This window comes from Aplidium turbinatum, chromosome 15, assembly GCF_918807975.1.
Source record: "Aplidium turbinatum chromosome 15, kaAplTurb1.1, whole genome shotgun sequence".
In the NCBI taxonomy this organism is placed as follows: Eukaryota; Metazoa; Chordata; class Ascidiacea; order Aplousobranchia; family Polyclinidae; genus Aplidium; species Aplidium turbinatum.
This window is the reverse complement of record NC_137486.1, coordinates 21,839,153-22,118,611: the sequence shown is the minus strand read 5'-3', so window position 1 is coordinate 22,118,611 and position 279,459 is coordinate 21,839,153. Positions and strand designations below refer to the sequence as shown.

Genomic DNA, 279,459 nt, shown 5'->3' with positions numbered 1-279,459 from the left:
AAAGAAAAGTAATGCTTCCGATCATATGGCATCGCGCGTTCATGAACGGGCAGTTTTGCGTCTTCAAGTATTCCAGTGACGACGCGTCAACCTCATCCTCCGATACAGCCTCTGATGATTCCGATTCTGACTAGTTCTTTACCCAACAGACTTTGTGTTGCTCGCAGTATCCCAATTGTGCCGAAATTATTTTAGCTCATACGTAAATCGAGGCAATCTTCTCGCAGGGAGCTATTAATTTGTTACCGGTACCTGGTTGAGCAATTAACGTTATTTCATGATATTTCAAAGTCGCTAGATGTCAAATTAATGTAAAACAAACGCAAATTTTCTATTGGGCATTGTTGTAATGCAATATTACCCGCCGGGAAAATTAAATCGATTTGTGCTGACTCGAACGTTGAATCAACCCAAAATTAACTTAGCCTACTTTCCCCCGGTAAGTTATTTAATGTGAATTACCGCAACAGCGTTGCTCGCTTTATCGCTACTTTTGGTATTATCACATCATAACAAATCAACCAGTGCAGTCGTGATAGACTACTCTAGTATATTTTTTGCTTCTCGTTTTACATGTTTTGGTTCAATTTTTCATAATAAACGTTCACAGCAATTGCTAAGGCAATTTCAACCTTTGCCGTTTGGCCTCAGCAACGTTTTTGCCAAGTAAAAATATGGTAATTTCAAACACTGCGCAAGTGTTCACAGCAAGTAAAATAGCCCGAGGTGAGGTCTTGGTGCGATGTTTCTTTTGATTAAACTCCCGCTGCGAGTAAAATAACACAGGAAGAAATTTTGAACAATTTATGTCCTAATTAAGTGTCCATTTTGTGACGGCATTTTTATTGCCGTAGCAGAATGGCCATTATGACGTTTGCGGCAGCATTTACCACGGCAATTGCCGCGTGCCGCCGATAATTTCGAGGACTGAAGTGAATATTTATCGCGAAGCTGTTGCGGTTTGCATTCAAAAAATGTTGTCCTGCTGCCGATCGCTAGTTCATCTATTGTTTTATGGATCAATACAGCATAAAAAGTTGCCCCCACACAGAAATATGCGTGGGGGCCTGGCCCCCACGCCCCCACGGCTTAGGCGCCTATGGTAGCCATTAAAGGTAACCTAACTGTAAAGCTAGTTTGGTGTGAAACCTGTAACAGATCACTAAGATGCACTGGACTAACTGTCATTACTTTTAGCTTAACCCTCGTAGGCTTAATCGTTTGCACTCTGTAGCGCCCGAAAGCTTTCTTTGTCTATATGCACACTCATGGCCACCTTGAGATGCGGCATGATTTCTCACATTTTGCAGATTTTGATTACAGCTACTGCTAGTGCTTAACTGACATTTTTTGAGATGTCTTTACTTTTTGCGATTTCCTAATGACAAAAAACTTTTTTGTTGCCTTGTGGAAGCAGAAGCAAATGAGAAAAAGTAAGTTGAAAAACGCAAAATCAGACTGTTATTGAAAATTAACAGTCTGACTAAAATCTACAAAATCAAATTTTCTTTGTTTTTCAACATGTGAGGATGTTAAACCTTTTGTGTCATCTGGGGAAAAGAATAAAGAAAGCGTAAAAATCTAATTTTTAGAAAAATTTATTTAAATGTTTGCCCAAAGTTAGAAAAACCTGAAAATTTCTGCAAAATGTGACAAATCAGGCCGTATCTTTAGGTGGCCATGGCACACTCCATTCCACGAAATGGTAGTCTCTTGTGTGCAAGTTTCAGCGACTTCTGCCATTGGCTTTCTTTTCTTCACAGTTACAGACAAAGACAAAAGACCAGTCAGATTCAGGAGCCGCTAATCGGAACTTTCTCAGCAAATCAGCTGAGAGATAAGAATTCAAGTTGCCAAGTTAAAAATCTAAAAAATATAACACTGATGTCTGCTCACAAATTGACTGGTTAGCTTCAAAAAAAGTTATACAGTAATCACATGAAAAGAAAAATGAAAAGTTATTACAAATGAAAGTTGTTACACACGAAAGAGAGAGTTAGAGAAATAGAGAGAAAACTTTTATTTTGTCTCCTTCGTCTTTTATTTCGTCTAAATAGCGCGTACAATTACGCTACCAATACCACCACAACAGACAGGAAGCTGTTATGTTTGGGATATTGTTTTTCATAGTGATGGAGAGAGAGAAATCTTTTATTCGTCTTTTGCGAGAATAGTAAACGGTATAATTATAAAAAATGCAAATAAAATAGCACCATAACAATCCAGATTCCACAACAGACAGGAAGCAGCGAAAGACTATATTAGACATCGAGTCAGCTGTTTCCCGATGGTCAGAAATAAAAACTGAACTGAATTAAACCAGATGCGATGTTAAACGCATAACAACTTTGAAATATTTAATAAATGAAAATTAGCAGCAATAACAGATGCAAAAATTTAAACAACACACCGCAATGAAGTTTGGCAATTTTATTTTTCATGGCAGTGCACTTTTATTTTTCGACCATCAAAAAACATGCTGCATGGGCTACCGGTAAGCTACTATAAAATAGCAGTTTTCCAAACTCCAAAACAAGGTGGAAGCCACAAAATGAGATCAAAAGTGTGCGCCAGACAAAAATGACACACCGTTGTTTTCCTTAAAGCCGAAGTTAAACTTCAGGCTTCCCTACTTCAGGCTGTGTGATTTTGCCTAAAAGTAGGCTAGTTTAAATTCACATTAAAAAGATTTAGCTCTGTTTGATTACCGTATTATAAGCGGCCAACTGTATGAACGATGTAAGATTTAGCCTACTGCGTTTAAATTGCGTTGTTTTTCCTGTGTTAGGCGTAGGCTACGTATAAATCATTCGGTTTCTTTAATTGACCCGTGCGCTTTTTTGATTCAAACTGGAGGTTTTAATGTCCTGGCGCGCTGCCTCTACTACCCGATAATTTCATTAAATTTTTTCACTGTCTTATTCTTGTTTGGCTTAGTTTTAGAGGTGGGAAATCAAAATATCAAATACGAAAACTTTTGTAAAAGCAGTTCGGTTGTTTTTATTTCTGGCCATCACACCAAAAACAGAAAAAGGTAGAAGCGACAAAACGCAAACGTTAAAACTGAAACGTTGAACCAATCAGAAATTACCTGAAAATGTTTCACCTGTTGCATGGAAGCCAGCAATTCAGTAGATTGCCGTGGCAAATTTAAATCTAATTAAGAGATATCAATTGACAATTTTAATCAGTAAAAAATAAAAATCTCGGATGAGATCGTTTAGTTTAATTCTAGCTGGCCAAAGAGAAAAACTCGATCAGCATTCCATGCCTCATGTGCCTTATCCTCTTCTTCTCCATCAGAAGTGGGTGAAGGCGTGGAATCATCAGAGTCTGGGAGATCGGTGTAAATAGGTAGGTCTACATCTACCTACAGGTAGGCTACCGTATTTTATCACTGCGGAGAACCTGTCATAGGCTATTGCAGATGGTATGAAGGGGTAGCCTACTATTGCAAGTGATGTTTGTTTTTCTTATGAAAACCCTTGAGTTTGCAGTTTTCTCCAAACCATTGGCTCACTAAAGTTAGACTAGGATCACAGTGTGTCTTCAGTTCAGTTTATTGTTTTGCTGGCGATAAACAAACAAAAAGTACATACAAATTGAGTGTCTATCAGCACAACAGGATGGCAACAAAAGACCTGTAAGGTCTTCTATGTCAGCTGCCATCCTAGCCTATTGCAGGTAACACAGTAATAAAAAAACAAACAAACAACAAATAATCACACTAAAAACAACAAAAAATAGATATAATTATGAACACTAATACAGAAAAAAAAAATATATCATCATTAAAGCAAATATGAATTAATTACTATATTGACCAAGAAGGAAACACTTGTACTTAGCTATAAAGACATTATATGTATTTTCTTTCAGCTCATTAGAAATGTCACTCCATAACTTCACACCAGTAAAACATAACATATACGGTATCGTAACACAGTCAGTAAAACGGCACTAGTTGTACAAACTTGATGAGACGCCAATTTTGGTATAAGCCCTGTAACCGTACTCAAAGCAACAAACAGTTTACCAGCCTCATTTTTTATTCATAAAGTCGATTTCGCTATCACAGCATGCTCACTCATATGACAACATGCTCACTATCATGACATGAGCCAAAAATAAAGATTTAAAAACCAACCGCATTACAAATTAGTTTATGCCTTACTGCTTACGTTTTTTCTTTATCAAGTCTATGACTGTAATAGTGTTTACCTTGTTCAGAGGCTAGGGGGACTGTATAATAATAATGGTATTGTCGCTCTACAGAACAACAGCTAAGGTATTTTAGCGACAGGGTTCAATCTTAATTTTACATCAAATTTACATACGGTGTTATCACATTATTACCCGACTTATTCTCATTGCGTTACACAAAAAAGAACTAAATCGGTACCGTTACCGCTTTTAAAGTCTTCGGTTTGCCCTAACTTGGAATCGATTTCAGATCTACCAGCATCAGAGCTGAAGGCGATACCTCTCAGCCACTGAGCTGGTAGATTACTGTAAATTACAGTAACTATATAGGGCATAACGGGGTAATTCCGGACAGAATTTCCGTTTTCGGATTACCATTGCTCACATGTTGCTTTTAAATCGACCCCAATGCAAATTTAAGACATTCACGCATATGTTAATAGTATGATACAGCAATTTTCTAAAATTATTTTAAGATGGCCACAAGATGAGGCCTACATTTCCAGTGCCTAACTGTCCGGAATTACCCCGTCTGTGGGGTAATTCCGGACATGCACACCTTTTATGCAAAAAACGGAATTTCCCGTAGCCTTACCGTTACAGGTAATTCCGGACAGCACAGAAACTTTATTTTTTCAGTATTTTACCACATTTGGCGCTCGAAAGCTAAATTATATGTATATAAAAAAGGAACATTTTGCTCACTCTGAAAAAGATTGTGTTTGAATGTTTTTTTATTCTCGGACTGTGGAAGTCACTTTATGAACGCATTAATGTATTTTGTTTGCGTTGTGTTGTTTACTTACTTTGTTATTTTGTATTTACGTGTGCATTTATTCTTTATACTTCTGTTTTGAAATAAAATAAACTGATAATACGATTAGAACAGGAATTACCCCAGGCTGTCCGGAATTACCCCATGTCCGGAATTACCCCATTATACCCTATATATACCCTTAAAACAAAAAAGATTCTGACTCCAAAGGTGACCTAAAGCTGTTAATAGATGTTAAAAATTCAGTCATTCCTCATGCATCCTGTGCCTTTCCAGTTTTTCCACTATGAAGTTTTAATAATAGCCTAATTATGAGTTTGTGTTGAAAGTTACTGATAAACTTTTCAGCTGATTGTTGGGATAAGTTTGTGCGTAACTTATGAGATTCTCATATCAAATATTATTATTTGTTATTATGAAAGTGTAGCTGTTAACCTAATTCGACAGCAACTGCATTATGTATATCCGAAAGATGAAAAGCACCTCGGTGCTTACAACATACATATAAGAAAAATACTATATATATTATTATTATTCTAACAATTTTTTTTATTTTTTGCGGCAATGTTAACTTAATATAAAGTTGTTTATCAATCATGCGTCATTACAAAAGAAAGAGTGATCGTGGGACAACACCACCAGATGTTTTGAAACAAGCAGCTGAAGATGTCATCCTCCAAAATGTCTCTCTTCGAAGAGCTGCCAAGAATTATAAATTGTCTCATGTCACACTCGGGAGACTGGTTAAGAAAGTGAAAGGTAAGATCTGTTGAAAAGTACTACCTACACTACATTACGGATGTTACATGGACTTTATGCCGCAGTCTGAATAACGCAAACACGAATGATGTCATTGCTAGGCCACAAGGCACGAATGATACAAAGCTCAAATGCCGCAATGCATGAATGACACGAGATTTGACTATTTTGTACTAAAATTAAGTGTTTGTACTAAAATTAAGTACTAATAGTTTCATTTATGACGGGTCTGCTACTATTCGGTGAGTCCGATTCGGTGAGTCCGATTCGGTGAGTCTGATTCGGTGAGTTCCTAACTTCTAACCCCTAACCTTAACTCCTAACCCCTAACCCTAAAACGGCAATGATAATTAGGCTACGGTACCCAATAATTTAAAAAAAAAATTGAAAAAATCCCCCGTTAAGGGATCGGACTCACCGAATCGGACTAACCGAATCGGACTCACCGAATCGGACTCACCGAAACGGGCCATTCCGTTTATGACAGTAGCAATTTTCATTTTTTATCTGTACAAACAAATAGTTTATATACACATATATATATGAAAATTGTTTTTTGCACTCAACAAATAGACCGAGAGCCTACGACAGAAGATTTCACCCCATAAGGTACAAAAGGTTTGAGCCCTTGAAGTTACTGGGGTCAACCATGTCACTCACAAAAAGTATGGAAGATTGACCGCACCGGGTGGATCTGGACCCTAGAGCCCCCTAAAAAGCCCAAAAAGGGGGTTAATTTCACCCCATAAGGTACATGGACCAAACTTGGTGAAAACGAAGTTCTATGTCAGGACATCACAAAAATATCAAATCTAACAATATTTTCGAGTGGAAAGGTGATGTAAGACTCCCCCCAAAGTGACCCCCCAGGGGGTTAATTTCACCCCATAAGGTACATGGACCAAAGTTGGTCAAAACGAAGTCTTATGTCAGGACATCACAAAAATATCAAATCTAACAATATTTTCGGGTGGAAAGGTGATGTAAGATGCCTTCAAAGTGACTTCCCTTAATGTGACCCCCTCGGAAGGTTTATTCCACCCCATAAGGTACATGGACCAAACTTGGTCAAAATGAAGTCTTATGTCAGGACATCACAAAAATATTAAATCTAACAATATTTTCGAGTGGAAAGGTGATGTAAGATGCCTTCAAAGTGACTTCCCTTAATGTGACCCCCTCGGAAGGTTTATTCCACCCCATAAGGTACATGGACCAAACTTGGTCAAAATGAAGTCTTATGTCAGGACATCACAAAAATATCAAATCTAACAATATTTTCGGGTGGAAAGGTGGTGTAAGATGACTTCAAAGTGACTTTCCTTAATGTGACCCCCTCGGAAGGTGTATTTCACCCCGTAAAGTACATGGACCAAACTTGGTCAAAACGAAGTCTTATGTCAGGACATCACAAAAATATCAAATCTAACAATATTTTCGGGTGGAAAGGTGATGTAAGATGTCATCAAAGTGACCCCCAGAGGGTTTATTTCACCATAGAGTACATGGACCAAACGTGGTCAAAACGAAGTCTTCTAGGAATCTAGGGCACCACAAAATATCAAATCTAACAATACTCTCAGTTGGAAAGGTGATAAAAGACCTACCCAAAAGTGAATCTCCTCCTATAGTTTAATTTACTTCATCCCTTTCTCGAACCAACCTTGGTGTAACGAAAGTGCTATGCCAGGACAGTACGAATGGATTAAATTTAAAAATATTTTTATATAGGTTTTGATGAAATACATTCACAAGCTGTCCCATGATGCATGAAATGGAACTATAGCCTACTTTACAAAAAGTTTTTGTATAAATCATATTAAGTCAATCGAAAAAAGGCAACAGGACATGACAATACATGGCTTTGTAACACCAAAAACAGAAAGTACGTAAGAAGCATATAGGCTACAGTAGCCAGAAAATTGATCCAAGATCTTGATACCACCACTAAATGTGGACTTAATCGAACAACTGACTATCCAAATCAAAACGTTTCGAAATGAATCATTTGGAACGTTAATTTAGGCAGTAATGAACATTTTCCAGCTGCTACTATTTTGCCAATAAACCCAATGTAGTAAATTTTTGTTTAATGCCATTTGCTTCATGTCTCCAATCAGTTATTGTAACTGTTCATTCATAAACAGAGATTGTTTGTGTAAATGTAAACGGTAACTCAATTGGTTAGCGCGTCACTTCTGGAACGAAGAAGCTTCAAGATCAATAGCGGCGCTGGTTCGACTCTCGGGGTGTGCGCTTGAGCAACGCACGTTAAGGGCTGCTCTCCATTCAGCGGCATCTAATGGATGGAATAATTCCCCGACAACAAGCCTTCAACAATCGGAAACTTCACTCTGTCAATCTCGGTGACCGGGCCTGCGCCAGTGATTCAAAGCCTCTACAAGTATGCGAAACTGCCAGGATTAAGCTCTGCAAGAAGCTTTCCCAGTCCGAGGATAAAGATTCAATCAATCAATCAATCACTGGTGTCGCTTTTACTTTCTTCGTCTTATTCTTCAGATTCATACAATTCTCCTGTTATATACAGAGAAATAAAGACTGTACGAAACAATTGCTATTATGCACTACAGATATGCGTAACATACAATAGTAATTTTATTATCTTTTACAGACGTCTATTTTTCTTCGAATAATGCAACATTGCAACTTACTATTAACTGGAAAAAGTTCAACATTTATTTGTTATTTAGTGCACCCAGGCATTTTTCTCAAGATTGCAGAAACTATTGGTTATAGGTTCCTAAAACGAAACTTTACAGCCAGTTATTGGCTAATGTTTACAGTAAGAAAGTAAACGACTGATAGACCAGGAGAAAGTTTTATATTTATAAAGGGTAACCCAAGCGACATCCAATGCTGTTTACCTTCTTCTTGACTTTCCTGGATGAGATCAGATTCCACGCAGAGACATCTAAAGATGCTTTATACCTTTACCTTCAAACCACACCACTTTATAAGAACCTCCTTCTTCTTTCCAGCCATACTCTAGCAGCAACGTTGCTGCTTGTTCACTTCTAGTTGAAGATAACCACCATCTTGTGATGAGATGTGTGCGCCTTGTCTTCTGGAGAAGTACTCGTAAACAAAGTGGTAGAGTACTACTATCTACAGTAGCTTCTGGTATGCATGATATCCTTTCATTTTCTTTTTTGGGTTTGTAGCCGTCTAAAAACATTTGTAAACGGACTTCGTTGACATAATTAATTTTCTTGTTTTTGTACATGTTACACACAAAGTTCTCTATGGCGATGATAGTGTCTTCACTAATTTCTTTGTCGTGTCCGAGTTGGCTAAAAGCTGCCTGCGCTTCGTGGTTTCCTTGGAGTAATTTCAGCGGCCGCACTTTCCCTTTCCTGCTAAATGACGAGGTGTAATCAGAATCTGTAAAGGCATGATATGCAGGTAAACACTTGCAAATCGTCACTCCAAGTGCGGTAGGCCTATGCAGCTGGTTGATGTTGATGTACCGCTGCGTGTTATTGCTTTGCAAGCCAGCTTCTATCCATATCTTTAATGAAGGATCAAAAGTTCCATAGCAACCTAGGCCAATTACAAGACAGTCAGTGTCAGACGTGCGGATAACCACATTGCTTGGGGCTGGTACATCGCAGACAGCTTGCTTTATCTCTGTATATAACAGGAGAATTGTATGAATCTGAAGAATAAGATGAAGAAAGTGAAAGCGACAGCAGTGACAATGAAGAATAAAGAAACGACCGTTTACATTTACACAAACAATCTCTGTTTATGAATGAACAGTTACGATAACTGATTGGAGACATGAAGCAAATGGCATTAAATAAAAACTTACTGCATTGGGTTTATTAGGTTATTTATTGTAGCAGCTGGAAAATGTTCATTACTGCCTAAATTAACGTTCCAAATGATTCATTTCGAAACGTTTTGATTTGGATAGTCAGTTGTTCGATTAAGTCCACATTTAGTGGTGGTATCAAGATCTTGGATCAATTTTCTGGCTACTGTAGCCTATATGCTTCTTGTGTACTTTCTGTTTTTGGTGTTACAAAGCCATGTATTGTCATGTCCTGTTGCCTTTTTTCGATTGACTTAATATGATTTATACAAAAACTTTTTGTAAAGTAGGCTATAGTTCCATTTCATGCATCATGGGACAGCTTGTGAATGTATTTCATCAAAACCTATATAAAAATATTTTTAAATTTAATCCATTCGTACTGTCCTGGCATAGCACTTTCGTTACACCAAGGTTGGTTCGAGAAAGGGATGAAGTAAATTAAACTATAGGAGGAGATTCACTTTTGGGTAGGTCTTTTATCACCTTTCCAACTGAGAGTATTGTTAGATTTGATATTTTGTGGTGCTCTAGAAGACTTCGTTTTGACCACGTTTGGTCCATGTACTCTATGGTGAAATAAACCCTCTGGGGGTCACTTTGATGACATCTTACACCACCTTTCCACCCGAAAATATTGTTAGATTTGATATTTTTGTGATGTCCTGACATAAGACTTCGTTTTGACCAAGTTTGGTCCATGTACTTTATGGGGTGAAATACACCTTCCGAGGGGGTCACATTAAGGAAAGTCACTTTGAAGTCATCTTACACCACCTTTTTACCCGAAAATATTGTTAGATTTGATATTTTTGTGATGTCCTGACATAAGACTTCATTTTGACCAAGTTTGGTCCATGTACCTTATGGGGTGGAATAAACCTTCCGAGGGGGTCACATTAAGGGAAGTCACTTTGAAGGCATCTTACATCACCTTTCCACCCGAAAATATTGTTAGATTTGATATTTTTGTGATGTCCTGACATAAGACTTCGTTTTGACCAACTTTGGTCCATGTACCTTATGGGGTGAAATTAACCCTCTGGGGGGTCACTTTGGGGGGAGTCTTACATCACCTTTCCACTCGAAAATATTGTTAGATTTGATATTTTTGTGATGTCCTGACATAGAACTTCGTTTTCACCAAGTTTGGTCCATGTACCTTATGGGGTGAAATTAACCCCCTTTTTGGGCTTTTTAGGGGGCTCTAGGGTCCAGATCCACCCGGTGCGGTCAATCTTCCATACTTTTTGTGAGTGACATGGTTGACCCCAGTAACTTCAAGGGGTCAAACCTTTTGTACCTTATGGGGTGAAATCTTCTGTCGTAGGCTCCCAGACTAAAAATGAGACTTGACTAATGACTATGCTATTTCTAACGTCAGACATAGACTATCTCATTGTCATCATTTTCAGCCTGTGGTAGCCCATTGCTGAGCGAATACCTTCCCCTTTTCTTGCCAATCCAGTCGTTTGTTTCATTTCCTTTGTAGATGTTGACGATGTAGCTTCTCAATCTTGTGGTATGCGCCCCTCGCTGACAATAGCTTCCATAAGATCTCGTATCAGAGCTACTCCAACTTGGCTTCAGCATTCCTGAGGACCATGAGCTTCGCACATCTTACTGACTGCTCTTTTGATCATCTCAGTGGCGATTGGTACATTGGGGCCTTCAACGGGTGGTTCATGCGAAAGGTCATTAGGGTTCCAGGAGAACTTTACATTGAAAAGTCGCTCACAACGTTGTTTCCATGTGACTTTCTTTCCTTCTTCATCGAGGGAAAGTTCACCTGCATCATTTTTGCTGGGTTTTCATGATTATCAACAACAAAAGCTAGAAGTCAAGTGCAGGGCTGCGATTTTTTCTTTCTTGTCGAACGACCAAAAATTCTGCGTTTGTTTGTCGAATAGTAATATGACGTCATAAGAGTCAGATTATACGCGTATTACCACACAAGTTGTGTGGTATCAGAGTCACTTACTTAAGTTTTTAATCGCACGCTGGTTGAGTGATTGCAAAGGAGTATCAAGCGCTAAGTTATGTACCTACCGGACATGTATATTATTTGTTTTGCTCCATGGAGAACTGTTGTAAACGCGAAACTGAGGATCGCAAAAGAAAAAATCCCTTAGGCTATACACCTAGCGTAGCCTACTGTGAGAATTTTTCCTTTGGCATCTCTTTAGTCTCGCTTGGTACGTAAATGGTTAGGCACGTACCCGCACGCAAACACAGTTAGGAGCGAAATATGCAAGTTACCAAGAAACACAGCAAAGATATAGCGAAAAATGAACTGCAGATAAAAGAAAACGCAACAATACTACGATAATACAAAACAATGGCGTAATGTTACAGCGTTTAAGGTGTGCCGAGATGGCAAACAAGCCCAGGGTTGTTGGTATTTTACCCGACCCAAAAAAACCCGGGTGGGTTTTTTAATAAAACCCACTTTAAAAAAAACCAAAAAAAACATAAAAAAACCCAGAGCATCATATTTGTTCAGTTTTTATTGGAAAATTAAAAAATTTACAAAAACACTACAAGGCACTTACAACAAACTTTAAATTAGGACTTAAGGATGTGATTGTGAAGTAATTTCCAAGAATAAACTGAAAACGCAGTGGATATTGCACAGTACACAAAAATCAAGTAATGTCACTTTGTGTATACTACACTAAAACTCATTTATGCAAGAAGGCCTTATAGTTAAATTGGTGAAAGTACTACTCTACTGTAGTCTGTATATATGATGTGAAATGCAATTTAGGAGGCTATTTACCAATTACAGATTTTGGATTCTAACGCATGGCTGTTTCAGAGCATTTGCCTAATTGGCCACGCAATCGCTCAATTGCTCATCCATTACTATATATAATATATATATAAATGATAAAAAATATTTAAACATGATGGCATAAATGCTCCTTGCCTTCAAATCTAAACAAATGATGCAATAATGTGATTTCTACCACAGTAGCATCAACTTGGTATAGAAATCAGTGGATGATGCAAGATCCAACTTGATCTTGAAACTAATGGATGATGCAACATTCAAGCAACAACAGCCCTAGTGCATTATTTTATTGAGTTATGCAAGCATGTACTGTGAGTGAAAGGCAATTCACTCGTAAAAAATAGTTTTGAGGTGAAATAAGCATGAATCTACCTTTTTTTGCATCTTTTTTAAAAAAACCCAATAAAACCCAAAAAAACTCGGGTTTTTTTAAAAACCTTTTTAAAAAAAATTTTTAAATTTAAATTTTTTAAAAAAACCCGGGTTTTTCTCAACCCTAAACAAGCCCCTTCGTACAACATTGCAACTTTAGACCGAAACCCAGATCTTTCGATTGTTGGTGATACTTCAACATGAGAGGTTGTTTCAACTTCCTGATGAGCTTGAACATCTAGTGAAGCCGTGCTATCGCCAGGGCCTGACCTTGTATTTGCATATGGTAGCTCACCGACCGAACTGCTTGTGCAAACTCAGAAACGTCATCACTGTCTCGTCGAGAATGTAGGCTATCGATGCGTTGTTTCTTGTGCACTTGAACAGGTTTATCTATAAAATTTTATTGTTGAAAAGTGAAAACGTAATAGGCGCATTTTCTAAGCATGCTTTTGCTTACCACTATTAAATTAAACATGTTCAAAATTGAGAATGCTTTGCTTTGAGTTTGGTAGCTGGGTTGTGTGCTTTTGTGAATGTGCAAAATAGTCTATTACGTAATCATAGATAGAAACTCTTTTAGTGGAAGGAAGTCGAGTTTCAACCATGTTTATCTGTCTACTATTCTTTATTCACATTGCAAAACATTTCTGCAATCTTGGAACAACAAGTGCATGAGTCAGACATAAATACAAACACGTTGACAACTAAAAGTAGCCTACTTCGGTTATTTTATCTATAAAAGAAACCCGTTGTGTCGAATAGCACGAAAAGTGTGTTGCGAAATGTTTGATGCCAGGCGTTGAAACTTCGATCAAAGCATTCTCCTGCAGTGTTCAAAATGGCGGCGCTGACGCCTTGGGAGTTTCTCGTGTGAAGCGTCGCTTTTAGACCTTGCTTTGAAGTACCTGGCGCAAGAAAGTTTACGCAAGTCAGCACTTTTATGATTGCATCACGTGATGCCCCCCCCCCCCCCCCCCCCCCCCCCCGATTGTTCCTCGACCTGACGACGTTTAGTCTTCTCTCAGTTTTTTTTTCCTTTTTGTTTTCCATTTTTTTCGTTTTTTTTTTTCCGTAAGGCACGGCGTTTGTCGAATAGTGATGGCGCGTGTCGAGTGACCTCGTCACCGAAAAAGGCAAAAATCGCAGCCCTGGTCAAGTGTTTCTTCAAATTACATTAATTGCAATATAGACCCACATCTATTAACCTACTTTAACCAACACCAACATACACCTAATACACACAGCAAATAACAGAAAATCTTGGAAAGTTTTCATGCAAGAGGCAATCAATCTTGGAATCCAGTGCGGCAATATGAGAAGAAGACCTCAGTTGACAGAGAGAGAAATAACTTTTTTTCCTATCAGATTCTATAATAGTACCGTACACAATAAGTTTACAGTGCAATAACATACAATTCAAAAACATGGAGGAACGAATAAGTATGCTTAGTGCTTCGTTTTGAATAATTTAATCTGATTATCCAGGAATGGCGAAGCTAATCAGCTGCTCCCATTGATGACAATTTGACATAAACCAAAATTTTATTCAGCAGCACAAGTCAAAAAATAACTTCTACAAATTACAGTAATTCTTTTCCATCTCACCGCAGTTCTTTTATTTTACAGCAACTTCGCCCTGTACTGAGGATGAAGTTAAGCTTCGTTTGAAGAATGAAAGTGTTGGATATTCAAAACATGCGCAAGTGTTTACCAATGAACAAGAGGAAGTTCTCTGTGGACATATTAAAGTTTTATGTGACATATATTTTGCTCAAACACCCATGGACATCAGACAGTTGGCTTTCAAGTGTGCCATCACAAACGGCCTGACTGTACCATTGTCTTGGAGAAGAGATGAAAAGGCGGGAAAAGATTGGCTTTCAGGGTTCATGAAGAGACACCAGGACCTGTCAATCCAATGTGCAGAAGCAACAAATTTTGCTAAATCTGTGAAATCAAAACCTTGTTGAGCTCAAGTTGACTTCATCAGATTAGATGTTGCTTCGTTTCAGGTTGTGTAATGCCACGTTTTGCTTTTTCTAACTACTCCTCTTTGAATATATTTAAGTAAATCCACACAACTACAATGGCACTGATGACAAGCTACCAAGGGCAACATTTAAACAAATGTTTTAATGGTATCTCAGCAAGTTTCGTTTGCCTTTGCCAAACTCTTGCTGTTGAGAAGATATTTTAATTTGTAAGTATTGCAGTAACTTCTCCGTTTATGTTTGTATTCTGTAGAGCAGCAAGACCCAGCCAATCACGCAGCGCTCCATGGGCGATTTTTAGCAAGCTGCTTCATAGAATTGGTATATTCTGCTATGCTGCTCCTTTGGTGGTGGCACTATAACTCATTCAATTGTCACTTTCAACATCAAACGTTGAAACGACCACCCCCCCTCGAAGTGCAGCCTATTCGTTAGCACCCATTGTAGTCGTCGTAGTGTGAGCCTCTGAGGCCGAGGGTCTATACTTTTACCACCCCAGATTTACGATGTTCCTGGACTATACTGAAAGGCTACGAGAGAGCAGCCTGTTTACGGTTCCATCATCCGAGATACGCAGACCTTCCACTCCATTAGGTGGCTTGAAGATATGATGTGGTCTGCTGTCTGTTCTTCGGCACCACATTCACAGGAGGAGGAAGCCATTGTGGTGAACCCGGCACTCAACAACTGCCGACAAACGCTTGAGAACTAATAGTTTATCTGAAATCATGGTGTTCATTGGTTCGACTCCTGCTCTGAGCACGTGTTTGTGTTTTCAATTTTATTTGTCATTGCTGGTGCGAACATGTGGAGATCGGCAAAGCAAACACACGGCACTGAACGGTGTGCCAACTTGGCTCATTACATTTGACGGATTAATGTTATCATGTCATCCCTTCTGCGCTAAATCATTGCACTGTATGTTGTTACAAAACAAACCCCAAATAAAGTTTTAAATTTTAAGGAAATGATGCCAAGTCCACATTAAAGCTTGATAAAAAAGCCCTCAACCACATGTCTTGCAATACAAACTAGTTTTTTAATCATACATCGCTAGCAATCGACTTGGACCTGTGAAACTTAAAAGTGGAGCTATTCAAGTTTAATAGGCTAAGATTCCTTTGATTGAAGTCGATTTCCAAGTCAGTATGTTAAACTTGTACAAGATTTAGTTGCAGTAATAAAACGAGAAAATGGATTGATAGTAAGTTAAGAATCTTTTCTTCGGGCTGAATTTTTTTTTAAAGTTAATTCCTGGCAGTTTCGCATGCTTGGGTTACCGAGATCAACAGTGGGGTTTTCGCTTGTTGAAGTGTTGTTGTCTGTAGGTTATTCCGTCCACTCGTTGCCGCTGCGTGGAAAGCTGTCGTTTGGTTTTAAGGACGGTTAAGATATAGATGGCTTCGCCGGCAAACAATTGCCTATTGAGCTCTGGGTAGTAAATCTTTGTGTCAAACACTAAGTAACGAACAATCTGGAAAGACTCCGATGAGGGATTGTTGTTTGAGCACGAGTGATAGTTTCGAATATGATATAATATACCGCTATGTTTGCTATAAAGTTAGCCGACATTCAGGTGCTTCTCCTACTGTTATAATCAGTGGCGCCGGCAAGGGGGGCAGCTGCCCCTCCAATGTTTTGGGCATCATCTTTTTAATTTTTTTTTATCTTATTACATATTATTATTTTTTTTGGGATCCCAACCTGAAGTCTACTCAAGTTGCAAAGGGAGGGGGGTAAAATCTTTTTCTTTTATTTGTTCTTCTTACTGCTGTTATTATTATGATTTTGTGATTCTAGTCATGCACTTTGCCTGCTGCCTGTTAGGCTACGCAACAATTGTTACCGACAGTCCAGCAGATTGGTTCTTACTTAGTTATTTTTAGTAGGCTAGTTGTGTAATATTTCATCATTTTTTTACCTCGTGGTGGAAAAACCCGAGACAATGCTAACATTTTGTCGTAACAATAGCGATTACAACAAGGCCACAAGGGCATGATTTTTCACGTCTTATTTAAGGATTTGTTTCGTAACCAGCAAGGTCGTTGAATCGTGTGGAAATGTATAGCTCCCGGTAGACTTTCCATAATTTCTTGGGCATAATCCGGGACAAACTCAAAACTACAAATGAAATAACTGGACGAAAGGCCGAAGGCCTGAGCTTGGCAAATTTTTATTCCATATTTATAAGCTTTAATATTGCATAATAAAGAATTCTACTTAGATTGAATAAAAAAATTTATTACTTTATTTAAAGGAAAATACATGTTAATTTAAGCAGCACTAAGTCACAAATCAAACATTTATAGGGGGATGCATTCAGAAACCATTGGCTTCATCGTTTCATTGAAGTCAATAGAATAATGACGCAATAAACGTCACTCATTATTCCCTAACTAAAGGATTTCTCAAGCTATGCGCGATATTTTACTCAACCTAATAAGCTAAAAAAATTAAGATATTAAAATAAGCCTCGGGTTAAAGCAAAGTTATGCCTTTTGGGACGGAATTATTTCATAATTTTGCATCAGGTTGGAGTTAATTTTGAAAATTTCACTAAAGTAAAATTCCGGGACAGACGTTTAAACCGGGACGTATGGTAGGTCTAGCTTCCGGTATGTGAGAGACTGCTTTTCTAAGTTAGTAGAGTAGTGGCAGTGCATAGGCCTACAGGGTCATTCAATGTTTTCATAATAAGGATATAATCAGTGGCGTAGCCAAGGGGGGTTTCAACCCCCCTTTGGCATGCGTGTGACGTCACGATATTGAAAATGATGCTTTATGTCTCTAAAACAAAGTTTGACTAATTTTAAACGAAACTGCATTAAAAGATCGAGTTTTGCCCATACCAAACATTCAATCTTATCTTAGCCAGGAATTAGCAACAAGAAAACATAGAGACTTAGCTTTATTTCCGAAAAATGCCGAAGAAAGCATAATCTTATCCTTTTGCTATGCCACCGGACAGCACCATTTTACAGGAATACTCACACCCACATTTTTGTTGAAAATGCTCTTAGAATGCACCAAATTCAAAGTATTTTTTTCTGGGGGAGGCCCCCCGCCGCTGGGTGTTGTCTTAGGCGAACATGCTGTTGGGCTTCGCCCGTCAAACCCCCCGCCCTTTCCAAATTCCTGGATACGTCACTGCAAAGCAGACAATAGCACTACAAACAAGACAAATTAAACAATATTACTGTCGTGCAGTAATATTTTGCCTCCTCAATGTTGAAGGTCTGGTGGCGCCACTGCTTATGATCAAATGTCGAGTGGATAACTGGATATGCCAATGTAGAGGTACAACTCGCATCATGCGAGCAAGTAAACCTATAGCCTACACGACGTGTGAAGTGTGAACATAGACGGAAAGGAGTTTTAGACTTTAATTGTTTTTTTTTACAAGAAATAGAAACTATTTTCCGGTGTTGGGTTTAACATTGGCGCTACAGAGAGAGGAAAGTAAAAGCTCGAACAGTTTCTTCAATAGGAGTGGAAGGATCAGAGCGATTTGCAAATAGGCTACAAATGCCAACATGGGAGAGTTGGAGCCGCTTCAAAGCGCCAATAATTTAACCCTTCAAGGATGTGTTTCTGACATAAGCCTTTTTCATATTGGATTTAACATTGGCGCTACACAAGACTGAATTACAGTAGAACTCGGTTAATCCGGATTCGGTTAATCCGGATCTTTGCCTAATCCGGATAAAACTGGAAGTACAAATGATTTGTAATCTTTTTCTTCAGAAACAGCTTTGGATTAAGTAATCCGGATCTTCGCCTATTCCGGACAAAAGTTGCGCTTTCTCTATCGCTTTATACGGATTCGCCCAACAGTTTTGCCATTTTATGCTAAAACTAAAACTTTGACCGTGATTTTTTGTACGTTTTCCATAGAAACTCGTCTTCGGTAACTGTTTTCAAAAGTTTTGAGTGACTACAGATTATTCCGACACGCATGTCTGAAGATGTAACTTTTGCCAGTGTGTTCTTGCGTTAGACGCAGAGTCTACAAATACATTCATTTTACATGCATACTGCATTTCAAAAGAACTCTATCACTGGGTCGCTAATGTGGTGATCGCGCGTCTCGGAATTGGCAGATGACGACACTAATGCGTTCAATTTCGGTGATTTTTGCCGATACCCTGCTATATTGGTAACGTCAGGCTTGATAGAACCGTCATCAGTTAATCCGGACCTTCGCTTAATCCGGATGGAATCGCCGGTCAAATCGAATCCGGATTAACCGAGTTTTACTGTAGATCACTTTTCTTGATCATTTCTGTGATGGGGTGGAAATGGAATTGCAAGTTAAAGGAAACTAGCCTACCCACTGTCTTTAAAGGTGTCGTCATAGATACTTCTACATTCATCGAATTTCGTTTGATGTGATAAAAAGTTACTTAATTTGTGGTTAACAATTTTGAAAAGTTGTTTTTATACCACGAGAATGATTAGATCGTCTACGTAGAACGTTTCATTGTTTCCGAGATTTGTTGACATTTATGTTCGCATGTTGGGCTGACCTGTCACTAATGCTCCAAACCTTTTGCTGACAACACAACTGGATTATCGGCAACATTCAACTTTACGTTGATACAACGTCATCTATCATCGTAAATACTTTGTCGTCGCCACATAAGCAATCCATGTCATCAACAACAGAAAATTAATTTTTCCAGCTTTTTACTTTGATTCCAGATTTGAATTCTTTATTTAAATTAAAATAATAATCAGTGAATCTGGCAACACCTTGACAATTGTTTAAAATGGCAGTACTGCAAATAAATAAACTATTTTTCAGTTTTTATCGAAACTATTGCATGAAAAATAACAAATTTCAGAAACAAACTTTATTGTTAATAATGTCTCTAGAGACATCAAGCTGAAGAAGATACATCAATTTGCAACACTAGATGTCGTTAAAGAAACCTTTGACATCTGTAACTTACAATGCATTGTTTTTATTTCTCATTTACTCTGCTTGTTTGTTTATATGTGGCGCTATTGAAATAAATAAATTGATTTGATTTGACGTTATCGAGATCTGAAGTTTCCCATTCAGAAGTCTGCAAAGAAAACCTACTTTGCATTATTCTTAATGTTCATGCTGCATGTCTTTTCCATAGCCTACTGCAAAAAAAACAAGAATTTTGTTGCTAAATTTTATTTTTGCGATCAAATTACTTGAACCGATTGTTGGAGTTACTTGATCGAACAACCCAAATTTCATTTTTATTATTCCTGAACTGCGCTCTTCGAGTAAATGAATATCAACAACCAGATGGCGATATTTATCAAGTAATTATTTTTGTTTCATGTGTTTATTGAATAATACTGTGTGTAAATTGAGTGTTTCTTGTAGATAACCTTTCGTGCGGTTCACTTTCGTTTCAGCCTTGTCCACAGTAGCTAATGTTAAAGACTTTGAGCTACTTGTTATTGTGAGGTCAATACGCGATTACTAAATTTCAAGACATGTCTGTGCTGCATCATAATTTCATTATGCGACCATTATTATCCGACTCATCCTCGTGACGCGGCGTCACGTCAACAATCAGCATTCTTTCCAAAGTATTTTGCATCAATTGGAGAATCAAAATCACATCTATTGCAAATACAGCAATGTCATTAGCCCAGGTAAAAACTGAAAAAATAGCAACACTGAACAAGTTGCAAAACTAAAGAAATGGCAACATTAAACAAATAGCAAAACTAAACAAATGGCAACACTGAACAAATCGCGTTTCCTCTCAGCAGAATACCATGATATTACGTAGAGAAAGATCATGGCAAGCCACAAATCAACGCAGCAATCAACGATTTACAAGTTTGCAGGCTGCTGACAAGTTGCAGTGTGTCTGCAACAATGGCTGCACAATGGACGTTTATTATGAGCGGACAAGAGAGGAAAAGATCACGGTTTTGAGACTTTTATCATGTTTTGAAAGCTCTTGAAGTTGGATATATTTCTCTTTATCTCCTTAGATGAGATCTGTGAGTCAAATCGTGAAGAGATATAGAAATGATGCGTAAATTAAAGGACTTGTTTTCTATAACTTATAAATATTTCATACTTTAATGTATCGATAAATGATTGTTGGTGTTGGGGAAAGGTTTTAAATGACAAAAAGAGAAGTAAATGGGGCTGAAACAAGTTGTAGATATAAGCACTAGCTCGATATTAATCTGACGCGCGAAAGTTGTTGGCAACGCGAAGGTGGAAGGCAAGAAGTTGACTGGTGGGAGGCGGTCATTGTGATATGACAGATGGCGTGAGGCGATGCAAGTATCACGACGCACCAAACAAAGCATTTAGTTCCTGGCTCACAACATTGACTCTTTTTACGTTGATTCTACATCTGCAACCATTCAACGTAACAAAAGGTGAGTTAAAATTTTCAAAAAAGCTCTTTCCAATTCGTTTCAATTAAAATTACGTTATCCAAGTGCAATGAAAATCAACTCTTAGACTTGTATGGTCACTTCCAGCTTGTTTTCAAGAAATCAAATTCTGCATCCATCGAACTTTCAGTCATGCTTTTGAAGCATGCAAGCATTGTGACGAAATATTGGTCAGAGTTTTATAGATTGATGACGCTTCATGAAGTTTAAGTCTGGTTGAAGAAAAACGTTTCTGTTTTGTCTGGACTATCGGACTCCTTTGTTTATTTTCGCTCTTTTGGCAAACCGTCGGGCGCACATTCTCTTTCTATTATCTCCTTGTAATTGACTCCTTGTAATTGAATCTGGATTCACAACTGTCGTCCGTCTGTTTAGTTGAATGGCGACCAGACACGCGCGATTCACTCTCGAGCGTGGGCAAAGATACAGGAACAGGTAGCGAGTGTTTTCTTTGGTCGGTTACTCGAATCAATCAATTTCTCTTTTCCAGCAGGAGCGGAGGAGTCTCATTCATTCTTCCTGTATCGACCAGGGCAAAAGCTACAACATCCTGTAAAAGTTGTTCCGCATTCAAGCCTCTGTTAGAGTTTAACCAAATCTTTGATAAAATCTAAAACAAAAAGTTTATTTGTAAACAAGGGAAAGTAGTTGGCAGGATAGGCCTACAGTGGATTAGCCAAGAAAAATGTGGTAGAAAATGTTTGAATTCTAATCTTTCCTTCTTGAGAAGTGTTGGGACTTGTGTGACATCACTATATGGTTGAATAAATAATTATGATTATATTTATTATTATAAATTAACCTATCGTGATGTCACACTAAGATTGGCATCACCTGGATGAGAACAGCAAAAGACAGAATGGCGTGGAAACATATGTGGAGGCCATCTGCCAGCAGTGGCATGACCGGCTGATGATGACGATGATGTCACACACGTTTCAGAGTAAAGGATTCAGATTTCACAATTCTCTCTAAATAACAAGCAGAACATAACAATGTGGATTAGGTTCCGCAGGTCTAGACTTATTGGCCACTGAAAATTATCCAAAGTTTATTCAATTAAAGAATGATGGTCAAAAAGCAAACGTTTTCGTGTGAGGTAACTCAGAAGATTAGCTGCATCAACTTGAGTTTTGTTGAAAACAAATCAATTTTAAACAATGATTTTTTTAGCATTAAGTTTACTACAGAAGTATTTGCAAACCCGAAAGACGTTAATGTTTCAAGTTTGACATTTTGTGTTGCAGAGTATTTCTTTAATTGAGTTTGAAAAGTTTTTTGAAAGTTTTTGTTATTAAAGTCTATTTCAAAGGTCACGTGATTATATTAGCACTTGACCCGAGGATATCTCTGCTCCAAGAACCTCAATTTGGAAGCGAAACGATTCGAATTAGTGAAGATTCTCACTCACTTCAAGAATTGTACGGGAGACTTGGGTGAAGTTTTCTGACGTAGGAAATGCATCGCGGTCAAGTCGCGATTCTTCCCATTGTCACGATTGTGTTTATTGTGCTGGGGAAAAGAGTTCTGGGAAAAGCAACCGGTGAGTATAATCGCTTTGAGCTACGGAAACAATGAACCACCGATGTCTACACTCGCGGCTTCATTGTGTTTTGCGCTCTTCTCCGATCTCATTCATTCGACAGAAGCTTTTGGCTTAAGTGATACCTGATAGTCTGTAATCCACCCTAAGTTATTTTGAATCAACTTATAAATAAACCTTCAATTTGTCGATCGATGATTCAGAAACAATTGAAAGGTGGTTTCCAACACGCCATTAATGGAAATAAATGTTTTATTTATTTATAAAGCAAACAAAATTTGGTGTATATTTTATTGATAGAACTTTCGCCCACAGAAACAGCTTGGTCAGTATCTCAAAAAACAAAAGTAGGCTAAAAAGACGAGCATAAAAGTGAAAAAAAAATCAGGTGATTTTAATTTTCAACTGTTATGTGGCACCACTTGGCACCAATAAAGGTAGGGTGACCAGTTCCTTTCTCTCGGCCGCCTTTCCTTTAGCAACTAGGGGAGACCGGGGATAGGTCGGACGATTTTTTGAAAACAGCCCACATTTGTTTTAAATTACACAGCAAGTTTGTAAATGTTATTTTGTTGTAAACCTTAAAGCTTTGCCAAAAAAGGGTAGGAGTATCGTTTGTTTCAGAAAACCGGAAATGCTTATAAAAAGCATAATTTCTACGGTCTTCAAATGTCCGAAGTCACCCCGGTACCGGGGTAATTTCGGACATGCCTGGGGTCATCTCGGACAGCAATTTTATGCAGACGTTTTGAGTTCATTTGACAATTAATACAGAATATTTGTTTTTCTTTTATATATTCGAACCATTATGTCTTTAAAATCTAATAAATTATTCAAAAGATCTGAAAATAAGATTTTGTTTAAGTTTGATTTTTTCCACGGGGATGCTTCGGCCATTGTGTCCGAAGTAACCTCGACCACGTGACTACATGTAAATAAAGAAAATATGGCTACCGAATTAACTGCTGGTCAAAATCATCACTTATCTGAGTATTGCTTTCTAACTACAACCTCAATCAATAAAAAGTTTGTTTTGGTTAACTGCAACGGAATTATGACCTTACACGTACAATTTTAAAATCTTGATATCACTGATAAAATTACTTTTTCTGCCTCAACTTTCTAAGAAAACCAGACATACTTGCAAACTTTATCCTGATTTGTAATGGAGCCACAAAGCTTTGGTAAACGTGATTTAACAATACTCTACTGTGACGTCAAATGCCTTATCCGAGGTATCCCCGCGTCCGAACTATCCCCGGTCTCCCCTACACCCATCCAATTTATTACACCCTGGGTAGAGGTGAGCGGTGTTTTCCAACAACCAGCTTGAGCCGGGAGTCGAACCCAGTTTGCAAAATTGGAAAACCAATTGCAGCAAAACTACAGTAACATGAAAATATGTTTTGACTCGAGACAGTGAGATGGCGTGCTTATTGCTTAACTGTCATGGCGTTCAATTAGGGAACATGTTTCATCATTGGATTGAATAATAACATGATGCGTTCTACTGGTGCAAATTAAGCTAAACTATCACAAGTTGTATAAAGTGACAATATGCTTTCATTCCGACGTTTCGCTAATCATTCGTCATTTCGTCAATCATTCGTCCTTTTGTCAATACGTCGGAATAAAAGCAGATTGTCACCCCAGACATCGTGTGATAGTTTAATTAGCTTAATTCGCACCAGTAGAACGCATCATGTTATTTAACTAAATGCCTGGTAAACAGCCTCATTTAATTTTCGGATTGAACTTGCTTTGATATATTTGTTGCCACTTTCATATCAACTCAAATGAATATTGATAGAAATGACAAATCACAACAGAAACTCGTCAAAACAGCAAGATACTGGTTTGATGTTTTGTTCTTTTGTTGGGATGGCTCACACGATTTCACTATTATGTCACAGATGGCTGATGGGTCATCAGTTTTAGACACTTCACCCGACATACATAGGCCTACGCTTTTCTTTCATTGTTTTGTGTGCATGTCAGTAGCGTCGAATGATCATTTTAAGTATTTGCTGACCGATTTTACGATAAATCGCAGTCTCCACATTGCCTTGTATGACAAAACATCTGAAAGGCGACCCAAGTTCCTGAAACTTGGTCTCAGTTTTAAATCATCGATTTCGAAGTCTTTAATTTGCAATCCCCCAGCTCCTCGTAGCAACACTTACACTGAATTCTGCTGTGAGCTGTTTGTAATGTTTTGTTGGTGAATCTAGCGCGTTTGACACATGATGTTCTCTTTCTTGCGTTTGAGGCCGCCGCAGATTACATTGTTATACCCAGGTACAGCAGCCAATGGATTGTGTGTTCATCTAGCGTTGTGAAGTCCACATATCTATCCTGAGGTCGATATACAAGACAATTGTAGATAATTTGGTGTGCAGTCTGAAAATCTGAGCCGCATGCACAAGATGGTGAGTCGGCGAGGCTGCATTAACACATACTGCTATAAAAAGGCACACCCCACTTCGCAAGCGATTGAGCTTCACCCGTTCCTTCCGAAGTAGTTCTGCTCTATGTGGTGTATTAGTATTGGAAAGGATTGTGAGTTGAATTGGTCTCGGAACTTCTTTCCATTCACTGTGCCAAACGTCGGAAATGTGGCCGTTGGAGTAGCAGATAGCTGCAGCATGGGGGGAAAGGGCATCAAGATTTTAAGCGTTGAGGTCTTTGAAAGTGCGTTGAGCGAAGTGCTTCCATAATCTTCCTGCAGACATGTCAACAAAAGTGACGCTTCCCAAACAGAAAGTATTATTTTACATTTATTTCTTATTCTTTCAATCAGCAGGCTTACAAACACTTCGTTTTAATGAATAGGCTACATTTCCAAGTTTTTACATTTTTTGTTCATATTCCAGAAGATTCCAACAGTTCGTTCTTCATCTGCAAATCCAAGTGCAACCTTCAGCAAGGAACTTGTCAGGAGAATGGGGAGTGCGTTTGTTTCCAGGGGTGGGAGGGAGAGACCTGTGATCGATGCTCACTACCGGTCGGGTGCGTTCATGGGGCGTGCGGGTGGTCAGGGGAGTGTCGTTGTGAAGATGGTTATGGGGGGAGGCATTGTCAGTTAGGTATGTACAGTAAAGCGACACCTAGCGACGTCATCTAAAACATAAATATCCCCGCTAAAAATAAGAGGCGTGTTGCAAATAACATTTTTCTGAAAGTTTTTTTTCTTTCAGTCCACGCAGTTGCAAGTTATCGGGCTAATATACTTTAAAGTAATTTTGTAACTAATTTAATCAAGGCAACCTAAACTAAAGATAATGTTAGAAAGCTAAAAAAAATGTTCTTATAAACGTAATTGCGGTGATTTTTCTCAAATAAAAAACACGTTCGCATCTGCCAGTTGTTATCAATGTCATTGATTTCATAGTTTTCATCTTTTGCAGACCTTCAGTACTGCCAGAGACACAAACCTTGCCTAAACGGCGCCACATGTACGAACGATGGCACCGGAAGTTACGTATGTGTCTGCGCCTCTGGGTACACTGGGGTAAATTGCGATGTTACCCTTCGCCCCTTAAGGAAACTCCCGACGCCTCTTTGCCTCAACGGTGGAACTTGTCAAATTACCAACGACGCAGGAGACTGTGAAAGGTAATTCATTGATTTTTTAAAGCTAGAAACTCACAAATCTATAACAAAATGTCACGGCTTGAAATATTCTTAAATGATGAGAACAAAGGGGACTCTGCAGTAACTTGGTGCTGAATGAAATGGTTAGCTTTATAGCATGACCATAGAATAGACAAGGAAGAAAGAAAAGAGCTGTAACAAAAAAATCTGAGTTTCAAAAGCGAGAAATTAAAGTTTCCTTTTTAATTTTACATGGATGAACCCTCAGTCCCGGAGGCTCATACGCAAAAGAAATAATTTTTCGTTGATGAAAAATAATTTAATCATTCAAATAAAACACATAAAATGTTTAGAATTTCTTTGAAAAAAAAACAGGTTTGCTACTGCGATTTCATCGTGACAATTAGGACAAGCAGCAACAAACGCGAATAATATTTCCGTGCGCCTTGCTGTTGGGGAGTGCAACTGGAGCTTTGAAGTCCGTTTGATGTAAAATATAAGCAACAATTTTTTTATTCATATTTAGCCTTTCTGGAGTAGGCTACTCTTTGTTGCCGCTGCAAAGAGTAACCTACCCCCTGAGAGATTGCTACCACTGATAATTTCTTCGTTTTAGTTTAGTTACTTCTTGACCAGGCGTTTCAACCATTTTCTTGTGATGTTGATACTTGGTACTTTATTTAAAACAAATTTCATATTTTAGCTTTTTCTTTTTTTCAGTTGCCTTTGTCCTGAAGACTTCGCCGGATATAGATGTAAGCGCCCCGTTCATTTATGTGCCTTCCGCCCCTGTGCTAATGGGGGATCCTGTATAAATTTACCAGGAGGATTTAGATGCATGTGCGTGGGAGGGTACAGGGGACCACATTGTGACGAAGACGTCGATGAGTGTGAAACGCTAGGAGACAATGCATGCCTGAATGGGGGAGTGTGCGTCAATCGTCGGGGCTCATACAGATGCACCTGCCCCGAAGGATTCCAGGGGTCGCGGTGTGGAAAGCGAGTAGTGAGGTTCACAACGACGACAAGACAAGGACTTTCTGTGACTTTGAAGTTGCTCTCCACGAAACAAAATTCAAAACCTAAAACAAACTCAATTTTTAATCTTGAGAATTCTTTAAGTTCGAAAGTCAGTGATGAAGAAGAGAAATCACCGAAGTCCTCTACGATTAGCACACCAGGTAGTGTCGCCAGCCAAACTGAAAGAGAAGCAAAAGTAATTGTCAAGCAGGTAATTCACAACAATGTTCTCGTGCCAGTTCCCGAAAATGATAATTCGTCAATTGTTCAAGGAGTAACGTTCGCGCTTTTGGGGGCAGCGTTCGTCCTGTTTGTGGGAATCGGAGCGTTTGTCTGGTTTTATTGTCGCTCGAAATCATTACGCAACAATTGCTGCGTGAAGGTGAATGAAACAACGAATCGCATCACTGAAGAGCAAGACAGGCGCACAAGTTATTTGCTTGAACATGAAATGAATGAAAAGACTTTGATTGATGTCGAGCTCTTTGCTACCAACAGACGCGCGCCCCATCGTGCCAGCTCTATTACGTCACATAGTGGTTTAGTAAGCACAAATTCTAGGCCATCTAGTGGTGAATTTGTGCAAGTTGCTTTGCCGCATGTAGCGCCCTTGCCGACTGTGAGAAGTTTAGTGACTGACATGCCAGCGCATCTTTCAATGCTTCAAAACTAGAAAAACCTAAATCCCAATTATTGCCGTTAATCGTTAAAGGTGTAATTCTCAGACAGCAAAATCGGCCATTTTTACAAGACGCAGACGTCTGCAGATGTTGAATCAATGCAAAAACAACAAATTTTGCTGTCTGGGTTATAATAGTTTTGTTTATTTCGTTTACTTTACGACAAATTGAACCGTTTCAATGCAATGAATGCATCTGTTGTACGTTTAAGTTTTGCCGTTACAACTCCACTTTCTGCAAAGAGTGTCACTGATGTCTTGAACCCACGAATCGAAACGAAGAAAGCTACTGGACAAACCATTTGTTTACATAGTTGTTCATTATCTTATAATTATTACCGTGTTTGGATACACTTGGAATCTTGGGTTCCATTGCTCATACCGCTGATAATTTGGCCGTATACCAAATTGTCACCACTTCCAAGTCAGATATCTTGCATGTTTTGTAAAGCACTGCCACCAACTTAGAACTGGTAAACGTTTTGTGATGTGACATCACAATTGAGAGACCCCCTGTTCTAGAGATATAAAAGTTGTTTGTTCAATATTGCTGCGTATATTTTCATGTTCTTTTTGTTTTCAAATGTTCTCAAAATGTTACGAATAATAAATTTTGCTTTTTCAATTTGTCATCATGGGTCGTCTCCGATTCAAGAATTAGTTTTCTCCATAAATCTCGACCTTCGGATTGACATCTCGGACAAGACGAGCCATTGATTGGTTCGTTGTATCATTATCTTCGGACTGGGGAAAGCTTCTTTGAGCTTAATCCTGACTGTTTTACATACTTGTGGAGGCTTTGAACCACTGACGCATTTCCGGTCACCTGAAGTTGACAGAGTGAAGTTTCCGATTGTTGAAGTGTTGTTGCCGGAGATTTATTTAAACCATTAGGTGCCGTTGAATGGAGAGCAGTCCTTAGAATGCGTTGCTCAAGCGCACACCCCGAGAGTCGAACCCAGCGTCGCTTAATCTTGAAATTTATTTGTATATGAAGTCAGGCCCTCAACCAAATGAACTCACAGGAAGGATCGTTCCAGAATTTGCCAAATAACAAACACTGAAAATAAACAAGCAGCGAAAAGAGGAAACAAAACTTTTGTCTGGTGCTAGTTTGGGTTATTTAGCACAGAAAGGAAACTTCAATCAAAAGCCTGCACTGAATTTTCCAAGTTCTTGTGCTTCAACTCCACCTGACGCTGGCTGAGGTGCCAAGCAGGTTGTTGAAACAAACAAATTTATTGGAATGGGAAACTTTATTACTCAAACAACATCACCATTGTATGAAAGATTTTTGAATCTTCTTTTGACCAACTAACTTCATAGCATTAAAAACTATTTTGCTCGAGAAAGCCTTGGTTGGCGAATTGGGTGAGTTTTTGGTTAAATTGGACTCGTTGGTGGCTAGTTCGAGACCACACCATGCAAGCTGGTAAGCCATCAGGCGCCGTTGGTGCATCATCACATGTAAACATACATAGGCCTACAGCGTCACAAAACTTTTGCTGACGCAACCCAACTAAGATAACACTTAGGCAAAAACACTTTTTATCTTTGGGAGACAATTTCAATCTAATTCATATGAGGTCTGCCAGGAGCGGGACCAACAAGTGATCGCAGGGGTGGTGAATTCAACAATACACAGTGACGTCCAGGCCTACATTATTTTGACCTTGCTAATGCACAGTGAATAAAGTTGATTTTCTGTGTTTTAAAGGAGATCGCCCCAAATTTATCTCTTTAAATATTTTGAAAAAAATGTCTGCAAACGTTGAATCAATGTAAAAACGGCAGATTTGGCTAGCTGGGAGTGTGATGTATGTTTTGCAATGAAGAAAAAAATCCTACAGGATTATAATAAGATGTCAACATCAGCATCAATTAGTCTCTATTTGAATAAGATACTGAAGAAGACACGTTTACGATGCGAAAGCTTTTCAATAAATTATACAAGTTCCCAAACCTGGCCAAATCTTATTTACTTGTTATGTTTAATTGTTCGGTTGCATTCTAGGATCCTTGTATAACTTTTCATCCTCAATGATATCGAGAAACCAGAACAGAGATTGAGAAACATCAGCGTTTATTCCATTAGATGATTACTATTCGTTGCTCAGAAGACAAACATGTTTGTTTCGTCATACTGATATAATCATTGTAGGGATCAGCAAACACAGAACGTTGCTTCATCACGTGATCGCTGGCTTCTGCTGTTGCCAGACGACACTTTGAAAAACAACACAAAAAATTTTGGAGTTGGGCGGTCATTTTATTAAAAAGGGAAATCCCTCTATTGTCACACCACAACATTTTTTTGCACTTTTTGTGATGTCAAATACAATGTGTCTTGCCAACTTATATTGTTGGTTCTAACAAGCTTCTTCAATGACGTCACACAATGGTTTACAAGCAAACAAACGAGAAAATCAAAAAATGATGGTTTAGCCCAGTGGTTCTTAACCTGGGCGCTACCGCCCCCTAGTGGGCGCTGTTAACTTTTAGAGGGGCGGAAATATTCAGGGGGCGTTATAGGGGGCGCTACATTCAGAAGGTGTAACGATATTTTCCTCACTGCAAATTTGCTTTAGTAGTTCTGCTGGGGGTACGAGAATCCACCGAGGATGAGGAGCTATATACAGTATAGAGATTGTGTTTAACAAGGGAAGTAGTGATTCTCTCTCAGAGCATTCTATGTTGGCCTATACAGCACAATGCACAACACCATCCGACAAGCGTGGACGTCGGATGGTGTTGTGCATGGCCTTTGTTGTTGATAATGGGCATTGTTTCCCTTTCCTTGTAGTAAGTAAATGGCATTTTGTGGTCAGCTTTTGGCAGGGACAGCGGGCAGGCAGTGCAAGCAAACCATAAGGACTGGTCATAATAATAGTCAGTCAATAATGGTTATTAGTGTAACTCTTACTAACTACTAAAAAATCAGCAGAGATGTGCCTTAAGACTTTTAAGTGAAGAGCCTTACGGCACATCTGTGCTGATTTTTTAGTATTAAAACTAACATCGGCTTAAACTAGTTTTTTCTTACTAACTAATAACTAATTACTACTGGCTGTAGGCTAGCCTTATAGTCTTGGAAGAAAATGTCATTAGTAGGCTACAGCCCTTATATTATGGTGGGCGCCAGACTATGGAAATCTCTGAAAAGGGGCGCTGGGGAAAAAAAGGTTAAGAACCACTGGACTTTAGCCCAACAAATGAGCAAAAAAATGTGTGAAGAATATTTGGCTCTTGTCCATCGGCAATCAGAGAGTACAAGAGTTTACCAGCTTCGGGACCAAGGTTTATTGATACTTTAGCTTCAATTTTAACTAGGATTAAAAATCTCAAACCTGGACGGCAATGCCAGGATTAAGTTACCCTTTCATCATGGTAGCCTACTGGAACCCCTAGAAAAGGTCAGAATAAGTGAGGGTCACGATCCCCTGCCATAAAAAGTGGGGAGATAGCGACCCCTCCAATACACCACTGATATGTGGAAATCGTTTTATTGTGCGTTGTGATATTTTGTCGGTAAACGCCTGTTTTTTTAGCGGAAGTTTGTGCTGTGTGTTTTTATAATTTGAAATTATTAGGATATCAAAGGTTTTATTTCTTATAACTTTTTTTGCTTGTTTTTTTGCAGTTTATCATTGTTTCTCTTTCCGGTTGGATTTGTTAATAAAAATAAAAATTTTGTGAAGAAAATCAATACATGATGATTTGTACAGTTTGTTCAGCGGCTTTGCACAGCTCCTTCTCTACCAGGTCTTGCACTTCTGAAGTTACTTTTCTTTATCCGATGCTGCAAAGAAACGTCGAATTACTTTTAAGGAAAATTCAAACCGATTTCTTGGACAGCCAAAAGACTTTCTCGACAGGGTTTATAAACAACAATTGTTTATAAACGAAATTTTGTTTCCATGTTTTTGGCTTTGAACACCAATAATCTCCAATAAACTTGGCAAATATTTGATGAACACGGTCCAAGGCGAAGCACTTAAAGTACTTTCTGCACTCAAAGAGTCTTGTGCATGTTGTTTATTGCGTCAAGCGCGCAACAACACCAAGATTAAGCTTGAAACGTGATAAAGCGGAATGATACACAAAACTTTAATCAAGAATAAAATTAAGTCCACAATCATTGCTAGCAACGATTTGCCGATCATTCAGGTTTGTGGAACCATTTCGAACTATTTTGTTTTGATCTAAAAATTAGTTGTTTCGTTGTTGTTTAAAATTCGTAGTTTTGAATTTGTTTCAAATTAAATTTCTTTATAAAGAAATTCGTTTCGATAAAAATAACTTGTTTCGATTAGAAGTCCAACTAATCCAGTCTTACCTTGGATTACCGGGTGAAGGGGCGGCAGGAGCGATAGAAGTTTCACTTTGATATGGAGGGCATGTTTGCCCCACGACTTGATATTGAACCGGGGCTTGAGGGTTCATTGGCATCATAACCATGGGTTGCATTGTAGCTTGGGGATTACCCCCGTATCCCTGGGGTACGTAGTACATCTGCCCGCCTGAATATGTATGCGATTAAGAAACCTTATCTTTCCATTCAGCAAAACTAACAAACCTAATGGCTGTAGAAGTGAACGAATCTTTTTTACAACCGACGAAATAAAAGTTGATTTTTTTTCTTTTCTAGGTTTGGTGGCTTTGCACTTTTAAACTTTAAGGCTTTGTCTTCATTTTGTTGGTGCCAAATTCGTGTGTTTACTTCATCGTTCTCTACATGTTCGCGTCAGCAATGAAAAATAAATTCAATTGAAATTGACTTCCGGTGATTGAAAGAGACAAGAAAAAAAACAGGTTAGGTTAAATCTTCACTTTTAGCAAATACAAACATATACATTATAAAACGCAGAAACAAATAAAAAAGTAGTTTTATAAATAGGCATAATTTTATATATAAATTTACAAACAAGTCTAATGCATAGTGTTTGGTTGTTGTAGCAAAAGAGAAGTAACAACAATTCACACTATTAGACAAATAAAATAATTAAATCGTGTCCCAGATAAACCTTGAGTTATTGTGTTCAATTAAAATGACCAGTTGTTGCGAAAAGAAATCTAACTTCTTGGCTAATTCGTGTGAATTCATGCACAAAAAGTTATCCATGCGGAAACCTTCAGGTAACATAACAAAGTGATTTCCTAACTTTTATGACGCCACACTACCGAACACGTGACGTCACCTGAAGTCATGTAAGCTTGCGGCGCAACTTGCATTCCACCAGCTGTGGGAACACATACCGCCATGTTGGAGTTAAGATACTGAAATAAAAAGTGACGTTACAACAAACAAACATCTCAAAGCCTGCCAGCTTAGTTTAGCTCAGGGATCACCAAACTACGGCCCGCGGGCCAGGACCGGCCCGCCAACTGATTTCATCCGGCCCGCCACGTGCTGCAGAAATAACAGCTGCACTACAACTGTTAAGGAAAAAAGGTGGCTTTGCCTTTAGTGTAATAGAGACTTCTTTGTTAAAAATGTTGTTCTTTACCACAAATGTGGACAGCCTAGGCCAAATTTGAAAAGATGTAATGTTTTTTCAAGAGCACGATGCCCTGTAGTGTATCACAGCAGGGGATAACTTTTCCAGCAACCTTTCCATTTTCATCACAACTTTGCTATTCCACAGCTGACTTTGTCATTTATTGTGCTCAATTCGAGTCAATGGAGATTCTAAATAGTTGTATATCTTTTCGCAATTTGCATCCGGCCCGCAGCTGTTAATCTCGCAGCAATCCGGCCCTCAGAGAAAAAAGTTTGGTGACCCCTGGATAGCAAAGAAGAGCAAGACATTTATTGCAAAAGTCGAATGCCTTGACTTTTAGAACCATAAGATTGCAGAAATGAAACATATTTGTTTTTCAAAAGCGGGTGGTTGCATCTTTCGCAAGGCACTTAAATGCATGGCCTAAAGTAGACACAAACACTGGGCTCCTTACAATCACGTAACTTAATTTAAACAGTCAACTACCCGACGAAAGCCTGGACAAGACAAAATAAATCAACCCCTTCTTGCAAATACTCACGTTTGCTCTGGGGCGACAGCAGGTGGCAGAACAGGTGACGATAGAGGAAGCGATGAGGAGTCCAATCATTACTAATCCAAGAAGAGCTAAGATTATATTGAGGGTGAAGAGGGCCACTGGAATTTCCCGACGCTGGAATACAATTTAAGGTTCAGATACAAATTGCTTTGGCTAAACACAAACCAATGCTTACAACATACTATTATATTTACCACCACATAGGCTACCTCGCCAACGCGTGGTAGGGGCCATTTTTTCAAAGGAAGGGGCGTGGCCCATTCTTAACCTGATAAATAAAAACCTAGAAGTGATTTTTAAATCACTAATACACATCATCATTATCATCATCATCATCATCATCATCGTCGTCATCGAGTTTTGTTTTCAACGTACAGGTTTTGCGGGCAATTCTGCAGTCGTGTGCTCGACTCCAGATAACTTGCTAACTGCACGCATGGCGGATTGCACAATGGAACTATCGATAAACAATATTATGCACATTACACGCAAACCAATCAGAACATGGTGACAGGCAAACTTTTCTGATTTGGTTGGTTGGTTTTTAATCATTATCCAGTCCTTATGAGTTGCTCAAGTACCTACACCGAGAGCCGAACCAGCGTCGCTTGTTCTTGAGTTGGGCACTTAACCACTAAGCTAAAGTGGCTTAACTTCTGAATGCATTTACCGAAAACTACTTAGCAATGCACTATGCTGAAATATTTTTAAAAATTGGATTGAAGACCACGAGCTCAATGTATGAAAGCATCAGAATGCAACAGCTCTCCCGCGCAGCAACAGCAAGTAAAAATACTTCCGCAAGGTGGCGTTTAATTTAATGTGCATCACGCACAATAATACGTCACAGCCATGAGTCTTGTGACAGAAGTCTCGTGATAAATTACGCTAAGAGGTTAGATTGTTGTGCAAATGCCAGTATTTGATGAATGCAAAATAGCAGAAGCCTCGTGAGATCGAATAAAAATAAAACGGTCGAAGACTCGGTGGCTCGGGTCGCATCGATAAGCGCAAGAAGGAGATGACTACGTCATCAATACAAATCGTGTTGCAGAAAGATATTTATTCTGCTATCCCAGGAGAATTGACATTTGCTGTTGCGACGCTTATGAAACGAGCCAATGATCACACTTCCTCAGACTGCAAATCAACCGCTTTTTTACATTGGTTTAACATTTGCAGAAGTTAAATCAATGAAAAAAAAAACGGTTGATTTACCGTCTGGCCCAAACAGCAAAATCCGTCATTTTTACATTGATTGAACGTCTGCAGGCGTTGAATCAATGTAAAAATGATTGATTTGCTGCCTGGGGAGTCATACGTCATTTTCGGTTCCGCAAGCCCAATCTCATGCTTTTTGTAAAAAGCGTGTTCTTCGTTCAGGGTTGAGTAAAACAAAAGAACAAGCAAGTGAAGTCACTCACTAACTTCAACATCATTCGTCATAGCCTCACATGACTAGGGAACTGTGTTCCGAGAACTAGTGCAATTCGCTACTACCACAGCGAACTCCCAGCATCGGGCTAAAACAGGTCGTTAAAATCTACACTGTGAAGTAAGCAACGATCGTGCTGCTAAAAGCGAAACTCAATCCATTAATTATTCAACAATCTATGTCTGCACTCTTCATTGGATACCAGGCTGCAATGGAAGTCGTATTATTATCATCACCATTCTTATCTCAATACGTAACAAATCATCCATTCTGACCTCACGATTGTAAACGCGATATCCTCCATTGTAATTGGTTTCGTTAACAATAATTTTGATCTTGTTCCTGTCGGTAGAAGCGGAAATGACGCTCAGGGTGATCTGGGCTCCCGCGAAGACGATTGTGAACAAGCCAACAACTAACAATGCAACCATCTAAGAAGAAGCATTGAAAACCATGTCAAAAAACGATTGACTTGTACGGGAAAAACATTCGTTCAGTCGATGCTACGGAGTAAATATACGGTGCAACAAAACTTCACTAATTAAAATTTAAGAAGATTTCTTTCAAACGTCAAATGAACTCTGTAACGTACCATACATAATAATTTGACATCAAACCCGTAATCACCAACAGTCCAACACCCATCAACAAGCAGTCGCACTCATTGCCACTTAAGTTAGTAGCTTGGCTGACTTTCTTACCACGCAAGTTGTCCTTTTCCTTGAAGCAAAGTTAGCGAGGATTCCAACACCAATAAACTGGAACAAAACTAACAATTAAAATATGAACCATTTAAAGAAGGTTTAAAGCGTTACGAAGATGTCGGCATCTTCTAATTTTGGATCACACGCGTAAGATCTCAATTTGTCCCACGATCTAAGTGATGATGCTGCTCCTGTTTCCAGGCGGAATGTTAAGAAATATGTTGCAATCCGTTACTGCCAGCACCAAATTCCAGAACTCACTCAAATGCTCGAATAATAGAGATTCGAGTACGATGCCAATCAAATTAATCCCTTAGACTTGGTTAGATTTATACTTTTAGACATATATAGGATTTCCACGTTAATAACAACTTAGATTGTACAATGTGCGAAAGTAGAGAATTTTGGCTTTGACTTAGACTGCGTACAGTAGTCTATATAGTGTATATACCTAATAGACTTTTCGAGTTAGTTCTTGAAGAAACTTATCCAACACAGCAGTATACAGTACATTACAAGAAAAGTTGCTCTTTTGTTGAAAAAAGCACTATTGAAGAAAAAGTCACCCCTACCATAAGCCCGCACCACATGCCAGCTCCCACAAGGGACTCATTGAACTCGTAGCAGTAGATCTCGCAGATGAGGTTGGCTCCCAAAATCACGATCACCAGACCTAGAACAATGGATACGCCTCCCACAATCATCTGCGCGAGCTGGAAACGATAAAAAGTTGATCATTTGCAATAGGGCAGTCGCCCGTAAGGGTAACGACACATTCCAGCCTCAAAAAACAAAACACATCTAAAACACACGAGACACTTCTTACGAAAACAAAAAACAAACTCAAAAGGAAAAGCATGAAAATAAAGGTAAAATCAACAACAAAAGAAATAATTTTGTTTTTAAATTAAAGCTTTCTCCATTATAGCTTTCTACAAGGTTATAGAACCAAGGCTCCTTTTGGCATTCTCCAGAATTAGATGAACTTAAAGTGTCGATGATGATAATGCGCATAATGTCACGACCAAGTATGATGTCTGCACCTCACAAGTTATAAGTTACAAAACATACGGAAATTCTTTTGAGCAATTTGTCCGGAAATCGATCTCTTTCGTTTTGATTTGTTTGAGGAGCTTCTGTGTTCTCCACTCGGCTGCTCCCCGTTTCACCCATGATAGGTTTGCCATCAGACTCCATTTTATATTGTTCTAGTCGTTAATTTGTAAAGCAATCAAAAATAGACTCCTATAATAGTCTGAGTAATGTTCAACAACATAGTAAGTTTGTATCCATTGTATTGTTATGGGCAAATTTAGGAGTCAATAAAGGAAAAGCACATGACATCGTTTCTTCTATAGCAGAGGTTCTTAACTTGGGGTTGGCGAACCTCCAGGGGTTTACAAGGAAGTTTCTAGAGTTAGGCCTACTTGGATGGCAGTTAAGTTTTCATGTGTTGCTATTGTTCAACGTCCTAGAGAAAAATGTGGGTTGAATAAAAATAGTGGGTACATTTTGTCTGACTTTGCGTTGAACACTGAAAGTTTGGGTGTTCATCAGCATAATTATCGTTTCTAGCACTAGTTGCAACGTTCATCTGATTAAAGTAAAAGTAACAATAAACAGAATGGTTTATTGCTTAACTGACGTTTTGCGCACCATGACAATGCGCATTCTCAGAGCGAATAACATACCAAATAAAATTTTACAAAATTATATACTGCAGTATATAGGCTAATGCAGTATATAACTTTGTAAAATTTTATTAGCTAGCGAAAGGTGTGCTCTTTTTAGGCGATGAAAATATGGTAGGCCTATTGTATCAGAAATCAAACCTTATGAGGAAGCCCGAGAGATTTGCCTCTAGATGTTCTAATCAAAGTGCAGAAAAACGCAAAGCTCGAAAGAGTAACATTAAATTTATATCGGCTACCCTACAGCACTTATAAATTACTTTCCTAAAATTTAGTTATTTTTTGACCTAACGTTAAAAGTTTGCCTCATCATTCTGTATACAATTGAAAACAAATTTGAATGATTACAAATAGCCATAGGACGAAAACGGAGAAATCATTGTAAAAGGTAAATACAGGTTTAATGTTTTAAAAACTAGCTCTCTAAACATATTATCTAAAGAGCTGTAGCCGCCCAGTGAGATTTGCAAAAAGCAATGCTAAACTTACCATTGTAACTCTCTAGCGAAAATAAAAATATGATAAGTAGTTTGTAGTCCCGTGGTTTAAGTAGCAGGAGATAAGCAGTTTAAGTGGTTCGCATTCATAAGTCTAATATTTCAACAATACTGTATAACAACCCATCGATACCTCTATTTATTTAAAGTAGATACACATAGCCACAACAGCAAATTGCATCGATGCTATTTTGGCGCTGATACTTTACACTTGCAATTTAAATACCAAAAACTGCCTCTGGTTACCGACCCAGACAACAAATAAACCGTGTTTTACGTTGATTCAACGTTTGCAGACGTTGAATAGGCTACGATCCTGCAGTAAATTCAAATTTTTTCTAAAAGCAGATAACTCAATTGTAATACTCAGTAAAAAAAGTACTTACAGTAGCCTACATAATATACGATTAAAATGAGCGATTTTTCAATCAAAACAACTAAAACGTTCAAAAACTGTTCTTCACTACCACGATTTCAGTTCGTAAAGTGGTTTGTTTTCCAAGTCACGCTTCCCCAGTTGACTGCGGGAAAGGTCTATTGACTGATTGCTACAGGATTATCAGTCGAACTGCAGCCTGATCACAAGATGACGTCATACTGGCTTGCAGTTGCAGGTAAGCGATTTCCGCGTGAAATGCCTCTGGCAAACCACAACCACCAGTAACGCGCGACGCTTTATTGCATACTGCGGCGTTCGCTGTGAGAAATCTCTACACAAGGATTTACATAGAAAGTTCTCTGGACCACAAACTCTGAAACTTTAATTGAAAGTTTAATTGTTTAATTAAAGTAGGCCCCATGCAAAGTTTATTGCCGTCTGGGTTATGTCGCTTCTACCTTTTTCTAGACCTCTGCTATGTTTGGCATATATTGATTTTTGTTGTGATGGTCAGAGGCTATCTGAAGTAACACGATTGTAGGCCTGTCTGAAAGAATTATCTTCATGTCATTCCTTTTAACTTCCCTCATGACTAACGTTTTTAGTTCTGCTTTTTTATGCAGGCTCATATTAAAGTGCATTTGAAGTAAAAGATCTTTCTTGTCTCACAAGACCTTTGCAGTTGCATAACGTCCATAATTGAACGATCCCACTACTATCTTACGTTTGCTGTGTAGGCCAGTTAGCTCAGTGGTTACGCGCCCGACTCAAGATCAAGAGGTATTGGCAGCCTACGGCTCTCGGGGTGTGCGCTTGAGCAACACATTTTCAAGAACTGCTCTCCATTCAGCAGCACTTAATGGAATGGAATAATTTCCTAGCAACAATACTTCAACAATCGGAGACTTCACTCTGTCAATCTTGGTAACCGGCCCTGCGTAAAAAGCCTCTACAAGTATGCGAAACTACCAGGAATAACCTATCAAGGCTTTGTCAGTCCGAGAATAAAGATTCAAAAATCAAAACCAACTATCCGTTACACATTTTAGTACTTTCTGAAAACAAAAGGCCAGTTACCTTTAAATGTGAAAGTGTTCAACTTTTCCCAGGTTAAACATACTAAAACTCAAGCTAACGCAGGTTTCCTTTAACGATAATAGCGACACCTGGAGTTGTCCATGATAATTAATCAAATGTGCAATTAGAGGTTTGGCCATGGGTGGCAATTTACATGAAGAGAAAATTGTCGGCTTCCTCGCATGTTCCACTTTCTCGTAGTTCCACAAGAGCCGTTCCGAGACAACAAAATTCGTCATTTCTGCATCGATTCAACGTCTGCAGACGTTAATTCAATGCAAAATTGGCGGATTTGCTGTCTGGGTTGTAATGTGTTATGACGTCATTCTCTTGCTAATTTTTATCTCGCTTTTTGCACCAATCTGTCTGGCGCTTTATGTTTTATTTCCCATCATAAGCATAAGAAGCTGAGTAACGCAATTAAATTTAACCTATTTACATTTATTTATAACATTTACAGAAAATGAAATCTATGGGACATTAAAACAAGTTTTACACCTGTTTAGGACCTACTGCTTACAGGGGCAGTTGGGGGAAATAAAATATCTTGCCCTACTTTTGTGAAACAAGATTTTTTGAGAACATTACGATCTCTACGTCTTTGTGTTGTTCAAGTGATAATATTTTAGTTGGAAGTGCTCTTGGTTCTAAAAAAACATAATGTGTTTTCACAAGGTAAGATTCACAACGGATATACAAAATTGTCTTCAGCATACAAAAACGTTGCACGAAAAATGGCGCTTGTTATGGATATAATTTCTGGTGTGAATAGTAAAAGGAAACAAGCATGCGCCATTTTTGGTGTGAAGTTTTTATATGCTGAAAACAGTTTTATTTGTGAAATCCCGTGAAGTTAATCCGCCCCTGGTCGACTGTCCATATCAAAGTAATGAACCCTCACAATGGGCTTGTCCGCCAACTGGAGCATTATCTGTCCAGAAACCAACCTAGACTGCTACCTCGTCACACATAGCCTACTATAGCCTGCAGTATGTACTATACAATATGTACTGTATAATACAATGCCTTCTCTTTGTAGTTGATAGCTAACGTTACCAAATGGCATTTACCACCATCCACTGACAAGGAAGTCGTTTGGTACAATCACTTCGCGGTTACGTAATCAGCTTTCCGGCAATTTTGGTTGCCCAGTTGAAGCACCTCATTTCACCTATCACTGATTCTGTTCAGCTACAGCGTGAGACTACCACTGCATTACGTTGTTTTGTTTTCCTGAATATCAAAACCACATTAATGACATAGACTTGCTTCGTAAACTGCGGCTCTATAAACTGGAGCAGATGCTATGGCAGCACTGCTGATTCAACACTTCAACCATCCTAGGCTGCTGCTTTGTCACGTGCGTTCAATGACGTCATTCTGTGGTGATGACTATAAGACTACCACACAGTTGCGTAAGTAATGGGGGGATGGATTGAGGTTAACCCTATCCCATTCAGCTGTATAGCCTACATGACTTTTTTAAAGTTTTATTGCTTATTATGGTTTGATTTGAAGCGTTATCTTCTTTTTTCTTCACTAACAACTACTCAATGGTTTTGTATAAATCGATTTTAATGAACACGTAAGTTATTTTTGTTGTGATATACAGTACCAATAACTATTTATAGACATGAAATTGTCTGTGAAGGAAGTAAACAAATTGAGTAGCTAGTATCGACATTCGTAAATTCTTCGCTTGCTTTAAGCCAAGGTATACTTTCGTTGTTTATAGCTCTACTTGACTTGGAGGCTATTGTGCACCAGTGACGAATCCAAGGGCAAGGGGGATAAAACACAGAAAAGTAACTGTATTTTCGATTTTTTTGTTTTGAAAAATTGGATGAATGCAGACTTATACTGTAGGCTATATCATTGTCCTCATAAAACCAACGCATTTTCTAGATCCTCCCCTGTTGTGGGCCCAGGCTGATCACATGTTTGGATAATTCGGCGTAAGCTCTACCACAGCGTAAGCTCTAGGCTACTGCTGTCTTGCATAGTTCCGCATAGCAAAGCGACATCTATGGTAATGTTGTGCGTGAACTGTGGTTCGGTAGGTGGCACTATCTACAGCAGCACCGTTGACCCTGCACCTCAACAGCAAAAGTTGGTATCTGTATTGCTTCTTGCAATTCTAGGTCGTCAAACCATATCGAGTCCGCTTAATACTGGCCTGTCCTTCACAAAGTCATGAAAACCACAAAGGTAACTTCATATTCACACTGCAAACGTGTCAACAAAAAAGTACAGACGCAAAAATAAACACTAAAAATTGCACATCGATAAAAATAAATCAAAGAATTATTATTTTACATTGCTAACAAAAATATGGCCGTGTCCTGGGAGAAAGCCACACCCCCTTGCATGGCAAAATGTTGAAGGCAATGATCAACTCACGCTCTCCCGAGCCCTTTGGAAAGGTAGCGATCTCCCAAAATCATCTCGGGCCCGGGTCTAAAACTACCCGCTGGACTCCCCCTGTCAACACTACATGCAAGTTGACGGCAATGATCACTTAAGCTTGTGCAGTAACGAGCAGAAATGCAAGAAAGTGAAAGTTCTATGTGGATCAATGTTGCATTCTTTTGAAATCGACAAACAAAAAATTTCCGTCGTAACAATAATAAAAAAAACTTCCCAGTTAGAAAAATTGTTTATGATTGGACCAGTAAACTTTTGTTGACAAAATCAGTTTAATTTTCGTAAGGTGCGCTAGATATTGAGTTTAGTTTACCCTTTTGCGTTTTACCCGATATAAAAAGAAAATCAAACTGGAAAATACCTAAGCTTATTTTCTTTAACTTTTCGAGATGCTTCTTTTCGCTATAAAAAAATAAACACGTTTAGTTTACAAAGCAATAAACAACGATGGCTGTATCATGCACATGTCCTCTCAGGTATTTCCTGTCTTCTACATGTTACTCTTTTTGAACTGCAAAGAAAAGTATGGTAAATCCGTTGATTCGACAAAATCTAACGTTTTCATTGCCAAGGTTGTAGAACTTTGCCCGAAAGCTCCCTTGGTTAAGGGCTTGACTTTGCAACAAAAAAACGAAAGATGAAGTGGCACTGATTCGATTCTCGGGGTGTGCGCTTGAGCAACGCAGCTCCAGACCAGCACTTCATTCAGCGGCACCTAGTGGATGAAATAATTCACTAACAACAACACTTTAACAATTGGAAACTTCACTCTGCCAATCTCGGTGACCGCGTCTGCGTCAATGGTTCAAAGCCTCTACACTACAGTCTACAAGTATGCGAAACTACCAGGATTAAGCTCCCAAAGAAGTTTTCCCAATCCGAGGTAAAGATTCCCATAAGTTTCACAGTTTTTCCTATTGTATGTCAAGTGTTGTTGACGTTGTCGCATTATTGCGGCACAATGTCGCATTATTTGTATTATGTCGCATTATTGCGACACGTTATTGCAACAGTATAACCACACAGATCTTGTAGTGATGCAGGACCATAAAAAATCTTCAGATAGAAAAAAAAAAATCATATCAGTAATCTCACCCTGCTCAAGAGTGGGGTAGGCTGTGGGTGCAGTAGCTTCACTTTGGTATGGGGGACACTGTTGCTCCATTTGATACTGCATAGCGGCTTGAGAGTTCGCGGGTACCAGAACCATAGGTTGCATCGCAGCTTGGGGGTTATTTCCGTATCCTTGGGGTACGTAGTACACCTGCCCGCCTGAACACGTGGTATAAGTTGAGACAGACGATGCTCAAATGCGAATAAGAAAACAAGCAGCAGCGTAAGGTGACCATTTTTTTGGATGTTCACTTTTTTCTCAGCAGGCTTTAAATACTCAATAGGTTTGTAGCTTGCTCAATAGCAAATCAAAATAAAAAATAAAATAAACTGATGTAATGTGATGGAAAGAGTCACTGTGCGAATGCATTTGTTTGAAACTTTCTAACAAAACGAGAACATAAAAACAAATGGTCACCTCATGCCACTGAAAACAAACTGAGCTTGAAACAACAATAGAGATGACAATTGTGGCAGGAGATGTTAATTTAAAAAGCACCGGACTCCAAGAAATCAACTTTTGAGGCCACGTCATAGCGGTCTACAGTCTATCATAGCGGTCTACAGCTATATAAATAAGCCTTACGGCGTGTGAGCCTATAACAATGATGGGAAGCTGAAGTGATTGTAGTTTCAAACTCTTGGCTTAAACTACTTGACGTTTCTTTGAAATTATAGTTTTAAGAAATAAAATTGCCACAGTGTGATCACTGAATCTCAAATCACTACAAACTCGTAGTTTCACATCTACTTAATGACAAATCTTTCCATGTTGTTAGTCTTGTGGGATGATCTTCGGATTTCCAGCACAGGCACCAAAATGTAGTTCAATATTTGCATGGTAGCAGTAGAACAAACATGGCATAAAATTACGCGAAATACGCACAAGGCTATATTTATCGACAACTCCTCAGACTAAGCACTCAAACTAGCGATTCAGATAGTTATCAAGTGTAACAGATCGGATTATAGCCAAATTAGACACTTGTACGTTGGCATGGCATTTTTATGTATCGTTCCATAATATGTGCAGTTGTGCACTGCACATTGGTCACACCTGATTGGTGCTCGGTACGTCACGCTCTCAAACAATACTACTGATTGTCATCACATATTGGGGATTATTGCACTAACTCGTAGGAAGACAATCCATCTCAACCTTACCTTGGCCTGGGTAGGCTGGGGACACAACTTGCTGCAACCCTCCAGGTGCGGGCATAGCAACCGTTGTTCCTCCAGGGGCGGGCACAGCTTTCTGCATTTCTCCAGGTGCAGGCATAGCAACCGTTGTGTTGGTGTGAACTTGCTGCATTCCTCCAGGTGCGGGCGTAACAATCGTTGTGTTAGTGTCATGCTGAAACAAAAATGTTTTGAACTTAGTTTACTTTGGAATATTGAAATAAGAACAGCTTAACTATGATTGGATTTCATTTGAAATTGTTACCAGACCAGTAATCCGTATAAGAAATCCAGTATGCTGTATTTCCGTATTAATATAAATCTTCAACCACCTGCAAAAACCTGGATAAGACAAAGCAGATCAATCTTTACAACTTGCAATTACTCACGTTTGCTTTCGAGCAACAACAATTAGTGACAGCACAGGATGTAACAAGTGTAGCAATGAGGAGTCCTATCATCACCGATCCAAGGGCGACCAAGGTTAAATCGAGGGCGAAAAGACCAGCTGGAATTACTCGGAGCTAGAAGAAAAAAAAATTTAATACAAAATTTTAGAATGAATATAAAAGATTATCATCCAATATTGACTGATTATGGAAATCATTATTCCCGAACAGAGAAAGCCTCATCTCATGTATATATATGAATATATCTCATGTATGTTTCAATGTTTCATTAAGTTTGGCAAACAACAAGTCACCAGGTGGCAGTAGCTACATATTTCACAAGTTTCTTTATAACACAAATGTTTATTGTTAACAGTGTTGGGCGCGATAACTCATTTTTCAGTTAAGCGATAACGATAATCGATTATCGGACATTATCGATAATCGATTATTATCGGACAAAAAAAAATTATCGTTATCGGACATTCATCATCAGTCGTTATCTTCGCCTGCGGCAGATTGCGCATCAACATGGCTTATTTGCTTCCAAGAGTGGCGATTTTGAGCCAACTCGCCCTGTGTCGTCAAGTGGAGTCCGGTCCATGATTGAATGGTGATAAGGAGGGAGGAAGGAAGTTTTCTTAGAAAGGCACTAGATCTAAAGGTGGATGGGAAGAGGAAACGCGGTCGTCCAAGAAGAACGTGGAAACAACAAGTGAAGGATGAATTAAAAAAAATCGGACTGAAGAAGGAAGATGCAAGGGACAGAGTGAAATGGAGAAAAGGGATAAAAACAATTGCTGCGCAGAAACAATCGGCCACCCTCACTAGTGGGGAACAAACCGACGATGGATTATGATGATGATGATGACTTTCGGCACAAATGGGTTAACTTTTTAAGTTAAATGGCACTTATGCATTCGGTTATTATTTTTGGATTAAAGTTATATCGCCAAGCTAGAAAAAAAATCGATTTTACAGTCTATAACCGAACTTGTGTTGTTATTGTGTGTGAATTTTGTCTTTTAATCTGAGTTTGTGACGTAACCGCACGTCTCACGGCAAGTTCTTGCAATTTTAGTTAATCTACTCATCTAAAGATTTAATGCGCTTAAAACAGTAAGTTTCATGTTTTGACGAGAGAGATTTTATTTTTTTACGACAATTACTAAAAACTAACACTTTCCAACGAAAAAAAAACACAAGAATAAAATAGTTGATCGTGAGGGGGCGCGTAAGACCATGTTTCCGATGTAAAAGCGGCCTCGTATTGCGACACTTTCACAAATCACTTGCCAATTTCTTTCGCTTTGCTTCAAAGGAAGTTGTGCCGCCTGTGCGCTTACATTTTAATTGTAAAATTCACTCGCGATTGCTCATTGCAGCAAAACAACAAGAGACTTGTTGCATGCATTTCATTGCATTGCAATTTGCAACTCTAAAATTTATTGTGTTGTCAGGGCCGACGCTGCAGGGGGGCGTGCCCCCTCCCCTTATAACGACCTGTGCACACACACTTCAGGCACTGAAGAAGAACTGGTTTTAATTTTAGTTTCATTAACTAGGTGGCTAGTAAAAATATTACTTTTCATGATCTTTCCACTTGTGTGTTGATCCAAATAAAATTTATCGGCGATAATCAAATATTGCCTTTGGCGATAACGATAAACGATAACTGAAAAAATAATTGAGCGATAACGATAAGCGATAAAAATTTATCGCCGATAATTATCGCCGATAATGCCCATCACTGATTGTTAACCACTAGATCAGTGGTTCTTAACTTTTTTCCTGGTTGGCACCACTTTGAAATCACTGACAAGTCCTCGCATCCCCTTCTAGAATTACTCGAAGTAATGTTGAACTCTCATAAGTAAATAACAAAACCATTGTGTTTCTTTAATCTTTTTTCATATAACTGACAATAAAATATCACAATATGTGGCTTTCCTTATAGACTACGGGGAATCTGAAAATTGCGTTTTTTATGTTTTGTGTCTCTATCCATGTCTACGATTTGCGGGATTATCCTAAGTGTGCGCGATCTGACTACCAGAAGGGCTCCTGACTTAAATTTTTCTTCAACCTATTCTATGGATCAAAAAGGAAGATAATATTGCATCAGCGGTCAAATACTTATTATTAAGATAACGACAAATGACAGAATATGCTTACCAAAAGCATAGTTTACTGAATTAATTACAGGTACAATTCAACTAGAGTTTAACTCTGCCCAATAATAAACCAAAACTCAAACTTGTCTTTTCTTCTGCTTCACTTCAAATTCAAGGATGGTTCGGCTTCCATTTCTTTTGTTTTACATCCGCAAGAAACCCAGACAAAACAGATACACTCTACACGAGAACCGGTACTCGGTAGAACAAACAAGAACGAGGCAGGAAAAACGGTAGCAACTTTAACAAGGAAAAATTCTGCCACTGCAATTGACTAGAATGCATCGCCAACCAATCATAAGCTGCGTTTTCTATGACGCGAAAAAGAGCGAAAAGATGATGATACAAAGCAAATCAAGTGATGGATTTTCTGTCAGCTGGTTGGCTTAGGGGTTAAGGTTAGGGCTAGAAAGTAGTTATTTCGTTGACTCGGGTTCGATTCCCACCACTGCTATTGCCCTTTTTTCTTCTGTAATTACCAAATAGAGTTCAAAACAAGCATTAACTCTATGGCTGAGTGCTAGAAAGGTCACAATTGGATGGTAGCCTCTTATAACGTCTTCTAATTGGTTGGCGGTTGCATTCTAGTCAATTGCAGTGGCAGAATTTTTACTTGTTAAAGTGGCTACCGGAAAAAAACTAGTCATCTCGTTTTAAGCAGTGTTGCCAGAAATAAATAGTATCTTTTTTATTGTGCAGCGGGGATCGCCACAGATTTAATGCCTCCTGGTCCCGTATTACGAGGGTTGGTGGCCAACAATCTTCTATTCTGTGATAGCATTCTCCATTCCACCGGCCCCGAGGGTCGACCTAGACCGAGACAATTATTGCAACATGGCCGATTTCGCTTTTCAAGAGTGGTGGATCATGTCTCACGTGCATGCAGTAGAAAATTCCTTACATACATATTATGCATGTGACTTGGACCACCGAAGGAAATATAATATCCTTGTCCATAAAAATAGGGATGAGCTCACGGAAACTCTTCTAACCCAATTGCACCCTCACTGCCATGGTATAGGCCTACTTACAGCCTGCTGACTGCCCAATCAATCATGTCACTGAGATAGCAAAAGACAGAAACGACGTCGAATTCTGCCTTATAAATTGTCAGCAGTTGGCTCCGAAACTACCGTTATTTTGTTAGTTAGTTATGTGAAAAATACAAAAGTTTCTCCATAGTGGTGTTAAGCAACAAGCTGAAGCTCCGCTACTTAATTTAGCTACAACAACTTAATTTAGCTCAGCTACAACAAGCTCAGCTACTTAACTGGGGGTGCTCGCATTGGGTGCGATAATATAGTGTGTTAAAAAGTTCTGAGAACTCTGTTAAAAAGTATGAAAACCAGACAATATAAATTTCTCGGCCATGTAATAAGACAGCAAAAACTGGAGCATCTCTCTTTAACTGGTAAAATTTTTGGAAAGCGGGCACCTGGCAGACAAAGACAAACACATCTGGAACAATTTAACGACAAAACAGAAACAATTATCCATGCAACATATAATAGGAACATTTGGTCTAATTATTCATCTGAGGCCGTCGATGCCTGGTTCAGGCAAGGCAATTGAAGAAGAAGAATATAGTGTAGAATACTATATTATTAATAATAAATTAATATAATATAGTGCACCATGAAAGATGGGATTTTATAAGTTTGTTTTTAACCAAAACTTGCTGTTTTTAATTTGGCGCAAAGAAATTGCTTAAAATGCCTAAAAAAGCAACCGTGCCAGTAAATCATATTAATTTTAGAAAGCACGTTCTCTCACCACTCGATCATTGCCCTCGTCATCTGTGTATTTAATTTTTTTCCTGTCCTTGGCGGCAGATAGAGCTGAAAGAGAAATCTGAGATGCAGCGAACAGCAACGCGCAGGAGGTAACAGTCAACGATGTCACGATCTGAAAATAGCAGGAAGTACGTGTCAGAAACATTTAATTTAAGATTGTGTCGCAATAATGCTAATTCATGTTATTTCGTCGAATCTGTGGCAGTTATTTCCATTGAAAGTCACCAATTCGCCAAACATAGCTGGGAGGGTTTCCAATCTTTTTTAGTGTTAACAACCAAATTCAAAACTTCAAAACAAAGGAAAAGTATCAAAGCACTGGAAATATTAAAAAAAAAATACCCATAAAATATTAAAAGTAGGTTGTAGACGTAGGCTAGATGATAGGCTCATTTCCATACAAACTGATAATAATTGTGTTTTAATTTCCATCAATTGCAACAACATGCAGTACACTGCGATCAACACAGCAGACAACAGAAAGTAGTGGAGAGACATCATCGAGATACAGCGGCGTGCTCCAGTAACTGGTCGTTACTTTTGCCAAGTTTATAAAAATTGAGCTCGATTTAGTGAAATTGACAATGCAGTCTCATTTTTTAAACCTAAGGTTACCTAACACATCATCCCTTCATCTTACCCAGCAATTAGTCTTCTTCTTTGCAGCAAAAATCCCTACGATTCCAACGCAAATGAACTGGAACAAAATATCAACAATGAAATATCAAAAATTTAATGTCATAAATAATTTGGCCGAGAACTTGCTAGAAGCGTTATCTCTCCTTACATCACAATAGCAGCTCGCGGAAAGCGAACTTCACCTCTCATCCTAAGCAAGATGCTAAATTGCAACAAAGATAAAATGTTTTTTCTGTTTATTGCAATTTTTTCCACAACTACTAGAAAAGTTTTGTTATCAAATTAACCACACACAGCCTTCCGTACAACTCACACACCACAGAACAAAACAAATCAGTTGACCTTACCACAAACCCTTGCCATATGCCAGCTCCAAGCGAAGCTATATAAAAATCCCAACAATAAATTTGACAAGTAATCTTGGTGCTCAGAATTATAGCTCCAATACCGACGCCGACAGACAGAACTCCAACGATGATTTGCGCGATCTGCAGGACAGCAATGTTATCAATGTAAAACAATACTAAGCACTCATTATATAAAGTAAAGCGGAGAATATCCGATACACAGCACATCAGTTAAGCAGTTAGTACAGTTTGTACATATCAGATAACCGGTCAGTACTCAGCACACCAGTCTACCGCACAATTTGCGAGGGCAATTCCTGGGTCTCAGTGAAACCTCAATTGAAATAATAATTCTTTATTTACTGCATAGCGCTGTATCTAGCGCAGATGTGCGTTTTTCCTTAGCGCTTTACAAAGCCGACAGTGCCAGTGCAGGCACATAGGGGGCAACTTGGTACATTATTACCCGAACCAGAATCCATTGCATTGCTGAGTAACAAACAGGAATAAAATTTAGTAGCCTGCACCTTTTAGAAAATCTTTGGTATGACCCGACGACGACAGGGTATTGAACCTACATTTATTGATTCGAAGGTAGGCACTCCAATCACTAAGCTACAAGTTATTCACGTCATAAAAAGTAAACAAAAGTCATGTGCAACACACAGGCGCGGATCTAGGAGTTTTTTTTGGGGGGGGCCAGAAAATTTGAAAATGAATTAAAAAGTAATGAAGATAAAACAGATATGAACAATCAGTGGCGTAGCCAGGAATTTGGGGGGTTTTGACGGCCGGCGGGCGAAGCCCGACGGCGTGTTCGCCAAAGGCGACACCCAGCGGCGGGGGGTCTGGGGGGCAGCCCCCAGAAAATTTTGAAAATTACTTTGAATTTGGTGCATTCTGAGAGCATTTTCAACAAAAATATTCCTGTAAAATGGTGCTGTCCGGTGGCATAGCAAAAGGATAAGATCATGTTTTCTTCGGCATTTTTTCGGTAATAAAGCTAAGTCTCTATGTTTTCTTGTTGCTAATTCCTGGCTGAGATGTTTGGTATTGGCAAAACTTGCTCTTTCAATGCAGTTTCGCTTAAAATTAGGCAAACTTTGTTTTAGAGACATAAAGACTGAAAGCATCATTTTCAATATCGTGACTTCACACGCGTGCCAAAGGGGGGGTTGTAAGTCCGCTGTGGGACTAATATCAGCTGTTTAGAAGCATATCAAACCATTCAACAATTTCTCACAAAATTTGGGGGGGGGCCCGGGCCCCTTGGGCCCCCCCATAAATCCGCGCCTGGCAACACACGACGACGACGATGTACAACATGTTTTGGTCTAATTGGGCCACGTTAGCGCAGTGAAGTTGGTTAGATAATTGCAAAAGCAAGACGACACTTACACTGAATAATATTAAACAATATCAGTGATTGTAAGAAATTTTATCCTTGGACGGAAAAGGTTCGTCGTCGTGTGAGCTTCTGGGGCCGAGGTACTATCTTTTTACTGCCCTAGATCCACGATGTTTCCAGACTAAGCTGGAAGGCTGCTAGATAGCACTAGCAGCCAGTCTTTTGTTTCATCACCAAGACACGCAGACCTTCCACTCCATTAAGCGGCTTGAAGATGGTGCAATCGTTAATGATGTAGTCTGCGGTCTGTTCCTCAGCACCACATTCACAAGTAAAGAAGTCTTTCCATATTGGTGCATGGTTGAGCGGAAAAGCCCGACGCCGTACGGAGACGGTTGAGGCGCACCCATGCCTGTCTTTGTAGTGTCAGGTTGATGGGACGGGTGTCGGCATCGGGGATGAACAAATGGAGTCTGGTGGTGTTAGACTTCCATTGAGAGGAAAAAGGTTTTTTAAACGTTAAGAACACTGTTTTAAATTGAATGGATAAAGATTCTTTTCTGTTCCCCTAAAAAAATAAAGAAAATTGAATGAAAAAAGATTCTTTTCTGTTACACTAAAAAATAAAGCTTTTGAGAAAAATGTTTCCTTGTTACATTGATTTAACGCCTGCAGACATTAAATTAATGTCGAGAAGGATCAATTAGCTTGAAAATCAGTCATGGCAATACTTACCGCAAGTCCTTTGACACGTTTGTGGTGAAATACTCTACTTTCATCTTCAGTCCCTTGAGTAGCTTCTTTGACATTAACCGAAGCACCCTCTTCACCCATTAACTTTCCTTCTGTAGCCATTCTCTCAATGCTTGTGCGACGTTGAATACAAAGCTCACAAGTTTTAAAATTTTTAACGCTGTAAAAAATGTACAACAGTAAATAAAAACTGGTGTGTATATCTGAACGGCTGTAAGTGAATTTGCAAACGCTTCATAAATCAGCTTTCATGACACTGAGGCTAAAATCTGCATACGAAATTTAATTACTTTTAGTTCTTACTAATATCCCAGCTTCTACCACGCTGGTCTGACGTCATTGCTTCCGTCACGGGAAAATATTGCCTTGAAATTGCGGGAAATCTTAAGTCGCTGAGCGCAAAACCAGCAGCTGTGTTGTTGACAACTAAATTCGATCATGTGCCTTCTGTCGTCACTTTGAAACATCCACTGCGCCAGTTCCACAACCACAAGTTTGTTTCATTCACTGACTTGGTAATTGTGACTTCAAAACCCTTCCAGTCGGTGAGCTTGACATGTCTACATTGCAGATTATAATGTCATAGTGATAGTTTATTTCTTGCCGCTTTACCGCTGGTAAGGTCTTCAGTGACTGCACTTTCCTCAATTTCTGGTATCATTTTTGCAATGTGATTGTATGATTACCTTCATGATCACCTTGCTGATTTGTAAAAGAACAAGACAATCAGTCCAATTTTAAAAGCTTTTGCTCTGACCCGACTTGGAATCGAACCGAGTCCTATCCGTAGCAGAAACAAAAACCAGTGCGGTTTTAAACCAACCCTTCTTAGGAAATAAGGCAAAGCAAATGGCGGATTGTTGCACACGGCGTTCAAAGTCATGTGCTTCACGGTTAGGAAATTCCACATTTGTATGTTAATGTTTTGTGCGTCTTGTTTCCTATTCTGAATTCCACTGATCTTTCTGGCTAGCAAACAAAAGTCTGCACTTATTTACATCACTTTGCTTTACCACGGGCAAACTTTGTTGGCTGGCTTGTTCTATTACAGGGATAGTTCTACTAGAGCAAATGATGAACTGTTTGAAAACATTCAAGTCGTGCTTTTTCGGATTTCTCAACATTGTCTGTGACGCTCCACTATTGACAATACTGCGGGCTACGTGACAAAACGTGAGTTTCAAAAGTTGGAACCATAGACATACGAAGCCGAGCAACGTAATCAAGTTTAACATATTTAAAGATCATTATATTTACAAAAAAACACAAAACTACGCAACAATTAAATATCGAACGTTTTCGACATCACGAGATGTCCTCTTATGTTTCGTATGCCTATGGTTCAACAAGACAAACTTTCTACCGAAGCTGTAACAAAAGTTCATAAGACAACAACGTCCACTGCCAATTTTTTAACAAAACCTTTCGAAACAAGGGTATTCCCCGCATTTCACCCGCTGTGGATCCGGGTCACTCCTTTGACAGTTACTTTCCCAACGCGTAGTTCATACCTCCTGAAACGTCGGCTGCTACAAGCTACATGTGAGCTGCAGATGTAAAGATACGGATTGGCTGCACCTGATTTACTTCGCAAGCAAATATAAAAGATATGAAATTTCACAAGTTGTTATCAGCCGCTTTGTTTTTCAAAACATTAATAACTCGGTGCAAAGTACACTTTGTACACGTCAGAGCTTTCCTTTGCCAGCAGCATCAACATGTTCTCAGCAATCGCTATTCGTTGAAAGTTGAAACAACTCGCTTGTTTTCCAGTAATCAGCACGCTCGATATGACGTCATGCATACTTCATTTCGTCCAGATACCAAGTCACGTTGCTGCGATCACGTGGCAAATGCACAGCGAGACATCTAGCGGTAGGAATACATCAAAAGCAACAACAACAACTAAACTCAATAAACGCTAAAGTTGCGTCGTTTTGCTTCGTCAATGGTTTAAAAATGCAAACTCTCTACCAAAGATTTATCATTAAACGTAATAAGCAACCAACAAATCACTTGAAAGCCAAAATTCATCCATTGCTTTTGCTCAAAATGTGTGAATATTTAAATTTATAACTCAAACATTCTGCAAGGATCCGTGGTCATTGTGACGAACTCTAGTTCCGTCTGTTGCAGTTTGTTTTTCATTTATGATCATCAAAACGAACAATATATTACTTGTCATCACGTAACAGGGGTCTGTGAAAAGGGAGAGTCGAGATTTCAACGAAGGAAGAAAAACAATAAAAATTCTTATACATCGTGAAGTGCAGCACGCTTGGTTGAAGTTTCCCCAAACAAGCATTTGTTAAAAATTCGGCCGCTCGATGCAGAAACACTTCAAAATTTATTTGAACTTTTTCGTTTTGTTGGGAACTATGTCCCTGATTTCCAACTAGCCTAAGTTGTCAATAAGAAATTTCATTATGTCACTACCGTAACTCAAAATGTAAACATTAGATATTAGCCTGCATTACAATTCATAATTACCGTAATGTCTTTTTAAACATTTTGTTTCACATTAAAATCTTTAATTTTGTTTCAAATTATTTTTCTTTTCAAGAATTTTGTTTCGAATAGACCAAGTTTGTAATCTCCAATCTACAGAGTAACCACCATATTACACTTCAAATGAAAGAGCAGATCAAACCAATAAACTTTTACCTTAGGCGTTTGCGTTCTTCATGCTGCTCTGTTTGTCAGCGCTAAATTGCATGAACAACATAGCATCACACTAAACTTGTTAGGCTACAACGTCTGATAACATTAAAATGACGCAGGTGAAAGCTTTTGTTTACCAGCCTGAGTAATTTACTGAAGAGCCTACAAAACACTGGTGTCTCATTGAAACATAACTTATTTTCGTCCAACGACGCGTGGTGTTAACGCGCTGGCTTGCCAAGTTGACTGTGTGTTTGTTGAAGGCTTTTCTCACAACCAGACATAGCCGTAGGAGAGTAAAACATTTTGGGGGGGCGAACAAAATTTGCCCAAATTTTCCAAATTTTGCCCAAATTGTGTCTTTGCATATGTATTTTCAAAAACACAAAATTACTCATAACCTCTGTGATTGTGCAGTTTAAAAACTCCACAGACATCAACTTGGCGGTGTACAAAAACACAGGCAGCAAAACGTTCAACTTAGCAAAACAAGGCTGAATTAACTTTAAACTAAATATACCATCAAATTGAAATAATTTTCTTGTGGCACACAAATATGTATATATATTAGGCCTACCTGGACTCAACAACAATTTAAACTGAGAATTCAACAATAACTGGACAGCAGTGGATAAATATCCATGTCGTCAGACCATTTTAAAATCTCTAGCTCAATTGCAATAAAAAGCCAGACCAAAAGTAGCTGAATCTTTTCATTATAAAGATAGTTAAAAAAATCAAGAGTCAAGATTCGTAAATTTGCATTGAAAAAATCTAAAATGACAACCTATATTTACTTATCAAACTAGTAACATTACTTAATCCATGCTACTTAAAACCTTACAACCTGAAAATAATTCGACAGTTTATCATACTATGCACATCAAATTTGCACCTTTGAACAAAACTAAGTTGCTATTAGTATGATTATTGATTTCATATTACAGTGAAGTTATAGCCAATGTTTTTTCATTAACATCATTACCAAGATATTCTAAGTTCATGATGAAGCAACTAGTGAAATCGCAGGCACTGAACTAAAATAACTCATATACCGTAGGCCAAGGGTCACCAACCTTTTTTGCATGCGGGCCACTTTGGCACTAAGGAGAGCTGTGGCGGGCCGCACTAATAAAATTTTAGGTAGGTTGACTTTTATGCTAGAAATGAACGCATTTCGTACCCAGTATCCAGCGTTATATGTTGTTACTATTTATCTTAGAATACCGCAGCAACAAAATTAGTCGAACAACGCTACTGCCAGGCCAAGCTCCTTTAACAACACTTTTGACTTCTTTAACAATGTCTAATAAACGAGGTCACTTGTTTTGCGCACTTGTAGCGAGGCGAACGGTTTCATTAGAATATTCATCGCCAAGCAAGAGTGATGTTAAGCAAAAGTGATGTTGTCACTTCGCTTCGCAAAAGATATTTTGCAATTAACAGTTTAAGTAACCAAAGAAATGTTTGACACATCGCAATACAGGCAACAACAGTGACCTGCTATGCTGCTAACATATCAGCGAAAAATAGGCTCCAATAACAGGGAGAAAGAAACTAGGCACCATGAAACAAACGCTTGTAGAAACCACCGAAAAAAACGTTTCTATCGTAACTCATGAACGGTGTTCCCTCCAAAAAAGCAATGAGTTGGTTTTTCATCTTTTTGTGAGAGTCTATAAAACCGTATTTTTTGATTATTAGACAACTGTCACTTGCGGTGCTTATCAGCATGGCAAGAATTGTTGATTAACAACATTGATTAACAACAAATGTCTTTAAATTTATATTTTGCCAATTTATTATAAATTGAGTTGGCACACCGGCCTATTTTGCTAACAAAAACTTGCTTAAAGGGAACACTGCTCGTGAAACACAATAACAGTGGAACGCACACTAGTGTTTACATGACATGTACAAACTTAAAATAAGCAACCCTATGCTCACAGACAATTTCGAAATTCGAAAAAAGACGTTTTAATCAACCACTGGGACAGTGTGGTTGGACATCGCATTGGAATAACGTTAAGCGACCCCCACCTAGAACTATAATCTGAATGGTCGGTCGGTGGAATCGTATGCAAAGCAAAAATATGCTTCCCGGAAAGTATTTTTTACCTTCATGCTCATTGACTCCTCAAGAAAAGTATTTTTGGTTATACTTGTACGCTGATACCTTCCGCGGGCCGCAGCGATACAGCGTGGCGGGCCGCCATTTGGTGACCCCTGCCGTAGGCAATAACTTCAAATTCAATTCTTGCCAGAAAATACAGACAACATCATCAATACTGTCTACATTGCATGATATATTAACTGCATGAATCGGATGCAAAAGCAACATAACACTTGCCTATATATTTGATCATTGATTGCTATAATACAGTGTCATATATGGTAAATAGCTGAGCATATCAACCCTAGGACCGGCAAAGACAAACAGTTGTTAAGACAAAAATTTATTTTTATAGAAAACAGCTCAACTGTAGCCCACAAAAACATGAAATCAAACACTGGAAAATTTACAGATACTAAAACGAAGCTTACCATTCTCCACAAATTGCAACATATTAAATACAATACTTTCCAAGATTGAAGATGGCACAGTTTACATTTATGGGAAAATTTTAATGTATATTTCATGTAAAATATTACACTATAACAAATATACAAAGTTTTTAAACTGGTAAGATGTTGAAAACTCATAGTAGCCTAATATTGATTTGCCAAATAACTGGATATTTTTGCCCAAATATTTTTACAAATAAATACATCCGTAGAATATAAATCAAATATAGTTATTACTATCTGAGTCCGTAACAGCCAGTTTCACCTAAACGGATCATCCGAAGGTTCTTATTTAAAGAAGCAAAAAGCCTCATAAGATTACCAGTACCCAGCAGTGTTTCAAAATTCCACCAATGAGGAAATGTAGTGTATACTGTATATCCTAATGAAATATTAGTAATAGCTTACCTTTGCTTGCTTATTGCATTATTTTACATTTACATTCTGCAGATATATACTGAATCGAAGCTTAACATTCTGCCCATTGATTTTCCCAATAACTGGACATTTTTGCCCAAATACACTTTAAATGTTTTATACACAGGATGAATGTCACATGAAAATTTCTTTTTTATAAGTTTAGCTAGGTTTTTCGCAAAAATTGTTGAATCTTTTCCTTAATTTAAAGTGCAACAATATTTTCAATTGAAGTCGCCTACCCCCTTTGCTCTTTCTTCAAATGTTGTGTATAAATTTAGTTGTTTGCGTGACGCAAACCAGACATACATTGGTATGTCAACCAGACATTTGTTGACAAGGGCCGGGGAGCACTTAAACCCAAACCTAACAACTAAAAGTGCAATTAAAGAGCACATCGCCTCTTGTGAAACGTGCACTGACAATGTCTCGATCGACCAATTTAAAATCATCTCTCGAGGCAGATCTGATTTTCAGACTAAGATCATGGAAGCCTTAAGAATCAAACGTAACAATCCATCTCTCAACCGGCAGTTATTCGCCTGTGGCTCATCGTTCCTTTTGTGTGTGTTCTAATTGTTTTGTCCAATGCCTGTAGTCTACACCTCACGTGATCTGTTTCCCACCGCATAATTTACTCGCAATCATTCTCGTATCATTTGTTCAGTTTGTGCTTTCAGTCCAGAGTGTCGTTACAGTTACAGTGCATAGTCAAATTTATCTTACGATTTTTCATTTTATGTATTGCAGATTTAATTCCTGATGAGGACACACGTACGTGTCGAAAACGTTTGAGTTTATTTTATTTAATTATGTTATATTTTGTGTGAAATAAAGTATGCTAAACCCGCTAAAGTTACTATGTTTTATTTCTCTATGGTTCAACAAAGCAAACTCTCTACCAAAGCTTTAGTGATATTTGTTGTCCACATCATTCTTGGTCTACTTTTGTTTCTTTTACCGTTTATCTTCCCTTCTATTAATGATCTTTGTTACGGTATGAGGTTCGCCTTATTGTGTGTCCGAAATACTTCAATTTGTGTGATAAGCCGAACTGTAAACAGTTTCAAAATATTTTGTCACTTTACATCTTTAACCCCGTAGCGTCCTGTGATGAATATATAGAATTTGCAGCAAAGATTTTTGTGAACTACATGACTTCCTGGAAGTAAAATTAACATTTGTGAAAACAAAACTTTTTGCTGACCTTTTACAACCCAATGTTTCAAATTTGCAACAAGTTCTAGGCCTACTGCTAAATATTCTAAGTTCAAAGTTGGTCTACTATCCAACGACAATAAGCATTATTTTTAATGAATAACCGCTTTTAAATTCAACTCTGTTTATTATTAAATCAATTCTTCATATAAGCAGCTAAGCTATTCACAGTGTTCAACATCTCGATATTTGGATAAAAGCATAACAATAAACACGATTTACAGAGTTTTTCAAACAGTCAAACACGCATGAAAAACTCCGTAAATTGAAGACCCATGAAAAGTGATGCACAGCGAAGATAGTGCATCAGCATCCATTGCACATCATTCGTACGCGGGCAGTTCAATTTTTGCTGTGCAGCTTTGGACATTTTGACTGAAACTGCAAAAAAGGAAAACTTTTAACTTTTTTAGGGTAGTTATAACATGTCTGCCTATTTGAATAAGCTGAAGATGCTATTACTACAGCGAAATCGATTCTAAACTTAATAAATTACACTAAGAGGTTAGATTGTTGTGCAAATGCTAGCAGCGGAAAAATAGTAACTTAGCTGACAGCTCTATTTGGATTGGCACCTGCTGAAGTTGATGAATGAATGGTCGCTCCCAGTCAACTTGTTAAAATTCTATCAACGCAGCAATGAAGTTCCTATATTGTGCGTACTCGTATCACAGGCATACGAAAATAACACCACAATAAGATACAAAATTTCTGCATCACTCAAACTCATATTTCATCTTACGATTCTTCCAACGTGCCTCCACAGTAAAAATGATTAATTTATCAACTCAAAAGTTTAGCAATAAAACTACAAAACACATTCTCCAAGATCAAACCAATCCGGGTGATATGAAGGTGGTATACCTCAAGAAGGGTCTTTGGTCATGGGATTGGGCTGGTAAGCAGGAGGGGTGTCTTGGGGCGGGAGGAAAGGTTGCCCTATAACTTGATACTGAATAGGGGTTTGAGAGTTCGCCGGCATCAGAACCATGGGTTGCATTGTAGCTTGGGGGTTACCCCCGTACCCCTGGGGTACGTAGTACATCTGCCCGCCTGAATAAGAACAAGCTGTTCAAATGCGAACAACAATTTAATCTACAAAACATATCACAAACTCAAAGAATCTTGAATGTTATGGACTTGGGGTGCTTATTTTTGTCAGTGCATGCGGCCCCTTTCCTGTATTTCTTAGGTAAAGTTACGAACTAAAGCGCATTTGTTTCTGTTTTGGTGCAGATCCAAATCATTTCGGAGACGGATCAAATTTTAATTCACCCCGTAGCAAACCTATAACAATTAAAGCAAACCACAATCGAGTAAAGTGAAAGGTATCTAATTATTTTGAAACAATGAACAGTTCAGTGATTGTTACGCAATAATGCCCAACACATGACGTCACCTGAGGTTATGAAAGCTTGCGGCACAACCTGCATTCCTCCCGATGTGGACACAACTCCCATCGCGTTCGTGTGGAGATACTGGAATAGAAAAGCTTGTGTGGACTGCAGTGGCAGATCACATCAAACAAATGTTCATTGTTATTTTAAACTTCACATAATTTCGCCACCTTTCCTGTTTACTAGATGATTGGAACTTGGAATATCAATTATCATGGTCGGTACTTCTTTTTGTTCATGGAACAATAATGATAATAATGCGCCCACCAGGTTTGAAATCCTCGCTGGAAGGAAACAATACGTTCTTTCCACAAATGTGTTTGAAGGTAAAATATTGTGGAATTAGTTGACAACCGCCGTTAGAGGGAAGCATCCCAGACGGCAAATCACTCGTTTTTTATATTGATTCAACGTCTGCAAACGTGAAATCAATGTAAAAAACGACCCTATTAGTTGTCTAGGAATCTGTAACTTACATCTGGACGTGGAAGGCAGCACAGAGCAAGGCAGGACAGAACAGAAGTTGTGATAACAAGACCCGCCATTACGGCACCAAGAAAAGCCAAGATTATGTTGAGAGTCACAAGAGGAACTGGAACAGTTCTGATCTGAAAGCAACAAATTGAAGCTAAAGGTTAAACACAAGACCAAAGACAATTCCCATTTTTGGGTCTCAAACAATCAATCAATCATTTTATTTTTCGTCATTAACGCGTCCGGAACGAAAAAGATACTAACTACAAAAATCGATATAGACCTACCAGCACGGTAATAAACGGGAAAAGGTGGCAAAACCTTGAAAGGTTTAAAACGTGCCTGAATGAAAAATCATGTAGTAGGCTATATATCAGTAGCACGGCCACAAAACCCAAAAAACAAATAGCAAAAACTAAAACAAAAACAGAAACATCAACGGTCGTCCATCGTTTCCAATAAAAAATCTCTTGGTGAAGATTTTGATCAAGTAGAAAAGGCCGAGAAAGTTTCCGCCAAAATATTCCTCCAAGCCAAGACACAGATGCGCGTTCTTATCGAGATTCGAACCAGTGAGCCTTCGAACGTAGGTTAGCTGCTGCCAGCATTCGTTAAGGCAGTTGGCCTAATTGGCTGTGACATCATCCCTAACGCGATTAATCAGACTATTAAGCAACTGTTTGAAGCCAGGACACATTCGCAGTCACGATATCAAGCGTCATCGACAAAACCAGCCGCGTGCAACATGGAACCATTGACTTGTTCGGTCAGAAACGTCACAACCGACACACGTCACAAACAAGTCGCGGTACAGATTCATCATTAGTTTGCTGATGAGTTCTACCAGTCAGCCTTCTTCACATTGGTTGGCAAACATTGAATCAATGTAAAAACACCGATCGCTTGCAGGGGATGAGTTGAAGACAAACGTTTGCGTCTTATCGCACACGTCTATTCTAAGTGATGCAAACTGCGCAAAAAATTGCATTACGTTAGGTATGTCGTTTCTTACTATTCGTTGAACAAGGCGCCCCTTGTTATCGGTTTCGTTGAGCGTTATGATGAACTTGTTTCTGTCTGTTATAGCTGAGATGGTGCCAAAGCTGATCTGCACTGCAGCAAAGACGATGGCAAACATCCCCAATGTCAGCATCGCGATGACCTGAAAGGGTGTTACGTCATAGAAGAAGTTAGTTTCCCAATGAAGACGAAATTACTTTGTAAAGTGATGAACAGTTTCTTTCATCGTTGAAATAACCACATTGTCAGACAGCAAAATCTGTCATTTTTACATTGATTCAACGTCTGCAAATTTTGCTGTCTGAGTTGCTATCACACCCAATGATGGGAAAAGAATGGATCAGGAAAGGATAATGGATAAGCGGATAATAATGTACCCGCGATCTATAAGTCTGGATTGACACTGCTTGATTGACACATGTTTATGCGCAATATGCTACAAGCGGAGATGGCGATTGAATATATTACGTCATTAGTTACACAAATTATGAGAAAATAGACAAAACACTTTGGAGTTCTTCAATAAAACTTCCGCCATTCAACTCACCCAACATCTCGATTGTTTCCTCGCAGCACAATTTCCAACCACGCCAATCGCGATAAACTGAAAAGAATTGAATGATGTAATAATCGTCGACTATTCAATAAAAAAGGTTAGCGTAGTAGGCTTAGAGCGCCCCCAACAATTATGAATCTTTGCTCCAATAAGATGTAGGTCGATGACAAAGGGAGTCAAGCAAATACCCCGGTTCAACTTTCGCCATGCCGCACGAAAGCGCTTTGTGATGCAGTAGCCAGATTTCTAGTTCTTCATAGTGGGGTGCGCAAGGAGCAGTCGGATGCAGAATGTTACTTTCAATATTTCTTGTATCAACTGATTATAAATCGATTGTCCATCTCACCATTAGTCCACACCAGGTCCCAACACCGGCCACAGAGCTGGGAGGGTCAAAACAATCGGTCGGACAATCGACTCTTGTTGCTAGGAACACGACCACAGCGCCAAGAATAGCGGAAATAACGCCCACAGTGATTTGGGCAATCTGAATAAAGTGTTATACAGTATGTTGAAGCTTGAATTACCAGTTTCAAATTGTCAAAAAGCATGATTAAAATATTTGTTTTTGGCTAAACAAAATCAACACATTAAAGTGCTGAGTTGTGGTTGGTTGGTTTTGAATCTTTACCCTCGGACTGACAAACGTTATTTTTGGTAGTTTCGCATACTTGTAGAGGCTCTTGACACAGGGCCGGTTACCGAGATTGGCAGAGTGAAGTTTCCAATTGTTGAAGTCTTGTTGCCGTGGAATTATTCCATATACAGTAGGTGCCGCTGAATGGAGAGCAGTCCTTAGAATGCGTTGCTCAAGCGCACACCCCGAGAGTCGAACAAGCGCCGCGTGTTCTTGAAGCTTGTTTGTTCACGAAGTCACGCGCTAACCAACTGAGCTATCGAGGCGGACTTTTCACCTTTTACAGCACAGCCTGAGCTTTGCTTTCAATAGCCTAAAAGTTTTAAGTATCCGTTCTTTGGAATTCTGTTCAAACTTCAGATAGGCTGCTTTCGGTTCGGATCTGGAAACATGACTGCAAACTAAAGATTAAGTACTCTTGAACGCAAACCAAAAAATCGAAAATTTTGAACAAAATATGCTTCAATTTTGCTATCTGCAACTGCCGTAAAAGTTTTGCTCAACACAAAGTGACTGAGCCATCGAGCTAAACAATCAAAGCAGTTATTTGGTAAACACTGGGTCGAACATTTGTGACAAGTTTCTGGAAGTGGATTCCTGTGCAGTGGACAAAGTTGACAAAACCATCCCACAAAAATGATGTTTTAACCAACAATCAACAAATTGCCAGAAATAAAGCTTTGGTTCCACCTGAACTAAAGTATCGAACAAAAGGACTTACCGAAATTTTGTGGACGAGTTTGTGTTTAAATCTATTCCCTTGACTTCCAGTTGGTCGAGAGGTTTCCATAACCACCTGACTACTATTTTGGGCATCTTTTAAGGCAGATTTTGCTTCAGTTTCCATAGTTTTTATTATCTGACTGAACTTATTTAAGATTCGGCAGCAACATACAAGCCTAAACAAGGGAAAAAATAATGAAGTTAGTTTGTAGAAAGACAAACATAATGTTTGAAGAGGATCAGATCACCTCTTCACCTAAAGTAAAATGCAGTGGCGTAGCTAGGGAATGTGCCGCCCGGGGCGGATTCAGATTTTGCCGCCCCTTCAAGAAAAAGCATGTGAAAATGAAATGCGTTTTTTATCAGATTATAATCAAAATCAAATTCTGAAAGTGCCGCCCCAAGACGTGCCGCTCGGGGCGGTCCCCCCCCCCCCCCCCGCTAGCTACGTCACTGGTAAAATGATCTGCGTTCTTCTGGTGACGAAACTCGAAACTAGGTTACCACCTGTTCGCAATGATAGGCTACCCAGTTTTTATTTCCGACGTTTCATCAGTCAGTATGACTGACTTTATCAAGAGAGCTGAAATAGGTAAACACTGGGCTACCTGTTCAGCAGCAAATGGCACAACACAAAAACATACTGACGAAGTGAATAAAGTAGTAAAAACCAGAAAATACGTTTGTAACTGAAAAAAAAACACCAAAACAAACCAAATCAAGCTTTGATAAGCGTGTTCGTACGGCAGCCTCTTCTCAGTTTCAAGTTTCCAGCTGAATTTCTATGACGTCACCGAATAGGGAGAGAAACATTGAAGCAGCACGAAACAGCGTTTCTCAAACGCAACAATCAGAAGGCAAAAGCAACTAAAAAGTGTCCGCAAGCGATCGCTCGTGTCGTCACAACAAAACAAAGAAACCTTGCACTTGAGCTCTCAGACTGTTCTCCATTGAAACTTGAGCACCTAGCCTAACTAACCGAAAAGCAAACCTTTCTCTATTTTTTTGCCAAAAACATCACATGAATTGTTTGGCAAGTCTGGTAACTTCAGGAGCAGTAGCCTACCACTACAGCTGTAAACAACGTGACAGAGTTTAGAATTGCATATGTTGTGGACAGAACAAATTAATGATGCATCGTTGTTTTAGATAGATTGATTACCGTACTTAATTTCGAAGACAAATCATTAATACATCTGCTTCGCGCTGCTTATCTTAGCTCAGTGGTTACGCGCCCGATTCAAGATCAAGCGGCGCAAGTTCGGCTCTCGGGGTGTGCACTTGAACAACGTATTTTCAGGGCTGCTTTTCATTCAGCGACACCTAGTGGATGGAATAGCTCACAGAGAGCAACACTTCAAACAATTATGGAAATTTCACTCTGTTAATCTCGGTGACCGATCCTGCGTCAAGAGCCTCTTCTACAAGTATGCGAAACTACCAGGAATAACCTATCAAGGCTTTGTCGGTTCAAGGATAAAGATTCAAAACCAACCAACTGCAAATGAACCGCTTCCACTCAGCAATTTTATCAGTGGTTTCCTACACTCCACTGGCGGCCACCGCATGGCCTTAAAAAGAAACCTGATTCAGCACCAACTATTTCTCGAACTTCTAATCAGGTGGTTTGAAACACTTCTTTTTATCAAAACTGAGTTTTCCACAAGAAATTCATTTTAAAGAAAAATCAAGACAAGGAATGAAATGTTGGAGTAGCTTAACTGTTGGAGTAGCTATGGGGCGAGGGACATCCCCACAAACATGGTTCCCAAAATTGATTGTTCTACAAATTTAGTAAAAAATAACCGACAGGGTTAGATCTTATGCCTCGTGAGATGAACCCCAATCGAGTCCGCTTGGTAAAAAACAACCAGCTTTACAAGCAACGACTATACTATCTATTGATAGCTACTAACAATTGCCTTTACGCTTTATTGTTTCCGCGCTAGCTAATCGGTAGGCTACATGTAGTAGCCTGGCCTGAAGCTCAAAACTTAACTGCAATCATATTTTCTGTGATGTCTGAACTAACTTATTGTTTTGCAGGTCGAAACTGCAGTGTTGTCATGTACGCTTGCAAATTTCTCATGGAGCCCGTGTAAGTGATTAATCAATCTGAGTAGACCCATTGTTGGACTGTTGGTGTAGGAATTAGATGCCACCTGTTGAGACTGAAAGCTTGCATGATCTCATCATCATCATCGGCCATGACTGAATAAGGCGTCGGCAATACACCTTCAATTAGCCGAACTACGTAGCCTATATTGTAGCCTACTTGTTCAAAGAACCTTATAACTCTCTGAATGTTACTTTGTTATGTAAATTTGTTTGACAAGAGTAGCCTACTACAACAATGAAGCTGTTTGGTTGGAAATTCATTTGAAAAAACTCCAAAAAGTTGTCAATTCAATTTTAAACTGTTAGGTTTGGTGGCCATGCTTAATTTACTTTCATCTACGCAGGGTCGGATCTACCTGGTGGGCCTGGTTGGTACAGGCCCACCCAAATTGACAGTGGGCCCATCCAAAGTCAGATTCATGAAAAAAACAACATATTAATGTTTAACACTAGAACAACCAAGTGGCACTGAATTGTCTGTGGCATCACTATTTCACAGCATTTGTAAGAGATATTCGGTAACACTAAGTTTTGTATGCTGGCCCGCCGTGGCATGATTAGCGAAGGCCCACCAAGATATTTACTAGGTCTAGGCCCACCCATAAATTACGTTTTGAATCCGCCACTGCATCTATGTAACTTTTAAATCTGCACCGCATGCACGTTTTAAATTCTGTGGCTTTGCCTACTTTTCCATTTGTGCCAGTGAGTTCAGTATTTGTATCCTATCATTGCTGTTATTGTTTTCCGACAAAAAGTAAACAAATTGAATTTTGAATACTATATTCCAGACTAGTGCTGGTGGGTGTGCAACTGTGCATATGCTTTACCGCAATTCATATTTTCCTGCAAGGAACCTATCCTACAGTAGGCCTACGGTAATCGATATAGGCCTATATTAGCCTAACTTGCCTGTTTAAAGTGTTTAACCTATGTACGCTGTGCAGTGTGCAATGTGCATGTGTAGGAGTGTAGCCTATGTAATCTGCTTCAGAAAATGTATTCTTGGTGATTTGTGTAGTGTAGCTAATAGCAACTGCACTTCCGGGTTACATTGTTGCTTCGTCATAATGTGACTGATACTCGGTTCACAGCAGGTCTCTCTCATCTTTTTGGAAGAGTTGCCAGACTCAGATTTAAAAAAACAAAACAAAAAACAAGCCTACTGTAGGCTACTTTAAAAAACTGACAAATCAGGAAAAAAATGCCAAATGTTATTTTGAAATATAGTCGATCAAAGAAAAGTGTCTTTGTTAAAAGATAATGTCCTTGGATTTTTGATGCAAAAATAACATAGAGCCTGTGTAGAAGAAACAATCTACCTGATATTGTTGCACAAACAGCTCATTCCGCTTTCGGGATTTTGCTCTTTTTTGATATCATAAATCTAATTTGTTTCTGACAGAACACAACGGTCGACTTGCCTTCGCAGAGCAACCCAACATCGGGAGCTCCCACAGTCCCACTCTTGCATGAGGCAACGTCGACCAACGGGTGTGAGGACTAGTCACCCTCCCCCGCAATACAATAACTTATAAAAAGGTAAGTATGAGTAGGCTATTATAGGCTACATTCATACTCACTACAAAACAGCAAGCATTGTGCTTTGCTAAATCAAGTATACCAAAAATTCAGAGCGAAGAACACGAGTTTTGCTTATGACGGTAAGCATGTTAATAGGCTATCGGCCTATCGCACCACTCTACGTTTGGTGGCTCTGCAATTTTAGCCTAGTGTTTATAACACTGTTTTATTGATGTATATTTTAAACTTTTGGGTTTTTCCATCTTTCTCTTTTGTTGGTTTCAATTCAATTTTGTCTTTCATTTCTGGTGCGAAAATGAAAGGAACAACAAAATAAACACACGAATTTGGCACCAAGAAAAGGAAAAGATGGCAAAACCAAAAGGTTTAAAGGATATGCATCGCTAAAGCAGTGTTTGGAATTAATATTTTTTATTAGCACAGCACCAAACCTATTTGTTAAGAGTTAAATGCAGTGGACAAAAACAGTCACTCCCATAAAAAATACAATAAAAGACAACTTATTATGATGCTAAATTTAGAGTGAGCGGTCGTTATAAGTGGAGAGAAAAAAACAGAACAAGTAATAACAACAACAAAAAACATGCTGAAAAAAAAGGAAACAAACTTAGAGGCAGACTTACATCAGTAGGCTAATCACTTTAAGCAAGCTGACTAAAATAAAAATAAATTCAAGAAAAATTTGACTGAGTGAAGCTTGTACGATAGCCTACTTTAAGATCACTGGCATAGTTAACAATACTAATCCGAATTAAGTTCGTTGAAAACGGCCTCTCCATGAAAAGAAACCTATAATAACTTAGATGTTATATTGTAAGAATACATGCTAAATACTGTAATAATAAATAAACGTTACATTTGTGCGTTTATTTTGCCGTTCTCTAGCGTCTAGCCTACTAGTTTGGGCCAGCAGCAAAAAATTAAATTGAATGAGTTCATGTCACAGAGCTCTCAGATCAACTTTCAGAAAAATACCAAACCAAAAATAGCTGCCAAACGTCTAAAAAAACGCCAAATGTCTCGAATTTGGTACCGTAAAAACGCCAACATGGTAACCCTGCTTGCCAGACTAATAGGTTACTAGAGTTGCCAATATCAGCAGTTGACAGGTTGTTCCAGTGTTGCCAAACTAGGTCAAACAAATTTGCCCACAGATCGATTGCGGAAACCTTTATTCTTGGACTGAGAAATCTTCTTTTGAGAGCTAAATGTTGGCAGTTTCGCACATTTGTGGACGCTTTTGTAAATTCATCAATCACAATTTTGTTTTACCAGCGCTTCAAGATTTTCAGTCCATGTCTTTTTCTCAGATCTTTCTTTTCGAGACCTCAAATTTGCCAAATTACATTTTCCCCCGACAAAGACCCTTTTTCAAAATCTCGTTGCAAATGAAAAACGAGAAGACGATTGCAGAGTTTTTAAAACGGCAGTAGGAAAAATACTTTGTTGATGTTGTGACAACATTTTTCAGTAAAGACGTGGGCTGGAGTGACATTTAGATAGTTTGTAGTCAAACGATTCTTTTGCAAATGATTTAACCTATTTTACCTTGTGCCTACGCTGATACTCACTGATATGGCTCGATCTTAATTTTAAGAAGCTACTTCGGATGTGATTTAATCTTTTCATCGATGAACCTATTATGTTCATTTGCGCTAGTTTTTCTGACACCAATTAAAAACTCTCACTTCATCCAGTCCACTGTTCTCGTTTTCAAATGAACTGAACAGCCGTTAGTTTGTGGGCTACTGGCTACAACTTGAAATCTGATATCATGCTGATAGTTTTCATCACGTTTTTTACTCTGTTTTATGCATAAACCACGAGCGACCACTAACGGAAATAGCCTCACTATATCTTCTCATTCATAAGACTCAACCCAACGATATAAACAAACACAAGATGATGTACGGTAGCTAATTATAATGTACAGTATTACAAAACTAAGAAATACAGCAACAGAAAAATATGAAAGAAAAGAATTAGAAAGCAGCACCAGTCATGCAAACTGCTTCGGTAACAAGTTCACGATTGAATTACAGATCTTCCTGTTGTAGACACATTTAACTGTTGGAGTAGCTATGGGGCGAGGGACATCCCCACAAACATGGTTCCCAAAATTGATTGTTCTACAAATTTAGTAAAAAATAACCGACAGGGTTAGATCTTATGCCTCGTGAGATGAACCCCAATCGAGTCCGCTTGGTAAAAAACAACCAGCTTCGTGAAAGCTGAACAACAAAAGATACGAACTTTAAGTCATTCATTGGTGAGTGACAAATCTATCTCTAATCCAACGAGGCATTTCGTATTACCGACATTCAAAATGAGCCTGTTCTAGGTTAGTCATCACTGATGAAACAGCCAAAGTGCAGATAAAGGTCTAAGTGGCTTGGACAATGAAACCAAAGTCCGACTGCTCCAGCATCCTCCCAGAGTAGTCCGGGAACATTGGTAAACTGAGTTAGTTAAAGGATGTCACCAGTGGATGCAAAACAGTGCAGTGAGGCAGGATAGAAGAACCAGAGAAACAAGCGAGCAGAGGATGGGCGACGCATGTATTGGCATTATGATGTGACAAGGATGGTGTCAATCCACAAGCAACGTACAACAATGATGTCATTCTTACGCAATAAACAGCGGGTTGTAGTCATGGAAACTATAATCTTCTACAGGGCATCAAAAACGCACCAAATTTTCATTTTAACGAGTGATTTGATCTTGGAAAGACTGTTGCTATGGCTTGATTCCTACTAATACAGTTGCTATGGCCACATCATGACAACTTCCACTTGGCAACCGAAACTCGTTGCTATAAATTCATCAACAGTTTCATAAACTCAAAGTGCGAAGAACATGGGTCTGCAACACGGGAGCTACAACCAGTACGAGATTCTTACAAAGGTAAGCAACAAGCAATATGATGATGATTGTGTAACTTTTTACATCTCCACTCGGCTCTTCTCCATTGCGCTCCCAAGTTTAAACTTGATGGACTGGAGCTGCAAAACAAGGTAGATTAAATGTGTATTTTAGAATCATGGAATCCACATATTCCACATTATAATGAAGTACGAGCACTTCTCGTCCGCACAAATCGCGGCCAATCTACGCGCTCGCGTAACATCAAAGTGTGGCGAGTTCACAAAAATAGCGCACAGGCCACAGCCATTCCACACTTTAGCGAAGGATCCAGCAAGTAGCTTTGAGGGGGAGGGGGCCATTTCAACAAAACACAATCATGTATACGTCAACACTAATCTAACCTTGCAAATACATCGTGAATAAAGTTACTTTTGTGTTTTTATTTGGGGGGGGGGGGGGGGGACACAACTTGCTTCCTGGAGCCAATCTGGATAACTCCTGGCGAGACTCACTCCACTATTCCCTGGATCCACCACTGCATCGAAATGCGGCAACTATTGCAGTCATTCAACATGAGGACTGAAACAAGTGCTGCCAAACACAATCTCACCAATCATTGCCTCTTGGTTGACCGGGTTGGTTTGGGGAGGGGAGGCAACTTGGTAAGGGGGACAAGGTTGCCCAACGACTTGATATTGAACGGGGGCTTGAGGGTTCATGGGCATTAAAACCATGGGTTGCATTGTAGCTTGGGGGTTACCCCCGTATCCCTGGGGTACGTAGTACATCTGCCCGCCTAAATAAGAACAAGCTGTTTAAATGCGAACAACAATTTCATCTACAAAACATATCACAAACTCATAGAACCTTGAATGTTATGGACTTGGGGCTTATTTTTGTCAATGTATGCGGCCCCTTTCTGGTATTTCTTGGTAAAGTTACGAACTAAAGCGTCTTTTTTTCTGCTTCACCGCTATCATAACCATGGGTTACATTGTAGCTTAGGGGGTTACCCCCCATGTTCCTGTGGGACGTACTACACCTGTCCGCCTATGAATGCTCAACCATTTACAATAGACAGTTAAGTTTGGAAAATGTAGCTAGATGAAAAGGAAACACACAGACAACCCATGACGAACGAGGTAAAAGTGAGACCTGGTTTGCTGGTGGTGCTTCAAACCGCAGCTTTACAAACAGGAAAGAAGGACCCAGCGTGCCACCATCACTGTAACTGCTATTATAGCTACAGTACAGTACGGAGCAGCCGTTCAATTTGTTGAATTGTCAAATGACCGGTTTGTCGGTGCTCAATTGATGACCTCACCTGGCATCGCGTAAGGTTGAGGAGCCACCTGCATTGGCTGAGAGTACACGCCACCAGATGATGACACAGCCTCAAAGATGTTTGCTTGAGTATACTGAAACTGATGTTAAATGAAAGTTCAGTTCAGTTTATTTTTTGTTTTGTTGGCCAAAAAGAAAGACACAAAAAGCAAAAACACAATAAACACAAATAATTCGCACAACAAGGATGGCAGCGAAAGACCAAAAGGTCACCAAAGTCAGAAACGTTTCTAATAAAGAGAGCAGCATGGTCCGGATCGATTACTAAGTACTTCAACATAAGGAATGGCGTTGGATGCCGTCAGCTATGATTGACCATCCATGACGGCCACTTCCGGCATGCCCGCAACGAAGCGTGACAATTTACAAAATAAACCTGTTCTTGACACAAAACGTTTAAAATTATATCCAAGCAATATTTCGTATAATACAATAATTGCACAATTTGCCTCTCACGTTGGGTTTGAAGAGGCAGCAGGTAGCCGCGCAGGACGCTACGGATGAAGTGATGAGGAGTCCCACCATCACCAGTCCGAGAAGAGCAAGGATGACATTGAAGGTAAAGAGAGGAACAGGGATGACCCTATCCTGTCAATGGCACGGAAACGTTTGTCAAGAAATGAAACCAATTTATAACAAACGTGGATACCACGACTGAGGCAGCAAATCAATCCTTTTCACATCGATTCCACGTATTCTGGCAACTGGGGATTGACATTGAGCGGAAATGATCTCATACCATGGAGATTCGGTCATCAACGTGACGATTATTGCGTCATTGACGCAACGCTCAGTTCCGCTCTATGGTTTCAACGAAAAGAAGCCGCCCCCTTTTTAAGGTCGCCATCAACCGCGGCAATTGTCAATAAGGGAAGGTAAATCTAGCTCGAAACATTTCGTTACCAGCCGAGTTTTTTCACGAAAGCTAAGTACTTCGTTATTCGTATCCATTGTCCTTTATACAGTTTATCGTCGTGGGCTTGCACAGTTTGTCATCAAGTAATTAATTGAAATCCTAGACATATCCAGTTCTAACCAGTTAAAACCAGCAAACAGTATTTCCTCACCGCATCCTGGTAGACGTGGTACCCTCCGTAATAATTGGATTCGTTCCGTTGGACCTTGAACGAGTTCCTGTCTCTAGCCGCGGCGATGATGCTGATCACAATCTGAGCCCCAGAGAAGAGAATGCACATCACTCCCGTGGCAAGCATGGTGACGATCTGAGATGGAAGTGTGAACAATGTTAAAGATACAACATACGATGATCAACGTCCCGGGGGATCATGCACGCGCCCAATCCTCAGTGTTTTGCTTAAGGCGAACACAACAGGTGTCGCTGTAGAGTCCTTGAACAGGAGAAGAATGAAGCAGACAAAGTCCGACTGAAAAAGATGCGATGGACACAATAAGATGGAGAATAAGAGTGAAGGCAATCGCTGCAAGGAAAGAATCGGCTACCCCCAGGAATGGGGACAAAACCGAATGATTGATGATGATAATTCCCGTCTAATCCCATTGAATAGGTTGCTCGTGCCTATCTTCATCTAAGCAAGTCCTAATCACATGAGGTGTAAACTACAGGCATTTGACAAATATGATAATTAGTTTACACCTCATGTGATCTGTTTCCACCGTATAATTTACTTGTAATCATTCCTGTGTCACTCGTTCAGTTTGTGCTTTTCAGTCTGGAGTGTCGTTAGTATACAGTTACAGTTATAGTGCAAAGTCAAATTTACCTTACAATTTTCATTTTATTTATATTGCAGATATGTAATTCCTGATGAGGACACACGTACGTGTCGAAAACGTTTGAGTTTATTTTATTTATGTTATATTTGTGTATGTAATACATCATGTTAAACCCGCTGAAGTTACTTTGTTTTATTTCTCTATGGTTCAACCATGGCCACCTAAAGATACGCCTGATTTGTCACATTTTGCAGAAATTTCCCGGTTTTTCTAACTTTGGGCGAACCTTTTACGCTTTCTTTTCTCTTTTCCCCAGATGACACAATAGGTTTTAACATCCTCACATGTTGAAAAACAAAGAAAATGTGATTTCGAAGATTTTAGTCAGACTGTTAATTTTTCAATAACAGTCTGATTTAGCGTTTTTCAACTTACTTTTTTTCATTTGCTTCTGCTTCCCCCCCAAGGCAATAAAAAGTTTTATGTCATTAGGAAACCGCAAAAAGTAAAAACATCTCAAAAAATATCAGTGAAGCACTAGCAGTAGCCGTAATCAAAGTCTGCAAAATGTGACAAATCAGGCCGGATCTCCAGGTGGCCATGGTTCAACAAAGCAAACTCTCTACCAAAGCTTTATCGATTTTACAAACTAACACTAACATTGAGGTGCTGTCGCTGTTCAACTCACCGAGCATGTTGACTTCTTCTTCGCTGCGAAACCGCCAAGAATTCCAACACCAATAAACTGGAACAAATCAATAAATTAGACCTACGGTATTTGAAACTTAGCCATTACTTGGAGCACCAGAGCTCAGGTTGCTGATTTCTTGTGGACACAGTCCGGGCCGCGAAAAAATTTTTCCCACGAGATTTCTGTCTCATTTACATATGTTGGTAAAAGTTTGGATTAAAACCGTGTGAATGCAACAGTTTCTCGTTGGCACGGTTGGTTCAGTGGTTTCATCCTCTGCCTACTGATCGAGAGAACGGCGGTTCGACTCCCGACGTAGTCAAACTTTTTTTTTCTTTAAATTAATTTTTGCGGTGCACAAGAGCTTTTCAAAAAAGTAGGGTTAGGGAAAGCTTATATTTTATTATCATTGCACAATTTCATTGGCAAATAGTTATTTCGCAATCTGAATCAACCAATCTCTCAAAACACTTTCGGAAAATCTTACTTTTAGAGTGACTAGAATCAATGAGACAAAAATCTCGTGGGAAAAAAAATTTCGCGTCCGGGCCACCTCAAACAAGTACCAAGCTTTTGGGCCATCAAATGAAGTCTAGTGCTCAAATTTTGCAATGTCTTCCTACAATAAATAACTTGCATCCAAAGAATCTATCAAGCTTTCCATCTACTACTTGTGGGTCTGTGTATCCCAGGCCGGGAGCCACGATATGAAAGTGTATTTGCAGTTTGGGAGCAAGAAGCTTAGCTAAGTTTGTTCATTTGCTTGGTGGATATAATAGACTTTGCTATTGGACTACACAGTGCTCTGCTTCGGTCGCAAGAAAAATAATAAAACCAATAAGAAAGTGATTTAGTCAATAGCCAGTGACAAAAATAATGATTTTACAAATAACACAAAGTTATATCACAGTTGGTGGAGTGGATAATAATAAAACACTTACATTGCAACTTTGAACAAGAGAAGATACAGTCAACAATCATGCAATATCATTAAGAAATTGCTATGTTCCTTTAAATAAGTAGACAATATCACACTAAATCGGCAAACTGAGGCATATTAAAAAGTAGAGCTTTCGCCACACATTTATAACTTCGTCAGAATAGTCTCCAACAAAAAAATCAAATAATAACACAGGTCAACAATTTGAAACCGACTTTCTGGTGCATGAATAAAAAAAAATTGTTTTAGTTAGGGTAAATTTAGGTCGGCGAGTTTGAAAATGAGGTCCATTTTCGGATTCCCCTCCCTCGAAAACTCCCAAAACCCCTCTTATTTTTGTTGCACCAAACATTGTGTTGACCAGTGTGATAGAATATCACGATATTGAGATTATTATAAAATTGCCATTTCAATTTGCCGATTTAGTGTGACATCGTCTACCTTTTAAGATATTTCATCATACTCCGCATCCGTTTGGATCACCAGGAAAGTCATAGGAAGATTTCATGAAAGTTCAACAACAAACTTTTGTTTTGGAATTCCTTTAAATAGCCTGCAATCTTAAGCTAAAGCCGACAGCGGACGTTGGAAAGAAAGTGAACATCAATAAACAAAATGAAGTGCACCAACCATGAGTCCGCACCACATTCCGGCCCCAATAAAGGAGACAGTGAACCTGTAGCAATACACCTCACAAACGAGCTGAGTGGCCAGAATCTCGACCACGATTCCAAGGATGACGGAAACAATCCCAACGGCAATCTGAGCTCGCTGAAAGAAACATAAAACATTATTAGGACGAGATTAGTCATAAACAAACAATACAGAGCCATGGCAACCTACACACGGAGGCCGCGCCAACGTGAGAGCTTTAATTTGATTAGAGGCCTATGATGCAAAAACTAAAACAAAGTCTTTTCAGAGTGCACACGATTTGATCTAAATATCGGAATAAGTGATGAGAACAATAAACTAAAAAACAACACACACACAGAGCGTTACAATTGTGCTAAACTTTCACAATGTCAAACAGTCCCGCCCGTGACATTGCAGTGAGTGTTGCTACCCTTGATCATGACACTCCATGGTGCTACATGATCATTGGTGATTGTCTTGCCTGGCAATCTGCTTGAAGGCACACTTGTAAACCAGCAGGCTGTGAATTGACTAACAAACGCAGAATTTGTGCCTTTGTAGGTGTGTGAAAAGGATGACATCACAGTACAAGACGCAACATACTCTGCACAGTGATAGAACAACGCAACCATTGTTGTCTAACAATGTCAAATTTTGTGGAAATATTACCAGCCACGCAACTGAGTGGAATCAGATTTGTATAATCTAAACCAGCGCAGAGTTTTCTTCACTTGATTTATTCGAGTTTTAACGAAATACAAGCCTTAAAGCAGCCGGCGGCCATGGCCTCTAACTAGTACTTGAATGACCGCCTGTGCTACCTCCTCCGTCGGCCAAGTTTGGCCGCCGGTTTCTTCTAGCCAATTATTTCATTTCGCAATAGAATGATCGTGGATTAAATGTCGAAAATATGTAGTATCAAAGAGTGACGCAGAATTAGGTCAGCGCATCATAGTCACTACTATTGAATATATCCAGCTGCGATCACTAGCGCTGTAAGTCTTGTTTGCAATTCCCGATGTTTATTTTAACGAAGTGTTAATCCGAAGTGCTAATTTACATCGGCTAGCAATATTGTCGTTTTTATATCGATTCAATGTTGTCGGATATTGAATCGTTGTTAAAAAGAAGAACTAGGTTAGTTGACATCCGTGGGTAAAACACGTGTCTTCATAGTTGAGAACGCTGTGGGTTAGTGACTTCACACCCTCAATGGTGACATCATAACGGAATAAATGGTCAGGTTTTATGAAAGGCGGTATGCAGTTGAAACAATTTACTGAGCTGCGAGCAGTTAAAACAATTTAGGGTCGTTAGATGGTCCGGCAATACCGGATTACAATCCCGATAAAGCATTTAATGCGTGGTACAACGATTCTATTGCAGGACGTCGCCCAAACTTCAACAACGCTAAGTGATCATTTTAACATTGTTGCAAGTTTAATGCTATTTACTTGTGCTATCGTTATTGTGTTTTGGCCTCCAAGCGCGCAAATTTGGCCGCCGAGAAGGAGCTCTCGGTAGGCCACGATGGCTGCCGGAAAAAAACACGAGTTTTAAGGCCTGGAAATACCAACGAAAGCATAGCCGGCTACCAACGGAATGGCCCGTTTCGGTGAGTTCCCTATTCGTTGAGAGCCTTTTTCGGTGAGAGCCCTATTCGGTGATTTAATTTTTTTAAATTATTGGGTACCGTAGCCTAATTATCATTGCCGTTATAGGGTAAGGGGTTAAGGTTAAGGGTTACGAATTAGGGTCTTATTTCAACGTTTAGCGACGTTAAAACGATGTAAAAGCGGCAATGATACTTAGGCTACGGTACCCAATAATTTACAAAAAAAATTCAAAAAAATCACCGAATAGGGCTCTCACCGAAAAGGCTCTCACCGTATAGTAGCAGACCCAGCTACCAAACATGCTTAGGCGTAAATTACAACTGATCTCAACCGCAACTCACGGAAACTCTTTTGACAAGCTTGTGATGGAATCCATCTCTTTTCTTTTCAGACATTGGAGTTGTTCTACTAGCATCAGCCGCATTCCCATCGACTTCGTTGAGTATTGGCTTTCCATCCATGTTCAAGTCACTCGTATTAAGTGCAACAATTAATCTAACTTATCACTGGTCAACAACAAACAGCAAGTTATACATCTTCGAACATGATGACATGCAAACAGATATGAAATATTTAACAACCGATAGCCTTAGATGACGGCTAACAAGGAATTGCACAACAGGCCTATTAACCGGTGTTACGGTGTATATATTCCTCCGTACTAATTTGGTTTTCCATCCAATTATGAATCTAGACTCACATAATGGCGCTAATCTGACTTTTCAAAGCACATTCTCTATGAGTCTATCCACAATGTACGTTGCTACAATACCGCAGATTTAACAACAAGTATTGCGCATTAATGTAAATATTACAGGATGCTGTATAGGTTAACCCGATGCGTTCAATTTACTGGCAGTAAAACAGAAAATCACATAAGAAAACATTCCGTAATATAAAAGTTGCTTTCACCATGATCCTTCCCAGCAACTAGTTACAGCCACAACATTATTGTGTAATTCAGAGGTTTTGAAACAAAACTTAGTTAATAACGTTTGAAAGTGAAGATGTGTGGCATTTGGTCACCACTTATCCCATATTTACAATAATACACTAGAAAATCTTTACAATAGTAGACTAAAGTTTTAAACCACAATCCATAAATTAGAGATAACACCCTTTTATCATATTCTTCATTCTGCGCAGGCTAATTGCAAGAAACACAAACACTTGGGTGCTTTAAGTTAACACGTAGACTAGTAGACTAAAGTTTTAAACCACAATCCATAAATTAGAGATAACACCCTTTTATCATATTCTTCATTCTGCGCAGGCTAATTGCAAGAAACACAAACACTTGGGTGCTTTAAGTTAACACGTAGACTACTAGCAGGCAATACAATAGTGCGCAATGAACTATGAGTCGCAACACAACGTAAGTAATATTATTGAACAAGCAATCAATCGAATTCTTATTCACAACAGTCATTGCTGCAAGACAGCACAGGTAATGAAAGGTTAACTGCACAATGGTGATTGTATGATTGCTTGTGTACAATGTGTAGTTCCCGACCATTCTTGATAAACTTCATGTCAGACTTGTTGAACCACGTCTACAAAGAGCATGGAAGAATTTTTTAACAACTTCTTTTTTCCGACTGACAGCTATGGAAGCTATAAAACCCGTTATAAAAATGCCACAGTCTTTGCATTTATAACTTACATACACACTGCTTAATGGCAATGGTCAGAAATATAGACCTATAAAACTTGATAACTTTTAAATCATTTATTACTGGTCGGCCATGGATATTCAATATCTTTTCACGCAGCCGTGCATGTTACGGAAGCGCGGCTTATGCTAACGTTGCTCCAAGCAACGTGACAATATTAACAGGTTAAAACTGGATTCTATCAAGAGCATAGCAGCTTACGTAGTCACCTAACTACGTTGTTATTCCTTCAGGAAAAATTATTCTTAAAAGGCAAACAAGAACAATCCTACCTTGACCTGGTCCTTGGTCGGCAGGGGTGGGTTGTGTATTCGTAAGCGAGGGGGTAGGAACGTCCTGGTATCGTTGCCCCATCATTTGATATTGATGGGGGGGTTGGGAGTTTGCGGGTATCATAATCATGGGTTGCATTGCACCCTGGGCACCACTCCCATATCCTTGGGGTACGTAGTACATCTGCCCACCTGAACAATGCAATTGTTTTAAATGTAAAGAGCAACCTGAAAACTTAAGATACATCTGCAAACGTTAAATCAACGTAAAAAGAACTGGTCTACAGGCTGAGATGATTCATCCTCATATTTTAACGATTTTGCATCTCAAAGTGTTCAACTTGTCCAATGACGACCTCACCTGGCATCGCATAAGGTTGGGGAGCAACTTGCAGCGGTTGAGAGTACATGCGATCAGATGATGACACAGCCTCGAAAAGGTTGATGCGAAGATACTGAGAGGAAACGCCTGTTAAGTTACGCGATCACTGCCTGTTACAAGTGATACAAGAATGATTAGGAGTAAATAACACGAGTAAATAACGCATAAAATTCTTGCATCACTTGTTTGAGTTTGTGCTTATCAGTTAGGAGTGTCGGTACAGTTATAGTGCATAGTCAAATTTATCTTATAATATTCTCATTTTATGTACATTGCAGAATGCAGATTTAAAGTAATTCTTGATGAGGACATAAGTACGTGTCGAAAAAATTTGAGTCTCTTTGTGTAATTAAATATGTTAAACCCGTTGAAGTTGCTTTGTTTTGTCTGTCTATGCCTCTAAAGCAGTGGTTCCCAACCTGGGGTTCGCGGACCCCTTGGGGGTCCGTGAGAAAGCATGTGGGGGTCCGTGATTACTTTAATGAATTTTGAAAAAAAAAACTTTGTTCTATATGCACTGATGGAGCACCAGCTATGCTCGGGAACAAATCCGGATTTGCTGCTTTAGTAAAAAACGAAGCTCCTCGTGTGGTTGTTACCCATTGCTTCTTGCACAGGTATGCCTTAGCAGCAAAACTTTACTAGCAAGTCTCAAAGAAATTCTGACGAATTGCGTGAAAGTGGTTAATTTCATCAAAAGCAGAGCTGTAAATCACCGTACTTTTAAAGCGCTCAGTCAAGAAGTAGGGTCAGATTACGGAGTACTTTGTATCATTCTGAGATACGTTGGTTATCTAGAGAAGGTTTAAAACGACTGCAGCAGCTGAAAAATGAGGTGTCAACTCTTTTGAAAGCAAAAGGAAGTCCCCTCTCAAAATTGTTTGAGAGTAAAAGTTTTCTATACGGCATGGCCTACTTAGCCGATATTTTCGGTCATATTAACAATGTTAATCGTGGTATTCAAGGACCAGGTGTGACAATAATTGATGCAGCTGAAAAACTGAAAGCGTTTTTAGCCAAGTTGCCGGTTTGGAAACGCAGATTGGAAGCAGGTAATTACGCTAACTTTCCAATGTTAGAAGATCTTATCTTGATGGATGAAACTCAAAGAGAATGTACTCTTTTGATCTCTATGAGAGAAAAATTTTGCGCACACTTGAAACCCTGCAAATCTCATTTCAACGTTATTTTAATTTAGAACACCTGCCGAACGAAGTTGAAACATGGATTCGAAATCCTTTTCTTTTTGACTTGAACAACATTATAGCGATGACGATCTCAGTGAAGATGACCTAATTGATTTGAGATCAAAAGAGTTATCACGCATTGAGTTTCATTCAAGAACTGTGGAAGAATTTTGGTGCTCACAATTGCAAACCTACTTATTCTTGGCAAAGCAAGCGATTATTGTTTTGTTACTATTCATAACCACTTAACCTTTGCGAGGCACGATTCTCAGCTCTTTTTACAATAAAAACAACATCGAAATCGCCTGGACAGTGGACGTTGAAGATGACATGCGTGTTGCATTGTCAAAAACTCAACCGCAGTTCAGTCGTTTATTTCAGGAAAGGCAACAACAACCATCTCATTAAATTTGCTTAGGCCTACGTTGAAAAAGTTTCGGCATGGCACTTTGGGTCACCTTAATATTCAAATACTGCTGACCGCAAGAGTCACAGCGGCAATCTGCAATAAGACACCGTACAGTAGTTGAGTAGCATAATTATTACAATAGTCAATAGTACTGTGATTGAACTGACTGGTGTGAAAATAAATTTCTTTGCAATAGTCAATAGTATGTTAATTGAGTTTCAGGCAAAATTTAAGTAGGGGTCCGCAGAATTAATGATTTTTCTAAAGGGGTCCGTGACAACAAAAAGGTTGGGAACCACTGCTCTAAAGCATTTATCAAATTTGCAACGGCTTTAAAATTTCAATCTCAAAAGGCAACAAGACGTTATTGCACTCATCATTATCGAGTTTTGTTTTTTAACGTGCAGGTTTTGCGAGGCATTCCTATACTCGTAGGCCCCACTCCAGACGACTGGCTAGCTGCACGCATGGCAGATTGCACAGCAAGGACATATCGATGTACTAAAAGTTGAACGTTGCTGTGTTCAAGAAAACACGCTCATTGGCAGACAACATTTCTGCTTGTGTTTTGAAAGTCCTATTCATTCCTAAATTAGTCCATAAGTTGCAACAAGGAACGTACGTTTGGCTTGGAAAGACAGCAGGTGGCAACACTGCAGACCACGGAGGAAGTGATGTGAAGGACAAATGCGACCAATCCCAAAACGGCTTGAATGAGATTAAGACCAAAGACAGTAACTGGAATTGTTTTAACCTGAAGAAACATTTAAATTAGTTTAAAAAAAAACTTTTTATTGAATGAGACAAGTACAACTTTGTCAGAAAATAGAAGTGTTTGATCTTGTCAGGTTTTGTGAAAGTCGCCACCTCACATTCGATCATAAATTAAGTGAAATTAAATTTTAAAGGATAAAAGTTTAAAAAATCTGGCAACACTAAAGCCGGAGCCGTACATTTTTCGCCCGACATCTCAGCCCTGGTGAGAGCACATACAAAAATGATGTCGTATATATATATCATATATATACAAGAAGGACAAAGTGTTTGGGGCACAACTACACTTGTGCCCTTCAATTAAAGAGTTATAAAAACAATAATAATTTAAGATACTGCTTACTGGGTACTCCCTGCGATGAACTTCACCCCTCTCCGTTACATTATAGTAGGCTTTGAATTTATTCCTATCCGCTGCCAAAGCCGCCACACTAAGTCCGATCTGGGCCGCTGCAAAGACAGAGGCGGATACCCCAATGGCCATGATGGCGACTATCTACATAAGTTTATAAACGTCATAATGGTCATAGGAATTAAAATAATTGGGGAACTGAATTAAGTGGGGAACAAACCGACGATGGATTATGATGATGATGATGATTGAATTAAATCGTTGTTGACGTCACAACTGCGTTCTTTTGCAAATATCATTTTAAGAGCTGTTTCATGCCAGCATCTTTCCAACACCTTTGAGCTTCATGGAGCCAAGACAGGCGGCAAAATCTCTGATTGTTTTGAACTTTTAAACTGATGAAAAAATCATTTCAATCTGACTTTCCGGATGGGGATACTTGCTTTGAAACAAACGTTATAGTACCACGGTCAAACAGCACAATACTTTGAATACAAGGTTTTATTTACACTCAATGCAAAATAGGCACCAAAGACAAGATTTACTGAGGAAATCTTAATTTGTTGATTCTTGACGTTAACAACAATGTCACTTTTTTGTCAGTAATCAAATACATTAGTGGCTGAGCTCATACCACATGTTGCAGAAACATCAGACATTCAAACTTTAAAACTATTTTCTCTCAACCATAAAGACAAACATCATCTTACCCAGCAAGTTGACTTTTTCTTTGCAGCATAACAACCAAAGGTACCAACACCGATGAACTGAAATGTAAAATCTCAAAAAATAATATGAAACTTCAAACTACTCTGCTGCAGATAGTTCAAAGAAGCTACAGGTACAAACACAATATTTAGATTCAAAATATCATAGCTGGAATATTACACAGCTGTGGGGAAATGAGTGTCTTCGTGTAAAGTAAAAAAAATAAATTTGCCTACAGTTGTTCTTATTAAACCAGGCCTCGAAATTCACGGTGGACACCGAGGACATGTCTGCCGTCACAGCAAGTGATGTCCGCGCGAAGTACCATCTAGATCGGTCATATTTGTCCGCCGAAAAATAATACAGGAGCGATACAAATCGTCATTGCATAGCACGAACGCTAAAACTAGTGTGTCCGCTGTGAGAGTTAATTTGTCCGCCGAGATAACTGCTCAGACCGGACACGTTTGTCCGCCGTCAGCAAAAACGAATTTCGAGGCTGTTAAACCCTTGTTGATGCTTGTGAAGATAAATGGATACATGCCAAAATAAATATCCAAAAATTAATTCTGCCACAAGTTTAATTTTTTGACGCTCCACTACATTTTTGGTATTTTTTCAATATTTTACTGCCTTATTATTCACTGCCGTCTTTGCCTACTCTTTTTTCCACAACGCTACATTTTGTGTTTTCCAAGACGCTCCATTTAATTATGTATCGCTGTACTTAGTTTGTTTATCACTGCCTTTGACTGCCGTGTTCCGCATATACTTTATTTTCTTTGCCGTAATTTGTCACAACGCTACATTTGCAGGCTTTGCTCATCGCTCTTTCATCAATTCTAGTTTATATTTTATATTTGATACGTAATTTACTTTACTGCCGGCTTGGTTTAGTTTTCATTCAGCATTTTTTCAATATTTACGCTTATGCTTTTTCAATTTTTTACGCTCATGTTTTGACATTATTGCGTCACTGTAATGTTGTTTAAAACATTACTTGTAGGTTTTAACTGCCCTTTATCAGAACTGACGATGCACTGAATAAGTGCGAAATATATTTTCTGTAACATCTACTGACAACTGATCCCTGTTACCTTAGCAATTGAGGTTTTAGCTTTCTAGATATGGAACAGGGATCGTTTCAGAATAAGACTAGGTCAGAAAGCGAGGCAGACTCCGACGCAGCTCAGCATCAGCCAAGAGCAGTTAGCTACAGCTGTTAAACCCTTTCTATTATTGTCTGAAAATCACACTCTTTCCACAAAATGAAGTCAAAAACATGAACAAACATGAAAAGAATTTGTTTTGTGTCACAATCTTTGATCATATAAAATTTCGCCTTAAAGTTATGTATTTGTTTAAAACATTCATGGCAGCTTTCAAAGAATGCAGTTACATTGAACTGATTAACAGTGGTGAGTTATAGTGCTTAATAAAAGGTTATTTATACCAACCATTGTACCACACCAAATACCAGCTCCAATCGAAGAGAAGTGAACTCCATAACAATAAATCTCGCAAGTTATTAATGCTGCAAAAATCTCAATGAAAATGCCAAGAACAATAGATAGGATGCCTACAACAGTCAGTGCTCGCTGAAAAACAAAAAAACACCGGTTGTTGAAGACAAGGTTTAAACAAGTGATTCGTCAAACGCAGATAACTTATATAACTTACATATGAAATCATAAAAAATAAAAAACTATTTCTGCTACTTTCCAAAACTTAGAAATATTTCCAGAGCTCTGTATTTTTGTACAAACTATAAGACAAGTCGAAAGTTGATTTTCTACAACTGTTTTACATACAAAAGAAATGATGAAATGTTTCTTACTCTGACCAATAAAAAAACAATAATCTGGCCATAAAGGTAAAAATTAGGGATGTGTCAATTACAAAATTTTTGCCGATGCCGATTCCGATTCTTTGGTTAAATGATTAAAGCTGCTTTTAGTTGGCGCTCTACAAGTGGTTGCGATTTTGTTACAAGTTGCTGCCTTTGAAATGTCTAAAAGCGTTCACTTCGTCGCCTGCTCTAGACAGCGTGTTCTGCGGTTACCCCGAGTAATGAAAAGAACACTAATTCAAAAGCGTTTTGAATCTTTCAGATAGTTGCTCACATTTTCTTTGCAGTTTTTCCTCGCTTTTCTCTTCTTGCTTTTAGAGCCTCGCATACTGCAAGCGGCACTAAAATAATAACTATTACGTAATAATCCATTTCTCCTTTAACTTCTAACCGTTGTGTAATCATTCAACTTTTATATTTTATCTGGTCTGATTTTCTCCACGTTTTTTGTCATTTCAAAGAAAGAAAGTATTTTGATGTGGTGCCTACTAAACAAGAGTTCACAAAATGGCGAACAATCGTCATAATTTAGACTACCGCTCTCCGAATGCTCGTTGACGCTGATGCGGTTGTTCAAAGAAGCCGTTCTTTAATCGATATTTCCACGCGCTTGTGCTACTTTTAATTAGGAAACTTGGATAAAGAATCAGAAATTTTTTCAATGCCAACTCTCCAATAATTGCCGATTCCGATTAATCGGCACATCCTTAGTACAAATACTTTATAATAGGACATGGCCATATCTACGGCGCTGTACATATAGCCATTTCATGCGTTTCTTTTTTATATTTACAGCACTTTTGTTGTGCATGGTCACAATGTCAATCATGACTTACTTAGAAGTTTAGACGAAAAAAAATGTTTGTTTTTTAGAACGTTTGTGTGGATGTCATGCAACATCTTTGCTTGTTTTAGTATAACTAGAACAGTGCAGTACATGTTTTGGTGAAGTTTAAAATTGAGTAGTTGCTGCAAAATAATCTTTCAGCATTTTAACATCAGGAGTTGAAGTCCGTGCTAAAACTGTGTAAACCCAGTGTACTGCATTCATGTTTTGGATAATCAGTAAAAATTTCCTTCCTGGAAAATATGAATACATAACTTAATGCTGCAGTCTGAACAATGCGGGGAGACCTGAAGGCTACAAGACTTAAAAAATTGAGATATTTTGACAGACAACGTGATAAGAGAATGTGATATAACAAGTGAAGTTGTTTTTAAAATGAAAAAATATCTCTCCAAAATTATCCTTTGAAAAGTATCCACCCAAAAAATAGCTTTCCGGATGATGATAGTCTAAAACTTCGAATGAAAATCAAATGTTCAAATCAAAATATAGGCCAACTACCAGGATGTGAATTTCCGAATGGATTTGTGTGTCTTTTATTTAGGTCATTATATGATGCGTCTTTTGCCTCGCGGAATTAACGTTCGTAGTTTATGTTCTGTTTAATGCATGATGTTAAATGCCGTGTGGTTGCTTGGTTTTATCTGTCTATGGTTGAAGAAAGTCACCTCTTTACTAAAATTGTTTTATTTATGTGTCAGAATAATTGGACAAACTAGGGTTGCAAAATTTCTGGGAATTTTCATAGCCGAAACTTTCCATGGAAATTTTGGAAATTAACGGGAATTTTGGGAAATTTTCAGGAATTTTCAGAAACTTTCAAAACTATCTTAATTTGATGTTGAAACAGGAAAATGACCTTATACTGTTTAGAATAAAAGTACTATGTATAACTAAAATACTTAAGAACATACCGGTACATACACATGGTTTAGTTCAGTGCTTCCCAACCGGTGGGTCGCGACCCATTGTTGGGTCGCGAAGCTATTTCAGGTGGGTCACGAAGCATTTCTAAATGTTACTGAATGTTAAATTTTTCTAAAAAATATCGACATTACTATGGATCTCACAAGTCGCAGTTTGGTCGAACAGTACTGCACCTTCGCCATCGCTACTCTTATCTTCACTTCATTTGTTAACTTTCCATTTTCATGAATTGCGCACCCTGTTTTCTATTAGATCGGAAAATTATTGCATCATCATCACCATTAAGCCAGTAGTAAAGATGCCATAATGTCATATCTCATTGTGGGTCGCACAATAAAACTTGCATTAAAAGTGGATCGCGAACTGAAAAAGGTTGGGAAGCACGGGTTTAGTTTACTAACTCCCAGGGCTGCGATTTTTGCCTTTTTCGGTGACGAGGTCACTCGACACGCGCCATCACTATTCGACAAACGCCGTGCCTTACGGAAAAAAAAAAAAAAAAACGAAAAAAAAAAAAAAGGGAAATAAAAAGGAAAAAAAAACTGAGAGAGGACTAAACGTCGTCAGGTCGAGGAACAATCGGGGGGGGGGGGGGCATCACGTGATGCAATCATAAAAGTGCTGTCTTACGTAAACTTTCTTGCGCCAGGTAGCCTACTTCAAAGCAAGGTCTAAAAAGCGACGCTTCACACGAGAAACTCCCAAGGCTTCAGCGTCGCCATTTTGAACACTGCGGGAGAATGCTTTGATCGGAGTTCTAACGCCTGGCATCAAACATTTCGCCACACACGTTTCGTGCTATTCGACACAACGGGTTTCTTTTATAGATGAAATAACCTAGGCTACGTTGAGTTGTCAACGTCTATGCCAGTTTGTATTTCGCCGTTTGAGCCAAATAACAATATTGCTCTGGTAAAATGACTGTTGGATACTTGCTATGAAAGTTTTTCACATTGTAGAAAACAGCCTAGTTTCCGACCAGATGTTCAGAAATACAGATGAAAAAAGCCGCTATTTTTATGGAAAGGAGTTCGCTTCCAGAACATTTTGAACACAGCGGAAAAATGCTTTGATCGAAGTTCTAACGCCTGCCATCAAACATTTCGCCACACACGTTTCGTGCTATTCGACACAACGGGTTTCTTTTATAGATAAAATAACCGAAGTAGGCTACTTTTAGTTGTCAACGTGTTTGCAAGTTTGTATTTATGTCTGACTTATGCACTTGTTGTTCCAAGATTGCAGAAATGTTTTGCAATATGAATAAAGAATAGTAGACAGATAAACACGGTTGCAACTCGACTTCCTTCCACTAAAAGAGTTTCTGTGATTACGTAATGGGCGATTTTGCACATTCACAAAAGCAAACAACCCAGCTAGCAAAACCGTCGTTATTACATTGACGTTGAATCACAATGCATGACATGTATAAACAAGTTTGCTGGCTGGAAAGTCTGGACATCTGCAGGAAATTTGTCTCGCACCAGGCGAGATGCCATCCTTTGAAAGATTTAACAATGATGGATTTATGTAGCCAGTGCATGATGACGAAAACAAATGTAAGATTTCCTTTCCGTTACATAACTTAAAGCAGGTGATTGATACAGGAGAAAATAATCGCAGAAGCACACAATAAAAGAACACAATAAAGCCTACTTATTACGCAAGTTTTTTACATCAAGAAAATAGCCTAGTTTCCGACCAGATGTTCAGAATCAGAAACACAGATCGGCTGCATAGCCGAGTGGTGAGAACACTGGAACGGCAATCGAAAGGGCGCCGGTTCGACACCACTCAAGAGCATGCGGCTGTGTCTGTGGCAGGACACTTGAAGGCATGCCTGAAGGTGGACACGAAGATTGGCTTCCTTGCCTTCCCGTCCACTTAATCTAAATCTTCAACCACCGGGTGTAAGCCTGGATACGACAAACAAAAACAAAAGAAACACAGATAAGAAAGGTCGCTATATATAAGAGTTCGCTTCTAGAAGAATAGTAAGTAGTCACTGGGAGTGGACAAGGCAAGGTAATAGGCAAGTCGTAAGAACAGCATAGCTTTGCCCAACTACAGATAGGATGGTCTTCAGTTAGTCAGTATCCTATAATGACTAAAAAACGAAAGAATCCTCCGACAACACGGATGGCAAAAGCTTCGGTCGGTCTTACCGAGAAGCGGTTAAGGTTCAACAAACAGCGAGTGAAGTGCGGGATCTGTTCGAAGGAGCTATCGAGAGAAGCATTGCCACGTTACTTTGGAACTTATCATTCAGGTAAACTTCCAGCTAATAGCGTTTAGTAGCCTAACGTCGCAAAGCATTTGAAATCTCCTGTCTAAAGTCATACAGAGGCAGCAAAATCAAGATCTAGCAGCAAGCATGCCCTGGCATTAATGTTTGTGTTGTTACTAATATTCTTTCCTTTTCACTGTTATTAATTAATTCGTTCTTGTGTTACTTTACGTGATTGTATGTAGTTTGTTGCAATGTTGTGCGAAGAGGCTTGTTTGCCATCTCGGCACACCTTAAACGCTGTAGGCCTGTAGCATTACGCCGTTGTTGTATTATCGTGGTATTGTTCCGTTTTCTTTTATCTGCAGTTCATTTTTTGCTTCTTCGCTGTGTTTCTTGGTAACTTGCATGTTTCGCTCCTAACTGTGTTTGCATGCGGGTACGTGCATAACCATTAACGTACTAAGCGAGACTAAAGAGATGCCAAAGGAAAAATTCTCTATCACGCAGTAATTCGCGGCCAAACGCTTATAATCCGACTCTTGTGACGTCATACCACTATTCGACAAACAAACGCAGAATTTTTGGTCGTTCGACAAGAAAGAAAAAATCGCAGCCCTGCTAACTCCAAAAATGAATCATTACCAATCTGTTTTTTTTACAAAGAAAAACAATACTGAGTTAGTTACAAAGTCATTGTTCTAGTTGCTGCCAGTTAGCATCTCCTCCTGCTCTGCTTCTTCAGATGATGTACTAATGAGTGACTGTGCTGGCAGCGTCATCGACTTCAGAGTCAACTTCAATTTGAGTTGGCTTGTCTTCACAGGGCTCAAACAATGCCAAGTTTGACCTGACTGATACCAGTTTTTCACCCTTTTACTTGCGAACCTACTGTGGACCTTGGTGTGAGTGTTCCCAAATATGATCAATATTTTTTAAATATTGAAAAAGTATGCATAATTAATGATTATTATTAATAATTATGCATAAGCCTCATTCTTAATCAACACCAAATTAGTGTTTATAACAATTAAAGAAAACAAGAAATGCTTAAGATAGATTTTTGATATTTTTTTCTAATTGATGAAATTTTTAACAAATGTTTTAAACATAATAAACGCCAAATGAAAATTCCCAATATTCCGGGGTCCTTCAAAATTCTCGGAAAGTTTCCAAAATTCCCGGAAACTTTCCACCCCTTTACAACCCTAGGACGAACAATGACTTTGTTAATTAAATTACCTTTTACTTACACAATCTATTGCAATGTACCGTAACTTATATCAAACTACTTACTGACAGCTTTCTGACAAGATCATCATGAAATCCATTTCTTTTTTTCTCAATGATTTTAGAACTTTTATCAATATTCATTCGATAGCCATCCATGTCGTCTACAATCGGTTCCTTATCCAAAGCCATAATTGTTTGTTGCTGTGCTGAAGACTGAAGCCCAACGCAGTATTCTTAGGAACTAGTTTTGACTCAAATATTTTGACTCAAAGCCTTTGAGTTTGAGCTTGCCAAATGCCATTATCAGTGTTGTCAGGTTATGCTACAAAAACAAGCAAAAAAATTTGAAAAACAAGCCCAAAACAAGCAAATTAACACAAAAACAAGCCCAAAAACAAGCAACAAAAAACAGTCAAAATAGCAGTTAAAAAGTTGCAATATGGCAAATTTTTATAATACAAAACATTCTATAGAGAAATAAAACATACCTAGTAACTTTAGCGGGTATAGCATACTTTATTTCAGGCAAAATATAACATACGGTAATTAAAATGAAATAAACTCAAACGTTTTTGACACGTACGTGTGTCCTCATCAGGAATTAAATCTGAAATACGGTACATAAAATGAAAAATCGTAAGATAAATTTCACTTTGCACTGTAACTAAAATGTGATAAGGAGTAAATAAGAATTTACTAGGCTATAGTGACACTACCAGGCAGAAGCACACACTAGTTACCCCTGTTGACTACCTGGCTATGGCTACTGACTTGTGACATTGTGAACTTGAACTACTGACTTATGACTAAACTTGTGACGTGAGTTGTTGACTGGTCACTGTTGTGTGTGGTGTGTGCTGGAGCCTGGCTGGAATTCTTGGAAAGTGTCTGGTGGAAAAAGAAACCGCTGCCCAGTGTTGCCAGATACAAAATCCGTTTAAACAGAAAATTAAAACAGCAAAAGTTCCGTAATATTTAAAAATGTTATAATAATTTAAAATATGTCATAATAATTTGTCATAATAAATGTCATAATAATTTCTAACAATTATACCAATAAAATGAAATATTTCAATAACAATAAAACAACAAGCACAAAAAAAGCAACCCACAAGTCTTAAAAAAAAACCGCAAACCCAGAAAAAAACAAACCCAAAAACAAGCAACCCGCAAGTCTTAAAAAAAAGCCGCAAACCCAGAAAAAAACAAGCCCAAATTTGCGGGAAAACCGCAAGGTTGGCAACACTGGCCATTATGCCAACAACAACAAAATGTACTGTAGCCCAGTGTTGCCAGCCTGCCATGCAAAAAAATAATTGCTAAATCCTTACATGTGTCATTCAAAAATCCCTACATGTTCCAACGTAAACTTTGGCTCTGATTAGTCAATGTCAACATGGCAGAACGCCCTCTTTAATCGGTCACGTTAAATTGGACCACCAACTTAAATTACAGAAAAAAACAATATTTACGACATAATTAATAGGCTACAACAGAGTTCAGTAGATTACAATTAACTGAGTGCAAATCAGTGTAGGCCTATTGGTCATGCCCATTCAAGGACGTATTGATTGATTGATTGAATCGAAAAATAAAATGATTGATTGATTGATTATCCTCGGACTGGGAAAGCTTCTTGTAGAGCTTAATCCTGGCAGTTTCGCATACTTGTAGAGGCTTCGAATCACTGACGCAGGCCCGGTCGCAAAATTTTTTTCCCACGAGATTTCTGTCTCATTTACATTTGGTAAAAGTTTGTATTAACCCTTTGAGGACCGCTGGGACATATGTGTCCCATAAAATTAGGCCGATTACCCCCCAGTTAACTATAAAAATTTGCCATTGCTGCTACCCTAACGTAGCATTGGATATATATGCTTAATTTTAGGATAGGTATCCTTTTTTAATTTTTTTTTGCGTAGGTGTTGTTTATATGACATTTGAAGAGTAAACAAGCAAATTCTACATAAATATTTTTTTGGGGAAAATTAATGGTCCTCAAAGGGTTAAAACCGTGTGAATGCAACATTTTCTCGTTGGCACGGTTGGTTCAGTGGTTTCACCCTCTGCCTAGTGATCGTGAGAACAAAGATTCGACGCCCGTCGAAGTGAAAAATTTTCTTTTCTTTAAATTAATTTTTGCGGTGCACAAGAGCTTTTCAAAAAAAGTAGGGTTAGGGAAAGCTTATATTTTATTATCATTGCAGAATTTCATTGGCAAATAGTTATTTCGCAATCTGAATCAACCAATCTCTCAAAACACTTTCGGAAAATCTTACTTTTAGAGTGACTAGAATCAATGAGACAGAAATCTCGTGGGAAAAAAATTTTTGCGGCCCCAGTCACCGAGATTGACAGAGTGAAGTTTCCGATTGTTGAAGTTTTGTTGCCGGGATACTATTCCATCCATTAGATGCCGCTGAATGGAGAGCAGTCCTTAACGTGCGTTGCTCAAGCGCACACCCCGAGAGGCCAACCAGCGCCGCTTGATCTTGAAGCTTCTTCGTTCCAGAAGTGACGCGCTAACCAATTGAGCTATCGGGGCAGACAAGCCAGCAAAAAAATTTGAGGGGAGTGATATGATTATTTTTGCACATGTCAGGTCCTCCACCAGAATTTAAAAAAAAATACCCTAAAGTTCCGCCTTCTAATAAGAGTATTTTCCGCCTAAATCAATAATATAGCTTTGTTAAATGATGCTGTAACAGAGTGTGAAATTCTGAACCAAAACATTTTAGGTGGAAGGGGGCAATTCAGGGAGGAGTTTTACTGATGGGGGGCCCAGGGAACTTTTAGATCGGGGCGCTCCGTGAAAAAAATTTTCGCGCCCAGTGCGCAAAAAAACTTTGCAAGGTAACTTGAAAGTCACCCACACCCCCAAGTAGCAAAGATTGGCGTCTAGCCAGCTCCACGCTCGCGAAGTTATTGGCGACGCGCTAGCGATAATCGCCAGCCAGCCGCCACCGATCTGCTCATCGCATAACCGGCGTAACGCTGGCGAAAGTCGCTCAAGTTAGATAACGGCGCGCTGTCTGTACGCCTACGAATTTCGCTAAACTTACTGGCACGTTTTTCCGGCTGCGCGCACTGTCGCTGGACTGACGAATGTCGCCCTGCTGAAGCCCCTTTTTTTCGGCCACCAGCAGCAGCTGTTGTTTTGTGAAATTATCAAAACAAAACACTAAAACTTTTTGAAGCATTTTGTGTATTAATTGTCTTTTTGTGGTTAAAGCGAGACGCAATTCAAAAATGTAAAACAACGAAAGCAATGAAGATTTTTAATACACTGACTTACCACAGCTCCATTTTCGTAACACAATGCTAAAAAATGTTTCAGTAATTAATGAATGGCGGTTTTTCTGGTCATTTGTAATACAAATAACAAAACAATTTACAAGTCCAAGCCATGGGAGAGCAAAGCTAAAGACTATAAACATGAGATTATTTGTAAAAGCCCAGCAGCTGTTAAGTGAATTTTGACAGTTTTCGCGAAACAATAATTTTTAAGCAGAAAATTCTATTAAAAAAAACTTTCTTGGTTTTCGAAACTATAATGAGTTTGATTAAAATGTTTGCTTGCAAGATTTACCCTAGGCCTAGGGTAGGGGTAAGTAAAATTTACTCCCGGTTAGAAACCAATTGTGTACTACGTACTACAGTATCATAACTATAAGCATATATTGTAGGTATTGCAATACGTCAAAATCACAGCCTTGGAAGAAAATACACAGCAACATCAAGAACACTACCATTGTTTCCACTGTACTCTCTGATGTAATAAAGATTAATACGAAGCTAGCAGAGAAATTCAGATTAATGAGTTTTTTGTGCTATCTGCCACCAGCCGCCTTCAAATACCGCTTCACTGCAGATTCGATATCTTTGTCTGTCGCCTTGGCTTGCCTTCGAATCACATCTGTAATAATACAAAATGAGCTCTATTGTGAAAACAATTTCGCTCACAACAACAACTTAATTACACTACTAACTCATTATTAGATAGCACGTCTTATGATCGTGGATTAAATGTCGAAAATATGTAGTAAGAGTGACGCAACATTAGGTCAGCGCGTCATAATCACCACTGTTGTATTGAGCGGGAACATTTGCTGTTGTATGGAATATATCCAGCTGCGATTACCAGCGCTGTAGATCTTGTTTGCAAAGTGTTAATCCGAAGTGCTAATTTACATTGGCTGGCAATATTGTCGTTTTTATATCGATTCAATGTTGTCGGACATTGAATCGTTGTTAAAAAGGAAAACTAGGTTAGTTGACATCCGAGGGGAAAACACGTGTCTTCATAGTTCAGAAATGTTCCCGCTGTGGGTTAGTGACTTCAAACCCTCAATGGTGACATCATAACGGAATAAATGGTCAGATTTTATGAAAGGCGGTATGCAGTTGAAACAATTTACTGAGCTGCGAGCAGTTGAAACAATTTAGTGTCGTTAGATGGTCCCGCAATGACGGAATACAATCCCGATAAAGCAGTTATTGCGTGGTACAACGATTCTATTGCAGGACGTCGCCCAGACTTCAACAACGCTAAGTTATCATTTTAACATTGTTGCAAGTTTAATTTTATTTGCTTGTGCTATCGTTAGTTTGGCCTCCAAGCACGCAGATTTGGCCGCCGAGAAGGAGCTTTCGGTAGGCCACGATGGCTGCCGGAAAAAAAACACGAGTTTTAAGGCCTGCCCTAGTCAACAATTTGGGTCGATCCTTTCCTGAAAAGCATAGGCTAACAATATATACTGCATCATGTTAGCATCAAAAAAGGTTTTGCCATTTTTTGCATCATAATAATAAACCAGTAGAGTAGTAGACTACTAGGGGAGAACCTCCATCAATGGGACAAATTTTGCGTTTTGCTAATTTTTTTTAATTTTGTAACGAAATGCAGTGCTTTTTTTTACAGCACTAATGCCAATGCATTTTTTTTTTCAAATAACACTTGGTTTGATTTCATTATCTCCAGTGGTTTAGAAATAACGCGCAGTTTTTTAAGGTTACTCAAAACGTCCCATTGTTGAATCTGGCTCCACCATTGGGACAGGCAATTTCTAACAATGGGACACAATTTATTATCTGTGTAAATGCATATTATAAACTTGATATTCACTTTGTTATAGATTATATTTACTGTAGTGCATTATTAAAGTTTTCTAAATTTTTCTCAACTTCATCATTAAAAATCTTTTTGACACCATGATGAGGTTGAAAACTTAGATTGTCTTTAAGATCATTATTTGCTTGGGCTCTTTTGTATGTGTCAACCCAGTTTTTCAATGTTTGGCTTGGTATGTCAAATTCTCTTGCTACAGGTCTATTTTTTCCGGTTTGTATTGCTTTTTCAACAGCAGTTTTCATAGTTAAAGGATCTGTGTTTCCCTTTTTACGAATAAGTCGAATTGATTTACAGTGTCCCATTGATGGGCAAGACCTGCTGTCCCATTGTAAGATGCCATCCGCAAATGCAAAAAAAATTAGCTAATTTCTTAAAGACTACTTCACCGACAACAACGTTTTGTCCTAAGAACTGCCAGACATATAGACTATGCTACCATGCTTTTTCAACCTGCTTCGCCAAGTATGTACAAAAATATCTTCAAGACAAGTGACCTATTTTTTTTTACTTTGGGTATCAAAAAACACACTTTCTTTAACAAACCAGCCATGCATGCAAATTGAAGGATCCCATTGTTGGTACAAGCGAAAGACTACATGGCGAATTGAAATTCGTCATATACGTTGTGCTCGCTTGATCAACCAAGCGTGGGAGACCAAGTGTCCCATTGTAGAATCGTCCCAATGATGGACGTTCTCCCCTATTTCTGGTGCTTTCGTGTGTATCTCTAGTTTTAGAAGCACTGTGAACACAAATCAACACAACACTTCAAAACTAACCGCAGTCCGCAGCTATATCTTCTTAGAAACATCGTCCATTTTCCAGGAATAGGTTGAATGCCATTCTTTGCTGCGTTTGTCTGGTTGAATAGCGGTCACCAGGTTTCAGATCCAACTATTATGGATAATTGCTATAGCGCCATTCTCTCCATCAAACTCTATTTTAGGCTATGATATTGTTCCATTTCTGTATCTCTCGTCCAAGAAAACCTTGTATCAATAATAGGCTATGAACAAAACTACAGTTAGTTAAGAATAAACCTGTGAACAAAACACATGTAAAACAAATAATTCGTCATATGGTTTGTTCCGATCTTAATTTTGTAATATAATATATACAAAAATTAAATTAATAATACACAATCTATACAGCAACCAGTATATACCTGTACCACAGACTAACTTCAGACTTAGGTTTTTATTGCATTGTAGCACTAAAGTAATTGAGTTACCGAAATCTCTATCAATAATGTGCCTAAAAACCTGCTGAAAAAACACGATAGCCTAATTTGTTTTGTAGCTATTTCCTTATCTACTTTTGCCTTAAGTTCATTGGTAGTTCCATCTTAAATGCAATAAAACATGTTCACATAAATTACGTGTAACATTATTTAGTGGTTTACCGCAAGTGACTAGAATACTGAATACCAGACACCATCAAATCAACCACTTAGTGAATTTGTTAGCAACACAATTGCATATCGCAGTAACCTAACGACTAACGAGGTCCCTAACCCTAAGCTTTATTACACAGTAGTCTACCCAATAACTGAGCAAACAGGCTTCAACTCAATCAAATCAATCGCGTGTTTGAAATGGCACGTGACTTCAATCAAGCGCAACTAAAACGGAATGAAGCGCGGCCTTTCGTAAGAAACTCGACAGCGCGTTGTCAGCGGAAAACGAGCAAAAATCGAAAGCGCGTCTCTCGCGCGAAAGTCGACCGCGCGAAGCCAGCAGAAAACGATGAACTTTGAAGAAAAAAAGTCATGGCGATATTCGCCATCCAGGCGCTGGCCTACTGCTAACGATTTTCGATGTCGCCAATGTGAGCGCTCGCCGCCCTGATGACGCCAGCTGCACGCCTACCGAAAGCTCCTTCTCGGCGGCCAAATCTGCGTGCTTGGAGGCCAAACTAACGATAGCACAAGCAAATAAAATTAAACTTGCAACAATGTTAAAATGATAACTTAGCGTTGTTGAAGTCTGGGCGACGTCCTGCAATAGAATCGTTGTACCACGCAATAACTGCTTTATCGGGATTGTAATCCGTCATTGCGGGACCATCTAACGACACTAAATTGTTTCAACTGCTCGCAGCTCAGTAAATTGTTTCAACTGCATACCGCCTTTCATAAAATCTGACCATTTATTCCGTTATGATGTCACCATTGAGGGTTTGAAGTCACTAACCCACAGCGGGAACATTTCTGAACTATGAAGACACGTGTTTTCCCCTCGGATGTCAACTAACCTAGTTTTCCTTTTTAACAACGATTCAATGTCCGACAACATTGAATCGATATAAAAACGACAATATTGCCAGCCAATGTAAATTAGCACTTCGGATTAACACTTTGCAAACAAGATCTACAGCGCTGGTAATCGCAGCTGGATATATTCCATACAACAGCAAATGTTCCCGCTCAATACAACAGTGGTGATTATGACGCGCTGACCTAATGTTGCGTCACTCTTACTACATATTTTCGACATTTAATCCACGATCATAAGACGTGCTATCTAATAATGAGTTAGTAGTGTAATTAAGTTGTTGTTGTGAGCGAAATTGTTTTCACAATAGAGCTCATTTTGTATTATTACAGATGTGATTCGAAGGCAAGCCAAGGCGACGGACAAAGATATCGAATCTGCAGTGAAGCGGTATTTGAAGGCGGCTGGTGGCAGATAGCACAAAAAACTCATTAATCTGAATTTCTCTGCTAGCTTCGTATTAATCTTTATTACATCAGAGAGTACAGTGGAAACAATGGTAGTGTTCTTGATGTTGCTGTGTATTTTCTTCCAAGGCTGTGATTTTGACGTATTGCAATACCTACAATATATGCTTATAGTTATGATACTGTAGTACGTAGTACACAATTGGTTTCTAACCGGGAGTAAATTTTACTTACCCCTACCCTAGGCCTAGGGTAAATCTTGCAAGCAAACATTTTAATCAAACTCATTATAGTTTCGAAAACCAAGAAAGTTTTTTTTAATAGAATTTTCTGCTTAAAAATTATTGTTTCGCGAAAACTGTCAAAATTCACTTAACAGCTGCTGGGCTTTTACAAATAATCTCATGTTTATAGTCTTTAGCTTTGCTCTCCCATGGCTTGGACTTGTAAATTGTTTTGTTATTTGTATTACAAATGATCAGAAAAACCGCCATTCATTAATTACTGAAACATTTTTTAGCATTGTGTTACGAAAATGGAGCTGTGGTAAGTCAGTGTATTAAAAATCTTCATTGCTTTCGTTGTTTTACATTTTTGAATTGCGTCTCGCTTTAACCACAAAAAGACAATTAATACACAAAATGCTTCAAAAAGTTTTAGTGTTTTGTTTTGATAATTTCACAAAACAACAGCTGCTGCTGGTGGCCGAAAAAAAGGGGCTTCAGCAGGGCGACATTCGTCAGTCCAGCGACAGTGCGCGCAGCCGGAAAAACGTGCCAGTAAGTTTAGCGAAATTCGTAGGCGTACAGACAGCGCGCCGTTATCTAACTTGAGCGACTTTCGCCAGCGTTACGCCGGTTATGCGATGAGCAGATCGGTGGCGGCTGGCTGGCGATTATCGCTAGCGCGTCGCCAATAACTTCGCGAGCGTGGAGCTGGCTAGACGCCAATCTTTGCTACTTGGGAAAGTCCAATGTTTCATTTATTTTCATTTTTTTCAAAATAACCAAAAAGTGCAAACACAGCTCGAGAATACGTCATAAAAGACAGCAATAACAAAAGCCACGTTGCAACATGTGATGTTTTAACATCAGATCTGAGGTTTTGAGCAAACTGTCTGATGTTTTGACGTTGAAATCTGATGTTTTGATGTACATACATACATAGCCTACAGTTAAATCGCCGGCAGTAACAACTGTTACGTGATCAGCTGCTTGCTCGTCTTTTGTTGCGTAGACTGTACAGTCGCACGCTTCGCTGCTCAGGCCCATTCTGGTTTTGAAAGCTCTGACAAAAGTACGCGCGGAATGCTGATCAGACCGCAATGGGGCAAAATTTTATTGAAAATCGTTTTATGGCACAAAGAACGTGGAAAATCGCCAAGTCAGGTTGTTCCTTTAGTATCCCTTTAATAACTTATTTCGGACACAAGCATATATTGTAGTAATCCAATATCATGCCAAACACATTTTCCTTCCTAATTAACAAATGAACCATCTTAACCAATGCGTAATTTCCTAAAGATTTTGTATTTTTCCATCTTATCTGTGTCTGTTCCAACTAGAAAAAGGTACCAGAAAATAAAACTGTCCACACTCGCCTTTGAAGAGAGAGACGTGGAGAAACGAACAGTGATACGAGAGAAATTAGATATGGAGTGATATGCAATTTGGATGATTGCTAAAATGTGATAATTCGTAATAACCTCTTATTATTGCTTCGTTATTCTGTAATGTTTAAATTCATTTTTGTTATAAACCTACAATATTATACGAACACCTTCTGATAACTAAAAATTATAATTCGAATAACAATTGTGTGGAAATAGTTTAGCCTAATGGAGTCAGATAAATTAGATAGATAGAATTTTTATCAGGTAGTCAGAGAGTCTTAATATTAGTAATTAGTATAAACATATAGTAATCTTTAATATGTTAAACTTGATAACGTTGCTCGGCTTAGTATGCCTATGGTTCAACAGGACAAACTCTCTACCAAAGCTGTATAATTAAAATAAGCTTACAAACAATCCATGATTACATTCAGGGGCGCCGGGACGATTTTTGACTGGGGGGGCAAGATTACGAAAAAAGGGCACTTTTGTTTACTAAAAGGCCAATTTTTTTTCAAGTTTTAAGATAAGACATAGCAATAATGCTAATCTATCAGCTCACTATGTATCGAGTAATGATAGCCTACAAGTGTCCGGTATACAAAGAAGGGCATCATGCTATTTTATAATGATGTAACCTACTGTCAAGCCTTAAAGCAGCCTGCGGCCATGGCCGCTAAGTAGTGCTTGAATGAACCGCCGGTGCTACCTCCTCAATCGGCCAAGTTTGGCCGCCGGTCTCTCCTAGCCAATTATTTAATTTCGCAATACAATGATCGTGGATTAACTGTCGAAAACATGCAGTATCAAAGAGTGACGCAAAGTTAGATCAGCGCGTCATAATCGCCACTGTTGCATTGTGTGGGGAATATTTGTTATTGATGGAATATCCATTTGCGATCGCCAGCGCTGTAAGTCTTGTTTGTAATTCCCGACGTTTATTTTAACAAAGTCTTAATCCGAATTGCTAATTTACATCGGCTGGCAATATTGTCGTTTTTATGTCGATTCGATGTTGTCGGACATTGAACCGTTGTTAAAAAGGAGAACAAAGTTAGTTGACATCAATGGGAAAACATTTTTTGATCATATTTTGCAAAAATTATGCTTCTTTTAGTAATGTCTTTTAGTAATGTACATCATTGAAATAGCTAAAACCTCAATTGCTAAGGCAACAGGATCAGATGTCAGTAGATGTAACAGAAAAAATATTTCGCACTTGCTAGTGCATCGTCAGTTCTGATAAAGGGCAGTTAAAGCCTACAAGTAATGTTTTAATCATTGAAATACTTATTTTATTACCTTGCCGTCATCGTCAACACATGTCGAACGTTGTTTTTCGTTGCTAAAAAGAATTCTAGGGGAGTAGCGAACTTTTATAAAATCAGCCACATTAATTGGAGACACTCGTGCGAGTGTCGTTTGAATAGTACTGGATTACAATCCCGATAAAGCAGTTATTGCGTGGTGCAGCGATTCTATTGTAGGACGTCGCCCAGGCCCAGACTTCAACAACGCTAAGTGATCATTTTAGCATTGTTGCAAGTTTAATTCTATTTAGGCCTACTTGTGCTATCGTTATTTTTATTTTGGCCTCCAAGCACGCAGATTTGGCCGCCGAGAAGGAGTTCCCGGTAGGCCACGATGGCAGTCAAAAAAAAAAAAACGAGTTTTGAGGCCTGTACTGTGTTGCAAAATTTTGTGCCGTAAATATTATTTTGAGGCAAAAATGAAAGATTATAATTAGGCTAAAAGCGAATAGCAGAAATTGTTATATTGCAAAATGTGCAGTAGCCAGAGGTGGGCAGTAGCGCGCTACTTTTGTAGCGGCGCTACTAGCGGCGCTACTTTTTGGTAAAAGTAGCGGTAGCGGCGCTACTTTTTAGTCGGAGTAGCGGCTGCAGTAGCGGCGCTATTTTTATTCCAAAGTAGCGGTAGCGGGAGAGGCGCTACTTTTTTTCAGTCGCACTCCCGCTACCGCTACTTTTTAATTTAAATTGAAAAAAATGCTTGATTTTTTTGCAATACTGGCGTGGTCAAGCAGCTATATAATCGGCTCGGTTGCAAAGTTTCGGTCTTTTCTAGCTGACATCAATTTCTTCGGCGAATATCTCCGTGTGATGAAGCCTATCTGCCAGGCTTTAGACATTCTCTAGGGCGAGTCCAAGGCGTATGACGGAGTCTTGCTTCCAACCATTACAATTTGCTCGAAGAAGTTGACCGAGATCAGTGATCTTGTGACCTGTGAGGAGTTGAAAGTGAAAGTCCTTGAAGGGGTGAAGAAACGATTCAACAAGTGCTTCAACAACATGAAATGCGTTATGGCACCATGTCTTTATCCCTCCTTCAAGACGTCGTGGCTACAATTTCTGCACTACGTTTTCACGGATGATGCTGACGCACTGCGAGAAAAAGTCAAGACAGATGCAATTCGACTGTTGCGGGAGACATCAAGCCAGGTTGATACCGAGAAGAGTGACACCAACACCAGTCATGACTCGAGAATGTATTTTTTGGAGTGTTTGCGCCATCCCGTGAAACGTCGGTGCAGAAGGAAGCAACAATAATTGTGGACGCCTTTTTTTCGGACAAGAGCAAGTCCTTGAGCTTTTCGAATACCGAGTTAAAACATCTGTTCATTAAATACAACACCCCCATTCCTTTCAGTGCTGCGGTGGAGAGACTTTTCCCTGTTGGAAAAGATGTGCTTAAGCGAAAGCGGGTAGGACTTAGTGACTCTCATTTTGAAATGCTCGTATTTTTGAAAGATGAGTAACAATAAATTTCCCTTAGAATTCGTTTTCAAGGTCATTTTTGCCTCACTAGAGACTTGAGTGTTTCCTAGTGTCATTTTAGACAAAAGTAGCGGAAGAAGTAGCGGTAGCGCGCGCTACTTTAGCCCGAGTAGCGGTAGCGGGTAGCGCGCTACTTTTGTAAATTGGTAGTGGGTAGCGGTAGCGCGCGCTACTTTGGCCAAAGTAGCGGTAGCGGGTAGCGCGCTACTTTAAAAGTAGCGGGTGCCCACCTCTGGCAGTAGCTTACATGACTTTAAAAGGGCACCATTGCCCCCCCTGCCCCTCCATCTGCAGAAAATTTGAGGGCAGGGGGGGCATTCGCCCCCCCGCTTCCGGCGCCCCTGATTACATTTAAATATAAACAAAACCACAGTATTAATGATCGCGTTTTGTCGCTTTCAGCTTTTTCTCGACTTTTGGTATGTTGAGGGATAAAAACAACTAAGCTTTTGACGCAGAGCCGGTTACCGAGATTGGCAGAGTGAAGTTTCCGCATGTTGTTCTGGGGAATTATTCCATCTAGTAGGCTACCGTTAAATGTAGAGCAGTCCTGAAATGCGTTGCTCAAGCGTAGCCTACACCTCGAGAGCCGAACGAGCGCCGCATGATATTGAATTAGGCGCTTAACCACTGAACTAACGGGACGGACTGTCTGCAGTGTTGTCAACAGCAAAGTGGATAGGCTACGGCCGCGGAATGACACCGGAATATTCACTGTAGGCCTAGCAATTTGCTATTTCAAAAGTATAGCGGTGCCTCTCATGCCTGCCCAATGATGTTTGTATAGTTTAGGCCTAACTCTATAAAAAAAATAACAAGAAAGCGTTGTAGATCTGTTTCACCTGCACGGGAACCATTTCATTGCTGACGCAGTCAAGCGACAAATTTTGATAGGTACAAAATTGCTCTGTTTTGCAATTTGTTTTGTGAAAACCGGAACTCGGGTGAAAGTACGATCACGTACCACCCCACATTCAATTACATCATTTTTCGTAATTAACGCGTCCGCGACGAAAAAGATACTAGGCCTACTACCAGTGGCGTAGATACTTGAATGTTTGGTATTGGCAAAACTCGCTCTTTTGATGGAGTTTCGTTTAAAATTAGGCAAACTTTGTTTTAGAGACATAGAGACTGAAAGCATCATTCTCAATATCGTGACGTCACATGCGTGCCAAAGGGGGGGTTGTAAACCCCAAACCCCTCCTCCCCCTTGGCTACGCCACTGTTCTGAACGTTGCCATTCTGTTTGCTTTTATTTTCCGTGTACTTTTGCATTATCAACAAAAAAAATAAAACGTCCTGTCTGAAAGTGCCGCCCCCTCCCTAGCTACGCCACTGCCTACTACCAATTTTAGCTACAGTAGTCGATATACCAGCACGTCAATGAACAGGAAAAGGTGACAAAACCCTGAAGGTTTAAGACATGCCTGAATCTAGTTCATGAGGTAGGCTACTGTGTAGGTGTCTGTAGTCAGCACAGCCCCAAAAAATTACCACCTTCTTGCATAGGATGATACTAAAAAAATGATTTGATTTACAAAACGTGTCCAAATCATGGTTTGTCCATTTTGTGAACATCGTCACTTTCAACATTCGCTTTTATCATAATAACTTCAACTTGCTGCGTTGTAGCCTAAGCATAAATTAGGCCTACATAGGCATAAGTCGTGGGAAAATCTGGAAAACACCTTGAGCTAGGACATGAAAACCCTCTCAGCTTATCTCCAGAACTGGCGACTGAAACTAAGGGAAACAAAAACTGTGGCAGCAGCTTTCCACCGACACAATCGGGAAGTTGATCGTAAGCTACATGTCCAGAACAATGGAAAACTTCTGACCTTCTGCCCCGAACCAAGGTATCTTAGGGTGACACTAGAGAGATCGCTCACATACTGCCACAATTTGGTGTCATTGCGCAAGAAACTGACACCCGCGCTGCGCTACTCAAGCGCCTGGCAGGCTCCAGCTGGGGGCGAGGACTGAAACTTTGCGTATAGCAGCCTTAGCCCTTGTCTTCTGTTCAGCGGAGTACCTTGCACCTGTCTGGTGCCGTAGTGCTCACTGCCATCAACAGTGATCGGACGCCTGCGTCCCACACCATAGGACTATCTCCCCATTCTCGCTGGCATCCAACCGGCTGATCTTCGTCGCAAAGAAGCCACTCTGTCTCTTGGTCACTGGAGCCTAACCATCTTCTCCACTACAAGATCTCTGCTTTCCCAAACGAGCACCCACGTCGACTACAATCAAGATACTCATTCGTGCCAGCCGCTCAACTTGTGATCAACGAAGCTGATGAACGAAACATCTCTGTGGCTACTTGGGCGGACTAAAAATAGACTTCTGAACGAAAGTCAAGTACCACCAGACTCCATTAGTTCATCTCCGATGCCGACACTATAAAGACAGGCATAGGTGCTGTCTTCATACGGGCTTTTCCGCTCAACCATGCACCAATGGAGAATGGCCTCTTCCTCCTCCTGTGATGCCGAGAAACAAACCGCAGACCACATCATCAATGACTGTATCATCTTCAAGCCACCTAACGAAGTGGAAGGTCTGCGTGTCATGGATGATGAAACCAAAGACTGGTTGCTCTCTAGTAGCCTTCCAATGTAGTCCGGGAACATCGTGAATCTGGGGTGCTAGAAGGATGATAGACCAAAGACTCTCACGACGACGACGTAAGCACAAATAATCCTCTCAGGTTAGGCTAATTCAAATTGATTTGCTAAATAAAACGCAGTGCCAAAAAACGTATAGGCCTAACGATGCGGATTAAACAACTGCTCTAGAATCATTTCGCAAACAATGTGTGGATTGATCGTAAAAATAAACCAACAAGAAAGTTTCCAGGCAAGTTACTTCCGGTTATATTTGCGCATAACAATCTGCATCGTGCGAATGCTGGGTAGAGTGTTGCAACCCGGGACTACAGAGAAGGGGAATTCCGACTGAACAAATTTTGCTTCTGTTATTGGGCTTTAAGAGGGTGGTTGTGCGCATGCGCAAACTTCTTAGGGCGTGTTCGGTATTGGTTTGCTAGTTGAAGACTGGAGGTGAAGTCATGTAGTCCAGTGACGTAGCCAGGAATTTTGAAAGGGGGGGGGGGGGAGTTTGACGGCCGGCGGGTGAAGCCCGACGGCGTGTTCGCCTAAGACGACACTCAACGGCGGGGGGTCTGAGGGGCCTCCCCGTGAAAATTTACTTTGAATTTGGGGCATTCTGAGAGCATGTTCAACAAAAATGTGGGTATAAATATTCCTGTAAAATAGTGCTGCCGGTGGCATAGCAAAAGGATAAGATCATATTTTGACGTCACACGCGTGCCAAAAGGGGGGGGGGGGGGGTTATTTGTGTTTGCGTATTTTTCCTCACCATATACCCAATTTTGTGCAGAGTACCCGTAATAGTGAGGCCTGTGCCTTTTTTGAATCAGAAGTCCCCTTCTCTGTAGTTCCAGGTTGCAACACGAAAATATCTGATTACTTTCAACAAACTCTTTATGGAGGCTGAGATATAAATTGGAAAGGGAGGATCACAAGATTAACAATAAGAGCACAGACTTCGCTACTCAATTCATAGTTGTACCACCTTGTTTCCATCAAATGAAGCAGGTCTGTGCGCACAAACATGTGAATATGAGACTAAATAATAGCAACTCTCATTTAGCCCCTGGGAAACATCGCCACAAAGGGGCGCTAAAAGGGCACACATGCGGTCCAAACAAATGTGACTTGCAGCTGAGATTGGATGTGAAGCAATAATGGTGAGATTTTGTTGAAGAGTTCAAAGAGCATGAAATAAAAATAGCAAGCAAACTAACTTGCTACTGCAACAACTCGGCCAACCTACATATCAACTAATGGCAGTGATGTAATTCATTAGAAAACAGACACAAATAAAGAACTATAAAACTACTTAAACCGAGCCGCTGGATAATACGAGCCGTATATATGACGACACAATTCTTATTCAACGTTTCGTCACTATGCTGACTTGCCTCCCGCCCGGTCCACGACAAGTCGAAGTTTGTCGATGGCTGCTGCTACGTCAGTTTGTGTGACGTCAAAATGAAAGACCGCCCTAACGGTTGTCGGAGACATGAACAACATTAAGATGGAAGATGGGGCGTCTTTGGTGGATGTTTCCATCCGTTTGCATAACTCCTCAGCCCCATTTCTTCCGAATAACTTTTCATTGACCTCAAATACGACCATGTTCGTCTGGACACTGGAGAGACTCAGCTCGAAAACATCCGGTCCAATGTCCTGCACGGCTGAGAAAGATATTTTTAGTCAATGTTTTGTGGAAGCGGAGCATTTCCTTCTAAATTGAATGCTAAACGGGTTACGAAGATATAACATAAAATTTCTTTACCTATTCACAATTTGCTATAATTTACCCAGCCTGTTTAGGACGTTGGCTTCTTTACAACATCATATTTGCTAAGCTCCACAACAGGCTCATGGGGCATTGATATAAACAAACCAAACACCAAATCATGAATTTAAAAACTTTTAAAATATTTTCATTCAATAAAAATCCAAAACTAATTGAGAGCTCATCCTATGTGACGTCAACACCTACATGCCAGAAGTGGATCTGGCGACACAATTCATTTACCAGGCAATTAATTAAAATTAGACACAAACTTCCGCCGAAAGGTTCGGAATACAAAATGTGCATTCGTGCATTTATTGCACTAAGTTGGCAATACAATGGTAACAATTGTGATTTCGTTAAGTTAAACACATAACTGCACTAAACTCTGAAAAACCTTCAGCATAAATCCTGTTGTGTAGATAAAGTTATCTCAACGGTACGTTCATCATTGTCATCCAAGTATCTCACCTATTGCAAACCTCAAGGCGTTCTCATGGTCCACATGGAGCCGTTTGGCCATGTCGGTGATGGCCAGGATACCAGCAGCGGCCAAGATACCGGCCTGCCTCATTCCCCCACCAACGCACTTTCTAACCCGACGGGCACGCTTGATAAACTCTTTTGAGCCTAATATCAACGAGCCAACCGGAGCCCCAAGACCCTGAGGGAAGAATGAGCGACAATAAATAAGCAAACAGTGCAAGTTGGCACGACGGTGAGTTGTTTGCGCGCGCAGCTGAAGTATCAATGTGTTCCAAATGGCTAATAGAACTTTCAAATCACCTCTACATTGATGCCTAACCTCAACATGTCAAGAATGGTTTACCAGACGTGCAAAATAAACTCATATGTGTAGCCGTAGTCTTGTTAATGCTAACATTGCTTTTCGTTTCTCGTAATACGTAGTTCAGAACTTACACACAGACCTTGGAGAGGCAAACACTGAGCGTGTCAACATGGTCCGCTATCTCTTTCACCGAGATGTTCAGAGCAGTGGCAGCATTGAAGACCCTGGCGCCGTCCAGATGCACCGGGAGATCGAGCTCGTTGGCAAGTTCCCGGAGCTGCAAAGAATCAACCAATCAGATTAAAAAATAACGAAAAAACAAGGAAGGTCTAACTTATCAGGACCGCCACATAAGACATCGTGTTATCATATATCGGTAAACTTTTTTTTTCTTGAAACAAAAAACAACATGGTGCTGTTGCAGCACGAAATTGGGAAAACCTTGAAACAAACTTGGGAAATGGCCTAGGCCCTAGGGGGTTAAGCAAAAGTGGCGCAACCAATAAATATTCAATATTGTAATCGATAATGTGTGAGAAAATGAGAAATGTAAATAGCTCAGTGGCACAACATTGCATTGCCTTGCAAGCGGTATATATACATAGTTTAAAGGAGGCAGGATTTTAATAATAAAACTAAAAGGAAATTTCAAGCCATCAATCCCAATAATCACAAGTGTGCCGGTTCAGAAAAGTTATCGATTAATGGAAATTTCAGGCTCAATGGAGTTCAGAAAACATCACCATGGAGCTGGTAAAATAATGGATATTCGGCATCAAAGGCCCGTACGAAGGCAAGGACGTTCATGTAACAACTTTGTTTGTCAAAGTGCATTCAAGTCTTTGAATTCTAAATATACAATTTGAATAAACACTTTCTGACGATCTCACAAAGGGTGAAACAGGCTGTAAAGGTTACTTTGATAATAGTGATTCAATTTACTTAAATGTTTGATTTGATAGATTCTTGCAAAGATTGTGCTCACATTAGAGATGAAGCTCATCGGCAAGACATTTCCATTCATGGTGTTCTCAATGGCAATCACTGTTGACTTTGCGCAGTGAGGATCAGACCCGCTGTTGTAGGCTTTGCGTAAATCACTCAACCTGAAAGTCCCGTCAGGTAGATTAGGGATTGGTTTTAGAACAATAGATCCAAGCTGCAAGATTATACAGGCACTTCACTGATGAGAGTAACGGTAAACCATAACAAGGTGGGTCATGCAAAGGTAAACTATCGCTTACAAATTTATGCACTTTGTCTTTGGTGTTACCTTTTTTTAATTTTCATAAAGTTTCATACTATTAGAGGAAGTGTGCGAAACCCTCTTCTAATTTGTTAGTTGAAAAAAGTACAAAACTACTGGAAATGGTATAAAAAAACAAAACGTACAAAAATGTAAAAACAAACGATTAAAAAAACATTTTTACCCATCGCTATGCCTATGTAAGCAAGGGCGCGGGAAGTAGGGGTGCTCAAGGGGCTTCAGCCCCCCCTAGAGCTAATTCAGCCCCCCTGGAATTTTTGATAATTGCTTCAGCCCCCCTAGAAAATTCTGGCAATTTAAGGTACATAACATATTTTCAGAAAACTATTCGAGCAATAATTGCTACGATGAATCGAATTCCTATTACGTGTGATCGCGCTCATCATTCGCAATAAAGAGTCGTCAATCACAAGGAGCTATACCTCGCAGTAGCGGTTCCAGCCACCCTCCTTACTAACACGGCGTTCCATCGTTTATTGGACATCATTCTGCAATATTCACTTTACACTTACAGCATAGAACAGCAAGAGATCTGGTTGTTATAACGGAGTGCGGGCCAAACTTAAAGCATTATGCCCTCGATCGTTATACATTCACTGCAGTAATCATGCTCTCGATTTGATTTTTCCAGACGTTGTAAAGGAGGTGAAGCTTATTGCCGATGCCTTAAACTTCGTTCAAGGTGTTGCAGTTGTAATTCGTGAATCGTATCTTCTAAAGGTAAATCTTTATTCATGTCTTTTTTGGTTCCGATGAAGTTGCCTGCAATTTGCTGGGTTTGTTTCCTACTCGTTGGTGTGTTCGTGCTTCTGCACTCGCTCGTGTTGTTAAGTGCTACCCTACCCTGTTGCAATGTCTGACCGACATGACAGAAGATAGTGCAATGGAAGGAGACGCACGTGCAAAGATATTCAGCTTGGTAAAATAGGCACTCACGATGCGGCTTTATTTTGCGATTACCTGCAGAGGTGAAGTTTTTCAGCCTGCAGAAGCCGTCGCTGGACAGCTCCAAAACAAGAAGATCTCCGCTTATTCAGCTTTGGAATCAATCCCCATTCTCCGCGAACGGATCAAGCATCTCAGAAAAGATTAATCCGTTTCCATGCTTGTGGAAGCAGCGAACGTCTTTGCGTCTGCCAATAACCTAAAGACGCCAAAGAATCCCCGAGTGAGCAAAACTCCAGCAAAATTTTGAAACATAGAGGAATCGGAATGCTTTGTCGTCTGCGAGAGAAGGCGCGTGGAAACGGCAATACATCGAAGCCCTTGATTTGGTTCGAGCTGAGCTTGATCGAAGATTCGACCAGGTGGATCTGCTTACAGCAGCCAACAGAGAAAAGGCCCTTCTGAGCTGTGCAAACGGCGAAGAAGGATCTGATACTGAGATCAGCTTACCCGATGCCATCAGAAAAGATCGCCTAAAAACGAACTTACCTTGCTCAGCGATGTTGTATAAGTGGAAAAACCGCAAACTCCGTTCAAAAGGTTGCTGAGATACTATCGCAACTAAACCCTCCAACACTAGATCTTTTCATAGAAACGTGAAAATTCGTGGAGCTCTGCCTTTGCCTTCCGGTTTCAGCTGCATCATCAAAACGTTCTTTTTCTGCTCTAAGACGCCTGAAAACGTGGTTGAGAAGCTCAATGACACTAAGACTTACTCATCTTGCGTTGATGTATGTCCACCAAAACATTTTGAACACTGTCGATGTCAAAAAACTCATGACACAGTTCATATAGAGAAAAACCTGAGCGAAAAGCAATCTTCGGAAGCGTGTGAGAACTCATTTCCACAAACTGTCGTTTTCATATCACTTTCTAATTTGTTCGTTTTCTTTTTAATTTCCTGAGCAGCTGCTTTGTAGTTGCCGTTCTTCGTTTCTTACAACTTACAATGTGTGTGTTTTGGCGTCGTTTTACACACAGGAAGGACCTATAAAAGTTACTACCAGTTTTAAACATTCTCCCACATAAGGGGGGTCTGGGGGGCGAAGCCCCCCAGAAGCTCACACTACGGCAGCTTCAGCCCCCCCCCTAGAGAAAAATAATTCCCGCGCCACTGTATGTAAGTAAACATTTTGGTAATCGCCAAAAGATTGAAAAAGATTTAGTGATACCTACCCCAAATCTAAATATGAAAACACAGAGATTTGTTTAAACTATTGAACCATAGCTTTAAAAATAATACGCACCAACCTGGGCCATTCCTCCTTGTTCCCAGCGATAGATGTGGGACTGGTCTCCTAATATAACCTCTGACCCTCGCTCCCAGCAATGACACAACATACTAATCAGATTCCCCATCGTTCCAGTTGGCACAAAAAGAGCATCATCTTTGCCAAATAATTCAGCTGCCATAGCCTGAAGTTCTATATAAACACTTGCATTTCAAAACTCTCACAGGTGCAGTTTGCATATAAAATACAAACCTGTGACCTACCAGTAATCAAGTCCACATTATCTATCCGCAAAAAAACAAAAGCTATCTGCAAGATTAGAAACTTTTCAATCTAAAAAATGCCACTCTTGACTCCAGTACCGGTACCCAATTTTGAAGGTGACTATTTATTTATTGTCTTATGAGATTTTTAGAAAAAACATGAAAATACAAGCAGACATATTTTTACCAGGGACGTGCAGTAGGGTGGCCAAAAAAAATGGAAATTTTTTATTTTTGTTTGCACACCCTCTCATTTGAGGAGGATTCTTAAAAAAATGACACTGTGAAAATTTGAAGTGAATCCGACAAGAAGAAGTGCTCTCCCACCGACCTCAAAGTTTGCTTTCTTTGGCATAATTCGTCAAAATTCCTTGAATATGTGACGTAATTCTTTTTTGACTTATCTACATTGCAGTTGCAGCATTTTTGTGTAAACCATTGTTTTACTCTGAATTTATGATATAATAAGTGTTTCCACATGCAGAAAAACAGAAATAATACACAAAATAGATCACATTAACAAGCGTTTGGTATGAAATAAAATGCACTAAACTTTAGCTAAAACCGCATAAAAGTACGTTCACCAGTCACGATCGCAACGCTTCAGGTGACAACACATTGCCCAGAAATTGCAAAAGAAATGTTTGTAAAGAGTCAAGCCATTGGTTGACTTTATTGCACTTGTTGGAAGCAGCTTTCTGTGGTGCTTGACCACTTGCTAGAGGAGCTGGCGCTGTTGTTCATTTTTTGTATGGACTTCATTGAAGTCAGTAGCTAATTTGACTGCCCGCTCTGCACAATCATTGACGGCTTTGAGATGACGCCAAACTTTGCATGCTTCTTTATAATCATCACGATCACGCCATGTGTCAACAGAAGCAGTGACTCGAAAAGGTTAAGTGAACGCTGTGTTACAAACTGTGCCAAAGAGAGACGTTAAAACTTGACAATTTTGTTTGGGGCAACACGACGAACATCTTCGGGAAATGGGTCTTTCTTAAGAGCATTAACGATTGCCTTCTTTTCATCATCTGTGTTATTATCACTGAATAAAGGCAGTGCAGCAAGATCCTCACTGATGTACCACAAGCGCAACCTCAACTTTTTTCTGCCACTTGAGAAATTGCATTGTCAACCTCTTTATAATCCTCTGTGAGCTGTAACATTGCTAGGTCATTTGTAGGGGCAGATATTGATGGTGCTGCAAACCAAAAAGTGGCATAGATGGTAGTAGTTAATATTACTTCATCTACAACTGTGCTGCATGCAAGTGGCAGTGTAATCTTATTGACCTTCATCTCGTAGTAGACGGCGAAGAACCACACCCCATACAGGCAGCTGGCATGGCCCTCAAGAGAGTCAACAAATGGACACCCACTCTCTAGTGTTGACTCCCTTGAGGGGCTATGTCAGCTGCCTGTATGGGGTGTGGTTCTACGAGATGAAGATCAATAAGGTTACACTGCCACTTGCTTGCAGTACAGTTCTTGTGAGTGAAAGCTAATATCGCTACCACTGCAAAGACTCACGTTGTTACCAAACTAAAACGCATCCATCAAGAGCATATAGGAGAATCAAAGCACAATGGGAGGCGAAATTCAGCTTCCCAGCTGACCTCAGAAGCTGACTTCACCCAGAGCTTAAGTGCATTATTTGATATTGCACATGCTAACTGGGAATGCCGCATAACAATACCAAAAGACTGCCAGTTTCTGATAGACCAAGGTGGTGCATGACAGATACTGATGACAACAGAGGACCCAATGCATCGCAAAGCAGCTGCAAAGTATAGAAAGCGCAAAGATGATGAACAGAGACGCAACAGAAATCGCATTGATCCAGTACCATCAAGTGCTGCTGCTTTCTCATCTGAAAATGATTAGCAGATGATGAAGATTCTTCCAGTGACCCACTGTTTGCACCGTAAATCCAAATAACACCAAAACAAAAGAAAACCCAGTAGGAGCAGTTATTACCAAAACGCTGCATTATCGATAATCCACTGTTTAATGCAGCACTGAACAGAACTATAACATCAAGTCGTCAAGCAATGATGATCGTCACTCCTGCTCTTGCTGCAGCTGGAATTGATATATATAAATGAATTGACAATGTCACATTCCTCTGTCATGAATGCTCGAAACACCTCATGTGAAAGCCTGGCAGCTGCAGTGCTGCAAAAATTTAAACTAACAGCTACAGTTCCACTTGTTCATTTTCATGGTAAACATTTGACTAATGCCAATGGCACAAAGTCCGAATCTTTGGCCATTGTAGTTTCTGGTATGCATGTTGAGATACCGCTTGGCATTCCGAAGCTGCCTATTGGAACGGGATCACTAATGGGCCAAAAAGTAGTGGAATTCATACACGAGTTGTAGCAGAGCACTTAGCTGCACTTTGTTTTGACACGACATCAAGCAATACGGGAATCCACACTGGAGCTATCACCGTCATGCAGCAGGCATTTAATCGAAGGCTGCTATTTCTTGCATGCCATGATCTCAAAGTCGTCAATGATTGTGCAGAGCGGGCACTGGGCAGTCAAATTAGCTACTGACTTCAATGAAGTCCTTACGGAAAATGAACAACAGCGCCAGCTCCTCTATCAGGTGATCGAGCACCACAGAAAGCTGCTTCCAACAAGTGCAAGCAAAAGCCAACATGCCAACAGCTCCATTAAATAAAATCAATGGCTTGACTCTTTACAAACATTTCTTTTGCTTTTTCTGGGCAATGTGTTGTCACCTGAAGCGTTGCGATCGTGACTGGTGAACGTACTTTTATACGGTTTTCGCTAAAGTTCAGTGCATTTAATTTCATACCAAACGCTTGTTAATGTGATCTATTTTGTGCATTATTTATGTTTTTCTGCATGTGGAAACACTTATTATATCATAAATTCAGAGTAAAACAATGGTTAACACAAAAATGCTGCAACTGCAATGTAGATAAGTCAAAAAAGAATTACGTCACATATTCAAGGAATTTTGATGAATTATGCCCAAGAAAGCAAATTTAGAGGTCGGTGGGAGAGCACTTCCTCTTGTGGGATTCACTTCAAATTTTCACAGTGTCATTTTTTCATGAATCCTCCTCAAATGAGAGGGTGTGCAAACAAAAATAAAAAATTTCCATTTTTTTTGGCCACCCTAACGTGCAGTCAAGGGAGGCAGGTAAGGCACTGCCTCACCTGCCAACATCTGTCAAAGCAAAAGTCATGTCAAAGAAATGGTTATCACAGAATAAATATTATTTGTTAAAAAGTAGTAAATATTGCACGTTTTTAGGTGCTTTAATTTGTGTGAATTGCTTTAGTCGTACCCCCTTTCCCCCAAATTTTACGTTTCTACACCCAAACTGTGCTTTAATTTTTTCTGTTTCTGTGGCGATATTCATATCGAGCGTTCACGTGGTCAAAATCGTTAAAATAGGCGAGGAGAGGCAGCGCCAAGCTGTGCCTCACTTCATATCAGAAAACTTCCATACACTGCATTATGCGTGCCTTTTTCTTTCGCAAAGTCGCCCTGAAATCATCATGAACGATTTAGCTACGATTTGAGGCATGCCTCAAATGTGACGTCACAGCTATAAAACCTTTTTCGTCAAGCTGGAATGCCCGCATAGTACGTGTATGTGACTTCTTGCAGTGTTAAGGATTGTTTCTTATAAAATTTAACTAAAATGGAGGAAGATTTAGTATCAAATCTGAGAGATTAGTAAAAACTAAACTTTCAATCCAAAGTTGAAGTCACAAAATAATAAAGGAAGACCTGTGCCCAAATTTATAAGGTTTGCATCAGACGACTGAACAAAAAAAAATAACTCGCTGCTTTCAAAGAGATTGGAACTCAAAAAAGAAGTGGCTGTGTGGCTATGCTTTAAAAATCGCCTTTTCTGCTTTCCCTGTCTCTTGTTTTCAACATCCAGTGATAATGTTTGGACCAAAGAAGGGTCTCTACAACAAAGTCACAGATGTTTTAGTCCAAAAGGATAGGCGCATGGATTTATTTTTAATAAATGTGAAAGCATGCTGCTAATTTTTTTGATCAGGGGGCATATTTCAAAATTGTGTGACAGAGGAAGAAAAAATAAAATTGTAACGCAGTTAAGTCTGAGTAGGTTCAAATCGGAATGGCCCGTTTCGGCGAGTCCGATTCGGCGAGTCCGATTCGACTAGTCCGATTCGGCGAGTTCCCTATTCGGCGAGAGCCCTTTTCGGCGAGAGCCCTTTTCGGCGAGTGCCCTATTCGGCGAGTTTTTGAAATTTTTAAAAGGAAATTATCGGGTACCGTAGCCTAATTGCAATTGCCGTTTTTACATCGTTTTAACGTCGCTAAACGTTGAAATCGTGCAGAAAGGAATGAAAAGAAAATGTTTGAACTATTAATTAAATTAAAATTCGTCATGTCAGTTCAGTTGTTTTTATTTCTGACCATCATATGAAAAACAATACACGTCAACATAGCAAAGGTAGAAGCGACAATTCACGTCAAAATAGCAAAGGTGTAGAAAAAGGTAGAAGCGACAAAACGCGAACGTTAAAACGTGCTTGTGACCGAAGTAAGTTATTGAGTTGAAAGAAATTTGGCAAGGTTGCATCACCTTCAAAAAAATTTAAGATATGAAGGAAAAATAAAACAAAGAAAATGTTACAAAAAAAATAATGTTTATGTCTATAAGTTAGTACTTTTGAATAGTTAAAATCATAGGCGCCTAACTATTTTTTTGGCCGTGGGGGCGAAAGCGTGTTTCATCAGCAGCAACGTAAATTCAGCGAAATGTCACGCAGATGGATGACGTAATTATGTCGTCACACTAGGATTGCTTTTATTGCCACACTCGGAGTTATCGCTACGTTCGACCTACCGTTAATTATTATAAACAAAGCTCGACCAAAACACATGCTATGCGTCTGCGTTGGCTAGCGGTTGATGGACTGCGACTCTTTAAGCTAAGCGCAACATAAAGTTTAGCAACAGATTTATTAGCATGAAACAAGAGACGAAAAGGTTTACTAAAAGGTATACTGTAAATGGAATGAAAATACTAACTTGATCATATGCTTGAAAATATACCTGTTGAAAGCAAAATCATTCATGTTTACATCAATTCAACAGCACGTCACCTTTAATAAATTTAAAAGTTGCTGACATCCGTAAACAGCCCTTGAAAAATAGCTACAGAGAGACGTTTGATTAAGTTTTCGACTTGACATTGCTCCCTTTTCACTACAATATCGCAACTTATGGCTGACCTGCTTTCAAGTTTCAATTCGCTGTAATACGCCCGTTTTCGTGTTGCAGATGAAACAAAAGATGCGCATATTCCCCGCCTTTGATCGGGTTTCTATGGCAACGGACGTGTGTGCGCCATGCAGTTTGCGCGAGTCCGTTGTTGTGTTGATTATGCTGCTTGTGCGACTGTGCGCAATGCGGTTTGTACCAGCCCTTGTTACGTTGGTTAGTGGTTACCTCGGGCCGAGACTTCAAGTTCATTTTCACAGCAACCGATTCACAGCCGCGACAACTCTCTGCAGAGGTTTCGACTTTCGAAAGCGACAGGAGGCTGTTTGCAAGTGCATTTAGTTAAACGCACGCTGCGTCAACGTAGCAAATTATGTTGTTTTTGGGTGCATTCAACATCTGATGACATTGAATCGACGCAAAATGGTAGATTTTTGCTATGTCACAGGCAGCAAAATCAGTCATTTTTACATTGATTCAACGTCCGCAGACGTTAAATCAACGTAAAAATGACAGATTTTTTTGTCTGGGGTGGGATTGTAGCATCGCTACTCGTTCTAGTGATTATTTACTGCGAAGCTGTTGCGGTTTGTATTTAAAAATGTTTTCCTGCTGCCGATCGCTAGTTCATCTAATGTTTTATGTATCAATGCCGCATAAAAAGTTGCTCCCACGCGGAAATATGCGTGGCGGCCTGGCCCCCACGGCTTAGGCGCCTATGGTTAAAATGATTAGTTTGGATCAACAAATGTGTGACCTACACTCCTACAGCTTAGATTGAAAGGAAATTATCGGGTAGGCTACCGTAGCCTAGTTATACCGACCAGCAAAAATTTGTTCCAAGAACCCAGTTAGCCTAACAGTTCATTTTTACATTGTAGTAATAGAATGAAAAGGCTAACCAAATGTGTGGCCTATCGTTTTAACGTCGCTAAACGTTGAAATCGTGTAGAAAAGGGTGCTTTTGCTGACTAGGATACGTTGAAACTGAGAAACATTCACAGAAGCCCTACGATACGTTGCATTTTTAAGATAATGTATTCAGACGTTGAATCAATGTACAAATGAAATGTTATGCTAAATGGGTTCTTGGAACAAATCGTAGGGCTTCTGTGAATGTTTTTCAGTTTCAAAGTATCCTAGTCAGCAAAAGCTCCCTTTTCTACACGATTTCAACGTTTAGCGACGTTAACACGATAGGCCACACATTTGTTTAGCCTTTTCATTCTGTTACTACAATGTAAAAATGAACTGTGTTCTTGGAACAATTTTTTGCTGGTCTGGATAACTAGGCTACGGTACCCGATAATTTCCTTTCAATCCAAGCTGTAGGCCACACATTTGTTGGTCCAAACTAATCATTTTAACTATTCAAAAGTACTAACTTATAGACATAAACATGATCTATTTTATTTATTTTTTGTAACATTTTCTTTGTTTTATTTTTCCTTCATATCTTAAATTTTTCTGAAAGTGTTGCGACCGTGCCAAATTTCTTTCAACTCAATAACTTACTTCGGTCACAAGCACGTTTTAACGTTCGCGTTTTGTCGCTTCTACCTTTTTCTACACCTTTGCTATGTTGACGTATTGTTTTTGATATCATGATCAGAAAGAAAAACAACTGAACTGACATGACGAATTCAAACACGTTTTAACGTTCGCGTTTTGTCGCTTCTACCTTTGATATGTTGACGTGTATTGTTTTTTATATGATGGTCAGAAATAAAAACAACCGAACTGACATGACGAATTTTAATTCAATAGTTCAAACACTTTCTTTTTATTCCTTTCTTCACGATTTCAACGTTTAGCGACGTTAAAACGATGTAAAAACGGCAATTATAATTAGGCTACGGTACCCGATAATTTCCTTTCAAAAATTTCAAAACCTCGCCGAATAGGGCACTCGCCGAAAAGAGCTCTCGCCGAATAGGGAACTCGCCGAATCGGACTAGTCGAATCGGACTCGCCGAATAGTAGCAGACCCGGTGCAAATGTTAGGGTAATGTCTCTACAGCAAATATTTAACCTTACTTTGTTTTTATCATTACAGACAAACTTTTTCTTAATTTCTGAAATCTCCATCTGCTTACAAGCAAATTTTCACTAAAATTTCACTTAGAATGGTACAGGGTGTAAATGACTTTTGTTTTATTCTATTCTTCTAATTTCAATGTATCTGGAGAAGTCATATAAATATGAAACATTATAAAATAAATTAGCTCTGTGTTAGTTATTGACGCTCTTGGCTTACGCCGATTGAGCACTTTACTGGGGGCACCGTGCTGTGCATTGTGCAAAGCTCACTGCTTGCAGTTAGAGCACTTTGGCAAGAATGGCAGTAGTACTATTTTTGGTGCTTACGTACCACAAATAGGAAAATGTCACATGGAGGTATATACCTTCATGGCCATTCCAGTGTCTGTCCGTTACCAAATTTTATTTTTGAAATATCCCCATGATACCGTTTTTGTTGTTAAAAAATTTTATTGTAAAAGTGACTTGAAAAAATTAGTGCCTCACCATCTAGGAACCTCACCGCATGTCACTGATTTTTACAAATTATGAATCGTAGTCAACAAAAGAGAAATTGTCATAGTTGAATCGTACAATCAATGAAATTAAACAAAACAAACGTGCAAGATTCAGCTTCACCTTGTTACAAAGATGGCAAAAAAAAGTAAATACATTAATTACAAACACCAAGACTTGAGCATTGTAAATACCCCTCGATAGTATGTATACAGTAGGTGACATTGCTACAGTGCATCCTTACCATTAACAGTAGGATCTTCTCCATAAACGTCATCGCCAACTTCAGCATTTGCCATTGCTTGTCTCATTTCTTTTGTTGGTTTAGTCTGAGTATCACTCCTCAAGTCAACGCTATGGACTTTCTTACTCATCATGAAGAAAAAACAATCGTACAACGTGTATCAAAATTAAACAATTTCTGATGCAAACAGGACTGCCAACACAATAGAATTTACATGCTAGTAGAACAAGGCCAGAGTGCTAGTACAAGATTAAGCATTTATTAGCAAAATCGGTAAGAATGAGTGCACCTTTAACGAGGCCCAGTCTCTTGAAGCAACTGTTTGTCACAGGCTCTGTTGGTTTAATTTTTTTCCTGTTCTTCACAATAAAGACTGCCTTGATAGCCTTTACTTGAATTCATTGTTTTCTCTAAATTACGCATACCTGGGTTGCATGTCTATAACAGGAGGCTATGTAAAGTTTGATGGAAGATAGGCTACTGCTTTAGTTAAGTCAATAAAACAAGTTCCTTGTATTGAAACTAGAGAACTTCTACAGATCAATTTTGCTCGTCAAAAAAGAATTCCATAACTCTGGAACAAAACGAAACAAATTCCGTAAAAAATAGAATTGGCAACCGTGCTTACTCAAAACCTGAGAAAGACTACTCTGCAATCTTCATAAAGAAACCAGAAATGTCAACATCTGGAAATGTCAATTTATAAATTAAAATCCTGTCTTGATCCAGCCAATTTTCAATGATTCTGTGAACATCTCTGGGCGCTGCTCCTGACATAACATGATGATGTGATTTGGAATCCATGCCAGGCAATGTCATTAAGAACTCGTACACACTGAGTCTGCAGTTCACTTTATGTCATGTATATAGGCTACATGAAAAGAGTAAAATCTGGTTTCTTGAATAGGCTAATTAAATTTGAAATTTTATACCCGGTTTTCAAAGTTTGATTTGCTGCAAAAATTTTTAAATCCTGTGAACATCTCTGCTAAGTATACCTAGTCAATAAGCAACTCTGCACTGCAATCAACATTTTCATTCTTCAATCCATGTCCAAACTTCAAACATGTTGGCCAGGTAACCCACTGCTCGAAAACAGTTACGCAATCATGCGTGGCATATGACATCACTGATGTTTGTAGCGCTATCATGCGTGATATGTGACATCACTGATAATAAATTTTGCGGTAGGCTATGCATTGTAGCCTTCTGACAACTTGTTAACAGTTTTTGTGTAGGTGTTTTTTGGTTTTTCTCACAGGCTACTAAGACATTTTTTGATATCTGAATAAAACCAAAGGACTTCACTTGAGTATTGCTGCAGCAAATAACTTCTTTTTTGATTTCATTTTTACTGCACATCAGCCTATCTTGTTTCAGCAAATAGCCTAACTTATGAGTAGGTTATTGCTGCAGCAAATAACTTCTTATTTTTCTTTTCATTTTTACTGCACATCAGCCGATCTTGTTTCAATATAATTTGCCGATGCTTGACATTTGTCGCATGAACGCAAGAAGAAGCTGTCTCGATGGCTGCTGCAGTCTTTCGCTGCTTCCTGTCGTGCAACCTCGAAAGTTATGGTGCTGTAGGGACCACAAAAGTTTTGCCTAATTTAACAAAAATTTGCAATGTGTTACCATAAATTATTTAAATGTCATACAAGCATCACTGGGTAGAGGCTGGGTAGACTGGGCTGGGTAGACATGTCTACCCAGTAGAGGCTGGGTAGACATGCATCACTGGGTAGAGGCAATCGTCGTAAAGTTTCTTGCCCAAAGAAACATCATCACGAGCTGGCTGAAGTCGAGCACGTGGCACTGGTTGGAGTCGAACACCCAGGCTATCGAGTTGGAGTCGAACACCCACGCCCTAACCACCAGACCAAGCTGCCTTCTTCGGCATAAAAACGATAAACGTGAACTTAAACAGTTTATCAGAATCCCTAGGTCAAGAGCAGGGGTTCCCACACTTTTTTTTTTCATCGGTAGGCCTACCCTTTGGCCAATTTTATAGGTTTACATGTAGGCTACCCCCAAATTTTTGAGAGTATTGTCCTGCTTTGGTATCATGCACGTTATAGCGACCGCGTTTTGTCGCTTCTACCTTTTTCTAGACCTCTACTATGTTTGTCATATATTGTTTGTTTTTTTTCGTTGTGATGGTCAGAAATAAAAATAGACTGAAACTGAACAGAAACTGATGTGAAAAACGTGCCACACTCAAATTTAATCAATTACACTCACAAAAGAAGAGCTGGGTAGGAAGAATCTCCTAGACTTAATGTACCCCTTGCAAAGTGAAAATGTAGGCCTAATACTGAGGGTATAATGTTGCCTATCCCAGATTGGAAACCCCTGGTTTAGAGCTTTATGGTAGGCCTATGCCGCCTATGTAGGCCTACCATGCATGCTAAAAAATCTTCATTCAATTTTCTGAATGTATTTGGAGAAAAACGGTTTTTCTCTCGAAAGCCCCAATCAAGTTTTAATTGTTGCTTTTTTTCTTTCTCGTAGAGTCGTTTCAGCATGAGAGTTTCGCGATCAAGACGCGTTACGTACGCGTTACGCTGACCAATTCAAAGCTTCTTGCGTAATTCACGTGACCACTTGAACTGAGCGCGCTTCTACTTGCCAGAGCTGCCAATTGGTATATTTACATACTGTACCAAATTCCTAAAATCTAGTATATATGTTTTTCAGGCTTGGTACGGTATGTAAATTTTTAGTTTGGTACATATTCAAACACTGGTATATTTTTAGTAGCCTACATATTTGAACTGTCTAAAAAGTTAGTATTTTTAAGCATTCACCTCTGGCCTGCAAGAAAAGTGGCGCAACTGCTTAAAGAAAGGAGATAATTTTTTTCTTTGACATTTTCATCATGACTTCAAGAATTAATATCATGACATGAAGAATTAACGAAAACAACATTGCATTATGTTGTTGAACATAATGCAATGTTGTTTTCGTTAATTCTTCTAACCACTCTTTTTTTTGGTATCCAGTTTGGTATATTTTTTCTTGATCTCGTATATTTTTGAAGAACAGTTGGCAACCTTTCTACCGGCTACTTCCATGTTTTCTGCGACTGCGAGGTAGCGCCGCAGTGTTGTCAGATTGGGCGATTTATCTGCAATTGGGCTACTTTTAGTTGGGCTTGGCGCCAAAAAATGTTGGTTTGCGACTTGCGCTTTTTTGGGCTACTTTCAGTCTCTGATTTGGCGCGAGACGGCGCTTAAATTTGGCAGAATTTTAAGTTGTTTGACAGTGAATTTTGAGTTGGCAGAACTGAATAATTGGTAGAATCCGAACAGCCTTTGAAAATGTTGGTAAAGTTTCGGTTTATTACGGAAAAAATGACGTTATTTTTTTGATTCGGCATGAGGAATTGAGGATTGATTTTACTGCTGACCATTAGCAGCATTGACTGTTGTTACAGCAATGCTGTATTCATTTTCATCCGGGAGAATGAAAGGACTGACTGGCAAGTGGCGAAAGCGAAATTGCACTTGTATCGAAGATCGGAAATTATAGGGTAGTTATGATCTTGGTTTAGTACCGTACCATAATTTTTGAAGCTTTTATTGGTGTCTAAGCTATAAATTAAAGTGGGAAAAATTGAATGTCAGTGGAAAAACTTACTGAATGTAAACTGGTCTTCCTTATATGATTAAAAAACAATGATAGATTCTTGTATTTTTTGTACCAAGGTGTACGAGTTTAGAAATGCTGCAGGGGAGTATAAATTTAGAGAAGTTGCTCAATTGGCACTAACAATGTAGCCTATACCAATCAGCAATGCATTACGGTAGTTGAGCGAGCCTTTTCGAGAGTTTCTGCAATCAAAACCAAACTGCGAAATCGTATCGGTCTTCAACTTTTGTCAGCGATTGTGAGGATCAGAACTTTGCTGCAACAATTGGAAAAATGCTGTTTGATCCCCGGTCATCAATGCGGAAGCATGACAGCTCTATATATGAAAATGAAGCTTCAGCAGTTGATGATAGAATTTTGTTGGGTGTTGGTTCTTAGTAGCCTAGTAACCCTAGTTCATCTGAGTTGACGGGCTTATGCTATGCATTAGCATCTACTATGGAACCATTTGTATCTTGAATTTGAAAATAGGAATTTGTATGAAGTCTGTATAGCATTGGCTCGTCTAAGTTTTTTTCTATTGAACAAAGCTTGATTCAATATTGAACATTGTACTTATTGTATGTTGTATAATGTATGTATTTTGTATCTACACAATCAGCATGATGGACAAAGATGTTGCTTTGTCCATGACTCTTGGGGGCATGTCCAAAAACCCCCCTAGAAAGCCTGCGCCTTCGTTGCTCAACCGTCGACGTCGCGACGGCAAATTGGGCTACTTTTAAGTTGCTTTGGCTCATTTTTGGGCTCTTTTTTTTTTTAAAATCTGGCAACACTGGGTAGCGGTCATGTTTGCTAGGCTTGGTGTTAGGTAGAATGGACCACGGTGAAGATAGTGTTAAGAAAAAAGGTAATGGTGTGATTGTTGTGGGTTCTTTTGCAAACTCTGCAATAAAGATAAATGATTGATGTAATTGCCAAGGTTGTTGATATTGTAAGGTGTAATGAACATTGTTCAGAAATACACAAAAGTGAAAGATTTCTTTAAATACCCACTTAGTTCTTCTAAGGTAGGTATACATTTAGTTTCAAAGCTGAATGAGAAAGTGGTTTTCGATGACAGTATCATCAAATGTGTAATTTTGTTGTTAAAAAAGAAATTTGTTGCCATTGAACTGTTGTAACGTTATCACCAATTGTTTTTGTTTATAGGTTTTCACATAAGTAAACAAGGTAAAATAAGCCATGAAAACTTTTGTTGGTGTGAGTGGCAAACATCGGGGAGATACTGGAATGATATAATATCAAAAAAATGGTTGCTTAGTGATAATAAGTGTAGATGGCCAGCACCCAGTGGTGATGTTCAAGATCTTGTAAAACAACAAGTGGAACCTGATTTATGCTGGGAAGTCTGTGATGTTAGAATCATATGCCAAGCAGGTATGTTCTGCATTCATTTCTAGTGTGTTGATTGCATTGGTGGATTTAAACTTACATTTTTTGTTTTTACATTACCACGGGAACCTACGAAAGATGCTAGAAGGCGTATGAATATTGGGAGCTGGTATACAAGTCCCCTCCCCCCCTTGGCAACTCATGACAAAGAGGAATTGACCAAAACATGTGGATTGAAGTGTGTGAACAGTAAAGCAAAGATAAAGTAGTTTCACCTTATATGTTTGGTTGAGTCCTGTCTTTGTCATGAGTTGCCAAGGGGGGGGGGGGGACTTGTATACCAGCTCCGAATATTGTTCTACTTCAGTATCAAACAGTGAGATTGAGACAGAAAGTGAGACAGCTGCACGAGAAAAGCAGACATTTGTTCCTCCTACATTAAAACAAACAAACAGCTGCCGATTAACTTCACCAAAAACGTAAGTGATATGCACTATGCAGGGGATCCACACAGTCTGAAAAGTAGGGAATTTGAAAACCCCGTTTTCCAGACCGGTAAAAGGTCGGGAATTTTCTGAAACCTCCCTCTTGATATTGGAAAACTATGGAAAACCTTGATGACTAAATTGTAGATACAGAATCTTGCAACATGAACCGGATTAAACCGGTTTCAATTTGGGTCTTTTATAAAAAAGTTTTTGTTTGAACAGGAATCTTCTACATTATTGTTTTTTTCATACTGGTTCAAATGTAATGGAGTCAGGATATACAATTTAAACCTGTGCAGTGTGCATGATTGTGTTTAGAAATAATGCAGCACAGAATTTCCATTGATTAAGGACTGTTAAATGCGCAATTTAGATCGAAACTAGATAGCGAATTTTTTTTACTTTGATATTGCAAAGTAGGGAATTTGTTTATAAAAGATGTGTGGGAACCCTGGATATGCAGCTGTTTGGTGGCCACTAAGCGAATTGACATAATTGCTGTATTATTTGTTTTGTGCAGGTTGTTCGTGAAGCCAGCTTCTCCAGCTCCAAAACGCATCAGAAGTATAGATCATGTTCCAGCTACTAATGCAACAGTGATGAATAAACTGTTTGAGCTACAAAACTCAATTCAACAAAGTAGAAAAAGAAGTTGCCACTGTGAAACATCTGCTGCTGGAGAACGTCGGCAAAATATTGCCAAATAGTGACATTACATTGTTCAAACCGGCAAGGACGTTATTGGATCTGGACAAACTTCTCGATGAAGTCAAGGTAAGTGAAATATTGAGTGTACTGGTGGAGTTACGTTGTCTTAAGCTAGTTGAATTCTAAACCCCGACATCGTAGTCACTGTTGATTGTAATTCGCTACACACTACAGCCGGGGCGGGAATGGGAGACGTTTTTGCTTTCCCCGCCCCCCACCTACCCCAAGAAAGTTGAACAGACCATCAAAATAATTGAGGTCTAGAAAAATTCTACATGTGTGGGTAACGCCCAGAAATGTCAAGAAAGCTCTTTTAAACGAATAGTAAGCCTGTTACTTTTTTAGATCCTGACGATGACCAGTTTACGACATAAGGAAAAAGTTCTCCTCCTCTCTCATTTTTTCTTTCTAGCTGCGCTCTTCATTATAGCTGCAGTGCCTTCCACTGCTAGATTATCTGAGTAAAAGTGCGTTTTGTGTAGGATGTGACGCTGATTGCTAGCCGAGTAAAGTGCTCCACTCTTCAACTTACCATCAAATATTTCATGAAAACGTTTATGAGTACCGAACTGATTCAACAGTTTACTTGGACTGGAATGACCGATAAGAAAGTAAAAGGGAAGGAAAGTTTGAAAGACTATGCTATTATTAGCACATACTTACAAGGTGATGTTGTTTTCAGTCTAGCTTATGAATTTAATGTAATGAGTAAAAGAGACCTGCAGCATAGTCCTTTCACTTTTCTTTAATTATTACTTAGTTCATATGTTTCTGTAGAATATGTTTGTTATCTTCTGTTTGAGGTTTATGTCGCAGCAGGGCCGCTACGACAAGCAAATACTTTGGGTCCGACTTCATTCCAGAGGCTGCCTATCACTCCACCACTGAAACGATTTAGCTGTGTCCAAGTTTCTTGCTCAACAGCAAAACAAGAGTTAACTGGTTAGACGTGGAACCACGGTCCTTTCGATCAGCAAACTGATGCTTTCACCTTTTCGCCACTCGTGTCGACTGTTTAATTATTAAACTACCGGTGCTGAGAATTACATTATAGCAAAATGGTAATTGTAACTTGCAAGATATTAATCAAAGTTTTTTTGTAATCAATCAGAAACCCTGAAGGAGATTTACGGAAACAGCTTCTCGAAAACTGATGACATCAAACCCTACGTGCAGACCATAATAAAGAACTCACTCGATTGGGATGGGAGGAGAGAATCAAGGCGAAAGAAGAGTAGAGAGTCAGAAGATACAAGTTGCAGTAGTCCTAGCAGCAGTGACACTGTGGAAGCAATTGGATCTGAAGAGAATGACTAAACAATTCATGAAAAGTAAACAGTTGCCATTGCCATGAATGATTAAAAGTGGACATTTGCCTGGTGAACAGTCTCTCTCTGTTTTTAGTGGACATTTGTTGCATTTTCTGATTAAAAGTGTGTATATGAGAAAAGTGAGTGGTGGCGCAGCATCGGCTGCGAGGCGTCTGGATGAAGGTTCGGCTCATGTGTAGGAACTGGTAGGATATTGTATGGCGATTAGTAGGCTCATCCACGCGTGATTAGTTCGGTCACCCACTGGTGGGCCGCTGAACTTTTCCGAAAGCGACCCAATCGTAGGCCACGTATTATCGAGTGGCTGCGGGTTGGCTGCCACGGGTGGCTACGGCGCGGAGCCACCCATACTGCGAACGTGGGCCGCCACTAAATTTCTGTCTGGGTTCAAGTTGGATATCAGCTGGTGCTTTGTGAATGTCTGTCTTGAATGGCGAAGAGAATATACCAAACAAATGTTCATGAGATTTGAAGTCCTTGAAACGAGCCAAAAATTCATACAACAATTTTTCAAGTTGGTCTGCAAATTCAGTTTTCTTCTCAGGATGCATTCCATAGTCTCTCAAAGTTGGAAAGTGAAAACAATTTCAGTCTGTATGTGAGCTTTCCAAAGTCGTAATTTGTTCATAAAGCCTTTTATGTGATCATACATTTTTACGTTCCAAATGATTAAATACAATGGATTTGCGGTCACCGGTGGAGAATTTCTAAAATGATTAACAGAAGGTGCTAAATCTAGGGCCTACAATAATCCACTCCACAATGAATTGTTCACACGTAGGCCTATCAGACTAAGCTAAATTATAAGCACGTTTCGCGGGCCGCGCACAATTCAAAATTGGCACATTTTCGCGGGCCGCACAGATTTTCTTCGCAGGCCGCATTTGGCCCGCGGGCCGCACGTTGCACACCCCTGCACTACCCAATTGACTGACCAAAACCATATTGATACAGACTTTTTGTTTTAGCACTGAGCGGTTGATTTTAAGGAAGCTCAGTTTGATTAGGAATAGGATGCTTCAAGCAATGCAGCATGCGGCAGGTGCACAACTTTGCAACAGCGTAAAACTACGTAGGCTATATCAAGCCCTACTAAGTGGTACAAATTTTAAGGCAACGCCCAAATTCTGGCGTTTCAAATTCCTAACAAACACAGATTTCACAACGGCAATGAGACGCAGGGGAACATAAAAAAGCCGCAGGCGCTACAGTGCTATTTTATTCGTACTATTTATAACTGTAGCCTACCTACTGCAACAACCTCATATTACCAGCTTTTTTATGCCATCACATCAGGATGATTGTTCTTTTGAAGTTATATTGTGTTGCACAGTGTAGGCTAATCAGTCATCTTATTTGGTCAATGTGGCCTAGTCTAATGGTTAAAGTGCCTACCGTAGGCTACTGTACCTGTTGGCCAAATGTTCAGTTCAGTTTATCTTTATTTCTGACCATCACAACGAAAAAAACAATATATGACAAACATAGCAGAGGTCTAGAAACAGGTAGAAGCGACAAAACGCGAACGTTGACTCGAAGCTGCCGTGCTGGTAAGCCCATAAACCAAAACTGCAACAACTTTCCGACAATCACGCTTCTTCATCATGGGAAGGGGACATAAACTACACAAGACAAAATCTGCAATCCTAATAACAGTATTAGTTTTTCCTCATCTAAGCTCTTGAATTTTATGCATATTTAATTCCATTAAGACTCCATAGGCTATTGCAGGCACATATTTTTGATTAACATTATGTGAAAACCAATTCCGCCCCGATAGATAAGTGGAAAGTGCTTGACTTTGTACACGAAGAAACCCAAAGATCAAGCGGCGCTGGTTCGGCCTTCGAGTTGTGCGTTTGAGCAACACATTTTAGGACTGCTTTCCATTCAACAGAACCTAGTGGATGGAATAATTACAGACAACAACACTTTAACAACAATCAGAAACTTCACACCGCCAATCTCGGTGACCAACCTGCGCAGTGGATTGAAAGCCTCCAATGCAAAATTGCTAGAAAAAAACTATCAAAGTCTTTGTCAATTCGAAGATGAAGATTCAAAGCAATAAACCATAGGATAGAACTTTGATAGAGAGATTCTCTGGAATTTTTTTTTAGTAATAACGAGTTTTAAGCGTGTGGAAATGCTGCAGCCTCCGTCTAATATGAAAGATAGCACGATAACTGGTATTAGCCTTATGCCATGCCACAAACGAGAGATCAATGCCAAGCGCAATGCTCACCAGAGCTAATTCAAGTAGATTAAATCACTATTACGGTATCAAAGTAGGCTGCAAAGGCCGGTGCAAAGGTTAGCCTACTTTGATAGTAGTGATTCAATCTACTAACATGAAAGATAGACCTACTGTATGTAGCAACATCCCGAGCACAGTAGTCATTAGTGATGGGGATGACCTGAGAACGAGGCCAATACTTCTTGTGTACAGTTTGTTGCAGTAGAAAAAAAAACGAATCGTCACCACCAGAACGTGAAAAGAGGCTGATCGATCTGCGTAGGCTATTTATAATTTGCAGGTCGCTGCAACAGGTAGGGGAAGGTCGGGTTAGTTGAGCCACTTTTTGCATTTTTCAATTTTTTTTTTATATGAGTTGCTTTAATTTCTTCATTCACAGTGGCCTACCTTCTGGGTATATTAAACAATATTTGTAGGAAGTACAATACCTAGGGTACTTCCTACAATAGGGTACAATCGATAGGGTACTTCCTACAATATTTGTAGGAAGTACCCTATCGATCGACGACAACCGGGTTCACAGGTGTTTAAAAAGGTAGGCACTTTAACATTCAGATATCCAATTCAGCACGAACCAATCAGAAGCTACGCTTTTCATGACGTCATCAAGATTGCGTTTAGGAAGAACAAAGGAAAAACGCAAATTCTAGCTAAATTAAGTCATCGCTTTGCCATCGGTTGACTTGGCGCATTGGGTTCGGGCGGTAGTAGTCATTACAATGACGTGGGTTTGATTCCCACCTCTGCTATAGCTCTTTTTTCTTCTGTAATTACCAAACAAAGTTCAAAGTAATTATTAATTCTCTGGCTGAATGCTGGAATGGTCACAATAGCAGATAACGTAGCATCTCATTGGTTCGTGGTTGGATTGGATACGCGCGTGGATTATTAGAAATCTGCTTGTTAAAGTGCCTACCGTTTAAAAACTAGTAGTCAAATGGCTTAACTAACACCACGGTAAGGGTTAGTTGAGCCTCATTTATTATTTTTGAAAACACAAATTTAACCACGTTTCTTTTCCAAGCCTTAGTTTATATTTAAAGTAATAATATCAATATATGAAAACAGGTTAACAATTGTTCTAAGAGTCGCTTGTAACTCAATGTACACATCAAATAATTAAGGTATTGCTACGGCATCCAAATAACACCATTTCATTAAATTTTGACCAAGTTTATGTGCCTTTGTTGAGTTTTATGTAGTTCAAAGAGATTTATTGAACTGTAAACAGACTTATCCAACGGCTGCAATCTATGTAAGGTGTGTGGAGGTATCGTAAGCATTATAACGCCCTTTTTACACTGGCTCAACTAACACCGAATGCAAAGGCTCAACTAACACCTTAACCATACCGCCATGAAAATGTTAAAACTACAGCAAAACTTCATGGCACATTATGCCGCTTTTTATTCAGAACGTAGCTTGTTTGGTAAGCTACCAAACAAATTAAATGAAGCCGTCTCAGCAACCAGGTATAAAAAAATATTATTGGACATACCGCTATTTTCAAAATCTACTTTCCAAGGTCAAAACACAACTTTTTAACTTCAGCACCACATGTAATATCAATCGTCAACTCAAACCAGATGGGAGACCACGCGATGAGAAACTTTAAGATCACGTGATGATAAAATGTGGTTACCTCACCACATTTAAGAATTAAAAGGGGTGGATCAACTAACCCAGTGGCTCAACTAACCCGACCTTCCCCTAAGGTTTATTAACCAAGCAGAAGTCAAAATTTAAATCAGCTGATTGCAGTCATGCGACACATACACGTCAGAAAGTAACTTAGTTTAACGTTCCACCGTCGCCAGCGTCGCCTAACGGGTTAGGGCTAGGGAATAGTCATTTCGATGGCGTGGGTTAAAGTCCTACCCTTGCCATTACTCTTTTTTCTTCTGTAATTACCAAACAATGTTCAAAGCAAGAGTCAACATTACTGTCTGGCTGAGTACTAGACAAGAGTCACCATAATTGCAGTCAGCTCGTTCATAAAAAATTGTAATGTTTAAAGCGTTTAGCGGGCAAAACACTCCATCTGCTGCAGCGACGAATAGGTCATTGATTGCATAAGCAATGATGTCATAGATATTCGGTCGCTACGTCATATTGCTTCAATAAGTGACATCAAGAGTAGTCGGGCGAAGAGTATCAGCAGCTGCAATAATATGAAAGACGAGGATGGAATTCTGTCTCTTCACTTCATCCCACCGTCTTTCTTGATTTGGATCTGAGTCGATGTCGAACAATGAGTCGGATAATCCCGGGAAAGCCGTCGCGCCGTAGCCATTGTGGACGTCGGGAGCACTTATGACGTGCCTGAAAGGAAACGACTGAATCTCTCGGTAGGTACTTTGACATAGGACAGTTTTTCTTGCAAATCAGCTGATTTCAGTCATGCGACTCAGCACGTGATATTCTGACCCATCTACTCGAAAGATTTTTGATACAAAGAAAATTAAGTGAATGCAACGCCACAAGCAGAGTGGCCTAATGGGTTAAGGTTAGGGCAAGGGAATAGTCACTTCGATTGCGTGGGTTCGATTCCCACCCTCTGCTAATGTTCTTTGTTCTTCTACAATTGAACTGAGTGCAAGAAGGATCTGACTGTAATCAACTGAGTTTATAAGAAAAATTGTCCTACCTTTCTTAACCAATGCGCCGCGGCGCAATGGTGGTAGCTGGTTCGCACGGAACACTGCCCTATGTTAAAGTGACTACCGAATCTCTCGTATCTAAGCTGACGCCAGGTGGTTGAAGATTTAAATAAATTTAGACAAATCCAAGGAAATTACCAGTAATATTTGATACAAGAAAACTACCGTTTACTGTCCTTTAAGCGGAGAAAACTTTTTCTCTAAACATTGAGCAAATTCCAAGTCTGACTAGTTAGATTGCTGGAAAATGAAGACTTCCGCTTCTTCGACTTGTTGTTTTTCTTTAGCGATTGCAAACAAACTGTATTTATAACAATGACTTGGAATTTTTTCAATGTTGAGAGAAAAAGTTTTCTCCGCTTTCTGGACAGTAAACGATAGTTTTCTTATATCAAATAAATTTGAAAGAAAAGCAAATAGTCGAATCATTGTGTCAACTTTCAGCAAGTCATTGAGCGTGCCTCAACAAAGATACAACTGTGTGTCTTCAATATGTGTTGTTATGTGGCGTCACGCAGAAACTATAACTATTCACACAACCGAATTGAGTGTCGCAAACAGTCTCAAGCAACATTACAGTACCGGTAATGCATTGCCATGAGCCGTGCCCAGCGCTATTACATTTCATGCGTGATTGCATTGTGGTACTTCCCCCATACATATTCCACCATAGAGTGGGCTTTCAAAACCACATCCGACAACTTGAGCACTAAACCAACGCTTGGACATGAGCTGGAGCCCAAGACGTCGCTGTATTGCCACGATGGACACAAAATACCAAGATTACTATGTTGGTCATATCTTGGATGCCAAATATGAGTAAAATGGGCATCGGCTTTTATATTAACCTTGTGAGGGTGATTGGGCCTCACAACACCTCTGAAAATTTGTTAATTTATCAATATTCTCTTTTATTGAAGTCTAATTTAAATGATGGGAATTAGCTGGATGGATAAGATTACTAACGAAGAAGTGTGGAGACGCTTTCGGTGCACCTCTGGTGTCCTCATCATTACAACTATCAAAAAAAGGCAAATGACATTTATCGGGCATGCCTACAACAAACGCGGAATTGAACACTCGGCAATGATGGTTCCCTTCTGACTTCCTGGTCAGAGGGGAACACTGACTTCCTGGTCAGAGGGGAACACTGACTTCCTGGTCAGAGGCACCGGGGGCGTTCACGTTTGGAAATCTTTAAAAATCTTTCAACGTGGACAAAACAAGACTTTGTAAACTTAATAAGAACTATGGACAACCGATCGTTGTGGAGACTCGCTGTAGCCGACGCCTTATTCAGGCATGGCCGATGATGAAACTAAATGCGACACACCAGAGAGCCATAACCACCTCTGGGTATCAGAGCTCATGCAAAGCACTGTTTGAAAGTTATGACACTGTATTGAATTGGCTACTAATCATTTAAATGTCATTACAGCGTACCTGTAGGATATTCTTCCAGGAAGCGTAAAATAATCAAGGAATGCTCTTTCCAACTGCATTAACTGATCGTTCACCATACGCACTTCCATGACACTAAGAAGGTAAAGCTGAAAGTATCTCGTATGAACAACTATAGATTATAAGCTAATTATGACCTGACAAAAATAAATTTGAAACATGAAGATGCCAACGGCAGAGAGAAATAGAGGAGTCACTGCACTCAATTGGTTGATCCTAATGTTTCGGGATGAAGATCATACTTTCTTGAAGCAAAATGGGGAGAGAGAGAGATGAGAGTGAATGCAACAAATGCGAGGGTTAAGAAATAGGCACAAACATTGGACAAGTGTAAATCTTTATGTTTTTCGGCAGCCGATTGTATCAATGAATTGACGGCGACAGACGTTCGTGCTGCGCCGATGAGACTCGGCTTGTTAGTATCGCAGACAGCCAGGAAGAACGCTCTTTACTTTACAAAATGTTAATTTTGATGGTTTTTAAATTAAATTTGAAAATTAGCAGATGTCGATATCCAACAATTCCGACGTAGCTGACAGACAATGTCGGTTTAACCTCTAGCCTGTTAAACAGAGTAGCAAATGATTGCCTTACTTGCTTAAATCGATTGATTTCAATCTCTTGTGAAAATCTTCTGCAGATTTTGAGAAAGAATTAACAGCTTCGTCCAAGTCTCCTGCAACATATAAAAGTGCAAAAGTTTTTTGATGATTTTGTGGCTTTCGATCTCGTTAAATGTTGAGACAGCGATATTTGATGCAAGCTACATTGAACTCTGGACGAAGTGTTGTCTTGACATTGTTTCGGGGGAAACCTAGAACATCACACAACTAAGGCGAAAGAGATAATTGAATTGAGTCCTGTCTTTGTCATGAGTTACCAAGGGGGGGGTGGGGGGACTTATATACCAGTCCCAGGTATACAAGTCCCCCTCCCACTCCCCTTGGTAACTCATGACAAAGACAGGACTCAATGGATATGGCTCTTTCGCCTTAGTTGTGTGATGTTCTAGGCGTTACCTTGTTTCGAGGCCCATAAAGCTTAAGAGAATTTTATTTTTAAGAAACAAAGCTCTTTAAAGATACGTTTTATTTGGCTGTTTCAGACAACTGGTCGACCGTGATGTTTCGGGATGGAAACCATAATTATGGAAACTCGCCTTCTTTGAAGCAAAATAAAGAGAAAAAGAGCAGAGAGGGAGAGAAAGAAAGAGAGTAAGAGATAGAAAGAGAAAGAGAGAAAGGGGGAGTAAAAGAGAGAATCCATTAAGTTCTACAATTTGGCCTGTCATTTCTAGCCTGTTACACGTTCCGGTAATTAACGATTTTATTGCACTTAGATGGCCTTTCAAGTACGGTAATAAAAAAGGGAAATTCTGGTTTTTGTGTTTTGGCTAAGTTGAATAAGCGTCAAAGAACACACCTAAATTAATTCCATGTTTGTGCATTTTTGAGCCGAATTCCATTCGTAGAGCATCCCTCTTTGAGACCAGGTCTTCGGCGTACAACCGGCAGTCGATAGGAAGGAGAACTGAATCCACAAGCTGCCTTCCAACTTCGGCCCATACTTGCCCTATCGCGCGATGGAACGCGAAGTCAGGGTCGATAAATTTGATGACGTATTCGAAGGTTTCATAGACGGAATGATAGATCGGATATATCTTCACTCCAATTGACTGAAAAATCAATTGTCTTTTGATTATTATTTGTCCATATTTTCGACTTGTTTATTGTAGGGACTTTATATTACGGGACGCGAAACTCCGCTTATCCGCCAACACTAGAAGGGTCACTGCACAATTTAAGTAGATACGCAGTCACATCGAACAGCACCATCAATTTTGAACATATGAATGTATTGTCACTAAAGAATGGCAACAACGTTCTAATAAAGTAATAAATGTATCAAAACGCTTATATGACATTTATTAATAAACTGACATAGGCCTATGCATATTGTATGCTACAGGCTATATAAAGCTATGTTGCATACATTTCACATATCAGAGCATTATAAACAATATTCACATATCAAACATTGTCATGTACATAACATAAGTAAACAATTACACAATGTATAATAAATATGGTTCTTCTATAACCAAGCAACCTCTTCTCAATATAATTTAATGATTGCTTACAGTTAGTTTTTTGAAGGTAGTTTTTGAATTTTTCGCGATGAACTGGCAACCAAATCTTTTTTAATGTCTTCAAAACGTTAAGTTCATTCTTTGCGACACAATTGAAAGCAGTTTCTACAATCATTTTAAAGCTTGCATGACCAGAATCACACTTTAAAGATACGATGACAAGAAGGTAATTAAACTGAGACACTGCGCATTCCGTGAGAGCGGAAACAAAAATATTACGTTGATTTCCAATAGTGAACAGTCCTCCTTTTAAATTCCTTTTAATTTTCCACTCTAACACTCTAATAACACAGCATAATAATGGTGCACTGCAAGAGAGGTTACAATAAAACATAGTTATGTTGGCTTGGATAAACCACCACGATCAGCTAAAGCAAGAAGCTTGCAACACTCATTGCTTTCTTCCACTAAAGTGTCATCTTGACCGGCAACAAGAAGTTCCTTGCAAGCATTACATTTCCTACGAGGACACATGCTTCTGTCAATATACCCAGCAACATAGTATGCCACATTCATGTCAGATGTGGATAGGTCATCTAATGTCACAATCCTAAAAAAATCAACCAGCCAAGTTACTAACAATGCAACTTTTGTTGCTGTAATCGCTGGGAAATTTATAGATGACAATTTGGCTCCAGCTAGCAAAGCTTCTTGTTGAAGTAAAGACAGCATCATCTTGTATTTTATTACCTGAAACATTGAGTAAATGTAGTATCTATCTAAGAAGCTTCAACTAATTTCGGCATAAGCATAATCTTTGGGTAATGACAGTACTTTATGAAGATAATGTGTTTTAATATGTATATTTTTTCTTTGTAATCAGTCATACAAATTTTGGAGGTAACATGCCAGAAAGCTTCAGTCTCCACAAATAATTAAACAATTAAGAATAAACAAATATACTTCTTCATGTGTGCCTTTGCAGCAAAATGTTATATAATATTTATGTGAAGTTGCTCTAACCTTTAAACTGATGTTTCACAAACATCACTTTCCACAAATTCTCCACCATTTTGATAAATTGAGCGGTTTCAAGAAAAGATGGGTGATCCTCAGCATAAAATTCCAATCCTCGACTAGTTGATTCATGGAAAATGTCCTAAAATGTGTCATATGTTTAAGAGTTAATACATTGCAACTTTCAAGAACACTGAAGTTAATGTAAATGACAGTCATGCAAAATTGATAAGCAAGCATATTTCTTTATATTGCAAACAAGCATATTAGATTACAATATAAAATAGACAAAACCGGATAATTGCATAGTCCAATTGTCAAATTTTTTATGATACATGCGATTATCCAATTGTGTTATGGTTTAGTATTCAAGAATCTCATGCGATAAAACGGTTTGTGTATTTAACCAAGATATATATTGAACCATAGGCATACGAAGCCGAGCAACGTTATCAAGTTTAGCATATTTAAAGATTATTATATTTACAAAAACACAAAACTATGCAACAATTAAATATCGAACGTTTTCGACATCACAAGATGTCCTCTTCAGGAATAACATACATACAACTTCAGGAATAACATACATAAAGTTGTATATATGTATGTTATTCCTGAAGAGGACATCTTGTGATGTCGAAAACGTTCGATATTTAATTGTTGCGTAGTTTTGTGTTTTTGTAAATATAATAATCTTTAAATATGCTAAACTTGATAACGTTGCTCGGCTTCGTATGCCTATAGTTTAACAAGACAAACTCTCTACAGAAGCTGTATCAAGATATATATGTGATAAATCAATTTTATCTGCACAAGTCAAAATTTTAGTTTACGATTAACAAAACGAAATAAAACAAAGTAACTTCAGTTACTTAGATTAACAAAAAATACTGTAAACATACTTTGTGACTTACTGAGAGCATGTGTCAGAAAAACATGGCTTGCATGAGTGTTCCAAAATGTGTTCAAAGCAAGAAGTTGGAATATCAAAATCAATCAATCAACTTTTTCATGGTATTGCTCACACCCATTTTTCCTCAGTTCAACATCATTGGGAAATTTGAACAGAGAAGTTTTAACCTCGCTACTTGATTTATATCCAGTTGTACATCCGGGTACATAGCAAGTGTTAACCATTTTATGAATTAATGGTCAAATGCATTATATAGTTAATAGTTATACATAAATAGTACTAAAAGTATAAGAATGATTAGTACGTTAAAACTACAGAATTACCTATGACATCAATACCTTGCCTAGGTTTTATGTGTGAAGCATTTTCTGGTATAAAAACTGTTTTATTTGAGACAAGTGACAGATTTTACATAAATAAAACAATTAAAAAGTATATGGGCAATCCACTTAGTTTTCATTCTGCTAATAACAGGATTTCTGCTTTATTTAGAATTTTACACAATTTTAGAATTTTACACTTTTACAATTTTTACACTTTACAATTTTTACACAATAGAATTTAGAATTTTACACAATTTGCCTTAACATTATAGCGTACGTGAACAATGAACATCAAGTCTTGTGCAACATCATAACATTTGATGCATTCCTTCGGAAATATGTTTTTTCTTTTGTTGGAAGATGTGAAGTATCGTCTAACTCTATTGTTGCCTCCTTGATGAGGTCCGACTGCCATCGTAAATCAAATTACCGTCTTCAGTATAATAATTCTATGTATTCTATTATTTAGTTTTGATGGCTGCCATGTCATCTGATTGTTTTTATCGTTCTGAATACTTTCAGTTCTTCTAACTTGTAACACTACCGTACCATTGTCTGTAAACTTGTAACAGTTGATAGCATATTTTGTGAGATTTTGTGCATTTGCAGTTTGTGTATTATTCGTTGTTGTTGTTCGATGTTTGCAGTTTGTGTATTATTTTGTTGTTTTGGATATGGACAGCTTTGTCTGATGCAAAGAAATAATATTTATTACCTACATTACATGACATCTAATAATATTTATTACCTACATGACATGACATCTAAGGTTTAACAAATACCAACATACCTTCAATGTCATCATTATTATAAACTAATTGACTACTGTCACTGACTGACTAAAATATAGAGCAGACTATAAGACTAAAGAAAAGTTTGAAAATAGTCTCCACTGCTAAACTGTGAACTGGTTTGAAGTGCAATAGTCACACCAACAAATTGTTGCCACAGTTGATACCTATATGATATATCCCACACCAAATTAACGTGTTAGGCTTTACTAGTGAATGCTACAGTCCATAAGCAAAAGGTGGCCATAGATTCAATGCAGACATTATAACTTGTTTTAGCAAAGTCCAAAGCCAACCAAACTATAAGCCTGCCTTGGGCTAACGTACTTCTCAAAAGCACTTTAACAAATTTGTATAGTTAACAACTTATTTCCTTTAACTTCTCCAAATTGAAGTACCACAGCAACAATCTTTTGGTTACTTCTCACTTGCAGATACGCTGCACGCTAGCTTACTGCTAATCACTAAAAGGAAGTATCCTGAAACTAGCCCTTCTAGTGTTGGGATAAGGAAAAAAACGGATGAGGCTTCGTATCCCGTAATATAAAATCCCTAGTTTATTGGATCAAACCTTGACATACTTCTTTTAAAAATTTACTACATTTCCTCAAAAAATTACAAAGTCACTTCGCATCCGCAAACAATCATATTGAACAAAATGATCTTGGAATGTATTGTTACCATTGTCATGTCATAATTGTGTCTTTTGCGTCTTCTGGATGAACGTAAAGTTGACTTTTAAATAAAATCTACTTCAAAACTTCGATTTATGAAGCGGACCAACAAATTAGAAAGTTTATTTCCAATCTAGTTTCTAGCGCTAGGTTGTCAAACAATTCATGAAGCAAACATTATGAATGCACACAATAACATGCATGACTAATTATCTGATAAATTATTTGGCAACTCTAATAACTTCTGGAAGATAGAGTTGAACATGGAGTGGAGTCAGAATTTGTCCGATTTTCAGAAAATGGAGTGGACTTGGAGTTTCATCTTTCACGAAAGTTTTGGAATGGAGTAGATTCGAAGTTTGGCTTTGCGACTTTGCATTTTAGTTAAATCAAATAAGTTCCGAATAGTTTTGGTTGTGGCAGAAAAAAAAAGTGTCTCCACGATTTTCGACCTAGCAGTAATGCTTATAAGTACTTAAAAAATTTACGTGCTATTACAGTTGACAATTTTTTTTGAAGTCCTGAGCTATTCAAGCTAGCATATTGGCCTACGTGTTGGTTATAGTAGGCCTATCACACTAACTTAAAATTTAATTTTGGAGTGGAGTCACTGGAGTGTATTCGGAATTTAAAATGATGAAATTTTTCTGCGTCGGATTAAAGTGGATTCTGGTTTTATGGGGTAAAAGTGAAGTCAGCGTCTCACAATTCACACTCTGCTCGAAGAAGACAACTCGTGGACCGTTACACTGGACATGTTGTTGCAGCAGTTTATGACAACTTACGGTGTCGAAATCATAAGAAAAGTCGACGGAAGTGATTCCAAAGGAATGCTGGAATGGCGCGTAATCGCTTCCAGAGTCCAAGCTTTGATAACTGTTTGAAAGAATACCTTGTTGTAAAATATATTTCTCAAACAACCAATAAAGACTTGTACAGTGTAGGCCTACAGGTTTCATCAAATTATATTTTGTCAGTACTGTAATATTTCATATAAACTATTAGTGAAACTATTGGATATGCGCGGCGTTGTGTCCAGTGATGTAGCCGGTGAAGTCTAAGGTGAAAACTCTGGATAATTATTCTCACAGAGCGTATCGTACCAATTTGCACTTTCATCATACACGTCCTTTAATTGTTGCACAAATGAAGAATTCCCTAACTAAAATCGTTAGGATTAGGAAACCAGGGGTTGAAAAAGTTGGGAACCACTGGGGAGAAATTTTTATCTCAACAAAAAATTGCTGGAATCTCTAATGTACAATGACGTCATAATGATAGTGACCGAAACTGTGTGTAAGCAATCACAAGTCAGTCCAGTGGCGGATCAAGAGGGCGATCGCCCCCATAAAACACAGAAAAGTAAATTTATTCATAGTGTATTGAAAGTTCGGATCAAAAGAGACTTTGGCTACACATCCTTGTGTTTTGTTAAAATCTCCTCACTCCAATGCGACTGGCTGTACCCACTTCTGGGTCAGTAAGGCACAGAACTGAGTTCTGCTATATCTATATTTATATGTAGGCTATAGTGTCAATGACTCTGTCGTAGATTGGCCATAAAACCAGCAACTACTGCCACTTACTTAGGGAGGTTGTCTTCATTGGGTGTCTTCGCCTTCCAGGAATCGTAAACCGACGGATACTGATCCACTTCATTTGAATCTGGATTTCTTACTTGCTTTGTTACGTCATAGACAAGATTTCGCAGACTGGGGACTCCTTTAACCCGAATGGTGTGGTTTCCCCTGACAGAGATGTCGACGTTCAGGTACGCAACCGCTCGCGCTTGGAGGATCTTTTGATAATGCTGGAAATGTTATACGCATTTACAATTATCAACACAGCCATTTGCTAAACTTTTTTCTGGCACATTGTCATTTTTGATGCAGTAAAACCATACCCGTGGAAGATGAGGATGCAAGGGGGCAGGCGCACCCTCATTACAAAAAAAACATCGCAAATTTGGGCAAAATGTCTAGTTATTTTTAATGTTTTTAAAAGTAGGCTACATTTGCAATGACAAAATTTGATCAAATTTTGTTCCCACCCCTAAAATGTTTTCTTCCCCTCGTCTATGAGTAAGACTGTTTCACCATGAACCTTTTACTGCAATATACGCCGTCCCGAAGTAAGCATGCTAGCATTTCAAAAGTTTAGCTTTAAAGAAAGAATTATGTGGAGAAATTAAAAGCACAAGTATTTTCTTCTTCACTTTTGGTCTCAGAAGTTTTAATGTTTGTGTGATTGCATGAAATCGTCAGCGGCATAGCTGAGTGATGAGAAGCGAGAGCCCTGATACGACACTCAAAAAGACGCCGCTTCGACACCGCTCAAGCTGTGTCTTTGGCAGAACACTGAAAGGCATGCCTGAAGGCGAAAGTAGACACAAAAGTTTAGCTTCCTTGCCTTTCTGTCTACTTAATATATGTCTACAACAGCTGGTGTAAGCCTGTGTGTAACAAAAACAAAAAACGAGACGATCCAATATTTTACCTCAACCCATTCTGTAGACCCAATTAGGCCATATTCCTCTGCCCCCCAGTTACAGAACACTAGTGTCCGCCTTGGCCTCCAACCTTGCTTCACCATGACCCCAAATGCTCTGATCATTTCCAACATCACAGCTGTACCACTAGATGGATCAATGGCGCCAAACACCCACGCATCTCTATGATTACCAATCAGCACATACCTGTCTGCAAAGAAGAAATAAAATACTTAAGAAGTCAGTAACTTTTGCAGAGGTGGGCAGTAACTAGTTAAAAAAGTAACTAGTTACATAACTAGTTACTTTTTGAGTAACTGTAACTGTAACTTCGTTACTTTTTTGAAAAAGTAACGATAAGCGGTAACTAGCTACTATTTTATCGTTTTTCAACAGTTACTAGTTACAGTTACTTGATTTCCCAAACAAAAATTGGTCGTTTGTTTTTCAGTTTATGGCAGTTTTTTTGTAGTGGTCAAATTATTTGTTTGGAAGAGATTATAGGCATTTGGCGACAAGAAGCGAGGTTGTGTACAGAAAGGAGCTGTGTAAACTGCGAGATAGGATTTTGCGGTGTACCAGCGACAGAAAGGAGGCCGCGTAAACTGCGAGGTAGGATTTTACAGTGTTCTATACGGATTGATGTCTGTGACGCCACAATCCGTTGTTTGTTCCCCCACTAAGCTGTCTGTTTTTAGAAATTTCAGCTTCTCCTTTTTTGTAAAGCGATTCTTTTTTTGTAGATTTTGGTTATATAGCTTTGAACACAGGTAGACGCGGTAGTCAGTAGTGGAAAATCAATATGGATTAGTTTTTGTCTAAAGTATCAGAGACTGAAACAAACCCCACTGGTAATGCCACCAATATGCCAATATCTGGACATTCTGCAATCAGAAGAGAAGGCATATATGGGCATGACGAGGAAAAGACTACAAGAACTTCGAAACAGCGACAAGGTGGCTGTCTGCCTGCCATTACAACCCGATTGTTGAAATCTTTGGAAAACAGATTTGGCCATGTTTTTGATGATAGTGACTGCCAGTTAGCTGCTGCTTTTCACCCACAATTTCGACTTTCTTGGCTTTACAAGGGTGAAGAAATTAAGACGCCTCTACATCCCTAAATTGTTAACCTATTACAGAACCACAGCAATTTCAACATCGACGATGCAGCAAGCAACAGCGACACTGATGTTGACAGGCATGCAACAGATGACTTTTTTGCTCTGTTATTTGAAAACACAAAATAAAAGGAAGTTAGTGCCGCAAAAATTTTAAATGAATTTTGTGAACGTAACCCAACAAAGGCAGTTGCGTCTGATGCATTCCCCAATGAAGCCATGAGGCGTTTGTTCTTGCGTCCGCCCCGTTAGCTCAGTGGTTACGCGTCGGGCTCAAGATCACGCGGCGCTGGTTCGACTCTCGGGGTGTGCGCTTGAGCAACGCATTTCAGGACTGCTCTCCATTTAGCGGCACCTAGTGAATGGAATAATTTCTCCGCAACAACACTTCAACAATCGGAAAACTTCACTCTGCCAATCTCGGTAACCGGCCCTGCGTCAAGAGCCTCTACAAGTATGCGAACAAGTACCAGGAATAACCTATCAAGGCTTTGTCAGTCCGAGGATAAAGATTCAAAAACCATTCAAAAACCAAACCATACAATACCCCTATCCCTTCCAGTGCTGCTGTTGCAAGACTGCTCTCCCTTGGAAAGGATATTTTGGAGCCAAAGCAAGCTGGACTTAGCGATCAACATTAATTTTGAAAAAGATCTTTCTGAAAAGAAATTGATGTTGTGACTCTTCGTTCATTTTAGATACCCGTATAAAAATATTGACACGCTCTATTGCTTATCACGGAGTGTCCTGTGCATGTCGTTTTTTTCAATTTTTTATTGTTTTCAATTCGGTTGACGGACGTTTTGGTTTTGGGGTTAGATTATGGATTCTTAGAAGCATTATAGTATGTGGACAGCTAGCAGAGTGGTCGCTGTTTTGCAGTTAGGCAACAGCTACGAACAAAGTATCATCTTGCCCTTTATCATGTATTTTTTATCTTGTACTTCATAGAAAGAAGAATAGTTCTAGATCAGTACTCATATACATCCATTTTCTTTGAAAAGTAACTGTAACTAGTAGCTGTAACTAGTTACTTTTTAAAAAACGGTAACTGTAACTGAAACTAGTTACTTTTTGAGCGAAGTAACTGTAACTGTAACTCAGTTACTTTCAAAGTAACTAGTGCCCACCACTGAACTTTTGTGTACAATTAATGTTGAGATGTACATAGACAATGGACATGGTTTGAGTACAGTATTCGTCGTATTTTTGTAATGGTTCAATCAGTATTTTGTCTTATCTTCGGTACGAATCTTACAATGTTCTTGTTTATTGGCCCAAATGGTGTGAAACAATTTCTTGTTGCAATGCAAGATCACGTTTTGTTTCTTTAGAAGTGAATTGGTTGCAAAAGCACCATCGTGAAAAAATACTGGCAATTTTTTTCAAGTTCTTGATAAAACCTTAGAAAGTTTTCGAATCTACAAAATCATTCGGGCTTAGGTTCAAAAATATCCCACAACCCCTATGTCAACAACCCCTATGTCAACAACCTCTATGTCAACAACCCCTATGTCAACAACCCCTATGTCAACAACCCCTATTGTCCACAACCCCTATGTCAACGCTACTGTTTTTTGGATTTGCAAATAGAATGTAGACCTGCGCCTACAAAATGAGCAAACAAAATGCCTGCACTTGCAAAGAAAACGAGATGTTTCTGTAATATAATGCTAACTGGGGTAAGTTGGAACAGAAACATTCTGTTTCATTTTGAATCGCATTTTATAGAATCAAACGTCACTTCGACCAAAGCAGGAATGATTTGTAACAGCCCTAATGGGCTATTGACGGAAAGCCAAGAGCAGCAAACATGTCTTTGTGATTATAATAACAGAATCATTTTGATATCTTTATTATTAAGTCGGTTGCATAGCGGAGTGGTAATAATATAGCCTACTGGAGCAATGTTCGAAAAGGGGCCGGTTCGATACCGCTCATGAGCATGCGACTGTGTGTTTGATAAGATACTCAAAGGCATACTTGAAGGTCCACATGAAGATTGGCTTCCTTGCCTTCTCGTCCACTTAATCTAAATCTTCAACTACCGGGCGTAAGCGTGGATATGACTAAAATTATTATTATTACAGTAGAAGTATTACAGTTGATTTGTGCATTTACGGGTTGGCAAAACAACCAAAAATTGAAAAACTTCTTCTAGTCTCAGTTGATATAATCATATAAGTTTGATAACTATGCAAATCTTATACAATTCTTCCAAGTTATAGCCTATAGCCTAATTTAGATGTCAATTTCTCGAGTTTAGGAACTAAATAATTCCAGGGGCGGGATGAGAACAATGTTCTGATCCCCAATTATGAGCTCAGAAAACAACCCCAGTCAACAATGTAGGCTACAATATGGGCTACGTTATGTCACGAATAGATGATGTCACGAATGAATGATGTCACGAATGGAAGATGTCACGAGCGCCTCACCGGGTTCGTAGCTTCCCTTGATGTATCCAACTATATTGTGAGTCACAACTGCTTCATCATGAGTCATCACGTGCATTTTGATTTGACTGTCAAGAGAAAGTGAGGCATTGAATAATAGAGAATAAGCTTCTTTGCAGCTTTCCATCATCACAAAATCACAACAATTGTTGCTTGGGAGATGTTGGATCAGCGTATATTAACGTTGTGGTTACACTAACTGAACAGAAAATCTTCACATACGTCCCATCGCCGAGTTGAAGCCAGACAAAAGATTATGTTGATAGATCCGCACGGTGCTTAATAACAATGCATAGAGTTATCGAGTAACAGTCGATTGTGAAAACACAAATACGATTGAGTGTTTGTACCAATGTTCCACAACAATAATCAATGGGGTCATTTGACTCCAATGACTACGACTCCACTTGGGAGAAGTCAGTAGCATCACGGCAAGTCCTTAATGGGTACTTGAAGGTGGACACAAAGGTTATCTTCCTTGTATTTCTGTTTACTTATAAGCCAGGTTACCAGATTTAATTTTGTGTCTTATTAATTGACAATAGGTCGGAGATGTTGTTCATGATAAAGCTTCGGTGATAATCAAATTCAGGCATCATGATTAAAATCTTGATGACGTATATCTATACAACGTCATCAGTTATTTAGCATCTAACTATCAGCCAGACATTCATTAATCTTCATAAATACCCATCATCAACATTCAACACCCATCAACACAACACCCATCATCAACATTCAACACCCATCATCAACACTCAACACCCATCATCAACATTAAATACCCATCATCAACATTCAACACCCATCATCAACATTAAATACCCATCATCAACATTCAACACCCATCATCAACATTCAACACCCATCAACACAACACCCATCATCAACACTCAACACCCATCATCAACATTAAATACCCATCATCAACATTCAACACCATCATCAACATTCAACACCCATCATCAACATTCAACACCCATCATCAACATTCAACACCCATCATCAACATTAAATACCCATCATCAACATTCAACACCCATCATCAACATTAAATACCCATCATCAACATTGAACACCCATCATCAACATTAAATACCCATCATCAACATTCAACACCATCATCAACTATAAACACCCATTATCAACATTCAATACCCATCATCAACATTCAACACCCATCATCATCATTAAATACCCATCATCAACATTCAACACCCATCATCAACATTCAACACCCATCATCAACATTCAACACCTATCATCAACATTCAACACCTATCATCAACATTCAACACCCATCATCAACATTCAACACCCACCATCAACATTAAACACCCGTGATCAACATTCAACACCCATCATCAACATTCAACACCCATCATCAACATTCAACACCCATCATCAACATTCAACACCCATCATCAACATTAAATACCCATCATCAACATTCCACACCCATCATCAACATCAAATACCCATCATCAACATTCAACACCCATCATCAATATTCAACACCCACCATCAACATTAAACACCCGTGATCAACATTCAACACCCAGTACCAAAAATCAACATACAACATACAACCCAGTTCGTTTTTAGATATCCAGTTGCTGACAATATATTGCTAGTTGCAGTTGTTCAAACAAAGCACAATCTTCGTTGTTTACCTTTCGTTGTGAGGGTGGACAAATCCAGGTCCGTACCGGTAGGTGATATTCAGACCTCCTTGCCAACTTTTCTTGACTTTGTCTCCATTAAGCTTTTCCAGGTATTTCAAAGCATCCCCATATCCAATTGGGGTCACTGGAATATTAGGTAAACCCAAGGCTTCAACAGGCTTCCTCCAAGCGGAATCTGAATTAGTTTAAACTTTGTTCTAGATCAAAATGGAGGTTATGGTTGTTGCCCGGTTGTCCGGTTGTCCGCCTCGTTAGCTCAGTGGTTAAGCGCCTGACTCAAAATCACTCGCGACGGTTCAACTCTCGAGAGGTGAGCTCGATTACATTTTTAAAACTGCTCTCCATTCAGCCGCGGTTGATGGGTGAAATAATTCCCTGACAACAACATTCCAACAATCGGAAACTTCACTCTGTCAATCTTGGTAACCGGCTTTGTGTCAGTGATTCAAGCCCTGTACAAGTATGCGAAACTGCCTGGATTAACCTATCAGTGGCTTTCCCAGTCCGAGTATAAACATTCCAAATCAATCAATCAAAAAAGAGCAACTTTAAAGAATGACAAAGAACAGCACTTTTGTTGGGTACAATTAACTATCTGCAATGGCCATAATACAGCAAGACGTTTCAATCTATGGGGCCATGTTTATAGCCAATAAAGTGAGCCTTGACATTATTGACTATACGCTTATGTAGTAACAATATAATACTGAAGATTCTTCGAACAGCACTTTTAACATCAAACTCTTACGAATTGCTGGGTAATTTGGTGTAAGTGGGTCACCATCCAGCTTCAAGGTTCCCCTTTGCGCTCCTGTAGGGGGCAGAAACCAGTCATCAGGGTAAGCACCAGCCCAAGGGACTGTGTAATCTTCTGGGTCTGAATATAGAATCAGCCCCTTGCACCCAAATTGTTCCGCATGAATTGCTGTAACACAGTTTTGAATAAACATAATATAAATAATACAATAACAAATAAACCAAATATGTTTCAAATTGAATTGTTGAGGTCCAGCAAGGATGATAAGCCTAGCTTGCAAAATCCATCTTTTTACATTGTATGAACAAGTCTAGACGTTAAGTTAATGCAGAAAGTACGGAATTCATTAAGCAGAAAATTAATAGTAAAAATCTGCATTGTTGCAAAGGTGATTTTAAATTCAAATAGGCCACTGTAACTTAATCCACATGGGTCATGGGATGTACGGTATTGGTAATGTAATTAATTACTACCATTGTCAACCCGTTCCACTTATTAAAGGCAAGTTGTGATGGTTGTTAACTCCATCGAGTTATGAAAAAATTGAAGAAAAATGCACGAGCAATATTTTTTACATTGAAAGTAGAAAAACACAACTAAAGCACCTTTACTGCCGCGGAATATCTTCCCATATCTTGAAATGCAAATCTTTCCCATGGTGTTAATGTGAAGGGTACGATTGAGAAGTAAAAAATCCTCTATTCGTCCATAATTAACATAAATAAGATCTCCCTGTGACGTAATTGGCAAGAATGATTCAAATTAGAAAATTTAAATTATTATTTGCCAAGACAGGAGCTTGCATGGTGTAAACAAATTATGTGAAATAAATTGCCCTGTATATTACCTTCAATTTGAAAAACATCGCTTGTTTAATTTCGAATAAGCCGCCATGTTCAATTGTTTATTCTATTTTCATTTAATTCGCCCTGGTAGCTCGGTTGGTTAGCGCGTGACTTCTGGAATGAAGAAGCTTCAAGATCAAGCTGCGCAGGTTCGATTCTCGGGGTGTGCGCTTGAGCAACGCACGTTAAGGATTGCTCTTCATTCAGCGGCATCTAATGGATGGAATAATTCCCCGGCAACAAGACTTCAACAATCGGAAACTTCACGCTGTCAATCTCGGTGACTGGGGCTGCGTCAGTGATTCAAAGCCTCTACAAGTATGCGAAACTAACAGGATTAAGCTCTGCAAGAAGCTTTCCCAGTCCGAAGATAAAGATTCATTCAATCAATTAACAGTTTACCATAAAACAATCCCAAACGCGATTGTTTGAGTGCAAGCAATCGTTAATAGCGACAATTAGTAACTTTGACCGAACCTGCATTGGTGGTTTAAGTCCCTGCAAGTATACCGAAGTGAAAATGCTTTAAAATAGACTTGATCAGTCAGAGGATGAATCATTTCTGACATCTTCAACCAAATCACGCTCACCTCTGGTTCACCTGCAGCAGAATAAGCGTTGAAAGGATCAACAACATCCGGATCGTTTTGTTCCGGATCAATAACAAGCTCCTTTCTCTGAGATATCGCGCTCTCGGCGCCGTTTTTATCAACAAGAGCAACGTAATTGGAATCGTTTTGCTTTGGATAAGAGAGAAGGACCTCATAAGGATGCGAGACAACAGGGTCCAGACCGCTATCCTCCATTCTCTTCTTGATGAAGTTAACTAACTCCACCTCATCCACGTCTCTTCCTCCAATGTGTGGCCGCTTTGTCAGAAACCTTTGAAGAGTTGTAGGGTATTTTCGGTAAAAAAATTTGTGACTACACAATTTTGTCACTGAAATAACGGTTAATTAGGAAAATCGTAATGATATTATATTAAAATCGTAAAACAAAAGAGTTCTTCACATCGTACTCACACAAGACAGTAGGCAAGTCACTCAACCGGTCGCAGTCAAGCTAGGAAAGATCTAGAACTCCTGATTGATTCACCAGTCTTTGCGTAAACATACCTTAAGTTTTCTTTTATATTCTGGCTGCTTATTTCCTCCATCAGTTTAGCCTTCAGTGTCATGTCCTCTTGGTGTTCAAGATTCGCAGGCTCAGTAGCATAGCGCACGAGGTAGCCGCATATGCCACTGCCCAGAATGACAAATGCAACAACTATCACAAGTTTTGTCGTAGTGATCATATTAACGTTGCTTTAAATTAGACAACAACTAAAATGTTGGGCAACTGTTACAACTTTTCATTTGTTTGCTAGCAACAGTCATGCCATAATTGCTCTCTTGGGCAGCAACCAACTAGATGTTGACACTGCCCGACTGATGGACTCGTTCTGTCGCTTTCCTTGCAGAAAATTAAGCACAACTGCGCTAACGTCTAGTTATTATCGAACAGCTTTGAAGCAGACTCATCTAATATTTTAGAATAGGGCTTCCCAAACGTTTTTGCTCCATCGCCCTCCTCTCCTCCACTTACTTTGGCGGCAACATTACTTTTGTCTCCTTGTTAAGAAGGTAGGTTATAATACGATATTCCACAAAATCAACATAATACCACATGGTTTGCGGTTCAATGTGATTCATGAGCTTGGTGACCTTTACAAAGGTTTGTGAGATTTGGTATAATCTTACTAAGGTAATGCATAATACCGGTAACGAATATAGCACCGAATTTACTTGGTATGTGATCGAATATTTTCGCCTCCTTATTCGCCCTTTCTTTAATTTAAAAATTGCACCCCAGAGAGGTGATACCTCCCATATTGAGTTCTAGAACATTCCAATACCATTGTTCTGCAAGATTTTAATCTTCAATATTACGAAAAACAAGTCTACGGGTTCAGAGAACTCTCTTTTCAGCAAACACACTAAATACGAGTATTTTGAGAACCAGCCAACGCCCACCCTTTACAGCTGTAGGCTTCCCAACCCAGACAGCAAAATCAGTCGTTTTTTACATTGATTCAACGCCTACAGACGTAAAAAACAACGGGTTTGCTGCCTGGGCTGGAAATACATCAAATTTTGCCAAATTTTACTTTCTGACAGATCACAAAGTAGTAGCCTACCTCGTTTGTCCTAGGCTTGTCAACACCAAATGAAACAGAATGTAGGTAGACAAGCCAACCACTGGCGACAGTTATTCGATTTATGATTTCCTGTTTCACTTTGTAATGCACAACTTTTGTGGCTAATTTCTTCCATGCAACTTTGCCGGTTGCTGCATAGTCTCCTACGTGGAGGCAAGCGAGTTCAACCATCAAAACAAATTTTATTTCTAGGCTGAACTATTTTGGCTTCGAACGCCACAAAACCATTAAATAATAAACCTTTAAGAAACGTTGCTTAATTTAAAACCTAGAAACTTTGTTTCAAAACTTTGGATCAAACAAATTTTGAAACTACTCTTCTTTGAAACAAATCAAGTCCTAGTTAAAAAGTTTTAAAAAGACTTGAGGGATTCACAAATTTTCTGTTTTAAACCATTTCAAATTATGTCGTTCTTTCTCTTCAACATTTTTAAGTGGTAAACTATTTCACTGAGCTATTGTATTCAAGCGTCCGGCTCCTAGCTCGCAAGGAAACATGCAAAGCAGCCCATGGGTTATACAGAGTTTACATAGCGTAGTATTTGTATTGCAAGAATAACTTCAAAGAACAAAACTATTTAATTATCTTTGTAATAAGACAAAACATCATCCTTGAAGCTCCACTTCCGGTTGTGAAAATCTATTTTTTTGAGATTAAATCATCCAGATAGTTTTTCTTCGGAAAACACGTTCTCATGTTGGTACACTAATCCCTGATTTATGTGGAGGAAGAGTTGAGCTAGACTTGCTCCACGACGCAGTCAGACCGCCGAGTGAGACAGCTCTCTTCAGCAGCCTCCACGGCGTCATGGATTGTGACGTAAGCGATCTCTTTTAGGTCGTACTCGCTGACCGCGTCCACACACTTGAAGATGTTTTCTGCCGATGATTGTTTCAGGTAAAAATTCAAAGAAACTAATGCCGTGTGATGATAATGATTAAATAATAAATTCATGACTTTGTGTAGTCATTGTTACTTTGATTAGTTATTATTTGTGACGAAACGTGTTTCCCTGTGATTCTGCTCGTTTCAGTATCGGTACTGTAAAGCACTAGTTCTCCACCGGGGATCCATGAAACTGTACGAGTTAGCACTTAGCAGCATGATTGATAAATTACGAACTTTAAAAATTGGTTGTGCTTTATGTATGTATTACAATGATTCTCAAACTGTACGTCTAATAGAGAAAGGGTTAAATCTTTTAATACGGCTACATCTGCTATGTTCAGCTTAATAGTTTTTCAACAGCGGATTGTTGATCAATGCTTCTTAGAAATGCAAACGTTAGTCAACAGTCTATCAGCACTCACAGTTTTGCTATGAGTGTGATTGCAACGAAATATTGATTACAAATGAAAAAGGGAGAAACACTTTGTTACCGTCGCTAAAATTACAAACAGACGTCTGCAGACGTTGAATCAATGTAAAAAACGATTAATTTGCTGTCTGGGAAAGCAGATTCATTGTATTATTTTAGCAAAGAAAAATAAAAAGCTTTAGATAGTGTTATATCAATGCAAAATACGCCAAGTGTCATAAGCTTGATACCTGAGCAGTTGGCAAGTAAGAAACCAACATTGATTTCTTTGTAGTCCGCAATCACCTGCAAAACAATGATTTGTTTGAGGAACTCTTTCAATTCATAGAGGAATTTAGGCATTAGAGTTAAATTTGTTTTTAAAAATGACGACTTAAGTATTTTTAAGCGTGCATGGTAACCCAGTAGTTGTTTGGGCTGGATCCAGTGAAATGTAGAAACACTGAGAAGCCAACACCAATTTGGCAATCTGTCTTGAAGCGTCTGGATACGTTGAATCAATGCAAAAAGACAGGATGTTGCTTGGTGGGCTGCTTAGAAACTGTACCCAATCCTTCAAAGTAACCTTTTAGACAATATTAAAGCGATGCCGGCGTTCATACTCCCCATTATTGTCATGAATGACGATACTGGCCACATCATTGTTATAGGCCTCGCTTTGTGGACCAAAAGTTTGTGAAGTTCACAACTGAAGCTAAGACTAATTCTATGAAACCTATGGAATTATTGGAATGCACATGAATTATATCCGAAAAGGATAGTCTGTCAAAGTGCTCGATAAATTTGCTTAGCTTTGTGGTAGAATAAGCTTCACTGGAACTCACCTTTGCAAACGTGTCAGATGCAACCGCGTCCAAACTCGATATTCCAGAACAATCCAGTATTATGACGTCAATAGTAAACAGCGCGTTTGATTGGTCAGTCTCAATCACATGACTAGATGATGAATCTTCCGCGGTTGCTGCTGAAACGTTATCTTGGGCGGTTAATCGTTTTCCTGGGAAAACTTTTGATAGGTTATTCCTGATAATTTCGCATAATTGCAGAGGCTCTTGACGCAGGGCCGGTTCGTGTTATTGCCGGGAAATCGTACCATCCGCCACGTGCCGCTGAATGGAGAGCAGTATTTGAAAGTGCGCTGTGTAAGAGTACGCCCGAGAGTCGAACCAGCGCCGCGTGATCTTACGTCGGGGGCACAACCACTAAGCTAACGGGGCGTTTATGTAACAACTATAGCGTCCATCGCAGCACTGCGCTTTATTACAGCCTGTTATCTCACTCCTCTGTGAAGACCCACTCAGCTACCGGTACTTTTTTACGTTTATCGAGGTTAAATCATTCTAAAAAGGTGATTTTTTTTACAGAGGAAGCTGCTGCTTGAAAGGCGGAACGCACTGTGTGCAATTATTTGAGCAAAAATTGCTAAGGAATCCAAACGTTTTGCCACAAGTTTGTCCAGATTAATTGTTGTGAAATTTAATGTTAAGATTTTTCCTGTCTAAAACATTTAAATTTATTATAATAACATTTGTCAGGTATTTCCATTTTTTAGACCACTTATAAATTTATTATTTAACAGGCTTAAGGATTCAGATAGTAATAACTATATTTGATTCAAATTTATTATATTAATTATATTATATTTTCAGTTGAAGTCTAAAACTCCTTTCCGCTTATGTTCATACGTCGTGCATTTAGAACTAAATTTAGAACGAATTTTGGTAAAAATAGTGCAATTAAACATCACAATCGAAACTGCCAATCGTGTTCAAGATGAGTGTTTGTTCGAGCTGGACAATCAACAAACATCAACAAACCAGGATCATCTTTGATAGGTTGAGACGCGGAAGGTAAAGCTTTGTTGTCGTAACAATGCAATCCTCCATTCTTCTCGATCGCCTGGAAGGACAAATTGGAAATTGTTAAACATGCCACGGAAAGGTAAGTTGAAACAAACACATAGTTTGTTGGTGTATTTTACAAATACTTTAGAAATACTTGGTTCGATTGCAATTTTGCAATTTGTAACTTTCGCAGCGACGAACGGTCGCAGTTGCTGCTGTTGTGTTAGAAAAATTTCCAAATGTATAAAATGGTCCAGCGATATCATGTTTGACATCAGGATGCATTCAAAAATATCTACGTAGTAAGCAAAGAAAAGTAACCGGTTTGAAAGATTCGAAACCATGGCAACTTGGAGAGAAATTTCGGATCTGGCAACAATTGTTTCAATAAGTTCTAGCCACAAACGCATTAGTTCCTGATTGCTCGGAATAGTTACGGTCGATATTGATCCATGTCTATAATTTCTTTACCTTCATTTTCTTAGCGATTATCATCGGATCGATCCCAGTTGTCCTCACTATTGCACTCGGCAAGGTGGCGCAGTTATAAAAGTTTAAGGGACCGTAAAATTGCGCCACCACGATGTGTTCATTCATCCGTATCGCCTGTGAGCAAACAAAACCGTAAGGATAGCAACTTAGCCAGTTTTGATTGGTTGATTTGATCACTATTTTCGAACTGGGAAAGCTTCTTGGGGGCCTTAATCCTGGCAGTTTCGCAAACTTGTAGAAGCTTTGAATCACTGACGCAAGCCCAGTCACCAAGTTTGACAGAGGGAAATTCCCACTTGTTATTACCGGGGAATTATTCCATCCACTCGGTGTTGCTGAAAGAGTAGTCCCGAAATGCGTTGCTCAAGCGCACACCCAAGAGCCGAACCAGCGTCGCTTGATGTTGAGCGGACGCGTAACCACTGAGCTAATAGAATTCTATTTGAATAAGGACCTCATGATTCCCAGTAGGGGTGAAACAGGCTGTAGAGATTTTAGAAAGTAGTTACTGTATTTGATGTAATATGGAAGTTAAATAGGTTTCATTTCCATACTTTGCTTAGCAGGAAGGCTTTATCCTTTTGGCATAGCGCCACGAAAGCTTAGTAGGCCAACTTACATGAGCATTGTCGCACATACCTTGTCAAACGTCCCCTTTCTACGGTACACTTGGGTAGGGCCAACGCGTTCCAAATATCGCAGCTTCACGAAACCGGTCCTCATCACAGCGAAGAGCAACTGAGTGGCAATCCCGCAACTCAACCCCAGAGCCTGCAATCACGTTCATAGTTTCGACATAGTGGCCTATTATGTGCTCATACACTTATACTAGTTGTTTTATTTTCTAGTCATCACAGCAAAAACAATACATGTTGACATAGCAGCGGCCCCATTAGTACCAACCCATTGTTTCTGACCATCAGTGGCGTTGACAATGAGGGTCCAGGAGTACTTTTAGACCAGAACCTAAGTTGATTTAGGGGCCCAAAACCTTTCCAAGAGGTCGTAAACTTGAAGAAACCACCGCGTATTATTTGGATATTGTTTGTTTTACTTAAAAATGTCTTGATTTGTGCCCCGAAGATCTCATTGGTACCAGGTTTAAACTATCCTCTCCACGGTCCTGATGATCGTCAAGCAAAAATTAGATTTGTCTTAACACGACAGAAGTCTAGAAAAGGTTGCAGAGACTAAACGCGACAGCAGCGTGCTGGAGATTGAAATAGAATAATTCTAAAACGTTTAGTTGTAGATTAAAGTGCCTCTGACAGGAAAATAAATTTGCTGAATTTACCTAAGATACCAAAGAGATGACACTAACAAACTTCCCTGACCAGCAAATCGTAAAAAATATCAACAGGCTACTAAGTTACACGCTTGCAAACTTTCGTTCACTTTCGGCAAATCTGGCACTCATTCAATTGCGAAAATAAAAACGGCAACCTCGCTGTGACGTCACCATGGGTGGGAAGGATACATTCTTTCTCTGTGGTGAGTTGGTAATGTATGGTACGACTGCTCCAAAACGTGAATGTGTGGGGCTCTATTGGTCTAAACTAAAGCATGTGCAAAATGAGATTTACCGAAATGAAAAAGTCAACTTATTATTACTATCAGGTTTAGATCAAATAGATTGAGTTTATTTTCATCAAACAGCATCTCAATTCAATTGAAATTGCAGTTTTTCTAAACTCTTGTAGGGCTACAATTTGGATAATTTTTTATTTGTCTTAATTTGGCTATAGCCATTTGCAGTGTATCAGCAGTATCTCACAGACAGTACCCTTAATTTATGGTTGAAGTAATGTCTGGAAATTGCTGTTTATGTGACAGAGTCAGTGACAAAGACGTGTGCTATCTTTTCATGCTTTTAAACAAAACAAGGTGCTGAGAAGAAAATAGTCAAAGTTTTCTTCAAGTGTTCGAAAGTGGGATGGACCATACAAAACTAGTCGTATATGTTCTCTTCACTTCAATGGAGATGATTTTGTTAACACCACCAACCCGATTTGGATCTTCTCAGCAATGAGTGGCGTGCTGGGAACTGTAGGTGGTGCGTTTGCCACAAGTGCGAGTCTATGTCCCAGCCCAATGAATGTGTATGTTGCCATGAAGTGCCACAGACGAAAGAACTTTTGAAGAAAGACGCATCTAGCTGTGTTACCAATTTGACCAATTTTGAGGCACACTTACACCCTGTAGTTCTGACGACTTTTTTTTATGAGGAGCAAGAAGAACTGGAGAAAAGGCAATAAACCGAAAGGAGAAAACGGAGACCTATCAAAAGAGTAAGGATGCTACATTAGGCTAAAAATACCCTAAACGCTAAAAAATGCACAATAAACAAAGTGATTTTATTTCCTTGCAGGCAGTATCGGTAATTAGTCGCTTGCAGGCATGTATTGGAGTGGATACTACAAGGTGGTGCTCTCCGAAGCAACAATCGGATTGTGTTGCCGTCATGCATTGTTTGGCAAATCCGAAACAATTTTCAAGTCCAGATGGCCGTTACACCGGATTTCAATGGCCAACTGAAGACACATTATGAGAGAGAGAAAGAACTTTTATTTATTTATGAATAGTGATGAATGATGATGAATTAAAGATGAATGATGATTCGTACGATTTCTTCATTTTTCACTTCAAGTATATTTTAGGTTTTGTAGGAACGTATCCAGTACAGTTTTATTAAGCTGCAAAAAACAATAAATCTTCGAAAAAAGCAACCGCTTGTACCAACTCCGACCAAACTGTGATCCACCAATTACATCTAAAAAGCATTTGTTTTATCCGTCGCTAACGACGCCCACCCACGATGACGTAACACCACCAAAGTCGTCTCAGAGCAGTGAAATATGGAGTTTAGCCTGTGGTGGCGCTGCGGAACTGTCGTTTTGTATAAATTTCGCCCTAACCAGTCGAGCTTCGAGGTTAAGATTAAAAAGTTCGCTAAGCATAATTCTGCGCTAGAAAATGCTTAGAAAAGTTACTATACTTGGGTCCAATCTGTCAGGGGCACTTTAAGGCTTTGAAAATAATTTCAAAAATAGAAACTGTAGGCCTACAGAAAAAATTAAGACAAAAAGTAAATTCTGTATTATCAGAAGTAAAATTGTTCCTCACAACGTGCAGCAGTATGGTTCCCACACACGTGACCAACCACGTGATTGCATCAAGCTTGTGATTGGTCCAATACCTTCTCACATTTATGGTGTGCTTGAACAATCCACTGATTGCAACGACCACAATGGATGCGAGGCAAGCCTAAAAAAGTCAGCAAACAATGGTTAAAAACTTTCACTGATCGACAACTTACAAACTGATAAAACGAGTAGACGATCAGACTTAGGGTAGGCTACGCTTTTTACATACATTCGCAACTCACTTTAAGATAATATGTAAGCCGTATTGTAATAAGTTAATAAGGTCCATAGGGTAACTTAAAACGCTTTTCAAAATTCTAGATTCAAGCATATAGTGATCCAAATTCTTGTGTGAATTAAACATCATACAATAAAATCTTCAAACTTTTTAAAAACTAATCCAAGACCCTTCAGACAAATGAATCTTGACAAGCCTGCAATGCAAATAACATCCACTAACTTTCGGCAAGTGCTTGAATATGGGACTGATAAAGAGCAGGACAATCAACATAAAAGCCGAAGACATCCATCCAACAAGCTCCGTCTTTCCACCGCTTTCCAGCTGTTAAATGTTAAAGTTTAGTGTTAAACGAGCAATCAATCAATTTCTAGCCACTCAGACCTTAAATTCAGCTAACCTTCAGACCTAGAAACCAGTTATCCATTAACTATCATCACCTGCACACATGTCCTCGACATGGAGGCGAATCCAGGGATACAGGAGAAGAAAGAGCTAAAAAAGTTGCAAGTTCCCACAGCAAGTAACTCCTGAAGACACAAAACAAAGTTTCAACTTTTCACCAAGTTTGGCAAAGACGCCTCTAATGCCTCTCATGGGAACCGGGCAGGGTCAATTGAAAGGCTCCCGCTGGCAAACTGGATCACATTTTAAGGAGAAAGCTATAAACGATCTCGATTATTCAGCGAACCTGTCAGCTGAAGCAATAAACTGAATGGTTTTCTCACAGTAAGCTGAACAGCGCACGGAAAAACTGGCACAGTTTGTCGATCACACAAACCATTTTTTTGTTAAGTTGAGCTCAACTTCTTTTCAAGATTGCGGTGTTGTCACGTCATAAATATCACGATTGTGTCACAAATAACAAGATTACGTCACCAATATCCCATATATGTCACAAACATCAGAATTACGTCGCAAATACTTTTAATTAAATTGATGACCCAACTTTACCTGGTTGGGCCTCACTTTGTAGCCTTCACTTTCGGCGAATGTCTTGGCGAGCGACACCCCGACAGAGTAGCCTATGAGAGCGACTATCAGCGACTGTACAGCGATGTCGCCGAAGTGGAAGAGGTCAGGAAGTTTTGGAACCGGGAGACTGAAGAAAGATGGAAGTTAGTGTTTAACGCTTTGTGTGATCACAATTGAAATGTGTTACGCAGAAAACATGAATTCAGTTACTTGCGCAACATCCTGCGCAGAAGGTCGATCATGGTGATCAGCAGGAAAAATAAAAGTTAGACGAAAAAAGTTTAAATCTTTATGAAAAGTGAAAACCATGAAAAAGGGATCATGTTCTTATCTGAAAAACAGTTTCAATTTTGACATACATAATTTCATAGCTTGATTGCAATACATTCACCCCATCTGCCGGGAAAGTTCAATGGAAACTTTGGTGCATAAGTGGCGCTGTTTGCAAATTCCGATGCAACCCGCTACACTAGTCACATACAATACAAACCAACATTCGTGGGGGAAACTCACCCACTAGGTACGGGCCCGACCACTAGCACGAAATGCCCATCTTCTAAATCAGCCGCCCATGAGATTAAAGTCCCTAAAGTCACCTGCAATGCATATTATGAAATAGAGGAGAGGAGTTGCACCATCTAACAGGTTGCAATGCTGCTCAGCAAACTAAACAAACGAACCATGCATTTGTTTAGGTTGCTAAGTAAAATAATACTTTTCTCTGTTTTGTCTACGTTGTTCTTACGTTTGGAGATGTTACATTCTTGCATAATTTTGTCCCCTCATAATCTAAACCTTTCTTGCTTTTATATCTTTATCTTCAAACTGACAATGCCTTGATACGCTTGATTGGTTATTCCATGAAGTTTCGCATACTTGTAGAGGCTTTCGACGCAGGGCGGTTACCGAGATTGGAAGAGTGAAGTTTTCGATTGTTGAAGTCTTGTTGCCAGGGAATTATTCTATTCACTAAGTGCCGCTGAATGGAGAGCAGTCCTTAGAATGAGTTGCTCAAGCGCACACCCCGAGAGTTGAATCCATTTTTACATTGATACAACGTCTGCAGATGTTGAATCAATGTAAAAATGACGGATTTTGCTATCCGGGATACCTAGTATGAGCTTGAATGCGGCAAAAATTGATAGAAAATATATTTAATTACAATTACCACCAGCACTTCTCCAGGGATAGGAATGTGGAATGGAAACTTTTCTCTGTATCTCTGATTGACCAGCTTCACCGCAACCAGGAACAATATACACGTCACTGACGTCATAATGCTGGCAATCGTGTTAAAGACTTCATTGCCCTCCAGCAACGTCAAGGCCTTCCCGATGTCGCGGATCACCTGTTTGTGAGGGAATAAACATAAACAATTTAAAAAAAGAGGTAAAGGTGGTTCCATACTTGATTCAAGTGTCGGGTATGAAAAGATAAGGTTCTCATTGTACTAAGCCTTCGGCACTTAGGAGAGTAGAGCGGCCAGTTCCTTTCTCTCGGCCGCCTTTCCTTCAGCAACTACGCCCACCCAATTTGTTACACCCTTGGTAGAGGTGAGCGGCGTTTTCAACAACCGGCTTAAAGGGGCAGACAACCCCATTTTCAAATGCAAATTGAGAGTTGAAATACATAAAGGGGATATTCAAAAACACGTTGCACTTGTTTTTATGAAAAAGTACCCATTTGTTCTCGCGCAATCTTAAAACAAAGTTTTGGTTTTGCAATTCGAACACACGCCGCCTCAACTGTTGTCAAAATAAAATATTTGCTTACGTGACGTCATAACCAGACTTTGGCAAAAACATTTTGCTAGTTTAAGGTGTTGAGTGCAGCTGCAGATAAGGTTTGAATCGTTGCAGCAGTAGATAAGATTATCACAAGTAAAAATTTTAGCTCAGATTTAGTTTATTGTAGCTTTGATACTAGATTACATCATTTTAGAGACCATACTACACATTTACACTAGGCCTTGCACTGTTTGCAGGGAACAAGCAAATGCGATTATTTTGCTTCAGTGCTACAGAATGGTTTTGATGGGATTTAGTAACAAGAGGTTTAGACAGTCAAGGGTTGTAGGGGCTTAAATTTATTTATTTTTCATCTTTAGTCATGTTTGTGTACTATCAGACATGTTTGTAGGCCTATCAGACAGGCTAAACTAATATGCCTACCTCAATATACGGTACATGCTTTCCCAGTGCCATACCTTACTTGAATAGATTAAGCTAAACCTGTTACAGTTTTATACTCATCATGACAAGTCGATGTGTTGTGTATGACTGTTCAGTGTTCATCTGGTGGTTCTTCATACAAGAAAATTGAAATGGGACAAGTTTGTAAACACCACAAGAGTATGGCCAGGAGCAACAGAGACCAGCATAATAATGCCGACTCCATTTCAAGGAAACAGATTTTCAAAATCTTCAATTTAACATGGGACTTGCCACACAGCATTAAACCGCAATGCATGCCCTTCAATTTTTTTCAAAAAAATCCATTTCAACAACTCTGCAACCTTTGGAGTCAAGGTCCAGTGGGGAGACAACTCCACAACAAAATTCCAATCCATCCCCATACGACCGGCTGTCAGGAAACGTCAAGTTCTTGAAGTAATTTTGAGTTAACAATAATGTTACTACATGTTTGTTATAAAGTACCGTACATAAATTGGGGAATGGGGAGTACTGTACCATCCTTGAGAAATTGTTTTTCATATAATTTAGAATATCTTCCGGCTAAGCCTATTACATTTTAGTTGCTGCCTGCTGGCATAGCGATTCCTATCCTAGCTACATGTAATTTTAAAATGACCCATCTATAACTCACCAAGTATATTAACAAAAACAAGTCCTTGACAAACTGGTGTTTATTTCATTTACTGGCTAGCACGATATGCAACGGTAATGTAACAGTACATAAATGTGAGTTTTCTTTATTAGCCTACTGTCTTGTAATCTTGAGTTGTATTGTGCTGTTTTGTAATGTGCTTTTTGTGTTCATAGTTGTCCTGGTATTCTGATGGGTCAAGCCAAACAAAAATCGTTATTTGTTATGCCGCAACACAATACAACATATCGGATTTTCGTGTTTGTTTGTCAAAAGGATGCCATGAAGCCAAGGAGTGTGGCAAAAGGTAAGAAATTTTAACTCTATAATAAACTAACATATGAAATAACGGGTGGCGATGATGTCGTCCCCTCATACATCATACATTGCTTGCTGCTTTTGAGAATCATGCTGCCAAAATGAGTTTCATTTGTAAAACTGCTTGTGTCTTGGTTGGTTTTGAATCTTTATCCTCGGACTGGCAAAGCCTTGATTGGTTATTCCTGGTAGTTTCGCATACTTGTGGAGGCTCTTGACACAGGGCTGGTTACCGAGATTAGCAAAGTTGAAGTTTTTTGATTGTTGAAGTGTTGTTGCCGGAGAATTCACTAGGTGCCACTGAATGGGAAGCAGTCCTGAAAGTGCGTTGCTCAAGCGCACACTCCGAGAGTCGAACTTGAGCCGGGCGCGTAACCACTGAGCTAACGGGGCGGGATGGGAAGGCCTATTATTGGTCAACATTTTTGTTACGGATTTGTTATAATAGATGTAATAAAAGATAAGTTTTTATTGGCTTGTGAGTGCAAACATCATTTTGGTCTGCATTTCTTTTATACTATGCATAGACAACTTGTAACTGCATTTCTTTTATACTATGCATAGACAACTTGTAACTGCTATTCATTCCAACAAGAATAGCAGCAGGTCTACCGCTAGGTTTCGGGTTAGCTATCCGAAAGCAAAGCATAAGGAATGAGGCTATTCTCTAAAAATGATCAAAGAAAACCCCACTTACCATAAGTTATCTATACACCATAATTTTATGAAATTAGCAATATTCCAAAACTGCTACTTTATAATATGTGTACTGTGTAGTTGTAGTATGTGATTACCCAGTCAGCAAAATCAATCATTTTTACATTGATTCAACGTTTTGCAGACGTTGAAACAATGTAAAAATGACGGATTTGACGCAAATTTTGTCATTTTATTATTCATTTATTTGACGCAAAATTCGTCATTTTTACATTGATTCAACGTTTGCAAAACGTTGAATCAATGTAAAAAGGACTGATTTCGTTGACTGGATAAGCATGTGCGGTAAAGTGAAATGTGTGCAGCAATCATTGTGACTACCATACATTTTTATTGATTTAAAATGCATTATCTTTTTTAAAGATCATGCCAAGAGCCTTTTGAAGATTGCATTGTGTGAAAGGGAAACATTGGCAGAACACCGAGAAGAATGGGAAAGCACACCTCTTTCCATGCATTTATGCTTAGACGTTTGCATCCAGATGTTTCTGATGCAATTGCACCTTATTTTTCACGGTTTTCTAACCAAAACCCGTCTTAAATGATGCAGCAAATGCAATACCTAAACGTGGGCAATCATGTTGTATTATATTCATGTAACCAAAAGTTGCTTTTAAATACGTTATAGGCACATTGTCTACAGACAATTTGTTCGGTGGATCTGGGGTTACCTTTGTCATTCAATCCGTGTGCCTCTGCCGTCATGCGTTGTTTCGGCTATTAGGTCGAAATTTTCAAGTGAACATAGAAAATATGTTGGATTTAAATTATCCTGATTTGAAATAAAAAGAAGTCACAATTCAAAGTCTGCTTCAAGAAAAGCTTTGCCGTGTGCATAGAGAGAGTGATTTTTGTACTTGTACACTAAAGTATACCTATCAGAGTTCTTGAGAAAATGTTCCTAGTTCTTTATAAACTAATATGGTGCTTGCCTGAAGCTAGTTGCTTTCGGTGTTCATTTTATCAACTACTAAGCTGCTTAAAATCGACATAAATAGTTCATTGCATTTGCTGGAAACGACACCATAAGCGATCTCTTACTCTGCATTTCAAATGCATCTTGCGTGAACATACGAGCAGCTTGTACCGTTATGACGTCACGTCCGATTATGGCACGGTTCAGTGAGCACGCGTCGCTCTGAAACTAAGGGCTAACTAAAACGGCCCTACAAAGGAAACGCAATGAAATTAAGGAAAAATTTCAACGACAACCACTTATTATACATCTCTAGAGCACTTACAAAGAAAAAAATCGAAAAGTATGGTTTGGGGTTTACTGCCCCTTTAAGCCAAACAAGTTTGCATAATTGGAAAACCACGCCTTATCCGTTGCGCCATCTCACCGCACAAGGTAGCAAACGACTTTTTTTTATCTTGATGTAGGGTCTTCAGGCGCTCTTTGTGCGTTGGTTCTTGCATCATTGAGATGCATGCCCATCGAGAAAAGCTTTTGTACAGTGTTTTACAAGTCTTTTTTTAAAAAGTCCTCTTTTCCACTTCTGCATCGTAATGATGCAAAAATCAACGTAGAAAAACGGTATTTTTAGATTGAAAGTATGTCATGCACAATTATGTACCAACCCATATGGACGCAAGCACGTCAGAGTAGCTCCCAACTTTGACGCCCAGAAGCGACTTGACTTGTGACAGCACAGTAAGGAAGGCGACGGCGCATATGAAGCCGCTCTGTACGGGACGCGAGAGCAATCGCGTTACAGAACCCAGATGGAAGACGCTGAATATGATCTGAAGTGACAAGAGAGAAAAATAATTTCAGGAAAACTTTTGCACCAAAACTTTAAGCGCAAATCATGGACAACTGACCTATAACTTTTCTCGGTTTCTTAGTTTAGCCATGGCCACCTGGAGATGCGGCCTGATTTGTCACATTTTGCAGATTTTGATTGCAGCTACTGCTAGTGCTTGACCGACATTTTTTGAGATGTTTTTACTTTTGCGGTTTCCTAACATTTTGCAGAAATTTCCAGGTTTTTCTAACTTTGGGCGAACGTTTAAATAAATTTTTCTAAAAATAAGATTTTTACGCTTTCTTTATTCTTTTCCCCAGATGACACAATAGGTTTTAACATTCTCACATGTTGAAAAACAAAGAAAATTTGATTTCGAAGATTTTAGTTTCAATAACAGTCTGATTTTGTGTTTTTCAACTTACTATTTCTCATTTGCTATGGCTTCCCCAAGGCAACAAAAAAGTTTATGTCATTAGGAAACCGCAAAAAGTAAAAACATCTAAAAAAATGTCAGTCAAACACTAGCAGTAGCTGTAATCAAAATCTGCAAAATGTGACAAGTCAGACCGCATCTCCAGGTGGCCATGGCCTATCCTAGTTTATTAATCCGTACAACATTATGATCGGAGGAAATGAAATAATAAGATACATTGAAATGTCGTTAAGTAGTTCATTTATTAAATGTAATAAATATTCCATAAATATATTTAATTTCCATTTTCTTTATTTATCACAATAAACATATAAATGTAATTGTAAAGGAACTTACCAGAAACAACCCCGTAAAGAATGTCATAGCAGCAGCCAGTGACAACCTTTCGTCATAAACTTGGCCCGAGATGTCCGAGCTGTTGGCCCTTTGTGCTTCTTTCCCCACTGGGAAGGGGACCATCATCTCTATGAAGGTCCCAATCATCAGGCTGGTGAGGGCGTATGAGCCTGGGTTGAACGCTCAGCAGGTTATTAGCTGGAACAAATGTTGTCGGCTGGATAGCCGAGTGATGAGAGCTCTGGAACGGCAATCCAAAGGGCGCCGGTTGACACCACCCAAGAGCATGCGGCTGTGTCTGTGGTAAAACACTTAAAGGCACGAAGATTGATTGATTGATTGAATCTTTATCCTCGGACTGGGAAAGCTTCTTGAAGAGCTTAATCCTGGCAGTTTTGCACACTTGTAGAGGCTTTGAATCACTGACGCAGGCCCGGTCACCGAGATTGACCGAGTGAAGTTTCCGATTGTTGAAGTCTTGTTGCCGAACTATTCCATCCATTAGATGCCGCTGAATGGAGAGCAGTCCTTAACGTGCGTTGCTCAAGCGCACACCCCGAGAGTCGAACCAGCGCCGCTTGATCTTGAAGCTTCTTCTTTCCAGAAGTGACGCACTAACCAATTGAGCTATCGGGGCGGTTGGCTTCCTTGCTTTCCCGTCCATTTAATCTAAATCTTCCACCACCAGGTGTAAGCCTGGATACGACAAACAAAACCGATGGAACAAAGATTAAGTTGGACATTTGAGCTCTAGCAGGCGCGGATCTAGGAGTTTTTTTTGGGGAGGGCCAGAAAATTTGAAAATGAACTAAAAAGTAAGAAAAAGAAAAAACAGATATGAACAACCAGTGGCGTAGCCAGGAATTTGGGGGGTTTGACGGCCGGCGGGCGAAGCCCGACGGCGTGTTCGCCAAAGGCGACACCCAGCGGCGGGGGTCTGGGGTGCCTCCCCCAGAAAATTTTGAAAAATTACTTTGAATTTGGTGCATTCTGAGAGCATTTTCAACAAAAATATGGGTATAAATATTCCTGTGAAATAGTGCTGTCCGGTGGCATAGCAAAAGGATAAGATCATGTTTTCTTCGGCATTTTTTCGGTAATAAAGCTAAGTTTCTATGTTTTCTTGTTGCTAATTCCTGGCTGAGATGTTTGAATGTGGTTTGGTATTGGCAAAACTCGCTCTTTTAATGCAGTTTTGCTTAAAATTAGGCAAGCTTTGTTTTAGAGACATCGAGACTGAAAGCATCATTCTCAATATCGTGACGTCACACGCGTGCCAAAGGGGGGTTGTAAGTCCGCTGTGGGACTAATATCAGCTGTTTAGAAGCATATCAAACCATGCAACAATTTCTCACAAAATTTCGGGGGGGGCCCGGGCCCCTTGGGCCCCCCCCATAAATCCGCGCCTGAGCTCTAGGCTCTTGTTCGATTGCTTTCGTGTTTTGACTAATTTGGCAACGAAAATGAATAAATTGAAAACCTTTATTTTATTTAACAACCATTAGAAAGCAGTTATTGTACAAGGCGTACACCTGCAACGGTCGGGTCATTGTTTTGTCATATTGCTTCATTGTTGATTGTGAGTATTGCCAGGTACAGTAATTGATAAAGATTAGGTTTAATTGTCCGGTTAAAGCAGGGGTGTGCAACGTGCGGCCCGCGAAGATGTGCCAACTTTGAATTGTGTGCAGCCCGCGAAACGTGTTTATAAGTTAATTTAGTCTGGCACGTGTGAACAATTCATTGTGGAGTGGATTATTCTAGATTTTGCACCTTCTGTTAACCATTTTAAAAATCTCCCACCGGCCACCGCTAATCCATTGCATTTAATTATTTGGAACGTAAAAATGTATGGTCACATAAAAGGCATTATGAACAAAGTACGACTTTGGAAGCTCACAAACAGACAGGACATTTTTTCCACTTTCCAACTTTGAGAAACTATTGAATGCATCCTGAGAAGAAAACTGAATTTGCAGACGAACTTGAACAATTGTTGTATGATTTTTTGGCTCCTTTCAAGGACTTAAAATTTTATGAACATTTGTTTGGTATATTCTCTTCGCCATTGAACACAGACATTGACAAAGCACCATCTGTTATCCAACCTGAACTGATTGATCTTCAAAAGAAAACGGATTTGAAAGCAAAGTATTTAGAAAAGAATCTTGGCGATTTTTACCGAAAACATCTCAACCAAGATGACTTTCCACATTTAAAAAAATCCATGGCTTCAAAAATGGCTTTTTTTTTGGCTCAACGTATTTGTGCAAACAATTTTTTTCTAAAATGGGCGTGATGAAATCTCCCTATTGATCGGATCTGAACTTCTGACAGACAAACACTTCAAAAATGGACTTCGAATTGCGAGCACGTCCATTAAAGTAAATTTGGAAAAAGCCGCCGAGAAAAGAAGCCAGCTGCAAACATCTCACTGAACTCGTTTAAAGACTGTGTGACTATAGATTTAAATAGCAGTTTCCTTCAGAAATTTATGGGTCTCAACTTATTATTTCTGCAAGGAGATAACCCCTAATAATGCTATAAGAATAACAAAAAAACTACTTGTTTTGTGGTTGCAACTACTAGATATCAAATGTTAAATAAACGTGCGGCCCGCGGTTTCACCCAGTTATTTACATCCGGGTCTCCTGTAATAAAGGTTGCACACCCCTGGGTTAAAGAAATACACTGATGCCTTGCTCACCAACTGAAAGGTGACGTGATGTGCCAAAAATGGTGTAAATCAGAGAAGGGAAAAACCCTGTGTAGAGACCATAGACTGGTGGGAGGCCTGCTAACGATGAATACGCCATTCCTGGGGAAAAAAGGATGTTGGGATATCTTGCAAAGTTATTATGACTCCAAAATTGAAAGATCGCCTACAAGACTATAGGCAAAGGTGGGCAGTAACTAGTTATACTTTTTGAGTAACTGTAACGGTAACTTCGTTCTATTTTCCAAAAGTAACGAAACGCGGTAACTAGTTCCTATTTTACCACTTTTTCAACAGTTACAGTTACAAGTTACTTTTACATTGAAATTTCAGTTTCTAATTGCCGTCCATTTCTCTGCACGTGTTTGTGTCTTGCTTTGTGCGTGTTTGCTGCGCTTTGCGCAATAATGCATTTTTCTCGCAGCAGCTGTATCGGCGCAGCACTGCGCATGCGCGGTTGCGCGGTTCTACTTTTGTTTTTTCTTGTGGAGAAGGGTTGCCATATTGGCGAATTTATCGCCAAAATCCAGAAATCTGGCGATTTTTTAAGACGTTTGGCTTTATATTTATGGTTTGGCTCTTTTTTGGCGATTTTTGATAACTGATTTGGCTAAATTAATTGTTTTTGACGATTAATCAATATGTCCAAAGACAAGCAAGACACAACAATACAACGGGGTTGAGCATTATAACAATATATTTTACATATTTACAAATAGTTTAACAGTTAAACATTTTCGGTTTAACTTAAGCCCTCATCAGGAATCTGAAAATATTTATAAAATGCAATAAATTTCAACTTCTTGAAGGTAACTAACTATCTGCCTATAGCTTAAGCACCAAGAAACACGCAGCGATTAAAAGCAATTTCTTGACGGTCCCACGAATTACCCATAAGTACCCATAAGCACCATAAGTACCCATAAGCCCATAAGTCGCGTCGAATTACCCATAAGTCGCGTCGAATTACCCATACGCCCCATAAGTCGCGTCGAATTACCCATAAGCCCCATAAGTCGCGTCGAATTACCCATAAGCCCCATAAGTCGCGTCGAATTACCCATAAGCCCCGTAAGTCGCGTCGAATTACCCATAAGCCCCATAAGTCGCGTCGAATTACCCATAGGCACCATAAGTCGCGTCGAATTACCCAAATGCCCCATAAGTCGCGTCGAATTACCCATAAGTCGCGTCGAATTACTCATAAGCAACGTGGAATTACTTACGCCTTCATGTCAGCGTATATGTAATCTGCAAGTCGCTGTTGCGACTTGCGATCGTGTCACTTAAACTGATTGTCCTGCTTTGGTATCATGCACGTTATAACGCCCGCGTTTTGTCGCTTCTACCTTTTATAGACCTCTGATAAGTTTATCGTATATTGTTTTTTCGTTGTGATGGTCAGAAATAAAAACAAACTAAACTGATAATATTGTGAGCGTTCTCGAAACATTACCCATATAAACCAAATTAAGCGAAGATTTCACGAGCGCTTGCGTGGCTGAGTGGTTAAGTCAAAGGCTATTGAATTTGGTGACACGGGTTTGATTCCAACCCTTGCCATTATTCTTTTTATTCTTTAATTATCAAGTTTAAAGCAAGAATTAAGTCTCTGGCTGAGTGCGAGAACAATAGACGGCTATAGACTACACTCTACTACACTATAGGCTACAGGCTTATGGGTAATTCGACGTTACTTCTAGGTAATTCAAAAGGAGACCCTCGGCCCCAGATGCTCACACGACGATTGGGCAAGGACATTTTAAAGCCCAAAATGGCAGGCCTAAGTGACAAGCACTTTGAAATGCTCATATTTCGCAAAGAAAATAAACCTATAGGCAGCTGAGTAAGTTTTTTTGGCATATATAGGCTGCTGAGTAAGTTTTGACTTGAGTAATTTTTTTTTAATGAAACATTGTTGGTTTTGTACTTGTGCTTTTATGTTAGCATGGATGGCTCTAACACTGTATATCAAACATTGTGGTTAAACTGGACTTGCATGCAGAGCTGGCCAGGTGCAGAATTTTATGTTCATACTTGTGAGTAACTGACAGTAACTAGTAACTGTAACTAGTTACTTTTTAAAATCGGTAACTGTAACGGTAACTCAGTTACTTTTGAAAGTGACTTTGCCCACCTTTGACTATAAGGCTGTTTAAAATAAATTGGAAAAGTAGTTTTATTTCATACAAACTTATTTTGTTTTAATTTTATGTCGTTTTTAATGGTAAACAACGTATTTCGAACGTGTTTGGAACGAACACTGCTACACCAAACACAAGCTCTTCCACTAAGCTGTCCACGACTTTAGCCACTGCCCAAACAGCAAATCAATCGTTTTTTACAATGATTCAACGTCTGCAGACGTTGAATCAATGTAAAACACGATTGATTTGCTGTTTGGGCAGTCACGACCGAGAAGCAACGTGAATGAAATCTTACCTTGTGGTATGTGCATTGCACCAACTGTTAGGCCACTGATGACGTCAGACAGGAGCCACTTTCTGATCTTATATTTGGGAAGCCAGGTGAGTATCGGGAAGACATTGAAAATAGTTGATTTTGTTGGCAAGAAAGCGGAGAGGTGCAATTTTCTCAACCACGTCTTTTGCGCGCGAGTTTTGTAACCGAATTGTTTTCGGAATTCATTTTCATTCATTGATCGTGACATCACTAATTATCTTTAAAATTAAAGAAAAATTTATAAAAGAAAATGAAAAAGTCTGAAGAGAAAATATTTCAACCGAAAAACTGCCGTGCGGATTTTATTGCTCAACTCATAAGCAATCAACAAAAGAATTTGGAAGCTTCTTGAACATTCGGAGACTACAACATCACCGTGTTCATACATTGGCTTCATTCAACGTCTCTGCAAACTCTTTTGTGAAAAAATACTGCTTCACAATGTAGATTTTAACGACCTCTGATGCTGCGAGTTCGCTCTGGTAATAGCGGATTGCACCAGCTTTCGGAACACAGTTCCCGAGTCATGTGCCATGACGAATGATGTTGAAGTCAGTGAGTTGAAAATTTTATTTCAACAAAATTTCACATCAATAACGCCTATCAAAGAAACTCAACAGCCAGCAGCCTCAAGCCAAACAAAAGAGCCGCATGAAACAACGACTCACTGACTTCAACACCATTCGCCATAGCACATGACTAAGGAACTGTGTTCCGAAAGCTAGGGCTAAAACAGGTCGTTAAAATCGTTAAAAAAACGGGTCTTTAAAATCTACATTGTGAAGTAAGCAACGATCATGCTTCTAAAAGCTAAACTCAATCTAAAATACTACTACGCTTGCTACCCTCATTTCTTAATGAGTTGACTAAACTTTCAAATAAGCAACGATCATGCTTCTAAAAGCTAAACTCAATCTCAAAATACAGTACTACGCTTGCTACCCTCATTTCTTAATGAGTTGACTAAACTTTCAATTAATAATTTCTTTTATTCTTTTGCACTATAAATAAATGTGCCATAGGATAAGCACAATTGCTGCTGAAGGCCGCAAATTATATTACGGAGAGCTGACTGTCTTCCAATCAAATCGTCAATTGAAGAAAACCACTTTAGTTTAAAATTTTTACTTGACTAGTTTTCCTAACACTGCAATGGATGGGGAACGGCAAGCGCACGATTACGTTACCTTGGAATATGATTAATCTTAATGCCACCTGCTGTCCGCAAGAACTAATTATTCCTACTTTAAAACTGTTTTTTAAGATGCCGGTTTTTATTTTTTGGTTTTACTCTGAACTCGAACGGAATAGCAATCCAGTTGGATTGAAATGGAAAGGAATAGCAAGTCTGCTATTCATGTAACAAAAGTTCTTGTTGTTTCAGATAATGTATGCAGACGTTGAATCAATGCATATCTAACAATCTTCTTCTTGCGCTTGAGGCCCACGCAGGTCACCTTGTTATGTCCAAGCATAGCAGCCAAAATCCATCGACTGCTGCGCCTGGATCTAACGATCGTACCCAAATCTCACAAACGTACCCTCAACTATTTCCACTCAACAAAAGCTGTTCAACGGACATAGCGTGACATTTAAAATGGACTACTGGAAATTTGAGAAAACACTTTATGTCCTCCACACCAGGCTGCTTTGACTATTGCTTGCTTTGACTGTTCCCTTTTGCTTTCCAGTGTTTTACTCTTGTTCGTCAAAACTGGTTTTAAACTGACGAGCTCTTCATCCTTGCACACATATTCAATTCATCAACATAAAATAAACTTGAGTGTTTGCTAGTGCGGAACATCTAGTTTGCAAACGTCAATCAAATTCCTGACTGATCGGAGAAGAACGTTCGTTTGGATAAACAACAAATGATTTTTGCAAAGTAAGCAATTCAGATGGCAACATACCCACTTGCTGTGGACAAAGAATTCGTCAAAAACTCTGACGAACGATGACATCATAGATATGTCTTCGTATCTGGGCTTGCACCGGGGGTTGAAAATTTAGATTAAGTTGATGAGAAGGCAACGTTTTACGTTGGTTAGTGTCCATCTTCAGGTATGCCTTTAAATGTAGGCCTACTCAACATGTTCGTGTGCGATGTATAAGTTGGAGTCTATGACAGAAAATCTTTTCTTTCATCACTTTAAAATATCGCTGTTCGGGCAGACACCCCCTCCAAAAAAAGTCTTTCCAGTGCTATTACAGCGTTTCAATGACATTGTACGACATGATGAATAACGTTTCATAGATGTTTGGCTGCGTTCTCTCGTATATTTTTAAAGAAACTTTTTATTTCCAACATTAATGTTTGTTCCCCCAATCGTTGGTGTTGCCCTTCTGAAACTTTCTTTTTAGCTCCACCACCCATGCGAAAGTGCCAGGATTAAGTTTGCTCTATCTAATAGTCTAATAGAAGATTTATCAATCCGAAGATACAAACTTCCACGGTCACTACCAATCAATCATTTATGAAGACAAAATATAGTGTAGGCTACTACGTTTTGCTTCAACTGTTTGTACAGAAAGTTCAATCGTTTAAGCCTGCGCCGCTTCTCAACCTGTGTAGCCTACTATGGAAGGCTTGGCAAGTGCGCCTCATGGAAATTGAAATATTATTGAAAAAAATATGTAGCTATTAATTTAAAAATCAAGAATAGAAAGTTTGTGTTCTCTGAATTTGAGGCAATGAAATGGGTAGCTTACTATATTATATGGTGTCATATCTTGTTGGTCAAAATCTTCTTTTTTTCACCCAAAGGTTAGGTTAGAGTTAGAGTCCAATCGGAATGCTTTCGCCTAGAAGGCCATGTGTGCTTAACCGCTTGCACACTGGTGTTGGACTTTTTTGCTTCAACATGGGAGATGGCTACATCCGCGGCTTGTGACTTTGATGAGAAGGAACAACTCGCAGATTGCACCATCAGCAACTGCGGCAAATGGTGTCCGTGGTTTGCCAGAACAGGACGATAATAGGATGATAATAAATCCAATGGATGCTTGACACCTGCTCAATCATCTAGCCTCAATCGTCGTCAATGCTCGAGGGTGGTAAAAGGAAGAACCCCTCGACCCTTGGCGAAGAAGAAAAGGTTTACGGTACACTAAGAAGAATAAGCGGTATATCGTCACATTAATGATCAGGAAAACGAGGTAAAACCTTGATGAACATGAACAGGTGTTTGTGTAGTTTGATGCACGTCTGTATAGCTTGCGCACTCACAAAGGCAAATGCAGGGATATCTAAAGAAGGGGATACGAAGGCTTTTATTGCGTCTGACAATAGAAGGGCTTTTGTTTATCGTAAATAGCCTAATCTGTGTTTATCGTAAAATGACAATTAGCACCGATAGTAGTTTGATAAATCTTGTTATAATAACTTGCATTGCGCTATTAGCATCAGGCCTGGATATTCACAGCATGCTCACGGTTGCTTGTTAATTCAACTACCCATATACTTGCTTTACATCTAGCCTCCTGCAAAGGCTTTGTTAAAAAAAGCAGCTTACTGGTAACTTTTCAACTGTCTTTGTAAACAAGTATTCTTTAAATATGCTCTACGTAACATTTGCTAACTGTCTTCTGTAGCTCATTGTACCAGCTGCACTACAAAACTTTCTACGATTTTAAAAAGAACCACATGTTTAAAGCTCTACAAACTACCGCCCTGGTAGTGTCATGAGAATAAGGCAATCGCTGCGAGTCTTCATATCCCCTTCTCTAGATATCCCTGGGCAAATGTCAGTCAAATAATTACCCAACTACCCTGATTTTATTTTTAGATCAGTCATGCATAAAACTTAACCAGTCATGCGTGCGATGTAGCTGCCGTGCGAAGCCAAACAGACAAGCAGGAGATAGTAACTAAGTCAACATAGAGCAGTCTATAGCCTACCACTCAGCATACTGTACTTTCAAAGTAAGCTGTCTTTGTTTAAATAGGAACTAGTGACAGTGTATAACAAACTGTTGCCAAAAGTGTGTGTCAGACCAGATAGGCCTACAATTCTATCAGTACCGTACGTTGCCCGCCTTGAAACTGAAATGAATGTGGAACCTCTTCATGTGCACACACCATGCAAACACAGTCATGCTTTGAGCAAGATTTCTGGATTTGATGTTTACATAAAATTGGAAAACCTGCAGCCTTCAGGATCTTTCAAAATTCGTGGAATTGGACAGTTATGTCAAAACTATGCAACTAGTGGCTGTAAAAAGTTGGTATGTTCATCTGGTGGTAATGCTGGAATGGCTGCAGCGTTCGCAGCGCGACAACTTGGAATTCCAATATCCATCATCACTCCCAACAGCACTCCAGAGGTTACAATTAACAGGTTGAAAGAAGAAGGCGCCGAGGTAATAGTGTCAGGGGCTGCATGGGATGACTCAAACAAAACAGCATTGGAGCTTGCATCTTGTCCTAGTGTGGCTTATGTGCCACCGTTTGATCACCCAGATATATGGGAGGGACATGCAACATTGGTAGAAGAAATTACAGAAAATCCAGACTTGGTGATATGTTCAGTTGGAGGTGGTGGATTGTTGTGTGGAATTGTCAAAGGGTTGAAAAATAAGAGATGGAGAACTGTTCCAGTTCTTGCTGTCGAAACAATTGGAGCTGATAGTCTTTTCGCCTCTGTCAAAGCAGATAAGTTAATTAATAATTACCTTGTCAGAGATCTCAAGGTAAGGTTATGCTACATTATGCTAATGTAAGGTTAATTGCTCTTATATGCCTGGGTCAAATATTATGCCTGGTATGCGGGTCACTTATTATGCCTGGGTCAAATAGACTTATAGCTAGGCTATATGCTGTATCAAGTGCACATGAGAATTGATTTTCTTAGCTTTCCATTTGTTTAACTAATTTCAGTGTTGCCATGTGCATTTTACTCTTTGACAACTCTCCGCAACAGCATTATCTGTTAACTGGGTTATTGTGATTATTACTATGTTTTTCTGTGTATTGTTTGTTTTTCTTGTATGTTTGGTAGTAAATATGGACCTATAGGTCTGATACAAATTATAGCGTTGACAGTGCTGGGTGCTCTTGTACCCGGGATGATTTTAGGGACTGGAAACGAAGAAACCACTGCATATGTTTTGGATGTGGTGCCTTTTTCTTGTGAGTGTCGTAGTTTTGAGCCCGAGAATCTCTTTGGTACCGGGCCCAAATTATCCGCCCAACGGCCCTATAAGATGCAATTAACTATAAAAGAAACGTCAGACACATCGCGATGCTACATTGATTTAAAACGATTCCTGTGCTTGTAGTACAGTTACAGCGCAAGTAACCTATAAATCTGATGTTACATAGTTTAATATTTAAATGATATACAGTAGATTATAACATGTGACCTTTCAAGAGTCACTTTACATTACCTTGCAGTCTATTTTAAACGTTTAAAACATAGAGAAAACATAATTCTAGCGGTATTATTAAAAAAAAAACTGTTATTCATTAATTCATCAATTATTATTATTGTAGCATTGCAAAGAGTCTAGGCGCTAAGACTGTAGCTAGTGAAGCACTGAATGTGACTAAAACTCATCCAGTAATCCCGTGTTTGGTTTCCGATCAGGATGCAGTGAGAGCAGTTGCAAGGTTTTTAGGTGAGTTTTTGTTGTTTTATGGTTGTATTCCAACACGTCTCTATAGTAACTGTAAGAACATCTACTGTATTTCAAACCAATCCTTTGTTTATTAGATTTATCTTCTTATAGGCCTATAGATTTTTATTTGGTTCAAGTGATAGAATCAACTCCGGCTATGAAAGTGGAAGTGTGCACAAAGCTTTTCCTATTTTTTTTTTTCTCTATGAAACATCACGCTAGCTTGTTTTTAACAATTCTAAAGCTGGAAGCAGTTGAAGATTGAATCCAATCAGCTATCACTGCACAATTACATATGATATTATTTTGACCATCCACAACGGTTTGTCTCAGGGTGTGATCAAAGATCAAGCTGTGACTTTGACCTGTGATCAAAGATCAAGCATCGTTAACTTGGATGTGAATGCAAGTTGACCTTTGAAATGACTTTTAGCGTTTCCAAACAGAATCTTCTCTAAGTGTTCTTAATTAGCGTCTCCTGGTTTGGCCAGAACGGTATATACGAACAACAATGTTGCTCCGAAATCCGTGCACTTAAAATCGTTTTTAACGCTAAATATTTTCTACAGACGATGAAAAGTTCCTGGTTGAGCCTTCGTGTGCAGCTTCATTGGCTGTTTTGTATAATGGAAAATTAAAAGAAATGAACTTGAAAAATGTGAACTCAGTGCTTGTTGTTGTGTGTGGAGGAACGTCAGTCAACATGGACGTGCTTGCTAAATGGAAATCTGATTTGAATTGTTAATTGAATAGGCTATAGGCCTATAACTTCTTTCAAAATTTTAATCGGCCAGTGGAAAACTGTTACTCAATTTTAAACCTGATTAACCTTGACATTTAGTTGTAGCTTCAATAGAGAATAGAAACGGCTCAAACCAGAAGTTTGCAGAAAACGGCCTAAATTCTCTAAGGAGGACCACTTCCAATTACTAAACTCCTTCAGACCAAACAGCCCTTCTGAACACAATGTAGATGAAAGCTAACGAGGCAATCATCTAATACAGGGCTGTGCAAACTTGCAGCACTGATGGGCCAAATACAAATAACCAGCTTGGTCCGGTTTGTGTCTGGTTTTTAGGCCCGCGGACGACTTAAATTACTTTTAAGTTTTTGGCTGCGTGTAAGCGAATAGCTACCACAAATAGGCAAACATGTGGCTGCAATCAAAAGATGTACAAGGGATGTAGCCAGGCGCGGATTTATGGGGGGGGCCCAGGGGGCCCGGGCGCGAAATATTTTTTCCCACGAGATTTTTGTCTCATTTGCATATTTTCGTAAAAGTTTGTATTAAAACCGTGTGAATTCAGCGTTTTCTCGTTGGCACGGTTGGTTCAGTGGTTTCATCCTTGCCTAGTGATCGTGAGAACGAGGGTTCGACGCCCGTCGAAGTCAAACTTTTTTTTTCTTTAAAATAATTTTTGCGGTGCACAAGAGCTTTTCAAAAAAAGTAGGGTTAGGGAAAGCTTATATTTTATTATCATTGCAGAATTTCATTGGCAAATAGTTATTTCGCAATCTGAATCAACCAATCTCTCAAAACACTTTCGGAAATTCTTACTTTTAGAGTGACTAGAATCAATGAGATAAAAATCTCGTGGGAAAAAAAATTTCGCGGCCCGGGCCCCCCCAAAATTTTGTGAAAAATTGTATGTTTCCGCATCAAATGGTTTGATATGCTTCTAAACAGCTGATATTAGTCCCTCGGCATCACAATTGATAAAAATGGTTATTTTAATGTCTATTTTCTAGCATATCGTATATGTCGTAGTCAGGGGTGCATTCCTAAAAAAATTTTTGGGGGGGCTCTAACACTTAGCTGTGTTGTTATAGACAAAGTATGTATAAGTAATCGGTGTAGGTTAGCCAACAATGTTTACCTTTTTTAAAAGGAAACACTGTTCAGTTTGTTTTTACTTCTGAACATCATGTCGAAAAACAACCCATGCTAAAAGATAGCTTGAAGTACAGAAAAAGGTAGAAGCAACAAAACGTGAAAACGTGGTTGAATCCGATATAAAATTATAAGTTTGAAATTTGGCTTGGTTGCTACACTGCAATCTCCTTTGCTTTTTTTTTACTGCGTAGGCCTACACTTGAAACTCGATTTGCATGAGCTAATTCCAATCTCTTAACTCAATAGTAAACTTATTTGAATGAGCCAATCCTAAGCACACTTGCAAAAACATTGACTGCAATAGAAAAGTAAGGAAATGCTATTCTTGAAATGAGCGCTTGTGGTTGCAGATTTGCTAGTAAGAACCAACAAGCTGCCAATGTGACAGTTACACTAAAATCTCATTTAGTTATTAACGAACAGTTTAAAAAACTCCAATTACAGCAAAAGCATATTCCAAGTTGGTGCAAACGAGATTACACAAAACAAATAGCCTGCTGCCAGGTCTTTGGTTTTATGGGCTAAGTTATAAGCACCACGACAGTCCTTGATTTTAGCCAGCAAACAGTTTTTGCACAGATCTGAGTTCATTCAATGTGGGCAGTTTAGAATGCTTAACTTGAATATCCACAGCCGACCAATGAGTCTTCAACCACTTCTGAGTTGCCGCAGTCCCATTCCATAAATGAGGAGGTGGTCCATTGATGCTGATGAACAACAATGCTGAAACAAGTGAGTAGGGTCAGCCGTGATCGTAGCGGTGTGATGACCAAGTTCATTTGTGAAAATCCACGTTCGGCTTCAGCAGAACTTATAGCTATCATGTTTAGTACTACGTTCTTGAGCAACTTTATCGTATCTGGTATAAAGGATTGTCAACATACAATTGAAAATAGGAGTGATGACATGAAATCTCTCCTCTATTTTTCGTAATCTCTGCTCCCCTTCTTGCCATGGAACTTCGACTGCAGCAGGCCATAACTCTGGTACAATAATTTCCAAGTTCTTCACAGAATTTTCATTGTTGGTGTCCATCATCCTGTTTCCAATGTTGTCAACCAAAGCTTGAATAAACCGATTACGATCAAAAGAAGGGTAGTCTCTACGTCGAGCTTAGAACTGGTCCAATGTTATGCCTTTAAAGGAATAGTTTTTTGTACTTCCGGGACTCAAGTTAACAACTTCATCAAACGAATACTTTCCTTCTTGAATAGCTTTTTTTATTTGAAGTAGAGAATTAACAGTCCATTTGACATGACGATTAGCTACTATGAAGTTGATATTCCCAGTCTGGAGAGTTTCTAACAAAAGTGATAATTGCCGAAGACAATCTTTTAAAAGCGCCAGATCTTCTACGAATTCCTTGGTGGTCATTTTTATGAGACCTAATCAGGGAAAACGGCGATTGCTATCAACTTATGTTCGTGTTCTTTTGCAGTTCTGTTGTGAGAAAGCTGTTAAAGTGTTACTTGTTCAGTCGAGAAGTTGTTGTTCAGCCAGAAAAGCTGAAAAATGGAAGCTTGAACGAGCCCCCCCTGAGCCCCCCCTACATCAAGCCTTTTCGTATTTCGGGGGGCTGAGCCCCCCGAGCCCCCCCAGGAATGCAACCCTGGTCGTAGTATCATTGTTCATATCTGTTTAGCTTTTTCTTTCTTTTTAATTGATTTTCAAATTTTCTGGCCCCCCCCGAAAAAAACTCTTAGATTCGCGCCTGGATGTAGCCCATGTAGGTAAAGATTTAATTGCTGGATTTTTCACTGATTGAACTTAGCGGGTTGCAAAACATAATATTTATTAAACGTTGCAAACTTGAGGAGGCATAAATGAAATTCGTTTAACGCGCCACACAATATTCAAAATTCATATCTTTTTTTGGGCCAAAAAGTTTGAGTTTGCGAGCCACGGTTTGTACACCCCTGATCTAATGGCTCGAACAGCCACACTCAGTGTTAGTCTGGAAAGACAAAGACCATTGCGTCGCAGTCTTTGTTTTTAGAGGCTGTAACCATAGGCTGTTAAAATAAACCAATCATATTCAACTATGATGTGAAACTAGTTTGACCCCCCGGCCTCCATAAGTTGGTACACTTGGAAAAGTTGTTTACAACCAAATAATATAATAATCATGCTTTTATTTGCGCTCATTGCAATAACATACACAACACTGCGATCACAGATGCGATACAACAGACGACAGGTTGGTTGGTTTTGAATTTTTATCCTCGGACTGACAAAGCCTTGATTGGTTATTCCTGGTAGTTTCGCATACTTGTAGAGGCTCTTGACGCAGGGCCGGTTACCGAGATTAGCAGAGTGAAGTTTTCTGATTGTTGAAGTGTTGTTGCCGAAGAATTATTCCATCTATTAGATGCCGCTGAATGGAAAGCAGTCCTGAAAATGCGTTGCTCAAGCGCACACCCCGAGAGTCGAACTTGTGCCGCGTGATCTTGAGCAGGGCGCGTAACCACTGAGCTAACGGGGCGGACAGGAAGCAGCGAAGTGACATATAGTCGTCGAGTCGGCTGCTCCCCTTAGTTTGGCTTGCCATTGTCTTGCCAAGACACAGCCGCGTGCTCTGGAGTGGTGTCGAACCCACGTCCTTTCGAACGTCGCGCAGACATTCTCACCACCAAATGGACAGTGATAGGTCAAAACACAGCATTACTTTGCAAAGTCTATTGTTTATATTGCTCAAAATATTGTTTTGTTTTAAACACTTTGCAGTGAGCAACGAGGGGAAGACCATAAACTGTGAAAAGGCCGACAACTAAACGGATACTACTCTTAATAGCGTTGGTAGAGGAGTCCAGGGGGTACTTTGTGCCTGGGATGATTTTAGGAGCTCATAACCTTTCTTAAAAGCCCGAAAAATTATGAAAACCACCTCAAATTCAATGGATTTGGTGCTTTTTTCTTAAAAATGTCTTGATTTGATGCCGAAGTTCTCATAGGTACCAAGCCCAAATTATCTTTTTAAACGACCCTGACCATTTTTGATTGTTTTTTTGCTTAAATGTTGTTGATAAAGCAAACGCTTGATGAAAAAAAATCACTTGGAAAGCTGTGCGAGTAAAAATGATCATCCAGAATTCAAGGACTTGATTGTTGTATTTGCGACTTGATAAACGAATGACGAGACTGTATACCACAAAGCAAAAATTAAGTACGGTATCGTATACCAGTCAGCAATGTTAAGCTTTCCGTAACACGCGTTACATAACTGAGCTGATTGATGCATTGTAAGCCAACTTTTCATGCAATCGCTTAACTGTAGGCTAGGGCAGGCTACACGGTTTATTCGTTCACATATGCGTCTATATTAGTGTGAACGAAGTTGAGCCACTTCTGCTTTATCAAAAACTAGATTATCATCCAAACTTAAGTGGTCAAAAAGTGAGTTAGTGTGTACATTAAACAACACTTCTGTAAACAAACCTTGCAACCGCAATAATAAACTTATATTGGTAAAAAGTTTCTTAGAATTGTCATTGCTATAGTTGTAGCAACATAATATCCTTTCAACTGATGCTACAAGCTCTGTAGTCGAGAAGATTTAGAAAAGAAAATAAGGTAGATTCAAACAGGACTAGATTTTCAAATATATGGTTTTGCAAACTACAACATATGCTAAGGTAAATGCCACATAGATAAAGTGACTGGTTTTTAATTTTGGTTTCATTGGTGGCAAAAACCATGTTCAGAAGAGTAGGCTATGTCCACCTCGTTAGCTCAAACGAATAAATTATGTATGAAATCTTTGGAGTTGAATATCATCTAATTCTTATAAGTAGGCTAATTAATTAGTAGAACACTGGTGGTTTGTGTTATCACAACTTTCTTGTGATAACACAAGAAATCAAAGAAAGGAGCAAAATAGTTAGAACGCATGGTTAATGTAATCAAAAAATAAAGAGCCCAAAATGTAGAAACTTTTTAAGAAACATCAAGGCAAAGTATAAGTTTAGTTTCTACATTTTGTACTCTTCATTGACAAAACATGTCATGCTATCTAACTCAAATGTTCATCGCAGGTCAACACAGACCCGGTGCTAATTCTCCACTGCATTCTACATAATTTTTGTGTTATTGAAGGATTTGAAGCCCACATGCTTAAAAATAAAAAAAGTGGCTGACAAATCGTAATTGCTAATTATTTTGAACTTTATAAACTTTCTTCACAATGTAGATATTAACGACCTGTTTTAGCCTGATGCTGCGGGTTCGCTGTGGTAGTAGCGGTTTGCACCAGCTTTAGGAACACATTTCCCTAGTCATGTGCTGTGACGAATCTTTGCAAACTTTAATTGCATGCGTGGATACCTCTCTTTGGACAGTCGTTTTGACAGATGTGCCCTTGAAACTTACTTGGAGTTTTAATTTGGACTTTGGTCCAATGCTACATTGCTGATTGGTTGGTTTTGAATCTTTATCCTCGGACTGACAAAGCCTTGATAGGTTATTCCTGGTAGTTTCGCATAGGCCTACTTATAGAGGTGTTTGACGCAGGGCCGGTTATCGAGATTGGCAGAGTGAAGTTTTCCGATTGCTGAAGTGTGGTTGCCGGGGAATTATTCCATTCACTAAGTGCCGCTGAATGGAGAGCAGTCCTTGGAATGCGTTGCTCAAGCGCACACCCCGAGACTCGAACCAGGGCCGCTTGATCTTGAAGCTTCTTCGTTTACGAAGTCATGCGCTAACCAACTGAGCTATCGGGGCGGATTGCATCAAATATCTTGTCAGTAAGTGTTGCTTTCACGTTGATTGAACGTCAGCGCACGTTGGGTCAATGTTGAAGAAGATTAGTGTGCTATATGACTAACGTACGACCTTACTGAACATCTGGATTTAAAACATTTTTAATTACTTTGCTTTGGGCATAACCTACTTTCACACATGGTTGGAACAATTATTTTTAACTTTTGCGTTTCCTAATTTGGACTTTGGATTCGGCTAAAAATCATCTCTTCAGCGGATCGTTCTTTTTACGTTAATGCAACGTCTGTGCGCTTTGTACCAAATTGTAAAGGGATTAATTTGCTGGTATGACCTATCGAACTTATGTTTCACCTTTTTTAATTGCTTAAACAAGTTGTCTTGACCACTCTGCTTTAATTCCCATATTTGGACATTTTGTTACAGTTGCGTGGCCTTTTTTTAATCTGGAGACACTGCAAATACTCCAGACAAACAAGTGTTAGGCATTCCAGATTATACATGGCCTATTGTTGGTCTTTTCAACAATGCTAAACTCATATTTACTACATTCCCAGGCCAGAGAATATTCGTTTTCAGAACATACTGTAATCTTTTCACAAGATAAAAAAGTTCTCCAGAAAAAATAAGTCACAGTGTTAGAAAAGTATCCAGTAATATGAGATGAAGTGCATTGACTAATAGCTCTCGAGCTGATCACACCTCGTTCATATCTGTGTTTTATTTGTAGCACAAAGTTAAGAATAAAAATCTGGTGCTAGGCAATTTGGCTTTTACATATTGCTTTTACGTCTTTAAAGATGTCAGTAACTGACGACTTAAAGTCAGTTCGCACTGAAGCAGTCAATGACGTGGTGAAGTTGTACAAGAGAAGATGGTTTCTACTTCTCTGTCTTTCAATATTTCAAATTTTTGAAAACTGTTCAGTACTGGTGTTTGGACTTGTAAATAACATTGTGGTTGCCTATTTCAAGGTAACTTACGCGCAAGCGGATTGGATGACTTTGGCATCACTTGCTGGAGCAACTACAAGTGTTCCATTCTTTGTATGGTTTGCAATGAAACAAAAAATAAATTTTAGAAAACTTGCTATAATTTGCACTTTTGTACTGACGATAAATTTTGCACTTCAAATCTTATGCTTTGGCCTTGTCGTGTTTCCACTCGCAATAGTTGGAGGATTGATCGGGGGCTTGGGAAAGTTGGGTGTTTACTGCTTTCCATCAATGTTTGGAGCTCTTTGGTTCCCAGAATCACAGATTGGCATTGCTACAGCTGTACAGTTTACTGCTGCTTCTATTGGAAATATTCTCGCCTATGCAGTTCCTCCAAAGATTCTCATCAATCCAACACTTTCAGCATCGACAAACAGAAGCCACATCAGTGTACTGATGAATTTAACAAAAGTTATCAACGACAGATTCCCTAATCAACTCAACCATACATGGTTTGCGAGAGATAAAGACATATTTATTGGAATGTTTCTCACATTATTTGTCATAATGTTGTTATTGTTGATATTATTTTCAATATTTCTTCCTGCTAGTCCTGAACATCCTCCGTCTATTGCAGAAGCAACTAAGCGCCACCAAGCTGCTAATTCCACTTCAAAGAAAATCACTTTGAAAATATTTCTTGAAGAAACTAAACCTTTGTTGTTGGATAAACAGTTTTTGGTGTTGTTGTTTGCATATTCCATCATCTATGATGCTGTTTTTATTGAGGATATAATGTTGCAGCAAATAATTCGGTCGATATTACCATCTCTTCACACCAAAGATCCACCTGACGTCATCGGAAGTTCTATCATGCTGCTTTATTCGTTTGGAGCAGGAATAGGAAGTTTAGTTTCAGGGAAAGTTTTAGATTGCTTCAAAGCATATCGAGTGCAATCCATCACGGGCAGCTTTCTGTCATTTCTTTGGACTGTTGGGTTGAATTTGGCATGTTACTATGGTAACCTGGTTGCTATGGGTATTTCTATGATGTTTTATGGTTTTTCAACAAGAATAGCAACTGTTCCGTTGTTTGATGGAATTATGCAGCACACTTATCCGCGCGAGCCATTGTTTGTGACAGTTTGGATACTTTCAATTACAGAAATATGTGCTATTGTTCTTAATGAAGTTGCACGTTTATTATTTTTACGTACAAGTTCTTTTGGTGTTCTTGTGTATCAGTCTGTGTTGATATTTTTCACGTTTCTTTTGTCAACTGCTGCTAAACCAAACTTGAACCGACTGAACGTGAAAACTCATGATGAGAACACCTCCGAGTTTGAAGTAGCACGAACACCGTTGCTGTCAATCAAACGTTCTCCGTGATACCGTAGGGCGTGGGCTATTGGCGCCTTATGGCGCTTCATGCAAATTTCCTATGATTTTTTTTTTTTTATTGTTATTACAATTATTGCAGACAAAGATTTGACCATGGCAATCACACAAAAACGACAAAACAAGCAATAAAGGCACTACCTAGCCTGTTATTGTCATGTATTCGTCATTAAGATAAAGAGCCAGCTGTTATTATGTCAAGTAGCACATCAACAGATCTGTAAAGCATTCCAATGTCCTCACGGGCATTATCAAACTAGTAAAATATAATTTACGCCTGTCGGTCCTTTGTGTGTGTTGGAGAAATGTAGGACTAATAGCCTTGACAGGAGAGTCCAGAGGATAGCCGATTTTTCGATATGGCCGGGATGATTTTAAGGGCTTGTAACCTTTCCAAGCGGCCCCGGAACTCGAAAAAGCCACCGTGTATTCTTTGGATACGGTGGTACGTTTTTCTTAGAAGTTTTTTGATTGAACGTCCTGGGATCGCATTGGTACCGGGCCCAAATTATCTTTTGAACGGGCCTGTGTAGGACCTGTGGAACAATGGGTCCAATGGAACATTAGAATATTGATCGAGGCCCCTACAAAATGTATGATAGATCATTTTTTCCATTGAAAAACATTATTTTTATATCTTAATTATTTGAAAATAAATAGTCAAGATTTCATTATTATAATTGTTGTGGTTACGGAGTAGGCTAGAGCTTAAAAAGGTAGAAATAGGTTTTACGCATAGCAACGCGCTAACCACTCGGCAGCAGTGGCCGAGTGGTTAGCGCGTTGGGCTTGCAGTCGAGAGCCTGCATGTTCGACTCCAGCCACCTGCACTTGCTATTGTTTCTCTGGGCAAGAAACTTTACGATAATTGCCTCTACCCGGTGATCGATTTCGAGTAATGGGTAGTACCAAATTTAAGTCATAAGTAGAATAGATAACCGGAAACAGACATTGCCGTCGGCTGCAGCGTGGGTCAGGTGTACGTCGGAAGGCGTACACCGATGCATAGCGCTCAAGTCCGCTTTCCCGTAATGCAGGATAAAGATATGACAAACAAACAAACAAAAACCTACATATACGAGTAGTTTGTGGTTTCAATCTTAGGTGTTGCGACAGTGCCATATTTTAAACTGATTGTCCTGCTTCCCCATCAACCACGTTATAAAGATCGCGTTTGTCGCTTCTGCCTTTTCCTAGACCTCTGCTATGTTTTGCGTATAGGCTGCTAGCCTATTGTTTTTCGTTGCAATGTTCAAACATAATTGAACTGAACTGCTTATCTAGAGTGAGCTTACACAGGTTAGAATATGTTCTTCATTAATAAATTGGACTATGTGGTACATGGGAACAGCTTATTCCAAAGCTTTCCATCGATCTCTTGTCTTACCTACTTTTGTCATGTCTACTTTTGAATCGAATAAATCAAAACGTGTTTGTTTTTTAAACAATACCTGTAGACCCTTGTTGATCTACAGAAGACTACACAATCTTTCAATCACTTGGACATTTGAAACAAATAATTGGCAACCTTCCATTATTTATCATGATGGACAATTAAAATAATAAGTTTGAAAATAATTGTGGAAGGAAGATTTTAGACCTAGAAGTGAAACAACAAAAACCGTTCCATAGGTCCCACACTTCTCCTACCTGTAGCTCCCTAAAGTAAGGACCTTGTAGTATATAGCCCATCCTTGAGTCATTACGTTTTATGATTTCAAGTAGGCTTTTGCAAAACTGCCAGAAATCCCCATTCAGAGACTTTTTCAATCCGATGATACAGATTCAGAACCAAACAACAAAACACAATGTTTTTCTCATTTAGCTCATTTGCTCACACCCTTTTTGTCTTCGGAGTAGGCTATGCGATTTATGTCTACTCCAGCAAGCAAATCCGTCTTTTTTGCTTTGATTCAACGTCTGCAGATGTTGAATCAATAAAAGGTGGTTTTTCTTGTTAAAATAAATTTTTTCAGACGGAGAAGTGTATAAACACGTATAAAATGGACTGAATATCAATGTTAAGATTCACTTGCAGTAGATTTCAGAGAAAGATCAAGAATAAAAGTTAGCCCGCACAAGCAATCTCTCACAAAGCGCAACTGAGGTGCAACGCTATTCATTTTATTTCTTTCGTATATGTATGTCAATTATATTATCAGAGACAATACAATTTACCAACACTACAGAAAATTGCAAACAAAAAACAAACAAAGTTAATTCAATAAAATATAATTCGTGGGCCAAGTATTCTCCAAAAAAAAGGAACAGCTTGTTTGTTCCTCTGAAAAGTTTCACGTTTTCACAATCTTGCAAGACTTCCCTTTTTGAAAATCTCTGTCAATGAACTGTCAAGATTCTTGGAGAGTAGTAGCTAGTAGGCCTATTTATATTTGGCTATAAATTGTAATATGCGCTATAGGCTTTACTGTATTCATGACCCAACTACAAAGTCAAGTCGAGTCAATTTATTTTGTTTCAACAGCGCTATATATTAACAAACAATCAGAGTAAATGTAATTGTCGAAACAATGCATTGTACAACTGTTGGTTAGATTATGGCGACTTGCGACAAAGGGTTGGCGACCTAAGGTTGAGAAGCTTTGCAGTGGAGAAACACCATAATAGTTTTATAACCATAGCAACATCTCATACCATCATAAGCCACATAGCAATGATACAAGTAAGCATTTTACTTCAAAATAAACGCAACTAATTTAACAATTAACCGCTTAATAATAAATACCCACTTCAGAAATAGGCCACAACATGGGCAATAAATAAACTACCAAATATATATAACAATCTGTACAACAAAAATGCATCAAAATCAGGGTTATTCAAAATACAAATAATTTTATTCAGTTTCACGTTAAAAGTATTTTCATGTCGTTGTGAGATTAAAACAGAAATGAAAAGCTAAAAAATCTTGGTATACAAAAGCACCGTTTAACTCATAGTGGGGGCCTTGAGCAATGTTACAAGCACTAATAATTACAGCAGAGGTATGTTGGCGATAAAAATAACTTCAGTCCTTTCAAACATTTATAATAAATAGATATAAAAAATAATGGTCACAAAGTAAAGAGGTAGCGGCATAAATCAGGTGAATATATGTGGGTCTAAGTAATGGAGGCTGCTTGATCCAACTCTCTTAGTTACTTCACGTCTGAGCAAGGCTTGCAAACCCCGCAAGTCTTGGGGCAGGCCTTGAGTGTGTCAGGAAAACCTTTGCTTTCGTCACAATAGCCCTCTCCCTCCCAGTGAGCGCAGTGTTCGTTGGTGTCATCACATTCTTCACTGAATTGAGTAAAAATAAGTTTTTGTCAAATGACGAAAGATATTCTCATTTATTTTAGTTTATCTATTCTAATAGCCTAATAAGCTACATGCATGCAATATAGATTCATCTGAGGTAAATGAAATGCTTGCTAGCTTATAAATTCTAGTATTTTATTTTTTAGTTATGCAGGATTTCAATTTTTAAATTATTTCACCTACCAAGGTATTGGCGTAAGGGGATCCTTTTTAAATTTCACGATGGTAGGAGCCTCTGTTGGGCACGGCTTGCAAGTCCCACAGGTCAAAGGGCAAGCGACTCTTGTGTGCGGGAAGCCTTTTTTGACGTCACAGTAGCCTTGATCTTTCCAATAGGCACAAGTTTCGCTGTCCGAGTCTTTACAATCTGGAAATACAACAAACAATTAAAACATTTGCATGATATGATGCCGTGTGAGCATTACTTTTGTGTCTATAGTGAACTACATGTCTGCATAAAATTTGATTAGCACTACATTTTCAAATCATGCCATTCTAGTGATGTTATATAATATAACCGATCGCATAGAAAAGAAAGTCTATGTTTTAATGTTCTTCTTGCAGCCTTCGGTCTTAATTGCAGCTCAAGGAACATAATAAGCAGAAGGTCAAACGTAGCTGTACGGACTAAAATATTTTAGGAGGGGACAGAGCAAAAATTTGTTCAAATCAGCGTGATTTTATTGAAATTGCCCAAATATACAAATCCCCACAGCTATGTAGCCTATATGAGCGTGATGAAATGAATGCCTAAATGAATATTTATGTTGATTTGGACAGATTCATAAAAGAGTCAAGGCGACAGTTTAAAGCATTTTATGTAACATAATTTGCCCGAATACGCAGCATTTTTTGACAATAGGGAGGCGGCTTCCCTCCCTACCCCCTGGCTCGTACGCCTAATGGGTCAAATCATCACCATTTCCTGCCATTCAACGAGCTCCCTAGAGACATAAAAATAAAAATATAATGAAATAAAAGTTTTGGCCAAGTCAGAACAAGAAGTTTCTGATTGAAAATTGAAACTTCAAACCCATGGAAGTTTCTTCTCTCCATCCCGAAAGTTTGTTGATTTGGTGGTAAATTATTATTTAAGCATGGAATTATGTAAACAAATATAATTAGCGCCACCTTGCGAGCATGCTTGTTCGGTTGGGGGAAGAATGCACCCTTTGCAAAGTCCACAAGTTGCTCGACACTGGCTTGCCAGCAAAACGCATGCACTCTTGAATCTTTGCTTGTACAACGCGCATTCCAGAGGGTTTCTGATGTCAACACAAGTTCCTGCAAAATATAAAAAACAAATATAATTTTATTTAAGCGTTGAACGCAATCAACACAGAAAACAACACAACAACTTGTGATTCTCAGTTGGAGTCTACATAAAAATGTGGCAATATGAATGTCGTGTCCATGCTGTATGCCCGCAGCTGAAGATATCAATTATGTGGATAGGTAGAAAAGGAGGCCAATCTTTGTGCCCACCTTCAGGCACACTATTGGGAACCCTGCCAAAGACACAACCACATGCTCTTGGGTGATGTCGAACCGGCGCCCTATCGAACGTCAAACTATGGCACTCACCACTCGGCTATGCTAGGTTAATTACTGGATAGGCTATAAATAATAATTAACATTGTATTGTCAACAATAGATATTTATAAACAATAAGACATCTCACCCAGTTCACATTCCTTGTTGTTATTATTACTGGGTAATTCTCTGGGCCCAGAACAGGACAGACATTTGCCGCAGGTTTGCTGACAGAAAACTGCAGTTATGCCCCCGCACTTGTCGCTCATCAATGAACACCTGGCCTGCCCCAAAATGTCCTCACAATCATCTCCTGAAAAATTTAAAGTTAAAAAACTTAAGGTATAAGAATGTATTAATCTTTTTGTATCATTGCTCCCTCCACTTATACAGTAGGCCTACATGCTTACATGCTTTCAAACAATTTATAACTAAAAGTTCCAGACTTTGTTAAATGGCCTATACTATTTAGAATATGTCAAAATTCTTGAACAATTTTAAATTTTTCTACCAAAAATTTCATAGCCTACCATTTTGCAAAAATTTAATTTTGTGGCCAGAAGGCATTGAAGTAAGATTCTCCAAATCTTTTACTTACTGCAAATAATTTGAGAAAATGCTTCATGTCCCAACAACAATAAAATCATTGATGAAAGAAATATCTTCATTTTCACAAGTAGGCTAAATCAATAAAGTTATCGAATTTTCAAATTGTTTCTTTGTCTCAAACAAATTATGATGAAACAAAGTGCTCGGTCCAGTATATATACCACTACGGTCGTTGGATCTAGAACTAAACGCCTATTTCCTTTACGTTTCCTTTACGTAAATTTAAGAATTTCCCTTCGACATAGTTTTCATGCTTGCTGTACCGGAAGTAGATCAGGCCATCATATTTTCAAGTAGCTTCAACGAAAGCTTGCTGCGGACAGCGAGCATCGCACGCGACCTCAATCACCGAGGGAAACCAACTCAGTTAAGTTGAAGTTGATTCTAGATAGGTACCAGCAATAATAAATAAAATAAATAAACCAGTCAAATTCAGAAACCTGTATAATTAATTGGCAAAGCTTTCACAACCAGAAAGAAGTTTTTTTCAGCACCTTCTTTAAATAGAATAAGTTTGAACAAAGATAAACTTTCCTAAGTTTAAAACTACAACTCACAAATAAGTTTGAATGTGGTAGTTTCACAACAAATTTTCAAGAAATCTCGTAAATTCCTATCAATTAGAAAAGACGCGGGGTATCTATAATTTATTGAGCAGTTATTGAAAATCGAATCATGTCATTGTTTCAAATTGAATTTTTCTTTTACAAATTTACATCAAACAAGTTTGAAAACTTTTTGACTAAAGATGTTTTATCAGAATAAAGAGAAATTGAATTTGTTTGTGACGTCATTGAAGTAATGCAGATGCACAAGAAATCATTGATTGTTACGTCATTGCAAGTTTTTATTGCAGCTAACTCTAATTACCAAATTTAATAATTTAATATAAATTAAAAAAGATAGTCGAAACTTTATAGTTTTTCTAGAGAAATTTTGCTAAATTTTAGTTTCGCAATTTCTCATTTGAAAATTTCTCTGAAGTGGTTGCACAGAAAACTTTTTACGTTGCGCTCGTGCGTACAGAACGTGCTATCTATATTTTTCTTTTTATGACATCATGACAATAATCTATTGTACCGTAAATATATTTGATAGTGCGATAATATGACATCACTGAGCTTATTATATAATTCACAAATATTTTTATTTAGAAATTTATCCGTGCTACTTTTTCGCAAAAATTTTGCTTCCAAAACGAAACCTTCTACAGGAAATTAGAGATTCACTTTTCTCACGCATTTATTACATCATTTCCGGATTTGAATATTTTTGAACCTGAAAATATGTTGGCACATGCTCATGTTGCCGCGAGTATTTAAGAAAATATAATTGTTGGTCTACCAAAGAAATTTCACATTTTTTAACTGGCCTTAAAATTCAGGTAGGCCCTGCTTCTAACAGATCAATGAACAAAAGGTTTCTCCATAACGGCTTAAAAAGTGCCATGAAATTCTTGTGGCAACCAGATGATAATGGCTTGCAATGATAAAACTAACAAGTGCGCAAATTTCGCTGTTTTTAAACTCCAAATGTTGAATTGGTGACTTCGGATCATATATGTACGAGCCGGGGGTGCAGGGGGTGCAATCGCACCCCCAATCTGTCGAGAATTTGGGCAATTTTTCATATTTGGGCAAGATTTTACACCTATCTATCCTAAAAGGAGAATAGATAGGTGTGAAATCTTGCCCAAATATGAAAAATTGCCCAAATTCTCTCCTTAGTCTTCAAAAGGAGAATTTTCGGAAGATACAAATAATGCCAACCAACAAAGCTTGAAGTTGATATCTGAATTCTACACCTTGGGACAGGATTTCCTGGAATCGGAATATCAACTTTTTCACCAACTCACTCGCAACAGAGAAATCAAAACAGCTGTACAATGTACAAAATTCCTAATTTCAAATGGATTAGATAAAACTATGCCCCACTTTTCCAAAGCAGCAAAAATTCTAGCAACAGTTCCTGCAACTTCATATTCAGCTGAGAGGTCTTTTTCCGGATTACGACGATTGAAGACATATCTGAGATCAACAAAGGGCCAAACACGACTGTCAAACTTAGCTTTGTTGCACTTGGAAAGATCAACAACAATTAAAGTGGATGTCAATCGCATTGTAGATTATATTTGAAGTGGGCAAAACAAATACTTCTTTTAAATTTGTGTAGCCTGCCCTATACCACCAGACTACCACTAATCAGTAGGCCTACTTTTTAGTTCAGTTTGCAGTTTTAGAGCCATGTACCGGTAGTAGCCTACTGCATTCTACTGGTTCGTTAGTGTAGTGTCAATTAGCCTACTCCCTTCAATTGTCTTTTGATGAATTTGTTGTTTTGCAAATTTGCATAATGGTATACCGTAGGGGAAGGCGGGGCAAGTTGTGCAACGGGCCCGGGGCAAGTTGTGCAAGTCCCCGTTTGAAAGGAAATAAATAACGTAATGAATCTTTAACGACATTATTATATTTTACCTATAATGCCTTTGAAGCACGTGATTCGCAGTTATCAGTTTTTTGGGCAGGTTAGGCTTGATCAACGATATAAGGTGTTTAGGTCTTAGGATCTAAATTTGGATGCAAACGAAATTTTGATTTTTTGGATGCACAGTAGAACTAGTCAAACTTTAGCAGTAGGGGTCAGTAGACATATGATGTAGTTGTATTTTCGCAGGTAAAATTTTTTCGTACATTTGTTAGTTTTCTTGAAATTTTTGTTCTTTAAAAAAAAGTGTGAATGGGGTGAGTTGTGCAATTGATGACGGGGCAAGTTGTGCAACTGTTCCTGTAAACCGCCTTTGTTAATTTACAAATGTTCTAGCCTATTAGCCATTTTTACATAGTTTCAAAGTCTTCCACGTGAATGAATGTAAAAAATGACTAGTGAATGAATGTAAAAATAGCTGATTTGTTAAATTGTCTGTACTTTTGCTGGCCGTAATATGTTGCTCAACTTGCCCCTAGTCAAAACGAACGATTGTTGTTGCTCAACTTACCCCATGTGCTACACAGCTTACCCCATGGTGCTGCACAACATGCCCCGGAAAAATAATCCGGGGCAAGTTGTGCAATCGTTACTTAAACTTGAATACAGTGCAAAATAATAAATAAAACCAACCAGTTTTTGTCTAAAAACTTGGCTTATTAGCATGTTTTCGAAATGCAATAGCCTACTGTACTTGAGTCTTCGAAAAAGTTAGTGAAATAAAAAAAAAATAGATTTAACAAAAAACCTGCTCAACTTGCCCCGCCTTCCCCTACTTATCATACCAGTGGCTTTGTAGAAGGCTTTTCAGTTGATGCCTCATGCTGTGTTTTTTAAGGCTATATTATTGCTTTTTCTTACATGTGTAGTACTTTTGTTTAGGCCAGTTGATTATATTTGGGCAAGAATTCTTTTGCACCCCCAAAAAATATGCTTCCCGTACACCTATGCTTCGGATAGTCTTATTTGTATTTTGTTGCTAAAAAAATGACAGAAAAATTCTAAATTATAAAACTTAGGTCGGTTTAGGCCTACTAAACTACTCGAAAACTTTTATAAAAAAGATCTTTCAAAACCATTACAGTGCACGCGCGAGATGCGTCAATTCAGTTGCGCCTATGGGGGATGTCCCCTGGAACGTGACTATCGTGCTGTCATCAAGCCATCAGATTTCGATTTCAAAAATGGGGGCTTCCCAAATCATGGCTCGACGCGAGGTTCACCGGATAAAAATTTAATGTCCTGCTTTGCAATAGAAACTGTAAAATCTTTGGAATTCAGTGGCAAACAGATGATTTAACGTTATTTCGTTCTTCATAGAGTTCACTCCGCTCATAAATTTGCTAGGATGGATTAAAAGTCCTGTAAAATTTGTGGGCATTTTGAAAAAATCAAATAAAGTTTTATCAAGGGTGGTTTAAAATAGTTCATATTTTCATACTTATTTTTTTTGTGCTGTCTTATATTTGTGTTAAAAATTTTTGGACAATATACTGGCAATAAACCTCAGATAAATCAGCCAAACCGCTTTACACAACGAGCTCCCAAATCATTTAAGTTATTATTGTTCGAACAAGGTCTAGGGCTCAAACAGGGTGTCTCATCTTGTCCAAGTCTGAATTCAGAGTTTCATTTTTCAGAAAAGTTTAGGAGTGGAGAGTATGGTTGGTTTTTAACCTTTATCCTCGGACTGACAAAGCCTTGGTAGTTTCGCATACTTGTAGAGACTTTTGACACAGGGCCGGTTACCGAGATTGACAGAGTGAAGTTTTCCGATTGTTAAAGTCTTGTTGCCGAAGAATTAGCCTACTCCATTCACTATAGGTGACGCTGAATGGAGAGCAGTCCTGAAATGCGTTGCTCAAACGCACACCCCGAGAGTCGAACCAGCGGCTCGTGATCTTGAGCCGAGCGCGTAACTACAGAGCTAACGGGGAGAGCAGTGGCGTACGCAGGGGGGGGGCCATTGGGCCATGCCCCCCCCCCCTTAAAAATGGTTTAGTAGTTAACGACGTAGATTAAGGCATTTAATATGCTTTGCATTGCTTTGTCAAAGCAATCACTGTAACAATGTTGTTTTATAGACTAAGCCAATGCGAAATACATGGCCCAATCCACCTACCCCACCCTAGGTATGCTAATGTAGCATAGTGTTCTGTAAGCCTATTATAGTGATTAGTGAGAGAGAAATGGATAAAGTCTAAACTAAAACCATACTGGGATATCATGAAGACGTCTGGGATATCAATGGCCAGTGGCGTAGCCAAAGGGGGGGGGATGGGGGGTTACAACCCCACTTTGGCACGCGTGTGACGTCACGATATTGAGAATGATGCTTCCAGTCTCTTTATGCTTGGGAATGATGCTTTCAGTCTAAAAAAAACTTGCCTAATTTTAAACAAAACTGCATTAAAAGAGCGAGTTTTGCCAATACCAAACATTCAAACATCTCAGCCAGGAATTAACAACAAGAAAACATTGAGACTTAGCTTTATTTTTGAAAAATGCCGAAGAAAACATGATCTTATCCTTTTGCTATGCCACCTGACAGCACCATTTTACAGGAATATTCATACCCACATTTTTGCTGAAAATGCTCTCAGAATGCACCAAATTCAAAGTAATTTTTCAAATTTTTTTGGGGGAGGCTCCTCAGACCCCCCGCCGCTGGGTGTCCTCTTAAGAGAAAGCGCCGACGGGCTTCGCCCGTCAGTCGTCAAAAACCCCCTTTTCAAAATTCCTAGCTACGCTACTCTCAATGCCCCCCCCCCCTTGAGAAAATCCTGCGTACGCCACTGGGGGAGAGTATGTGGAGTTTTGTTCAGCAACTTTATATTTTAGTTAAATTAAATAAGTTCTGTATAATTCTGTTGTCTTGTAGAAGGAAATAACTCTGTTGTGTTTTTAACTCATTCAACAAAAGTTTTTTACTTGTATTCAAAATCGCAAGAATGAAACTATAGCCTACCATCAAAAAGGCGTGCACCCAGTCCTATCTATTGTGAAACAAAAAGAGAAGCGCTGATTAACAAAAACGCAAAAGAAAAGACCTAAGGGGAACGGAAGCAAGATACTTTGCTTTTTAAACGAAAACAAACCAAAATACACAACAGAAATAAAAACTTTTTCTGCAATTTTTGAACTAGCGGGAATGTAAGTCTGAGTCACAAACAATTAGGCTACGTGCTGCGAAAATTGACAAAAATTTCTGCACTTTTGAGTTAATTTGTGTTATAGGCTTTGGGTAGCAGGCTATCACGTTAACTCAGAATTTGTGTTGGAAGAGGAGCAGGGATGTTTTCCTAAAGTTTTATTTGAAGCGGCCTTATTAAAACTTAGCTGTGGTCAATGGGCAAAGTAGCCTATATAAGCTACAAGTCATTGATGTAGCCTACAATTATATAGTCGAATGATTTCTGCTTTGATTTTTTTACGCATTGTTACCATAAAAATCTCCAAAATCGAGTCATTTTTGTTAAACCTTAAATTGGAAAGTAGCTGGAGTACGACTGAAAGAAATGTAACGCTACAAAACCAGTAGCGCGCCACTGCTCCGTATGAGCTTGGGGAATCTTTAGAACAGCACTGTTGGTGATATGTGCATCCTGAAGGAGAATGGACGTTGCTTGGTTCGCCTTCACTATTTTGGTGTTATAATTAAACAAAGTAGCCTAAAGAACCTATATCGTTTATCATTGACTTTATATAACCTTTGTTTTTCAAGGCAACAACAGAAAGACGTTTATTTTCGCCTATACATTTTCTCACATTTCGGTTTTAGTGACTGATGCTTTTCTTTTAAGAATCCCAAAAAAGGCCTCAGCTCGATAACTTTGCGATTTATCGAGACCCCCTGCCTGGCATTTTTGTTGTACATCTGGCAACACAACAATCTCTTCATCCGGTGAGCGTCAAATACTTGCGCAATGCCTGACCTGGTTGGTTCTGAATCTTTATCCTCGGACTGACAAAGCCTTGAAAGACTTTTGACGCAGGTCGGTTACCGAGACTGACAGAGTGAAGTTTCCGATTGTTGCCGGAGACTTATTCCATCCATTAGATGCCTCTGAATGGAGAGCAGTCCTTAAAATGCGTTGCTCAAGTGCAGGCCCCGAGAATCGAATTAGCGCCGCGTGATCTTGAGCCCCAACCTCAAGCAAACAAAGGCAGGTCGAGAATGATTCATTCGGTTTGCCCGCAATGCTGTGCCGCAGCATTGTTGACTGAATAAAATAAATAAGAAACTATCGATCGACGTAAACTGGCAACTGCAGCCATGTTAACTCGAAATGAAGCGTGGAAGTGTCACGAAGCATTTATGCTCGGACATTTCTTAATAATGATGTAAAAGCTCAAGCAAAACTCTCTTTACCTCAATGGGAAGTTTGTCTGGTTTTAAATAAAAAGATGAAAACTTAGCCGCTCTCCACTAGGTGTCGTCTGATCTAACATCTCTGTATCGGGGTGGAATGAGGCAAAATGGACCTTCGATTTCGGTTTCAAGTAGGCTACAGTTTCAACGGAAAACTAAACTCGAAAGGTTACACAGAAAGTACAAAAATGTTACGTACGTTGTAATCATGTGACACGCAGGAGACCACAAAAGTTGCTTAACATTCAAAACCATACTTGCTTTGGCCAAACACTTCCAATGTATAAAAACAAGCAACAAGCCGCTGCTTTAAGTGTCTTTTTATCTCGACAGCGAAAACAATTTCTGCATGGAGAAAATCGGTAGCTCCACTTATAGAGAACAAATTGTTTCACAAACCTTGAGTTTCGCTTTTTGCTTGATCATTGCTTACTTTACTAATGTAGATGCAAACGACCTGTTTCAGCCTGATGCTGGGGGGTCGCTGTGGTAGTGGCGTTTTGCACTAGCTTTTGGGTGTCATTTGATCGTCGTTGCACATGACTGACTAACTGACTAGTGCAAACCGCTACTACTACAGCGAACCCGCAACATTAGACTACAGATCGTTCGTATCTGTATTTGTGAAGAGAAATTTTACTTCATCAGATAAACGATGAACGTCATAATACAATGACAATCCACGTTGACGTGGCACACGATAGGGCAGTTGCAAAACAATAAGGATTTTTCTTAATTGAACAGATTCATCCAAGCAAGAGTCTAGTCCATCCATCGCATTGACAAACAAGTTCATTCGGCATTGGCCGACTTCATTGTTGGAGATGTCAAACGTCACCAATGCAGGAAGGTCACTCCTGTAATTGCAACATCATGCTACGCCCCAGCACGCAAGGGGGGCGAAACCAATATCACCCCATCTCCCCTAATGAACAACATTGGGATGGTCCGTTTGGTTTGTTTATATATTTCTTCGTATGTTTCTTCGTCTATTTCCACCGCTGTTACAGTTTCTTCTACGTCTCCTGAAAATAGAATGCCGGGAATCAACATAAATTAGTAGTGACAATTACTTCACACCTGCTGTTCGTTTTGTAGTGATTAAAATTGAAACATTGTGTCATCTCACTTGTTTACATCACACTCATGCTCTGTAAGAGACAACCATGGCATTAACAGTTAACAATGTTAGCTAAAAATATTAAAAGTCTAAGTTTATTATTTATTGTCGTTTCCAGGCTTACACCCGGTGGTTAAAGATTTAGATTAAGGGAACGTTCAAATATTACGTAACGCTTTTTTTCCGAATTTTTGACCCCCCCTCCCCCATGTAACGCCAACGTAACGCTTTTTTCAATCCCCCTCCCCATGTAACGCTTTTTCACTACGAATTCAGCACAAAAAACTACCATTCCGTAATCGACAGCGTTACGTAACGTTTTGCTTGAACCCCCTCCCCCCTGATGTGACGCAAACGTAACGCTTTACATAACCCCCCCCCCCCTCCCCCTCGAAGGCGTTACGTAATATTTGAACGTTCCCTAAGTGGACGGAAGGCAAGGAAGCCAATCTTCGTGTCCACCTTCAGGCATGTCTTTAAGTATCCTACCACAGACGCATGCTCTTGAGCGGTGTCGAACCGGCGCCCTTTCAAACGTCCTTCCAGGGCTCTCACCACTCGGCAATGCAACCGACAAATCTAAGTTAATTGTTGCTATTGTGTAGCCAACTGTTATTGTTGGCTAACTGTTATTGTTACTTTACTAACACTACTGTCCAATTACACTGTTATCCTTGGACATACCAGCAGTCACTGTATAATTAATGCATACAAGTATTGCTTATTCAAGAAAACTGTACAACGAGTCCAAATTACATCAAGTTAGCATGTTGTGTGTAGCAACTTCAAATATAAAAAGACATAAAACAACTCGAGTATTGCTTTAGTTTGATAAGAAATTTTTGGTACTGCCTTTATGGGTTTTATGTTTTTGCCTGCTCATACTGATATTATGTTTTTGCCTGCTCATACTGATATTATGTTTTTGCCTGCTCATACTGATATTATAGCTGTTTACTTTTGCGTGTGTATCACCGTTGATACCAACTGTTAACTTCAGTGTAGTTATTATCTTTATTAGTTTGTTTACTGTATATATTATATAATTGAAAGATGAACAAGCACTCTGCTTTGCAACATCTCACAATTATGCAATTATTAACACAATTAAGGGTATATATATATTTAAAGAAATACTAGTTGATGTCTCTCAACCTTTGTTCTAGTTCATCGATGTTATTGAAGATAAAAAGTTATACAAAGATCTTTCATTTAGGATGCAACCGAATGATTAAAAATAATAAGTAAGTAAAATCAGTCAGGTTCAGAAAGTTGTATAATTACACAAGTTTCCACATTCCTAAATTATAAAATTTCCAAACCTGACTGATTATGTTTACTTATATACCGTATAAGGTTAAGTTGATTTTTAATATCTTTTTAATTGGAATGGCCCGATTCGGCGAGTCCAATTCAGCTAGTCCGATTCGGCTAGTCCGATTCGGCGAGTGCTCTATTCGACGAGAGCCCTTTTCGGCGAGTTCCGTTCCTTATTCGGTGATTTTTTTACTTTTTTAAAAAAATATATATCAGGTACTGTAGCCTATCATTGCTGTTTTAGGGTTAGGGGTTGGGGTTAGAGGTTAGGGTAAGTGTTAGGGGTAAGAGTTGGGGGTTAGGGTTGGGGTTAGAGTCTTACTTCAACGTTTAGCGACGTTAAAACGATGTAAAAGCGGCAATGATAATTAGGCTACGGTACCCGATAAATTTTAAAAAAAAAATTCAAAAAATCGCCAAATAGGGAACTCGCCGAAAAGGGCTCTCGCCGAATAGGACACTTGCCGAATCGGACTAGCTGAATTGGACTAGCTGAATTGGACTCGCCGAATAGTAGCAGACCCCTTTTTAATATGCAAAATATTTGTATTATAACATTCCATAACAAGTGAAGCAAAACAGGAGAAGGCTGCTTTAAATAGTCAATAGACATCACACATACCTAGCACCATATTAAGATGTTGGTCATAGGCATGCAAGCGACCACGTAACTCTCTGTCGTTCCTCATTTTGACATAAACACGTTCATCCAGACTCAACCGAATCAAGTCCAAAGGCTCTTCCACTGCCTGAATGGGAGGAGCTGGTTGCAAATCTTCTTCATCTGCCATTGTAAGCTAATAAATAGTAAGCCTGTGCAGTGTGCAAACACTATGCGATACAAATAGCCTGCAAAGAATAAAAATAATGATTAACATTTACAAAATGGGAATTCATAATTGAAATGCATAACTAAAAACTTCATGTATATAATGAAAAATTAAGCAAAAGATTTAAACAAATTTGAAGGAAAAGCTTATGAAATTTTATGAAGTAATATTTTTAACTGCAAAATAAATAGGCCAGTTGTTTACTTAATGCTAAAAATTGTATCGTCGCAGTTTTGTTTAGCTTTTTCACACTTGAAGCGAGTTGTCTTTTAGCCAGTTTTTAAATATATTTGTACATTGGTAAACTGTGTTGAAATCACCGGGTACCAGTGGTCGATGGACAGTCTAAAATCAAATTAACAGTTTGTCTGCTTTTCTCGCAATTTGGACAAATTGGTGTTGTTAGATAGCCCAATATTACATCCTATTATTTTTTTCTGGCTGTGGCTATTTTTGGTCATCAAACCACTCAGCAAGTACATTTCAGCTACTGCCAAGACAACAAATAAGATTTCTGTGCTTAGATCGGACATTTGCTTATTAAACTGATTTTGCTTCAGCTTGCTCAGTTTTATCATTTGCCAAATCCAGCCACTTGCTCAAATGTTGCTAACTCAGTTGCCACTTGCTCAGTTTTACTGCTGACTTGTAGGAGACTCGCTATTTTCCCAATAAACATTTTACCAGATAGAAATTCTACACTATTTGTGATAAGTTTAAGGAAGTGGCTATTTTTCCACAATTAGGTGTTGCCAGAGTTAGGATTAAAGTTAGGAAGGGTTAGAGTTAGGAATAAGATTAGGGTTTTGATCTCCCCAAAACTGAAAAAAGTTTCCAAAATACAAGTTTTTGTTTTCAATAGCTTTAAACTTTTCTCAAATTAAAGCAGAATTCCTTATCTGGCAACACTATTGATGCTATTGTTACACTATATAGTGTAAATATAGCCACAGCCTAAGTTTAAAGCTGTTGAAAACAATAGCTTATGATTTGGAAAACCGTGAAGTCCTAAACAAAGAAAAACTTTTACTTCAAAAACTTCACCTTTACTCTAACCTTTAATTCAAACTCTGGTAACATCTGAATGAAGCAATACTTTTCGATCGCAGCCAAGGCAACTCGCATAAAAAAATAGCCACATTTTTTTTTATTTGGAAAGTTTGAACTGGACAAGGTGCTAAAATGTGACAATCATCACAAAACATGACTAGTAAAATTTGAAGAAACTATTCCAAAATTTATTGCATGGGAAAAAAAGGTGAAACTTTCACAAAATCAACAAAAAAGAAAGTGGCCATGTTTATTGTTAATGTGTAGAACATGTCATGGTTATCTGCTAAATTCTGCTGGTTACTAAATAAAATTGGTTGTTTTTTTTGAATGTTGTGTTTTCTTGAATGAGCAATAGGTATTCAAATGGATAGCTGCAGACGGTTAGCCTACTTGTGCAGTTACTTTGTTCTAACTGGTTTTACTTATTTGATTTGCAGCTGGTTTGTGACTTTCAGTAAAAACGAAAATTTTGTACCGTTGTTATTTTGCCAACAGAATTTGATTTAAAAGCATTATTAGCAGCTTCACTAAAGTGTGCACTGTGCAAACAAGAAACAAGTTGCTGCACACTACATTTTTCTGGTCTACCGCACTTTAAGGCAGGAAGAAAAACAGCCAAGGTTTTTAAAAAAAATGTCTAAAACCTGAAGTATAGTTTGTCATAGGCTTTACATGGGATGCAACCTAATTTGTACCCTCAGTTTGTACCCTGAAAAGATAGAGAGAAAAAATTTAAAAAAGCCGGTTGCTGATCGCAGTTTCCGCAAACTTTTTTAAATTTTTCCTCTGAAAAGATTGAGAGAAAAAATAGCACAAAGCCAAGTCGCTGATTGCAGTTTCCGCAAACAAACAAAAACTCTCAAGATCATTACCGAAAACTTTTAAAATGTTTGCGGAAACTGCGGAAAAACAGAAAGTGCAATCAGCGATTTCGGTTTTGTTCTATTTTTCTCTCGATCTTTTCAGTTTGTTTGTTTACGGAAACTCCGAACAGCGACTTCGACTTTTTTGAATTTTTTCTCTCGATCTTTTCAGGGTACGAACTGTTCAGGGTACAAACTAGGTTTGCACCCCTTTACATTCACCTCAAACTGAGTGCAAATAGCTTACAAACTTACTCGGATTTGAATCTGGGCCACCTTGACAACAGGTTGCCCAAACAAACTACACCAATCATAAAAATAGTAAAAAAAAAAAATACTTTTAACATTGAAGTACACTAGCGAAGACTTGCAATTTTTGATCAGTTCAAATATAAATTTTTTGACAGTGAGAAAACTGTTCCGGTACAACTCTGCTGATATAGGCTATAAATATGCCCGGGAGCCAACATGCTTATCGTGACAAAATTAAATCCACTTTGTTATATTCGACAACAGCTGGTGATTTTCTGCTTCTGTATTTGCAGGTTAAAATTAAATACAGGCCACAAACTTCAGTTTTCTTTGATAAACTTGCATTCCAAGTTTCCTATCTCCAACTTCTAAAACCGTTTTCGCTCGCTGCACGAAACCAAATGAGCCATGACTGGTGCTACCAGGCGTTTCCAAATGAAATGCATACTAGAGATGCAGCAAACCCAAAATTTTTATCCGCACACTGCACCGGAACTGAATCATCTATCCGCACACCGCAATTTATCTGGAACTTTGACACTGCACACCGCAAATTACAAAATTAAAAAAAAAATTTTAACATGTTATTTTTTAGAAAGTCAATTGTGGCAAAAAGTCCCATGGCATATTATTGGTAACCTACCAGTACAGTTGTGCACTAATTGACTAGGCTAACCAGATCATATTGTCTGGATGCAACCTACGGTAGTTCGTACCATGAACAGTTCGAACCGTCAGTTCGTACCTTGAAAAGATCGAGAAATTTTTAAAAAAAAAGCCGAAGTCGCTAATCGCAGTTTCCGCAATCATTTTAAAATTTTTCCCCTAAAAAGATTGAGAGAAAAAATAGCTCAAAACCGAAGTCCGCTGATTGCAGTTTCCGCAAACATTTATCTGCAGTTTCCGCTAACTCTAACCATAGAGTAATCTATGCTCTAACCCTAACCCTCGCTGATCGCAGTTTCCGAAAACATTTTTCCCCAGTTTCCACAAACATTTTCCTCAGTTTCCGCTAACCTTTACCCAAACCATAGAGTAATCTATGCTCTAACCCTCGCTGATCGCAGTTTCCGCAAACATTTTTTCACAGTTTCCGGAAACATTTTTTTGCAGTTTCCGCTAACCACAGTTTCCGCTTACCCTAACTCTAACCATAGAGTAATCTATGCTCTAACCCTAACCCTTGTTGATTGCAGTTTCCGCTAACCCTAACCCTCGAGTTTGTTTCAAATTGTTTGGGGAAACTCCGATCAGCGACTTCGGCTTTTTTTAAATTTTTTTCTTGATCTTTTCAGGGTACGAACGGACTGTACGAATGGTTGAAGGTACGAACTAGATTGCACCCATATTGTCTTATCAGCAATACATCTAAGTTCTAAGACATCATGCTTTTTCAAATAAAATGTTCCTGGATCCAGTAGCCTATCAGGACTTTTGAACACTTTTTGTAAGCAATAGTGTAATGCAATTTTTATGTCAGTGGCTGTATGAACTACACACACAAGAGTAAAACTTGTAGCCTGAACTCACAGGGCCTGGGTTTTTTTTCGGTCATTGACCAATTTTTTAGCAAAATGTCCGTAAAAAGTATTGTCAATTCGGTCAAAATGTCCAAAAAAATATATAGTCAATTCGGTCAAAATGTCAATTTGGCCAAAATGGAAATAGTTTCATCAGAAAAAATTACCAAAAGAAAAAAAAATGACCGAATTTTTTCAAATCATTTCGGACAAATGACCAAAAAAAAAAACAAGCACTGGGCCAACTGTTATAGTAAATAATGCGGTAGTTGCGCTAGGCCTATACCCTGGTAACTGAGCTTATCAGCTAGGCTGTTAACCAAAAACACTCGTACAGCTTCCCTCACAAGCCAGCCCCAAAATCCTGTCAATGAGTGTCAAGTGTCAACAGCAAGCCATTTGTAATTTTGCATAGCTTTGCTGCCTGATAGGGTTTCCGAAGGAAAAAAAATGAACCATGTTTCCAATTTAAATTTGAAGTTTCAGAATTGATTTTCTTGAAAAGTTGAAAGTTTACATTTACGAAAGTTTAATTTCTAGAAAGTTTACGCGGCAAGCGGCGCGGCTTTGTCATTTTAACTTTCCATGCGGCGCGGCACGCGGCGAAAAAGTCAAAAGCGGCCGCGTACGCGGCGCAGCTTGCATCACTAATGCGCACAGTAACTCGAGTTGTAAAAAAACAATTACGCACTTAACGAGTTAAGCTTAGAAACATCACAAGGGAAAACTTGTGGCTGAGTGGTTAGCGCGTTAGCCGTGGCTGAGTGGTTAGCGCGTTGGGCTCGCAGTCGAGAGTCTGCATGTTCGACTCCAGCCACCCGCACTTGCTGTTGTTTCTCTGGGCAAGAAACTTTACGATAATTGCCTCTACCTAGTGATCGATTTGGAGTAATGGGTAGTACCAAATTTAAGTCATAAGTAGAGTAGACAACCGGAAACAGACATTGCCGTCGGCTGCAGCGTGGGTCAGGTGTATGTCGGAAGGCGTACACCGATGCATAGCGCTCAAGTCCGCTTTCCCGCAATGCAGGATAAACATAAACAAAAACAAAAAACAAACCAGTGGTATTGACAATTGAAACTTGGAAAACTTCAAGTGTATGGGACATTTTGTTATTTTTATATATTTCTGCCCGGGATTACAGAGAAGTAGTAGCCTACCGGTAGTATAGGCCTAGTTCTCTGTAGTCCAGGACTCCGCGAAATTCTGCGGTTTTGTTCTCCAAGCAGTCATGTTTTCATTCAAAAATGCATTTTTTTTCTTTTTATGACAGGAAGGTATAAGTTATGATATATATAATCTATAAAAACAAAACTCCATAGTAGTGTGTGGTATGCGTCCAGAGTGGAGTCAATACCCCTAAAATATTTGGAGCAGAAGTTGAGTAGGTTATAGGCTCAGAGATATCTAAAGAAGGGGATACGAAGGCTTTTATTACGCCTGACAATAGAAGGGCTTTTGTTTATCGTAAATAATCTGTGTTTATCGTAAAATGACAATTGGTACCGATAAAAGTTTAATAAATCTTGTTATGATAACTTGCATTGCGCTATTAGAATCAGGCCTGGATATTCACAGCATGCTCATGGTTAGGCCTACTTGTTAATTCAACTATACCCATATAGCCTACTTGCTTTACATCTAAGTTAGCCTACTGCAAAGGCTTTGTTAAAAATAACAGCTTACTGGTAACTTTTCAACTGTCTTTGTAAACAAGTATTCTTTAAATATGCTCTACGCAACATTTGCTAACTGTCTTGTGTAGCTCATTGTACCGGCTGCACTACAAAACTTTCTACGATTTTAAAAAGAACCACATGTTTAAAGCACTACAAACTACCGCCCTGGTAGTGTCATGAGAATAAGGCAATCGCTGCGAGCCTTCATACCCCCTTCTCTAGATATCCCTGTATAGGCTAGCCTATATACTGCATAGCGACAGACGTCGCAGTGGAGTAAAGAAATTGACTAGAAAGAGTCCAGAAACTGACTTCGTTCACCTCTGGCGCTGCAGGAGTTAATTTAGTCAAGTCAAGTCAAGTCAATTTATTTTGTTTTAACAGCGCCATATATTAACAAATAATCAGAGTAAAATGTAATTGTCAAAACAATGCATTGTACAACTGTTAGTTAGATTATGGCGCAATCAGGATGGTAGCGAAAGACCATAAGCAGTCATCTAGTCAGCCACCACCCCATCACAGTAAATCTAACTACACATTCATACACACTAGTGTGCAGAGGCAGGCACACTACTTCATTGAATAAAAAGGGTTCGCCACTGAGATTGAAAAACAACTACTGTTGGTTTGAATCTGCATTCTCAGACTGAGTAAGCCGAGGATGAAGATTCAAACCAACGACCAAGAATTGACCAACCACCAATAATTAGTAATTGTGTGCTATAATAGGCTACAGCACTTGCGAAAGTTTTCCTGAAATAACGAGGAAAAACGTGGATACCACCACCGAATTGCAACAATTTTTATGTGAAGCATACAAAAACAGGGCAATTTGATACTAATAACTGTAGAGAACAAATATTAATAAGTACGATATGATGATATAGGCCTACTGTAAAGGTAAGTTATCCTTTGTATTGAGCACTTAAAGTACGCATGTATATTCATGTAACAGTTGGTTTTTGAGACTTTTTTTAAAGCAATGGAACGGTAAATCTTTTATATCGTGTGAAATTTCACTCCACACTTGCACACACAAGAAATGGAGTGTTTTTTTGCCAAAGTTTGTTTCAAACCTGGGAAGAAAAAATCTGGTTTTAGCCTTATGTCTTGTATCATGTTGATGTATGTCGTCTAATTTAACAAAGTAGCCAGAGAAACATGCTGGCAAAAAATTATTTTCGTACTTGAACATGAACTGTGCATATGCCAGCTTTGCAAGGTCACTCACTTTTAATACCTGAAATTTGCTGTAGGCTACATGTAGGTCGTCGAAGTTTTCCTGTCACCAAACAAACACGCTCTAATAAATTTGTTCTGAATCACTTCCACCTTGTGTACTAACGTTTTGTTGGCCCTACCCCAATTAATTATCGAATATTGAAGATTTGATTTAAATAATGAAAAGTAAATTAATTGACTCCCAACATTTCCGATAGCTCATTTGGTTAGCGCGTGACTTCTGGAACGAAGAAGCTTCAAGATCATGCGGCGCTGGTTCGACTCTCGGGGTGTGCGCTTGAGCAACGCACGTTAAGAACTGCTCTTCATTCAGCGGCATCTAATGAATGGAATAATTCCCCGGCAACAAAACTTCAACAATCGAAAACTTCACTCTGTCAATCTCGGTGGCCGGGCCTGTGTCAGTGATTCAAAGCCTCCACAAGTATGCGAAACTGCCAGGATTAAGCTCTGCAAGCAGCTTTTCCAGTCCGAGGATACAGATTCAATCAATTTTTTCGTCGCATTATTACTTTGTAGAGTATTGGGAAGTCCCCTACCTATCAAGATTTTCTTTGAATTGTATTTTTTGACTATTCCGGAGAAGTCAATATTGGACCATTGTTTTCTGATGTAATAGTTTTATCACTGCATTATTTCTGTCAAAGTGCATTTGTTATTGGAAACAATGTTCCAGATTTTCTTCACATCCAACAACGCGAAATTAAAAGTGTTATAAATAGCTTTGATCACAAAAACGACAATAGTTGTCTGACGCACTTAACAGATTAAAGTAGCCTTCGGTATTAACTGGCAAAACAATAAAATTCTGGCTCCTGTTTTTTTTAACAAAGTTTTCAGACTTGTTTTTTTTATCTTTATCCTGCATTGCGGAAAAGCGGACTTGAGCGCTATGCATCGGTGTACGCCTTCCGACGTACACCTGACCCTAGGGACGGTACATTACGGGACGCGCAACTCCGTTGTTCCTTCAACATTAGAAAGGTCAATTGCCAATTTGACATATTTTATACGCTTTACTGCTGGCTTGCTTTCAACTAAAAACCTTAAATTACTTTAAAACCAACTTCACTCTTCTTATATAACCCATAAAAAGTAAAATATTTTGTAAATTACAAAAAAACGTAACCCTTCTAGTGTTGCGGATAAGCCAAAAGCAGATGAAGTTTCGCATCCCTATGATCTACAATCCCTAACCTGACCCATGGACTTCTAAATAGTAGCACCTGGACTGGACACGCAGTGACCAACATGAGGCCAAACAGTTGGTACAACGGTTGACCAACAGCCAAGTAACTAACCCTGTTGTACCAACTGTTTGGCCACTGCGTGTCCAGTCCAGGTGCTACTATTTAGAAGTCCATGCCTGACCCATGCTGCAGCCGACTGCAATGTCTGTTTCCGGTTGTCTACTCTACTTATGACTTAAATTTGATACTACCCATAGCCTACTCGAAATCGATCACTGGATAGAGGCAATTATCGTAAAGTTTCTTACCCAGAGAAACAACAGCAAGTGCGGGTGGCTGGAGTCGAACATGCAGTGTCTCGACTACTAGCCGAACGCGCTAACCACACGGCCACTGCTTTTAGTCTACCCCACTCCAACTCCAAGCGAAGCCAGAAATTCGGGTTCCTACATACTTTCAAACTCCGTCTCCTCTGCACAGAGCGTTGTAAATCCTTGGATGATGGGCGTTACTAAAACTCAGAAATTATGTGGACACAGACACTCTGAAAGTTGTTTATCATGCTTTGATTTATTCACACTTACAGTATTGTACAGCAAGTTGGGGAAAGGCCTATGACAATGCCATAATCCTTTAACAAAATTGCAAAAAAAGTTATCAGAATAATTGCTAAAACATTATAAGATAGGCCTATTATGCTCACACTATCTCTTTAGCGGCATAATTGTAGTTTACTTCATAAACGTAGATGACCTGTTTTAGCGTGATAGCGCTTGGTCATTTGCATCTAGCCTACATTTGTGATGACAGCTAAGCGGCCACCAGCGTGCAGTTGTCTCAAACAGACCAAGGGTGAGATCTGAGCAAATCCAACATGTGGTGAGAATAACAGTATTTGAAAAAAGTGTAAAAAAATATCTTCCACAAAAAAATTATGATAAATAGTAGCCTAGTAACTTTTTAGTTTCGTCGTTTCTACCTTTTTTTAGACCTCTGCCATGTTTGGCATTTATCTGCTTTTTCGTTGTGAAAGTCAGAAATAAAAACAAACTGAACAATTGAGTTACTTGCAACATAGAAATGGGTTAGAAACACGCATCGTAGTAGTCCATTGTAAAGTAACAAAACACCATTGTAATAATCAGCTAAATGATCGTCGCTACCAATCGATTGACAGTCCTAGTCAACCTTCCATGTGTGGTGAAGCACTTCAAGTACAGAACTTGCCGCCGCATATTCATCTCTCACTGCTTGTCAGTCATTCCTCTGCGAGAAACATAAGGAGCGTCGCGCATGACTCGGGCGTCTCCGACTCGGAAGTAATTTCTTCTATAATGCAACCCCCTTCCACGAATGGGGCTGCGTGTCCCAATGGGGTAACGAGTGAGGTAGGTGTTAAGTTTTTTACCTTTTGGCGATACAGAGACCCCATTTTCAGGGCCGGGAAGCATATCTGAAAAACAACCCAGGAATTAGAATTGATCTCACAAACAACAGTTGTGAGTTGCGTTTAATCAAGCAGCAGAACTTGAGTGTTGCCAATCTGTCACATTTTGTTCACTATTTATTTCAGCCACGGTCACCGCTTTGCTTTCAAACACAAAGTAATAGAATTTTATCCCGTCATGCCCGAAGTGCTCTCATCGATAGATACCAAAACACACAAATTTGTCCAAATCGCGGATCGATGTCCAAATCGCTGACAAGGCAGGCAAACCGTTAATCTAGAGACTAGACTGTCCATCGACTGCACTACCCGGTGGTTTCAATACAGTTTATCAATGCAAAAACATATTTAAAAACTTGTTAAAAGACAACGAGCTTCAAGTGGGAACAGTGAACACGGTAAACGAAACTACTACAGTACTACAAAGTGGGAAGTTGTCAGGTGATAAGTCAACCCAGCAATGACACAAAAAAGTTCACGTAAACTTCAAGTTTACGCTGCACAAATTAAATTGCAATGATTGACACGTTGGGGAATAAATTAATGAGTGCTTCAACATCTCCTTTCACACCAGGTGTACTTTAATACATTTTATCAAGTTAATTGCAGAAGACTGGATAGTTGACGCAGCCATACTTTGAAAGAATACGAGAGATATCGCTGCACCAACATCGTCAAATTATAATAAAACCCAAGCAACCAACCTGCTCTCTGCGCCATCTTGACACAACCGATGACTTTGAAGTACTCGTGACGACACAGGCCGGTTTCTTCTTGACTGAGGATCTCTCCGGTGCTGGTGATGAACTGGTTTAGGATTAAGACATCCTGACAAACAGAAAAATTTGTCAAATCAAATGACGATCTTAAAGCGTACGTTGTCACAAAAAACACAATCTGATTTGAGATTAAACGAATAACTGATGTTAGAAAAAATTTGAAGATAAAAATGTTTGAAGAAAACAGAAAGTTTATTGGACGTTCAAAAGGACGTCAGTTCGATGCCGCTCCAAAGCACGCAGATGTGTATCAGCAAGACACTTAATGTTAAAATAATGAGAGCAACTCACTCAACTCAACATGTCTCTTCGCCGCTTCCTGTTTATACAAGCAGTTCACAGCGTATATACCGCATGGTCGCAAAATAAAACAGGAGTATTGCTACTTTCCTCTCCAAATAATTGCCTGTTGCTTGTTTGTTTGTTGCTGAGGAGGGCATGCGATGTTGTTGCTTGCAAATTATCATCAGTTGTGCGTGTGGGACTATGTCATAACTCAGTCAGCAAAATCAGTCATTTTTACATTAAGTCAACGTTTGCAGACGTTGAATCAATGTAAAATTGATGGATTTTGATGTCCGGGAAAGAAATACATATTGTATAAAGTAAAGAAAATTTTATATGGAAAATAATAAAATGAGATAATTTCCACACAAGGTCTTGTGATTCATTTCTTTAAGATTAATTAGAAAACCTTACTTCATATGTTATCTGGATTCCTCGGCTTCTCAGTGAACACTTGTCAAGCTCGTCATGTCGAGCAGCAATGTTGGTTTGCTGCAAGTGCTGCATCAAACCCTTGATCTAAAAGTTAAAGCTCGGTTGAACGTCAGTCCGATCGACAACATATAAGTAATCAGAAAACGAAATCACAGTTTATTAGAGTAGAAATGCACAATGCACATACAATACATAAAATCACACACAACACAATTCTTGTGTTTTTAGAGTAAGCGCAAGTTAGGACACTGCTTAAGAAATTAATTTTTAAGAAAGTGTAATCTATGTAACACAAAATAATTTTCAAATATTCTTACACACCACAAAGATACTTACCGTTGTTGTATCCCCATCTTGTGTGGCTTGAACTAAAAATACACACATTGTTGACGACTCGAAACATTGTTGATTTGTATATTGGCGCCTTAGTTAGATGCTAAGATGCACAATACACACCAGCAGAGAATCCAGAAAACTTCAGTCGAAAACGAAGCACCATAGTAGTGCAATAAATTTATGATGGTCTATTCCAGGGCTACTCAACTAATTTTAGCAAAGGTCCATTTTGACAAGTTGAATGTTTTTGCGGTCCGGTGAATATTTCACATGCAACCACGAAAATTAAACAACCAGTACGAGCACTGTAACACTTTTCAGGTAGTATGTAATACGACTTGGATTTTTGACTAACACAAACAAAGAAATAAAAAAGGAAACAAAATGTATTGTGTTTCTTTGTAGTGTAGCTGTGTGGACCGCACATCACAGCAAAACGTTGGGGGGTCTGGGGGCGAAGCTCCCAGCTCCTTGGATAATCACAAAAAACTGCTTTTCCCTAATGAAAATCTGTTTTAAGAGGCCCTAAAATGTGGCAATGAAGTTATTCTTCCGGAAGCCCGAGGTCCACCTTTAACACCCAGAAGGTCCGGATTCGGACCGCGGTCCGCCAGTTGAGTAGCCCTGGTCTATTCTATGAAATCAAATGCGCTGTTGTTGGTGAGGTGACAACAGGTGCAAGACATTCTGGCTTGGCTAACTTGGTGCAAGACAATTTCCATTCGATAAGGAATCGTAATGCTATTGTGACGTCATCTAACTTTCAGTTGTCGGTTAACTTTTTGTTTCTTCTTAGCTTGTATTTTCTTCTTTTAAACGTTGAATAACTTTTGCATAACAGTTAGTGTACAGTGAAAAAAAATCTGAAGGCTATTCATCTCTGGTAGATAACAATATCTGCACAAAGCAAGATTTGCTCAATGGAAGAATTAGAATTAGCACCAAACCATCTCGCAGTGAGATGTCCCTGTGATAAGTCGGTCATGCCAAAATGTACTGATCCCCTGTCAACAGTGCTGCGACTCAGAGCACCCCTATTACGTCACACTGTGAACAAAACAAATATGAGATTAAATCTAACAAGGCAACCTGTCAGTTCTATCTGATCTTCACCATATCTTACATAGTTTAGTTTTAGTTATGAATTTCCTGCTTTGCTCAAACCAATACAAGACAGAGAAGATTAACTCAAACTCAAAACATCAACTCACTTTCTCTGTATGGCCTTGTAGCTGTGGTTGTGATTGGAGTTTGAAGCTTCGTTGCATGAGAAAATAACAAGGATCTTGTAGATGAATACAAATTACACAAAACCCTGCTACATATAACCATGGTTTACACTTAGACACAACTAAAAAGAATAGAAAAGGTGAAGGCAAAGCAAAAATATTAACAAACTTAATGTGGTATCCTAACCTTGGTATGGAGAGCGCCTCTTAACTGGCTCCCAGTTAAGAGCTGGTTGAAATAAACAAGTTTCCATCAATCAATGAGCACCTCTATTAGTTGATAGTAAAACTAAAATAAGATTAATAATATTTTTAAACTGGCAGTGTCAACATCAACACGAAGATGCACAACAATAAAGTTGCAAGCAAAAGCTTCAGACAGCATCCAACTCTCAAAAAAACACATAAAGCAGCAATGATAGGGTGGCAGGTTTGGTAAAGGAAATGTAAGAACAAGAAATCTAAAAATCAATTTAAGAACATGATTCATAAGCCAATTATTGCAGAATAGATCCTGTGATCAATTGCTGGATCATTCATAAAATAGTCAAAAGCTGTCAATTTTTTCTTCAATCAAGTCAATGTTCTCTTTAAGTTCCTTCCACTCCGACATTCGTAAAGTGATTCCTTTTTGAGTTGGTTTGATCTGACCATCTTTTTCAAAGAATTCACGAATACTGACATATTTCTTGCCCATAAAAGTGTCGACTGAAACAAATCGCTTTCCACCAATCGAAATCTTTCCTTCTGTGCCAATCAGGTTTTCAAAGGAATCACTTTGATTCTGTCAAAAAATCATTAACATGTGATCTTGCAACTTTACACAAAACAACAACGTTCATCACAAAAGTTTAGTTTAAAAGTTTTTACATTGAAAATGAAAACCTTGAAATAACATCGTGAAAAGCTATTTTTAAAATTCAACTTTATAAAATGCAATATATTTGAGAAAAAAGGAGCTAAAAACAAATAAAAACATACTTACCTCATTCCAAGGGTTTTCTTGATCATCTATAATAATTAATATTTAAAAATTAGTATTATTAGCGGCCAACAATAACATTAAGCGTTACTGTTTTCAAAAACTGTAAGTCTCATACAAAATAAAACTTGATTTGAGAAATTATAAACACATTGAAATATAAGGCAACCTCCTAATACCTATTGTCAGTGTTTCCGAATGTTTTTAACTGAAAATAGTATTAAATTATTCTATTAGTCGATTTGAAATATTAAGAAATCAAAGGAATCAACAACATCAAAACCTGCAGCTGCTAAAAATGTCCCGCAATTGGGAAGTAAAACTAGCCCAATTTGCGGGAAAAATTCGAGGATCTGGTAACCCTTAAATTTGAAAGTTATCAGGCAATGTTGGCATTGGTAAACATTTTGAAGAGTAATACACTAAGAGAAGTAATACAGAGTAATACAGTAATTACATAATACATATTACAAAGAAGAGTAATACATAATACACTGTTGGGCCATAACCTTAACCCGTAATCCTCAAAATTGGTCCGACTGGAACTGGAAACCTTGATAATGCCCGGCAAAAAGGCGGCAATAGACATTTAGAGGTACTGGAAATAAAATAATATTTTCCTAATTTATTTCTGAAACAGCGATCATAAACCTTTTAGATATCCTACTAAAGTAGGTATCTTAGTAAAATATTTTTGATTGACCACATAAGTACGTAATTAAAATAATAATTTATATAGTTAACATGCACATGAACTTAAGATGACTTACACAATCCATCTGAAAATCTTCTCATATTCAAGCCATACGCATTCCGACACAAAAGTGACCTTACTACTATTTTAGAAGTCTGGCATAAAAAAGTCATTGTATTTATACAAGTATTTCACATTAATAACTGTATAATATCCTGGCAATTGCAATAAATATGCATTAGAAAAGCAATTATATGAAATCTGTACAAATTGGCTGTATAAATGTTAATGTAAGCCTACATACAATATGGGTTCATCATTTCAATTTGACATTTAACGAGTGCCGTTGATATCATTGTACAAGCATATCACAGCACAACTTCATTCCATCATCTCATATGGAACAACAGCATGATTTTAGATTAAGTGGATTTCCCTATGTCGTATTTTCCAAGATTTACCACTACCCAATTGATAGTGGTAATTGTGACATAATACACTGTGGTCAGTGGTCACAAATGCAACATAACAGACAACAGGAAGCAGCAAAGTCACATATTAGCCTTTGAATCAACTGCCCCCTTATCTTGGCATGCCATAAAGTGTAATGAAGGCATGCCAGATGTTCTCACCACTCGGCCAAGCAGCTGATGTGCATTGATCCTTCAGTTACTCATAACGCAAACAACAAAAGAAAATTACAATTTTATAGAAATTATATATCTGTTACTTTCATTTCTAATACAAAAATTTGGGCTTGTATTAGCAGGTTATATTTATTTTTTCACAAGATATCATGACAATACATTAGTACGCAATATTACATCGTGAAATAAGAGAAAATAAGCGGAAAATAAAAATGTTATCAAAAAATCATTTGCTTAAATGTCATGTCAGTTGAAAAATTTGCTTAAAAATTACAACTTTTAAGTACTAGGGTTAAAAAACGATTTTAGCATTGCAAACATTTAAAATTGAATTGTTAAAACAACATGATACGTTTTTCTGGTGCAGACTAAGCTAAACTATCACAAGATATATAGGGTGATAATACTGATAATTTGCTTTTAATCCGGCGTTTTGTCAATCAGACACGACTAGAGATGTAAAAAAACGTTTTTTTGGTTTTTTAAAAAACGAGCTTGTTTTTTTTTTTATATATTTTTTTTATATATATATTTGTTTTTTTTACATCTTTTGACATTAAATGTCACAATATGTAGCAATTAGGGTAAACTCATTGCAATAACACAACAGATTATTCATCTGAGGACTCTGATCTTGCATAACTACTTCGTAGCAGACAAATAGACTCTTACTACATCAGATTTTTGATAGTTTCATTAAATTTTTTCTTGTTTCCAAATAAACTAAGTTTTGATCTTTCATGTTTGTTTTGTATCTTTCTCCTGCATTGCGGGAATATGGGTAAAACTTTATACTTGTCAGGAAAAGTATTATGAAGCATTTATTCATTATGTGAACACTGGGCAGTGATTGGGCAGTGTGAAGTGTGAACAGTGTGAACATCAGGGTTGGTAGTTACTAGCAATAGTCAACATGGGTGGTGGGCATGTGAAAGGAACATTAACCTAAACCTTTTCTGACAAATGCACTTACTTCTGACAGCTAAAAATATCAGTGATAAGATCTCTTGCATTATGTCACAAATGATCAGCAAGAAGCATCAATGACAAAGTGTCTAAGACCTTACAACACACGAATAGAATAGCCTACTTCTGTTTCAACATTTATAAAGCATAGGTCTATACATCTATGCTCAGCTATGAGTTGAAAAACATGTTTAAACAAGCTATTGGCAATAGCTTGCATTAGTAAATTACACAAACAAGGTAATGTGTGTTCTGAATACTGCCATCCAGTGGCATAGCCAGGGGGGTTGGGGGTTTCAACTCCCCCTTTGGCACGCATGTGACGTCACGATATTGAGAATGATGCTTTCAGTCACTTTATGTCTCTAAAACAAAGTTTGCCTAATTTTAAACAAAACTGCATTAAAAGAGCAAGTTTTGCCAGATACCAAACATTCAAATATTTCAGCCAGGAATTAGCAGAAAGAAAACATACAGACTTAGCTTTATTTCCGAAAAATGTCGAAGAAAACATGATCTTATCCTTTTGCTATGCCTGTGGACAGCACTATTTTACAGGAATATTCATACCACATTTTTGTTAAAAATGCTCTCAGAATGCACCAAATTCAAAGTAATATTTCAAAATTTTCTGGGGGAGGCCTCCAGACCCCCCATCGCTGGGTGTCGTGTTAGGAGAGCACGGAGACGGGCTTCGCCCGCCGGCCGTCAATCCCCCCCTTTCGAAATTCCTGGCTATGCCACTGCAGTACCATCTTGTTTTTGCCAAAATTTTGTCAACCCATTGAGTGTGTACAAGAATAACTAGTACCGGTAAACTAACATCGTAGGCTAACTTCCATAAAATTAAAAAGAAATTAACTCATCTACATTATGTCATGTATCAAAGTGCATTAACTCAATGTTTGTCAGGTCTACTGCCACAAACATGCCTGAGAATGAAAAAGAAAGTGAAACAACATAGGACTATGCAAAAAACATATGCTGCCATGCAAGCACAAACACTTAGGAATTTCAGCACACCAATAAAACCATTTTTACTAGTTTAATGTTTTTCAAGAGCACTGTAATGAAACTAAGCTGCAAATTGTAAAAAATTTGCAACTTTTCCAGAAAAATATGAAAAAAAACAATAAAAACAAAAAAACGCGTGTTTTTTTAGCCCAAGTTTTTTTGAAAAAAAACAGGTTTTAAAAAAAAAAACGGTTTGTTTTTTTTGCATTTACATCTCTACCACGACAAACTTCTTCAGGGGGCTAGATTAGGTAGTGACTACCTGTCTAGCATAGAAAAACACAGGACCATGTTGCTATAACCCCCAAAATCAGGGGACGAAATAGGTTGAATCCTTATTAAGGGTTACAAATAGAAACATTTCTAACCCTAACCTAAATCCTAACATTAGATTAGAAATAAAAACATTTCTAACCCTGAATAAGGATGCAACCTATTTCGTCCAATGAAAAGATCGAGAGAAATTTTGAAATGTTTGCGGCAACTCCGATCAGCGACTTCGGTTTGTTGTATCTTTTTCTCGATCTTTTCAGGGGACAAATTAGGTTGCACCAATGAACATTCGTGCAAATCTGCGACATGTGTGTCAATGCGGTCATACAAAGTTTTAGCTACAATAAGTTTTTGATGTTTTGGATGATGTGAATTAAAATTTAAATATCTGTCAGTGTGTGTGGGTTTTCTGAGTTCCAGGTTTGGCATCCATCAGCTTGAAGATGTTATAAGATGGAAAAGGCAGCGTTGGTACAGACATGTGCAACGCTTGGAATAAAACAAGTGGCCAAAAAAAGTTTAGTTCTTTAACGTCCATGAATATGACCCTTGTGACTGTCCTAAGAAGCGTTGACTAGACTACATTGTGGTCTTTGGAGAAGATATACCAGTACAGTTCTTGACAAAACTGCAGATCTCGTCTCGGTCAACCCTCGGGGCCATGGAATGGAGAATGCCATCACAAAATAGAAGATTGTTGGCCACCAACCCTCGCAATACGGGGAACAGTAGACGTTAAATCGTAGACATAAATAGAGACACAAAACATAAAAACGTAATTTGCAAATCTCCCATATGAGGAGCACCATATTGCAATATTTTATTGTGAGTTATATGAATAGGCCTACAGATTAAAAGAAACACAATAGTTTTGTTATATAGCCATGAGAACAACATTACTTTGAATCATTCTTGAAGAGGGTACTTGTTGGTGATTTCAAAGTGGTGTCAACAAGAAAAAAGTTTAAGAACCACTGTTGAAGAGGCTTTGAATCACTGACGCAGGCCCGGTCACCGAGATTGACAGAGTGAAGTTTCCGATTGTTGAAATCTTGTTGCCAGGGAATTATTCCATCCATTAGATGTCGCTGAATGGAGAGCAGTCCTTAACGTGCGTTGCTCAAGCACATGCCCCGAGAGTCAAACCAGTGCCACTTGATCTTGAAACTTCTTCGTTCCAGAAGTCAAGCACTAACCCACTGAGCTACCGGGACGGACGTTAATTATGGAGCTATTTTGTTTGTATTGTTCATTATTATATTAGACTATTCTCACAAAGGCACAACAGACGAAATAAAAGTATTTTCTTTCTCTTTGATACAGAATAATTTAGCATGTTACGGCATTAAGCTTACCATACTTTGAAGTGCTTTACAGTAGTACTCTCCGAGTATCAACCAATTCATCAAGTTTGGGAGGTTTCAAAATGAACATACAAAAGCTTTTTGGCATTCTACAAAAACTATATTGCACACAAAATATTTTGCATATTTTTTTTCTAAACTAACATGAATTGAAAACCATATCTATATCAGAACGCACTGGTGAAATTGAACTGAAATCGATCAGAAATAATTTGGCAACACTGTTGAGCGAAGTTTAAACATAGGTTGCCAGATAAACTTTAAGTTTTGGGCTTTTTGTTTGTTTATCTATATCCTGCTTTGCGGGAAAGCGGACTTGAGCGCTATGCATCGGTGTACGCCTTCCGACATACACCTGACCCACGCTGCAGCCGACGGCAATGTCTGTTTCCGGTTGTCTACTGTACTTATGACTTAAATTTGGTACTACCCATTACTCGAAATCGATCACTAGGTAGAGGCAATTATAGTAAAGTTTCTTGCCCAGAGAAACAACAGCAAGTGTGGGTGGCTGGAGTCGAACATGCAGTGTCTCGACTGCGAGCCCAACGCGCTAACCACTCGGCCACGGCTAACCACTAGCCAGGACACGGCCACTGCTAACCACAACGCGCTAACCACTTTGGCAAGCAAACAAATGAAATTGGAAAATTTTTCTTGCTTTGGCAAGATGCAACATGCTAGACCCTTAATTCATTCAAGGAAGTAAATTTATTCTATTTCATTTATTTCTAGAGTTTACCTTAAAAATGACTAAAAATTGACTAACCGTACAAAAAGGTTTTGGTTCGGTTTAGTTTTTGAGTCTTTACAAAGCGTTTGATAGGTTATTCCTGGCAGTTTCGCATACTTAACTTGTAGAGGCATTGAATCACTGACGCAGGCCGGTTACTGAGATTGACCAACAGAGTAAAGTTTTATAGTTGTTTAAAGTGTTGTTGTCTGTAATAATAATAATCGTGTTTTGTTTGCCCCCATTGTGATAACATACTGTAAACTGCAATTCCAGATGTGATACAACAGACGATTTTATTTTGGCTTGCTCTTAAGTGTCTACGCCGAGAAGCAGCCGCGTGCTCTGGAGCGATGTCGAACCAACATCCTTTCGAACGCAGCGCAGACGTTCTCACCACTCTGCTACGCAGCCGAGAACTCAGCTGTGGAAAAAACTTTTTAAAGATCACATTTAGCTGTACATAGCTGAAATGTGAAAACAAAGAAAAGCTGTACCGTACAAAGATAGTTATTGTGGGCATGAGCTGCGTTCGGTATATTTGAGCGAATGCCTTATAAAAAGTGAAGTCGCTGTGTGGCAACATTGAATTGCACAAAATTCATCATATTCACACGTGATTGGCTGATTGGCATTGCAGGCACACGCCTTCTGCGTTTAGATGAGGTTCTCAGTTTTTAGAAAGTTTTGTTTCATAAGCAGAGATCTGAAGAAATTTTAAAACAGCGTACGCGCAGTGTCCAGTTACCAACTACAACTAACCAGATTAAACCAAAATTATGTTGTATTCCCCAGACAAGTGGCATAGCTAAAAAGATAATTTTAAGGGGAGTGGTTGGCTAACTAAATGTAGCCAAGCAGTGCCGTTTGTGATTAAAAAACCACCTCGACATTTATTCTTATTCCAATGTTGCAAAATATTTTCTTTATCCAAGGATTTGCTAAGTTCTTTTTCCATGAAAAGCTGGTAGTACTGATTTTTTTTTTCTGGGTAGTGCTGACAATCTATCAGTGCTCATTGGAGATTGTAACCTGATTTCACTGAGGAAAACCTTCACTCAATGTAAACTGAGGTTTGTGGATCCATGAGTAATATACAGTACAAAAGAGCTAAAAATTGAATGAGGTTTTTAGTTAAATATGTTAGTTAAATATGTTCAGGCATTTAGTTAAATAAGGGTGCAACCTAGTTCATACCTTGAACCATTCGTACAGTCAGTTCGTACCCTGAAAAGATCGAGAGAAAAAATTAAAAAAAGCCGAAGTCGCTGATAAGAGTTTCCCCAAACAATTTGAAACAAACTCGAGGGTTAGGGTTAGCGGAAACTGCGGAAAAATGTTTGCGGAAACTGCAATCAGTGAGGGTTAGGGTTAGAGCATAGATTACTCTATGGTTAGACTTAGGTCAAGCGGAAAAATGTTTGCGGAAACTGCAATCAGCGAGGGTTAGAGCATAGATTACTCTATGGTTAGGTTAGCGGAAACTGCGGAAAAACGTTTGCGGAAACTGCAATCAGTTAGGGTTAGAGCATAGATTACTCTATGGTTAGGGTAAAGGTTAGCGGAAACTGCGGAAAAATTTTGCGGAAACTGGGGAAAAATGTTTGCAGAAACTGCAATCAGCGAGGGTTAGGGTTAGAGCATAGATTACCGTTAACTGGGGTTACTTTGGAGTAACCGGGTAACTTTGGACAATTTTTAGATTTTATTCATTTTATTATAAAATCTGTTGTAAAGTGCTAAAGTTGCAGTAATTGCATGGAAATGTCTTCAAAATTATCTGTGTTCATATTTAGAGCATTTTATTGAATTGTGGGGTAAGTTGATTGGTGCAAATTTATAAGAATAGCCACTTCATTAAAATATCATTTTTTCTTTGTCCCCAAAATTAGCCGTCAAGCTGACCAATGGCTAGTAACATACAAAATTAAATGTTACCCATATGTTAGTAATATCTTAGCCTTCATGTTGCCCCAAAACAATGATTATGTGGGAATGTGTTACAAAAAATATTATTATATTTTTGTGTGGTGCTGATATTTCAGTCGAAACCGGTCCCACGAATTACCCATAAGTACCCATAAGCCCCATAAGTCGCGTTGAATTACCCATAAGTACCCATAAGTCGCGTCGCATTACCCAAAAGCCCCATAAGTCGCGTCGAATTACCCATAAGCCCCATAAGTCGCGTCGAATTACCCATAGGCACCATAAGTAGCATTGAATTACATAGAAGTAACGTCGAATTACCCATAAGCCTGTATAGTGTAGTCCAGTAGTTCTCAAACTGTGCGTCGTTTCACTTTTCCAAGGGCGTCGCAGAATATTTCCGTTTCTTGGCTGAACTCAGTTTAAGATTATAAAAATGAGGTTAACCCTTTGAAGACCGCTGGGACACATGTGTCCAATGCACTTAGCCGATTACACCTCAATTAACTAAAAAAATCTGCCACTGCTGATACCCTAACGTAGTATTGGATGTCTATCCTTCAAAAAAGATTGGAAACTCTGAATCGTTTTTCTTGGTGTTATTTCAGTTTGAAAACAGTGAAAAGTTGAGGTTACAAGTGCGTTTTTTCCCCTTCAAATTCGCAAAGCATATTTATTTACATTTGTCCAAGCTCGAGTCGAAATTTGCAAAATACTTCCCGGAAAATTTTTCAAACCACGAATGGATTTGTGATCCTTGCGTAGTAGGCAATACGGAAAACTTTTGGATTCAATCAATGACGGTTATCCAGGCTTGATGAAAGAAAGCACTGCAAATTATTATTCCATTCGCCACGTCGTATTTATGTAAAGCAAAATTTTCTGCCTTGGCGGCGATAAAACCAAATATCGATCACGAATAAACAGTGAAACAGAAATGCGGGTGGCAATTTCAAAAATTCTCCCAACATTCAATAACTTTGTGAAAACAAACAAGCCCACACGTCACATTAAATAATATGCATTGCTTTTTGTTGTTGTATCATTAAACGAAATAAGTTTCTTCATTTACTTTTATTTGCTGGTGCGTCGCAAGTCCAGAAAGCTTTTCCAGAGGCGTCGCAACAAAAAAAAGTTTGAGAACCACTGGTGTAGTCTATAGCCGTCTAGAAGCCTAGTAGTCAGCTGCATAGCCGAGTGGTGAGGAGCACGGGCTGGGCGTTCCAAAATATAGTTCGACACCGCTCAAGAGCAGGACACTTGAAGGCATGCCTAAAGGTGGACACGAAGATTGGCTTCGTTGCCATCCCGTCCGCTTATGTGTAATATGCAGTTTGCTGCAGCAGATGGAGTGTTTTGTCCGATAAAACACCTTAACATTGGACAATTTTCCCTATGAACCAGGTGACTGCAGCATAGCAATCGTTCTCGCACTCAGCCAGAGACTTAATTCTTGCTTTAAACTTGATAATTAAAGAAAAAAAAGAATAACGGCAAGGGTTGGAATCAAACCCGTGTCACCAAATTCAATAGCCCTTTGGCTACACCACTCCGCCACGCAAGCGCTCGTGAAATCTTCGCTTAATTTGGTTTATATGGGTAATGTTTCGAGAACGCTCACAATATTATCAGTTTAGTTTGTTTTTATTTCTGACCATCACAACGAAAAAACAATATACGACAAACTTAGCACAGATCTATAAAAGGTAGAAGCGACAAAACGCGGACGTTATAACGTGCATGATACCAAAGCAGGACAATCAGTTTAACATGACACGGTCGCAAGTCGCAACAGCAACCTGCAGATTACATATACGCTGACATGAGGCGTAAGTAATTCCACGTTGCTTATGGGTAATTCGACGCGACTTATGGGGCATTTGGGTAATTTGACGCGACTTATGGAGCTTATGGGTAATTCGACGCGACTTATGGGGCTTATGGGTAATTCGACTCGCGTCGAATTACCCATAAGCAACGTGGAATTACTTACGCCTTCATGTCAGCGTATATGTAATCTGCAAGTCGCTGTTGCGACTTGCGATCGTGTCACTTAAACTGATTGTCCTGCTTTGGTATCATGCATGTTATAACGTCCGCGTTTTGTCGCTTCTATCTTTTATAGACCTCTGCTAAGTTTGTCGTATATTGTTTTTTCGTTGTGATGGTCAGAAATAAAAACAAACTAAAATGATAATGTTTCTCGGCAGCCGATTTGTAGCAAAAATTGACAGCGATAGACACCGTGTTTCGCCCATGAGGCTGGGCTCGTCAGTATTGTGAGCGTTCTCGAAACATTACCCATATAAACCAAATTAAGCGAAGATTTCACGAGCGCTTGCGTGGCGGAGCACGGAGCGTATTTCGAAGCACCTTGATTTGACATTGCTTGAAAGTACTTTTTTTACTTGGCGAACTTGATTCAGTTTCAAGCATCTTATGCCATGGTGGTGCTTTTTAGCTTCTTCCATCAGTCTTTTTACTCACTTTTTTAATTGTACTTTGTGTTATTACAATGGATATCAAATAAAATCATTAGTATTTATTCTGTGTACCGTATTCTGAATGAAGATTGTTTTCTATGCCTTTTCGATTGTATGCATTGTTGCTGCTCATTCATTTGCTCAAGTCCATTCAATCAAATTTGTTGGAGCTGGTTAATAATGTCACAACATTACATTGGAATCGACCAAAAATAGATGGTGAAACTACTTTACCTTTGCTTTACTGTTTATACATTTCACCCTATATCTCTTGGTCCATTCCAATCATTGATGTTTATCATGTCATTGCATTTATGAACAAGGTGGAGATTTGTACACCAGCTCCAATTTGTTTTAATGTGGGTTAGGTATTTACTATTTTTAGTCTGGTTTGGAAAAATAACTTTGCTTTCACTGAGTTGGTTTGATGGCTTTATAAATTAATGATACTGAGTGTGGTTTTACCATTTCTTCTTCTGTCAGTATCAAGTTTGTGTATTTTTAATGTGTGCACAAACTTGCATTTTCAAAAACATATGTTTGATAATACTGCTCAGGAGACATGAAATAATAATAGCTTCCGTCTTTGAAAAAGCAGCTACTGGTTATGATTTCAACATATTGCAGTCACTAGAAGAAGCACACAAGAAATTTTAATAATTGATCACTATTATGAATAATTTGTTTTCTTGCTTCATCAGTCGCCACCTTATACTTTTATGCCATTTCTTGGTGAGAAACCGTGTAAACTGTTACCACCCTCCGGTTTGCCTAATGTCTTATTGTGAAACATACTCCAGTGATGTATTCATATGTATCCTCCAAGTGAAGTAAGCTTTCCCATAGATTGAAGTGTGGTTTTTCTTTAAAGTATGTTGGGTTGTTTTGAGATGTGTTTTTATTTTATTAACATGACAGTGTAAATCAAGTAGTTATTGATGGTATTGCTTTCATTCCTTTTTTAGGTTTTATTTAATAATCAAGTTTTACTGTTTAAAGCTAACTTTGTATCATGGTGAAGAAAAAGTTAAAAGGAAAAGCCCGTCAAGATAAATATTATCTTCTTGCAAAGGAGACTGGATACAGAGCCAGATCTGCATTCAAACTTTTGCAGTTAAATAAAAAGTTTCATTTCTTACAAGCTTCACAAGTTCTAGTTGATCTGTGTGCTGCCCCTGGAGGATGGCTTCAAGTGGCGTCTGAGCACATGCCGATGTCAAGTGTCATCATTGGAGTGGACCTTGTGCCGATTCGTCCGATCCCGAGGTGTATTACTTTTCAAGATGACATTACCAAGGAAAGTTGTCGATCTCAGTTAAAAATCGAGTTGCATCAATGGAAAGTTGACTGTTTCTTGCATGATGGTGCTCCTAATGTTGGTAAGAATTGGTTACATGATGCATACACTCAATCTGTGCTCACGTTACATGCTTTAAAGTTGGCAACAGAATTTTTAAATAAAGGTGGTTGGTTTATTACAAAAGTATTTCGATCCAAAGACTACCAGGCTTTGATGTGGGTTTTTGGTCAACTCTTTAAAAAAGTTCATGCCACCAAACCACAAGCATCTAGGAATGAATCAGCAGAAATATTTGTTGTTTGTCAGGGCTATAAAGCCCCTGATAAAATTGATAAAAAGTTTTTTGATACCAAGTCTGTGTTTGAAGAAGTAGAGAAAGAACAACACTTTCATCTTCGTGATTTCGAAAAAATAAAGAAGAAGAAAGCTTTGGGGTATGAAGACACCAATGGTCTTTTATTTGTTCAAAAATCTGCAACTGAGTTTCTTGCATCTGAGACACCATTGAAAATGTTAAGTCAAGTAAATGAACTACTCTTTGATGATCGTAGCTTGTTAGAGCATCCACTTGTTACAAAAGACATCATTGCCAATGTCAAAGATATTAAGAGCCTGGGCAAGCATGAGATCAAGATGTTATTGAAGTGGCACAAGAAGTACAAAAAGCCTGCAGCGGCTCCAACTGAAAATGAAGAAGTTGCAGCATCTTCTGAAGACAGCGAAGAGGAAATTGAACGCAAACTTCAAGAAATTAAAGAATTTGAGTCTAAGGTTTTGAAAAAGAAAAAGAAAACCGTCCTGAAAGAACGCAAAAAATTGCGGGAAAGAATGAGTCATGTAGCTCAATCGTCACATGAACAAGATGACATGGAGCTGTTTGCTCTGAAGCAAATTAAGTCTGCAGATCAGTTGTCAAAGGTTGCAGATATAAATGATGTCCCTTCAGATTTCTCAGATGCAGAAGACTCTGAGGATTCCGATGCAGAGATAAGTGATGAGGATTCTGAGTCTGACATGAGTGATGACGAAGATGAGGTGGCGTCTAAAGATGAAAATAAAGACAAAACAAATGATGCAAAAGAGCAACCTGAAGATGAAGACTTTCCCGAAGATGACAACAATGCTAATCCGCTCATTGAAACTTTTGGTGAACAGCCTGACAACAGCTTGTGGTTCAGTAAAGACATTTTCAAAAAAATTGAAGAAAACACTGACGACATTGATGAAATCAAACAAGCTAAGAAATATTATGAAACCAGGAAGAAACTACAGACAGAGAAACACGAAAAAGAAACAAAAGAAAAAAGTGATATTCAAATGAAATTAGATGCATATGACAGCGGATCTGACAGTGATTACGACATTGAAACGAACATAATGCATGCAGAATCAGACAAACCAGGCCAAACTGTCGGCCAAAACGGTAAGTTAGATGCTGAGGACCTTGCACTTGGAACTGCGATAGCAACCTCTTTAAAGCGCAAACGTGATTTGATCGACGATTCATTCAACCGTTACACTTTCAATGATGAGGTGGAAGCTTTGCCTGATTGGTTCATAGAAGATGAGAAGCACCGAATGCGCAGAGATTACCTAAATAATCATATTTCGAAAGAAACTGTAAGCTTCTACAAGTCCAAAGAAATGAATGTTAATGCTAGAACAATAAAGAAAGTAGCTGAAGCCAAGGCAAGAAAAAAGAAGAGGATGTTGCAGAAAATGGAAAAAGCCAGAAAACAAGCTGAAAGTGTAACAGATTCAACAGAAATGTCCAACGCCGAGAAAGCTGCTCAAATTAAAATCATCTATAAAAAGGCTGGTTTGTTAAAGAAGAAGAAAGAACAGACGACTTATGTCTTTTCAAAGAAAGCGTCTGGCAAACATGTTCGCCGTCCACCAGGCGTCACTGGTAAGATAAAAGTGGTTGACAAGCGCATGAAAAAGGATCTCCGTGGCATGAAGCCTAAATCCGGTGGGAAGAACAAAGGGAAAAAACCTCGCAAAGGAAAACGATAACAAATAAGTTCTTAAATGATTGAATGATGTTTACGTTGAACTGGCAAATGTTTCTTTCATCGTAAACCTGCTCTATGACGTTGCGCATCATTAACCTGCTCAATGACGTTGACGTGTATCGTTTGTACTCGTGGATAAGAATGAATTTTGATTTCTCTTTTATCAATGACAAAATAATTACGCTACAGCATTTCTGGCACCCCTGGTCACCAAAACAACTGTTCAAGCACGCTTAAACTTAACGCATTCTCTCATTTATGGTTGTGCCTGAGCGTCTTTTATTGCGGCGACAAGTTTGTTTATCGGACTCACAATAACAACATGGTGTCATGGCTGTGATTATTTTGAATGTATTTCAACATTTTACAAGGAATTGTATTGTGATCGATTGCAATCCGCGTCATTGATGGCGGACACTAAACACATAAGACCGAAATTTGTGCGACGCCTCTCACCGAGCAATTATATACAGTATGGTTATGGTTATAAACATCACAAGGCTGACACTCACACCATGTGGTGTTGACTTCAATCTGAAAGAATAGTTTTTCTTCTCGATTGACATTTTGGAATTATTTGTTTGGAAGCGCTGTATTTGCACGTTGCGCATTTTGAACGACTTATTCTCGAACTAAAAGCTAATAAATTGTAATTCTGTCTCTCGGCTGCCGAGAAACATATCGTTGATTGGATGGTCTGAATGGCTAGCGTGGAAGCTACACCGTTATGGTTAGCGAATCGCAACTGCTCGCTGTACCAGTGAGTGCTCAGTCTTGTGCTGATAGCCGGGAAGAACGCCCCCTTTCTTCACAAATTGTAATTCTCTTATTTCATTTTGGCCGTATTGTACTGTTACCATACATTGGACATTAATACGTAATAATATCTTGTTTGGTTTATAAATTTGATCCACAGTTTCAAATGAATAATTCCTGTTCATTGTGCTTCAATTGCAAAGGAATACACTGCCAGCAAGTGACCTATGGCTGTATTGCCAGGAAAAGTAAATCATTCAATTTGTGTGAATTTTCAAAGATCACTTTAACCGTATTTTTTCGTGTATTTGTTCTTATCGAAATTACAAGTTGATAGCTGCAGCTTGAAAGGGGTCAAGGGTGGAATGCATAATCATAGGTGCCATTTGTAATCGATAATTGCTGTTTGAATATAGGGATGCTTGAATATTACTGTAACGTTTTTTTTTTCAGATGTTTAGTTTGTCTAAAAATCTTGTAGGCTTGTCATATGAATTATGTGTCTGATAAGTTAATCTCTGGTGAATATTGTGATTTGTCTTCAACACAATTTTACCCAAGAAGTTCATTTGAGCGTACTCACTGAAAAAGCGAAGTCGGCCACTTTACCATTTTTCAGTTTGGAAGATACGGCACAGTGGAACATGTGGCAACCCTTTCGTGATTTCATAAGCTTCACTCTTGTCCGTCGTTTGAACCTCTGGTGCCGAGACCGAGAGTCTATCCTTTCAGTTTCACCACCCAGGTTGATCATGGTTTCCAATTTTATTTTGGTTTATTAATTATATTATTATTATGGTTTATTAATTAATTTTATTTTGATTATGGACGTTCTTGTCTGATGCAAATAGATAATAATAATAATAGCATGAGAGACGACAAGAATGCAACCAGTCCTTTTATATTACAAACAAACTAAACCCGCTTTAGTCACGTGACATTTCCTGAGAAGGCTGTGAATCTGCGGGTGCCAGGAAGTCATGAGTAGCACGATTAACTGACATACTATAACTCAGCCATATCATGAACTCGCAGCTGCGTAGTTTGCAGGAGATTGGGTTGGAAAATCGCAAGTTAACATAACTACGAATAGTTTAGTAGTTTTCCTCGCCCTTTCAGTAACAGACCATTGGAGATGAAACTTTATTCCAACAAATATTAGAGTGGAGTGAGTTGATTGATAGTACAGTATGTTCCTGAATCTGTAGCAAGTTGCTAGCCCTATGATATGTCATTATTCGTTCTGACTAGTTTCAGCCTGCGCGATGCGATGTTTGCGATCCGTAGAAGTTCCTGTGTGTTGTATTTAATCATATTGTGCTGTGCGAAGGACAAAGCGGCTTCGTTGGGTTTGACACTATCAAAACGAAGCAGTGGTCGTAACATATTTGAGCAGTCTGAATAAACGAAACACAACCAACAAATAAAACCAATGAGTTTGTTGAGGTGAGAGAGACTTTAATCGCCTAAGTTTATTTATTCAGGCATGCAACCATCAAAAGCTTGCATTGTGAGAATTTTATCTACTGTATGAACAAATTGTTTATTTGTATCCGTTTCATGTTGCTTTCTAATTGCAATGCTTTGTGTTTTTATTCATCCAATGACAACTTTTCCATTTACCATTTCAGACATAAACACATTTCAAATTAAACTCATTATGGCTTTAGAAGCTGTCTGTGTATTGTCCGGGAACGAAGGGGCAGGAGTCGTCAAGTTCAATCAGGCTGACAGTGAAAGTCCATGCGTCGTCAGTGGGAAGCTCAGCAACCTGAAGCCTGGCAAACATGGCTTTCATATCCATGAGTATGGTGATCATACCAATGGCTGCACCAGCACTGGTGGTCACTTCAACCCAACCAAAAGCGAGCATGGCGCTCCTACTGACCCCATAAACCAGCGCCACTTCGGCGATCTTGGAAATGTTGTCGTTGGCGAGGATGGTGTGGCAAATGTCAACATCAAAGACCAGCTGGTGTCATTGTTTGGAGCAAACTCCGTCATCGGAAGAGCGGTTGTCGTTCACGCTGATGAAGATGATCTTGGCCAGGGGGGATTCCCCGATAGCAAGACCACCGGTCACGCAGGAGGCAGGTTGGCTTGTGGTGTCATTGGCATTACACATTAAACCGATCAACTGACAACATTTTTTTTTGTGAAGTCCTCAGCTACGTTCCAACGTGGAAGATGAACCGACTTTTGAAATAATCGCTGTATTAATTTGAGCTTCTATGCACCGACAGTATATGACAACATTGTGTAGGCCTACCACAAATACAACCACCAACGTTATTTTAAATTAGAACAACCTCGTAGTTTGCATAACGTATTTGACTATTTTCTGAAATCATCAATACAGAACATGAAATCAAACGACGAGCTATTTGGTATTTCAGTTGAATCTTTTCAGTATTGAGTAAATAGCTATTTGGTGATCGTTTAATCAGTTTATTCTTTTCAGTATTGAGTAAATAGCTATTTGGTGATCGTTTAATCAGTTTAATCTTTTCAGTATTGAGCTAATAGCTATTTGGTGATCGTAATTTCAATGCTAGAGCTGTTCAAAGCGGTTTCGTCGCTAGCGTTACCCTGGTAGACTGATTTTATTTTGCGAATCCAATTTAAAGGAAATGAAATCGACAACTCCGATTTAACTACATCGTTACAATGAAACCATGATATTGCATTCATCATGATACAAAACGTCTGTTCGTATCATTCTACGATTTGCTTTAGAATAGAACGTTACAATCGATACACATTCCCATGCAGCAAAACCCGTCATTTTTACATTAGTTTAACGTTTGCAGATATTAAATCAATGTAAAATGATGGATTTTGTTGTATGGGTTGTTGCGCGTGCGGCGTCTTGGTCGCTCAATTTTCTTTCAATAGACCTTTTCCGAGCTGATATCAGTCAAGCATGACCGGGTAAACACAGTCCTCTGAGATGGCGCAGTCAGAACTGATTTTGCTTGAAACTTATTGCATTTTGTGCGTATTGTAAGTTGTAACGACATTGCAACGTTTTCTAAGTAGTTTTTATCTGGACAAACATGTGTTTTAATGTTCATGAAACCTATAATCTTGCATTTGTTTGTAACAGGCCCAGGGTAAGTTATGATCATGTGTAAACTTGAGTGCAGTACCGGTAGGCTACAAAGTCAGAAATTCAGATTACAGTAGAACTTGGTTAATCCGGATTCGATTTGACCGGCGATTCCATCCAGATTAGGCGAAGATCCGGATTAACCGATGACGGTTTTTATCAAGCCTGACGTTACCTAGATAGAAGGGTATCGGTAAAAATCACCGAAATTGAACGCATTAGTGTGGTCATCTGTCAATTCCGAGACGCGCGATCACCATATTAGCGATAGAATTGTTTTGAAATGCAGTAGCCTATGCATGTAAAACGATTGTATTTGTAGACTCTGCGTCTAACGCAAGAACACACTGGCAAAAGTTATATCTTCAGACATGCGTGTCAGAATAATCTGTAGTCACTCAAAACTTTTGAAAACAGTTACGGAAGACGAGTTTCTTTGGAAAACTTACAAAAAATCAAACATTAGTCTTCTATTGGAAAAACATCACCGACGTACCGCCGAAAGTTCCACCGACATATGTATCGCAGTATCGGTATAGGAACTTGTGTAACTTTTGTACTGTGTATATTGCATATTTCAAACATGTACCTATGTTCCTGTTACTGACAAATAAAACATTGATTGACATCTTTTCAAGTGACAGTACGAGTTTGGGCATTTGCGCACGCATTTTGCGTTAGGAGGGATTACTGTTCATGAAAAGAAGAAATCCGCAATAATTTATTGCGTCACATTAACGGAACAATAGATAAGAAATTTCTCGCAATAAGCCACGTTACGTTTTAGCATAAAATGGCAAAACTGTCGGGAAAATCCGGATAAAGCAATAGAGAAAACGCAACTTTTGTCCGGAATAGGCGAAGATCCGGATTAAATAATCCGGATAATCCGAAGCTGTTTCTTAAGAAAAAGATTACAAATCATTTGTACTTCCAATTTCATCCGGATTAGGCGAAGATCCGGATTAACCGAGTTCTACTGTATGTTGAGATTCAGTTCAGATTATGTTAATTAACTACCGAACCGGTAGCCTGCAAGGCTAAATTGTGTATTTTCCTTTGTAAACAAAAAAAGTAAGGCTGTAAGATACACCGCCAACTTTCCCGATTTGCCTACAGTGCCACGATTTCAAATGCAACATCAAACTCTTTCTGATAAAGCAGTAAGCACTGGCAATATTATGCACTACCAAAGTATCTCTGAAAAATGCACAGATACTAAAAAGAAATAGAAAAAGAAACAGTTGAACAATGTGACAGTAATCTGTAGTTTAAAAGCAGATGTTCTTGATTAACTTCTTCTATTTTTTGGAAAGTTTGTGCAAGGAAAGCTGCACCTTCAGCCTCATTTTTCAAATCGATTTTCTCTGCTAATAAATGTAATGCCAAACCACTAGTACATGGTCGAAGTAACGAGAAAGCTGCACGTGCACTTTATGTTGCCAAAATGACCAAGGAAATGGGCCATACCTTGCAAGTATATGACTGTGGCCTAATAGTAAATCCTGGCTGTTCACACCTGGGAGCTTCTTCAGATGGGAAGGTGATAGATTTTTCTGCGCAGGAAAGCCCATTTCGCATTTTCGAAATAAAGTGCCCATACAAATATAGACACCATAACGTCAGACATAGGCGTAGCCAGGGGGGCGAAAGGGGCCATGGCGCCCCCCAAAAATATTTAAAGTTTGGATTTCGAAGTTGCACCTTTTGTTGAAAATATAATATAATTTGTATAAATTTATATCGTTTTGCAAAACATCTGGCTATTAACACCCCCCAGGACTTGATTTAGAACTTATTTTAGACACACAGAAAGGCACCAATAAATTTTGCAAATCGTAAATCGCGCAAAGTTTAGGGGAAGGTGGGGCAGGACGGGACACTTAACTTTAATCGATGTTTTGCAGGATTCTATTTTATCAATATCGGTAACTTTGGTATCATGTTATTTCTATTGCACACCACTACCAACCAGCAAGATACAAAGACTCAGTTAGTATCGCATGACCTTATAATTAACAAAAACAAAAAAAATAATTTGTCCCATCTTGCCCCACACCTGGGGCAGGACGGGACGCGTATTGTTCATATGAGGAATCACCTGTAAAACCACAAATCTACTGATAATATCTTGTAATTTCAAAAATGACTTGCATTTACAGCACACGTAATTACATCAGGGCAAAATGACAGACTACTTTTTTCCATAAAAATCACATACAAAATTGCCACGCCCATTATAAGCAGAACAGATGTCCCATCCTGCCCCAAGCAGCTCTGTCCCGTTTTGCCCCAATGACTGACATTTTGAAATTTTCTGTTTGTTTCTTAAATATGCAACTCACATCTAAAAAGTCAGATACCCCAAAAAGCACTTTTATTGTTGTATCTCCAGACCACGTATCATCTTCCAGATTTTTCTGAAATCATGCTAAAATGTGAAAAGTTTTGATAAGATTTCTTATAGCAACTAGCCTCTAATTAGTTATCTTGTTGCCACAACCACGTTATTTTTCTGAACATCTCTTTTTTTTGCAAGTCATCGAGAATCATGGTGTCCTTTAACATCTAAATGGGTAGAGGACGCTAAAGCTAATACTTTTAAAAATATCCACGGTGTCCCGTCCTGCCCCACGTCCCATCTTGCCCCACCTTCCCCTACGCGATTTACGCTTCTTTTAACTAATCTGTGGAAGCAATTTCAGAATCGCTTACTCTGTTGGGTATTTGTGTAGCTGAGTTTTTTGTGTTCTCTAATTTTAGCCGCAGTTTTGCCCGTTCGTGTGTAACAGCTACCTTTAATAAGTTAATAGCTGTTTATCTGCTAATAAATTTCATATTAATATTACCCTAAAAGTGTTTCCAGAAAGCGCTATTATCCATTATTTGAGTGTAATTTTGCAAAATTTTTCCGGGGGAGCATGCGCCCGGACCTCCCTAGAATACGCGTGCTTTCGGCACGCTCTAACCCCCCACCAGCTTTATTGCTTCCCTTGCTTAAAACACCAGGATGCGCCACTGCACATCAGGTGGCGATGTCTTAAATCAAACACTTTGTCGTTCTCTTCAATTCATCAAATATTTGCCCCCCCCCCCAATTTTTTTCCTGGCTACGCCACTGGCGTCAGAGCAGCAACGTCTTACCCTGACTTTTGCTTAGAACTGAACCAGGCAAACAAACTTGCCACAAATTGAAAATCTCTCAACACTATCATTTCCAAATTCAAGGACTAATGGCTATATCTAGAATGACTTGGTGGTGATCTTATTGTGTCAACGTCCAAGCAGTGACGTTCGGTGGCTTAAACCGTTGGGAAAGCAACTTGGAAATATGCTGCAGCAAGATAGTAGGCACGAAAAGCGTAACCGTCGGGCGAAACCCGAAGGCGTGTTGCCGCAGGCAACACTTCCAGCGGGGGGTCTGGGGGGCCTCCCCCAGAAATTCTTGAAAAACACTTCCAATTTGGTGCGCTCTGAGATCATTTCCAAAACAAATCAAAAATAAAAATCTGTCAAATTGTGCTTCGCCTATGTCGTGATCATACATCCATTTAATGTGTAGAAGTCATGAACAATCTTAATTTTAACGTTGCAGGACCGAAATCCTGTGTTAGACGTGGAATAATAGTTGTCTAAATGTTTAATTCGTCATGAATGTTCATTCTCAGATATTCAGTTAAGCCTACACTACAAAAACTAACACTTAGGCCTAAACATTACAACCGCAAGCAATTTGTACATAAAGCTGGATAAGTTTGCCTCCTGCGTATAGAAGCTTAACAAACTAAATATTGCATCCGCACCTGAACGTTCATTGGCGAAGTAACGTTATATCAACGCTGTAAAAAGGGCAAAGGCATGACTATGAAAGCTAGTACAGTAGGCTAAAGTACATGGCGAGGAGACATCAAAAAACAGCAACAAGCTTTTTGGCATTATGATGCTGTGCGTGTACCGTGACGAGAGACCATTCTGACGAGTTAGTCTAGTCGCTCTAGCAAATGTACGCATTGACGTCACTGGGAAAGCACAACTAACCTACCATAACACATCTGATTGGCTAAGCAGCTGGTGACGTTTTGCAAAACAAGTGAAGATTGGATAAAACGAAGGCGTTTTTTGACATTTTTGAATCTGGAAAAGCAAGTTTGATAGTTGCTTACCTGGAGCCTCAGTGATTGTTTCTGACAGAAGCGTTTGCGTCAATTGGCATTTATAGGCAAGACATGCGGTTTGGTGAGGACTTAGACTACTCACAAGCGTTACGAGTAATTCTAGTCACGAATACAGTAATTTTCAAGTTAAAATAGACGTGATAAAAATAATAAGAAGTTAAACCTAGAATTCAGTCATTATATTTTGCATAGTTTTTGCTAAGGTAAGCACTGCTTTCCCTCACCGATCGTCACTGCGTCCAAGTCACTGTTTGTACAGAGAATTCCATTTAATGATGATTTTTGGAATTGTATGTTACCTAAACTAAACAATTTTTACTTCGCCCATGCTTTAAACCAGGGCTTTCCAAACTTTTTTGCTCGCGACCCCTCTTAATCTTCTACAACTTTTCGCGACCCTTCACGGTCAAAATGATAAATAGTGCGAAATATAGCTTACATTTGTAGTATTGATGGAAAGGTTTTCAAATGAAAACTTAAAACAAGCTAACGGCACTCAATGACTGTAACTTTACAGTTTACACGCAGCCTACTGGAAACAAAACAAAGAACCAAACACATTTATTCAGATAGACATGAGTGTGATGGATGTGACCGTTTTTTGCTACAAAGCAAGTCCAGCCGTGGCTCAATTGGCTAATGCTGGTCCCAAGGCGGTTTCAATGTTGCTTAGTTTTGATCGTGTCTGTTCATCAAAGTTGAACACGCTGACTCGCACAAATTGTCGTCGTAGGCTCCAGCTCGTGTCCGAGCATTGGTTTTATTTCCAGTCGGATGTGGCTTTGGAGGCCTAGTCTACAGTGGAAAAGACGTGGCCAAAAGTCATATTGTATGATCTTTGTAATTGCGCCATTGGTGAGACGATCCTCTCAACGAGTAGCCTACCCAGCATGTGTCTGTTTCATCTGCTGGAAATTTTCAAGACAAATACGTCAAAACAAACTACACGAGTGCGGTTAGGCCTACCGCTGAATCAGGTCATGATAGATATTCCGCTCTAACGTTAAGCCAAAAAGCGTGAAGGTTTTTTTTCATAAAATTTATAAATTTCCACAAAATTTAAACTTTAAGTCAGAAAATAGATCAGTAATTTCTTTCTGAGAGAAGTGCTCGGTAGGCTAGCTAGGCTACTTTGCTTTTGCGTTGCAAATAGGTTTTGGATTCATTATAATTTAGTACGGTATTGTCCAATTCTGGAAAAAAATACTTCTGAAACTGTCAACAGATTTGACAAACGTTTAATAACCAAAGGCTAAATGACATTTGATTTCACATCATTGTAAACCAAAAACTTTTCAGTAAATGAGAACATTTCAAATGAATCATTTTCAACTTCTTGATTACAGACGTTTAATGTGTTGAAGAGCGCTTTAATTTTAGATTTCAATGTAAAACAAATGTAAAAACATAGATGTTTTCTCTATATAAGGGCAAATGAAGTTCGTTCAGTTAAGAAAATCTGATAAATAGCTTAATTTCAAGAACCAGATGTCATTGCGAAAATGGTGGCAAAGTCTGCATTTTTTTTCGTTAGAAAAATCACGACTTCAGTTTTCAACACTAATAACCTTTTTAGCTTCAACTTTTGAAATCCATCTTACTTCACATTGCAATAAAAGGGTTTTGAATTTCGATTCCGTTTTATCACACCAATTTGCGAAAATACCTGTAGCCTACTGGGTGCGTTACTCTCAACTTGTTTGGTTACAGTTAATAACTTGCACAAAAGTATTAATATGCAGTACTTTGAGTAAAATTGGCACACTCTCTGCGACCCCTGAAGTTCGTTACGCGACCCCCAGTTTGGGAAGCCCTGCTTTAAACTATTTATGCACTACAGAGGAAACTCAACAAATCATTTCGCTCTTTGAAATCTGCACATTTTTACATCTAAATTCTAAAGCCACTTTATTCAGCGCAGACAAACAGACGGTTCATATTCAGTTGAGGTGATCACAGGTCACTGCATGAACATGATGAAATTAACAAAACATGCTTACAAGCGATGTCTAATCTTTTTCTGACGAAAGTATTGGCCTTTGAAATTGCAAAGCATGCAACAAACAGCCCAAATTTGATTAACTATTCCAAGCATGTTAACTGGTATCTTTCTGTCAAAAAAATGAAACGAACTGACCAAAGGTTTCATAAACATTAAAACACATGTTTGTCCAGATATAAACTACTTAGAAAACGTTGCGATGTCGTTACAACTTACAATACGCACAAAATGCAACAAGTTTCAAGCAAAATCAGTTCTGACTGCGCCATCTCAGAGGACTGTGTTTACCCGGTCACGCCTGACTGATATCAGCTCGGAAAAGGTCTAATACCAAGAACATGATGTCATACGCCCCTCCGTGTAAGCTTCTAGACGAGTTCTTGGGGTTTACGGAAATTACCGCAACGTGTCAATGCCATTAATCTTGTGCGACACCTATAACAAAACTCTAAGAAATCTTTTTGAAATGGCCTAAATTAATTGTAAGCAAAGTTATCCATGGACTAGAAAAGTTTCTTTGAGAGCTTAATCCTGGCAGTTTTGCATCCTTGTAGAGACTTTGAACCACTGACACAGACCCTGTTACCGAGATTGACAAATTCCACTTGTTGAAGTGTCAATTATTTCATCCACAAGTCGCGCTGAATAGATAGCAGATTTTGAATCAAGGCAGCTTGAAATTCAGACAAGAAACGATAAATTGGCCCATGGCCACCTAAAGATACGGCCTGATTTGTCATATTTTGCAGAAATTTCCAAGTTTTTCTAACTTTGGGCGAACGTTTAAATAATTTTTTCTAAAAATTAGATTTTTACGCTTTCTTTATTCTTTTCCCCAGATGACACAATTGGTTTTAACATCTTCACATGTTGAAAAACAAAGAAAATTTGATTTTGTAGATTTTAGTCAGACTGTTAATTTTCAATAACAGTCTGATTTTGCGTTTTTCAACTTACTTTTTCTCATTTGCTACTGCTTCCCCAAGGCAACAAAAAAGTTTTTTGTCATTAGGAAACCGCAAAAAGTAAAAACATCTCAAAAAATGTCAGTCAAGCACTAGCAGTAGCTGTAATTAAAATCTGCAAAATGTGACAAATCAGGCCACATCTCCAGGTGGCCATGATTGGCCTATAGTTTTATATACTGTGAGCTTTTGTCTTACGTCAGTTAAACGTAACATTTTCATCTGCAGCGTGCAAACGCCCATGCGAGATTTGATTGGAATCTCCAAAATAGACTAATTAGAAAACTAACTTATTTTTATGATAAAGAAACTCCTGTTTCTTTTTGACAGTGACAGGGGTCCCACTCGGCATAAAATCATAAAAAATCATAAAATTTTGCTTAATTTGAAAAAAATCATAAAATAGCGTAAAATTTAGACACAATCATAAAAAGTCATAAAATTTAGTTGTAATGGAGAACTGAGCATGTAACAATAAAAAAATTGATATACAGTAGTGTAATGTGTAACAGTTCCAACCATGATAACACTAACAGCATAATTATTTGTGTAACGATTGTGTTGAATGCATTGATTTAGGATAACATGTGGTTGCGTAATCAAGTCCTGTGGAGCTGGAATTAGAAAAGGAGCGTAGCTAGATACCTTCATGCATGTTTTAACCCATATCATCCTGAAGTCTTATTTTTTTACGATATCTTGTTTGCACCTTAATTTTAGGGTAAGTTGAACAGATTCGGCCGAATTTTTGCACACTTTTGTGTTTGACCGGAAATAAGGCCAGTTTTATGTGCGTCAGTTTAAACTGACGCTAGGAAGATGTAGTTGCAAAATTACACGGATTTTTTTTTGCCTGACACGTTATTCATCAAAATGCAAAAGAATTAGAAAGAACATGAAGTAAAAAATCAAACACATCACACTCGAAGTCAGTGTTAATTTGCAACAAATCTAAGCTATCCAAGCACCAGTTCATGTTCAATGACCATTCAAAATGGTAGGCTTTGAAGCATTGCAGATGAAGAGCAACATTGCAAATTTCACAGTAAAATAAAGATGTTCCAGTGTGTCCTCGTTTTGCACAGCGACGCTGTTTCCCTTTCACTATCCAATGGTCACCAGAGCTTTGTTTCACATGCTTTCGAGGAGTTGCTCGTGCTCCAGGACATAGGATAAGTGGAAGTTCCTTCCTATGAAGGCGATACGCTTCCACAATTGCTCTTCTAAAACCAAGCGCATCCATCCGCCTCTCTCCACTGTCCAACTTGCGAAGCCGGTATAAGTGAAACGCATTGTTAACTGCGATATCAACATAAAAATGGAACAGAGGTGCAGTATGATAATTTAATCCAGACTGAGGAGGCAAAGACTGTGATAAGTGGGCAACCACTGCAGCACCAAGACCTAAGCCAATGTCTGCATATTCATTCAGCTGCGAATCTTTTCCTGAATAGAGTCGAAATTGGATGCAGTAGCCCAAAGGATTGGCAAGAACCCATAGCTTGTATCCAAATTTAATTGGTTTTCTATGAATATACTGCTTGGCTCCATGTCTGCCGAAGTATGGGGCCATGGATTCATCCACATTGTAGGATGAACCAGCAGTTTACAGAACTGCCAGTAGAAGTACTAGTAGGCCTACTGTTCAATTGGTTATAATAATGTTAGCTTGCCAGGCCTATCAGCTAGCAAGAACAAATAGCATAGTGGTATTGGAAACCTACACATAGAAAAACCAGGGCATGTCTGTCATCATTAGGCCTATCTGACAGCTGATCAGTTTGTTTTGGCACAGGTGCTACTACCAGTATCACATTCAATACCAGCATGACTAGATCATACCTAGCCTGCTAGTTACTTACTGAAGTCATTATACTTTGCTACTTCAGGCTCATATTTAACTTAAATCTGATACTGAATAGGTGTCGGCAGGGCCGTAGCCAGACCGCAGAGCAAGGGGGGCCAACTTTTTTTAAGGGGGGCCGAAAAAATTTAAATGGGCTAAATCATTATAATTGTAGCTGTTGCTCGAGAATGTTGGGATTTTGCCAGGGAGGCGAATTTTTTTCAGGGGGGCGAGGCCCCCTGGCCCCCGGCTGGCTACGGGCCTGGGTGTAGGGTCATTTAAAAACACAACTGAACTAATTTAAAACCGACAGTTTGAAGAACTCCAGGTTTGCTTCAACAGCACAAAACTGCTATTTACGTTGAAAAAAGCATTCATATCTTCCTAGCGTCAGTTTAAACTGACAGAAGCAGATCGGATGTCAGGAGTCAGTCAAACAACCTTTTTCTGCAACTGCAACTTATTTTGACTGCCAAAGAACCAATTTACCTCGGAAACAATTTTGGAAACTTTTGATTGTCAAATGCGTCTACTAGTGGAAAACATATTTAAAAAAAAAAAGAAAAGGATTTTTTAGTTATTTTTATTAATAAAATTATATTATGCAATGTCAAAAACATTTCAAAGCGTTTTTTGTGTAGATAGTTCTCTCTTGAGCCGCTGGAAACAGTATTTTGACCTATATGATGTTTTATGTATGAGTAACGTTATTTTTCCTAGCGTCAGTTTAAACTGACGCTAGGAAGATATGGGTTTCGAAGTTGTATCTTTTCTAGTCGTTTGTTTTTGTTTCCCAAACACTGTTTACAGCAGGAAGATTAAATTAGCAGCAGTTTATATGTTATCCGTTTCTAAGTTAGTTAAATGTGCTAAAAGTAAGAACGCTTTGACGGTTGATGTCACACTACAAACACTATACCAGTGCTTCCCAATGGGGTGCTGCGGCACTCTGGGGTGACATTTACGATACTCTGGGATACCGCAAATTATTCATCATATCCATTTTTTCTCTGTCTTTAATTTTTTAAAGACAAAAACACAAAAGTAGCTCCATTGATCTGCACGAGAAACCTAGAACAAATTTCACATTGACTTTGAAATAAATAAACGTCTTTATTTTCCTTTCAAAATGCCGTTTCAGAGTGGCATTCAATGTCTTAGCAAAATTGCTGTGCATAATTAGGCCTATGTTGATTTCTGAAGATGTTATTATTCCGAAAGGCACAACAAGCGAACGTGCCTACTTTTCTCCACATTGCATGAGAGCTGAAACAAAAATGACATTTGTAGGGACGTTTGTTTTGATTTTATATTTCAACTATTCGAACAACAATGATTTGTTGCTGCAAATTAGCGCTGCATGAGTCGAATTGAGCGCTCTATGAGTCGAATTGTGCGCTGTATGTATGAGTCGGCTACAGCAACGAATTCTCAGTTATTTTCACATGGATATTCATTCATTGATATCATCATGAAAGGCAACGATAGAATAAGTTGGCGGAGAGCGTCAGTGATATCTCGAGCGTGTCCTTTTGTACGATAGACTCAAGCCCCAGGCTAAGATGGCATTGACCGTTCAGTGGTGGCTCAACCGGTGTTTGAAAACAATAATTTTTAAATACTTTAAACTTCATTTTGATTAAAGTTTGCTTAAAAAATGTTAGCAAAGAATTTTTTTTTTGCATTTTTACTCGCAGTCGCAGTCTATGTCGATATATTTTCAATACTTTTATTGAGGTCAGGATGAGATGTAGGCGCAGCCTATAAGACAAAAACTAAAACTTGTATGTGAACATTGTGAAATTAAAATAAGAAAGCAATGATTGGTTTGTAGAAATGAAGTGAGAGATCTTTCAAGCTATGAAGTTGCAATGATAAGTTCTGGATGATAATTTTCTGTTAAATTTTATTTTTTGCATGACCCGACCTGGAATCGAACCTGCGCCTACACAAAGCAACGACAATTGCACGATGGTTCAAGCGTCAGTTGCAATACTAGTTTTTTTGCTAATTTTCAGCGCATGTGATCTATAATTTATGATAAATCGTTTAACTACAGCCTTAAAAAATCGAAGTTAGTTATCAAGCTGTTATTGTGATCAACTTTTGTTTTAACTTTTTTTTGTTTTTACAATTCGTCCAAGTTTGATTTTCTTTTGAAAACTTTAAATTTATATCGACTTTAGTTAGTAAACTCTAGTAAGAATCTAATAATAATAATAATATAAATATGACTTAAATATTGATTTTCGTTTTTTAAGTGTGGAGAAAGCAATCTAACTAATACACAATATTGGCACAATAGCTAAATTAAATGGTTGAATGATTTGTCAATAGGTGACATTGTGAACGTGGCAGGTAGAATTGGTGCTCGAACTGTTGCTCCTCAGTACTTTGTCTGTCAACACGAAATGAAGCTAAGCTGGCAGCTTTTATGTTTCATTCTTTTTGGATTAATCATTTTAAACGAAGGTAAGTAACCGCATCAGCCATCGCATATTTTTTATAATATCAAATAATGTTCGTGCTCTCTGGATTAACTATAACTCTCTTGGTTTTACTCACCAGTTTTGTTTACTTTTTTTCATTCTAGCTAAAAATTTTGTTTTTAACTTTACTGTAATTTGTGCAAACTTTCAAATTTTAGCTCCTTTTAGGCTTATTTCAACTTGTAACTTATTGCTGTTTTTGGGCTAAGATTGAGAGAAAGAAGAAAGTAATTTTATTTATCAATCAGATCCTATCAGTGGTTTTCAACCTTTTTGTTCTGGTGGACTTCTTTTAATACCCTCAAAGCGGTCGCGTACCTAAAAAATTATCTGAAATTTTGGTATGTCTCGTTTTCTAACGGAATCAAATGTTTCATAAGTTTCGAAGTGACACATTTAAAAGAATTAGCTGAACTCGCGACGCACTTATGACTAACTTATTGATGACATTGAAAAATTATGTTATGAGCTATATGTTGGCACGCAGGATCAAAAATCAGTAATCTATATCCTGATTTAATGTTTTTCTTACAATTTTTCTAAAATTAATGGAATGCAATATTTGCGACCTTTAGGCCTACAATGAATTTTTTCTTTTTTTAATTTACAATCAATATTTCGTTGTATTCAAAGTCATGGCAAAACTGTGAGTAGGCCTACTAGGATGTTTTGGATTTTTGAATTAAGCATTGTTCAATAACTTGCTGACTCAAAAGAACTAAGTTTAACATACATCGCCTTACTCATAGCGATCTATTTTGATTTTACAATTTGGGTAGAGAGGTAACTCTTTTAAACCATAAACAGACATAACTCAGCAACAATACTACATTTAACATTATAAAAACAAAAAACAAAAAGCGAACGTTTTCGGCTAGTCATACAGCCCTTTTCAAGCCTATAAGAAAAATACATATTAAAAGAAATGCTAAAGAATCATATAGTATCACAGCAAATATATGGTCAAATCTAAACATTTGAGAAACTGCCTCGCTCACACAAAATCGTAACTGAAAATTACACAGCACAACGATTCAAGTATTTGAGAAGTAAAAATTAATTAATTGTTCAGAAAAGGAATCAGGCAGAATTACGCAAGATTGACAGCAGCACAACACGAGATAGTGGCACAAACAAAGCAAATGCGAGAAACACAAGACGTGACAATTCAATCAAAAACGGTTAAAAGATAGGAAGCTCCGCCAGCAAATAATTGCCTGTTGAGCCCTGGGTTTAAAGATTTGATGATCAATGCCTCGTGAATCTTGGTGTCGAACTCGGACAAACACTTACGAACAATTTTGAAGGACTGCAATCACGGCTTATTGTTTGAGCACGATTGGCAGTTTCTTTTAATATGTATTTTTCTTATAGGCTTGAAAAGGGCTGTATGACTAACCGAAAACGTTTGCTTTTTGTTTTTATAATGTTAAATGTAGTGTTGTTGCTGAGTTATGTCTGTTTATATTTTAATTTTGAAATCTAGCTTAAACTTACTTTATATCCCTTTGAAATGATAACTTAGTTTTGAGAATGCAAATTGACAAAGTGTGATCACTAAATCTCAAATCACTGCAAAACTTTAAACTTTACGTTAAAAAAATGACAAATCTTTTCCAATTACCAGTATTGCCAGATGCTTCTTGGATTTCCAGCTTAAGTGCTAAATCTATTCCGAATACTGAAAAGTTTGGACGTTCATCAGGACAATTATCGTTTCTATCACTAGTTGCAACGTTCATCCGATGAAAGTGAAAGTAATAGCAACGACAAATGACAATGCTCATCCTCAGAGCAAATAACATACAAAATAAAAGTTACTGCAGTGCGATGAAGGCAAGAAAAAACGAACACACACATTATTTTAAAGGTTTAATGATGATGATGATGATGATAAAGGTTTAAAATGACGTGTGTTTCCTTTTTTTCTGCCTTCACCGCACTGCAGTATAATAACTTTGTAAATTTTAATTTGTATGTTATTCGTTCTGAGGATGCGCATTGTCATGGTGCGCGAAACGTCAGTAAAGCAATAAATCAACCTGTTTGTTGTTGCTTTTACTTTCATCAGATGAACGTTTCAACTAGTGCTAGAAACGATAATCTAGTTATTCTAGTCCATTATTTCAATGGTAGCAAAAACACTCGAGTAACTCAAAATTTCACAAAATACACACGAACATTATTTTATTAACTAATACTCAGACTATCAACTTATACTAGCGATTTTGGTCACTGGCAGATCGGACTTCAGTCAAATTTGTAGCTGCACGTTATCATGGCCTGTGTATAAAGGTCGCCATGGCCTTATTATAAAAGGATTTAGTTCTTTTATATTTATATGAATTCTTTTTAGCTACGGAACCAAACCTTTGAGCGACGCCTTTTAAAATTTCAAACGACGCACAGATTGATAATAATCCTTTTAATACACCAATAAAGCACAACCAGTTTAAAAATGTCTTACTTTATCAATTATGCCTCAAATTTAGAAACGTTTAACTACGCTTTAAGTACCGTACTTAACGCGTAACGCTCAGTGTTGAATAATTCAATCTAATTAGCCAGGAGCAGCGAAAGACGTGAAAATAGCCGTGTGGTATCACCTCTGATGCTATGGTTGGCACTGTGTAGGGCAATTTGTTGACAAATAGTCGAACATTATAAAATCATAAAATCAAATGTTGAAACAAAAGATTAATCCATCTATTGAATTGTAAAACTGACAAATGTAAGTAGGCTAATTTGTAGGCTATATTCATTCTGACAACCATAATTCTATTGTGCTGCAACATGTGACAACGTCCTGTACTAGTCATGCTCATTTTGTCTTTAGTTTTCCGAACGTTGTACGAAATCATTAAGTGCAAGTTTATTGTAAATGACATAGAGACTTTGTTTTTCCAAAACAAGTTTTGCAATTCAGGTTTCCAAGCTCACAAAAAATAGGCATAGTCTTCAGTTTGGAAACTGTTAAAAGGCCCAATCTTTTAGTTATTAATGTTTTCATTTACTTTACTTCTTCAGCATGCCATCATTCGGATGATGCTGTTGATTATGAAGAAGATGACGACGATGATGATGATGGAGATGACTATGACTTTAGGCGACGGAAGAAGAGACAAGCACCAATATCGGAAATTGATGAAACCCAAACTTTACGAGATTTTTTTACAGACTGTCTGCGTGCCAGAGTAAGTAGGTCTAACTTCTAATTGCTTTAATTTGTTAAGCCAAAACCCATGAGAACACAGCAAAGCTTCCTACTCGTTTCTGAATGTGTAGCTACTGAAGTCATCAACATTTTTGTGCTTTGACTTTCTGGAAATTTATAAAACAGATTGGTTCCCATGCTACGCACACACACATGTGGCTTTTGGATTGCTTCCAGGGGGGGGGGGGGTCAGTTGTAAATTAGCCTACTTTCGTCTCAAATCGGGCGTTTTAGGATCAGTGTAACAACCTCGAAGTAACTGTAGTTGAGACGTCCCATTATTTCTACAGGAAGGTATGCCAGGTCAAACGTTACAGTGAAATTAGTTAGCTTAAAATACCATCTTTGTTACAATATCTTAATTTCGACATCAAAGATTAACTAAAAATTGGATTTCTGAAACATCTACAAGTGAATGGTGGACATCAGTGTTTTTCCCAATATGGAATTTTAACAAAATCTAACAACCTACTTAGCTTACATACTTACTTAGTTTAGTTTATTACAAACGTTTTATTTTTACTGTTTGCTTCAGTGTAGCCACACTCTTTTATAAGGGCAACTATTAGCTTTGGTATCTCGTTGTTGCAAAGATTGTGGGAATACTTTCGGTTGAGTTTGTTTGCAATGACCGAGACTTCACAACAAACTCTTTCAGAATCTTTATATCTCCCACAGATGGGAAACATATGGGAATGGGGGAGTGTTATGGACTTCACTGTACTCGATAGTCAGTGGTACCGAAACTCAGACCTGTCAAATTGCACAAGGTAACAATATTCCAAGTGCCTAAGCAGTTGTTTACTTATATCAGTTACTTGATGATTGCCCCGGATGATTGATATTCAATTTTCCACTCCGCCAGCTGAATACAGTTAATTGCTTGCGTGAAATTTTTTGATTTTAAATAAACTAAAATGAAATGTTTTTAAAACTGTTTAATAAAAGACTATTAATAAAGAATGTAGAAATGTTCTGTTTTTGAGTAGGCTTATAAAGGGTATGAACTGAATACTGAAAAGTTTGGGTGTTCATCAGGACAATTATCGTTTCTAGCACTAGTTGCAACGTTCATCTGATGAAAGTGAAAGTAAAAGCAACAACAAACAGGTTGATTTATTGCTTCACTGACGTTTCGCGGACCATGACAATGCGCATCCTCAGAGCGAATACAAAATAAAATTTACAAAGTTATGTAATGCAGTGCGATTGAAGGCAAGAAAAAATAAAACACAAATTATTTTTAAGATTGGCCAAAGATGTGAGAGTGGTTACTTTCCACATTAAATTACGTAAAAACGTCTAACATTAAACATAAATTCGGAGCAGTGGAGACAAAAAGAAATTCGAGACGAAATTAAATTACAATAACGTTTCCAACTGTGCTCAAATAAGCATGAAGCTTGCGTGTTAAAACAATAACAATTTATAAAATTTTGGTAAAATATATCCATGGTTCCGGTTGAGTACATTGCATTGTTTGACGTAATGTTGATGAAGCAAGAATATGAATCTAATTTGATAAGCAACAAATCGGTCGTGTTTCTTCGTCATAAACGGAGTCAAATATGCAAAATTTTAGGGTAACGAAATGTTTTGTCTGTTATTTAAACTGTGAGTGCTCAGAACAAAAACAGTTTTGTTTTGTATCAACATAAATTCTTAATGAAGAATATGTTCATTTTGACTGGAAAGTTTGTTTTAAACAACCCAGTAAACATTTTTCCTTGGCCCAACGTTGGCTGAAGGTTGTTCGGGTTGGCTGAGGGTAGTGTAGTTTTGCCTACTTTGCCAACTTTTGAAATATTTTAATTGAAGATACCTTCGAAGAATTGTTTAAATTTGCTTCATGGTATTCCTTTTACAATTGTAATGGGACAATGAAAATGCAAAAAAAACTTAGAATTAGGAAGTCGTTCTTGCCAATGTTGCTGTGCAGTTGTACAGAACGTTGGGCCAACATCATTATTTGCGGGCGAACTATGGTAACCCCTCAATTTTTATACGTTGGCCCAAAGATTGTAAAATAAGTTGGCCCAACTGCGACGAGTGGTGCAAGATACGTTGGAACAACAGAGAAGCACTATTTTACCAACTGTCACACTACGTTGGGCCGAGGTACAATGTTTGCTTGGAAACCTCTCAGTCTGTCTTTGGTTGTTGTTGCTAATAATTCCGGTATGCACTTCTGTAATTTGCTCGATATTGTTGAAATATTTCATTTTTTATCTTTCTTTTCGTTTCCTCCGCCACGATAACTCAGATGGATAAGCTCCCGACTTTCTGCAAGAAAAACCTCAAGATCCAGCAGCGCTAGTTCAAATCTGGAGGTGTGCGCTTGATCAACGCATTTCAAGGGCTGCTTTCCATTCAGCTGCACTTAGTGGGTGGAATAATTCACAGATAGAGCATCGACAACAAGCGGAAACTCTATGCTATACTAGTCTACTCTGTCAATCTATGTCACAATCAATGTGCGAGGTCTTGCGACGGGCTGCTTGTATCTCGATCGAGCGTGTTGTTTTGATTGTAAAATTCTTATGCTCTAGGTTATCATCGGTCATTATCCTGCAGTAACCTCTGATTACGAAATCTGTATTATGTAACGTGTATTCTAGGTCATTCGATTGCTACGTGCAGTTCTAGAGTCTTCTTTAAACTTGCTTGTTTATGCCGCTCAATGCAACGTGACCGAACGATGAGTTCGTGTGATGCAACATTACGTAACCTTCTCGAAGTTACTAGACCGAAACAACCTTCTATAAATAGTGGTGTAATTTGTGTAATCATTTTATTATTATGGGAGTTGTATTATGATGAGATGATTATTATGAGTTGATTATGAGAGTTGTGTTATGGGTTGTGGATTGGTAGTTGGTGCAGAAATTATTGTTGATTGAGAGTTAAAGTAATCGAATACAAGTAGATGAGAATTGGTGCTGATATAAATTGTTCAAAAGTAAGAAAAACTAACTGGTAAAGGTGATCAGGTACTATGACACTTCCTCAAATGGGCGATCAACCTAACACAGAAAGCAATCATTAAGAAAATAAATCAATAGTTTTTTTTTCAAGTCTAAACCTTAAACCATTTGACCAGGTTAACACTCACAATAGTATTTCAAAAATTTTCTTAATATAATTTATGTTGTGGAACCGGTTTTCTTCCTATAGGATTCATCAGCACAACTGGATCGAAACGAAAAAATTACAGAAGATTACTATCAGCACAACTAGCCCAAAAAAAACGCAAATTTACATGTTAAATAAATAAAAAAAATAAAAGTCACTGTTTTTTTTTTTTTTTTTTTTTTTTGATATAAATTGTGTTCGAAATTAGAGTTATTTGAGAAGCCGTTCGTTAAAGTCCTTCAAGAAGTTAGATTATCATTTCACTAGTAGAACCATTCGACATTTAATTGACTGCTTTTCGGTTTGACCCATTAAACTACGTCATTGAATCTTTCCAAGTCTTTTTCCTGGTAAGAGATAGAAAGAAATCGTGACATTCTGGGGGCTCGTCCGGGAATATAAACCGAAAAAGGATTAAACCGAAAAACCGAAGATTTACCAAAAGAATAAATCAACAACAAGTTGTCAAAATGTCGGACACTGTCAAACATGAGATGATTGAAGACTTACGGAGCATGGCTGAACGAGTGGGGCTGAGTGACAATGATAAGTCTCAGTTTGTGATGGAAGAGTATCACAAGATAATGGCCCAGAAAGCTCAGCGAGAAGCTGACGAAAGAGAAGATAGAAGAGCTGCTCGTGAAATAAGGAAAGCAGAACTTGAAGCTGAAGAGAAGCGAACACAACTTGAAGCTGAAGAGAAACGAGCACAACGGCAGTACGAAGCAGAAGCTGAAGAGAAGCGAGCACAACGGCAGTACGAAGCAGAAGCTGAAAAAAGAAGAGCGCAATATGAATAGGAAAAGTTAAAACTTGAATTAGAAAGACAAAAGCTGGACATTGGTGAGCGATCTAATTCTACTAATGATAATGCTCGAGATGTTATTGTGGCGCAAGTTAGACGTCCAGATTTGCCATCATTTGTTGAAGAAAAAGATGAGTTGGATAGTTATTTGTTACGATTTGAAAGATATGCTACGATAGCCAAATTGGAGAAGTCGACGTGGGCTACCCAGCTAAGCATGTTATTATCGGGACAAGCTCTTGATGTATATTCAAGACTTTCACAAGAAGAAGCCATGAATTACAACAGATTGAAGTTAGCTCTGTTAAAGCGATACAATTTTACCGAGCATGGATACCGTCAAAGATTCCGTGAGGCAAAGCCTGAACGACACGAAAGCCCAGGTCAATTTATCGAACGTTTAAGAAACCTTTTGTTAAAATGGTTTGAACTTTCGGGGGCCGAACAATCATTGGACGGATTGGCAAACTTTATAGTTAAGGAACAATTCACAGATTCATGTTCAAAAGATCTGTCTGTTTATTTAATGGAGAGAAGTCCAAAGACTCTAGAAGAAATAGCCAGTGTGGCGGAACAGTATTTAGTTGCTCATGATGAGAAGTTGTCGACCGAAGAGATGTTGTCATTCGATGATGACGAGGAGCAAACAAATAATTTTAAAGGAGGTGCGGTTCCAAGAGAAGTACGTTGTTTTAATTGTAATGGCTTAGGTCATAAGTCTGTTAACTGCCGGAGGAAGACTAACAGAAATCATCAGGAATCGAGGAAGTGGTGCAATCGTTGCAATAGGCAAGGACACGAAGCGAAGGAATGCAAGGACAAGTCGTTTTCTCTTTCAAATCAGTCTGGAAAAGATAAAGACACGGACGTTTATCGAGGTGGTTGTGCGATAATGATTCATGAACCAGCGCTTGACGAGGAGAGACCGGATGAAGATGTTTGCGAAGAAATAATACCTGAAGATTACCTGCCAGTAGTGAATGGAAAAGTTGGAAACAAAAAGGTAACAGTTTTACGTGATTCTGGTTCTACGGGTATAATGGTGAGGAGAGATTTGGTTAAAGACAGTCAGATAAAGGGAAAAACTGGAATTGTGATGTCGATAAATAACACTTCAATCCAAGGACCGTTAGCGAAGATATATATCGAAACTCCGTATTGTAGTGGGACTGTGAAAGCATTATGTTTACAAAACCCTTTAGTTGATCTTATAATCGGAAATGTTATTGAGAGAGATTCTGAAGTTACTTGTTATTCTTGTGGCAAGAATGGCCACTTTGCTCGAGATTGTTCTGCAGATAATCAGCGACGATCTCACGGTCATGGGTACAATGAGCGCGAAGAACCGAGGAGAAGAGGCAGGCGACGACCATTTGGAGTTTGCTATAGATGCGGTAGACGCGGACACTTCGCCAGGGAGTGCGTTGCTGACGGCGGACATTCCGAAAACAGACGTTGCCGTGACAACCACTGCTACCGATGTGGGGAGATTGGACACATAGCCAGGAGCTGCCCTTTTGATGAAAAGGCTTGCTACAACTGTCACAGAGAAGGTCATCTGGCCAAGGACTGTCCGGAGAGGAAGTGTTTCCGATGTAAGAAGATGGGTCATCTTGCTCGCCGATGCACTGAAGATATTGAGGACGTTGGAAACTTTCACAGTAAACGTGATTATTGTTTAAAGAAACGCTGTTGTTGGTAGATCATGCAACGATGGACTAATGAGAACTGTTTTATTGAGTAATTAATTGTTTTGTGGTATGTTTTGTATTGATTGTGTTGTTATATTGTTTGCAACAATATTCTAAGGGGGGGCGTATGTCACAATCAATGTGCGAGGTCTTGCGACGGGCTGCTTGTATCTCGATCGAGCGTGTTGTTTTGATTGTAAAATTCTTATGCTCTAGGTCAGCGTTTCTTAACCGGGGGTGCTAGCACCCCTTGGGGGTGCTGGAATTGACTTTAGGGGGTGCTAAATGCATGCAGTATAATATCAAAAAATGCCCTTTTACTTTTCTGCATTTTTTCGTCTTTCTGCCAGTATCAGCAGATTCGCAAATGGAGTGACGAATATGTCAAGTATGGCTTTACTGTATTCCTGGACAATCGAGGAGGACCAGACCGGGCACAGTGTATGACCTGCCATTTCGTCTCTTGCAACTCAAATTTGAAGCCTGCTAGACTTCGGCAACACCAGTTGAAGCATCCAACCGCAGAACGTGAACAGACTCTCGTTACCCTTTTTACATTGCTTTCCTTTCAATAATGCAGGCCAAAGTTCAATGGCGGCACCGAAATTTTGACATGCTTTTTGCTCGCTGGCGGTATATTTTATAGTGAAGTTTCTTGTTGTTTAACAAACTGTGCTGTCGTTTCAAGAGAGTTGATTCACTTACATATGGTTATTGAATTTCTGTTGGAAAATGAAAGTCAAATACCAAATCATGAATCAAAACAGCAGTACAGTTTGTTAGACAACAATAAAAGACATCATTACAAAGTATATCGCCGTCGATGTGAAAGCATGTCAAGATTTCGGCCTCTATTAAACTTTTGGCTGGCACTGTAGTAGTTGTATGTTAATGATAGTTAGGGGGTGCGAGACTGTTCAAGCTTGTTTACAGGGGTGCTAGAGTCAGAAAAGGTTAAGAAACGCTGCTCTAGGTTATCATCGGTCATTATCCTGCAGTAACCTCTGATTACGAAATCTGTATTATGTAACGTGTATTCTAGATCATTCGATTGCTACGTGCAGTTCTAGAGTCTTCTTTAAACTTGCTTGTTTATGCCGCTCAATGCAACGTGACCGAACGATGAGTTCGTGTGATGCAACATTACGTAACCTTCTCGAAGTTACTAGACCGAAACAACCTTCTATAAATAGTGGTGTAATTTGTGTAATCATTTTATTATTATGGGAGTTGTATTATGATGAGATGATTATTATGAGTTGATTATGAGAGTTGTGTTATGGGTTGTGGATTGGTAGTTGGTGCAGAAATTTGAGTTATTTGAGAAGCCGTTCGTTAAAGTCCTTCAAGAAGTTAGATTATCATTTCACTAGTAGAACCATTCGACATTTAATTGACTGCTTTTCGGTTTGACCCATTAAACTACGTCATTGAATCTTTCCAAGTCTTTTTCCTGGTAAGAGATAGAAAGAAATCGTGACAATCTAGGTAACCGGCCCTGCGTTAAAAGCCTCTACAAGTATGCGAAACTACCAGGAATAACCTACCAAGGCTTTGTCAATCTGAAGATAAAGATACAAACCAACCGTTTGTCTTGTAACCTACCACATCAGTCAACATTATATTTCCTAATGAGTTTCTTATATGCAACAGATAACGTTTGTCATGGTAACCTGAATGCGCAAAGTTCCAACACATTTTGTATTTCCTAGTAACGCTCAACCCGTCTCTGTGCAACCATACTACAGGATAATAGACTTAATTCATCGGGCAATGCTGCGCGAGTTGTCTCAATGTTTTGCGTCAGATGAGTTTCCCAACGTTTGCGCAGAACTCAGGCATAAAAATGATAATAAAGTTCATAAATTTGACACTGAAATTTGAAAATAGAGGATACAAAACACCCCAGCACTGTGAATCTCATGTTTGTGGTTTTGACTCCAGTTTCAGGGTGAATGGGAATCGTGATTCTGCTGAGTGTTGGAAGTCGCGGCTCAATCAACTTCTTCAGAGCCAGTCCACCTTACAAGGCCCCAGCAGAGACTGCATTGACCTCTATACTACGTTAAGTAAGTTCGTGGCTTACAGTTTTGCTGCCTTGCAACTTCACAATGCGAGTTTAACGTTGATTTAACGCTCAGAAGGGTAACCACTTTAACAAGTCGAAATTCTGCCACTGAAATTAACTAGAATGAAACCACCAACCAATCATAAGCTACGGTTTAAGTGACGTAAAAAATGGCGAAAAGAAGATCATAGAAAGCAAATTAAGTTATGGATTTATTGTCAACTGGTTGGCTTAGGGGATAGGGTTAGGGCTAGAAATAGTCATTTCATTGACGCGTGTTCGATTCTCACCACTGCTATTGCTCTTTTTCTTCTGTAATTACCAAATAAAGTTCAAAACAAGCATTAACTCTCTGGATGAGTGCTAGAAGGGTCACAATTGGACGGTAGCCTCTTATAACACGTTCTGATTGGTTGGCGGTTGCATTGTAGTCAATTTCAGTGGCAGAATTTCGACTTGTTAAAGTGGTTACCGTGTGGAACACTGGAACAGTGCTGCCAATCTTGCGGTTTTCCCGCAAACTTGGGCTTGTATTTGTTTGAGTTGGCGTATTTTTTTAGATTAGCGGATCGCTTTTATTTTCTACTACCGTAGCTTTTTAGTTTTGGGATTAATTTTGTGACTGAAATTGAGAATGTTTTACTGTGGTCGATATCCCGCCATTTCTCAAGTTTTGCTTGTTTTCAAAATAATGTTTGAATGAAAATACATCACAGTATTGCTGTTGCAGCGCAGAGAGCATATGTCACTACCGTTTTGGGATTTTTCAGGTCTATTGGTAACAAAAAATTGTAATGACAAGGTAGGGCGTACAGAAAACCTGCCCTGACGGCAAAGACAAGCAGTTCTTTCATTTGTGTAGATTACCTTACCACAGTTGTCGCACACTTGCGTCGTGGACTGCGTCAAATCTGTTTTTTGACATAAACTACTTTCACAAGAAATGACACTAGATTGTCTTCTATAAAACATTAATGCGGCCGCGTTATCATTCATAGCTCCGTATTTGGCCCGCCAGTAAAATGGTTGCGCATGCCTGATTGTGGGCTACATCCATCCATGTAGTTTGAACACCCCTGCTTCGCAATTTTTTTGAAGCTAAGAACTTTTCATACAAAAATAACAAAGCTTGGTTTGATTGTTTTGCAGCTATTTCGCCTCGAACGAAACGTCAGGTTGACCCTGCAAGTAAGAAAACTATAATTACAGTATTACAACAGAATAAGGATAATTGTTACGTTTAAGCAGAAACTGCTCAACAGGCACAATCATCAACGACACCATGAGCCCCTGATGCTTACGCGTGTATCGCCATGGAGGCTGAAAAAAATGCTTTACGCTAGTATATTTTTAGTTGAATGACTTCCTTAAAGTAAGTTATTACAATATGAAGCAAAATTTTATTTCCAAATGTCGTTTCGAACAACTTTGGTATCAAATCTCCATAGCACAAACGCGCTAAATGAAGTGACATTTACACGAGTGATCTTATCGTACCTTACTCTTCGCAGCCTGCAGGCAAAATCGTTTTAGTCCAAACGCTCCTGAAGTGCAGGTCTACACCGGATGCAACTCACAACGGATCAACCAACAGCCTCGAAGGAGAGAGCTCAACTTTCCTTCCGTCACTCAGTTCATTGCGGAGGATACTGTTTGTGCGTAAGTATAAAGTCCAACATACTGACCTGCATACCATGGTCAGCTGGTAAAGGTTAGAATATGACCATAGATTGAACAAAGAAGAAAATAGAGGCATAAGCTGTCGAGAAAAAAAGAGTGTAGTTTAAGAAAATGAGAAGTTAAAATAAGAAACTAACGTTTCAGAAAGAGAAGATGAGAAGATTTAGCAGCAAAGAAAAAACCACACACTGTTTACCTTTGCAGTTTATGCTTCACTTTCCTCTTTGTTAATTAAATGTATGATCATGTGTATGAGTCATTATCTCTGGGTCATGTGCTAACCTTTACCCAGTCCAGCACTGCGGGCTTCCTGTCGCTATGTGGCTGTTGATCCTTTTGATAACAGCTGTGCGTCCAAAATTTTTCGCTTTTCAATCAATCAAGTTTATTTTTTATAGCTTAGAAACAGCTTTTAGTAAAAAAGGAATGCTTTAGTTTTTTCATTTTCAGACCGGAATTTGCGGAATGCGGATCAGACGGAAGACCGGCACAAGTTGCAAATGCCGCAAATGATGTTCCAGACTTTGCTTACCAGTTTCAGGCTTTAACCGAAAGGAACTCGCCTGTGCTGGCGGCAGTTTCAACTTGCAATCAATTGGTGTTTCCACTCAGTGGACTTCCTATTCTGACCCCTGAAAGTAGGTCTTGGTAGAAATGTTTGGATATGTGACCGAAGGAATAGATTACACTGGTCAACAGCAAATTTTAATCAAAGATGGCTTCATGTGTTTTTAAACGCATTTGTGACGCTAATTTCAAAAACGCATTTACTTTTTTTCTGGCACATCACGTTTTTGAGATATTTACATTTTTTGTTTTTAAAGCTTTGACTTATGGTAATACAGTTTATGGTAAGGTATGGTTTCGCATTTCTCTACAACACGTTTCTCAAAGAGAAAGCGCTAACTGCACTCGAACTGCGTGCTTGGAAAGTATTTGAGTGGCAGTGTGCAGACGTTTTGGGCAATAGAATGTCACTCTTGTTTAAGGAGGAAGTTGAAAACTTGCTTGAAGCTTACAAAGAGATGGATTGTCGCATGTCTTTAAAAATACATTTTTTTCACTCGCATCAATTTTTCCCCTGCTAACCTTGGTGCAGATAATGATTAGCAAAATAAACAATTTCATCAGGATATACAAGCAATGGAGTCACGTTACCAAGATTTTTGGAATGATCGGCGACCATTGCTGGATGCTGCATCGTGATGATCCGAGCCATTCTGACAAACAAAAATCATATTTAAAGCATTTTTAGGTGTTTGCAGTAATTTCCTTATCAATAAAGAAACCATGCATGCAATTTTATGTGTGGTTAGGGACTCAAGAAGTTTTTGTAAAGAAGTTTTTTTTCACGCCAATTTCTTTCTAGCGCAGTTTCATGTTACAATTAGAATTAGTAGGGACCGGGGGATGATGTGCAAGTTTTCATTCTGGTCAAAAACGACATGACATCATAGATTGGAATAGACCTTAAATAGGGTGAAGTTTTTGAACAGCACTCAACCAGGCAAAGCTGTTTTAAGCCTTCACTGATACACCTTTCCTTTGCTATTTTCTTGCCCTAACCACGAACTTTCAGGGTTTAAAGTTAGAAAATAGGAAAGCTATAGGGTAAAGTTGTGAAAACACTATTCACCAACTTTACCTTGTAGTTTTGGTGGATTTCAATCTATGATATCCTTGAGTTTTTGACAAGCAGTTAGTCTAGACTTGTATTCCAGCTTCCGTATCTGTATACTTGATGTTGCATTGGTAATTCTATTATTGTTTCTTCTTGTGAGGGTTTTCCTTTTATGTCAGACAGGATTGTTCAGATTCCAGGGTATTGTTCGCAGAGTAAGAGTTTATTTATGTGATTGGATAATATAAGTTACCATCATCATCATCATCATCATCATCATCCGTTCAGTCGTTTACGACTCTCGGTCACTCTATACGTCATCTTTCTCCACATATCTCGATCCCACGCATCATCATCATCATCATCCGTTCAGTCGTTTACGACTCTCGGTCACTCTATACGTCATCTTTCTCCACATATCTCGATCCCACGCAGCCTCCTTCAATTCATGCACTCCCATGCCACTGTCATTTACAATCGTGTCAAGCCATCTTGTTTTCGGGCGCCCCCTTCCTCTTCCTCCGCTCACCAAACCAAGAATAAGTTACCATAGGATGTTGTTATTAGCAATTATTCTTATATCCACGAAAGCAGTGTCCGGTTAAATTTTGTTGAGTTGTTACTTTAATTTATAGGTAATATATCCGTGGGTAATACTGTGTTGATATACTGTACTTACCTGAACTTGCATAAAAGCAAAAATATATGTTAAGTTTGCTATCAAACGTGTCATAATGTATCGGGACATGACGTTGATGATAGCAAATGCTGCAGTGATGAAGAAATCATTCAAAAGGATGCAAATGAAAGGTAATTGTGTTTTTATTAATATTAGTAAGTTGTATTTCATGCAGTTGTTCTTCATGTTATCACAACCCAGCTACAAATCAATCAAGCTTATTGGGAGGTGGTATACAAATCTTCGCCCTGGGTGTAAATGCCATGACATGAATATACAGTACATCTAAGGTTGGAATTGACCAAGAACAGTAAAGTAGTTTCTCTTTATATACTGTATATAGGCGATTCCGATGTATGACCTCATGGTATTTTTGACCAGGGTGGAGACTTGTATATCAGCTGTTTTTATTGATCGTTTTTGCATTGATGCAATGTCTGCACATATTGAATTAATGCAATGTAAAATATAGTATTTTTTTTTAGCTAAAAAATGCTGCAAAAAATAAAGTGGTTGGATGGTGCAGCGGATAATGGCTTACTTACCAATCATGTAATACTGATTCCACTCCCGACTGGTTGTTGAAAAGTACCGCTCATCTTTATGCAAGGTGTAATAACTTGACTAGGTATAGTTTCTAAAGAAAAGGCGTGTCAGAGAAGGGAACTGGCCACTCTACTCTCATTAGTGTGGAAGGCTTAGTATAATACAGTAACCTTGTTTTCTTATCTTACGATGCTTGGATTCATGTACATGGGACTCACCTTTACCCAGCTGAGAAGTGAGAACAGATGCAAAGAAAAATGTTTCTTGTTGCAGATGGTTGAGGCGCACATCATCAGTGAGGATGAAGTTGGTTGAAGAATAAGATATGGATAAGACTTCCATAGCAAGACTTACTACACAGCGAGACACTTGTCAAAGTATAGGCTAATACATGGCATCCAGCAATACCTTGAGCTCGTGCAAGGGAATTTAAGGCCCACCAGTCAGAGATGTACGTAGCCTATACGCTGCAAATTCTACGCAGTAAACTTGCGGCGTAGACTTTTTGTTTACGCTAACGCTTACGGCAACATTTTTTTGGATTGTTGTCGCTTGAGGCTACGCCGTAAAGTTTTCGCGGTTTTATAGCGTATAGCGTCAACGTATACTTTTTAATGTCTTTTTTTTGTTACAACACGCCAATACCTTCCAGCGCTGCAGTTGAAAGAATGTTTTCAATGGGCAAAGACATATTGAAACCAAAACGCAGCAAAATGTCAGATGAACACTTTCAGATGCTTGTGTTTCTTCGTGGAAATTCAAAATAAAACTTATTGGTTTCGAGTGGTTTATACCGTGTGAATGTTTGGCACCTAGCAAACAAAATGAGTTTACGCTAGTGTATGCGCTGATGCTGACGCCGCCAACTTTTTTTACAAGTTATGTTGACGCATACGGCGTATGATTTTTCGAACGTTTGTGTTTACGCTGACGGCGTCAATATTTTTTGTATACGCGTTCATCACTGGCAGTGGATCACGGCCAATATACTTTATCAAAAAATTGTTTGCATGACAATACAATACGGTTTCTGGATTTCTTTTCGTTCTTGATATTTCATTGAAAGCACTTTCAAATTTCATTTATTGAGTGTAAATAGCCTAAAATTTCTTTGAAAATAATGTAATAAGTTAGCTAAATAAAATTTATTGTTTTTTCAAAGATAGTCCAAAAATGTCCTCAATTGTTTCAAACAATAGTATTTCAAAGCAAACTTTCATTTTTTGTGTTACTGTTAAGTAGCCTACTTATAATGTTATAAGTTTGACTCTGTCTGGGCTGTGATTACTTTAAAGTTTGTTTGCAAGTCAAGCAAAAACATGACTTCTAAACAAAGTCTGATGTTCAACAAACTACCTAGATATTATCATGTTAGGCTTTTCTGAATAAAAATTTGTTTCGAACAATTTAGTCTATTTGTGCTTTGATATTTCAAATAAAACATGTCAAAAGTTTCAATAGGTGAGTGCAATAAGGCTAAAGTTTGGTTAAAAGTCAGGCGAAAACAAGATTACTGATCAAAATTTGAATGTTCAGGCAAACTGTGTGCACAAGTAACGTTACGCTATTCAAAACGAACTGCATTTTTTCAAGTAACTTACCCAAAAAGAGATCTTGATCTTCAAGATCAATAAAACAGATGATCTTGCCCATCTCTGCTAACAAGGGAACCATTTTAACCTATAGGCTACGTCATTTTCTAAAGATTTTGTATTTTTTCATCTAAGCTGCTCTAAATAGAAAAAAGGTACCGGTAACAGAAAATAAAAACTGTTCACACTTGCCCGTTGAGAGAGAGAGAGAATACAAATTAGAACGTAGGCTAGGCTATAGCCTACAACTGGGATGACTGTTAAATGTGATAATTCGTAATCTCTTGTTATTTCGTTATTCAATAATGTTTAAATTCATTGTTGTTATAAACCTACAATATTATACGAACACCTTCTGATAATATAGTTTCGGGAGAGAGTTTGCTTTTTTATTCCAAAGACAGGCAAGACACAACAATAACACAGGGTTGAACATTACAACAGTATATTACATATTTACAAATAGTACAACATTCAAACGTTTTCGGCTTAACTTAAGCCCTCATCAGGAATCTGCAAATATTTATAAACTACAATAAATTTCACTTCTTGACAGTAACTACCGTAACTAACTAACTAAACAACTAACTAAAAGCATCGAGAAACACGCAACGATTAAAAGCAATAGAGTGGAAAACATACAGACAGACGAAAAATTACATTAAGAAAAGGCAACTGCATGACTAAGTTACAAATGAATTTGCACCACGGGGTACGTGATACAACTAATAAATATTGAGGAGAATGGAGGCGCCACCCGCAAATAATTGTTTGTTTAAATCTGGGTTGTAGCGTTTGATTAACAGCGCTTCCTGAATTTTTGTGTCAAATTGGGATGGCACTTTTCTTTAAGTCTCTAAAGTTCAGATGCTCCCGTACTCTCGTGGTCAAATGTCTGGTGGACATACCGATGTACGTCAATGCCGAATCACACGGACATGTGAAACAATATACGACATTTGAGCAGAGAGACGAAGGCGTCTGGGACTTTAGTTGAAAATACGAACTAATTTTAAATGTTTTATAAATACGAAAAACGTCCACATCAAATTTATTTTTCATAAACTGTCCGATTTTACGAGCAAACGTTTTGGATTCTTTTCCCACAAACAGAATGGACAAGCAATGTTTCACGTTTAACTCATGATGATAAAGAAATAAAACATAGTAACTTTAGCGGGTTTAGCATACTTTATTTCACACAAAATATAACATAATTAAATAAAATAAACTCAAACGTTTTCGACACGTACGTGTGTCCTCATCAGGAATTAAATCTGCAATACATAAAATGAAAAATCGTAAGATAAATTTGACTATGCACTGTAACTGTAACGACACTCTGGACTGAAAGCACAAACTGAACAAATGATACGAGAATGATTGCGAGTAAATTATGCGGTGGGAAACAGATCACGTGAGGTGTAGACTACAGGCATTGGACAATGGTTTGTAAGTAGGAAAAATGTCCACATCAAATTTACCAGTGCTGTTTTCGTAAAAAAAAACACAGGGTATACTGTCTCAGATTTGATAAAATGATGAATACACAACTTGCAAAATACTAATATTTATTCTACCATAGCATGAATTATCAACATCAGAATTGGACGAGAGGTACAAAATTGTTTATTTTTTATGAATAGGCTTACATTCCAAACAACCTGCCGAGAGGAATCTACATCTTTATCCTCTTTACAAATTTGGGGTCTAGTATCCTTAGCTGATCGGTGGTTTGGCAGCCAGGATCTTACACATTTTTTAGCAGTAAATTGAGCCACAGGTGGTCCATTGCAATTAAGTTTAGTAAACATCGAACAGCAGCACACATTATCAATAAGCAAAGATGCTCTTAAACTTGTGATAATATCGTTCAATAAACTGAAACCACGTTCACATTCTGCTGTAGAACAAGGAAAGTTGAAATAGCTGTCAAGAGAGGCTTCAAATTGTTGGGCACAATTTCAACTTTTTCACTAAAGTCTCTTAACCCTTGAATTGACTGTATTTCATCAATGTCAAAGCGTCTACAAATTCTTCTCATCTCTGCTTCTCCATGACTGTCACAAATTCAATTTTTCTGCTGCTTATGCTTTCAGTCAAGCCCAGTCATTGTGACCTATCATGGTCCCTTTTGCTTTATTATGTCATTGTGTGATTTTATTTTGGCAACTCTGGTCAAAGTTCATTTTCAGCTGAGGCATGGCTTATTGCTAGACAAAGGAAAGCTTACTTTATCTGTTTTTGATCTTTATGTATCATAGTTGAGTAAAAGGGTCAATTATTCTGTTATAGTTGAGTAAAAGTATCGTTTATCCTGTGTCGTCTGTAATAACTAGATAGTTATTACTTTACCTTAATTAAGTATTCACCTGACCAGTTAGCCCAGCTCTGCAGTTATAATGAGACTGTAAGTAACTACTAATTTTTATCCATTTACTTGGTTAACTAAGAGAACTGGGGTGTGTTATGTATTTTTAACCGCCATTCTTTTTGTTTTTCATGCTCGGATTCTATTTGAATAAGACTGGATTGATGTTGTAAACTGTATTTAATAAAGTGACTAAGGCTACACAAAAAGTGCTTTGTCAAAGCGTCTACAAATTCTTCTCACCTCTGCTTCTCCATGACGCAAATTTCCTTCTATCATTTGTTCAAGTTGCAAAGTTAGCAATATCAACCAGTAGCTGACCACTGTTAGTGTCGGCATTAGCACAAAGTCTCATTTGCATTCTGCCAACAATGCTCTGAATGAATTGATTGAATAATAAAACTCTCAGAACGGGTTCATGGTACACCCAAGTACCATTGTACACTCGTATACCATTGGTTCTCAAAGGGTTAAGTAGTTAGTTAGTAGGCTAGTTGTCAAGAATCAGTAGCCTAAGGATAGCATACGCACTCTATTAGGAAAACCAGAGGGTATACTATAGTTGCTCGAAAAAGCAGAGAGTATACTGCGTATACCGCCGTATACCCTACGAATACAGCACAACTTGTGGGCCGTGAGTGCCTTTAAATATTAATCAAAGGGATGGGCATTGGCCTACTGTCATTATTGTCGCAAATCACTCGGCCGACATTTCTGAATTAGCCCCCCCATAAATTTTTTTCTGGTTGCGCTACTGATGCAAACTTTCGTTGATATCGGCAAATCTGGCACTCATTCAATTGCGAAAATAAAAACGGCAACACCGCTGTGACGTCACCGTAAGCGGGAAGGATACATTCCTTCTCTGTGGTGACTTGGTAAGGTATAGTACGGCTACTGCAAAACGTGAGTGTGTGGGGCTCTGTTGGCCTAAATCATGTGCAGATTAAGAATTACCGAAATGAAAAAGTGAACTTATTATTACTACCAGGTTTCGATCAAATAGGTCAAGTTTATTTTTATCAAACAGCATCTCAATTCAATTGAAATTGCGGTTTCATAGGGCAACAATTTTGATACTTTTTTATTTGTCCTAATCTGGCTATTGCCATTTGCAGTGTAACCATGGGCGCCGATCCCTATAGGACAGCGGGGACATGTCCCCACCATCTTTTTTCATTATTTTTATAACGTAAAAGGGAAAATATTAACCGAATGTCACAATTTTATTAGTCAGACGTTTAAAACCTATTGAAAGGAGGGGACAACATTTTTGTTTTATGCGAGGAAACCCTGACCGTAGTAGAGATATTTTATTATGTGGGGAACCCCTGGCGCAACTCGCAAATTGTATTTGTTTTAGTTACGCCAGGGCCATTATTAGCATACGCTTGGGTTATTAGCGGCATTGTCTGTTCATCTGTTCAGCGTCAGGACGTTTTAACAAAGCCTTGCAAGGTTGCACGGTGACTGTGGCTAGCTGGCAAGCTTGAAGGTGCTGAACTCCGCTATCTAAGCTACGAAGTAAAGAAGAATTTCATCGCGTCTTTGTAAATGCTGAGAGACTAATGGAGGATTTGCAACCTTGAGTCATTGAAACTGTCACGTCCCAAAAAGATCCCAAATCATCTTTAGCATGAACATGGCCATGATCAACCTCCTCAACTTCAAACAGCAAAGACGAAATATCGATCTAGTATTTTACAGCCATTGACAGCGCGCTGCAAAATCTTACTATTTCAAGTCGACCGATCTTGAGCACTAAAAATTCTACAAGAATCACTCTTTAGTGGAAAGCTGCAATCACATGTGGTAGACGATTATCATAAGTTTTCTGTCACAGAGTTCCTTGCACAAGAAGTTAAGAACTATGCTTCTTTCGAAAGCAGTAGCCTACAATGGAAAGTCGGTGGAAGATTTTCGAACCGTATTCAAGAAGATGCCATCTGCTGTTCGGCAAATGTTTCCGCAAGTGGAACTTTTTGTGCGACTTTTGCTCATTTCACTAGCAAGCTCGTGTTCAGCTGAACCGTCATTTTCAACTTTGAAACGTGTCAAAACTTGGTTACGATCTACCATGACACAGAAACGACTAAATCATGCAATGTTCTGCCATGTGCACAGTGCACAACAAAGTTTTGAATTGGACCAACCACCAGGGACTTGGTTGATTCGCCGGAAACTCGTTGCCGAGTGTTTGGACGTCTGCTGTCCAATGCTGACATTGACAATTAAGAAATATATACATCGCATTAGACTTGTAGGCCTAGCCTACCTACTGTTTTTGTTTGTGTGTCAGAACAGACCCCCGATCTTTCTAGCTCGCTTCGCTCGTCAACCCTTCCTACCTTTCCCAGTAAATGTCCCCACCAATTTTAGAAAGTGATTTGTTATGGTGGTGCGTTTGCCACAACTAGCACTCTAGGTGGTGCGTTTGCCCCAAGTGCGAGTCTATACCCCAGCTCAATGAATGTGTATGTTGCCATGAAGTGCCACAGACGAATAAACTTTTAAAGAAGGACGCCTCTAGTTGTGTTACAAATTTGACCGATTTTGAGGCACACTTACATCCTGCAGTTCTGAAGACTTTTTTTATGAGGAGCAGGAAGAACTGGAGAAAAAACAATAAACCGAAAGGAGAAAACGGAAACCTATCCAGATGGCCGTTACACCGGATAGCCAACTGAAGACAGATTATGAGAGAGAGAGAACTTTTATTTATTTTTAAATAGTGATGATAAATTAAATATGAATGATGATTCGTACGATTTCTTAATTTTTCACTTCAAGTATATTTTAGGTTTTGTAGGAACATATCCAGTACAGTTTTATTAAACTGCAAAAACAATAAATCTTTGAAAAAAGCAACCGCTTTTACCAACTCCGACCAAACTGTGGTCCACCAATTACATCTAGGAAACATTAGTTTCAACCGTCGCTAACGACGCCCACTTAGGATGACGTAATACCACCAAAGTCGTCCCAGAGCAGTGAAATATGGAGTTTCGCCTGTGGTGGCGCTGCGGAGCAGGCGTTTGATATAAATTACGCCCTAACCAGTCGAGCTACGAGGTTAAGATTAAAAAGTTCGCTTAGTATAATTCTGCGCTAGGAAATGCTTTAAAAAGTTACTATACTTGGATCCAACCTGTCAGGGGCACTTTAATGAAGTTGGATAGTCAAAATAGTTAGAATGTCCGTCATTCAGACAGAATTTCATTAGACAGCCAATTAACATTTAAAGTCTCAATAAATCTCATATTTAGCCTACACATAAAATAATTATTACCACAAGTGCAGTAAATACTAACCTACACTAGACAGGAGAGGAACCCCTTTTAGTTATTACTATGTAGCCTAAGTAGTGCAGCGTGATGACTATTCCATTTGTGGTACGGTACGCAAGGAATCACATTTGGGTACTTTCACCCATCTTGCCAAGGTGCTCAAGCTACCGAAATGGTGAGCTATATGAGCAATGCAACAGCAAGATGTCTGCTAGCAAAGTTCTCAATTGGCGAACCAAGCAGAACCAAGAGCATTACATAACTGCAGACATCACGCCACTGCTTCGAGCTTGAGGCCTCCTCAGTGCAGTAAATCGTACACTAAACAGGAACGTCTTATTACTATATAAGTATTAAGTATATTACTATATAAGTATAATAACTATGTTATAATAATAAATTATAATAAAAATACCCCTGCAAATCTAGACAGCGGAGTAGTAACACTTTCCTCCAAAGAAGACAAGATTATAATTGTTTTTTATATTGTATTGCAGACCCTGGCGGATGTGAAGAATGGCAGACGTGGTCGTCTTGTTCAGTGACTTGCGGGAGCGGAACGCGTTCAAGATCTCGCGTTTGTCCTCCAGCTGTGTCTGAGAACAGTAATGGAGAAGAAAGTTGTTCTGGCCCTCCTTGTTCCGCAAGCCCAAATAGAGGGCCTAATACAAGTCCCGATCCACTCTGTACACTGATGCTCGTGGACAAGCTAACTGGCGGTAGCTCTGGAATGGATCAAACTACAAGCCTCTTGCTGCTCTCGTCTTGTCTGAACAGAAACAGTAACAACAACAACAACCCACTAGGCAACATTCTCCCCTTGCTGCTCCTTTCAAATAGCACCGGCTCTGGCTTAGGAGGAGATAATGGACTTTTTGAGAACATGTTCCTGATCAATTGTTGCCAAGACAGCCTTGGCCCTGCCCTCCCGTTATTATTGTTGTCACCTGGATTGGCAACATAGCGACGTAAGTGTTTTTATTATGAGGACACGAGCAAACGTGTGTTACGTTTTTAGCTTGAACAGTAGGCCTATTCCGATTTCTAGACTTAAAAATGAATCAACTTTTACTTGCCTGAATGATTAGACAGAAAAATGAATGGAATGCTTTAGGAACTCTACTGTTATGAATAATTTGCTTATTTCGTACCAACGTTTGTATATGAACAAAAAAGACTTTTTAATAAAATTGTCAAAAATGCATTGAACTACAGCATTAAACCAGGGATTCATAGGAGTATATGATGAGTGGATGACCTACTTGGCTACAGCATATGACAAGCAAAAGGTGTCAAACAAAAGTGTTGCCAGATATTTTCGAATTAGTAAATAAATTGTTATTTTACAATAGCGGTAAACCAAAAGTTGGTCGTGAACAACTATTCTAAAACTTGTCTACCGCCATCATCTTATCCACTCATCAAACCATGACAATGCTTGCAAATTGAAGCTTTGTTAGGCAAAAACATATACTGTAACTTGAAAGGAAATTTCAGGCTTTAGCACTTGAAACGTGAAGACATGTAATATTGTATATTGTATATCTTCCTTAGGTGTACGCTGAGTTCTCCTACCTTTCTTGTTTACAAATGTTAGTAATATATTTTTTGAACCTGTAAATTTTTCCAGTTTAAGTTTTGGAAATAAATTTACAATCTCATTGCAAGACGACAAAATTAAAAATTGTTTTCGAATAATTTTGTAAAACTTTAAATTTCAGGCTAGTTTTGAACGATAAGCTTTGAGCAGCCGCTACTTTCATCATTGTAATGCTACTTTACAAATAAAGAAAATCCTTTTTTTTTTTTAATTACAAAAACATCTGGCAGCATCCTTGATTTACGTACCTTTCGCTTGTCAGACAGTTTTTGACCCTGGGATTCTATGAATCCCTGTATTAAATGTATACATTTATCTTGATAAATTCAACTTTATATCTTCTCAACTATACACAGTGCATTTTGGTAAAAGTGTCGAGTAGATCTGACCTGTCATCCAGTTGATCTGACCTGCCATCCAATTGATCTGACCTGCCATTCAGTAGCAGTCTTAACAATCATTGCTTTATGAAGATAAAGTTTCAAGTTATGAAACCACAAAGAATGTTTAACTTATCACGTGTACATGATGTTAATGTTTTGCAGTTTTATATTTAGGGAACTCTAAAACTGACGCCATCCAAAGTGGCTCTCTGTGACCTTTGTGCATTTGCAGTTTGTGTATTATTTCGTTGTTTTGTTTTGGATATGGACAGCTTTGTTTGACGCAAATAAATTATAATAATAATACATTGCCGTTGTTTTAGTTTTAACATGACAATGCAGTAACCATCAGATGCGAATACAACTTTACATTTCAAAAGTTTGCATCTGAACAAACGCTACAACTTCGAAACAATGCACCAGGGGAGTAGACACTTCCTTGTCAATCAGCACATCAAAAGACAGAGGCCAGTAGCTCATATCATCATCATCATCATCAACCAATTTTAATTATACAGGCCATGAATTAATCCTCATGTCGAGGGTGTGGCCTGTCTGTTTAGAACAAAGTCTTGCTCTCCTCACCTCGCGATTTATTGAGTTGGCAGAGTTCATGTTCAGGGCTACAAAGTCACGTTTTACAAGTTCTTCCCAAGAAAGTTTGGTCTACCTTGACCCCGGTGTGCTGCGATGTTGACACATCTGACCTGTGAGATCCAGCTTGAGCTGCGCTCAATGTGACCAAGCCATCTCAGTCTGCCTATTTGGAGGACTTCACTGATGTCTTTTATTTTGAGCTTTGATAGAAGAGTCTCAAACTGGATGTTGTCTTCAGGCTATACTAAGGCAGGTCCATATATGAAAAACATAAACAGAACCATTGCGCTGATTGTTCTTGGAACTATAGGGAATCGTTATCTTTGATCTACTATTTAATGGCTTTCCATCCTTTGTTATAGGAATTGCGAGGATTGTACGTCCATCCAGCTTCATGGCAAAACTCCATGTGCTCTGATTCTGGATGTTGGTTGTGCGTAGTTCGCTTCCTTTGAAGCATAGCGAGCATGCAGCAAGTAAATTAAGTCCAAAAACATGTCCTTCATGTGCAGACTCTCGACGTAATTCCCAATCTTGCAACTTTCTTCCAATAAATCTGGTCCGGGTAATTTCCATAATTCCATGCATCTCAAACTTCAATAAAAAGAAGATTATTGCAAATCTAGACAGCGGAGTAGTGACACGTTCCTGCAAAGAAGACAATATTATAATTGTTTTTTATTTTGCAGACCCTGACGGATGCGAGGAATGGCAGACGTGGTCGTCTTGTTCAGTAACTTGCCGGAGCGGAACGCGTTCAAGATCTCGCGTTTGTCCTCCAGCTTTGTCTGAGAACAGTAACGGAGAAGAAAGTTGTTTTGGCCCTCCTTGTCCTACACGACCAAATGGGGAGCCTAATACAAGTCCCAATCCACTCTGTACACTGATGTTCGCAAACAAGCTAACTGGCATCCCGGCATCACGGATTGGCATCACGGCATCACGGAATCTCGCAAACAAGATAGTTGGCCTCGGGGATTCTGGTTCTTCTGATTCAGGAATAGATATAACCACAAGCCTCCTGTTGCTTTCATCTTGCCAGAACAACAACAATCCACTAGGCAGCATTCTTCCCTTGTTGCTCTTGGGGAACAGCACCCTTCTTTCAGGAAGTCTCGGCGGTGATAACAACCTACTTGAGAATATGTTCCTCATCAATTGTTGCCAGGATAGCCTTGGCCCCGCCCTCCAGCTTTTATTGTTGCAATCTGGATCCGTATTTGGCTAACGTAGCCCAATATAATGCTTTTATTGTGAGGAGACCAGCAAACGTGTGTTACATCTTTAGCTTGAATATTATATAGATTTCTGGACTGAAAAACGAATCCACTTTTATTGCTCAAATGATTAGCATTAAACTGAAAAATGAATAGATGGTTTTGAGAACTCTACAGTAGGCTACTGTAGGGCTAATGCTTATAATTTGCCTCTTACCAATGTTCCTATGTATATAAAAGACTTTTCCTAAAATATTTATCAAAAAACACAGTGAACCATGAGGCTAAACCGGGGATTTATAGAACTACGGAATGACCAACTAGACTACGATATCTGACAAGTGAAGGGTGTGTCAGTTTGCTCTGAATTTGCCAAGTCTCAGGATACACAGTAATGTGTAATGCATTAAAGACACACTGCATTTGCTTTAGCAATAAACGCATGAACTTGCAGTACGGTAGCCTATGATTCTGCAGTGACCCTTTAAGGTAAGCATATCGAGTTTGTGCAGTCAAATAAATATCTTGATGTGCTTATTGAAAACATGTTGTGTGACGATAGTGATGTAAAAGGACTAATCAGAGCTTTGTATTCTGCTCATAGCATCTTTTCACATATAAACTAGTGGTCACAGCGGTAAACCATAATCTCTTCGTGGGAAAATTGTAACATAAAGTTCCCGGATCCGTTCGTCTGTATGTAATGACCGAAAAGAAACACTCTTCCGAAAACGTCTATTCGAGAATTGTATTTCTGTAAAAAATAGCCCACTGGCTGTCGAAACTGAAATGCAACGCGATACACCACTAAACTTGTCACTACAATGCAAATTACTTGGATAAAAGACAGAAATTTCGTCCAGCTAGCAAGCACTAAGCAAAACAGTTAAATTTGCGACCAACTTCTTCAAGCAACAATTTTAAAATGACGATATTTCAAACGCACGTAAGCAGTTACTGTGACGTAATAATGATAAGCAATGATAAGTTATTCAAGCACCTGATCAAGTTTGGCTCACACCTGTTCAAGCCTGGCTCACACCTGCTCAAGTTTGGCTTACACCTGTTCAAGTAATTAAAGATATAACGATGATGTAATGTTATGCTGTTTTCTAGCAACAGTCCATGACGCAAGACGTCAGGTTTAGTAGACAACGGTTCTATGTGACGTTTGATATGAAAATTGTCCGTAACAGGTAGGTGGACATTTGTCCATCTAGTCCCTTTGCTTGCCCCCTAACCCTTTCTTTGCCCCCTAGTTTGCAACTAGGTGGGCAATTTTTAAGACTTAATATTTGTTTAAATTAAATCCAAGTTAAAGAATGAACAGCTAAATTCAGTGGTTCTCAGCCTTTTTTGGCTGTTACCCTAATCTCCGCCCTGAAGTGAGCCAATAACCCCCAACATCGATTTTCAAAAACAAAATAAATGGCTAACTATGACAATCAAAATGCAATACAATGCTGAATACAAGATGACAATGAGTGGTAAACATTCAATGCGAAGGTTAGACCTGGACTTCAGCCGCCAGCTTTGTGATCCACTGATCCTGGGCTTTGTGGTAGGGGAAGTGTGGGACCTATGGAACACTTTTTTTGAAATGGTCATAACTTTTGTATTTTAACTTCAAACAACCTAAATGTTGGATTATATTATGCTGGTGGGTGGTTTTAACTTATGATAAAGCGAAATAAAAATATGTTGATTGGTTAGCTTGTTACGAGAAAAAACAAAAATTTTGCGAAATGTTCCATTGGTCCCACCCCTATGGGACCAATAGATCACCCGATAAGACCTATGGAACGCTATTGCATTAGAGCTAAAAGCACTGCTCATTGTCAAGCAAAATCTAGATTTTTAACAAAGCACCACGGAAAACATTCAACACCAATCGAAAAAAACGAATACACAGAAAAATAACAAAAAATGAAACCCACAAAATAAAGTCACGTGGTAAAGTTGTTAAGCTACTAAAAATATTAAAAACCTAAAAACTCTACTCCTCCAAATTTAAACTTCCTTACTGAAGTGCAGGCGTTTCCAAGATATCACCTTTCAAAGTGAATTCCTTGTTCCGAAGTTTTCAGTAGAAACACTATGCAACGAACATTATATATTGAACAGTGTTGCCACTAACAAATTTTGAGTAATAGGGTTCACATTGAACAGTAACATTTCGGGAACGACTGCATGCAGAGCTTATTTAAAACCGCAGTGTCTCTTTTTTAGTTGGTCCCGCAAATCCAGCCAGAATAATGATAGCGCCCCTTACCTATGGAACACCTATGTGAAACAGTGTTCCATAGGTCCCACATAGCCATGATGTTTAGATAACTGGTTGTAAGTTTGAAATGATGCACTTCACTGTGCTGCATTCTTGTCTATATACTGTTTAAATAAATGGTTTCATCGGAGATTCTGCGCTAAGAGTCCTGCCTGCCCTAAACTCCTGAAGAATTCTTACAAAGTTAGACCTCAAAGGTACATTTTCAAGCTCAAAAACATAAAAAAGCGTTTGCGTCTTTCAAAACAGCCTTTTCTAGAATTTTCGAAGTTGATTTCTGCTTACATGTCAAAACGGTGTTTCCAAATATAAATATTTTTTAAAATCCACTTTTGGTTTGGGAGCAAATCTGGTGTTCCATAGGTCCCGGCGTTCCATACGTCCCACACTTCCCCTACTGAGGGCGATTCTTGTGTCGCTTTCGACATCCAGGCGATTGCGCTTCTTAGTCTTCATTCCCAATACAGTTGAAAACTTTTGTCCACAGCGATACGTTGTTGAAAAAGATGTCAGGATATTTAATGCAGTGTCTCTAATGTTTGTGCGTCCTGGAGTCTGCCAAACCATAAGGGTTCCAATCCAAGCCTTTCCCCTTGAAATCAAGTTTCAACGCTTCATTCATTCGGAGAGTGATAAATTCTTCTTTGGCTGGAAAGTGGAAAGTCGTCATCATCCACCTGGCTGTCATCACATGTGAAGGGCTCAGCGTAACAATGGAGACTAGCTGTGTCCAAATTCGGAAAGTAGTTGGCCAATGTCCATCTTCTTGGCTTGCTGGCCAAAGTGGTCAGCTATGTCCTCCTTCAACGCCGCTGTCAATTCAAGTCCATTGCCTTCGAGGTACATGTCAAGTGTCTGAAACTGTGCCACTGTGGCTCTTCCAACTCGCTTGCAACTTAACCTTCGCGATAAATGTTGCTACGGCTACTTTGGTTTCGATCACAGTTACATTTTTGCCTTGAATTAAAAGATTGCCTTTGTTTCACTAAAGATATCAACCAGGTAGCACAGCTGGAAAATCCACTGTTGGTTCAGGGATATCTAGAGAAGGGGATACGAAGGCTTTTATTACGTCTGACAATAGAAGGGCTTCTATTTATCTTAAATAATCAGTGTTTATCGTAAAATGACAATGAGCACTATAGTCATTTAATAAACTTTGTTATGACAACCTGCATTGCACTATTACCGCCAGGTATGGATATTCAATGAATGCTCATAATCACTTGTTAAATCAACTACCCGTATACTTGCCTTACACAAGCCAACTACAAAAGTTTTGTCAAAAAAGCAGCAAACTGGTAACCTTTTAACTGTCTTTTCAAACAAGTATTTTTTAAAAATATTCAACATAACACTTGCTGACTGTCTTGTGCAGCTGAGTGTACCAGCTGCACAACAAAACTTTCTGCAATTTTAAAAAGAACCGCATGTTTAACGTGGTACCAACTACGGTACCGCCCTTCTAGTGTCATGAGAATCAGCAATCGCTCTGAGCCTTCGTCTCCTGTCAAAATTGAAAAAAAGAGAAGATGATATTTTTCCGTAAAACGATTTCGTAATTTTTTTACCTGAATACGAATTAAAACAGTTTCTAACTCATGTCCCCGTATGATTTCAGCTCGGTTTTAATTTTAAAAAAGTTGGGAACTTGCGCAAGCAGAGATTCGTACCGTACCCCATCCATTGCTCTCGTTTTTGCTATACGAAGAAACAAGTGAGAAACAAAGGAAAAAAAGCAGCGCAAAGTTTGCGCGATTTCCGTTTCTTTTTACTAATCTGTGGAAGCAATTTTTGAATTGCTTACTTTGTGGAAGGGTTGCCAGATTGGCCAAGTTCTTTGAATTTGGCTTGTGTTAGAGTCTGTTGGCCTTAGAAATTATACATTTGGCCTTTTATAGATTTTGCCTTAAATTCGGCTTTTTTAAAATTAACTCTTCAAAATGCATAATTATCAATATTTTTCATATATCGTAACCTTACCAGATGAAACCATATTCACCATTGATCAATACATGTTTTATGCTTAATTAATACTCGTAATGTGGCGGATTAAAGCTCTTCCGCTACAGTCCTTTTAAACTTGCTATTTTTCGGGATACTTTCAGAATTAGTTTTGCTACAATTTATCAAAATCCGCTACAAGTCATAAAATATAGATTATGTAGGCCTACATTTTATTATTTTAGATAGAAACAGGTAAATGTCTATTTAGCCTTTTTTGTCTTATCTTTTCCTTGTTTTGGCTTTTTTTGTATTAGTTTGGCTTTAAGACCTTTTTATAGTCTGGCAATTCTGCTCTGTTGGACATTGTGCCAGTGGGCTCTGTGCCAGTGTGCCAGTGGACATTGTGCCAGTCAAATCATGATACCTACAGAGAGATAAAGAGTAGGCTATGAACTGAATACTGAAACGTTTGGGTGTTCATCAGGACAATTTTCGTTTCTAGCACTAGTTGCAACGTTCATCTGATGAAAGTGAAAGTAAAAGCAACGACAAGCAGGTTGATTTATTGCTTCACTGACGTTTCGCGCACCAAAAAATTATATGACATGATAAGCAGTTATTTTTTTGTTACTTGATAAGGGCTAACGTGTGTATGGCCGAAAACGTTTGTAGCTTATAGTTTATGTTCAATTTTAATGGATTATATTAAATGCCGTGTGGTTGCTTGGTTGTATATGTCTGAAGCAAGAATATGAATTTAATTTGATAAGCATGAAATCGGTTGTGTTTTTTTATCATAAACATAGTCAAAAACATACAATAGATGACAATGTCACTGATACAAAGTTTTAGGGTAGTTTGAAAGAAAAATATTAAAACGAAATCCTTTCATTTCAAACGAATACGAAACGAAATGTTTTGTCTGTTACTTAGACTGTGAGTGCTAAGAACAAAAACACTTTTTGTTTTGTATTAAAATAAATTCTTAACAAAGATTATTCTGATTTCGACAGGAAACTTTGTTTTGAACAAACCTCTCCGTCTGTCTTTGGTTATTGCTAATAATTCTGGTATGAACTTCTGTAATTTGCTTGATATTGTTGAAATATTTCATTTTTTTATCTTTCTTTTCCTTTCGTCCGCCACGATAACTCATATGGTTAAGCTTCCGACTTTCTGCAAGAAAAAACCTCAATATCCAGATGCAAACCATAAACACACAAACCAACCGTTTGTCTTGTAACCTCCCATCCCCCAGTCAACATTATATTTCCTAATGTTTTTTTTTTATATGGGATACACAACACAAGCAAAACACTATGAATCTCATGCCTGTGGTTTTGACTGCAGTTTCAGGGTGGGTGGGAATCGTGATTCTGCTGAGTGTTGGAAGTCGAGGCTCAATCAACTTCTTCAGAGCCAATCCACCTTACAAGGCCCCAGCAGAGACTGCATTGACCTCTATACTACGTTAAGTAAGTTCGTGGCGAACAGTTCTTTGCTTCCGCAAAATTTTTAACTTTTTTATAATTTTTCTAAAACTTAACTTTTATTCAAGGCTGGTTCTATGCAATTGTATTTGGCTCAAGTAGGCTAGTTCAGGATGACACCGACAGCCTCAGGTTTCAATAAAAAGATTGCAACATTTTTTCACCTATGCCTTGCTTGCAACCTTAAATTATGCTACCAGAAATGGCTCGTAGGCTAATTAAAATAACTTACAATTTAAATCGCAAACACCTGGAAATTTGGAAAGCCATAACAACGATAATTCTTATTTAAGCCTATATCAGGGGTGTGCAAAAGTTTGTATGGTTTTATTGTATTGAGGTAGACATCTGCAACCGGAGGCCTGCCTTGTTGTTCTGTGAGGCCAGCGTCGTGGGCCTACTCAGCATAATGCTGAAAGTGTATATTGCATCTGCATACTATAGTTATAACAAATTACATCACATTGTTTCCAGCCTTTGTGGAAGAATCAGATTGAGGGAGGCGAGGGATAAATCGTAAAAGCTTTGTGAACAGTAGCCTTGAGCGCACTTTCTGATGTGATTTGTATCAAAGCAAGTGTAAATTTTTGCTGTGTAGGCTAATGTTGCGTTGGAGCTTTGTAACCGCCTACAATAATGCTGCCTTGCAATTTCACAATGCGAGTGTAATATTGGTGTAACGCTCAGTGTAATATTGGTGTCACAAAGCGTGTGGAACAGTAGGGTATTGCCAACCTTGCGGTTTTTCCGCAAACTTAGGTTTGTATTTGTTTGAGTTGGCGAATTTTTTTAGATTTGCGGATTGATTGTTTGTGGCCTTGTCTTTTTTTTTTTTTTTTTTTCTAGTAGCTTTTTAATTTTTAAAGTTGATTTTGTGCATGAAATTGAGAATGTTTTCTGTTGTCGATATTCCGCCATTTCTCAATTTTTACTTGTTTTCAAAATAATGTTTGCATACAAATACATCACAGTATTGCGGTTGCAGCGCAGAGAGCATATGCCACCACCGTTTTGGTAGTTTTCAAATCTTTGGGAATAAAAAATTGTAATGACAAAGTAGAGCGAACGGAAAAGCTGCCCTGACGGCGAAAACCAGCAGTTCTTTCATTTGTGTAGATTACCTCACAACAGTTGTCGCACACTTGCGTCATGGACTGCGTCAAATCTGTTTCTTGACATAAACTACTTTCATACGAAATTGATACTAGATTTTCTTCTAAAAACATTAATGCGGCCGCATTGTCATTCAAAGATCCGTATTTGACCCGCCAGTACAAAAGGTTGCGCATGCCTGATTGAGGGCTACATCCAGAAGTATGCACGAAAATCCGGGCTGTAGTTTGAACACCCCTGCTTCGCAGCCCAAGAACTTTTCATACAAAAATAACAAAGCTTGGTTTGATTGTTTTGCAGCTATCTCGCCTCGAACGAAACGTCAGATTGATCCTGCAAGTAAGGAAACTATAATTGTTACAATAGTTGTTAAGTTCAAGCAGAAACTGCTCAAGAGGCACTGTAATGAACGACACCATGGGCTCCTGAAAACTACGCGTGTATCACCATGGAGGCTGTAAAAAATGTTTTATGCTAGTACATTTTTAGTTGAATGACTTCTTTACAACAAAATGAAACAAATTTTATTTCAAAACAATTTCAAACAACTTTAGTGTCAAATCTTCATTGCACAGATGCACTGAATGAAGTGGCATTTACATTTTTGATTTATCGTACCTTACTCTTCGCAGCCTGCAAGCAAAATCGTTTTAGTCCAAACACTCCTGAAGTACAGGTCTACACCGGATGCAACTCACAGCGGATCAACCAACAGCCTCGAAGGAGGGAGCTCAACTTTCCTTCTGTCACTCAGTTCATTGCTGAAGACACTGTTTGTGCGTAAGTAAGCTATGAAGCTCAACAAACTCTACACCGCAGTCCAGCACTGTGGGCAGTGGCAGGCCCGTTGAGAGGATAATTTGGGCCCGGTACCAATGAGATGGTCGAGTGTCGAGTCCCAATTCGACACTTATAAAAACAACGCATTATATTCAAAAAATACGTAGGCCTAGTGGTCTTCAAACTCCAGGGCCCTTTGAAAAAGTTTCTGGCCCTAAAGTCATGCCAGCTTGGGTCCAAAAGTACTTCTTGAACCCCTTGTCAACGCCACCGGGTGGTAATATCAAACCTTCCTGTTGCTTTACGACAGCTGATACATTTTGATAACGCTGGTGGCTGCTTGACTTGGAGATCTTGAAACGTCACCCTACAAGCTCCCGTTGCTGTGATGCTATTACTGTGAATCTAAATTTAACTGTAGCTAAGGTGCTGCGATCTTTGTTACTGTTGTATTGTGTTTTGATTTACAAACAGTAACCAATACATCTCTCTCTGTCTTTCTCTCTATCCCCCTCCCTCTCTCTCTGTGGGTGTAAAAGTTATAAGTTTTTGCTTTTAGAAGAAATTTTCAGCTTTTTCATATATTTTTAGACCTGAATTTTCGGAATGCGGATCAGACGGAAGACCGGCACAAGTTGCAAATGCCGCAAATAATGTTCCAGACTTTGCTTACCAGTTTCAGGCTTTAACCGAAAGGAACTCGCCTGTGCTAGCGGCAGTGTCAACTTGCAATCAATTGGTGTTTCCACTCAGTGGTCTCCCCATCCTTACCCCTGAAAGTAGGCTTGATGTAAATGTTTCGATAGCCTAATTGTACTAAAAAGAAATTATTTAACACAGCAGAACTTTGTGTTTCTTACCTGAATGCATCAGAGTTTAATATTGTATAGTTAATTTTTAAATTTTAATTTAAAAAAAATGTTGCAATAACCTGTAGCCGACAGGATGATGCCATTTTTTGTCTAATGTCAGATGCGCCTTGTATGACATAGCCTATCCAACTCCTAAGGGTTTCATATTATGTGTAAATACTCTTTATGGCTCGTGACCATAGGCACCTTAAATAGAAGTACTAGTATCTGCTATGCTCGGTATTTGGAACTTGGGTCCCAAATCCAAACTTGGGTCCATCTAAAATGTGGTATAAATTATTCATAAAGCTTTATTTTTGATGTCTGTTACAGGGTTTTGGGGGGCAAGGACTCCATTTTTCACACTTGTTTTGTTCTAAAATATCAATGAAAGATCTTTTGAAGTTTATTAGTCGCAAAAATATTGCAATTTTAGCAAAAATGGGTGTTTTTTTTTACTTAAGTCAAAAGAACAAGAATTTGAATTAACATTCAGTATACGTTTAAAACGTATAAGATTTAAACTGCAAACTGGTTCGAGGTACATCAATGACATCAGCCTACGCCAGTGGTTTCCCCATAAACATTGGCTCGTAAAAACACGAGAAATATAGCCTACGTGTATTACACAAGTTTCCTCAGAATTTTACGTGTTTTTCACGACCAATGTTTATGGGGTTTCAACCTAATTGGTGGAACGGAACACAATGAAACATTCCACGAACTCAAGGAACCCCTGTTCCATAATTTAATTACCTTATGCAAAAAACATCGTTTAATTAATAAAATAAAATTAAAATACTCATGTTTAGATTTATTTATGTACAATAAAAATACAAACTGTAAAAAATTACATTTATTCTCATAAAAAATTCAATGAGAAACTTGAGCCTGGTGTTTCTTGCACAAGTCTTTAATATTGGGTCTTGTGTTTAACAGACACACACGAAGTTCATCTTCCACAGACAGCAATTGTGCTCGTCTCTTGTGCTTGAAGGTTGTCAGAGCTGAAAATCCAAACTCACACAAGTAGAAGGTTGACAACAGCATAAGTCGCAGCGCTTTCTGAGCAATTGTAGGATATTCCTTTTCAACCAACAAGCAGAATGCATCCATATAATAATAAAATAGACTCTCGGATTTGAATGTAATCTTGTGGAACCCTTAGACTTACTGGCGGAACCTTAGGGTTCCGCGGAACCCTGGTTGAAAACCACTGGCCTAGAATATATCAGAGCAGATGAGTAGCCTATATTCAATAAAGTTATTTGTCAGCTGTGAGCTAATTTAATGCCATGTTTTTTTTAAACACAGTGTCACTGCATATTACTGGCCTACGGTACTTAAGTAGAAAGTTTCTCTCTCCTGCACAAGCAAGTCGCTTTTGTCCAGAACAAATCCTTTCAAAAGAATATTGGACATCCGTCATGCAAGCTGCTTTAATTCTGCCCATTGGGCTATTGATATGTGCTAAAATTTGACTTACGTGAATTCGACAGCAGTGAAAGTTCTACTTCTCAAACATGTGATGTACTGAATAAACAAAATGAACTGTTGAAAGTTTGTGTAGCATCAGTCCACCCGGTTCAAATTCTGAAGAAATGGTGAATCAATTGCATCATCGTAGAAATTTTCATTTTCAACTCCCGACAAATAAGATAGAATTTTGTGTTCTAAATATCCAACCAGAATAACAATCTTGTGTTTGATAGAGCCATTTTAAGCAATGAGCTCTTCAGTGTCAGCAATATTCAGAAAATCATCGTCAATATGAATGTTAGAATCGCATTTAACATCACCCAGACAGTTGTGGGGTAGAATCATTCAAAAGAGCAAGAAGGTTCTTGGTTTCAGCAGCTGCTTTGATGTCTACTGTATTAATATAGAAATTACCGCCACTACGTTATCTGGCTTGGCCAAAGAACTTTTCAAGCGCTTCATCAGCAAACACACCAGGGAGGACATGACTGGAATTATCCTCCCTCAGCTATAACTGTGCAGCCTGAATGTTGGTTCTTGTTGACACAACATATGTATCTGCAGTTGTTTTTGTGTCTTTTCATTCGATCATGACCACCTGTCCAGGCTCAAGGGGACATCACGTCAAAATTTTTACAAAGCTTCTTGAAACTAGTGTAGTCCTTTATCCACGGCTGACGACACTCATCCTGCATGTTCATAGCAGAATAGCTATCCTTGACATTTATCATGTAGAACCAGTCAGTGATGAGCTTCACAAAAATGATAGTGACATCACTACAAAATCGAGTAGCTTTTTCAAAGTAGAAAGGGAAGCCACAGCTTTTTCGTGAAAAATCTGTCAAACAAAAGGAACACTTTTTTTCCGCAAAGGCTTGGGGTAGGCCTACACAGCTGTGTATGTGACCTTTGTTAAACGGATGCTGATTTACGATCTTCATTGTAGAGTGCTTCAATA

At 38.7% G+C, this 279,459-nt stretch overlaps 20 protein-coding genes and 1 pseudogene across 24 annotated transcripts; 9 read left to right on the top strand and 12 right to left on the bottom strand.

Moving 5' to 3' along the window:
- The first annotated feature begins 5,566 nt into the window (after nt 1-5,566).
- Nucleotides 5,567-15,959, top strand: LOC145784565 (uncharacterized). Its single transcript, XM_082596412.1, has 2 exons — nt 5,567-5,737; nt 14,368-15,959. The coding sequence occupies exons 1-2, from the start codon at nt 5,575-5,577 to the stop codon at nt 14,709-14,711; spliced, it is 507 nt and encodes a 168-aa protein (XP_082452538.1). The 5' UTR covers nt 5,567-5,574; the 3' UTR covers nt 14,712-15,959.
- Nucleotides 15,960-22,397: 6,438 nt separating this feature from the next.
- Nucleotides 22,398-28,595, top strand: LOC145784596 (uncharacterized). Its single transcript, XM_082596453.1, has 4 exons — nt 22,398-22,680; nt 25,554-25,766; nt 26,088-26,295; nt 26,995-28,595. The coding sequence occupies exons 1-4, from the start codon at nt 22,596-22,598 to the stop codon at nt 27,965-27,967; spliced, it is 1,479 nt and encodes a 492-aa protein (XP_082452579.1). The 5' UTR covers nt 22,398-22,595; the 3' UTR covers nt 27,968-28,595.
- Nucleotides 28,596-29,941: 1,346 nt separating this feature from the next.
- On the bottom strand, nt 29,942-37,420 carry LOC145784489 (uncharacterized). Its single transcript, XM_082596316.1, has 8 exons — nt 37,244-37,420; nt 36,745-36,885; nt 36,170-36,226; nt 35,744-35,899; nt 34,016-34,147; nt 33,172-33,250; nt 32,310-32,493; nt 29,942-31,772 (listed from the first exon to the last, which is right to left on the bottom strand). The coding sequence occupies exons 1-8, from the start codon at nt 37,367-37,369 to the stop codon at nt 31,763-31,765; spliced, it is 885 nt and encodes a 294-aa protein (XP_082452442.1). The 5' UTR covers nt 37,370-37,420; the 3' UTR covers nt 29,942-31,762.
- A 4,590-nt stretch (nt 37,421-42,010) lies between these two features.
- On the bottom strand, nt 42,011-52,131 carry LOC145784237 (uncharacterized). Its single transcript, XM_082596022.1, has 8 exons — nt 51,958-52,131; nt 49,875-50,015; nt 49,529-49,585; nt 48,869-49,000; nt 44,922-45,056; nt 44,518-44,707; nt 43,336-43,512; nt 42,011-42,751 (listed from the first exon to the last, which is right to left on the bottom strand). The coding sequence occupies exons 1-8, from the start codon at nt 52,075-52,077 to the stop codon at nt 42,738-42,740; spliced, it is 966 nt and encodes a 321-aa protein (XP_082452148.1). The 5' UTR covers nt 52,078-52,131; the 3' UTR covers nt 42,011-42,737.
- A 6,883-nt stretch (nt 52,132-59,014) lies between these two features.
- On the bottom strand, nt 59,015-63,877 carry LOC145784855 (uncharacterized). Of its 2 annotated transcripts, XM_082596695.1 has the most exons (8): nt 63,642-63,877; nt 62,630-62,770; nt 62,275-62,331; nt 61,720-61,869; nt 60,710-60,841; nt 60,236-60,314; nt 59,701-59,889; nt 59,015-59,217 (listed from the first exon to the last, which is right to left on the bottom strand). In XM_082596695.1, exons 1-7 carry the CDS (start codon nt 63,765-63,767, stop codon nt 59,702-59,704), a joined length of 873 nt encoding a protein of 290 aa, XP_082452821.1. In that variant the 5' UTR covers nt 63,768-63,877; the 3' UTR covers nt 59,015-59,217; nt 59,701. The 2 variants fall into 2 exon arrangements, with proteins under 2 accessions (XP_082452821.1, XP_082452822.1); XM_082596696.1 differs by lacking the exon at nt 59,015-59,217 and having other exon boundaries at nt 59,453-59,889.
- A 5,337-nt stretch (nt 63,878-69,214) lies between these two features.
- On the bottom strand, nt 69,215-77,597 carry LOC145784895 (uncharacterized). Its single transcript, XM_082596732.1, has 8 exons — nt 77,435-77,597; nt 75,472-75,612; nt 73,899-73,955; nt 72,583-72,738; nt 71,972-72,103; nt 71,496-71,595; nt 70,782-70,967; nt 69,215-70,308 (listed from the first exon to the last, which is right to left on the bottom strand). The coding sequence occupies exons 1-8, from the start codon at nt 77,552-77,554 to the stop codon at nt 70,289-70,291; spliced, it is 912 nt and encodes a 303-aa protein (XP_082452858.1). The 5' UTR covers nt 77,555-77,597; the 3' UTR covers nt 69,215-70,288.
- A 2-nt stretch (nt 77,598-77,599) lies between these two features.
- LOC145784893 (uncharacterized) lies at nt 77,600-90,675 on the bottom strand. The gene is made up of 9 exons (XM_082596731.1): nt 90,422-90,675; nt 89,997-90,255; nt 84,308-84,448; nt 82,853-82,909; nt 82,134-82,286; nt 81,639-81,770; nt 79,400-79,493; nt 79,039-79,230; nt 77,600-78,646 (listed from the first exon to the last, which is right to left on the bottom strand). The coding sequence occupies exons 2-9, from the start codon at nt 90,120-90,122 to the stop codon at nt 78,627-78,629; spliced, it is 915 nt and encodes a 304-aa protein (XP_082452857.1). The 5' UTR covers nt 90,123-90,255; nt 90,422-90,675; the 3' UTR covers nt 77,600-78,626.
- A 14,261-nt stretch (nt 90,676-104,936) lies between these two features.
- Nucleotides 104,937-119,244, bottom strand: LOC145784368 (L-allo-threonine aldolase-like). The gene is made up of 6 exons (XM_082596174.1): nt 119,060-119,244; nt 110,791-110,963; nt 108,313-108,486; nt 107,467-107,604; nt 107,009-107,201; nt 104,937-106,433 (listed from the first exon to the last, which is right to left on the bottom strand). The coding sequence occupies exons 1-6, from the start codon at nt 119,190-119,192 to the stop codon at nt 106,144-106,146; spliced, it is 1,101 nt and encodes a 366-aa protein (XP_082452300.1). The 5' UTR covers nt 119,193-119,244; the 3' UTR covers nt 104,937-106,143.
- A 4,285-nt stretch (nt 119,245-123,529) lies between these two features.
- LOC145784073 (uncharacterized) lies at nt 123,530-126,606 on the top strand. The gene is made up of 5 exons (XM_082595825.1): nt 123,530-123,563; nt 123,866-124,093; nt 125,180-125,310; nt 125,727-125,910; nt 126,356-126,606. The coding sequence occupies exons 1-5, from the start codon at nt 123,530-123,532 to the stop codon at nt 126,559-126,561; spliced, it is 783 nt and encodes a 260-aa protein (XP_082451951.1). The 3' UTR covers nt 126,562-126,606.
- A 1,399-nt stretch (nt 126,607-128,005) lies between these two features.
- Nucleotides 128,006-150,008, bottom strand: LOC145784179 (putative N-acetylated-alpha-linked acidic dipeptidase). Of its 3 annotated transcripts, none has more exons than XR_014290989.1 (14): nt 149,227-150,008; nt 148,702-148,993; nt 147,872-147,998; nt 147,258-147,434; nt 146,498-146,684; nt 144,807-144,892; nt 141,257-141,459; nt 140,347-140,570; nt 139,546-139,636; nt 134,376-134,628; nt 133,548-133,629; nt 132,936-133,028; nt 129,339-131,154; nt 128,006-129,272 (listed from the first exon to the last, which is right to left on the bottom strand). XR_014290989.1 is itself a non-coding variant. In XM_082595944.1 (13 exons), the coding sequence occupies exons 1-13, from the start codon at nt 149,403-149,405 to the stop codon at nt 130,950-130,952; spliced, it is 2,199 nt and encodes a 732-aa protein (XP_082452070.1). In that variant the 5' UTR covers nt 149,406-150,008; the 3' UTR covers nt 129,331-130,949. The 3 variants fall into 3 exon arrangements, 1 of the variants encoding a protein (XP_082452070.1); XR_014290990.1 differs by having other exon boundaries at nt 146,498-146,633; XM_082595944.1 differs by lacking the exon at nt 128,006-129,272 and having other exon boundaries at nt 129,331-131,154.
- Nucleotides 150,009-150,806: 798 nt separating this feature from the next.
- On the bottom strand, nt 150,807-170,113 carry LOC145784769 (prestin-like). 2 transcript variants are annotated; one of them, XM_082596618.1, is made up of 16 exons: nt 169,859-170,113; nt 167,408-167,518; nt 164,701-164,870; nt 163,762-163,926; nt 159,488-159,667; nt 158,833-158,915; nt 158,299-158,446; nt 157,785-157,874; nt 157,567-157,668; nt 157,087-157,227; nt 154,603-154,734; nt 153,943-154,077; nt 153,445-153,526; nt 152,452-152,588; nt 151,858-151,912; nt 150,807-151,187 (listed from the first exon to the last, which is right to left on the bottom strand). In XM_082596618.1, the coding sequence occupies exons 1-16, from the start codon at nt 170,085-170,087 to the stop codon at nt 151,048-151,050; spliced, it is 2,100 nt and encodes a 699-aa protein (XP_082452744.1). In that variant the 5' UTR covers nt 170,088-170,113; the 3' UTR covers nt 150,807-151,047. The 2 variants fall into 2 exon arrangements, with proteins under 2 accessions (XP_082452744.1, XP_082452743.1); XM_082596617.1 differs by having other exon boundaries at nt 150,808-151,187; nt 152,452-152,591.
- LOC145784570 (uncharacterized) lies at nt 159,951-163,357 on the top strand. Its single transcript, XM_082596417.1, has 3 exons — nt 159,951-160,928; nt 161,322-161,452; nt 162,544-163,357. The coding sequence occupies exons 1-3, from the start codon at nt 160,783-160,785 to the stop codon at nt 162,723-162,725; spliced, it is 459 nt and encodes a 152-aa protein (XP_082452543.1). The 5' UTR covers nt 159,951-160,782; the 3' UTR covers nt 162,726-163,357.
- A 3,813-nt stretch (nt 170,114-173,926) lies between the features above and the next one.
- On the top strand, nt 173,927-176,289 carry LOC145784071 (L-serine dehydratase/L-threonine deaminase-like). Its single transcript, XM_082595824.1, has 3 exons — nt 173,927-174,573; nt 175,371-175,495; nt 176,065-176,289. The coding sequence occupies exons 1-3, from the start codon at nt 173,927-173,929 to the stop codon at nt 176,238-176,240; spliced, it is 948 nt and encodes a 315-aa protein (XP_082451950.1). The 3' UTR covers nt 176,241-176,289.
- Nucleotides 176,290-182,902: 6,613 nt separating this feature from the next.
- Nucleotides 182,903-184,426, top strand: LOC145784070 (choline/ethanolamine transporter flvcr2a-like). Its single transcript, XM_082595823.1, has one exon. The coding sequence runs from the start codon at nt 182,903-182,905 to the stop codon at nt 184,424-184,426; it is 1,524 nt and encodes a 507-aa protein (XP_082451949.1).
- A 12,506-nt stretch (nt 184,427-196,932) lies between these two features.
- Nucleotides 196,933-200,032, bottom strand: LOC145784473 (U6 snRNA-associated Sm-like protein LSm3). The gene is made up of 2 exons (XM_082596294.1): nt 199,811-200,032; nt 196,933-197,776 (listed from the first exon to the last, which is right to left on the bottom strand). The coding sequence occupies exons 1-2, from the start codon at nt 199,977-199,979 to the stop codon at nt 197,628-197,630; spliced, it is 318 nt and encodes a 105-aa protein (XP_082452420.1). The 5' UTR covers nt 199,980-200,032; the 3' UTR covers nt 196,933-197,627.
- Nucleotides 200,033-208,342: 8,310 nt separating this feature from the next.
- On the bottom strand, nt 208,343-212,451 carry LOC145784437 (large ribosomal subunit protein mL66-like). Its single transcript, XM_082596249.1, has 5 exons — nt 212,315-212,451; nt 211,104-211,135; nt 210,747-210,851; nt 209,973-210,096; nt 208,343-209,274 (listed from the first exon to the last, which is right to left on the bottom strand). The coding sequence occupies exons 1-5, from the start codon at nt 212,433-212,435 to the stop codon at nt 209,066-209,068; spliced, it is 591 nt and encodes a 196-aa protein (XP_082452375.1). The 5' UTR covers nt 212,436-212,451; the 3' UTR covers nt 208,343-209,065.
- Nucleotides 212,452-212,454: 3 nt separating this feature from the next.
- On the bottom strand, nt 212,455-214,224 carry LOC145784438 (RNA polymerase II transcriptional coactivator-like). Its single transcript, XM_082596250.1, has 3 exons — nt 214,085-214,224; nt 213,318-213,343; nt 212,455-213,116 (listed from the first exon to the last, which is right to left on the bottom strand). Exons 1-3 carry the CDS (start codon nt 214,179-214,181, stop codon nt 212,880-212,882), a joined length of 360 nt encoding a protein of 119 aa, XP_082452376.1. The 5' UTR covers nt 214,182-214,224; the 3' UTR covers nt 212,455-212,879.
- A 10,164-nt stretch (nt 214,225-224,388) lies between these two features.
- Nucleotides 224,389-228,928, top strand: LOC145784872 (pre-rRNA 2'-O-ribose RNA methyltransferase FTSJ3-like). The gene is made up of 2 exons (XM_082596708.1): nt 224,389-228,233; nt 228,819-228,928. Exon 1 carries the CDS (start codon nt 224,430-224,432, stop codon nt 226,731-226,733), a length of 2,304 nt encoding a protein of 767 aa, XP_082452834.1. The 5' UTR covers nt 224,389-224,429; the 3' UTR covers nt 226,734-228,233; nt 228,819-228,928.
- Nucleotides 228,929-228,946: 18 nt separating this feature from the next.
- LOC145784873 (superoxide dismutase [Cu-Zn]-like) lies at nt 228,947-231,229 on the top strand. The gene has a single exon (XM_082596709.1). It carries the CDS (start codon nt 229,068-229,070, stop codon nt 229,614-229,616), a length of 549 nt encoding a protein of 182 aa, XP_082452835.1. The 5' UTR covers nt 228,947-229,067; the 3' UTR covers nt 229,617-231,229.
- A 10,682-nt stretch (nt 231,230-241,911) lies between these two features.
- Nucleotides 241,912-268,967, top strand: LOC145784876 (uncharacterized). Its single transcript, XM_082596711.1, has 8 exons — nt 241,912-242,057; nt 245,102-245,268; nt 245,967-246,058; nt 252,861-252,985; nt 254,134-254,172; nt 254,496-254,643; nt 255,115-255,302; nt 268,030-268,967. The coding sequence occupies exons 1-8, from the start codon at nt 241,997-241,999 to the stop codon at nt 268,566-268,568; spliced, it is 1,359 nt and encodes a 452-aa protein (XP_082452837.1). The 5' UTR covers nt 241,912-241,996; the 3' UTR covers nt 268,569-268,967.
- An 8,928-nt stretch (nt 268,968-277,895) lies between these two features.
- LOC145784069 (uncharacterized) lies at nt 277,896-279,232 on the bottom strand (annotated as a pseudogene).
- Between the last annotated feature and the right edge of the window lie 227 nt (nt 279,233-279,459).

Bases quoted from the DNA above. Each gene is read 5' to 3' on its own strand.
- LOC145784565 (XM_082596412.1), top strand. From the start codon at position 5,575: ATGCGTCATTACAAAAGAAAGAGTGATCGTGGGACAACACCACCAGAT. The intron at 5,738-14,367 runs GTAAGATCTGTT...TTTATTTTACAG, and splicing joins ACTGGTTAAGAAAGTGAAAG to CAACTTCGCCCTGTACTGAG.
- LOC145784596 (XM_082596453.1), top strand. From the start codon at position 22,596: ATGCATCGCGGTCAAGTCGCGATTCTTCCCATTGTCACGATTGTGTTT. The intron at 22,681-25,553 runs GTGAGTATAATC...TTCATATTCCAG, and splicing joins AGTTCTGGGAAAAGCAACCG to AAGATTCCAACAGTTCGTTC. The intron at 25,767-26,087 runs GTATGTACAGTA...CATCTTTTGCAG, and splicing joins GGGGAGGCATTGTCAGTTAG to ACCTTCAGTACTGCCAGAGA.
- LOC145784489 (XM_082596316.1), bottom strand. From the start codon at position 37,369: ATGGAGTCTGATGGCAAACCTATCATGGGTGAAACGGGGAGCAGCCGA. The intron at 36,886-37,243 runs GTATGTTTTGTA...TATCGTTTCCAG, and splicing joins AATTGCTCAAAAGAATTTCC to CTCGCGCAGATGATTGTGGG. The intron at 35,900-36,169 runs GTAAGAAAGTCA...GCTTCTTCTTAG, and splicing joins GGAAAAGGACAACTTGCGTG to ATGGTTGCATTGTTAGTTGT.
- LOC145784237 (XM_082596022.1), bottom strand. From the start codon at position 52,077: ATGGCTACAGAAGGAAAGTTAATGGGTGAAGAGGGTGCTTCGGTTAAT. The intron at 50,016-51,957 runs GTAAGTATTGCC...GCTGTCCTGCAG, and splicing joins AACGTGTCAAAGGACTTGCG to ATCGCGCAAATCATCGTTGG. The intron at 49,586-49,874 runs GTAAGGTCAACT...ATTTTGTTCCAG, and splicing joins GCATATGGCAAGGGTTTGTG to TTCATTTGCGTTGGAATCGT.
- LOC145784855 (XM_082596695.1), bottom strand. From the start codon at position 63,767: ATGGAAACTGAAGCAAAATCTGCCTTAAAAGATGCCCAAAATAGTAGT. The intron at 62,332-62,629 runs GTGAGATGGACA...AATTCTTTTCAG, and splicing joins GGACCTGGTGTGGACTAATG to TTTATCGCGATTGGCGTGGT. The intron at 60,315-60,709 runs GTAAGTTACAGA...TTTCTATTCCAG, and splicing joins GCTGCCTTCCACGTCCAGAT to TATCTCCACACGAACGCGAT.
- LOC145784895 (XM_082596732.1), bottom strand. From the start codon at position 77,554: ATGGATGGAAAGCCAATACTCAACGAAGTCGATGGGAATGCGGCTGAT. The intron at 73,956-75,471 runs GTTGGTGCACTT...GATTTGTTCCAG, and splicing joins GAATGTGGTGCGGACTCATG to TTTATTGGTGTTGGAATTCT. The intron at 71,596-71,971 runs GTGAGAGGCAAA...ATTTAACATCAG, and splicing joins GCTGCCTCTTCAAACCCAAC to TTTCAGTATACTCAAGCAAA.
- LOC145784893 (XM_082596731.1), bottom strand. From the start codon at position 90,122: ATGGCTTTGGATAAGGAACCGATTGTAGACGACATGGATGGCTATCGA. The intron at 82,910-84,307 runs GTTGGTATAAAT...TTTACATTTCAG, and splicing joins GTATTTGGTGTGGTACAATG to TTCATCGGTGTTGGTACCTT. The intron at 78,647-79,038 runs GTAGGATTGTTC...TGCTCTTTGTAG, and splicing joins CGACCAAGGACCAGGTCAAG to ACGTGGTTCAACAAGTCTGA.
- LOC145784368 (XM_082596174.1), bottom strand. From the start codon at position 119,192: ATGATGAGTAAGAAAGTCCATAGCGTTGACTTGAGGAGTGATACTCAG. The intron at 107,202-107,466 runs GTCTGTGTGTAA...TTCTTCCCTCAG, and splicing joins TCAGTGTTTGCCTCTCCAAG to GGTCTTGGGGCTCCGGTTGG. The intron at 106,434-107,008 runs GTGAGATACTTG...TATCTTTCTCAG, and splicing joins CGCCTTGAGGTTTGCAATAG to CCGTGCAGGACATTGGACCG.
- LOC145784073 (XM_082595825.1), top strand. From the start codon at position 123,530: ATGGACCACGGTGAAGATAGTGTTAAGAAAAAAG. The intron at 123,564-123,865 runs GTAATGGTGTGA...TTTTGTTTATAG, and splicing joins AGATAGTGTTAAGAAAAAAG to GTTTTCACATAAGTAAACAA. The intron at 125,911-126,355 runs GTGATGTTGTTT...GTAATCAATCAG, and splicing joins TATTAGCACATACTTACAAG to AAACCCTGAAGGAGATTTAC.
- LOC145784179 (XM_082595944.1), bottom strand. From the start codon at position 149,405: ATGATCACTACGACAAAACTTGTGATAGTTGTTGCATTTGTCATTCTG. The intron at 139,637-140,346 runs GTAAGTGGCAGT...TCTTTCAAACAG, and splicing joins AATGAAGACAACCTCCCTAA to TTATCAAAGCTTGGACTCTG. The intron at 133,029-133,547 runs GTAAGGCAATCA...TTACCTTCTTAG, and splicing joins AAATCAATCGATTTAAGCAA to TGTCATGGAAGTGCGTATGG.
- LOC145784570 (XM_082596417.1), top strand. From the start codon at position 160,783: ATGCATGCCCTTCAATTTTTTTCAAAAAAATCCATTTCAACAACTCTG. The intron at 160,929-161,321 runs GTAATTTTGAGT...TTGTGTTCATAG, and splicing joins GGAAACGTCAAGTTCTTGAA to TTGTCCTGGTATTCTGATGG. The intron at 161,453-162,543 runs GTAAGAAATTTT...TCTTTTTTAAAG, and splicing joins GCCAAGGAGTGTGGCAAAAG to ATCATGCCAAGAGCCTTTTG.
- LOC145784769 (XM_082596617.1), bottom strand. From the start codon at position 170,087: ATGTCACGATCAATGAATGAAAATGAATTCCGAAAACAATTCGGTTAC. The intron at 163,927-164,700 runs GTAAGTTCCTTT...TTGTCACTTCAG, and splicing joins TCTTTACGGGGTTGTTTCTG to ATCATATTCAGCGTCTTCCA. The intron at 151,188-151,857 runs GTATCAAGCTTA...AATCATCGGCAG, and splicing joins CTTACTTGCCAACTGCTCAG to AAAACATCTTCAAGTGTGTG.
- LOC145784071 (XM_082595824.1), top strand. From the start codon at position 173,927: ATGAATGTGGAACCTCTTCATGTGCACACACCATGCAAACACAGTCAT. The intron at 174,574-175,370 runs GTTATGCTACAT...TTATTATTGTAG, and splicing joins GTCAGAGATCTCAAGGTAAG to CATTGCAAAGAGTCTAGGCG. The intron at 175,496-176,064 runs GTGAGTTTTTGT...TATTTTCTACAG, and splicing joins AGCAGTTGCAAGGTTTTTAG to ACGATGAAAAGTTCCTGGTT.
- LOC145784070 (XM_082595823.1), top strand. From the start codon at position 182,903: ATGTCAGTAACTGACGACTTAAAGTCAGTTCGCACTGAAGCAGTCAAT.
- LOC145784473 (XM_082596294.1), bottom strand. From the start codon at position 199,979: ATGGCAGATGAAGAAGATTTGCAACCAGCTCCTCCCATTCAGGCAGTG. The intron at 197,777-199,810 runs GTATGTGTGATG...TTCTATTTTCAG, and splicing joins ACATCTTAATATGGTGCTAG to GAGACGTAGAAGAAACTGTA.
- LOC145784437 (XM_082596249.1), bottom strand. From the start codon at position 212,435: ATGGTTATATGTAGCAGGGTTTTGTGTAATTTGTATTCATCTACAAGA. The intron at 210,097-210,746 runs GTAAGGTTTTCT...TCTGTTTGTCAG, and splicing joins GAATCCAGATAACATATGAA to GATGTCTTAATCCTAAACCA. The intron at 209,275-209,972 runs GTTGGTTGCTTG...GTTGTTTTTCAG, and splicing joins CAAGATGGCGCAGAGAGCAG to ATATGCTTCCCGGCCCTGAA.
- LOC145784438 (XM_082596250.1), bottom strand. From the start codon at position 214,181: ATGACTTTTTTATGCCAGACTTCTAAAATAGTAGTAAGGTCACTTTTG. The intron at 213,344-214,084 runs GTAAGTCATCTT...TAATTATTATAG, and splicing joins AAGATTTTCAGATGGATTGT to ATGATCAAGAAAACCCTTGG. The intron at 213,117-213,317 runs GTAAGTATGTTT...ATTTTTTGACAG, and splicing joins AAGAAAACCCTTGGAATGAG to AATCAAAGTGATTCCTTTGA.
- LOC145784872 (XM_082596708.1), top strand. From the start codon at position 224,430: ATGGTGAAGAAAAAGTTAAAAGGAAAAGCCCGTCAAGATAAATATTAT.
- LOC145784873 (XM_082596709.1), top strand. From the start codon at position 229,068: ATGCTTTGTGTTTTTATTCATCCAATGACAACTTTTCCATTTACCATT.
- LOC145784876 (XM_082596711.1), top strand. From the start codon at position 241,997: ATGAAGCTAAGCTGGCAGCTTTTATGTTTCATTCTTTTTGGATTAATC. The intron at 246,059-252,860 runs GTAACAATATTC...TTTTGACTCCAG, and splicing joins GACCTGTCAAATTGCACAAG to TTTCAGGGTGAATGGGAATC. The intron at 255,303-268,029 runs GTAGGTCTTGGT...TTTATTTTGCAG, and splicing joins TCCTATTCTGACCCCTGAAA to ACCCTGACGGATGCGAGGAA.